Here is a 222,811-nt window from a genome sequence, read left to right as displayed (position 1 = left end):
CAACACCATATTAGATTTGGATCATATCATCACCCAAGAATTTGAACTCAGATTTTGTGACTGCAAAGACCCTATAAGTGTTCTCCAAAGACCCCTGAATCCCAAAGTGAATACAATCAGAGTCTACCACTTACCCCCTTGCTGACAGTGTGAGAAGAGACAGAGAAGGTGAGATGGCTTCTTTATGTTGGATCTTCAGGGATTTTTCTAAGGAAAAGAGCCATCTTCCCCAAATACTTTTCTCTTCCCCTTCCTAAAGATGGAAGAAAAGCTGACTTCCTTAATTTGACCCACTCCCAAACTAGTGAGACCATAGTTTGTTGAAAGATAAACATCTCCAGCCAAGAGACTCCTGATATTTTCCTACCACTAAGGGAAATGTTGTGGGGTGGGATCAGGCATACTGGGGTTTGGATTCATTTTCCCGCCTCCTTTGCTTTGCTCACATTTCTTTTCCATTGGCAAATGCCAGAAAACACACACAAAAGAAGAAACAAAAACAGCAAGATCAACCTCCAACTGGGCCACACCCAAGCCCTCCCCCTACGTCTGCCACACCAGAAAGCTGCAGGGAAGAGGCACAGTACTCCCTTCTCAGATGAGGGGTGGGGATGAGGGGGCAAAGTGAATAAATTAGAATAAGTTAACAAGGGCAGTCAAGAAATGCAACTTTGTGCTGGGACAACACACAAGAGTTGATGTGGGGGGCAGGGGGTTATCTCCAAAGGTTACTACAATAGGGGTAAGACCAGTGGGGGGAGAAGTCAGATTTACCTCCACATTCTAACCAAACAGAGCAGAAGAATTAAGAGTGGAGGAGAAAGAGACACACAAAAGGAAAAGGTAGATATCTACAAATTAGGTAGTTATTCACTTGGTCAAAGGCAAATACTTCTCAGAAACTAAGTAAGTCAAACATATACATCAATTGTGGCTTTACTGTGACTATAACACTCCATATGCCAATTGGAATTTTCATTAGAGGGAAGTAGAAGTCAAGAGAAGTAATTTGCTCTCTCTCTCCCTTTCTCTGCAATTGTGGTATGTGCACTTGACTCTTTGCTTTGTCTTCTCACAAGACTTTCAGGATCAAACAATTCCTGGCCAAGAAACAAAAGTGGAATTGTCTCATTTTCCAATGGATTTTGATGAAAATTGCTAGTAGAATAAGGTACAAGACCAAGAGGAGACTTTGGAGAAGAACATTTTCGGGTCTCTAAGGAATCACACATGAGATGACACTCATTTAGGCTGTTTCAAGGTCACTCACATCTTACTATATCACCGAAAATATCACTACCATCTGGACAGCTTGACATGTTTTATTGGGAATATGCCTCTTCTCTTTATGTTTCTGCACTAATAGGTTGGTTTACTAATAAATATGTGAGACCTTTTCTTTAGAAAAAAAGGCAGAGGTTTAAAAAAAGAGAAGACAACAGCAGGCAGTTTTTTAAAATCCAGGAACCTGAGGTCAATGGACTCTGGAAAAGTAATAAAGAAAAGGAACTATCACAATCAAGATCCCAACAAGTTATTTTGTGGATATTGGCAAATTGATTCTAAAGTTTTATAGCAAGGAAGAAGATGCACAACCAGCAAACACAATATTGAAGGAGAAGAGAGCTGGAGGACTGACACTAGACAATTTTAAGACTTACTATAAAACTCCAGTAATTTAGACAATGTGGTATTGGCAAAAGAATAGACAAATAAATCAGTGGAACAGAAGAGAGAGCCCAGAGATAGACCCACACAAATAAAGTCAACTGATCTTTGACAAAGGGGCAATCCAATGGAGCAAAGATAGTCTTTGCAACAAATGGTGCTACAAAAACTGGACAACCATGGCCAAAAAATTAAGCCAGACAGAGACCTAAAACCTTCATAAAAACTAACTCAAAAACGGGTCGCAGACCTAAGCATAAAACACAAAACTATAAAATTCCTAGAAGATCACATAGGGGAAAACCCAGATGTCCTTGGGTTCGATGTTGATTTCTTAGATACAACACCAAGGGCATGATCCATGAAAGAAACAGATAAGGTGGACTTTGTTAAAGTCAAAACTTTTGCTCTGTTAAAGATGTAGCAACAGAATGAGAAGACAGATCATAGACTGGGGGAAAATATGTGCAAAAAACACATCTGAAAAAGTACTGTTATCCAAAATATACAACGAACTATTGAAACTCAACAGTAAGAAAACGAATTACCTGAAATATTACTATACATGTATTAGAATGGCTAAAATCTGAAACACTGACAACACCAAATGCTGGTGAGGAAATGGAGCAACAGACACTCTCATTCATTATTGGTGGGACTGCAAATTTTCGCAGTGGAAAATAGTTTTATGGTTTCTTACAAACTAAACATACTCTTAGCATATGTTCCACCAGTCATGCTCCTTAGTATTTACCAAAAGCAGTTGAAAACTCATGTCCACACAAAATCCTGCACATAGATGTTTATAACAATGTTACTGATAATAGCCAAATCATGGAAAAAATAATTACAAAACATCAAAATGTTCTGGAAGCAAAGAAAACAGAAGGTGTACGCATTCCCCAAATAGAATATAAACAAAGCTTGTCAGGAACTGTGCTTGAACTCAATCATGTATGTGTCATGGAATCACTGATGAGTAAATGGGTAAATAAACTGTGGTATATCCAGACAATGGAACATTATTCTAAAATAAAGGTATGAAACCATGATAAGTCATGGAGGATTTTTTTTTTTTAAGATTTTATTTATTTACTTGTTGGAGAGCACACAAGCAGGGGGAACAGCAGGCAAAGGGAGAAACAGGCAACCCCCTAAGCAAGGAGCCCAGTGTGGGACTTGATCCCAGGATTCTTGGGATCATGATCTGAGCTGAAGGCAGACACTTAACCAACTGAGCCACCCAGGCATCCTAGTCATAGAAGACTCTTAAATGTATATTACTAAGTGAAAGAAACCAATCTGGAAAGGCTACACATTGTATCCTCGCAACTATATGACATTTTGAAGAAAGCAAAATTATGGAGAAAATAAAAAGACCAGTGATTGGGCGCCTGGGTGGCTCAGTGGGTTAAGCCGCTGCCTTCGGCTCAGATCATGATCTCAGGGTCCTGGATCGAGGCCCGCATCGGGCCCTCTGCTCAGCAGGGAGCCTGCTTCCTCCTCTCTCTCTGCCTGCCTCTCTGCCTGCTTGTGATCTCTCTCTGTCAAATAAATAAATAAAATCTTTAAAAAAAAAATTAAAAAAAAAAAAAAAAGATCAGTGATTGCCAGGGTTGGGGGTTGGAGCTTGGGGAAAAGTAGATGGAGCGCAGATGCTTTTCTAAAGTGGGGGTGGGGGAATATTCTAGGTGATATTATGAGGATGGATATATGTCCAAACCTATAGAAGGTATTACACCAAGAGTGAACCCTAAGGTAAACTGAACATTGGGTGATTGTGATGTGTCAATATAGGTTCACCGGTTGCAAAAAAAAAAAAAAAGATAAAAAAATAAGTGTATCATTCTAGTGGAGGTTGTCAATAATGGGGAAGCTATGCATGGGTGAGGGTAGGGTTATTTGGGACATCGTTGTGACCTCCTCTTAATTTTGCTGTAAATCTAAAACATATCTTAAAAAGTAGTCTAAAAAAAAAAGAAGAATGAGGAGTATGATTTGGAAATCATCAGAACCCACCGTGTCCCCCTAGCTAAAAGGTGAGAAGAGATAGGAAGGTAAATTAATGAACAGAAACGTTGGGAATGTTTCTCTAGTATGGGAAGGAGTAACTACAAAGCACCAAAATATTCTGGAAACAAAGGAAACAAAAAGTGTATACAGAGAAACAAAGCTTTGTCAGGAACTATGGGCACTCAATCATGTATGTGGTATGGATTAACTGATAAGGTAGAACATGAAATTTTCCAGCAAAAGAAACTGCTGGCCTCTTTTCTGCCTCATACAACATAGCAAGGTGCCCTTGAAGCAATCTGTGTCTAGGTAAGAAGCATTTAAAGTGGCCCTTTAATTATGTAATATAAAGTGAGACTATTTCTGCCTAAGGGTGAGAGAATGACACTGGGTCATGCTCCATCCACCAATATATATAAACTAAAATAACAACTATATTACATATTACATATACTTAACATATATTATTTATATATGTGTGTGTGTATATATATATATATATATATATAAACAGCAAAATTTTGTCAGCAACAACCACCTTAGGGAAGCAACATAACCACATGACGATAAACGCGAAAAAGTGATGGCTACCTACAAAAGCCCAAGATTCCACTCAGGCTTTGTGTGGTTCTGTTTGCATCTCCAAGAAGCAATCCTTGAAAGTTACAGACAAATCATAAGAATCGTCACAAGTAATCCCCAATTTAGAAAGAAGTGGACTGAGAGCATATCCTTATTTTTCCCCCCTTCTGTCTAGGGAAGTAGAAATAGGTTCTAGAGAGAGATGGATGAAATGAGAAGTCAGCGCAACCTGGACTGCCTCTCTCTAGTCGATGGTTGGGCTCCAGGGCCCTACACCGAAGGGAGGAATGGCAGTGGCAGTTCTCATGACAATGGTATTACAAGCCTGGCAAGCATTAGAGAGCATGTTCAAAGTAGACTACAGAAATCTACAAAATCCCACCAGAGTGCATGTCCTTACTTGCTGGGCAGTCCTACCTTACCTTAGGTTCACTGGCCACAGTAACTGACTCAGGAATGGACTCCAGCTGGGTTAGTCAGAAGCCCTCACTAGGATTTTTCTGCTGCAGCTAGCAGGGAACACTTGGATTCTTTTTTTTTTTTTAAGATTTTATTTATTTGAGAGAGAGAAAGAGCATGAGTGGAGGGAGGAAGGGTCAGAGGGAGAGGGACAAGCAGACTCCTCACTGAGCAGAAAGCCCTACCTGGGCTCGATCCCAGGACCCTGAGATCATGACCAGAGCCGAAGGCAGACACTTAACTGACTGAGCTACCCAGGTGCCCAGAACACTTGAATTTGTTAAAGGAAGGACCATCGTCCCTGAACAGAGATGATGATCGAGCGTTTAGAGAAGAATGGACAGAGAACAGTAGAGCTAAGTTCTATTTCTGACTGGAATGAAGAGGATATAATGACAACCTCACTTGAACTCTTGGTTCAGTCCAGCATCATGCCTACCTTGCCCAGTTATGTGATCCCCAAATCTTCCCCACCTGCTTTTTTTTTTTTTCTTAAATGGGTTTGGGTTTTAATTCTGTTTCTTCACTTTGAATCCCAAGATTAATACACAATAACTTACAGTCCACCAAGCAAGAGAGTTCCAATTATCCTGAATCTCCAGAAAATATTAACATGTGAATCAGCAGAGAGAACATCAAATAGGAAAAAAGCCAAGAAGAATACCATTCCTGAAAAGTGTTCTCTATATAACTCTACATAATTTGGCACAATTGCTGCAGGTAGGATTTTTTCTTTTTAAATAAAAGTATGGATACCAGGAAGAAAATTAGTTCCACAGAAAAAAATCTGGCAGAGCTCTGAACAAACAGAAGAAAGCAGAGGCGAATTGACTTCATCTGTTGATTTTTCCTTTATAGCAAAGAAACAGAGAATCTTTTTGAGAAGGAAATTTAGTAAGCAGCATTCTAAAAACCGTCATTTCTGTGCCTGAAATTGCTAAAGATTCAGATGGTCAGAGTAGTTTTCTTTCTTTGTGTTCTGAAAGCACACTGCCATGTTCTCAGTATAGAGGCTTTTGATTATAGTTCTTGGATCAAAAGCATCCTGAGAGAGCACACACACTCAAGGTTGTAAACAGCACGTTAATTAAAGCACATCTATTTGAGTCAATAATGGATTTTCAGCAATAAGGCCTTTTGATTCCTGAATTTTAAGAACTTGAGGTAGATAAAAGAAATGCTTTTTTCTACATATGAAAATGTCACTTTTGCTGTGTATAGTTCTGAAAGACAATCTCATCAAGTTTGTGTTTTCAAAAATGAAATTAAAAAATAGTATAGGATGGTATTTCTACATGTTTCTTTCTCCTGTATGTAATGAACTTGGGTGTCTAAAATGCTACATTCGTTTGCTTAGACCATTTTCATCCTGGAGAAAAGAGGGTAGGAGATTTTGAAACTTTCTCATAGAAGAGTAGGAAAGGAGACGGGCTGCTGATTAACAGAATTGGATGATTAAGGAAATGACATTGTACTAATGTAGTGAAAAATTGGGAGAAAATGGCAGGACAAGCCTTTTTAGGTGGTTAAGGCCAAGACTGATTTTAGTGTTTGAATTTGAAGTAATCATAGGACATCCAAGGTATGAAACAGAGAGCTGGGATTGTAGTTCAGGAATGATTACACAGCTGGTAATGCAAAACAGGGAGATATTGAGTAAGTGTCGAGAGTTGACCCTCAGTTAAAATCTTTAAAAAAAAAAGTTAGTCTGTGAAGCAGGGAGGGGTCGCGCTCTCTGTAAGAGGCGTGGCCCCGGCCGGTCAGTCTAAAATCTTTAAAAAAAAAAAGTTGGCCCTCAGGAAGGGAACGGACGTTGTTTCCAGGGAAGAGAAGGAGAAGAAAGCGAGCAGTGGAGAACCAAGAACTAAAGCTTAGTGACTACCTTGCATGGTCACGGGGTCAACTCCCCTAATGCAGTCAGGTAGGTGGGAGCGTCATGTAGGAACAATAGGAGGAACTTTAAGAAGTATGGTGTTTGAAAAAAAAGAAAAAGTGTGCTGCTCAGAGTGTAAAAAGAAATCAGTCCAAGAAGAGCATTGGATTTAGAATTTTAGGAGGTCATGGGTGACCTTCGGGAGCTCACAGGGAGGTTGTAAGAAGCATGGGCTGGCAACAATATCTATAAATTGTCTTTGCCTTTGTATCCATTCATTGTCATTTTCTCGAGCTGGGTCCTGAGAGTGGAAAACCATGAAGAAAATTACAAGACTCTGGACTGCTTGGGTGGCTCGGTCAATTAAGTGTGTGCCTTCAGCTCAGGTCCTGATCTCAGGGTCCTGGGATCGGACTGCTCAGTGGGGAGTTGGCATCTCCCTCTCCCTTGGCCCCCTGCCTTTGTCCCTCCCCACCACTCATGCTCCTTCTCTCACTCTCTCTGTGTCTCAAATAAATAAATTAAATTTAAAAAAAAAAAAGGAAAGGAAAAAGAAAATTACAAGGCCGTGAAGAATTAGCCCACCATGAGTGACTCAATTGCCTAGCTAACCCTTGAATCTGAATAAGGACAGACTTTTTCTTTATTTCTTTCTTCCTTCCTTTCTTACTTTCTTTCCTTCCTCCCTTCCTTCCTTCTTTCTTTTTCTTTCTTTCCCACCTCCCTTCCAGGAGTCTTTTAAAAATCAGGTTGTTAAGAATTAAAACGTGGTTGGGGGTGCCTGGATGGCTTAGTCGTTAGCGTCTGCCTTCAGCTCAGGTCATGATCCCAGGGCCCTGGAATCAAGACCCGCATCGGGCTGCCTGCTCAACGGGACACCTGCTTCCCCCTCTCACACTCCCCCTACTTGTATTCCCTTTCTCTCTCTGTCAAATAAATAAAAATCTTAAAAAAAATTAAAAAGTGGTTGAATTTCCCTGGTACATAGAAGGTTCTGACAAGGAGAGTCTCTGACTGGAGAATACCTGGACTGAAGTAGATAAAAGGGCAGTAGTTTCCTAGGCTTCAGTCAGACAGAGAACAAGTCCTTTCTAGCCCTGGCTCTGGACCACCACCCTGAAGAGTCTAATTAGTTTGCTTCTCTGACCTTGATTACTACCTTGAGAAGAGGCTTTAAAGCCTGTTAGTTTCCTAAGCTTGCCAAGCCCCAAAGTCTCAATGTAGTCAGCAATCATGCCCTGCCCAGACCTCTTGCTGTCTGACCACATAGCTTAGCTAACCCCATTTGTGTCACAGCCTCTCCTTATGCCTCCTTTGGGAAAGCCCATCTAAGAAAGAACCGCTTACACAAAGAGAAAGATTTAAAAGATTTTTGATGGAGTTAAAGACCAATCATATAAGGAATCAAGGGTTGAGCAGTTGGACTTGGAAATGGTAAATGTAGAGATAAAGACCTTTACCTAGAAAGAATAGAGGTGAAATAACAAAGGTTCGACTTGTTAGACTTCAAGTCTTTCTACAAAGTAGGATGCAAATCGTTCTTGAAAAAGGAGTGTGAATTATATAGCATGTGAATTATATCTCAATATATTTTGAAAAGGGGTTATTGTACACAAAGATATGGAAAGACCTTCTGTGCTCATTTGCAGAAAGAACAAATATTCTTAAAATGTCCATACTTCACAAAGCAGTCTATATATTCAGTGCAATCTCTACCAAAATGACAACAGCATTTTTTAAAAAGATTTTATTTATTTATTTGACAGACAGAGATCACAAGTAGGCAGAGAGGCAGGCGGGAGGTGGGGGGAAGCAGGCTCCCTGCAGAGCAGAGAGCCCGATGCGAGGTTCGATCCCAGGACCCCAGGATCATGACCTGAGCCGAAGGTAGAGGCTTTAACCCACTGAGCCACCCAGGTGCCCCTCAAAATGACAACAGCATTTTTAAGGGAACTAGAGCAATCCTACAATGTGTATGAAACCACAAAAGACCCTGAATATCAAAGCAATCTTGAAAAAGAAAAGTAAACCTAGAAGCATCAAAATTCTGGACTTGATGTTATATTGCAAAGCTGTAGTAATGAAAACAGTATTGTAGGGACACAAAAACAGACACATAGATCAATGGCACAGATTAGAAAATTCAGAAATTAAATCACAATTACATGGTTTCCTGCTTTGTTGAAGGAAAGACTATTTGCTTGGAAAAAGACGATCTCTCTTCAACAAAGGATGTTGGGAAAACTGGGCAGCAACATGCAAAAGAATGAACGTGGACCACTTTCTCATACCAAACAGAAAAATAAATGCAAAGTGGATCAAAGACCTAAATGTAAGACCTGAAACCACAAAAATCCTAGAAGAGAGCACAGGCAGTAATTTCTCTAACATCAGCCATAGCATGTTTTTTCTAGATAGGTCCCCTGAGGCAAGGGAAACAAAAGCAAATATAAACTGTTGGGATTATAGCAAAATAAAAAGCTTCTGCACAGTGAAGGAAACAATAACTAAAAGGCATCCTATGGAATGGGAGAAGATATTTGCAAATGAAAATCTAATACAGGGTTAGTATCCACAGTATTCAAAGAACTTGTAAAACTCAATACTCCTAAAACAAATAATCCTGTTAAAAAATAGGCAGAAGACATGAACAGACATTTCTCCAAAGAAGACCTCTAGATGGCCAACAGATACATGAAACGACGCTCCACATCACTCGGCATCAGGGAAATGCAAAACAAAACAACAAAGAGATATCACCTCACACATGTCAGAATGTCTAAAATAAAAAACACCAGAAACAGCAAATTTTGGCAAGGATGTAGGGATAAAGGAACCTTCTTGCACTGTTGGTGGGAATGTAAACTGGTAAGCCACTCGGAAAACAGTATGGAGTTTCCTCAAATAGTTAAAAATAGAGGTACCTTGAGATCCAGCAATTGCACTTCTGGGTATTTACTCGAAGAATACAAAAACAGTAATTCAAAAGGGTACAAGCACCTCTATGTTTATAGCAGCATTATTTACAATATTGAAGTTGTGGAAGCAACCAAGTGTCCATCAGTTGATGAATGAATAAAGTAGAGGTGAGATTATATATATATATATATATATATATATATATATATTTCAGTCTTGAAACATTATGGAGGTTCCTCAAGAAGTTAAAAATAGAGCTACCTTAGGACTCAACTATTGCACTACTAGGTATTTACCCCAAAGATACAAATGTAGTGATCCAAAGGGGCACCTGCACCCCAATGTTTATAGTAGCAATGTCCACAATAGCCAAACTGTAGAGGGAACCCAGAGGTCCATCAACAGATGAATGGATAAAGAAGATGTGGTGTACAAACGCACGCACACACACATACACACACACGGGAATATTACTCAGCCATCAAAAAGTACCATTTATATCAATGGGGATGGAACTGGAGAGTATTATGTTAAGCAAAATAAGTCAATAAGAGAAAGACAATTATATGGTTTCACTCATATGTGGAATGTAAGAAATGGCACAGAGGATTATCGAGAAAGGGAGGGAAAACTGAATGGGAAGAAATCAGGAAGACAAACCACGAGAGACTCTCAACTATAGGAAACAAACTAAGAGTTGCTGAATGGGAGGTAGGTGGAAGGATGGGGTAATTTGGTGACAGGCATTAAGGAAGGCAATGGAATCTTGGGACACTGAAAAAATAAAGTTTAAAAAAAAAGGACGGCATATAATGCATAGCAGTTCTTTTTTTTTTTTTAAGATTTTATTTATTTATTTGACACAGTAAGAGAGCACAAGCAGGGGTAACAGTAGAGGGAAAAGGAGAAGCAGGCTCCCCACTGAGCAGGAAGCCCATGTGGGGCTTGATCCCAGGACCCTGGGATCATGACCTGAGTTGAAGGTAGACACCCAACCATCTGAGCCACCCAGGCACCCCTGAGTGGTGCATCCAGCATGTTATGGATCCCCCTTAATGATGTTTGTATATGGAGTGATTGGAACTGTCTGCATGTTCCTCTTTTCATTTCACATTGAAATATTACACTGCTCCAGTGGTTTACACAGAACCTGTTCAACTTTCTAGTAGTCATTCCAGGGAAGGGACCATATGTTTCCTCATGATGAACAAACATGATGGATACACTAAATATTCCAATGCCTAAGTAATATTAAATAGGATGTTTTAGGCAGTATATAATAGACTATGCAACTGTATAACAGTATATAACAGACTATGCAACCATCAGTGTCTTAAATAATAAAGACATGTAAATTGTATCATACAACAAAGGCAGTTCCAGGATAGAGCAGTGACAAAATGTCAGCTTTCTCCTGTTGAACTCATGCTGGTTTTAGCAGTTCCAAATTTTTCCTCACTAGAAAACATATAGGACAGCAGGAGGGATGGGAAAGGAAAAAAAGGCATTTTCCTCACTTTTACTTTTTCCAGTGAAGAAACTCTTTCTAGGAAGCTACCATGCAAACGTCCTATCATATCTTTTTTAAAAAATACTTTATTTATTTGAGAAAGAGAGAGAGATACCCAAGAAGACTTCACATTGAACATGGAACCTAACATGGGACTTGATTTCCCCACCCAGGGCTCCAACTCCCAACCCAGAGATCATGACCTGAGCTGAAACCAAGAGCTGGACACTTAACTGACTGAGCCACTCAGGTGCCCCCCTATTATATCTTAATGATAAAAAAAGGGGGATCACAATGCAAACCCCTGGATTTAAGGGAGGTTGAGTAGGTGAATAACTGGTTTTTTAGCTTTAGAGATAGAAGTACAAGAAAGGAGAGGGCTGGAAATAGCTTTTGGTTAGACAACAAAGCTCTCTGTTACATTACCCACTGGGGAAAGAATAATAAACTGAAAAAATATTTGCTTGAGGAACTTCCAATACAAGCAGATGTCATTTAAACTTAGGTAAAGCTCAAAAGCTGAAGACTAAAATTTGAGGGAAAATAGCACACTTGAATAGCAAAAAAAATTTCAAAAACCAAAACATAAGCCTCTGAAAATGTTATGAAAGGAAATCTGATTAATATAGCTTTGTGTTTGGGATTCCACTACTTTTGGTAGGTCTATATTTCTCTTGCAGAATAGCTAACTTTTCCTAGAATTCTCCTTTATTACCTCCAGAGTAGATTCCTAAAGGGCCAAGAGTCTTTATGTTTCCACTCCGACAAGTTAACCAGCAGTGTCTCTAACAATCACTTGTAATAATTGTATTTATTTTTCTTTCCATCTTAATTTTGAATTGGGTCACATTTAGCATCTCTATACTTCTCAAAGAGGTTTTAGGTACAATGTACATATCCTAAATGAAAGTGAAAATGAAAAATGTTTGGAGAAATGTAACCTAATTCTCTGAGAATTAGGATCCCTGCATAGATCAAAAACTTAGAAAAACAAAACAACTGTTTTCCATTCAAATCATGACCAAGTCATATGTTGTAAAGCTATACTCCTAATTAATAACTTCTACACTCAAAAAATATCTTTTGTATGTTTTTTAAATTATACAAATGGAGAAAAGGGACCACATTGGTTTTTTTAATGTTATTAATAAATGAAGGTATTGCTTATACATTCTAGTTTTAGCAACTTTGACTATGTTGACCCTTCAATTTTTCTTTTTCTTTAAAAACATTTTTTAATTAACATATAATGTATTATTTGTTTAAGGGGTGCAGGTCTGTGATTCATCAGTCTTACACAATTCACTCTATGGTGTGAGTGCTCACCATAGCACATACCCTCCCCAATGTCCATCACCCAGCCACCCCATCTCTCCCAGCCCCCTCCACTCCAGCAACCCTCAGTAAGTGTTTTGTTTTGTTTTGTTTTGTTAATTTTATTTATTTGTCAGAGAGAGAGAAAGAGAGAGAGTACAAGCAGGGGGAGCATCAGGCAGAGGGAAAAGCAGGTTCCCCAAGGACTCTGATGTGGGATGCAATCCCAGGACACTGGGACAATGACCTGAGCTGAAGGCAGATGCTTAATTAGGTGAGGGACCCAGGCGCCCCTGATTTTATTATTTTAGGACAATTTTAGGTACATAACAAGATTGAAAGACAGAGGGGTAACTCCTCTAGGGGCCAAAGGGAGGTCACAACAAAATATGCCACTTTGGCATATTGATTATTTTGAATTAAAAGTTACTTTAGAAACACCCAGTACAAGAAGAGCACTCTGACCCTCTTCATCTTAATAAAGTAGGAAATAAACCTCCCCATGTAAAGGTAACCTCCCTGTACCAGAGACGGGGAATTTAGTTCCAGAATGTTTGTATAATAAAGAAGCCTTATTACATTTTACTAATTTACTATCCCAACCCAAATTCTGTTTAGAATTCCTTATTAATTGAAGCTCCCTCACATCAGTTTTCTTTGTCCTGTCAATTCTCCATGAGATTTATTATCTCTTTGTCTAGAAAGTAAAAAATTGCCTGCCTTAGTTGTTTCTCTAGCTCTCAATTTCATTATTAGGCCTCTGTGTGCATGCAATTACATTATTTTAACCCCCCTCTTGTTAGTCTGTCTTATGTGAATTTCATTCTTAGAAAAGCTGGAAGAACTTTAAACAGCAGAGAAAAATTTTTTCCTACCCAGTAGCCCACACAAACATACCTTCCCTGATAATCAATATCTTGTACTAGAAAGGTACATTTCCTACTATTGATGTACCTACACTGAGACATCACCCCAAGACCATAATCTACATTAGGGTTCACTCCTGGTGTTGTAACATTTTATGGGTTTGGACAAATGTGTAATGATATTTATCAAGGATTACTATATAGTACAGAGTAGCCTCATTGTCCTAAAGATCTTCTGAGCTCCACCTTCCTACATTTTATATGTTAAATATGGCATCCCTAAATCAAAGGCTTTCAGTCATCATGAGGACTACCTCCTCTCAGGAAGAGCCTTGCCAACCTGTTGAACATTCTTGAGTTCAAAATATTATAATCATTTATTCATTCAGCAAATATTAATTTGTAATACTTTCAGGTGTTTGCTAGGTATCCTATCCTTCGCTAGATGTTGTAAAACACAAAAATGAATGAGACATAATCCTAACTCTGCAGTGGTTGTGGAATGCTGGCTCTCCTAAATCACGTAAATAACTTGTTTTTGGGACAAAGCTGACTTTATTGCTTAATGCAGTCAGGGAGGGCACTACTGTAGCAGAGTTCAAATAGTCTCAGAGAGGGAAGGGCAAAGTTGGGGTATTTATTGACATTTTTAAGTTTGATTCAAAGCAATTATTTTAATTCTAGTCCATGGCAAGAGGGCATGTTGATTAGTATTGGGTATGGATCACTGTATAGATTACATGGATGTTATAGTTTAGAATTGGTGGACACAGGAGGTGAGGATTTTCTGGCAAGTTTTGGAATACAAACTGTTTTCTGCTACCTTCTATTGAAGAATTTATGGTTTATCCCAGGAAATTCCATTATTTTATATTTTCCTTTAGATCTAATTAATTAATGGTTTTTGCCCTTTCCTGGGAAAATCAACAATTATCCTGGACAATTATGCCTGGAATTTGACCGAGGCATAATGCTACTTTGCATAGTTCTACCACCAAGACATCAAAGAGAGTAAATTTCTCTGTGATTCTACCTATATCTAAAACATGGATGATCTTTTGTTATGCTCCGAAAATGAAGATGATCAGTCATAAGACTGATTCTGTCTCTCGGCTTACTGTTTTAGCAGAAGAGTCATAAGTTTCCCAAAGAGAATTTATAATTTTATTAGAGTCAAGTTCTTTAGCTGGGATATGATTTATCTTGAAGAGATAAATCCTTTACTGCTGATAGTTTATAGGCTGTTCAAAAGTTCATCAGGCCAGCACATAAGACACAGTTAAGAAGATTCCTGAGTGGCACTGTCTTTTTCAGGCAGTGGATTCCGAATTCTTTTGAAATAATTATGTTTTTAAAGATTTTATTGATCTGAGAGACAAAGAGATCATAAGTGGGAGGCACGGGCAGAGGGAAAGGGGAAAGCCGAGTCCCTACTGAGCAGAGAGCCCAATGTGGAGATTGATCCCAGGACCCTGATACCATGACCTAAACTGGAGGCAGATGCTTAACCAACTGAGCCACCCAGGCGCTCCTGAAATAACAATGTCTTTAAACTGTGTGTTAAAAGAAGCTGTATGATTTAATTAAGTCCTTGGTAATGAAACCTCTGCTTTGGGAACCCAGACATGGAAAAAACTTTTGCAGGTTAAAATGAGCCCTCAGCAGCCTTCCACTGTGGTTTGTGTAATCACAGTGACCATAGCAGTTTAACTAGTAGACAGAGGCAACCTCTTTTGGGGGACTTCTTAAATCCGATGTTTCTTCATGCCATACAATTTTTGATTTTCACCGAAAACACCACATTTCTTAGTAAATAAGTTTAACTCCTAGAAAATCCTATTATCTTCTCTGTTACACATTTCTGATCACTATTACAGTACTTTAAGTCCTTCTACTTTCCTTTCATTACCTGCAAAAGAGGAAATTCATGACTGTCTAACCTCTGTTTGTGAAATCCACATCACAAATAGATTTATTAGAAGTCTAATGAGAAAATGCAGACTTTACCTTGTTTTTTTGATGAGTTGCATTTTAAAACTAAAACAAAAATATTAGGTAAAATACACTGCATAAAACAAATTCACTTTGACTCTAGAATATAACCCTTTACCAGAAGGAAAAAATTTTCTCAGATGGTAGAGTTCATTGTGCTCATTAGAGCTTACCGGTTAGACAAGGGTGTGAACATTTACAAGGATATTAGATATACTTTTGTGGTAGTTCTTGAAGTGCTCCAGAGACAAAGAAAGTTCCTCACCTCAGGAGGAACCCAATTAAGGATAGCCAGAAAATTAAAAAATTTGGAACATCGTGTTTCCTAAGAAGATAGCTATCATAAAACTAGGAACTCATCATACAAATGTGAAAGGAAATACTCTGACACTCAACTAAGATCCTAGCCTTTGTGATACTTCAAAAAAGCTCAGTCTTTGGAGCGGTGTTGAAAAATCTGTTAGAGAAGGTCAGCATTCAACAGAATTTACAATCCAGCCGGGTAAGAGGAACATATGAGTTAGAAAATACAGTAAGAGATATACGAACTATGAAGAAATAACATGTAGGCTAACTTTTAGGGAGAAGGAGTATGGAGGAAATGATCAGTTCTCAAGGAAGGAGAGTCTTAATGGATCTCGAACAGTTGCTTAGAAGAAGGTACTGTTTTAGAGGTAACTTAGAGGTACTTGGAGGTAAGTCCTTGGGAGATGAAGATGTGAAGGTGACATGGAGTACTTTCTAGACAAAGTTAGCAGCTCAAGCAAGGGTTATGAAATGGATTGACCAGTCCAGGGACTGGAAAACATCTCGGGTGGCTAGAGCAGTTGAGTGACAAGTAAGAGATGATACATATATTGTGGAAAACTTGTATACTGTGATCTCTACCTCAGATAAAGCTCTTTAGAGGAAAGGAAGTAACTTGATAAAAGCATAATTCCTTATTAATAAAGAATTTTACCTGAAAAGCTTCTGTTTTCACAATTATAAATATATCTTGATCCTGATAGTCATACTTATTTTTTAAATGCCCTGAGTCAGCTTTAAAAATTATGTCACATGTGAAATTCTACAGATACCCTTTCTCCCACCATAATCTAGTTGCTACAAATATTGGAAACTTCATTCTGGATAAGTATAAATTTGTGCAAATGGATCTACTTTAAGCAAATGCTATTCAATTGGAAAAGATGCCATTCAATTGGAAAAGTCATGTTCTGATATTCAGGTGCACAAAGCAATTTACAAGCCTGGCCAAGGAATACTCTATTTGTATATGTATCTGTGTCTGTGTATGTATCTGAGTCTGTGTGTCTGTTTATGTGTACCCACAAGTATCATTTCTATTTATGTATTATCCTTTATAACCTAAAACGAACATTCCAGGCTATCGTCTAATGGTTTTCTATTTACTATTGCAAGGTAACATTGTTGTTAGTAAACACTCTGCATGGAGAGAACCCTCTCAACCACAGTTCAATGTCCTTGTTCAGTGGGTTTCTATTTAGAACATAAGCAAGAACCTAATGACAGACAGAGGAGCTTGTCCTTGCTTTCTTTGCCTTTCTTTTGGGTTCAGGTTTATAGCATTAATCTCATAATCATATTTCCTTGTTGATGGCACATTTTCATCATTGATACAATGCTCTCCCCAACCCCTCAGTTTTTAAGATTTAAAGGAAGGGAAATATTTTTACCTTTGTGCTTCCATTTTTCAGGGTTTAAATGGAAATGAAGTCCTCAGAGTCAAAGAAACCAAGGTTTGGATCTTGGGTAAATGATTGAACTTCTCTGAGACTCTATGTTTTCATCTATAAAATGGGAATAACAGCAAATAATTCATCATGTTGTTGTTATGAGAATGGACTGTGCACCTAGAATGCTAATTCATACAGTGTCTGGAACTTGGTAAGTGCTTAATACATTTTTGCTACTGTTCAGTAACTATGGCATTAGAACTTTAAATATGGACAAACTATAATGCAGGCTAAGAATATTACCAATATGCTTTGTCACTTTAAGTAAGTCACTTGGCGAAACTGTTACTTCCATTTTTGCAACTAAGGAATAGAAATGACATTGCAATTGTTTGTAAATAAGATTATGAAATTTTAAAGCATGAAATAAATGTTAATTTATGTTACTTCATTAAAATCTGTAGTTACGGGGTACCTGGTAGGTGAGTTGGTTAAGCGTTTGCCTTTGGCTCAGGTCATGATCCCGGGAGTCCCAGGATTGAGTCCTGTATCAGGCTCCCTGCCCAGCAGGGAGTCTGCTTCTGCCTCTGCCCTTCACCTTATTCTTATGCTTTCTCTCTCAAATAATAAAAATAAAATCTTTTTTAAAAAATCTGTAGTTACGTGTATAATCCTGAAAATAAGTAAAATTCGTATTTTTATTAACAGTGGACCTTCCACTAAGGTGTTATTAAGATGTTTCAAAGATAAATGTAGAGCATTCAACCCAAGGTTAAGGACTCCGTAAGATAGGAGGAGCAGATATTCTATAACTGATGGGCAATGATAGAAGAAATTTATCTTCTCTGAAGAATTCCATGTTTATTCCTATACAGTAAATAGTGAACCCTCAGTGAACCCCATCAGCTGCCCCATTAGGAAGTGGATAGCACTAATGACCAGGTCTTCAGTGGGAGCTGATCCTGTAGGTCTTCAGACCACTTGAGTAACTATAGCCATTCCTCTCCCCTTTCATGCCTAGTTCTGACTTAAAATTTAGCTCCTCCAAAGGGTTAGCAACAAAGAAGGAAATGTTCTGCTGTAAAAGTAATGGAACTTATGGGTCCTCTAAGATTGTCTATTTTGACCCTTACTTCTCAAGGCATAAGACTCATCATCGGTATAGGGGCATTAGGCTCTTTTCGCTGAAGGGCTGTAGAGAGCAGTGACTTCGATCCTTAAAGCCAGACTGCCTGGGATTGAACCCAGACTTTGGTGCTCATGAGCACTGTAAACTTAACCTGTTAGGGCTTAAATAGTACTTCATGAATTAGACCAGTACCTAAACCATACTAGTGGCTTAGTTAATATTAAGTTAGTATTAGCTATTAGTTCTATAGCTTTTTTTTTTTTAATGCCTAACAGGAATATGATTTATCTGAAAGGTAAAACAGGAGGATGAGGTTGGCTTAACTTGAAATAACTTATATGGGCAGACACCACCAAGATACCAACGTGAGTCACTCCACAGTCACATAAATGACACGGTTTTTTCCTTATCGCTAAAATTCTGAAAGGTAGTACAGTACAGAGAATAAGTGCATGGGCTTTAAACTCAGTCATGACACTTATGTGTTTCTTCCTTTGTAAAATGGTTATGCATGGAGTCATTCTGAGGCTTAGAAGAGATAATGCCTGTGAAGTGATTAGCACCATTTCCGACAAACAGTAAACACTTAATATTATGTTATCAATAATAAATATCAGTGGTGGTTGTTATTTTAAGTAAAATAGCAAGGTATATAAGCCCCTTCGAATATTCCTAAGTTGTAACTCTCATTGTCACAAATTGAAATGTGGTCAGAACTGGGGCTTCTTGTTGTAGATTTAGATGTATGGAAAAAATGCTAGAAGGATTCTATGCCTGGGCCATAAGAGTCACTTATAGCATAAGTGCCTCTGTGAATACACTCGCTATTTTCTTCTGTGAACCTCACATCTCAGTCTCTAAGATTCTGTGCTTTGTTTTGCCTTCCTATTTCAGGTCAGGTTAGCTGTGGGAGGTTGTTTATGCCATTGCTAGGTCTTGCTTTAATCTGATCTAGTCTTGATCTGAATTTGTTAGAAGCGGCTAAAAGAAGCCATAGCTAGTTGGCATTAGTTGAAAAAGCATGAAGAGTTTGGGGAAACAGTTTTTAAGGGTAATAGGAAAAGAACAGGACGTTATTAGATTGGATTTAAATGTCTTGTGTGTATATTAGCTTTTGGATTACCTTCTCTATGGGCTAACTCTGGCAAGAATTGAGTTAGCATTTTTCCTCATTCAGTGTACTTGGCTTAAAGCTCATTATTGTCTTATGGATTCAAATTAATTTTAGTTTTAGCCCAAGTAAAATGTAATAAAGATGGTAAACCTTTAGTTCCAATCTTCTCAAATGCATTACAAAGCAAAATGGTAGTTTTGCTTGATGAGTTGCTCTCAAATATTCAAAGGACATCTATGAATCATTTAAACTGATAAATACTTTAAATTGCAATAATAAATGTACAAATTATTTTAGCAGAAAAAAATTGCCCTTAATTCACAAGGGGCAGCAGAGTTGTGTTTACCTGTTCATCGACTTAAACCCTCTCCCTTCCCAGCCTTTGATCTAAACTGTATCTTCATTTGTAGTGGATCAGGGGTGTCACTGTGGCAGCACTGAAAACTCAAGGCACCAGAACGTGGTCAGGTCAGAAAATCTCACAATCTGTCCTTCTGTGTCTGTATGGCATGTATTTGCTGTATGTGATTTGTTTGGTTATTCGTGTACCTATCCAGGAAATAGGTCTGCCCACTGCCTGGGATCATGTCTCCTTGGAAAGAAAGAAGGAGGCAAGGGAGGAAAGAAGGGGAAGGGAGGGAGGAAGGAAAAAAAGAAGAGAAGAGTGTGTCTGTATGGCGCCAGAGTCAGAGACATGGGCCCAGGAAAATACTGTTATCATCATGATCTCCTACCTTCTATATACCCCCCCACTGGCTGCTCTTTCTTGTCGCTATCCCATTTCTTTATGAAGTCAGCCTTAGAGATCTTTTCTTTGTTGTCACAAATGGATTCAGTAATTTGAATCCCCCTCAGGAGTGAAACAGTCAATGGAAACATTTTTTAAATGTAGGTCTTAAAATAGGCTCCTCTGAATAATTCACAGGTCTGTCATAGATGGCCATGTTCATTCTCCTACTTCAAAGTTTGATTTTTCTGTTTCTGTCAGCTCCAGGATCAGTAAAACCTCTGAGATGTAAAAAGAGAAAGAAATTCAACATTGCTTTTCCTCTGTACTCTAACTTGCCCTTTTATCTACAGGAGTTAAAAGTATTAATTTTGGAACCACACCTATTTTTTTTGCCCCAAAGACTATCTTAAATAATTTATGATGATGACACCCAATGAAATACAGTTGTGAAACGGCTTTCAGGAGTACTGTTCTTTGACCCCAAAAGACACTTGATTGAGTGCATTCTTTCTGATTGAAAGATAGCAGAGCTCATTAACCTAAGGGATAGAATGACATTTGCTGTGTCTTTGACTGTTTCAAGAATAAGATCTTCTGAGGCGCCTGGGTGGCTCAGTGGGTTAAAGCCTCTGCCTTCAGCTCCGGTCATGGTCTCAGAGTCCTGGGATTGAGCCCCGCATCAAGCCCCGCATTGGGCTCTCTTCTGGGCAGGGAGCCTGCTTCCTCCTCTCTCTCTGCCTGCCTCTCTGCCTACTTGTGATCTCTGTCTGTCAAATAAATAAATAATATCTTTAAAAAAAAAAAAAAAGGATCTTCCCACCAGATTATGTTGTTGTCAGTCCTTTTACTGTTTTAAGGGAAACACATCAATCTAACGTTTAAAAAATTCTTTTTCCTTCTTTGAATAGATAATACAGTCAATATGGTGTAAAACCCAAAACGTACAAAAGGGTATGTAGTGATATGTCTCTCTCCTGCCCCTGGTCTCCCAGCCACGCAGCTCCTAGAGGTAACCAATGCATTTTCGATACTCTTCAGGACATAGCCTCACACTGATTTTTGACACATCTCTCCCAATCTATCCAGATGTTTGGCTCAGACTTTACTGTCAAATTCAGTTATTTCCTAAAGAAGCTGTTTCTCCCTGCTGGCCATTTGCTAAAAATTGATTCACAAAATGGAAAAACTTAATATAATTAAACTCCCATTTAAACAAACTTGATAGAATGTCAAAATTGCTGGGATTAATTTAAATTATGTTTAAAAGAAAACCAATTACTGTAGAGTCCAGATGGCAACTTAAAAAAAAAAAAATAAAATATATATATATATATATATATATATATATATATATATATATATATCTCAGTGTCTTTTCTTAGGTTTGTCTGTCAGGGAAGAGGATGACTTCTATATTAGGGAATTCTTTTGTTTTTTGTTGTTGTTAATCTTGCCCTGTGTCAAGTTAGGCTTCCAGTCCAATTGCAGAAGGCCCCTTCTTTTACCTCTACCTCTTTTTTGCATGTTTTTGGGGATTACCTTGTCGGTAGCCTACTTCCTCTATCCTGAGCTTTACAATTAGGTTTTACACCTTCTTAGAGCTGACCCTTGGGTTTAGGCTCTTTTGTCTGTTTGCCTCCTTTCCCTGTCCTTCTTTGTTCTTAGGTCATCAAGATCCCCGCAGGTAAACACAGTCACAGGATAAAGAATTAACTCTTTAACAGTCGGGTTGGATAGACCTGTGTTTGGGAACAGCAGGTCTACACTGGGGTTTCCATTCGATGCAATTTGTTGAACTCTATCACCCCCCTCACTATTAATGGGTCGTTTGTTTGCAAATGGGAATTGATTCATTAAATGACAGCGTTAAGTCAAACAGATTTTTAGTGAAATTGGACTGTCCTTGATGATGCAGTTCCTAGATTCCAGTAGAGTGAATTATTTATGAGGCGATCCTGAAGGAAGTCAGCTGATCCCACCCACAAGCAGTACTGTACTTGTGGAGAATGTTATAAAGATATCAGGCAAGGTATTCTCCTGAGGGTACATGCCGTCAGCCCACAATAAGACAACTCTCTAAAGAGGGCTTTTAGGTATTTCTAGCAGTTAATCCTACTTTGCTAGGATTCAACGTGGACTTACCTCATAGACACATTTAGGGCAAGGTCCCAGGGTTTTATTAGTTCTGTTACCATAAATTTAAACTAAGAGAACATGTACTAATGAAGAGGAATAGTGTTTTTATTTTTTTTCATTATCAAGTACTGTAGCTAGGCAACCAGGAATTTGATTAGAATCTGCTGTTTGCTTGACACAACATTCTCATTGCCCTCAAGGTCTCCGCCAACAAGGTTAGAAACTCCTGTGACAATGTCAAGCAGTTCAGACTATTGGATCATCTATGTTAATATTTTTTTCCCCAGTGTGCTTCGGATCAAGTGTTTTTCTATTTATTACTCATTTGTTTTATTTATTTTAAAGATTTTATTTATTTGACAGAGAGCACAAGTAGGTGGAGTGGCAGGCAGAGGCAGAGGGAGAAGCAGACTCCCTGCTGAGCACAGAGCCTGACACTGGGCTCAATCCCAGGACACTGGGATCAAGACCTGAGCCAAAGGCAGATGCTTAACCAACTGCACACCCAGGCGCCCCTATTTATTACTCATTTAAAAAACCATACTGCTTTATGGAGCACCTGGCTGGCCCAGGTAGTGGAGTATGCAACTCTTGATCTTGGGGTTGTGAGTTCGAGCCCATGTTGGGTATAGAGATTACTTGGAAAATGTATGTTTAGGGATGCCTGGATGGGTCAGTCAGTGTAGCATCCAACTCTTAATCTCAGGGTCCTGAGTTCAAGGATTCCCACTTTGGGCATGGATCCTACGAAAGAAAGAAAGAAAGAGAGAGAGAGAGAGAGAGAGAGAAAGAAAGAAAGAAAGAAAGAAATGAAAGAGGACAGGGATGGAGGGAGGGAAAGGAGGGAGGAAGGAATGAAGGAAGGAAGGGAAAAAGGAGAGAAGAAAGGAAGGAAGGAAAGAAATCTGAAAACAAAACCAAACCATACTGCTTTAAATGGGTTACCTGAGATACTGTCTTTTACTAGCACAGGCTTGTACCTCATAGGTTGAAAACAAGCTTATCAGGACCCTATATATTTCGGGTGTAAGTAAAAACTAATTTTAATTAAGTTTGGAATTGTATGCAAAATATTGATGTTCTATTTCTGGTTATGTATTCTCATGAGAAAACTCATCAACTAAATGAAGGGGCAGTGAAAACTGTGGAAGGATATTCTTGGTTTATGACATTCAAAAATTTCATGATTATGTCTTCTGCCACAGTGTTGTCACATTACTTATATGTGGTTATCTTAGAAGCTAGGATACTGAGATAGTATTGACAAAATTAATAGAGCACTAGTGACTTGTCTAATATACCTCCTATGTAGGCACAATGACAGAGAGAAAGGTTTTTAGATTAATAGCCTTTAAGCTCTTAGTAGGTTAAGCTACTGTTCGCCCTTAAGACTAGCATAACTGCAACAGATATTTGTCTACATATATTTTTTTAAGGTGAGAACAATACCTTTGTGTTTCAGTTTAGCAGTATCTTTAGGTAAATGAATGTCTTCAAATTTGGTTTCAAACAACCTCCTATTGGAAACTGGTAGGCACACAGCTGCTATTTTATTTCCTTACTATGATTTCAGATGGTTTATGTTTAAGTAATTCTCCTGAAAATGACTTTAGGACTGGCAGGTAATGACTCAATGGAACAATTCCTCCTCTGACTCATGGAGAATCTAGTATTAGTCATTTGACTCATCTGCTTCTCTCATTTAGGAAAAGTCACTATAAATGCACCATAAGGTGCTTGTGAAATGCTCTAATACACATATAAAAGGTGCTAGAAAATTACAAGGTTAGAGAGCCTTTCTTTAAAATACAGTTTTATAAAACTTCAAACAGGTATTGATTTTCATTATAGACCAACTCTAGCATCACCTATTTATGTGTGGGGAGGGGGGAAACAACCCACCTCCTCTCCAAATGAAATATCTCATTAAAGTTTTATAGCTTCAGTATGCTTCTGATCATTAGGTTAAATAAAATAAATAGAAAGAAACAAACATTCAGTGCTGGATTTAATTTAAAAACATTTCCTAATTAAGTTTAAAAATCCACACAATATCCAGTGCCTAACATAAATTAAATTAATTAAATCAGATGCTTATTCCACTTTGGTTAAGTAGAATTAAACCTGTCTCCAACATAATTTTTTTTAAGATTAACAAATGTCAGTGTCCCAAAAGTATTTCCATTAAATAGAAATGCAGTGTGTAAGTGATATGCTTTTATTAGAATAACTGACAACGCTTTCTTTAAATAATAGACTTGATTTTTTTTTAGAACAGCTTTAGATTTGTAGAAAAATTGAGAAGATAGTTCAAGGAATCCCCCTAGAACCCATGCCTAGTTTCCCTTATTATCAGTATCTTACATTATTATGGTACATGATAATATCAACTAAATATCTGTATAAATACAGATAAAGATGAGAAAGTATATATTTTTATTCTGAACTTATTTGGGTTATTGGCCTTTCCTTCTATACTCATATGCTAAGCCATAGTTGCAGTTCTGTTGGCATTTTCCTCTGAGTCCTGATTTACCCACTTCAGCGATAAGAAGAAATGAAATGTTGTTCCATCCCTTTTTTTTTGGTTTGTTTTTCTCCCCATTTCTTTTAGTGTCACAGCAGCAACTCCTCAGCTTGGTCCTCAGGTATTTGGGCTCATGAGAGCTAGTGCTGCTAGGCAGACCCAAGTCCTTAAAACCTGTAACTCTACCCTTCACATTCCTGAAGGCATGGGCAGATCCAGATTTTATGGGGCAGGACAATTATACATTTTTGGAGGCCTCTTAAAAAGGACAGACAAAATTAGGTTCATTTCTTAGAAGGGGCCCATGCAAATGAAAAGCACTGAAGTTTAACATTAATTAGCTTCATGGTTAAATTGGTCACCGCCAAAGGACTGTATCTCCATGTATAAATATATATATATTTCCTAATGCATACCCTCCATGTGTGTGTATGTGTGTGCACATGTGTGTGCCTGCATGTGTATGTGTGTGTGAATAAAACCCAAAACAACACAGTCATAGGCACCTGTTCTTTCTTTCTTTCTTTCTTTCTTTCTTTCTTTCTTTCTTTTTTCTTTTTAAAGATTTCATTAAATTTTTTTGACAGAGATCACAAGTAAGCAGAGAAGCAGGCAGACAGAGAGAGGAGGAAGCAGGCTTCCCGTTGAGCAGAGAGCCCGACTCGGGGCTCGATCCCAGGACCCTGAAATTATTGCCTGAGCTGAAGGCAGAGGCTTTAACCCACTGAGTCACCCAGGCACCCCGCACCTGTTATTTCTATCTGGGATTTTGGTCTCCTACCTCCAATCTGAAATCTAGTGAGTTAGACTGCACCCTCTCAGTGATCAAACTCGACACTCAGATTTTACAACTCTTCTATAAAATGAGGTCTAGAGCAATGAAAAGTGCCAGAATGCAAAAGAGCAAGACAGAACCTAAACCCGAGCAGGCCAGAATTATTTATTAACCTAGACACCCCCCTGGGTGGGGAATCGGCCTGTTTCACCTAAACCCTTGAGAAGAAAGGACACCCAGAGAGAGGTGACTCCTGTAAGTCTCATTTACTTTGAAAGCACCTTCCCAGTATAATCTAAATCATCCTTCTGCGGGCCCGGAGTCTAGCAGGAGCCCTTCCCATGGGGCAGAGTCCTGCAGCAGAGCAAAGAAGGAAGTCAGCTGGGTGGTAAGAGGACAGAGGGCTGACGAAGCAGGCTTACTCTCCTGCCTTCCCCATCTCCAGGCTTTAGGGTAATTCCTCTGTTTATCCATCAACCCCCATGTGGGATTTAGAAACTTGATACTCATTTAACCCACGTATTCAGATTGTTTGCTCTGATTGATCAAAATGTTTAATTCATCTGCTATTTATGTAGCATGATTTTCCAAAAACCAAAAATTTCACCTTAATTAAGAGAGGGGGTAAAGATGTTGGCTGTAGAGATACGCATGGACTTAGAAATGGATTACAGTTCTGTTTCTCTCTACGCAGTCACAGTTTCTACTTCCCTCTGGGTTTCTGCTTAGCATCTGGGGGATGGCCAACTTCTTCTTGCAGTTTCTACCTTTTAACTTCCGCTTGCACAGAACTTATACTTGTTAACAGTGCTATTCTAGGGGCTGGATATACCGCAGTGAGTAAGATGGCCCTGACCCGTCATGGAACTTACAGTATGTCAGGGAATAAACAGAAAGACTGAGAGAGAGAAGGCACGTGAACTATAGGGGGCAGGTAGGGGGAGAGAGGAAGAGATGTTATACTCTGAAACCAAGCACACGAGATGCAATGAAAACCTACATTAGGTGAGCATAATATAAACTGTGGACCAGGGTGCTGGGTGGCTCAGTCAGTCAAGAGTCTGCCTTCAGCTCAGGTCATGATCACAGGGTCTTGGCATGGAGCTCCTCATAGGGCTCCCTGCTCAGCGGAGAGTCTGCTTCTCCCTCTGCCCTTCCTCCTCCCCGCTGCTCACGCACGCTTTCTCTTTCTCTCTCTCTTGCTCTTGCTCTCGCTCTTGCTCTCTGTCTCAAATAAATAAATAAAATCTTTAAGAAGAAAACCCCAAAACAACCAAGAATAAACTGTGGATCATGATCCATGAATGTTTTTAACAAAAAAAAAAAAAAAGAAAATGTCAGAATAAATCATGTACGGTAAGGAAAAGTATTGCTTGTGAATCTTCGGGTTTCAGTTTGCATTAACAATTGGTAAACAGATAATATCCCAGGTCCTTGTGGAGTGTGCTTTCTAGGAGGAAGATATAAACAACATAAATTTGTAAAATATAGATGATATTAGAAGGTGATAAACTAAAAAATAAAAGGCAAGGAAGAATATATAAAATATCAGCAGTAGGCATTGAAATATGAGAGGCAGCAGCCGAGGAAGACTTCTGTGGGAAGGTGATGTTTGGGTAAAGACCTGGAAGAATTGAGGGAGTGAGCCATACAGCTGTTTGGAAAAGGAACATTCCAGATGGAAGGCATAGCCAGTGCAAAGTCCTTGAGTGGGCCTGATGTATTGTTGGAATTAATAGATGAACAAGGCCAATGTGATGGAAGGGGGAGGGGGAGTGAATGGCAGCAAGGAAGGATAGTCAGTGGGGCCTCTGGATCATGCAAGACCTTAGAGTTCAAAGCAAGGCTTTTGGTTTTGACTTTTTTTTTCCTTAAAGATTTTGTTTATTTATTTGACAGACAGAGTTCCCAATTAGGCAGAGAGGCAGGCAGAGAGAGAGGGGGAAGCAGGCTTCCCACGGAGTAGAGAGCCTGATGTGGGGCTTGATCTCAGGACCCTGGAATCATGACCTGAGCTGAAGGCAGAGGCTTAACCCACTGAGCCACCTAGGCGCCCCTAGTTTTGACTTTTGAACGAGATGGGAAGCCCCTGGATGGTGTTGAGCAACAGAGGAACATCTGACTTATGCTTGAATAGAATCATTCTAGCCATCGCTTTGAGAAGAGCTTTCAGGAAGGCACAGGCAGAAGTAGGAGCAACAGAATGTAAGCTCTCTCCAGCACAAGAGTGTTTCCCTGTTTGGTTGGCTTTCTATCCCTAGTGCTTTATAACAATGACTGGCACATAGAAATAGTGATTTATTCAAGAATGAATATTTGAAGGGCCCCCTGGGGGCTCAGGAGGTTAAGCGTCGGCCTTCAGTTCAGGTCATGATCCCAGGGTCCTAGGATCAAGCTTCCAGTTGGGCTCCCTGCTCAGTGGGGAGTCTGCTTCTCCCTCTGCTGCTCCCCCTTGCGCATGCTCTCTCTCTCTCAAAACAAATAAATAGAATCTTAAAAAAAGAATGAATATTTGCCTATAGGTGCACCAAATCATAGCATGAAACATATTTCTTCTCACTGTGGGTCAAGGTCAGAAGGGTTTAAAGTTCCTCTCTTAGAGGAAACTGACCTGGTCTTGGGTCTCATGAAAGACTCTCTGGGAATTGACATTTAGACTGAGGTCTGAAGAACAAGGAGGAGGAGGTTTGGGATGAAGAGAAAACAAGATTTTTCCAGGAGGTGTAAATTTGGAAATTATCAGCCCCTGCATAATATTTGAAGCTCTCCTCTGTGTTTCTGGGTGGATGTAAGGAGCAATGTTAAAGCTGTTGCAAGCCACTCCCACTTTCTCTTTCTTATTTTTTGTACACATTCTTATGACTTTTACCCTATTGAAAAATAGCAGAGAGTGGTCATTTTTCTGAAAATTGTCAATCTTAAGGGCAGCCTCCTGTGCCATGTCATAATAATCAGAAAAGTTAGTAAACAAAATTCCTGTTTCGTTCCTTTTATTTAAAGCGTCCATCATGGTGATTTGATAAACATAGGCCCCGTACATGGATGCCGCTCATCTCGTGAACAGATCTACCTTTTTAGTTCTTTTTTGTGAGAGCCTCTAAGTTCTACTCCTACAGCAAATTTCAATTATACAGTACAATGTTATCAACTATAGTCACCGTGGTTCACATTAGATCCTCAGAGCTTTTCATCTTACTGCTGCAAGTTTGAACCCGTTTACTAACCTCCCTTATTTCTCCCACCGAACAGCCCCTAGAAGCCACTATTCTGCTCTATTACTGGGAGTCTGAGAATTTGTTTGTATGCTTATTGTGTCCACATATAAGTGATATCATGCAGAATTTGTCTTTCTCCATCTGCATTATTTCACTTGGCATAAGGCCCTGAATGTCTCTCTTTTTGGAAAAAAAAGCTTTAGTTATTAATTTTAGAGAAAGAAAGAGAGAGAGAGCGTCATGGCATGGGGGTGGGGTAGGGGTAGAGGGAGAGAGTCTCATGCCAACTCCGGCGGAGTGCAGGGCCCCATATGGGGCTCGACCTCATGACCCTGAGATCATGACCTGAGCTGAAACTGAAAGTCAAGCACTCAACCCATGGCACCACCCAGGTGCCCCTAATGCACTCAGTTTCTATCCATGTTGTTGCCAATGCAGGATTTCCTTCTTTAACTGGCTGAATAATATTCCGTTCTGTATATATACAGAAAATACCTTCTTTATCCATTTATCCACTGAGGGAAACTTAGATTGTTTCCATGCCTTGACTGCTGTGAATAATGCTACAGTGAGCACAGGAGCATGGCTATCTCTTCCATATCCTGTTTTCATTTCCTTTGGATATATCTATTCCCAGAAGTGGAATTGCTGTGTCATATGGTAGTTCTTCTTCTTCTTCTTCTTTTTTTTTCTTTTTGAGGAACCTCTGTATTGTTTTCCACAGTGGCTGCACCAATATACATTCCCGCCAACAGTGTGTGAAGGTTCTCTTTTGTTCATATTCTGAAACTGCTTATTATCTCTTGTCTTTTTGAGGATAACCATTCTAACAGGTGTGAGGTGATATCTCATTGTGCTTTGGATCTGAAATCTCTGATGTACATATTGGCAATTTGTATGTCTTTTTGGAAAAATGTCTATTCAGTTCTTCAGCCCATTTTTGGACTGGGTTGTTTATTTTTTGCTACTGATGTGTATGAGTTCTTTATATACTTCAGATAGCAACCCTTTATCAGGTACACAATGTGCAAATATTTTCACCCATTCTGTAGGGTGTCTTTTCATTTAGATAATAGCTTCTTTTGCTGTGCAGAGGCTTTTCAGTTTGATGTCATCCCAGTTGTTGGTTTTAATTTTTGTGGCCTTCACTTTTGGTGTCAAATCCAAAAAAATCATTGCCAATACTATGTCAAGGATCTTACCCTCTGTGTTTTCTTCTGAGAGTTTTTATGGTTTCAGGTCTTACTTTCAAGTCTTTAGCTGCTTTTGAGTTGATTTTTGTGTATAGTGTAAGATAGACATCCAACTTTATTCTTTGTGTCTGGCTACCCAGTTGTCCCGACATTATTTATTAAAGAAACTACTGTTTTCCCATTGCATATTGTTGGTTTCTTTGTCCTAAAATAATTCACCATATACGCACGGGTTTATTTCCAGTGCTGTATTCTGTTCTGTTGATCTATGTAACAGTTTTTAAGTCAATACCATTGACTTAATACCATTAAGTCAATACTGTTTTGATTACTGTAACTTTGAAAGATAGTGTTAAATCACGAAGTATAGTGCCTCCAGATTCATGGCTATCCTTGTTTTCTGAAGCTGTACCTTTTTATCTTTGATCCATGCTCTAATTTTGAATAGGTAGAATGTGATTATTCCTGTGTATAGACAGAGGTATAATTGTATTGTCTGCGGGGCGCCTGGGTGGCTCAGTGGGTTAAGCCGCTGCCTTCGGCTCAGGTCATGATCTCAGCGTCCTGGGATCGAGTCCCGCATTGGGCGCTCTGCTCAGCAGGGAGCCTGCTTACTCCTCTCTCTCTCTGCCTGCCTCTCTGCCTACTTGTGATCTCTCTCTGTCAAATAAATAAATAAAAATCTTTAAAAAAAAATTGTATTGTCTGCCTAAGAGACTAGCAATGCTTTTCTCCTGATTCTTCATGCAGAGTATTCAACAACACTGGTTTGATTTGAACTGATGCCAAGTCAGATTCTGCTTTTGTGGTAAGACACACACACACACACACACACACACACACACACATAATCTAGGCAAATTTAACTTCAAAATTATTCATTTAGAACAGGATTTTCTAACTAAACACACCTATGGTATGTGTTATTTTCCAAGGGAAGTTCAACAATCTTCTAGTATTTTTTTAAACTGTATAATAGAACGAAAGTTCTTGGGCATGTTGTTTGGAACAGTATCACAATTTAAACTACAATAAAGTCCAGTTTTAACTTTACTAATTAAAATTTTGTAGTATTTCACTTGTCTAAAAAAATCAAACTAGAATAAATATTTAACCTGTTTTAAAGAAATTTAATAATTGTTTCAAATAACTTTTCTTGTTATAAGGTAAACATTTTCATTGTGGAAGATATAGAAACCACCTAAATGTATAAAGAAGAAAATAAAAATCACCTGTAGTCATATCATTCAGGGATAATTCCGCTATTTACATTGTACAATATTTTCTTCCAGTTTCGATAGATATATTTAGTGTATATTTTATTTTTTAGTATATTATGATATACTGATATTGGGTTGCATCTATTGACCCTTTCTTATGAACTGGCACTGCACTATTTTACATATATTACCTCATTTAATCATCATGAGGACCTTATTTAAAACTCGGTAATATCATTCCCATTTTATAGACAAGAAAACTGAGGCTCTGACTGGTTGAATCACTTATTCAAGATCATACATTTAGAAAGTATCTTAGCAAACTCTAGAATTCCGGCCGATCTGACTACAAAGCCTAAATTAAAGCCTAAATTCTCTACCATTATCTTGACCTGCTTTTGTCATTTGTCATTAGATTATGTGAATTTTGCCATGTCACTAAATGTTCTTCATAACATGATCTTAAGGGCTGTAAAGTTTCCTATTTTGTCAGGCATACCATAATTACTTTGACCCTGTCTCTTTGGAGCTCTAAGTTGGTAACAGATTTGAAAGCAAGGACCATGTGTGAGTCATCACTGTAGCCCCCAGCATCTAGCAGCATGTTCAGGCTTGAGATGTCAGCTGAATGCCTAGGTGGAGAGGGGGAAAGGAACATTGTCTGAGATAAATGACATAAAAGATGGAAGCAGGCAGAAACGACAGTGACATGTTTGTGGAGAAATGAAGAAAGAATCCTACTCAAAAGGAGTAGAAGGAACGCATATTAGAGGAACTGGTTTTCATTAGGCTAGTTGAGTTGTAAAGAACAGAAACTCATTCAACCCAACTTTCTTGAGATGGTAATTATCAATAGGGAACATGGTGATATCACAAAAATTCAAGTCTGTAACTATAACAGACTCCCTCTTAATACACCTCTACCACTTTCTTTGAATCTGTTCCAGGGTGTCTATTGGCTTCTCCTCCAATTACCAATTGGTTCACATACTCTTTATCTTTTTATGCCCATACATTTTTTTACCCCACGGATTAAGTCAACATGTCAGCCCATTTATGGCTCATTAATACTCATCTGTCCTCTTACTTTGTGATCCTTCTGATTTTGCTTCCAGAGCAAACTGTCCAATGCAGGCTTGAAAGGCGTAAACATTAACATACTCAGCATTGTGATTCTGGGAACGATGCTGGAAGGAGATGGTAGGTGTAAAGAGCATTCATTCTTTACTCCAGCCACAAAAGACAACGTACAACTCTCTGTCCCTTTGAATATGCTGTTTCCTCTGCTTGAAATACATAGATTTTTTAGTCACTCTATTTCCCTAGTACCCTCTATACACCTCTAGCATAATATCTATAATTCCTTATTGTAATTATCTATTTACCTTGTCATGACTATGTAACAAGCTTTTCAACAGCAAGGAGAATATATGAATAAATACATTAGTTAAAACTTATTGCCATTTTTAAAATTTTTTAATTTTTTAAAAAGACTTTATTTATTTGTTTGACAGACAGAGATCACAAGTAGGCAGAGAGACAGGCAAAGAGAGAGAGGGAGGCAGGCACTGAGCGGAGAGCCCGATGCGGGGCTCCATCCCAGGACCCTGGGACCATGACCTGAGCCAAAGGCTGAGGCTTTAACTCACTGACCCCCCACAGGTGCCCCTATTTCCATTTATTTTACACTCATATCCATTTAGTCACTCATACCATAATTTATTGAGTGTCTATGCCAATGTACAAGGGAAACACAATATAGAATGTAAAAATGGAAAAGTCCTTCTACTTTACCCATAGGTAGATCCCAAACTATTACAACTATGACACATGCTCTCACAGTGTCTCATATTAATATACTTTTAGACAGAAGAATGCTTTCAGCCTCCAAGAGAAGGAGTAAAGTGGGGGAAAGCAAAAATAATATGACCAGCGGTGGTAGAGGTAGATATGACCAGCCTGGCCACCCAACTTGATTATAATAGTACCACTGGTGTAACACACAGGCAGACCCACAGGGGAGATTCCAGGTCATGACTAACATTTCTGCAACCTTCCTCCCATGTGACACACTCCTTTAAGGACAAGAGAATGGTTTTTCAGCATTCTACACAACTGGCACAATAATGAACACCTGGCATCTTACCTCATTCCTTGCTGCTCTTCCCACAGCAATGAAGCAGTCAGCCTCAAGGTTTTTTTAAAAAGTATTGTAGAATAGTCTTGAGATAGGACTATTTCCTAAATAACTTTACAGGGCAAAAACAAAGAAAAGCGTCCAGTGTTCTCTCAATCATTTTATTACCTTCTTAATTTAGGTTTTATTTTCCAAATGTTTTCACCTGTAGGAAAGAAAGCATGTAAAAATATTACAGGATGTTCAGCACATTATGTGGCATACAGGAGATCAAAACAAAGCAAAACAAAACACCAACTGCATGACCCAGGCTGTACCTCCTAGGAATGTACGATGTATTAATTTTGATGATATCATTAAAGGCTCAGGATTTTTCCATTTTTCACACATCAGTGACATGTTGGTTCTTGCTCTGAGGCTTGTCTACTTATGACCACAAGATGATATGTTATCAGGGTGAAGAGCAGAAGTCATTTTCTTCCATGGGTCTATTATTATCAGCTAGAAGAAACTTCTTTTTTCTTATCATTTTTAAAAATTTTATTTATTTGTTCATGAGAGGCAAAGAGAGGGGGGCAGAGGCACAGAGAGAAGGAGGCTCCACGTGGAGCAGGGAACCCGATGCAGGACGTGATTCCAGGACCCCAGGATCATGACTTGAGCAGAAGGCAGACGTTTAACTGACTGGGCCATCCAGGCACCATAGGAGAAACTTCTGCTGGACACCCCCAGTAGACTTCCCGTCATGTCTCCTTGGCCAGAGCTGTTTTCCATGCCTGTGCCTAAGCCAGTCATTGGCAAGGGGGATAGGATGACAATAGTTGGCACTAATTAAGATCACTGGGTTTGGGATGGGGTCTAGCCTCCATTAAATTGGAAAACTACCCTAGATCTGAGCAAGCAGGGATTTTTCTGGCAAGGAACAAAACTAAAGTATGGTCTGTGGAGAAGCATGGCCTAGGGAATCAATAGAGTGGCCACACATGTCTTCCACAGAGCAAAATCAGACAAACTCAAAAGCACAGTGGTCTGAGCCATCTGATGTAAGGGCAGATAGCCCCACATGTATTATTTCTTCTGAAGGATTTATTATGTGGCTCCCTAGGGTGACAAATCCCAGGACCCTGAGATCATGACCTGAGCCGAAGGCTTTAATGCGCTGAGCCACCCAGGTGCCCCACATGAGTCCTTTAAGGAGGGGGAAAAATGGAAGAAAAGATAATAAAGGTGATTTAAATACATTAAGCCAAACAAAATGTACAACTTCTTAGTGCAATATTGTCTTGTTTGAGAATATTCAGTTCTGCTCTAAAAGAAAACAAATGACCTCAGTGAAAGCCTTTAGATGTATTAAGTATGGGTGACAAGTTAATATGGAGCACAATGTGTGTTGAGTAGAAAGGGATGAAAGAACCAAGATGTACTTAATATTCATGAGGAACTAAAGACCTAATGTTCATGATAGATTAAAAACACAAAAGACACTCGATATTCATGGCATACTCAGTATACATGATATAGGAAAGCACTCAGTATTGTGAGGACTTTATTCAACCACCCATTTTGGACGCTCATTCTGGCCCTGTGTATCCTATACCCAATAACGCAAATAAAACCCAAGATTGTTCAACAGGTTGAACTGAAATGCCAAAGCTGTGACAGAGCGTACTGACCCCTGAATCTCTCCAGAAGGACAATTATGTTTCGTTGGTGTCGGGCACCTTCTGTCTGGGCTCTTGGCTCAAACCTCAACTCTGGTCCTCAAAACCACACCATCCACCCACATGGGGAGGGCTTCCCCTGCTGTGTAGCTTGCACCCTATCCTAAGTGTGTGAACCTATCCCTCTCTTTTCCCTATTTCTCACTATGTATTTTAAAGTCGTTTAATAAGCCACGTGATATGGGACATCTGGGTGGCTCAGTGGGTTAAAGCCTCTGCCTTCAGCTCGGGTCATGATCTCAGGGTCCTGGGATCAAGCCCTGTATCAGGCTCTCTGCTCAGCAGGGAGCCTGCTTCCTCCTCTCTCTGGCTCTCTGCCTACCTGTGATCTCTCTCTGTCAAGTAAATTTAAATAAATAAATAAATAAATAAATAAACCACATGATGTGAACTTTTTCTGTTAGCTTTGAGCCTTTCTATTCCGTGGTATCCTTCAGTAAGTCACTCATTCCCTGAAGCCAGGGTCTCAAGTCTCAATGTATTTGGAGTCAGTGACCTTGAACAAGGTTTATAATGACCCTATTTGCTCATTGCTCATCCTTACATCCTTACATCAATTGTGCTGGAAGATTCCAAAGACATCATTATATCTTTTCCCTTTACCAGGAGGACACATGCCATTCACATCACAAGGCATGTGTAGAGTGGGGTGTAGGTGGGGTGCGTGTAGGTCCTAGCAAGATTAGAAGCTGGAAAAGCAGTGAAGGAAAAAAATATGTTTTTTTGTTTTGTTTTGTTTTGTTTTTTTCTCATGGAGTTCCCTTCAGTTTTCCTGTCTCAGGATGACCTCTGTTTTTTAAACAAAGGATCAAATCTTTTACCTGATGCTACCCCTCCTCCTATTATAACCCTTTTGCTGATCACATATTGAATTTGTGTGATTAGTCCCTCATGTTTATTTTATAAAAATGAAGAAATGCTTATGTTATGGCAGATGTTATCCTGATTTCTTGAAATGGTTAATAGAAAAGTGACTTCTCAGGCAACCTCCTCATTAAATAAAAATGTAAAATATATCCTGCTTAGAGCAGAGAAGAGCTCTAGAAGGAAACTGTCCAAAAAAGAAGAAAAACTTCTTTTCCTCTGGGTTTCCCCTTTGGGGATTTCTCATATTGCTTCTCCACACAACTACCTATCTTATCTCTCTCAGATATAGGTTCTTTCCTTTCTTCTTCTTCTTCTTTTTCTTTTTCTTAAGATTTTATTTATTTACTTGACAGAGAGAGAGAGCCCGAGAGCACAAGTCGGGGGAGAGGCAGAGGGAGAGTGAGAGTGAGAAGCAGACTCCCCGTTGAGCACAGAGCCTGATATGGGGCTTACTCCCCGGACCCTGGGATCATGACCTGAGCCAAAGGCAGATGCTTAAATGACAGAGCCCCCCAGGTGCCCAGGTTCTTTCCTTTAAATTGTCCAGTCAACCCAGATGTAGATAAAACCTCCATCTCTCACTAGATATGCTACCACTATGTTTGTGTGTACACACACACATACACACACACACATGCTTTTTAAAAATTATGAGTTCATATTAATACTGACTGTTCCAGTTAGATACCAGAGTCTTTCTTATCTTCCCTCTTTCCATATTTATGTCTATCTCCCTTCTCCCTCAGGAGAGCCTTGGTTCTCAGTGGGACAACGCAAAACCAAATTCTACCTGTCTGCGTGTTAACCTGGTAGAACCTAGCCTCAGATGCTCACAGCTATAACCTGCTTAATCAAAACTAATTTTATTGCCTTCCGTTTTTCCTTTCCCTGTCTCATTTCCCCATACCTCTATAGGCACTTCTGAAATTCACTTCCCAAGTTAACTAACTACCTGCTCTCAAATTCCTCATCTCAGGATATGCTTCTAGGGAAACTCAAGCTTACACCCCACCCCCCCGACTTCCCTACCTCCTCACCAATCCCAAGTACCAAGAGTGGTCTTGTAAAACTACCAAGATACATGTTCAAAGTACAACATTAAGCTAACAGTATCGTAAGCTGTATTTAGAAACTAAAATGCAGTAGAGATTCAGTAAGAAAAAATTAATTTCTTGTATTTCTCTTTTATAACTCAGGCCTTTCATTTTTTTTTCCACAAAATAGAACATAGAACTTTACTATTAATATGAAGTATATCAATGAATTAAATTATAGGTTGTTTATAGCCAAAGGGAAAAAGGGAAGAAAGCAAGATGGAAGAAGGAAGGAAATAAAAGATAGAAAAACCTAATCTATCTCCTGCGTGAATGTTCCATTTTAAAATGACCTTTGTGAATCATGTACATAAGCAATGTGTCATTTGACCCACAATCCATGCCTTCAAGGATCAAACGTAGGAAAAAATGAACACTGAAGCCCATTTTTATCTCAGGCAAAAAGGGGGTAGTATCACTTCATCAAATGAGCTATATTTGTGAAAAAAATTTATTATAGAAGAAAACTATTTTTTGCCTGTCGTCTCCGGTTCAGTTTTAGGATAGAGAGAAATAAAAATAGCATTTCCACATCAGTACTGGTTTCATAAGAATGGTTCTTCACATGATACAACAAAACATCCCTTAACCTTTCAGAGAATACCCCAAAATGCTGGTCTTTGCTCCAAATCCACTATAGAAATAAAAGGAAAGCATAACAGTCAGAGAAAACTATAAATGTAGTATAAGGAAACCTGTATTTAAAAATGAATTATAGTTAAAAATTAACTGGAAATTTAAAAAAATCATGGTGAGAGTTATTTCATGAAAGCATTCCTCACAGGACTCTACTTGTAGCCCATTTTATTTTACAAACAAAAATGATATTATAAATTAGTAGGAAAGAGCCAAAGCTCTTAAAGTAGAAATGCCTTTTGAGCTTAACAGAAAAGGTTAATGATTTCCTTTGATTTTTCCAATGATTTCCTTTGTCAGTCTCTGAGGCCTTTTTCTCCTGGTTGGAGATATCTTCCTCCTCAAGTCCTTAGCTGAGTCTAGGGGGTTGTGAGTGGATCTGTTACTCGGAACCAGGATGCTAGCATTTGCCCCCTTGACAATCACCTGCCATTTGAACCCCCTGAGAACACAAATAAGTCCTGTGACACAGCCTTGAGTTTTCCATAGTGCCTGGATTCAGCTGTTGTCTTCACACAACCAGGGCTAGCTTTCTTACTACTTCCTGGGTTCTGAAGTCAAAAGACCTGGATTCAAGTTCTGCCTCTGCCACTATTTTTGGCGAATGAGTAAAGAGAAGTTGGATTGTCCAAACAAGCATTCTAGAAATTCTTTCTGGGCCATTTGGATGAACTGGCTGGAGCAGGCAATGCTCTCCACCCACCGGTGGTAGAAGGGGCTACATCCGAAACATCTCCTTGTGGTACTGGTGGCTTCCTTTCTTCCCAGTGGGAAGAACTGTGCCCCAAACCAACTCGTGTTCACAGACAAGAGGCACCTAAGCTTGACCATTTAGTGCCAAGCCCAGACTTTCTGTCCCTTGCTTGTAAGTGCAATCTCAGACTCCCTGTGAAAAGGAGAGCTGCTGGGGAGTGGGATCCCTCTCTTGAAAGCACAGCCCTGTTATGCCTCCAGCTGCACCTTGGCCCTACCTAGCTCCCCTCTCTGCAAGATGCCCAGAGGATGGGTGACCCTGTTGCTCATGGCATGCACCAAGTGACAGTGCTGATGTCTGCAAAAGCCCTTGACTTTTGGTATGGTATTTGACTTCTTTGCCCTTTGGTTTCCTTTTCGGTGAAAAAAGGAAAAAACAACCCATACCTCACAGGACTGTTTTAAAAGTTATTTTAAACACTTATTTGTTCAAGCCACAAGGGAGACACTATTGAATTAACTCTCATGGATGCATTTGCTGCACAGGTTAAAATCAATCACCTTGGAGAGAATTTGGTATCAATGAAAAGGACAAGGACTTTTGTGTCACACATTTGGCTCTACATTCTCACTTTGTTGCTTTATGCCCCTGTGACCTTGAGTAAATCCTCAAGTCTCTGAACTTCAGAGACAGTGTGAATATTAAAGGAGATGATATCTGTAAAAGGATTGAGTCTATACTTGGTACCTAGTACATGCTCAATAAATTGTTAATTTGCCTTCCTGCTTCCCTGCCTCCCCTCCTCCTCATTTCCACTCATGCTTGCATGCTAACCTCTTCTTTTATCTGACTTCTATGTGTCCCACTTATCCTGAATCCTTCTCCCTCCAAATCTCCCCCAAACTCATATGAAATGCTTCCTCAAATCCCACAAATTCCTTCTATGTTGTACAGAATGTGAGTCCTTGGTTATTGTGAGTGTAGGACTGCATGTACTTTCTGGAGATAACTACTCCATGTGGAAAGGTCGGGTGATGAAAATCCATCCGTCTTTGCGGTTATTGCTTTTAACTCCTAAATGAACAGTTGTCATTCATCTTTGTGCACATCTGGACTGTTCTTTGCTTCCCTCTTCTGGTGAGATTCTTTTCAAATTTCTTCAGGATGCAGCTGGAATTTGGAGGGATGTAGGAAACAAGTCAGGAATTCTGGAGTGTTTCCAGGGATTGACCCTTGATGCCCCTCCTTCTTTGGCCCTGCAATGGTGGTGTCTTTTCACACAGTTGGCTTGCGGACATCAATGGAGCCAGAAAGACAGGAGAAACTGAAAATTGAAATTAGATATTGTGCTGAGTCATGGGGTAAACAGAACCAGCTGAGATATTGATGAGAGCTCTGTTGGAACAGTGGAGGGACTCTCTCTCTGCGCTCTAACTCAAATGGCTCCAAGTCCTAGACAGGTGAGCAAATTAATAAAAGGGTAGGATAATACAATAGGGAGTGCTGGAGACTATGGCAAACTGGAGAACATCTTTTTGGGCTAAAGATGTTTAAAAATTGCAAATATCTAGTAGGCCATACCAATTATGTTAGAGGGCCAAATTTGCCTTAAGGGTCATCAGCTGGCAACCTCCCCAAGACTTACAGAACTTGGTCTCTAGGGAACAAGGCAACAGGTAATAGTGGGGAGCCAAGAAAGTGGTCACCATCAGGAAGGCTCAACCAGATGCGAAAGGGGTGGCCTGAGAGTGAGTGTTGTGATGAAGGAAGGAAGCCAGCCATTAATGGAGGCCCAGTTCCAGGGGTGAAAGTGGCAAGAGCCAGGCTCAGTGAAGGGCCTAAGCACTCTGTGGTAGCAGAGGGAATAGGACCAGGGTCTGAGGGTGGTGCTCACTCCTGGGAGTTGGAGCTAGGAGGCAACAGTAGAAGTCATTCCTTGTTACTGAAACCTTGGCATACTGAACCTGTGATCCTTAAATCCTTTTTTTTTTTTTTTTGCTTCTTAAAAAACTGATTTTTAATTGCTTCTTGTAGACAATTTAGAAATTACCCAAAAGCAGAATGAAAAGGAATTCTGAACCGTCCTACCAAAGGGAAGATAGCACTGTTTCCAAAGCTTGAGGTCAGACAGGGAATCGGAGCTTCTGTCCGAGTGAAGAGGACTTGGGGAGATAGGGGCAAAGAACCAGCCTAAGAGCTGTAATTGGGCTGGTTAGGCTTTGTGAATTACCTAGAGCAGGATGAATTTCAGGCTATTTACAAAGAGTTTTGGTTTGAAACTATTGTGGTTTAGAACCAAACTATCAAACCTACCTCTTATCTAGTTACATCTTCTGTATTCATAATATAACTTCATCTTTTTTAGGAGCTGTGAACTCTCAGCATGTTAAGTATTTGTATCCTACTAAAATGTATGTCCTAAGTTCCTTCTTGGAGATATGGACTGTTGTGAATTACATACACCACTCATCTTTCACATCATGGATTATATTGTCTTAGAATAATTCTGGTTTGACTAAACATATGTACGGAAGAGTATAAATCTTCTTGGTGTTCACCTTCTGGCCTGTTTTATGTAAGAGTTGTGTTTTTAGTATAGGAGTGCGCCAGAATAAGTAACAAGCTAACTGAGACTCTGTCTATAGGCCTCAGGCCAAAATTAATTGTTGTCAGCTGATATGGTACCATATTGAATTCTAATTCTGGAGCTTATATTCAGAAGCTATAGTTTGAATGCAAGAATGAACACTTTTTTTTTTTTTTTTTAACCAAAAGAGAGAAAGAGAGATTTTAGAAGAGAAACATGATACTTAGAGGAGAAAATTTTAACTTGAGATTCTCTGGGCTAGTCTGAAACTGCACTCACACCTCTCTTAAAATAAACAAAATAAATCATTCATCATATGCTCCTATAACAGCATTTTCACTGAATAGGGGCTTTGTGTGTAACATGTCTCCAGAATGTAAAATGTGAGATTTCCCATGTGTGACTGCCGGCGTGAGTCCACTCAAGCATGCTAACATCTGATATTCTAACATTATTTGTATGTTTAGCTTTTCTTGAAACTTCCTTTTTTTCTTTTTTTTTTTTTTGTGGCAATGGCCACATCTGCTTCAGCAATTTTGTGATTTTTAAACTTCCTTCTGAAAAAGGGTTTTAAAAACATGCATGCCGCTTATAAAATGTAAACATTATCTCTTTGGCCACTTGAGAAAAATATATAACTAAAATCGCTAAGAAACTGAATTAGAGGCCTTCTCAGGAGAATTTATGCCAGGCATATTTTGGTGATAGGTTTTGGCTCAAGGTATTTTGGTTGGAGAGACTTTGGTTTACAATGGTGAACTTCTCTCCCCGACTGATTGGGTGAATGAATGAATGTTCAGTGGATTAGTTAAGAAACAGCAACTCAGGAGCTAGAAATGCTAGTTTTAGCTCTTTGTGACCTAATTGCATGATATCAAAGCATTCATTTCACTCTATTTATCAGAGTTTGGTTTATTATGAAATTGGTAACATTATTAATAAATATCCACTCAGCAGTTTGGAAAAAATGAGAGTCTTCATAGTACTACAGATAGAGAATCAGCCCCAGAGTGAGAAGATCTGCTTTCACTGCCTTGTCTTGTCCTTTAAAACAGCTACGTTAATGTAGACAAGCCACTACATTTTCCAAGGCTGTCATTTTTTCCCCCTTACCTGTCGGATAAGGGAAAAAAATGCCTATCTTCGTTATATATATATCTTCTTTACCTTGTAAGGATGTAGGGAAGAACAGAATGAAATACTATTGTTAAAAGGATTTTATAAATTGTAAAGTGATATATTAAATGTGATCATTTAAAATAATGAAAATATAAATTAATTCAATATTTGTAATGAAAATATAAATTAAAGTTACAATTTCAGAAATAACACTGGAGCTTTGGTATAGTACCATCTGCTTTAGCATGGAATTCAATGTAGTGCTGCTCTGTTTCAAACTATTCAAAGGAGCGTGTCAATTGGCAAGGCTACCTAATGTTCATCTTTGCAGGAATTTTGAGGTTGGTCGTGTAATTAAATTCAAAGGATATTTATTTTAGAATTCCACTTCTGTTAAATTATATATGTGCTATTCCAATGATTCACATTTGTTTTGAGAAATATCAGATTTTTCCCTGTTCATCTGCCCCTTCCTTTCACCACCAGTCCTACCCCCATGAGCAATAAACTGAAAACATATACAGAAGCATCAGTGTTCCAGACCTTTTGGAAGTCTACTATACAAACAAAGGCTTTGAGAAGATTTCATGGAGCTAGCTATAGTAAAAGTTATAAAAAGTACAGCGATGGCTCATTTTATTTCCTTCTGCTTCTGAAATCAGATAAACCCCTGGTATTTCTGGGATACAGTCGAAACTCTGTTTTTTTTGAAATCAAAAGCACATTTAATTAGGGGCACCTGGGTGGCTCAGTCACTTAAACATCTGACTCTGGAGCTCAGATCTTGATCTCAGGGTCGTGAGTTCAAGCCCTCCTTTGGGCTCTGTGCTGGGCACAGACCCTACTTTAAAAAAAAAAAAAGCACATTTAATAGTATCAGCATCAATTTCAAATCTGTATTTCCATCCTTCCTCTCTGCCTAATATTCCAGATTTTTATATCTCACTGCACACTTGGTATCTCCACATAATTTCAATGTTGAAATGTTGGTGCTTAAAACATGTCACGGACAAAACAGAATTTTTGGTACCCTATTTTGGCATCCCTTTCCCCTAAACTGGTTTATCACCCCAGTCTTCCTTATCTCAATTGATGACACCATCATCACTCAGTTACTCCAACCAAAAAAATCTGTGTTTCCCATAATCCTTTTTTCCCTTAGTCTGTGTAACTAAACCACCAGCCAATATTTTGATATTACTTTTAAAACATATCCTCAATCTGTGCATTTCTTTTCATCTCTCTGTTATCAGTCTGGTCCAAGCCATGTCTCTGTCTCTCTCTCCCACTCCCTCCCTTTCCACATACACAAACACATTTTTTTAAACCAGTGAAGAATAAGTTGCTGAAATGATGCCTCATGCTGAAATACTTCAGTGTATAATTCCCCAATACAAGGATATTCTGTTAGACAACCCCATACAATTTCTACAAGAAAATTAACATTGATTTAATACTTTTATCTAATCTACAGATCTTATTCAGATTTCTCCAATTTTCTAAGTAAAAGATATTCACATTCAGCTGTCTAAATCCACAGAAGAAGGGTAAGTCCTGTGTTCTGCCTGCCATGGAATGCTTGTTCCATAGATGAACTGTTACAGTCTCTGATTTCTCCTAATTATTTAGCTGGTACCTTTAAGAAAATACATGAAAAAGGAAGTGGGGACTTGGTTATATCTAGCACTTCTTGTTGTCAGATCTTTCATTAGTAACTTAAAAGATCTGGTCCTATTTCCCTAGCTATAAAATAAGTAGGTTATAGAAGATTATCTTTGAGGAGGTCTGTGGTTCCAGATTTCCACAATCCTATGGTGATGGTTTCTGCTTCCATATTTTCACCTCAGGCTGAGTTCTAGCACCATTTTAAGGATCCTGGTTCACAACACCAAAGACAGGAGGGTGAGAGGCACAGTGCTTGAGTTTAAGGTCCTTGTGGGTTACTACAGGAGGTCACATACAGGGTTGTTGTTTGGGGGAAGCTGATGAGCAAAACCTATCCTCTCCCTCTGCTCGAGAATTTTGACTCTAGATACTGATTTCAGAACATCAGCTTGGAAACCAAAAGTTTCTTTCTTTATCTCTCTCTCTCTCTCTCTTTTTTTTAAAAGATCTTCCTTTCTTCCATTCTTCCTTCCTTCCTTTTAGAAAGAAAGAGAGAGAAAGAGAAAGAAAGTGAGAGAGAGAAAGACAAAAATTAGATTTGGGTAGAAATCTCATGAGAATTGCCTGAGTTCTCAGGAGATTTGCACTGAGAACTCTGGAAGTTTGAAATACATTCTATGGAGAGTTGAGTAGAAATCTTGTGAGAAATGCCCGAGTTCTAATGAGACTTGGACTGAGCTCTCTGGAGATCTGGAATGAGAGCTCTTGCAATTTGGAATAAGTTCTCCTCTCATGATATTTGGAATGAGTACTCATGATATTTGGGTAAAATTCTCGAGATTTGGACCGAGATCCCATATGTCCTGACACTGCCACTCCTTCCAGTGTCTCACACTGCAGTTCATCACTGCCTCCACTGGAGGGAACCGACGCTGCCTCTTCTTCCAGCATCTAGCACTGCAGCTCTTCACTGTGTCCAGTGGCAGCAAGCTCCAGTGTTCCATCTCAGCACCACTCACTGTGCAGCTCACCACTGCCTCCTGTGGCGGTAAACAGTGCTTCCAACTTCTTTCACCATCTCACACAGCAGCACTTCACTCCCTGCAGTGGCGATAATCTGCACAGTGACAGAATCCATTGTCTTGCTCTGCAGCTCAACACTGCCTCTTGTGGCAGTAAGCAACGCTGTAAAGCATCCCGGCATCCCTCCTGCTGCAGCTGACCACTGCCTCCTGTGGCAAGAATTGACACAGCTTCTCCTTCCAGCGTCTCACTCCCCAGCTCACCACTGCTTCCAGTGCTAGGTAGCTAGACTGCCACTCTTGCAGCGTTTCAAATGGTAGCTCTCTACTGCCTCCAGTGGCAGGATATGTCCCTTCAGGATACGCACTTCTTCGTTTATCACACGTAACAGCTCATCACTGCCTCCAGTGGCGATAGGCAGCAGAGCCATGCCATCCATGGTCTTGCACTGCATATCAGCACTGCCTTTAGTGGCCATATCCCTCACACTGCAGCTGACCACTGCCTCCAGTGGCAGGAGCAGACACAGCCTCTCCTACCAGCGTCTCACCCTTCAGTTCACCATTGCCTCCAGTGGTAGTAAACTGCACTGCCACTCCTTGCAGCATCTTAAACTGCAGCTCAGCACTGCCTCCAGTGATGGGATACTTCTGTATCACTGTCACTGTCACTTCTTCCAGCGTCTCACATGGCAGTTCATCACTGCCTCCAGTGGCGACAAGCTGCAGAGCCATGTCGTCCACGGTCTCACACTGCATCTCCACACTGCCTCTCGTGGTCGTCAGCAGCACTGCAAAGCCTTCAGGTATCCCTCACACTGCCTCCAGTGGCAGGAACCAACATTGTCATTTCTTCCAGTGTCTTGCACTGCAGCTCACCTCTGCCTCAAGTGGTAGGAACCTCCATGGCCACTCTTGCATGCAGGGTCTTGCACTACAACTCTACAACTTGCACTACAACTCTACAACAGTACAACTCAATGATGCCTCCATTGGCAACAAGCTGCACAGCCACGCCACCCATGGTCTCGCACTCTCACCACTGCCTCTAGTGGCAATACCCACAAGACCCGAAGTTTTGAATATCAGCATCTGAGTCATTCATGCAGCTTGTCACAGGATGTTAGTGTTCCAAGAAAGCAGCAGATACATTGGGCACAATGTCACATCCATGTCAGGATGGGAGGTAAAACTTCTCTTTAACCCCAAACCTCCTGGACTTTTCTCTTGTCTCTAGTGGAGCCACAAAGTCACACTGAGGCAGCTGTCAGCAGTCTAGAGTGGGTGCAAGAGTTCCTTAGTTTCCCTGAAGATAGAACATGGCAAGGGATCCCATTTTCTCTGTTCATTTCTGGTTTACGAAGGTATGTAGAACATTTCTTTCCTAGGTAGTCACTTTGGTTAGAAAGGGAAGATGAGATTTACTCTGAGTATTGTTAACATATACTTTGTTCCTTCATCCTAACAGTGTTTATTCCATTGGGCCTAGGCTGTGGTGCAGTGGCCAGCATCTAGAGTTAGGTGGCTTTTTGCTGTCAGATAGAGAGTTGGATGATGTCTTGCCATTTGTCAAAGGCAATGTCTCAGAATTGATGATTCTCTTCATCCAGAGAGTTACAATGAGGGCAGAGGGAAAATTCAAAATGATTCCAAGGAGCCTTTGATGATTTAAAAGTGAAACTTGACTTTTTAGTTTCACTAAATGGATCATCTAGATAGTTGGACGTGCTATATTTTCTCTGTAGTTTCATTGGTGGTGAAGTCAGAAGGAGAGTCTTTGGGAATTCTCCTGGATAGAGACATGCTGGTGGCTTCAAGGGGCTTGGTGTCAGGAACCCTGAGGTGAATTTCTGTAGCTGCTTGCCTGACGCTGGGTGAGTCAGGTTATCCCACAGGTTTTTCGTTTCCTCCTTAAGAAATTGATGGCAGGTAATGTTGTGCTTAAAGCAGAACCCTCCTGCACTGTCGGTGGGCATGCGGGCTGCTATGGCCACTCTGGAACAGAGTATGATGGTTCCTCCAAAAGCTGAGAATTGAACAACCCTAGGATTAAGCAATTGCACTCCTAGGTATTTACCCAAAGGACACAAAAATGCACATTCAGTGGGGGAACAAGCACGGTGGTGTTTATAGGAACAGTATCAACCATAGTAAAACTATGGAGGGGGTTCCAGTGTCCATTAGCTGATGAATGGAGAAACAAGATGTGGGAGATATATATACAATGAAATAGGATCCAGCTTCACAAAGAATGAAACCTTACCCTCTGCAAGGATGTGGCTGGATCTAGAGTGGATTAAGCTAAGCAAAATATGTAAGAAAAGACAAATAGAACCCACTGACTTCACTCCTATGGAATTTCAGAGAGAACACAGATGAACACAGTGAGGAGAGAAAGATAGGCAAATGAGGAAACAGACTCAACCTTAGAGCACAAACTGAGGGTTTCCAGAGGGCATGTGTGTGTGTGGGGGGGAGGGTTAAATAGGTGATGGCTACTGGGGGGTCACTTGTTGTGAGCTCTGGCTGTTTTATGCAGGTGAGGAATCACTAAATCCTACCCCTGAAGCAAAAGAATTACCACCGCATGGAAACTGTGGAATTTGAAGAATGAAGAAAAGAAAAAGACCGTGTTCTGCTTCATGAAGAGGGAGGTAAAAATGGAGTGATTTTCGCTCTCCTATTCTGTAGATGATAGTTTTCAAACACACTGTGGTGTAGGATATGCTAGTTTTTTATTACATAAGTAGTCCTCGGAAAGCTGTAATGAAAGATTCAGATCTCAGAGCATGTTCATGTTCCACTGATATTTTACTTACGGTTTGCCCAGGTACACAGGTAAGTGGAGAGAAATAGGGCAGAAGAGGAAAGGAGGTGTTAAGCATTCAGGAGGTAGCCTTCCCCTTTTCTCATGAAAGCCTTGGGCCAGTGGAATTTTGAAAGGCGGGGGGAGGGAGATCCTAGAGCTTTGCAGCAGACAGGGGAGTTCCAGGGCTGAGGAGAGCCCACAGAGAGCAGAGTGTATTCTGCAGGAGGGTGTGGGCAGGGCTGGCTCCAGGGGTGGCTGTGTGTCTCCCGTGTGACAGTTGTGACAGGTAAGGGCTGTGAACAGTTTCCTGGCTAAGGACAGGTGAGGCCTGGGTGGAGAGCTGGAAGAGCCACTTCTTCTGTGCCACCAGTCTCAGCCCACACACATGAGCTCTTCATCTGTCCCTGTCCCTCCAGTTCAGGAGACAGGGTGCTGAAAGGGGGGGTGGCAGTGGTGCTTGCTATTCACATAGGGGCCAGGTGAGTCTTCGTTAGGAAGGTGATGCTTGAGTCAAGTTCTAAAGAACGTGAGTGATCTCACATCAAGAGCCTTCTAAATGGAAGGGAAAGCATATGCAAAGGCCCTGGGGCAGGAGCATACCAGGCTTCACGTTGCCAGGCTGAGACATTGGTTTGCACTTTGTTCTCTGCATGTGGGTGAAGTTTCAAAAGTTAGATGGTGGAAACGACAGGTCATCAGAACATCTGTTCCTCTTTTATATCTTGCTCTTCCTCCAGTCACTGATGTGAATCAGACCGGCTAGTGGAAGGGGCGATCTGTGTGTTTTTCTTTCCTGTTTTAATTAAACAATGGGAAAAGTCCTCTGAAATTGTCAAAGAATCCTTTGTGAAGGTTCATGTTTTTCTCTTCCGTGAACCACTTTCTGATATTTGAAATTATTTTTGAGGGGTGCCTCAGTGACTCAGTCATTCAGCATCTGCCAGCTGCTCAGGTCCTGATCCCAGGATCCTGGGATGGAGCCCCGCCGCATTGGACTCCCTGCTCAGTGGGAAGCCTGCTTCTCCCTCTCCCACTCCCCTTTCTTGTTCTCTCTCCTGCTGTGTGTGTGTGTGTGTGTCTGTCTGTCAAATAAATAAATAAAATCTTTTAAAAAAAAGAAATTATTTTTTAAAGTAAGGCACATCTTCAGAGCTATAACAGGGGGCAGTGCTCTTTTTGAGGGGGAGAAATGGAGGAGGAGCGTACATTGTTTAGGAGCCTGGAGAGTGGCTCATTGTGCTCCCAATGGAACACAAGCCCCTGTTAGCCTTCTTTGGCAGTTGGGGGATAGAGGGTGGTGCTCACTTGGGGGTCCATCCTGGGCTCTGAAACCTGACCCAGTGAGTCCCTTGTGACTAGAACTGGGGAATTTATGAAGAAAGCAGAATGAACCCTGGAGGGTGCGTGCATCCTTTGCACTTGGACAACTCCATGGAGCAGAGTAGCTCATCACCCATGATGGCGTGTCAGAATCCCAGAGGGTGTGGGCTTTGCTTCCCGGGAAGAGGTTGTGTCTTCATCCTTATCTGAACCAGAGCCATGTTGTCTGGCTATGGAGACCCAGACTTTTACATGACCACATCATTATTATTCTTGTTATTTTAAGAAAGCAATCTAGACATTTACTTCAGGATACAAATATCTAAAGGAAAAACACAAGGTAAAATATATGTATGAGGACTGAACTTGTGGTGCCTCTCATTACCATGGGCAATGTCGGGGCTGCCTGTATGAGAAAGAACACGGAATTCTATTTGGATAGAAGTGTGCTGTGCACACATAGTGCTTTATTCTGTCATTTTCCTTACTTCTCTGAAAGGAAAATAGAGCGGTGACAGGAGCTTGGTTTCTGATTTGAAGGATTGGAAGACAAGAGATTTGAAAGAGCAGTGTTCATGCTGACGTGCTTCTCCGTGCCCAGTGAGTAAGGGTTTGAAGCTTGGACTGGGAAGCGTTGGTGTTCAGAGAGGATGTAGTCCAAGTTTCCCACACACAGAGTTGCTCGGCTGGTCTGCCTAAACGGACCCGTTCCTGCCTTTTGAAGAGCAGCTTGAAAGTGGCTCAAAACCCTAGGGCACTGGAGGAATGATCTGGAAGGGACATCTGGGTGGGTGGGTGTAAACAAACCGAGGGAACTCCAGAGCTAACGATGAACACATTTCTGAGCCTGGAGTTGGCTTCTCTGTGAGCAGCAGTGAGCTGGGCGGAAAGCAGTCTCTGGGTCTTACGAGTCACCATGTCAGCAGGTGTGAGCCTGGCAGGGGAGTCCTCAGATAGCAGGGACACTGTGAGGCCGTGGCAGTGATCTTCACTCTTGATGCACAGGCCAGCTTGCTCCAGGACAGGGCTCTGCTCCCCAGCCAGCCCTCCTGCTGCAGATGTGATAGGAAATTTGCTCCCTGTTTCATTCTCCAGTCCTCATCTCAGCAGGGGGCTGAGATGGTGGGAAGCAGCCCCCAGACAGCATTATGGCTTCTTGCCCAGTGTGCCCTTTGCTTCTTCAGACAAGGCACCCCAGGTGTCCTCTGCCTGGTGCCTGTGAATTCAGCCAGCAGAAGCACTTCTTCCAGAGCCACACTCCTGAGAAATCCTCCACTTTGTTGTGCTGTATGGGAGAGGCCAGTTTTCATTTGGAACTGAAATCTTAGCTCCTGCCATTAGGTTCCAAGGCCACATGGCACAGCAGTCTCCTTGAAGCTCTAGTTGCACATGGGGCCTGACGGGAAAGACTGAGACCAAACCTGGGTGGCCTGCTGCTGTGTGCTGCTGCTTCTGCGGCTGCAGGTTCCTTCCTGAAAACGGTGCAGCAAAGACTGGTTTGCGATGACATACCAGGTGAGAGGGACAGGTGCACCATTCTGTCCCAGCACAGGAGGATACTGGACATCTATCACAGGTGGCTGGTGCTGGGAGGAGAGATGTCTGTTTCCCAGGACCTTGGCCAGAGGGAGATTTGGACTCTGGGATGCTTCTCTGCCCAGCTTTCTCAGAGGAGCACATCAGGCAAGGGGAGGACATGTGTATGTGCTCACCTGGAATCGAGGAAGGTGTCTGGTTTCAAGTTTTGTGTGCAAGTGGATTCCTCTTACGGCTCATTTTCCTGATGGTCTTCAGGGTGATGTAGGGGGACCCATTGTCCTGGGCATGCTGGCTGTGCAAGAGCTCTGGTCACCCATTCACCCAGGGCTCTGGACTAGGAAATCAGAAGGAGTCACTGGTGAAACCTTCTGAGTAGGGCTCCGTTTTCCCCTTGCTGAGATGGACTGTTGACTATGATAACTGCTCTGGAAATAGAAAGCAGGAAACAGGGTGCTGAAGGTGGGGGGAGTGGCAGTAGTGCTTGCTATTCACATAGGGGCCAGGTGAGTCTTCGCTAGGAAGCTGATGCTTGAGTCAAGTTCTAAAGAATGTGAGTGATCTCACATCAAGAGCCTTCTAAATGGAAGGGAAAGCATATGCAAAGGCCCTGGGGCAAGAGCATACCAGGTATGTCCAGGAGCAGCAAGAAAACCCTGTGGCCACAGGAGACAACATAGGACATGACCTTAGAGAGGTAACAGTATCGTGACAGAAAGCCATTGCAGGGCCATGACCCCAGGAGATCCTGTTTCACTGGGCCATTCTGGCTACAGTGTTGAGAACAGATGACATAAGGGAGAGGATGGGCAAGGGTGGTCAATGATGAAGCTTTTCCAGGAACTCAGGCAAGAGATGGGGTCCAGTTGGGACTAGACAGGCAGCCTTGGAAGGAGGAGTTAGTCCTAATCTGGGTATCTATAGAAGATGGAGCTTATAGGATTTGCCAATATTGGGAATGGGAGAAAGGAGGAACTGAGGTAACAGTGAGCTCTTGTGGGTTGTCCCGAGCAAGGTGAAGGAGGAGGTTTCTGGGGGTAGGAGGTTTCTGTGTTCCACCTGCTGAGAAAGGTAACTTTTATAGTGGACCTGATGACGTTTGTGTAGAGGAGAATGCTGAACTTCTACCCTTTCAGCAACTTTCAAGTACAAGTCTCCCCCACTTTTCTCAAAGTTCATGTAAGACACTTGGCTTTCTGGAAAGATTTATGTTATTACCCAGCTCCAGTAGCAGGAAGAAACCTGAAGAGGATTTCCCTCTTATGAAAAAAAGTTAAAAAGTGGGCATCGTGTTTACCATCTGTTTTGTGGGGAAACCACTACAGAGGTGGCGTGCACCCCAGCTGTTCCTTCCTGGGCACTGCTCTCCACGTCCAGCCATCAGCGCTTTGAGTTGTGTCTGTGAGCATCTTTTGTGGTTTATCTCCATTTATTTTGGGCATCTGTTAGGATGTTGTGTCCTGAGGCCTAAGAAGAGCCAAAGAGAAGGAACTTTTGGTGTCTGAGCATGCTCACTCATTTTCTGTAGAAATGAATAGTTATTCCCTTTTCCACTTACACCCTTTCTGCTGTGAAAGGTTTCCTAGCAACAGTATACTTTCAGGTAGTGTCGGGGGGGAGCTGTACCCCATCCTGCAGGGTTAGCTTTTGTCTCCGTGCTGCACAGAACATTCCATGACTTGCGGGTTTTATCACTCAACCATGGTACCTTGGACCACCTTCACCCCTTTACCCCCTTCCCTGAATCTGGCAACCACCAATCTGTTCTCAGAATGTATGTGTTCAGTACTTTTTGGATTCCATGTGGAATGTCATGAGAGCCTCTGGTGTTTGTCTTTCTGTGTCTGAGTTACTTAGCATAGTGCTCCCAAGGTCAATGTTTCCATTTCTGGTTATTGTGAATAATGCTGCCGTGAACATAAGAGTGCATCTCTCTTTTGGAGGGAGTGTTTTTGTGTTCTCCAAAGAAATACTCAGTAGATCAATTACCGGGTCATGTGGTAGTTCTACTAATTTTTTCCCAGAACCTCCTCAGTTGCTGCACCAATTTCTATTCCCACCAACAGTGCACAGGGTCCCCTTGTGTACACACCCTTGACCACACCTGGTGTCTGTCTCTGGGACCATTGCCATTTCCACAGTTATGAGGGGATAGCTGATTGTGGTTTTGACTTATGTTTCCCTGACAACAATTAGTAATGTTGAACAACTTTCTCTGTGTCTGTTGGCCACCTATGCCATCTTTGGAAAGTGTCTATTCACATACTCTCCTCAGTTTTTATTCAAATTTGTTTGGCTTTGAAGGAGTGTTTTGTGTATTTTGAATTTGCAGATATTTTTCCTCATTGGGTAGGTTGCCTTTTAAGGGTTTGATGGTTTCTTTGATCATGCCGAAATTTCAGTTTGATGTCATTCCACTTGTTTATTTTTGCTTTTGTTGCCTTTGCTTTTGGTGTCCAGGAGCAGCAAGAATGCCCTGTGGCCATAGGAGGCAGCTTAGGACAAGACCTCTAGGGGGTTATAGTAGGGTGACAGTAGGGTGAAAAAGACTCTTCCCCAAAACCAGTATCGAGAAACTTAACTACCTGTGTTTTCTTTGTGGAGGTTTATGGATTCAGTTCTTATGTTCAAGTCATTCATCCTTTCATAGTTTGTATGTGCGGTGTAAGGAAGTGATCCAGTCACATTCTTCTGCATGTAGTGTCCAGTTTTCCCAGTACTGTTCACTGAAGAGACAGTCCTTTCCCCATTGTATGTTACAGAAAGGAGAACTGGGAGTTCCCAGAAGCAGGCTGGAGTAGTCAGGGGGTAAGGGGTGTCTTGTGGAGGAAGGGATCAGGAGACTTGTCACGGATTCCAACAGTGCACCATCAGGGTGTGTGTTCTGCCTGACCCACGACCCCCAGGGGCATTAGGGGCATTCTAGCTCCAGAGGATCTACAGAAATGCAAACTGGCTTGAGCAGAGCCTCCATGGTGTGTCCTCTTGGTTCTTGGGTGTGGTTTTTCTCTGCTTCTGGAGGCTGTTGATTCTCCTTTAGTTTTCCTCTGAGCTGAACTATTTTGTGTGGACTCAGTGCTGTTAGCTGACACAAATTCTTCCTGAATAGAAGTGGAATAAAAGTCACCCTTGTTTCCTACATAGACCTGAATATATTCAACAGTCATAGTCTTTGCCCAGGCCCCTGGGCCTTCAACTGCTCGCCAACTCTGAGATTTTTGAAAACATCTATTTTTAACAGGTTGAAAGAATTAGTTTGGTTTTTAAAAATTCAATAAAGTCACACTTTTCATCACCTCCACCATTATCTGTAAATATTGAACGAACAAGGCTTGACAGAATGAAGGAAGAATGGGCTTTGGAGTGGGGTTTGGTGCAATTTTACTCACTATTGCCGCCGTGTGGCCACTCTCCAGATAGCACATGGACATATGTGTTCTAACTGAACAGATTCAAGGGATAGTAAGACAGAAGGAAGTTGGTCCCTGAATTCCTTAGCTCCTAAAAACCATCCTCTAATTTATGAGTGGTATTCTAAATGGAGTATATCTTAACTAGATATTAGGGTTAGGGTTAAGTTGCATACATTAACTGTGGAAGCTTTTTGTATGTCAATCTTACCTTCCTAAAGTGTTTCCAAAAAATAAAACGGGAGAGGATATAGTCACCAAAGCACTGAGCACATGACCTGTCTCTGGAAATAGGTCACTACACATAATGATTGTTTCATCTTAGCTGAGGACCAGGAGCTGGTCGTATAGGTACTTGGCAGGTAGTATCTGTGGCCAGCTGGCCATCTACCCCAACAGCCACACCCAGCTCAGCCCATCATGTGTTCTGCTCAAGAGCAGCAAACAGATGGACCAAGTGCAGGTGGGACTCCCTCCTGTCAGGCATGGCTTACTTTGGACAGGTAGAGAAGTGGGTCAGCTCACGTGCGCATAATGTGTTCCTTTGGTTCCTTGCTATTGGTCACCCTGGTCCTGAACCTTTAGCTCCTGTGAGAACTTGGGTTTGCAGATTTCTGTTGACATTCGAAGTGTAGATCTGTATTGCCTTTGTTCCCTGTCCTTGAGTCAGAGATGAAGGTGGGAAAGGTCATCCAACTCTGAAAGCAGCAAAAAGGAAGATCAGGGTGCTCCATCCCCAGCACCTCAGGCTTGAAAGCAATGGCCAGCTACGTACTTCATGTTGTACACAATCAACTTTAGGGACTCACAGACACATGTGACATGAAATCGCACTGAAAGAAATCTTGTTACCAAACTTTTGCCTTGCAGAAGACAGTTTAGGGACACCACCCCTTGCCCGCACTGTCATTTCCAGTCTAGCCAATGCCCAGTCACACTGACACATGTAGCCACACAAGGACACAGCTGTGACATCCTCCTGGAGCACTCCTGGTCCTCCTGCCCCCCGGTCTGGCCATCCCTGCACACCCCCAGTCGTCCTGAGTGTCCCCTGTCATGGCCCTTGTCACACAAGGCTGTCATTTTTTGTCTCTCGGTCTGTCCTTTCTGCTTGGAGTAGATCTCTCTCACAGATGCCTGGCTGGATGACAGGCAGATGAATCGTTTCGGGATCTTTTGTCCTGGAACAGCAGGCATCCTTCAAAACCCTGACGGGCAGGGGAAATCTCTGTCTCTCTGTGTGCCCCCAGCCTCGGTGGAACATAGTGCTCAAGACAAGGGACTTGGGAGTCCTCCCAGATGAAGTTTGTTCGATGAAGGTGGCTTCCTTCTGAGAACATTACGGAACCACATTGCGTGGCCATTCCTGTGGGACAGAAAGCATGCTACTGTATTATATCCCCCTTGCACCCTGTGGCTAACAAAGAGGAAACACATGCTCACCCTCACAAGTTCACATTTACACCTTCGTTTCTTAGCGTCACCACCAGGTAAACAACAGTGAATTCCTGTTGGGCTGCAGACCGGTAGATGTGCCATTCAAGGTGTCCATAGAGGATGGAGATGGCGTTCTCACTAAAAGGTTGGAAGTCCTTGCCCTGGGAGTGAAGAAATTAGATTTTACACAGAAGGCGCTATGTTCTACTCAAAGAAGTGACATGATCCTAGGATCTTTGAGGCCAGGGACTGGCACAGACTTTCCTGTAAAGCCTTCTGTAAAGATTTTCTGTTAGGTGTGACAGTCCATGTGCTGTCTCCAACAATAACTCCACTCTTGCATTGTGGCTTGAAAGCAGCCACAGATCATCCATAACTAATGTTCTGGCCACACTTGATTGATAGAATACGGGGGAGGGCCTGTGGGTGGTAGTTTCCCACACTCCAGATCTGCAACATGATGGATGATGGGGGAGAGGGCTCTTCTTTTCCAGTGGCAGAGTAGGAATACACTGGGATCTATCCAACCCGACCGCAGCCCCTCCACTTGAAAGGAAAAAAAAAAAAAAAATGATAGATTGGTGAACAATGAAGGCCTCAGGAATTCCTCCCCATTTCTCTGTAGGCCTTGAGCTTCCCACAACATGTTTGTCTGTGGTTGAATTCCATGTATGTATTGTTTGGCTGAGTAAGTCCCCATTGCCTGGCAGGTATATCTTGTGGGTTATATACCACACAGATGGTCATCTTATTCAGGCCAAGACCATGAGCACATTTAGGGTTCTCCTGAGTTAGCGGAGGATCTAGCATGTGTGGGCTTTAGGACGAGTCTGATTGGGACTTCAGCAATGTTACAGAGCACCTGGCTTCCTATGCCCTCTGTGGCACTGGCATGGGCCTTGCCTAGGCCACTTCTGCAGTCATGATGGAAAAGCCCCTGGCCCGGGTGGTCCACCCTATGCTTGGCTCTGCCAGCTTGAGACCTGAGGTTTCTCCCAACTCATTGGCTGGGACCAGGTCACATGCCCATGGATGAGCCAATCCCTGGAGCCAGGGAGTGGAGACATGGAGATTGGCACCAGTTGTTAGGATGTCTGTTGTAATGACTTTTCTAATGGCTGTGGTGGCAAGATCTCCTGGGATGCACCTGTTAATAAAACGAATATTAATTCTGATAGTAAGTGTGTCCAAGGTGCTGGTTTAGCACCTAGCACCTCAGTCCCAGCACCTCGGTATTACTATACTACTCTGCAGAGACGATGGCTGAGAATGGGCAAAGTGGGTGGAAACTGGTCTGGAGTGCACAAGGGAAGGGTGTGTGTGTGTGTGTGTGTGTGTGTGTGTGTGTGTTTAGGGGAATGGGTATAATAGCTCTGGCCAAGCTGTATCTCCAATTTACCTAGGTTCAAGAAGGTGCTGGGAATCCGTGCTGTTTCACTGTCCATCATTTTGCAGATGGAGAATATGCCTTTTGCATGGAGTATGGCAAGACTTTTTCCAAGTATTCTCTAGTTGGCACGGAAGTCAGGGAGACCACACCCTCCGTCTGCTAGGAGAGGTGTGAGAGGCTGAGTGCTCTCAAGAAGATGTCCGGTTTCTCAGGGCTCACTGTGAGCCTGCACACAGGACTGACGAGGACAGTTCACGGTTTTGTTCTGAGGATGGAGTATTGGAAGAATGCAATGCCTGTGTAATCCCAGGCAGGGGACAGACCTGGAGTCCACTGTAGAGTTACTTTGTGGGAGAGGTGGTGATCTGCAGCATTCGCTTCATGAAATGGCTGTCCTTTATTGAGTTCTGGGTGTGGTTTCCGTGACTGTGTCCTAATAGCTGGGATTTCCAAGGAGTGGGATTTTTTGGCTTCACTGTAACAGTTGGTCCACTGGGACTGGGCAAGTCCTGTTCTGCTGCTGAGAAGAGTGTCTCTAGCAATTGGAGTGTGTATTACAAGCCTAGAGGTCAAAGGTGAGGTGGTTACAGTGGTCAGCAGGCTGTTGTTATTGATGATTTTTATAGATGAATTGCATAGGGTGAGGTGTTAGATCTATGGTTATAGATCCTCATTACATGCCCATAAAGGGTGTTTTTTCTGAGTTTCATATTTGATATCTTTTTATTGCTTCTGATAGCTCTCCCTGTACCTGGTATTCCAATGAGCCATGCATTACAACATTGCCTGCATTGTACTCGTGTGTTGATGAGAATTTGAGAAAGGAAAATGTTGTCAATGCTTCCAAAAAATTATACACTGGAACATACAAATAATAAAATTTTATTTTATTTTTAAAGTTTTTTTTTTTTAAATCTATGTGAGAAAGAGAGAATGAGAGAGAGCATGAGAGAGGAGAAGGTCAGAGGGAGAAGCATCCTCCCCTTGGAAGTGGGAATCCGATGTGGGACTCAATCCCAGGACTTTGGGATCATAACCTGAGCCGAAAGCAGTTGCCTAACCAACTGAGCCACCCAGGCACTCTAAAATTTTATTTTTGACACAAGGTAGGAAGTGTCCTGCTGTGATTCTTAGTTTAAACCAGGGGAGGGGCCCTCTTTCAGTACTGGTAATGAGGACCACAGGCCTTCCTAGGGAAATTTATTAGATTCTGTTGGAAACTTGGTCTTTGTTATTGTGGAAGAATCATGAGTCGACCTATTATTTTTCTCCTGTTTCATTTTCCATGAACATTTCCATGATATTTGGTTTCAGACCTCTACCACTGTGAAAACATCCCAACTTTTTTTTTTTAATATGATCAGTTTAATGAAAACATTGGTCTAAAATGCTGATTATGCAATAGTGTTTTTATATGCAGATTTCTTTACCTTGATTGTTCTTTCCTTTCTCTGGCTTCAAAATACAATAAACGTTAGTAAAATGAACACAATGTGCATATATGTGTCCTCCAAACCACCGTCTAAAGCATCTATTTAATTAAATAACTTTTAAAAGCAATAATGATCTGACCTATGCTTCTATTCTCTATTTCCTTTATATCAAAGAAAGTCTAGTCTATCTTTACTTTTTTTTTCCAATTTATTTATTTTCAGAAAAACAGTATTCATTATTTTTTCACCACACCCACTGCTCCATGCAAGCTGTGCCCTCTATAATACCCACCACCTAGTACCCCAAACTCCCACCCCCCCGAAATCATCCCAACTTTAACACCAGCTCACCCTTCTCTGCCAAGGGTATGTTTGGTCCAAGAAAAAAGCCACGTCTGGGTGGCTGGGAGACTCTAGGACCAGAATGCCGTCAGTAGGGATGTTACTGCGATCCTAAACCCCAAACCAGCTCCTGACACCCAGACGAAATACATTTCAGATTTAGAGACTTCAGATAGAAATTTTGTGCCCATCGTGACAACTGAAGAAAATGTGTCATCCCAAACCTAACCTTAACCCCTAACTTTAATGCTGAAAACTAACCTGGCCATAAAGCCCAAATGGGAAACCTGAATCCAAAAACTGAAATTGAACCCGAAGCCTGGACTCTGAGCCTGAGCCATGGATTCAAGCCCTGAACCACGAACCCAAACCCTAAACCAGAACTGTGAGCCATGAACCCTGAACCCAATTCCCAGAATGAACCCAAACCCCAAATTTGATCTTGAACTTTATCCCATAAGCCCTGAGTCTTGGACCCTAAACCATAAACCTAAAGCCTTAAACTCTAACTATTCCCTTGCCCCTCACTCTAATTCCTCACCCTGACCCTAAACCCATACCCTGATCTAGAACTCTGATTGAAACCTGGGCCTGAACCCAAATTTATAAACTCTTCATCACTCTTTGTTTATGCATTCACCATTGATGGATGTTTGCAGTTTCTACCTTTTGATTCTTATTAACACTGTGCATGTTGGGGGCTAGGGTTAGGGTCTTGGATTGTGGTCAGGGCCAGGCTTGAGATCAAGTTGAGATCAGTGTGTGGGTCTGTGTCAGGGCCAGGGTCATTTTCGGTGCCACTGTTTGGGTGAGGGGCTGTTGTCATTCCAAATTGTTTCCAATTCATTGTTCCTTAGCTATTTTTGGAGAAGTTGGGGGATATTGGGCTCCATGCAGCTTGAATTTCCAAAATGAGATGGCTTCAGCGGGACCCTGAGAGGAAGCAGGTGCTTCCATTGAAGGGTGAGTGCCCCTAGTCCTGCACTGCCTCCACCGCCTGCAGAGGGTGCCAGACTCCAGCTCCCTCCCTGAGCCTGGCCTGCACAGCCGCAGCTGGGACAGTAGTCCAGCCTCCTCAGGACCAGTAGAGACTTCTGGAGGATGTGGGCCTGCTCCCACCCTGACAGGACAAGCTGGGGAGGATGTGAGTCCACATTCACACTGACAGGACCCGCTGTGGAGGATGTGGGACCGTGTCCACACTGACAGCAGTTTCACCCCCTCGGGACCGGCCACTGGAGAAGGTGGGGAGAAGCTGCCTGAGCGGGGACTGATGAGGGGGTGCGTGGTCTCAGGACCCCACAGAGGAAGGGCGCGCTGTTTGAACACTGGGGCTTCTGTGTTTTTGTGTGTGGTGATGTGACCTCCTGCAGTGCTGTTTGCGGGGCTGTGGGGTCTCCACTTTCTGGGCTCGGATGCACGCCCTGGATCCTGTGTCTGTGTTTATGCACTCATGGATTTGGTTTCAGGGACTCCTCAGACAGTCTGCAGTTAGGGAGCGGCTGCCCACCTCAGTGCTCCTGCTCCTGCTCCCCCCGCCTCGGCCCTGCAGGGTCCTTCGTGTGTCCACACCTGCTTCAGGGTTGGTCTGGAGTCTGGAAGTTCAGGAACGACAGCGCAGACTCTGTAGATGGCTTTGGGGGAAAGGAGGTATCTTCCCAGTATCGGTTCTTCCCTGAACATATAGTGTCTTCCTGTCTCCGTATGTCTCCCTCCCTGCCTGTCATCAGTGTCTCACGGCTGTCAGAGGACAGGTCTGTCACCCCCTTGGTTCAGGGGACTCCTAGGTATCTTGGTCTTTTGGATGCGGTAGTAAATGAGATTGTTCTCCATAGTCTCTTTCTGATGGTGCCTTTGGAGCACGTAGAAATACAATTGATTTGTTTGTAGTGAATTTGTTCCTTGCAAGTTTCTTGAATTTATTAGTTCTGTTCACCTTAAACTCAAATGGCCAGTTATTTGACCAGCAACATGGGTTTATTTGGGAAGAGCAGAGAATGGCAATCTGGGACGAGCAAGCTACAGTCCCATCACAGGCAAGTGCAAGAAGCAAAGGAGAGGAACAGTATTTCCTCCTGAAGAAGGAGGAAGAAGTTGGGAGGAGTGCTTGGAAGGAAAGTCCCCTGGAGAAAGGCAGGGGTTCAGGGTGATGGACGATTCTCACCAGCTGAGCAGTGGGGATGGTGATTTCTTGTAGGAGATGAACCCTCCAGCTACCCATGTGGGGCCTGGAATGGATGAGTCTCTCCCATGGGGGATTGTAATGTGGGGTCTGTAATGGGCTCTGAGCGCCAGGCGCCCCCTTCTAGCCTCCCCTTCCGGTGTTCCCAGTCCACATTACTGAGGCTTCCCTTCCTGCTTTTTCACAGTTCTAACCAGGTTGTGGTGGAGCCTTGTGGAAAACTGGAATTCCATATCCCACTGCTTCTACTGCACCCGAGATACAGGGGTCCCCAGTTTAAACCTCCCACTAGTCTCTTGCTAACATGTGTCCTCCTACAAGGGTGAATGGCCTCTCCACGGTGGGTGACCTGAATGTGGCAGGGCTTGGCCTCCATCCTGAAGTCTGATGTCCTCTTTGTTTCTGTGATGTGGGGCTAATGTGGATATTTGGAAGAGTCATTTACTCTGAGTTGATTTCAAACCTGCATTAACTTGTCACAGCAGCACAAATATGCTGATAACCAAATATGGAGATAACCACACTCAGACTCCCCAGCTGTCATTTCTTTACCATGTTTGCCACTTCACACAGGCTACTTCGGTGCATTTTACCTCAAAGAGGGACACTGTCCCATGGAACCACCAGGTAACCCCAAGGGAGGAAATCATGTTGGTTCCCACATTTGAACCCAGACCACAGGCCCACTTCAGCTGTCACCACCTGCCCAATGGTCTGAAATGTCTTCTCCGTTTGGATCCAGTTTTCTTCTTCTGTAACTTCTTCCAGGACTTTCCCTTATTTTGGTAACCTTGATGGACTTAAGGAGCACAGACGGTTCCCATCTAAGTGGTATTTCTATATATGGCTTATGTCACTGGGGCTGTTTTCAGTGTCCGCCTACATAGTGACATACATCAGTCCTTCATTCACTTTTTCACAGTGATTAAAAATAAGAACACTGGCCCCTTAAAGCATTTCTGGTACACAATTCTCTGGCCTTAGCTGAATTCCCATGGTCGTACATCATTCTCCAGAATTTTCTCATTCTCCCCAAGGGAGACTGTATGCATGAAACATCAACTCCCCATTGTCCTTTCCCCTTGGCCACTGCAGCCACATACAATATTGTGTGTCTGGATACTTCATATAAGTGGAATCATACAGTATCTTAGGCTGGGGTTAGGTTTGGAGTTTGGGCAGGCACAGGAAGTAGCCTTAGTGCCTGTGGGGGGAAAAATCAGTTTCAGGGGACCTGGGTGACTCAGTCATTAAGCATTTGCCTTCGGCTCAGGTTGTGATTCTGGGGTCCTGGGATCGAACAACACCATGTTGGGCTCCCTGCTCAGTGGGGAGCATGATTATCCCTCTTCAACATCCCCTGCTTGTGTTCCCTCTCTCGCTGTCTCTCTGTCAAATAAATAAGTAAAACCTTAAAAAAATCAGTCTCCAGGGGCTCACCACCCTTGCTGACAATGGGGAAGCTGCTGTCCCCACAGGTAGTCCCCTCAGAGAGATAAGACTTCCAGCTTCTTGGGGTCAGGGAGATGTAGACCTGGACCTAGAAGATTACATTCTTGGATTCATGGCAGGGGCCTAAGCAAGCCCCGTCTTCTTCCAGCAGTCCTCTTTCCCCTCCCTGCCCATGGGCTGGACCTTATTCCTGATCTGGGGGAGTTTGAGGGTGACCCCTCCTAGGAATATCTGTGGTCGATTGATGGACCTTGCAGGAAGAGGCCCAGTAGCCTTCAAGGGAGGACCCTATGGGACTGGAGACAGCTCTATGGGGGCCAGCCACAGCCCTCTCCAAGCAAAGGAAGTCAGCCTTGCTGATTCTAGCCTGTTTGTAGGCCATAGAAAGGAGGGCTGTGCCCAAAGGTGCTCCTCTCCTGGCAGGTGGGGACAGGACCTGAAGGGGGTCAGCCAGGGAGGGCACTTGCAGGGTTTGCCTGAGAGCTCGGCACAGGGGGAGTGTTCCTGGCCCCAGCATGCTGGCTGTGGGGTTGGTTTCCTACCTCTGAAGCCTCAGGCTCCCCTTCATATCGTGGAGTACTGTTGGCCCACATCCCTGGGAGCAGAAGGTAGGGAGGCCCCACAAGCAGATTTGCTCAGAATGGGCTGGGAGAGTAGCTGTTGTTTAAAGCAGCCCAGGGCCTGTCCCCTTGAAGAAGGCGCCCACGTCCATGGTCCCCAGCTCTGGGCTCCTGCTGCTAGCCTCTGACAGTGACCCTCCTCCCAACTTGTCCCTCGTCCCTGTAGACAGGTGGTCTTCCTGGAGCTGTTCCTGTAGAGGGCACAGAACCCATCATGGTGGGACACAGGGTCACCTACTAGGTCTTCACTGAGCAGAGGGCTGCCAGGACCTTGTGCCCCTTGGAAGGGCTAGAGGGTGGTGGTCCTAGAGGTACCCAGCGCCCCACACTGGCAGGATGTGTCTATGCAGCACATGGTGATGGTCAGCTGCTTCTGTGAGCAGCACTTCCTCCGTGTGGTGGACGACCTGGTGTTTGCAGATGTAGACATGAAGTTCTGCGATCATGTGGGCATGGAGATCCTGTCCCCCTTCTTTGGCACCCTGCAACCCAGTTTCTATGGGTGGCCTATGAACACTTCAGCTACCAGTGCTGGCCACAGTTCTAGGCCTAGATCCCTAGGGACCAGGGCAACATTTACTACATGGGAGCCTTTTTTGGGGGGTTGGTGGTAGAGTTTCACTGACTGACCTTGGCCTGTCACCAGGTGATGGGGGTCAACCTGGCCAATGGGGTTGAGGTTGTGTGGCATGATGAGAGCCAGTTGAACAGGTACCTGCTGGACCACAAGCCCACCAAGGTGCTATCCCTGGAGGACCTGTGGGACATGTGGGACCTGTGGCTGCTGGGCTGTCCTCCCTCCCCACCACTGCTTCATGAAGAAGCTGAGATTTGTGGGGGTGCCCAAGAATCACCAGGACATCTGGGACTCATGAGGGGCTATCCGTCTCCATCAGGCAGTACTGTTCTGAGCCAGAGCTCTCAGAGCAGGTTCCTACTTCAGTCCTCTCCAGGGAGATCATGGAGCCTAGCACCGGCCACACAGGCATGTCAGGCCCCCAGCTGCACCCGCACACAGGAGGCCTGCCTGGAGACACAAGGTCCTCTCTGTGATCACTACATTCTGAGAACTTGTAGGTCATTTGCAACTATGAATGGCTCCAGCTTTATGTATATTTATGTATATTTTTCTGTGTCAATGCTGAGCAACTGTCTTTAAAAAAGAAGAGTTGAGGGAAAAGGTTTTCTTCCTGGTTCTAGACAGATAACACCTGGTGGGGCTGGGAGTGAGGGTCCTGCAGCACCTGGGGAGCCAGCATGGCCTCTGGTTGGGTCTTCCCTCTGGGTCCCTGCACCTTGTCATGGCCATGGGGCTTCGGGTGCAGGGGTGCACCGAGCCACTCTCAGATCTCCAGTCCTCTGACGGCCAGAGGCCTTGGCAATGACCACTAGCTCAGCCTCCAGGAGCATGGAGCCCTCTGGGTTATGTACAGTTTCTGCCTTGGTTTTATTTATTTATTTTTAAATTTAATTTAATTTTTAAAATGTAAGTTTATTAGCCAACATATAGTACATCAGTAGATTTTAATGTGTTCAGTGATTCATTAGTTTCCTATAACACCCAGTGCTCATCACAACATGTGCCTTCCTTAATACCTGTCACCCAAATACTCCTTCCCCCCACCCCCTCCCTTCTGTAACCCTCAGTTTGGTTCCTAGAGTTGAGAGTCTCTCATGGTTTGTCTCCCTCTCTAATTTCTTCCCATTCAGTTTTTCCCTCCCTTCCCCTGTGGTCCTCCACTCTATTCCTTATCTTCCATGTATGAGTGAAACCATATGATCATTGTCTTTCTCTGCTTGACTTATTTCACTCAGCATAATCCCCTCCAGTTCCATCCCTGTCAATGAAAATTATGGGTATTCATTCTTTCTGATGGCTGAGAAATATTCCATTGTCTATATGGACCACATCTTCTTTATCCATTCATTTGTTGAAGGACATCTAGGCTCTTTTCACAGTTTGGCAATTGTGGACATTGCTGCTATGATTATTGGGGTGCAGGTGGCCCTTCTTTTCACTACATCTATATCATTAGAGTAAATACCCAGGAGTGCAATTTATTGAGGAACCTCCAGAATGTTTTCCGGTGTTACTGCACCAATTTGCATTCCCACCAATAGTGTAAGAAGGCTCCCTTTTCTCCACAACCTTGCCAGCACTTGTTTCCTGTCCTGTTAATTTTAGCCATTCTAACTGGTGTAAGGTGGTCTCTCATTATAGTTTTGATTTGTAATTCCCTAATGTCGAGGGATGTTGAAAACTTTTTTTGTGTCTGCTGGCCATTTGGATGTCTTGTTTGGAGAAATATTTGTTCATGTCTTTGGCCTATTTCTTGATTGGATTATTTGTTTTGTGGGTGTTGAGTTTGGTAAGTTCTTTCTAGATTTTGGATACAAGCCCTTTATCTGATACATCATTTGTGAATATCTTCTCCCATTCTATCAGTTGTCTTTTGGCTTTGTTGATAGTTTCCTTTGCTGTGCAAAAGCTTTCTATCTTGACGAAATCCCAACAGTTCATTTTTTCTTTTGTTTCCCCTCGCCTTTGGAGATGTGTCTAGCAAGAAGTTGCTCTTGCTGAGGTCAAAGAGGTCTCTGCCTCTGTTCTCCTCAAGGATTTGGATGAATTCCTGTCTCACATTGAGGTCTCCTCAAGGATTTGGATGAATTCCTGTCTCACATTGAGGTCTTTCATCCATTTGGAGCCTATTTTTGTGTATGGTATAAGGAAATGGTCCAGTTTCATTCTTCTGCATGTGGTTAACCCACGTTTCCAGTACCAATTATTGAAGACACTTTTCCCCTCATTGGATCTTCTTTCCTGCTTTGAGGGAGATTAGTTGACCTAGAGTTGAGAGGTCATTTCTGGGCTCTCTATTCTGTTCCATTGATGTATGGGTCTGTTTTTGTGCTAGTACCATACCATCTTGATGATTACAGCTTTGTAATAGAGCTTGAAGTCTGCAATTGGGTTGCCACCAGTTTTGGTTTTCTTCTTCAACATCCTTTTGGCTATTTGGGCTGTTGTTTTTTTTTTTTTCTTCTGCTTCTATACAAATTTGGGTATTATTTATGCCAGTTCTGTGAAAAATGTGGATGGTATTTTGATAGGGATGGCATTGAATCTTTGGTTTGTTCTAGGTAGCATACACATTTTCACAATATTTGTTCTTCCAATCCATGAGCATGGACCGTTTTTCCATTTCTTTGTGTCTTCCTCCATTTCTTTCATGACTGCTGTATAGTTTTCTGAGTACAGATCCTTTGCTTCTTTGGTTAGATGGATTACTAAGTATCTTATGGTTTTGGGCGCAATTATACATGGGGTGGACCCCTTCTCTTTCTTCTGTCACATTGTTGCTGTATACAAATGCGAGTGATTTCTGTGCATTGATTTTATATCCTGCCACTTTAGGGATAATTCCTGGGTGAGTTATAGCAATTTGGGGTGGAGTCTTTGGGGTTTTCCATAGAAAGTATCCTATTGTATGCAAAGGTTGAGAGTTTGACTTCTTGTTTGCTGATTCAGATGCCCTTTATCTCTTTTTGTTGTCTGATTGCTGAGGCTAGGAATTCTAGTACTATGTTGAACAATAGTGATGAGAATGGGCATCCCTGTCGTGTTCCTGACCTGAAGGGAAAAGCTCTCAGTTTTCCACATTGGGAAATGTGGGTTTCCCATAGATAGTCTTTATGATGTGGAGGTATGTACCTTCCTTCTATCCCTTCACGGCAAAGAGTTTTGATCAAGAAGAGATGCATTAATTTGTTGAATGCTTTTTCTGCATCTATTGAGACAATCCTCTGGTTCTTTTTCTTTCTTCTATTAAGGTAGTGGATTCCATTGATTGATTCATGGTTGTGGAACCACCCTTTCAGCCCAGGAATAAATTTATTTGGTTGTGGTGAATCATCCTTTTAATTACTGTTGGATCCTATTGGCTAGTATGTTGGTGAGAATTTTTGCATCCATATTCATCAGGGATAGTGGTCCATAATTCTCCTTTTGGGTGGGGTCTTTGTCTGGTTTTGGGATCAAGGTAATGCTGGCCTCATCAAAAGGGTTTTAAAGTTTTCCTTCCAGTTCTATTTTTTGGAAAAGTTTCAGAAGAAGAGGTATTAAATCTTCTTTAAATATTTGGTAGAATTCCCCTGGGAAGCCATCTGGTGCTAGGCTCTTGTTTCTTGCTGGATTTTTGATGACTGCTTCAATATCCTTGCTGATTATGGGTCTCTTCAGGTTTCCTTTTCTTTCTGGTTCAGTTTTGGTCATTTCTAAGTTTCTGGGAATGCATCCATTTCTTCAAAACTGCCTGATTTGTTGACATAGATTTGCCATTCTATGTTCTTATAATTGTTTGTATTTCTTTGGTGTTGGGTGTCATCTCTCCTTCTTGATTAATGATTTTATTGATTCAGTTCCTTTTTCTTTTCTTTTAGAGAAGTCTGGCCAGGGGTGTAGCAGTCTTATTAATTCTTTCAAAGAACCAACTCCTACTCTCGTTGATCTGTTCTACTATTCTTTTGGTTTCTACTTCATTGATTTCTGCTTTAATCTTTATTATTTCTCTTCTCCTTTTGGGTTTAGCTTTATGCTGCTCTTTCTCTGGATCCTTTAGCTATAGGGTTAGGTTTTATTTGTGAGACCTTTCTTGGTTCTTGAGAAAGGTCTTCCTTCTTTGGACTGAAGGACTATACTATACTTCCTTCTTTGGACTGAAGTATATATACCTATATACTATAGGACTTTGGACTATACTTCTCTCTTTGGACTGCCTTTGTTGCATCCCAAAGATATTGAACAGTTGTGTTTTCATTCTCATGTGTTTCCATGAATTTTTAAAATTCATCTTGGATTGACTGGTTGACCCATTCATTCTTTAGTAGGATGCTCTCTAGCCTCCATGTATTTGAGTTCTTTCCAATTTTTCTCCTGTGATTGAGTTCCATTTTCAAAGCATTGTGGTCAGAAAATATGCAGGGAATGATCCCAATCCTTTGGGATGAGAATAAGCATGGTAGCCTCCCAGTCTCTGGCCCTGGAGCTGAGAGCTTGGGCTCCCACTCCCCATTGTGCCCTCACAGAAAAGTGGTCAATCCTTCATGTCTCCTGGGTCTCTGTCCATACTTCATGCTCACCGGACCTGTAACCAAGCATTTCTATCTCTGGCACATGACCCCATTTGGTGTCCAAACCCAGCAGACTCCTGCAGCATGCTCAGGCAACACTCCTGGGGAAGACAGGGGGTCTCCCCAGTTGTGCTGCTTTTTGGGTGCCTTCTCAAAGAGGAGTGGCCAGACTGTGCCAAGGATCATGGTTGCTGGCAGCCTCCAGCTTAGAGCCCACTCCTGGGCTCACTCTATACAGCCAGCTTCCCTGCTGTGCTACCTGGGAGCTCTCTGCCCTCCAGCGTCCCTGGTCTTCCTGGGACCCTGAGGATCCTGAGACCACACTGTCCCATCAAAGGTTCCATTCCCTGCTTAGCCAGCCAAGTGACATCCCTCACCAGAGACTTCTAAAGTTCCAATTTTGTGCTCTGCTGCCCCTAGCACTTGGTGGTAGCTGGCTGACCGAGGCTCCCTCCTCCCATGGTTTATCTTCCTGCCTGGGTACACTTTTCTGTACCCCCTACCTTGCAGAAAGTGGTCGCTTTTCTGTTTGTAAAGTTGCAGCTATTCTTTTCTTTGATCTCTGCTTGAATTTTCAGGTGTTCAGAATGGTTTGATAGCTATCTAGCTAAATTCCTTGGACCAGACAAAATTAAGGTCTCCTACTCCTCTGCCATCTTGGACTCTCTCTTCTTCTTCTTTCTCCAGATTGCTTTGAGTATTTGGGGTCTTTTGTGATTCCATATAAATTTTATGGCTGTCTTCTATTTCTTTGAATATACCACACATGACCTTGCACTGCATCTCAACACTCCCCCTAGTGGTGGTTAGCAGCAGTGCCATGCCTTCCAGCGTCTCACACTGCAGTTCACCACTGCTTTCAATGTTGGCATACTTCACTCACACTCCTTTCAGCATCCTGTATTGTAGTTTGTCACTGTCTCCAGTGGTGACAAGCTGCAAAACTATGCCATCCATGGTCTCATGCTGTATGTCAACACTGCCTTTGGTGGTAGTAAGTAGCACTGCAAATCCTTCAGGCTTCCTTCACACTGCCACTGACCACTGCCTCCAGTGGTGGGAACAGACACTGACTCTCCTTCCAGTGTCTCACCCTGCAGCTCACCACTGCCTCCAGTGGTATGTAACTGCACTGCCACTCCTTACAGCTTCTTACATTGCAGATCAATACTGTGTCCAGTGGCAGGATACTTCACTGTCACTCCTTCTAACATCTCACCTGGTGGCTCAGCATTCCCCCAGTAAGGACAAGCTGCATATCCACACTGTCCATGGTCTTGTACTGCCTCTCAGCACTGCTTCTAGTGGCCATAAGCAGAACTGCAAGGCCTTCGGGCATCGCTTGCACTGCAACTGAACACTGTCTCCAATGACAGGAACCTGCACTGCTATGCCTTCCAGGGTCTTGCAGTGCAGCTCACCAACGCATGCAATGGTGTGAAAGTGCATTGCAACTTCTTACAGCCTCTCTCACTGGAGCTCACCACTGCTTCCAATGGCAGCAAACTGCAGTGTCACATTTTCTAGCACCTCTCATGTGTGCAGCTCACCACAGCCTCCTGGTGGGAACTGGCACTGCCACTTCTTCCAGCATCTCTTACTGCAGCTCACCACTGCCACCAGTGGTGGTAATTGGCACTCCAGCTTGAGTTATCTGAGATTTGGGCTGAGATCTCATGAGATTCGGAGTGGGTCACGTGATTTCCCTGAGTTCTTAAAATGAGTTCTGACGAGATTTGGGTAGCAATCTTGTGAGAAATGCTTGGCTTCTCAGGAGATTTGGTCTGAGATTGGAAGAGATTTGGACTGAGAGCTCTCAAAATTTGGAGTAAGTTCTCATGAGATTTGGACCAAGACCTCACAAGACTATGGACCAGGCTCACGTGATTTCCTTGAGGGCTCAACGATGTTGTAAACAAGTTATCAGAGGAGGTTTCTGCCCAATTCCCATGAGATTTCTACCCAAATAGATATTGATATAGATACTCAAATTGATATCAATAATAAAATAAATAAAGAGAGAAAGGAGAGGGAGATAGAGTCCCAAGCAGATTCTGCCATAAGTGTGGAACCTGATGCTGGGCTCCATTTCATGACCTTGAGATCGTGACCTGAGCTGAAATGAAGACTTGATTACTTAACCAACTGAGTACCCAGGCACCCCAAAACCAAAAATTACTTGATAATTACTTTTGCAACTCTTCCCCTCAAGAATACTTAAGGATGAAGAACAAAAGAGAGCTGCTAGGAAGCTTTTAAGAAAATGTTTCTATTTCTCTCTATACTACATTTCAAAACATAGGAATGTTTAAAAGGTGAGTGGGAGTGGGGGGCATATGACTTCTAATTATAGCACAAATGAGGAATTGGCAACAAATGACATGTTAGACCCAGGTGATCTCTAGGACTCAATGCTATTAGGAAGGAGGTATTTCTCAAGTAATTTCAAGGTTTAGATTTTTATCCCTTAGATAGTTTAATATAGGGAACGACATCCATAAGCCTAGACCATGGATGTCAACTTTGGAAATCCCTCATTAGAGGGTGTTATTGGTATTTCCATGGATGGATGGGGATTTATCCTTCATCATCTTCTTGTGGGATCTTCCCACCCATCTTCTTTGCACTTTGCTTTTTTCTCATGATCTCCCTACTTTCCACCCTCTTTTGCAAGTGTTTTATTTAGCATTAGAGATAATAATAATTTTCTTGGATACTATCTGAATCTTCTTATATTAATAACATCTTTTGTTAATAATTTTTTCTGTCATTCTTCCCACCATTTGTAGAGGAAAACTCATGTAACACAGTTCTAGGTGAGTAGGGGAGGGAGAGAGGAAGGGAAGAGAAGTTTCTTCCTACTGCTGCTAAAAATGTTTTGGGATGACATCTATACAGCCAAGAGTGATATTAACATATTTAATAATCAGTACTACATAGGAACCAATCATTTGTTCAGAATGGATGCAAATAGCAGGGATGGATCAGGGTCCTAGGGACCGCCTGCTGTGCCAAGTTTACCTCATTGGCTGCTGGACCAAGAGTAGGGAAGGTGGGGCTCCAGGCAGCAGATATTATAAATCAGCATTTTAATAATGGATATGGCTGTTTCTATTCCTATTGACTGATTACCAGGTCCACACACAGTGGTTCCATGATATAACCTCCCCAAATCTTTCTTTCCTTCATGCAAACAATCACTTCAGAGTCAAAGGCAAATGACCCTTCTTTGTGGGTAAGAAAGGACTGATGGATTTCGTTAGGTTTAAAGATTTTATTTATTTATTTATTTATTTGACAGAGAAATAGCAAGAGAAGGAACACAGGCAGGGGAGTGGGAGAGGAAGAAGCAGACTTCCCACCAAACGGGGAGACTTATGCAGGCCTTGATTCCAGGACCCTGGGATCATGACCTGAGCCAAAGGCAGACGCTTAATGACTGAGCCACTCAGGCGCCCCCAAACGTTCTATATTTTTATGTAACCATATAAACATTTATCCTTTATGCTTTTGTTGCATTGCCCTTATACTCATAGAGAACTTCCTTATATAGATGTCAGCTAAATACTAAGCTATATTTAATCTGAGCTATTAAGGATGATTTTTTTTTAAGTTTTTTTATTTATTTGAGAGAGTGAGCAGGAGAGAGTGAGCATGACCGGGGATGGAACAGAAGGAGGAGGAAAAGCAGAATCCCTTCTGAGCAAGGAGTCTGACAAGTGGCTCGATCCCAGGACCTGAGGACCCCAGGATCATGACCTGAGCAGAAGACAGATGCTTTACTAACAGAGCTATCCAGGGTCCATGCTGATATTGTTTTTAAATTCAACTCTTATTTGCTACCTTTAGGTATCTTTTAGTTTCTAATGTCATATGCAGCTCTTACCTGCTTTTTTATCCAAAGCTCTAATCGTCTCAAACATCATAATTTGAATAATATGTGATTTTCCCATTGATTCATATTATATCCTTAATCAGGTTTTAGGCTCTTTTATCTACCGTAAGAATTATAAAATCTCAGGAATTATCTATTTTAGTCCATTAATTGGTCTCAGTTATCATAATTTACTATCAAGGAACAGAATAAAATGCCCCCTGAAAGTATACAACACAATAATATAATTGAATTTTTATCTGAGCCTGAGCTCCTGGAAAACATCAAAGTTTAAGAAATCACCCACCCTTTTGTGCTCCAGAAAAGACTTGCTGCAAAGAAGCACTATTCCCATATATGTTGAATAAGACTACAGATGCCTCCTTTTTTTTTTTTTAAGATTTTATTTATTTATTTGACAGACAGAGATCACAAGTAGGCAGAGAGAGAGGAAGGGAGGGAAGCACACTCCCTGCTGAGCAGAGAACCTGATGCGGGGCTCAATCCCAAGACCCTGGGATCATGACCTGAGCTGAAGGCAGAGGCTTTAACCCACTGAGCCACCCAGGCACCCCTACAGATGCCTTCTTTCTTTACTTACCATAAGACCACATACAGACCTCCAGATTCTATTCATAAATGATTATCTGAACTGTTTAATTCCACTGATCAATGGGAACAAATGCTTGTTCAACAAACCTGTGTTAAGATGCTTTCCTTCATCCAGGCCCTAAGCTTCAATTTATACTCTGTTTGAGCCAGTATACCACCACTCCTTAATTGCACCTCTAGAGACAAGGCTGGCCTTATAAAAATAATAAAAATAATTTTCCAATCCTATTCTTACTTCACTATGCCACACTACCCCTTGTTTATTCCTCCTATAAAAAACAAATTCTTTTTACTTGTGAAAAGCTTGCAGATCTTATGGTAACAGAGTTTTTGTGTAGTAGTTCCTTTCCCTCCTTGAAACAATCTTTACAATACTATCTCTCTTTACTAAACCTCATTTGCTTATTTGAAAAGAATCACTCATTACCTTTTACTACCAAATTTTTCTTTCCTATACTTACATGCTCCTAAGAACAAATCGTTTTGCTAAAACTGCCCCCCCATTTAAGCTTTTTAAAAACTTAAACCAACAAACCAAAAAAAGCAGAAACAGATCCATGAATACAGAGAACAAGCTGATGTTTGCCAGAGGGGAGGGAGGTGGAGGGATGGGCAAAATGGGGTATGGGGAGTGGGAGGTACAGTCTTCCACTTATGCAATGAATAAATCATGAGAATTAAAGTGAGCATAGGGAATAGGGTCAATGGTACTGGAATGGTGGCTACACTTGTGGTGAGCTTAAGGTAATGTACGGACTTGTTAAATCACAGTGTTTCGTACCTGAAACTAGACATTGTGTGTCAATACAGGTCAAAAAAATTACTGAGGTATAATTGATATACAACTACTACATCCATTTAAAAGGTACAGTTTGATGAGAATTGCCATGTGTATAATCTCTGTGAAACTCCCATTCCAAATGATACATGGAACATTTCTATCACCCCCAAAAGTTTCCTTGAGTCTCAAATGAGTCTCTTGCAGAAAGTTTATCAATGGGTCTTGCTTTATGTATCCAATCTGACACCCTGTGTCTTTTGACTGGGGGCATTTAGTCCATTTACCTTTGGAGTTATTATTTAAAAGATATGAATAGGGATGCCTGGGTGGCTTAGTCGTTAAGCATCTGCCTTTGGCTCAGGTCATGATCCCAGGGTACTGGGGTTGAGCCCTGCATCAGGATCCCTGCTCAGCAGGAAGTCTGCTTCTCCCTTTCACTAACCTTGCTTGTATTCTGTCTGTCTCTGTCAAATAAACAAATAAAATCTTAAAAAAAAAAAAAAGAAAAAAGAAAGATACGAATTTAGTGCCATTGTATTACCTGTAAAGTCACTGTTTCTGTATGTTGTCTCCCTTCCTTTCTTGTCTATGTTCCGTTTGGGCTCTCTTTGCTTAAAGGATCCCCTTTCACATTTCTTTCAGGCCTGGTTTGGTGATCACAAGTTCTTTTAGTTTCTGTTTGTCCTGGAAGTTTTTTTCTCTCCTTCTATTTTGAATGTCATCTTTGCTGGTTAAAGTATTCTTGCCTGCATATTTTTCTCATTTAGCACCCTGAATATATCATACCTTTCTGGTCTGCCAGGAATCCGTGGGTAGGTCTGCTGCCAGTCTAATGTTTCTACTACTGTAGGTTATGAACCTCTTATCCCAAGATGCTTTCAGGATTTTCTCTTTGTCTCTGAAATTTGAAAGTTTCACTATTACATGTAAAGGTGTTGACCTATGTTTATTGATTTTGGGGAGGATTCTCTATGCCTCCTGAACTTGAATGCCTACTTCCCCATATTAGGGAAGTTCTTCACTATAATTTGCCCCAATATACCTTTGGCCCCTCTGTTTCTCTTTCCTCTTCCTCTGGGATCCCAATTATTCCAACATTATTTCACTTTATGGTATCACTTATCTCTTGAATTCTCCCCTCATGATCCAGTGATTGTTTATCTCTCTTTTTCTAAGCTTCTTTATTCTTCATCATTGTGTCTTCTATATCACTAATTCCACTTTCTGCCTCATTTAACTAGCAGTTAGAGCCTCCTTTTTAATTACATCTTGTTAATAGGCTTTTTAAATTTCAACTTGATTAGATTTTAGTTCTTTTATTTCTCCAGAAATGGATTCTCTGGTGTCCTCTCTGCTCTTTTCAAGCCCAGCTAGTATCTTTACAATCGTTATTTTGAACTCTAGTTCCAACATCTTACTTCTATCCATACTGATTAGGTCCCTAACAGTTAGTACTGCCTAGCAGTTAGTACTGCTTCTTGTTCTCTTTTTTGAGGTGCATTTTTTCATCTTGTCATTCTTTACAGAGAAGAATAGATGAACAAGAGAAAAAATAGTAAAATGACAGCAAAGACCTTAGAGAAATAGACACTAAACAAATCAGAAGAGGCCCAAAACTACAATAAATAAATAAATTAAATTAAAAAAAATTTTAAAAACCGAGAGAATATAATCAGACAGGTGAACAGAACAGAGCATATACTGGATCCTGTGCATATTTTGTTCTGCTTGTTAGAAAATTACATCCCAAAATTGTAAAGAAAGAAAAACTTATATATGTACAAAGATAGAATTAAATACAGTGAGAGGATAGAATGTAACTGTGAAGATGAATATTAAAAAAGACTTTAACAAATAAAAAGAAGAAGAAAAAAAAGAGAGAATTTATCAGTCAGGTGAAGAGAACAGAGCATTACACTAGATTCTGGGTGTATTTTGCTCCGTTTGTAGAAGAAACTGCATCCCAAAATTGTAAAGAAGGAAAAACTTACATATATACAAAAATAAAATTGAATACAATGAAAGGATAGAATATAATTGTAAAAATGAAAGTTAAAAAAGATTTTTAAAAAAGAGTTGATAACATAAGAAATTGGTTGGAAAAAGAAAGAGAAAAAAATGAAAATGAAAAACTAAAGAATTGTGGGGGAAAAAACATGAATTCTATATATTATTTCCCCCTAACACTGCAGTTGTGCAGTTCTGTGTGACCAGTAAGCTTGGTCTTGGCCAGGTGTTTTTACTGATCTTCAGGGGGAAACGCCTTTTGCACTGATTCTCAGGTGTCTTTGCCCCATGCAGAATCGCACCACTCTTGCCAGGGAGCCAGGCTAATTAAGTGACGTTGGTTTGCTCTGTGTGGTTTTTGTTTCCAGAAGGCTTTCTATGCAGCATTAGAGGATGAAGATGAAAATAGAAGCCTCCCAATCTCCAGCCCCAGGGCAGAAAGCTCAACGCCCCACTCCTTATTGCATTCTCAGGGAAAAGCAATCACTCTGTCTCCCTGGTCCTGTCCACACTCTGTGCGTACCCGCTCTGTGAGCTAGCATTTTTGTTTTTGTTTTTGTTTTCCTCTCTCTCTCTTATAAAAGATCTTATTTATTTATTTGTCAGAGAGAAGGAGAGAGAGAGCACAAGCAATGGGAGCAGTGGTCAGAAGGAGAAGCAGGCTTCCACTAAGCAAGGTCTATTGGTACGGGACTCTATCCCAGGACCCTGGGATCATGACCTGAGCCGAAAGCAGATGCCTAGCCAACTGAGCCACCCAGGCATCCCTGAGCTAGCATTTCTATCTCAGGCATGGCACCCTGTTTTAGACAAAACCAAAAGAAATCTGACAGAATGGGAGAAGATATTTGCAAATGTCTTATCAGATAAAAGGCTAGTATCCAAAATCTGTAAAGAACTTATCAAATTCAACACCCAAAGAACAGATAATCCAATCAAGAAAGAGGCAGAAGACATGAATAGACATTTCTCCAAAGATGACATCCAAATGGCCAATAGACATATGAAAAAATGCTTCACATCCCTTGGCAACATGGAAATATAAATCAAAACCACAATAAGATACCACCTCACAGGTGCGCCTGGGTGGCTCAGTGGGTTGGGCCTCTGCCTTTGGCTCAGGTCATGATCTCGGGGTCCTGGGATCGGCCCCTGCATTGGGCTCTCTGCTCGGCGGGGAACCTGCTTCCCCCTCTCTCTCTCTGCCTACTTGTGATCTCTCTGTCTGTCAAATAGATAAAATGACTAAAATCTTAAAAAAAAAAAAAAAGATATCACCTCACACAAGTGAGAATGGCTAAAGTTAACCACTTAGAGAATGACAGATGTCGGCAAGAATGCAGAGAATGGGAAACCTTCTTACCCTGTTGGGTGAATGCAAACTGATGTGGCCACTCTAGAAAATAGTATGGAGGCTCCTCAAAAAGTTGAAAATAGAGTACCCTGTGACCCAGCAATTGCATGAGCAGGGATTTACCCCAAAGATACAAATGTAGTGATCCCGGGGGGGGGGGGCATGTGCACCCCAATGTTTATAGCAACAATGTCCACAATAGCCAAACTGTGGAAAGAACCTATATATCCATCAACAAATGAGTAGATAAAGAAGTGGTACATATACACAATGGAGTACTACTTATCCATCAAAAAATGAAATCTTGCCATTTTCAATGATGTGGACAGAACTAGAGGTTATTACGCTAAGCAAAATACGTCAATCATAGGAAGACAATTATCATATGACTTCACTGATATGTAGAATTTAAGAAACAAGGCAGAGGATCATAGGGGAAGAAAGGAAAAAATAAAATCAGAGAGGGAGACAAACCATAAGAGACTCTCAATCAAAAGAAATAAAGGAGGGTTGCTGGAGGGGAAGATGGGGTACTTGGGTGATGGACATTAGAGAGTACATGTGATGTAATGAGCACTGGCTATTATATAAGACTGATGAATCACTGACCTCTACCTCTGAAACTAGTAATCATTATATGTTAATTTATTAAATTTAAATTAAAAATATAAAAAATGATAAAAGTTTCCTTGAACCACTTTCTATACAGCCCTTCTTCTGCCCTTGGCCCCATGCCAACACCAATGTGGGTTTGGTTTGATTTTTTTTTTTTTGTCAGTATAGATAGGTTTGAATTTTCTAGAGTTTTATATATAGAGAATCATACTCAGCATCATGCTTTTTAGATTCAAACGCATTGTTATACATATTAGTATTATCATTTTTTTCCTATTGTTTGTATTTTTCCATAACTATGGGTATACCATGTTTTGTTTATCTGTTGGTTTATTGGTGGATATTCATGTTTTCCCCCCTAGTTTCTGGATACTGTGAATAAAGCTACTGTGAACATTTAAATACACATTTTTGTGTGGACATACATATTCATTTCTTTGGGGAAGAGTAAAAAGGCTAAGTCTGAAGGCAGTTATATTTAACTTTACTGAAACTGCCATAAAACTACCATTTTTCATTTTTTAAAAAAGATTTCACTTATTTATTTGACGGTGGTCGGGGGGCAGTGCAGAGCACTAGCAAGGGGGAGAGGCAGGCAGAGGGAGAGAGAGAAGCAGGCTCCCCACTGAGCAGGGAGCCTGATGGGGCTTGATTGTAGGGCCCTGGGATCATGACCTGAGCCACCCGGGTGCTGACAATTTTACGTTTGTTTATTTGAGAGAGAGAAAGTGAGAGTGCACACAGGTGGAGTGATGTGGGGGGAGGGTGGTGGGGCAGGGAGAAAGGGACAGAAGCAAACTCTGTGCTGAGTTGGGAGCCCAACATAGGGATCAATCCCCAGAGCCTCAGATCATGACCACAGCCAAACCAAGAGCCCAGTGCTCAACCAAGTCACCCAGGTGCCCCCTACCACTTTACATGTATACCAGCAATGAATAAACCCCACTCAGGTTTGTACGAACATTATATAGTTTGGGAAGAAATGACATGTTTTTTACATTTGGTTTTATACAGAAACAAATGATACTCATCTTCAGTTATCAGATGTTTTCATATCATCGGTGAATTTTTTACTTTTTTTCATCATATAGGACTTACTTCTGCTTAAGGTTAGTCCTAGGGATTTTATGTTTCTGTTATGATAGGGAACTTTTTGTAGTTTATGTTTTAACTGCTTACAACTGTCTTTTTCTCTTTTAAATACTTTAGTTTTCAGAATGGTTTTTGACTTAGAGAAAAACTGTAAGGCTAGTACGGAAAATTCCTTTACATCCAGCACCCACCTCCCCTATTATTAACACCTTACATTATCATGGTATATTTGTCACAATTCATAAGCTAGAATAAATACGTTATTATTTACTAGAGTTCACCTTTTATTCAGATTTCCTTTTTTTCCCCCTTTGTTTTCCTTTTTTTGTTGTTGTTCCAGCATCCCACCCAGGATATCATACATTTGCCGCCAGGCGTTTTTTTACTCCTCTAAGCGAGAGGTTCTCAGACCTTTTGTTTTTGGTTTTGGTTTTAATTGCCTTGACAGTTTTAAGAAATCCTGATCAGGTGTTTTTGTAGCAAGTTCCTCAACTGGGAATTTATTAGATGTTTTTCTTAGATTAGACTGCAGCTAAAGTTTTGAGAAAGGAAGAAACCAGAGAACAATTGCCATTTTCATAATATCATCTCTCATTATGACTTATCACTGTTCATTGACCTTGACCATCTCACTGAGGGAGCATTTATCAGACTGTTCCACTGAAAAGTTACTCTCCCTCCAGTCCCTTTCTATACTATATTCTTTTTCAGGAAGTCACTATACACAGACTACATTTAAGGAGTGGGGAGTTATGTCTACATAAATTATTACATATCTCCATAAATTATTTGGGATTCTTCTGCATGGGGGATTTGTCCCTTCTCCTCCATTTTATTTATTTACTTGGTTATTTATTTATAGCTACATGAACTCATATGTTGAGTTATTTATTTTGTGGCTCAAATTGTTCTAGTTTTGGCTGCTGGATACTCTTTCAGTTGGCTCCTTTGTCCCTTCTACATACATCCATTTTTGTGTATATTTAAAAATCATTTTTATTTTTATCATTTGCTTACTCTGTGGCACTAGAAAATTCTGTGTAGGTTTGTTTTGAGTTTTTTAAAAATATTTTTTAAAAAATTTATTCATTTGAGAGAGAGAGAGTGAGGGCAGGAGCAAAGAGGAGGGTCATTGGGAGAGGGAGAAGCAGTCTCCACACTGAGCAGGGGACCCCACTTTGGACTCGATCCCAGGACCCTGGCTGGGGTCATGACATGAGCTGAAGGCAGATGCTTAACCGACTAAGCCACCCAGGCACCCCTGTATAGGCTCATTTTGTATATTTCCTGTCCCAGGAATTTTCCCTTTCTCCATGGATCCCTGGTTCTTTTTATTACTGAATAGCATTAGAAAGCAAGAAATGGGTGTAGTTATATTTATTGCTCTGGGGAATCTTGTTGCTCCTAAGCCCTGTCAGTTGACAGCACAAGGAAATATATGTCTTATACTGTGCATATATATACGTTTACACATATTTCTCAGTATCGACCATCTGTATCCATCTTTTTTTTAAAAAAGATTTTATTTATTTATTTGACAGAGAGAGATCATAGGTAGGTAGAGAGGCAGGCAGAGAGAGAGAGAGAGAGAGGGAAGCAGGCTCCTTGCTGAGCAGAGAGCCCGATGTGGCACTCGATCCCAGGACCCTGAGATCATGAGCTGAGCCTGAAGGCAGCGGCTTAACCCACTGAGCCACCCAAATGCCCCCATCTGTATCCATCTTAACCTAAACATGAATTTATACTGATGTCTCCAATTCTGATCCATTACCATATGTATCATTCAAACCTCCAGCTCTTCATACCTGTTCTCACATACTAAAATTCCTTTCCGAAGGTTCCTTTTCTATAAACCTTAGTGGCTTTAATTACATATTTTAGGATTTTTTTTTTTGTCCTCAGAAACCTTTATGTCTTCTGAAAACTAAGTAGTAATTTTGAATTGTTATACCAGCATTCTTTAGATGGTAAATTTATGAATATATTTCATAATTTCTAGAGGCCATGCCTTTTCCTTTTCTTTTTTTTTTTACTTAAATTCAGTTAGTTAACATACGGTGTGTTATTAATTTCAGAGACAGAGTTCAGTGGTTCATCAGTCTTATATGATATCGAGTGCTCATTACATCACGTGCCTTCCCTAAAGTCCATCACCCAGTTACCCCATTCCCCCATATTGAAAAGGATATGCCTTTTTCAATTTTCTAATGTAGCACTATCAAGTATCTTTTAGTTTCTCCAGTAAGAAGCCTAAAGTAGATAAACCCATGCTTAGTATTTTATGTTTTAGTATTTTATCTTATTTGGAAACGATTTAGAGATTTAATTGTAAACAGAAAGAGTTAGGGGGTCCCTGTAAAAAAACAACAAAAAAAAGATAAGACATGGCTTCCTAGACATCAGAAGAGTCATTTTAGGCTCCCTGCCATCTTGTGATCTGGGCCTGACCAGCACTACTGGCCCAAAGCGAATTATCTTGCAGAACACTTCCTGGGATATATAGAAATTAAAAGAATAGACCTCAGCAGTCTGAAATGATTTTAAAGGAATGAAAGAATGTAAGAACAAACAGCTACTATTAGGCCAGAAGACAGCCTAATCATATCAGGAACAGTAAAGCAGTGGTAAAACTGATGGTTCTGGTTCAGAAGTAAAGATCTACTAAAAGCAAGAATTCTTGAGTTATTTTTGCAGGATTTAAACCCCTCTGAGCACTCAGATACTAGGTCAGCTAAAGACAGAGAATTGACGGTGTTGACCTTTGTAGGCCCTTGTGACTTCTATCTGGCTCTGTCACCTTAAGATGACTTTTGCTCCAGGGTGCCTGAGTGGCTCAGTTGGTTAACTGTCTGCCTTCCCTGCGTTCCGCGCTCAGGCCATGTCCTGGGATCGAGGCCCGCATCAGCCTCTCTGCTCAGATACTGAGTCTGCTTCTCCCTCTCCTTCTGTGATCTCTCTCGCTTTCACTCTCTCTCAAATAAATAAATCAAATCTTTAAAATAAAAGAGATGACTTTTGCCCCTTTTTTTGTGTGTTTCTATTGGCATTTATTTTTTTAATTAATTTCTTTTCAGCATAACAGAATTCATTGTTTATGCACCACACCCAGTGCTCCATGCCATATGTACCCTCCATAATACCCACCACCTGACTCCCCCAACCTCCCACCCTCCACCCCTCAGATTGTTTTTCAGAGTCCATAGTCTCTAGTGGTTCATCTCCCCTTCCAATTTCCCTCAACTCCCTTCTCCTCTCCATCTCCCTATGTCCTCCATGTTATTTGTTATGCTCCACAAATAAGTGAAACCATATGATAATTGGCTCTCTCTGCTTGACTGATTTCACTCAGCATAATCTCTTCCAGTCCCATCCATGTTGCTATGAAAGTTGGTATTCATCCTTTCTGATGGAAGCATAATACTCCATAGTGTGTATGGACCACATCTTCCTTATCCATTCATCCGTTGAAGGGCATCTTGGTTCTTTCCACAGTTTGGTGACCGTGGCCATTGCTGCTATGAACATTGGGGGTACAGATGGCCCTTCTTTTCACTACATCTGTATCTTTGGGGTAAATACCCAGGAGTGCAATTGCAGGGTCATAGGGAAGCTCTATTTTTAATTTCTTGAGGAATCTCCACACTGTTCTCCAAAGAGGCTGCACCAACTTGCATTCCCACCAACAGTGTAAGAGGGTTCCCCTTTCTCCACATCCTCTCCAACACATTTTGCCCCAATTTTATGCTGAATTCCCCCATTGCTCAAGCCCCTTCATGAATATATATGTACTGTTACCTTAAAACTAGCCCCAGTTTTGTTTTTTGGGGAGACACTATGTTGGGGAAATATCCCCAGTGTTCTCCTTTACTTGTTTCAGGTAAAACCCTTCCTTTTCCTACTCTTTGTTTTGGTTTTATCTTTTGGTTCAGAGAGGGGAACCCAGTTCTGGGTAACACAGTGACTATCCACAATGTAATTTAACTTAGCCAAATTTTAAGTTATCATAAAGATTCGGGTAACTATTTAAGCAGACACCATATTACTGAAAACTTCATTTATAAATTTCGATCTTGCCCATATCTATTTAATTCACTTGTTCTTAACAATCATTTCTAGATTGTTATAAACATTTTACTAAATATTAGGCAAAATTAGCCATAATCCCAAGTTATTATTTTTTTGGTTAAAAGATCTTTTAGAACTTTAAATGAGCTTATTTAGCTAGAAAACTCAGGTAGAATAAAAGCTTTACATTTAATGCTGAGAACTTTAAAGATGCATCTCTCCTAATTAAACCATCAAACTTAAACAAGCTCTCATATAGAATATTTTCTGAGATCTCTTTAACTTGAATGTATTTGGGTTGGTTTCTATTATATTTCTTATAGTTTTTATGAATACTGATTTCTATAACTACTTGTTAAAACCAACTGACCAATTAAACAGAATTCTTTTACAAGTTCATATTGGCAATACCATCCAGAGGTAAAAAATTTTACACATCTACTGTCACCACTTAGACCTGAAGACCTGACCTTTACTGCCCATCTGCTTGCACTTAATGACCTTTGTCTCACTTTCTTCCTTAAGCTCTTCTTTCCAGCTTGTCCTTTAACTCAGGGTAAAAGGAAAGCAAAACCACCCCTCCAGCAACAGCAACTTACCTCCAGCCAGCCCAGGCCACTCACACCAGTGTGAGCTAAACCCCTGACTCCTCTCTGCACAGGTGGACTGGAATGACCTCTGGATTGACCTGTGAGTACCTTTATCTCATTATAATACTAAAATCCCCTGCTAAGAAGGAGCACAAGCATCATCTGCATAACGTAAGATGTGCGTCTAGGCAGGTTTCCTTAAGGTCTCTGCATAGGAGGACCAAGCTTTCCCATCTAAATATTCATCCTTACCCAAATACAAGGAATCCATCCACCCTTGCTTGGGGAGTCACAGCTTTGGAAGTTGTTCCCCGTGATCTCCTTACCTGCTGCAAAAAAGTTTTCTTTGTGTGGCTCTTCAACCTGGAGCAGTTTCTGACTCCCCAATGAGGAACCCACGTTGCTTTGGTATCTGTTAACTCCCGGTGTCCACAGCTCCATTTCCTTGGTGCTGTTGTTTCTGTTAATGTGCACGTGAGGCAAAGGCTTACCTAAAAGAAAGATAATAAATGATAATGGAATGGGATCCTTAAAATCCAAAGAATTAAGCACTCCAACTTCCAGCACACCTGCTTATTTTATATATATGAACCATGGTCCCAGAAACCGAAAAAAAATCTAGAAGCTTGTTTTGTGTCCTAAAGAATTTGGCTTGGTAACCATCAGGTTGAGTGGCCCCCAAAAAGCCCTGGGCAGAAATGTCAGTTGCATCCTATTTGCAGCTAGATTTGGCTGGAAGACATGTGGATTAATGCCATTTTCACGTAGGGTTCTACCCAAACTGCTATCAGCCTTCCAGAGAATTACAGCCTAGAAATATGATGGCCTTTCCAGGGAATGTTCCAGTTAGATATCATCGTTTACAAAGTGCACCTGTGGGGCGCCTGGGTGACTCAGTAGTTAAGTGTCTGCCTTCAGTTCAAATCATGATCTCGAGGTCTGGGGACTGAGTCCTGCTTCGGGCTCCCTGCACAGTGGGGAGCCTGCTTCTCCCTCTCCCACTCCCCCCTGCTTGTGTTCCCTTTCTTACTGTCTCTTTCTGTCAAATAAAATAAATAAAAATCTTGAAAAAAAATAAGTGCACCTGAAACCAAGTGTTCCCAAATTAAACAGAATGGGATACCTCTTTTAATTGCCAAGCAGAAGCCTCTAAAAGTTTTCAGAATTCCAAAATAGTTTCATTGAAAGATTCATTGCAAAATGCTAATGAAAAATTGAAGACATAAGAGGTACCTAAAATAAGACTGTAAGACTGGCTAACTCCTACTGCTCCCCTCTTCTTTCCTTCAAGTATTCATTCTACTAATCCTCTGTCTGCATTGTTTTTCCACTCTGAAGGGACTACACAACCATAATCTCAAGTCTACCAAGTTAATGGCCTTGCAGATACGCTCATATCTACCTTCACAGGAGGGCCCCCATACGGGCTCCTCCCAGAGTTTATGAAACTGAGGGACATTCTGGTAAATGGCTATGTTATTCCCTGAAACAGCTAAGGGGAAACTCTGGTACATACCAGAGCCTGCAGAGGGGATCCTGGGAAAACTGGAGGAGTGGTTTTGCTTTCCTTTTACCCTGAGTTAAGGGATAAGCTGGAAAGAAGAGCTTAAGGTAGAATGTGGGAGAAAGGTCATTGAGTGCAAGAAGGTGCAGAGGAAAGGTCAGGTCTTGGGGTCCAGCTAGTGACATAACCAAGAAACTAGGAACTGGAGAGAGGATGAACCAGCAGACCAGGCAGCAAAGGGTGAAAATTCTTTTTTTTTTTTAAAAAGATTTTATTTATTTATTTGACAGAAAGAAAGAGATCACAAGTAGGCAGAGAGACAGGCAGAGAGAGAAGAGAAAGCAGGCTCCCCTCTGAGCAGCGAGCCCAATGCTGGGCTTGATCCCAGGACCCCAGGATCATGACCGGAGCCTAAGGCAGAGGCCCCAACCCACTGAGCCACCCAGGTGCCCCAAGAGTGAAAATTCTTACATTAGTTCCTCTGGATCTCTTGTCTATAGTGTCCAGTCTAAAGAGGACAATAAAATTTCAAGTTGTTGGGACTCCTGGGTGGCTCAGTAGGTTAAAGCCTCTGCCTTCAGCTCAGGTCATGATCCCTGGGTCCTGGGGATCAAGCTCCGAGTCAGGCTCTCTGCTCAGCAGGGAGCCTGTTTCCCTTCCTTTGACTCTGCCTACTTGTGATTTTTGTCTGTCAAATAAATAAATAAAATCTTAAAAAAAAAAAATTTTTTTTTAAGTTGTCTCCTTCCCTCCAAACCCAGACCCATTGGTTATTGATCTTTTCTCTCCCACGGATAGCGATTGCCTTATTTTAGATAAAAGGGCTTGGCTTTTTGCCTGCCTAGGACATGCGGGTTATTGGTTATATCTTTTGGCTGTCTTTGGAAGTGACTTTGAATCTCAGGGAGTTAGGATACTTTGCACCCTCTTTGGGAGCCCCTCTTCAACCCAAAGGGGGTTAGCAAGTACTGCCAGAAATATTTAAAATTACAACCTTGTTCCCACAAGGAAGGAAGCACATTGAAGATGATGTACTTGGAGAGGTGCATCAATCCATGTTATTTAAATTACGACCCAATTTTTTGAGAAACCGAGAGTTGCTGTCCTTATCTGACAAACCTTTTGCAATGCAAAAATCAGCTCTAGAGGCAATTCAAAATTAAACTATTCCTTTTTCCAACTGCAAAACATCTGTTATCTCAAAAGGCATTTAAATGATCAGCCCTAGGAAAGCAAAGTCCTTCTTGGAGGAAACTGCCTTCTTTCTCTGTCCCTTGAAGTTATGAATCTTGACATGCCTTTGAAATAGAAACAGCCCCCAAAGGCCTGAGACAGTGGGGAAAAAAAGGGAAAAGAGGCCTTTTTAAAATAAAAACTCCTAAAAGGGCTCTTGTGCCCAAACTCTAGCACAACCTCCTTAAGATTAATTCCAGAGACAAATACAAATCTTAAAAATCATCTCCACACATTGAAATAGAAGTTTTAGACATCTAGACAAGTAAACCTAACTTACTCCATCTGCCAGAGAAAGTAATTTAGGACCAACTTCTATATAGCAGTGAGTTTTGTACCTATTTTATATCGTGGCTTTCAGTTTAAAGCCAAAGCGGTAAGGTCTCTGTTTGCATCTATATGCTCATATGTGCCTATCTATGTGTGGTAATGTACCCAAACCAGTGCGAGTTGCTCCTTGGTGAGTCAGAAACTGCTCCAGACTGAACAGCCACACAAAGAAGGAAAGCAGCAGGGAAGGAGATCACGGGGAATAACTTCCAAACTGTGACTCCCCAAGCAAGGGTGGGTAGATTCCTTGTATTTGGGTAAGGATGAATATTTAGATCGGAAAGCCTGGTCCTCCTATGCAGAGACCTTAAGGAAACCTGCCTCGATACACATTTTATGTTATGCAGATGACGCTTGTGCTCCTCCTTTTCTGGGGATTTTAGTATTATAATGAGATAAAGGTACTCACAGGTCAATCCAGAGGTCATTCCATTTTCCACCTGTGCAGAGAGGAGTCAGGGGTTTAGCTCGCGCTGGTGTGAGTAGTCTGGTGGCCGGAGGTAAATTGCTGTTGCTGGAGGAGTGGTTTTGCTTTCCTTTTACCCTGAGTTAAGGGATAAGCTGGAAAGAAGAGCTTAAGGAAGAATGTGGGAGAAAGGTCATTGAGTGCAAGAAGGTGCAGAGGAAAGGTCAGGTCTTGGGGTCCAGCTAGTGACATAACCAAGAAACTAGGAACTGGAGAGAGGATGAACCAGCAGACCTCAAAGAATGGAGACTGTGGGATGATTTCCAAACCAGTGGAGTACTGTGGCTGCCCATGAGCAGTTCCCAACGTGGAATCTGTGGAGAGAATCGAAGGCCAGGGTTTGGGTTACTTGAACTATGCAGTGGAAGCCAATGAGCACACCACTAGCAATTCCCAGCATAGACAATACCAGCAGACTCCACTGGGGGAGACTGCAGACTGGAATTGGGGAAAGGACGAAGCCAACAAAGTCTGGCACATGGGGGCGGTAGATATGAATGGGGGGGAGTCCTGTGTGGAACTGTGGACTAAACGGGGATGGGGGAGAGGGGTGGGGGGGAGGTGGGGACTGGTGTTCTGTTGGAGCTTTCTGTCCAGTCTAGACTGACCCATTAGCTGGATCGAAAAGCCAATCAGAAGCTCCAATACAGAGTGAAACTCCAATCAAGAGAGACTCCCCAAGGACACTTGGAAATGGAGAGAAAGACTGTGAACTCAAGAGAGGGTCGCAGGTTTCTTTCTTGTTTCCCAAATGCTGTCACAAGTTCGCTTCAGATTCTCCATGCTGACACCTGCTCTGTTAGACAAGTCAATTTGAAGATATAATGGGCTTTTAAAATCAGTTCCTGAGTCATGCAGTACCCCTATCCTGTAAGTAGAGGGGAGCTCCAAGGGGCTGCAGACAAGGAAAGGTTTTTAAAGGCAGAACAAGGGAGCGAGGAAGTCATAAATAGAAAAAAGGATGATTTCAGGTGAGGTCATCTTCATTTGGGGACAGATGGGTCCTTTAATGTGGATTGGGGGATAGGGAGGGTCCATGTGACAGATGACTTCATTGGTTCTGATCAGACAATTCCTGATCCAGAAAATTACCTGACCAGGTAAGACTACATTTGTGGGGAAGGCTCTAACAGTCACCTAATACTATTGGACATGAAGCCCCAGTTTGGTGACTTGGCTAAGTGACACCATTTGAGGCTTGTGGTTTTCTTTTTAACACTATGGTAGAAGGGGCTGGGGAGAGTTGAATCCTAAAAGGAACTCAACCTGCCATTCCTGGCTCAAAGGTCCAGAAGATTCTACCCCAGACATACGGCACTTTAGCATTTTGACTGTTCTGAGTGAAAGACGCTTGAAAGATGGCAAATACAAGAAAAACACTGACCTTCCTTCTTTTGCTTAAAAGGAAATATTCATTCCTATATGAATGTTGTCCTCTCTATTCCAGAAGGTAAACACATGCTAATCACCAAGGACAGGAAATTGAGATCAAGAGAAGTCTATACAAACCATCCTTGTTAAAATAATTCTGATCTTGCTTCAGCCTGCCCACAGAGTTGAGTCACTTTCCCACAATCGCCTGTCTTTGTTCAGCCTAATGTAAAAGCAAGTTGGTTTCACAACTTCTTTGGGTCCTTGTCCCTTAGAAAGGCTCCCTGGTCATGCAAATCTTTTTTTTTAAGTTATTTATTTATTTATTTATTTATTTACTGGGTAGGCAGAGATCACAAGTAGGCAGGCAGAGAGAGAGGAGGAAGCAGGCTCCCTGCTGAGCAGAGAGCCTGATGCGGGGCTCGATCCCCGGACCCTGGTACCACGACCGGAGCCAAAGGACAGAGGCTCAACCCACCAGCCAGCCAGGTGTCCTGAAAATCTTTTTTTAAGTAAATATGAAAGCTTTTCTCCCATTGGTCTGTCTTGTTGATTTCATTCTCTAAACCTATGAGATGTAGTAAAGGTAACCAACCATTTGCTTCTCCTACAAGTCAAAGAATATGGGTGACATCAAAAAGCTGATAGCCAGGAAGAAAATGACAACCACATGGAACTGAATTCTGCCAATAACCTGAATGATGAGCAAGGAAAGGGAGTCTCCTTTAGAGCCTCCAAAGGAAATGCAGCCTTTCCCCATGTAGATTTTAGCCCTATGAGATCTCTATCAGATTTCTAATATACAAACATGTAAGATAATAAATGCGTATTGTTATAAGCCACAAAGTTTATGGTAATCTGTTACAGCATTGATAGAAAGCAAATAATGGCAGGAAATGCAGTTTTATTTCATTGACTGATGGATTGATTTATAGAAAGTGCAGAGGAGTGGGGAGGAGTGAAGGGGCAGAGAGAGGGAGGGAGAGAGAATCCTAAGCAGGCTCCATGTTAGCCCAGGGCCTGTATTAGGGCTCAACCCTAAGATCCTGAGATCACGACCCTGAGCCGAAATCAAGAGTTGGACATTCACCTGGCTGGGTCACCCAGGTGCCCTATCTTTATTTAATTTAAATCCAAGTTTATTCAATGCTGGATCTTCATCCTACTGCACTGGTAGGGTATTCAATCCCAGATATTACTGATGCCGTTTCCCTTATCAGTATCACTTAAGGTCTCAAGGATCTTGTGTAGAAACCTCAGGGAGGGCCCTGGAAATTTTGTCCTCATTTGCTACCGGTGAGATGCCACTGTTCTTGTCTTCTTGGCCCCAAGTTACTCTGGTGGTTGCAGCAGGATATTTACAAGCCTGGAAATGGTTCATTCCCTCAAGGCATGCATGAAGTCATTCCCTTATTCCTCCTATCTGGGTGTTGCCTCATCTCCTGGGAGCCTTGTGGGAGTGGGGGTGGGACTTTGGTTATTGCTTTTACCAAAAGGGCACTTACCATCCCTAATAACCTGCCCATGCCCCCACTCCATGGTCTGATATTGTGATGTCTCTAATCAGTTTTTACCACTCACTGTCCTGAGGCCAACAACCCAGGTTACCTACTAGGGGCTGGGAGATAAACAATATATAAACTAACACATTAATAGATTATCTTGCAATAGTCTTGCTCTCATAAATCAGTAGTATACCTTAAAGGAACTTTTGTTCCCCTTCTTGATGTCTTGGCATTTCTCAGATGTTGGATCACTGATGTCTGTTCTGACTCGAGTCTACCCCAGGATGGTGACCTCACATTAAGTAGCAGCTTCTTGGTAGGTGATACATCTCTTTGGGCTTCTCAAGGTCGGGGTTAACAAACCTGGATATTGGGTGAATGTCTTGCTTTCCAGAGGACAGATGACTCTTTGCCTAACTCTGACTGCATCCCTGCTATGTGGGAGTTTTCTTTGATTCTGGTCAACCTCTGGGAGAACAGATTTATCAGAGAAGCCAGGAGAGAACAAGATACCATTTATGTGTCTATGGCGATACCCTATGCAAGAAATGATGGGGGCTTAAACAAGGGCAGAAGTAGTAAAAGAGATAAATGATTGGATTTTGGATACTTTGAAGTGTACAGCCAGTAATCGGATTAGTGGGGGTTAAAGGGAAAGCCAAATAGAAGTAGGCTGTCAGGACTGAGCTGTCAGGACTGATTTGCCCTCACACATCTCACAGTTGGGAGGAACTTTTAAATGACTTAAGAGAACATTTCATGTCTTGAAACTAGAGAAAAGTGTCGAAAGGTTGTCACACGAGAATTTAGTTTTGGCAGTTAAAGGATTGGTTCTCCATCCTAAATCTGCAGCCAGTATTTCTTTATTTTCTGATTCACCTCTCTTCCTACAGTCTCTGGATTTTCATTATTTCCCAGCTTCAGCTGGCCCATGCCTCAGTTCTTTCTTCCATCCTCCATCCCTCACCAGGTAGGCCTTTCAGCTTTTTTCTATCTCTTTAGAGTACTCCAAAAGAAAGGACAGGTGCTGTTTCCAGCAGAAAAGAATGCAAAATAATTAAAAACAATAGCTCTGTATTCTATTCATCAGCTTGGCTTTAAGATGGCTGAAAAACCTAATATTGAAATAAGTACTTTGTTTTAAGAACTACAATACTGCTTGCTCTATTACTGTTAGTGTTGAACCTGCTTTGTTTTGTGTTTAATCCTTCCTGGCTCTGGGATCGAATAATTACGACTGCACAACTTAGATAACTGATGGAAACTAATTTTTTGTTTAAATGCTCAACAGTGGTAGAAGTCACATACAATATTAATAAAGGAGAAGCATCAGCGCCCAATTTTGGGCAAGTACTATTGCTGCCTTCATTCTAAGGCGGACTTCACTTTGGCTTTTCAAAACGCTGCAGGCTATATTGCTGTCATCCAGGAGCTGCAAATACTGGGGCAAAGTATTCTTCTTTCCTTTCCATTTACTTCCTTCTTCCTTCTTTCCCCTCTCTCTTTCCTAAAGTAGTTATCTTCTTTCTTTCTTCTTTTTGTAAAGTAGTTATCTTTTGATATCTTCCCCCACCCCCCGCCCCGCCCCCATCCACCCGTATCTCAGCCCTCCAACTGCTTTCCTGATCTTAGGGGCCTCAGATAACTTAAAAACCGCATTTAAGAAACATTTGGAACACTGAGAAAATAAAATAAAAAAAAAATTTGGTGTCTAGTGTAAAATAGTATGCTTGATGCCAAGGAGGAATGCCAAGATATAAAAGACACAGGACTGAGCTCCCTGCCTGTCTGGAGAAGAGTTTGCATGAAACGGACCAGCTGGGAATCCAGGGGTCAGTCCGTACAGGCTCTCCTTTGCTGGCCTTTAGCGATCAATCACATCGCTGCTCCAACTGTGGTACGCACGGAACCAGTTTAATTTCTCCAAGTGCCGTCTAAGGTGGAAAATGCATAATTCCATTTCATTGTCACTTTTAAAGGGGAGACATTAAGGAAGGCGCATTCGGGTTTGCTCCTGAGAGGTCCGCTGAGGGGTTTCCTATTTTCTGTCCCTGAGAAGCTTACGTATTCGCATCTGCTCTCCGGGACCCCCCACACTTCCCTTACTGGTTCCCAGGTATAATGGCCCACCGAGCACCGACCAATAGGCTCGTCCCAATTCCGCAGCGGGGCGGGACCTCGAGCCTTGGCTTCGGGGACCCGCCCCCCCGTACGTGGCCTGCGTGCGTGACGCCGCGCGGCGCGAGGCGGTTTCTCCAGCGTGTGGCGCCCCCCTGCGGCAGCGAGGGCTCAATGTGACAGCGGGACCTGAGCCCCGGCCATGGAGCCGCAGAAAGAGGCGCGAACACCCGGGGACCCCGTCGCGCGGTCGTCGGGGCCCTCGAGGTCTCAGACGCCTAAAGACGAGGAGCGGCGGGACGGCGACACAGCGCCGGCGGAGGCTTCCCTGGGCGCGGAGGCGGACGGTGCCTTGGCTGACAGCGCCTTTGCGGACGCGCTGTGGGAGCTGCCGGTGGAGCCCGCCGAGCGGAGGCCCGAGTGCAGCCGCTGCAGGTGACCGCGGATCTGGGGGGCGGGGACTAAGGCCGGGGCCGCCTTCGGACGAGGCTGCAGCGCCCCCTACCGGAAAGGCGGCGGCTCCGGCTCCGCCCAGGGGATAGCTGCCTCTGGAGGGTCGTGGACCTTGGGTTGGCTGGTGACCTTGGGATCACTCACTCTGTGGAAATTGCTGTCACAGCCCTTTAGTAAGGTGCCGTTGATCCAGGTTCATGGGTATTTAGCCTGACTCCCTGAGAGACCCCGAGCGTGTCGCGGGATGAGGAATCTTGAGTCTGAAAGGGGAAGCCAGGTTTAATGACAATAATACTTAAAGTAACAAATACTGTTATGCCCAAGTGACGTAGTCATCGTACAGTTTAAAAAAAAAAAAAGTAAAAGTAATTAGAGAACAGAGATAACCAGTATTATTTCTGTTACAATTGCCTTTTGAATTCTGACTTCGTTTCGATTTATTGAGCACCTACATTGTGCCAGACATCTGTACGGTGCTGGGAAAACAGGCATGGATCAAACACATGGTCTCTGCCCTCACTGGGGCACTTAGAGTTTGGTGAAGAGACAGTCAGTTAAATAGGCAACCCCAGCTAACACTGAATGCTCGCAGTATGCCCAGTTGTTGCAGTGTCTTTCAGGATGACCTCATGGTGCTGGGGTATTTCAGCATGCGGAGGATTGCTTTCCCTGCCTGTTTGCATCTCATACTGTCTAGATAAACGGTTCTTTTTACCTTGTGGGTGTTCAGGAGTTACTGAATATCTCCATCTATCACCCATCTTTCTGTTGCCTTCCACAGTTTTAACCCTTAGATAGTGCCTCTGCTTCCTCATCTGGGCATAGCTGTGCAGTTTGTCATCCCATCCTACGCTCCCAGTAACCTCCCTGCAATGAAACCCAGTGGATCCTTTTCTGTTCACTTTTCACTAGACCTCTTGGCAGCATTCTGCATTTGAATACTGACTTTTTTTTTTTTTTAAGATTTTATTTATTTATTTGACAGAGATCACAAGTAGGCAGAGAGGCAGGCAGAGAGAGAAGGGTAGGCAGGCTCCCTGCTGAGCAGAGAGCCCGATGCAGGGCTGGATCCCAGGACCCTGGGATCATGACCTGAGCCAAAGGCAGAGGTTTAAACAACCCCAGCTCCCCCCCCACACACACCTTTTTTTTTTTTTTTTTTTTTTTTAGAAGGTTTTACTTATTTGACCAAGAGAGTAAGAGAACACAAGCAGGGGAGGGAATACTAAGTTCTTGGAACACTGTGTATCTCTGGCTTCCTGGTGGTTTATCTGACTTGTCTGTCCTAGTCTTTGCCTGTTCTACTCAAAACTCTGAACGTTTGGGCTTCCTCAGTTCTCGATTCTAGATTCTCTACTCTTAGAACCCCACACATTTTCGACAGACGATCTTACCAGTTTTCATGGGCAAATTATCATCTCTACCCCAATACTTCTAGCCCAGCCCTTTGTCCCGAGCCCCAGACCTGTGCATTCATTTAACCAGTGTTTATTGAATGCTTTGCAAATTCTTGGTAATACAGTGGAGTGTGCGCCTGCCTGGGATATTCAGTCTGTTACTGGCTGCAGATTATAAACCAGCAACCAAATATGTAATTACAGAATGGAAAACAAACAACAAACCAGCAGTGAAGCAAAGGAATGGGATGTTGTGACAGAAAATCACAGGATGGTGTCAGGAAATATTTCTGAGGTGGTAGCATTTATACTGAGATTTGAAAGACGAGAAGGATCCAGAAGAAAGGCATTCTGTGAAGGAAAAGGTCGACAGCCTGGTTTCATGTGTTTACCACTTGACTACTTGGAGTATCCTTCCTTGGACGTTTTGATCTTTTCCCAGGATTGGATTGTAAGATCTCAAAGGAAGGGATCTTGAGTGTAAGAATCTTTTTTATATCTCCCAAATTTCCTATTGAAAGTAGACACTCCGTTTAGACTTTTGAGGAGGATCAGTAATTTGTGTCTGTAAGGGACTACATATATGAACAGAAGGGGTGTGTGAGTACATTTTATTTAAACACACTCCCTAGAGGTGTTAGGAGGTAACACTTAACAATGCTGCAAAGAGGTCTCAATAAGGTACTGATAAATCCAAGGCTGAATTATCATGCTAGCTTTGTCATGTAGTTTCTAGTTGATTCAGACCTGCTAATTATAAATGCTGTATACAGTTGGTTTTTTTTTTTTTTTTAAAGAAAATGAGTCTACTACATTTAGCAACGATTTGTAGTTTTCTGATCTGTTCCCCCCTCCACTTAATAGACTTTATTTTTTAGAGAAGTCTTAGATTCATGGAAAAATTGAGTGGAAGGAGAGGAGACCTCCTCTGTATCCTCTGCCCCCACTTGCTTCCCCCCCCTTACCAGCATCCCCTGCCAGAGTAGTACACTGCTAAATTAGATGAACATCATCGTAATTCGGTGTCCACAGTTTTACATTACGGGTTTACTCTTGGTGTTGTATATATTTTGCTTTTGGATTACTTTATAATAATATATATCTCCACTATTATAGTATATCATGGATTATTTTCACTGCCATAAAAATTCTCTTTGCTCTTTTTATCCCTCTTTACACACTAAGCTGCTTTCTAAAAATAAAAATGACTTGGATTTTAGCTTGTTTTCAATTATATTTAGTTAATATTTTAGGATTACGATTCATTCCAGTGTTTCTGCACTTTGCATTTTCTTATTTATTTATTTGAAAGACAGAGATCACAAGTGGGCAGAGAGGCAGGCGGGTGAGGAGGGGGAGCAGGATCCCCACCGAGCAGACAACCCAATGTGGGGCTCGATCCCAGGACCCTAGGATCATCACCTGAGCTGAAGGCAGAAGCTTTAACCCACTGAGCCACCCAGGCACCCCTGAACTTTGCATTTTCTAGTGAAATTTTGTACTTTTAAAGCTGTTCTCACCCTTGGCATAGTATGCATTTTATTTATTCTAATAGGTTATATTACAGTTCTAGAAATATGGAGAGTATTTAGGTGTTATTAGTAATATATAAGCTAGTTGATGCATCTTTATATTCTATTTCATTAAGCTTTTGGAGTTTTACTAGTTCCTTGGGTGAATATCTACATTTAGGCTTGTAATAGTTATATGTTAAAATTTTTTTTAAAGATTTTTATTTATTTATTTGACAGAGATCACAGGTAGGCAGACAGGCAGGAAGAGAGAGAGCAGAGGAAGCAGGCTCCCTGCTGAGAAGAGAGCCCGGTGCGGGGCTCAATCTCAGGACCCTGAGATCATGACCTGAGCCTAAGGCAGAGGCTCAACCCACTGAGCCACCCAGGCGCCCTAATAGTTATTAAAACAAAAATGCATTCATTGAGTTGAGTGATCAGCAAGTTATAATTATTTAGCCATTTACTTAAAACCATATTCATTTCTCTAAACATACTACTATAATTGTCATAGCCTAGTGAGTTCCAAAAACTGGTTTTATTTAGGCAGTACAAACTCAGGTTCACTTCAGAACAGACTCTTACTAGTTGGAAATACAATCTTTCATAAACATGAATAGGATATTTTTTAAAAGATCCCAAACTGATTTGTTATTATAACTGGATACTGTCTCATTAGCAGTGTGTTCTGTTGAGAGAACAGGATGTACAGAGGCACAGGGTAGAGAGAGGAGTGTCTTTGGAGGATGTGGTGGAAAAGAGGGAGAGGAGAGAGCTGTAGAGATTAATATTGGTTGTACTGAGAAGGGCCAGGTAAGTTATATTAGGGAGGTTAAGAGGAATTCAGTTTAATGTACTTGGATCCAACACACCAATCACTGGAATATTTTTTTATTTGGGTGGTTGTCATAAGTGTGACTTCACTAGGTAACTTTTAGCTGTAATAATTTATATTCTCTTTTATTAAAAATTGCAGATGATTGGTGATACAATGTTAAAAGTCTTGACTGGGAAGAATTGGAACCTCATTCTAGTAAAGATGCTAGGATCTTAATTAAACTCTCATATCTTCTAGAGATGCTGCCATGAGCCTGAGGGTAAGAGTTAGAAACCACTGAGAAATCACTGGTCCTTAGAATAATGGAATAATGTCAAAACATGCAGTATTTTTTAATTGGGGGAGGGAAACAGCAGCAGGGGCATGTACACAGACTGACACAGATAAGCTCTGAGATAGAATTTTTCTCTCTTCAATGCTTTCTTCCCCCAAAGTACAAAATTGTAAGGATTATAAACCACACCAGTATATATAGCACACATTTATTAAGCACTGACCATGTGCAGGTTACCAACAGGCCTAGGTATTTTGCAAGATTGTATTTATTTCTCCGAACAACAATTCTAGAGTTATAGTGTTAGATTTATTTTATTTTTTATTTAAAAATATTTTTTAAAGTTTTTTATTTATTTACCTAATCTCTGCACTTCATGTGAGACTTGAACTCATGACCCTGAGATCAAGAGTCACACACTCCTCTGACTGAGCCAGCCAGGTGCTCCTATAATGTTAGGTATTAAACGATGAGGCGATGCAACACCCAAAAAACAAATTATTATATTAAAATGGGCAGAGGACCTAAATAGATATTTTTCACACAAGACATAGAAATGGCCAACACACACATGAAAAGATGATCAAATCACTCATCATCAGGGAAATACAAATAAAAAACCACAATAAGATATCACTTTACAGCCTTCAGAAGGGCTAGAATCAAAAAATCAAGAAATAGCAAGTAGGGTGAGGATATGGAGAAAAGGAACACTTGTGCATGCTGGTAGGCATGTAAATTGATGTAGGTGCTGTGGAAAACAGTATGGAAGTGCCTCAAAAAATTAAAAATAGAAATACCATGTGATCCAGTAATTCCACTACTGAATTTTTACCCAAAGGAAATGAAAACACTAATCTGAAAATATATAAGCACCGCTGTGTCTGTTGCAACATTATTTCCAATAGCCAAGTTATGGAAACAATCCAAGGGTCTATCTATAGATAAATGGACAGAGGATGTGTTTATATATATATAAAATAGAATATTATTTGACCAAAAAAAGTGTGAGATCTTGCCATTTGCAACTACATGCATGGACCTAGAGGATATAATGTGAAGTGAAATAAATCAGACAAATACCACATGATGTCACTCCTATGTGATATTTAAGAAATAGGTGGACAAAGAGACAAACCAAAAAACATACTCTTGGTTACAGAGAACAAACTGGCAGTTGCGGGGGGTGGGGTATGGGTGAAATAGGTGAAGGGGATTAAGAAGTACAAACTTCCAGTTCTAAAATGAATAAGTCGGGCGCCTGGGTGGCTCAGTGGGTTAAAGCCGCTGCCTTAGGCTCAGGTCATGGTCTCAGGGTCCTGGGATCGAGTCCCACTTCGGGCTCTCTGCTCAGCAGGGAGCCTGCTTCTCTCTCTCTCTCTCTCTCTCTGCCTGCCTCTCCATCTACTTGTGATCTCTCTCTGTCAAATAAATAAATAAAATCTTAAAAAAAATAAATAAAAAGAATAAGTCATAGGGTTGAAAAGTACAGCATAGAAAATACAGTCAATAATATTATGACAATGTTCCATGGTGACAGGTGGTGATTACACTTCATGGTAGTGAGCAGAGAGTCATGTATAAGAATTGCTGGATCATGTTGCACACCTGAAACCAGTATAACACTGTATGTTAATTATTCTTCATTAAAACAAGAAAATAAAAGATGAGGAGGTAGAGGTAGCAAGTAAGTAGCCGAGTTTCTCCAGCTCCAGTCCACCTGGCTCCTGAGCTCAGCAGGCACTTGACCTGGCTCTGTGTTTGCTGAAGAAGCCTTATGATTTTTTTTTTAAAGATTTTATTTATTTATTTGACAGAGAGAAATCACAAGTAGATGGAGAGGCAGGCAGAGAGAGAGAGGAAGGGAAGCAGGCTCCCTGCCGAGCAGAGAGCCCGATGCGGGACTCGATCCCAGGACCCTGAGATCATGACCTGAGCTGAAGGCAGCAGGCTAACCCACTGAGCCACCCAGGCGTCCCAAGAAGCCTTATGATTTTGATGGCAGAGTAGATGTAGTCACCAGTGGAAGTGGGGTCATCCCGGCTGCAAAAGGAGCTCCAATTTTCCTACTTTTAATTAATTAATTAATTAATTAATTTTTAAAGTAGGCTCCACATGCAGCGTGGGACTTGAACTTCGCAACCCTGAGATCGGGAGTCCCATGCCGTACTGACCGAGTTAGCCAGGTGTCCTGATTTCCATATTTTTAAAGCTGAACTATGTTTACTTCACGCTTAGTAACAAGATGCCCAAGCTTTAGTATTCTCTAGCTCCTTTTCTTTTAAAAAAAAAAAAAAAAGAGAGAGAGAGAGAGAGATGTAATTTACATATAACATTGTGTAAGTTTAAGCTATACAATGTGTGGATTTAATACATTTAGAAAATGTACTACAATTAACACTGGCAGCTTGGAATGCGTAATTATTCTATCTTTTTTTCTTGTGAGAAGATTTAAGATCTAGTCTCTTAGAAAATTTGAAGTGTTCTAGGTTTCTATCTTTTAACAACATCTAGCTCCTTTGTTCCGTGGCTTAACCTTTCTTTATTCTTTAGGTTTGCATATTCTGGAGAAACAACTGGTGGGGATAAAATCAGGAGAGAGGGAAGGTGGGAAACTACAGGTGTTTAAGAAGAATGCAAGAGCCACACATCGGCAGCCAACAGATGTTTGTTTTGAAGTATTATTTTGTGTTTTTAAATTAGTTCTAACAGGTAAAAGTCCAGATGTTTTATTTTAAAAAAATGCAGATTTCTGGCTTTTGTCAGGATAGGAAGACCTAGCAGGTCAGGGACCACCTTTTGGAGCAGTAGCTGGTTGAGCTGAGCACTGATCATGACGTTGGGTTGGGTGTGATCTGTTCAGGGCACCACAGCTCCTAGCTGTGACCTCCACTGCTTTTTCATTCTAGGTCTCATGTACAGCATTATGGCTGGTCTGCTTAAACAGCAGGGTAAATCAGCCTACAAGTATGGTAGGTACAAGTGAAAAATGGTGATTCCCAAGGCAGTTAGTTTAGAATATATTAAGGGCGCCTGCGTGGCTCTGTTGGTTAACAAACTTCCTTTGGCTCAGGTCATGATCTTGGGGTCCCAGGACCAAGTCCCACATTGGGCTCCCTGCTCAGTGAGGAGTCTATTTCTCCCTCTGACCTCTCCCATCTCATGCTCTCTCTCTAATAAATAAAATCTTTTAAAAAAAAGAATATATTAAAAATGTTGAATTGGTATCAACCCTTAGGTTTAGAAAACAGACTACTTTGGTAAATTTAAAATCAACTAGATTCTTCATGATGATTTTTAGAGTAAAAAGGTAGATAATTTGAAAATTTAATTCTTTGTTTGCATCAAAAGTATCATGTTCCCAAGAGAAAAGTATTAAGTTAATTTGTTCTTTCCTGTTGGTATAGAAAATATGTTTATTCTTTGAAGTCATTCATTTGTAATATATGTGGAAAGCTAACTGATTTACAAATTACTGTGCTGGCTAATCTTATGTTCAAAGTTGAACAAAGATGATATATGTCAAGAGGGATTTTTTTTTCTTAATCTTAATTAAGTCTCCAAAGAGGAGTGACCAATTTTAAAAAAGCACATTAGAGCTTTCTAAATGTTTGATTTATTTTCCCCAAGAAAGAAAAATAAGAATTATATCATTACCCTCTGATGGATAGAAGTTTTCTTCAAAGAACATCAAAGCACATTAATTTTTAAAGTACATTTGCCCCAAATTAATAATTCATTGTTCTGTTCATGCTTATATATAGAGAGAAAATATTCAGAAATAGTCTTGTCTAAAATTTGGTATTATTTAAAAAGGGCCCACAGGTTACAAAGTGCTTTTACGTGTGCATTTTTATTTAGTACATGAGAGACAACTTTGTGATTTAAATAGTCATTCCTTTTTATAGACTCTCAAGGTGAGGGGACTAGTATGAGGCAGACTGCATTAGCTTCCATACTTCTGTTACTATACCACATAATAAAGGATTGTATTGAAGTGAACAGTATGACTACCCTTGTTTTCCTGCTACATATAAAAATACTTCCAGGGAGGTGTTTCTTTGTGGATTTCGAATCCATAGATTCTGTTCTTTTCCCTTTTTCTTGGCTATTGTTAGTTATTTTGGGATGAGGGCTTTTTAATTCCTGTCGTTTTTAAGGTTGAGCTTTTATTTCTTGAATCCTTAACCTGGCTAAGGTCAGCTTCTTACTTCTGTAGGGAAGTCCTCATTTTTCAGTCACAAAGACAAATTTGGAGATGTTACTGATAGGAATTTATTTTGTTTTCCCCTGTTGAGTTTTTTTTTTTTTTCCCAATTTATTTATTTTCAGAAAAACAGTATTCATTATTTTTTCACCACACCCAGTGCTCCATGCAAGCTGTGCCCTCTATAATACCCACCACCTGGTACCCCAACCTCCCACCCCCCCGCCACTTCAAACCCCTCAGACTGTTTTTCAGAGTCCATAGTCTCTCATGGTTCACCTCCCCTTCCAATTTACCCAAATTCCCTACTACTCTCTAACGCCCCTTGTCCTCCATGCTATTGGTTATGCTCCACAAATGAGTGAAACCATATGATAATATTGACTCTCTCTGCTTGACTGATTTCACTCAGCATAATCTCTTCCAGTCCCGTCCATGTTGCTACAAAAGTTGGATATTCGTCCTTTCTGATGGAGGCATAATACTCCATAGTGTATATGGACCACATCTTCCTTATCCATTCATCCATTGAAGGGCATCTTGGTTCTTTCCATAGTTTGGCGACTGTGGCCATTGCTGCTATAAACATTGGGGTACAGATGGCCCTTCTTTTCACGACATCTGTATCTTTGGGGTAAATACCCAGGAGTGCAATTGCAGGGTCGTAGGGAAGCTCTATTTTTAATTTCTTGAGGAATCTCCACACTGTTCTCCAAAGAGGCTGCACCAACTTGCATTCCCACCAACAGTGTAAGAGGGTTCCCCTTTCTCCACATCCTCTCCAACACATGTTGGTTCCTGTTTTGTTAATTTTGGCCATTCTAACTGGTGTAAGGTGATATCTCAATGTGGTTTTAATTTGAATCTCCCTGAGGGCTAATGATGATGAGCATTTTTTCATGTGTCTGATAGCCATTTGTATTTCTTGATTGGAAAAGTGTCTGTTCATATCTTCTGCCCATTTTTTTTGTTTGTTTGCTTGTCTTCTGGTTTTCTCTACTGGAAGCCTTATGAGAAGGCTGTGGGGAAAAAGGCAGCAGTGAAGTGAAGTAACAAGTCTTCTAGAGTTACTCAGGGGAGAAAAAATAAAAAGATAGAAAATGAGTCTCAGGACTTTGCAAAGGTTAAGAGGGATTATCCTGTGGAAGGAATTCTGACCTGTTGTCTATGTAGACACGTTACTTGGCAGGCTGCTCTTTCTTTCTTTCCTTTTTAAAAAATACTTGTACTAATATAGACATAATATTTTAAAATTTTAATGGTTTTTAACTGTATAACTCAGAGTCATGACATATATTCACAATGTTGTATAACCATCACTGCTGTCTATCCACCAGACTCTTTCATCATCTTTGGCATTAACTGTGTACCCACTAAATAACCACTTCCCATCTCCCATCCTCTGCAGCCTCTGGTAACTTCTCTTCTAATCTCTATTTTTATGACTTTGCTTATTTCAGATCCTTCATATAACATATAATATTTATCCTTCTGTTTCTAACATTTTACTTAGAATAATGTTTTCAAGTTCCATCCATATTGTAGCCTATCAAAATTTCTTTCCTTTCTATGGCTGAATTGTATGTGTATATCACTTTTGTTTATCCATTATTCATTTTCTTTGCTTCTCTATTACCCACTCTCTTGTTGATCGACACTTGTGAATAGTACTGCTATGAACATTGCTATACCAGTATCTGTTCTAGTTACTGTTTTTAATTTTTGGGGGTATATATTCCTAAGAGTGGAATTTCTGGGTCATATGGTAGTTCTCTGTTTACCATTCTGAGGAATTTCCAAATTGTTTTCTAACTTCTTTTCAACAGAGGTCATTCGATTTCTAACATCTGGGTGTGCTCCTGATATTCCTTTCCTGGAGACCTTCCATGCTCGTATTTCAGGTAGAGAACGGAGTCCCGGCTCCAGTGTGGTTTCCAAAGCCCGGTGTATCTCTTCCTCCACTATACCCATCCCATACCCTCTTCTCCAGCTACCTGGAACTAGTCCCCTTAAAACAGGTGCTTTTTATGTTCTGCTTTATGCCTTTGTTCTGTTATTCCCTTTGTATTAAATGTTCTTCCCTCATGCCTGCTATCTGAGATGCTACCCTGTTTCAGGGTCCAGCTCAAATACCATCTTGCCTGTCTTTAAAGTTTGAATTGTTTGTTCTTTTGACTTAATTCTGTTTCTCCATGGTTCTACTAGCTTCTTGTGGCTTGGCCTTTTCCTGCTCCTTGTGTCTAACCATATATCCTTAATTACTGTAGACATTTTGGACTGGAGAATTAAAAAAAAAATGTTTTGGTTTTTACCTTTTGCTTCTTGGTCATCTCTTTCAGACTCTTAGGTTTATTTGTTTATCACCAAGTGTCTTAATGCTAGTGCTAGGCCTTCTGGGGCTAGGGAAGCTAGGTCGAATTATGTAGTATAACTTTTCAATGGTCATTAAATGCTTATATGGGATCCACAAAAATGGATTGCTTGAAGAGTATGCATTTTGGAATTAGAACTCTGTTTTCTTAACTCTGTTTTCTTAAGAAAGCTACTTAACCTTCCTAAGCCTTGCTTTCTCCACCTCTAAATTAGAACAATACCACGAATCTCTGACAGGTTTTTGAGACTGAATGAAGGTATTTAGCATAGTGCTTGTTAACTTCAACGTGTGCAATTAACTACAAATTCTTCCTCCTTAGCGGGTGCCAGGGTGGTTCTGTTGGATTTCAGCTCAGGTCATAATGTCAGGGTCCTGAGATTGAGCCCTAGGTTGTGCTCTGTGCTCAGCTTGGAGGAGTCTGCTTGAGATTCCCCACTCCTGGCCCACCCACCCCTTACTTACGTGCGTGTGCTCTTGCGCTCTCTCTCAAATTACAAATCTTTTTTAATTTTTTAATTTTTTTTATTTTTTATTTTTTTTTCAAATTACAAATCTTTAAGAAATAATTCTTCCTCTCTACTTTTCCCATTTGTTCTCTTATTTCTTTTTCTTCCTTTCTCCTCATCTCTCTTCTCCTTCCCCCTTTTCCCTATTTCCCTCTTTTCTCTCTTTCTTTTCCTCCTCCATGAAGTAACCATTATTATTTATGAAATTGGTCTCTTTTGCTGTTAGTTAACTTTTTCCAGGTTAGAGTAGTTTTTTTAGATTCAGAGATTAAGGGGAAGTAAATAATTTTACATGTATTGTGCTGTAGGTCATCATTAATAAATTGCCTCATGATGGAGATTTTGTCATCCTGGGGCTTTCAAAAGTATTCATTTTCCAGCTACAGATAAATGTTACATTGATGACAAACACTTTTTGAACTACATCAAAATCAGTTGCTATTCCATAACATCATTATATTCTCTTAAATATTTAAGTATTAAGTATTTAAGTAAATATTTAAGTTAAACCTGATATTTTCTCTTTTATATCAAAGAAAATTCTCTGGGGCGCCTGGGTGGCTCTGCCTTCGGCTCAGGTCATGATCCCAGGGTCCTGGGATCGAGCTCTGCATTGGGCTCCCTGTTTGGTGGGGAGCCTGCTTCTCTCTCTCCCTCTGCTGCTCCCCACTGTTTTCTCTTTTTTTCTGTTTCTCTCTCTCAAATAAATAAATAAAATCTTTAAAAAAAATTCTCAGGTCTCTTGAGAATTTATACAAAATTTTTATTTGTATAAAATTTTGAGGAATACTTCCTTATTGAATCAGCTACATAAAAATCTGTATTTTAAAATATAGTTTTTAGGAATGGAAAGGAGAGGAAAGAATAAACAAAATGAAAATGTTTCCTAGTAAAATGGGCTTTTAAGTCTATGCTATGCTTTATAAAATTTTCTCTAATGAGGATAGCTGGTCCTTGGGACCACTTTAAGTGTTTGATTCCTTGCTTGTCAGGATGGACATTCATGCAATTCTCTTTTCTTTGTTAGTGGATAAGAAACAGGATTCTGGTACACACAGACTTTGAGGCTTACTTTGATAAATCATGTGGATATTCTTTGTTCATTCAGTTATTATTCATTCAATACCCAATTTCCAATAAATGCATAGCTTGGGCCATAGGAAATGATTGAGAGATTGTTTCCTCTAAAATTTCTAGTGAACTGAGTGTGAGAGCAAATTTATCTAACTAATATTTAAGACAGATTATGAAAGTATAAAACAAAAGTTTGCAGAGGAAAGAGTGACTTAATTTGCTACTAAGAAAGATGTTTTGCTATTTTTTTGGTAACAATTTATATTTCTGTAGGACAGGAGAAAGTGGAAAGTAAATAATAGGACAATTGAATATAGATGATTACTTTATGATTACTTTAGATTCTCAGTCTTAGTTGACCTGTCATTTTGCCATTGCAATTTTAGTAGGGGCTTTATATAGCTGATGTATATAGTCATTTCTCTGAGTATAAGGCTTTGTTGTCCTGACGTCTGGCTCCTCTTAAGCCTTCTTTAATTGTAATGAAATTCACTAAAAAAATTTTTGATTATAGTTCCTATCATTGGAACAAGCTACTTTCTTGGCCATTGATTCCTGAATTAGTTTGATTATATACCACAGTTAGTTAAAAAATTTAGGATGAAATTCTAATAGCCAGACATATTTATCCACGTATATTTGTACTTATTATATAATAATGTATGGGGTGCCACATAAAACACACACACAGAAAAAGATTTTAAAAAGAAAGAGGAAATCATGAATTAAACCACGTAAAAATGTTTCGCTTAGGGGCGCCTGGGTGGCTCAGTGGATTAAGCCGCTGCCTTCAGCTCAGGTCATGATCTCAGGGTCTTGGGATCGAGTCCCGCATCGGGCTCTCTGCTCAGTGGGGAGCCTGCTTCCCTCTCTCTCTCTCTGCCTGCCTCTCTATCTACTTGTGATTTCTCTCTGTCAAATAAATAAATAATAAAATCTTTAAAAAAAAAATGTTTCGCTTACTGTGATGAAGTCATGCTACTATTATCCATTAGGTTGAGGCATAAGGCATGTGTTTGGTGAAGTTCATTGTTAATAAGATGTGAATCCACAGTTCAGCTAATCTTTATACTGTTTTTTTAAGTTACTTAGTTGTAAACTAACAAAACAGTAGAACAGATCAATGAAACCAGGAGCTGCTTCTTTGAAAAGAACCCACAATCAAGTGGGAAGTATTTCCAGGTTGTTCCAGTGTGGCTCAGTATTTGGAAATCAAGCAATGTGATACAGCACATCAATAAAAGAAAGGATAAAAATCATATGATCATGTTATTAAATGAGGACAAAGCATGTGACAACGTACAACATCCATTCATGATAAAACCCCTCAACAAAGTAGGTTGAGAAGGAACATAACTAACAAAGGCCTTATATAAAAAACCCACAGCTAACATACTCAGTGGGGAAAGACTGAGAGCTTTTCCCCTGAGGTGAGGAACAGGTCAAGGATGTGCATTTTTACCACTGTTACTCAGCAAGTACTGGACGTCCTAGCTACAACAGTCAGACAGGAGAAAGAAATTAAAGGCATACGCATTTGTGAGGAAGAAGTAAAACTTTCACTCTTTGCAGATGACATGATATTATATGTAGAAAACCCCAAACACTTCACCAAAAACCTCTAGAACTGATAAATGAATTCAGTAAAGTCTAGGATATAAAATCAATGTGCAGAAATGTTGAATTTCTATTACTAATAATAAAGCGGCAGAAAGAGAAATTAAGAAAACAATCCCACTTACAATAGCACCAAAGATAATAAAATGCCTAAGTAAACTTAGGAATAAACTTAACTAAGGGGGGGGGTGAAAGACCTGTACTCTGAAGACTATAAAACATTGATGAAAGAATTTGAAGATAACAACAAAGAAATGGATTCCTTGCTCAAGAATTTGTGGGTGTCACTGTTAACACTTCATGTTAAGAGGAAGGGCTCTTTTTCTATCAGGATATCATGTATCCTAACATATTACCATATGACATATCAGCCCAAGGAGGAAGCGTTATTCCATATAATAAATATTAGTAATGCTTAATTCAAAGTAAAAATGGTAATGACCCATTGGATCGTTTTATTTAATCCACTTTGGAAATCACTGCTGTAGACATTCCCTCTGGGGCACAGGTTTCTGGAAGGTCTCATCTAAAGAGATTCTTTTACAGAGTTACTTTCTCTCTCTCTCTCTTTAAAAAAAATTTTTTTTTATTAACATATAATGTATTATTAGCCCCAGGGGTACAGGTCTGGGAATTGCCAGGGTTACACACTTCACAGCACTCACCATAGCACATCCCCTCCCCAATGTCCATAACCCCACCACCCTCTCCCTGCCCCCCAACCCTCAGTTTGTTTTGTGAGATTGAGTCTCTTATGGTTTGTCTCCCTCCCGATCCCATCTTGTTTCATTTATTTACTTTCTCTCTTCTAACAGTGATTCTCTTTTCTTTCTAAGCTTAGCCTTCCTCTACTCTTAGAAGTTATAAAACAAGGTAGTGATAAAAGCGACCCTGGTGGACATGAGAGTATATTTTTTTATATACTTGAAGTAGTCAGACATGGTAGATGTTACCTTCTTTTATTCCCTTTAGGACGTGAAAATTTATTTAACATTGTATTTATTATATAAAAATCTAATTATAATATATATATTTTAAAATTCTTATTTATTTTTAAATTTCTTTTCAGTATAATTATATTAATAATGAAGAGCTGTTTCTTCTTTCATTGGTTATATTGAATATAGTTTAAGAAATTTGAAAACTGGCTCATTTTGTAGATTAAGTTTTTTAAAGTGACAGTAGAGGGCACTGTGGTATTTAGTTTTTCAAAGCTTATTTTAAAATTAGAAAGTTGGCACTTTTTTGTGTAATGCAGTGTATCTATTCAACTAATCTATTGAAAAGCTACGAAATTCTTTGTTCTTTGCTTTTTCACTCCATTGGGACTATAAAAATTTTGTTGAGTACTAGGAAATTTGAGGTACACTATTTTTCTGGGTTCTACATTTGCCTTTGTATAGTGGATGAAAGAAATCTTTTAAAAATAGTAATTCTTGTAAACCTACTCACTAATTTTTAAAGTTTGGCTGTGTGAGATTTTCTTGATTAAAATCAGTACTATGAGAAAAATAGCTTTCAGTGAATATAAGAATTTAATTAAACTTCTGGAAGATGTTTTTTGTAAGTCCTAGCATCTCTACTTCTATCATATATAATTTTATTTGCCTACAGCCTGTCAGAGATAGCATGCCCAGAGTGACAGATTACCCTCGTATTACAGCATTCACCGAGGAAGCCAGTAAGTCTTAGTCTGACAGAAAGCCTGCATATTTATTCCTACATCCTTAACAAGAAAAGAAGAAAAAGGTTATTTGATTACATTTTCTCAGGGAAATTATTTGAAAATTCCATTTATATTTTAAGAATGTAATTAACCTTAATTGGGTTGCATAGATTTTATTTATTTATTTTTTTTGGGGCGGTGTATAGATTTCAAAGAAGATAAATCCCAATGATGGAAAACAGTATTTATAATACATTTGCAATGCATTGTAAATTTTTCTCTTTTCTACTCTTACAAAGCATTGCAAAGATAGAAGGGAGAAAAATCTCAACTCCTACTTAGGTCGTTCTATTATAAATTAGCTGAAAACTACTAGGCTTCAATGATTATATTTTTATAACCTTTGCCTCCAAATCAGGAGTTACTCCCCAGAACCTACATGAAAACCTGTGATGTGCTCAAGATCACATAGCAAGATAATGAATGACCTTGTCAGTGACATGTCTTAATTGTTATTCCCTACACCTGTACCCAACTGACCAGTTGATAGTTCTTCAGATATTAATATTTGTTCTTCAGAGCTACATAAATTCTAGAAGTAGCTTGGCTTTCATTTTATTTTTTTTTAAGATTTTACCTAAAGTAATCTCTCTACCCAATGTGGGCCTCAAACTCATAACCCAGAGATAAAGAGTTGCATGCTTTATTGACTGAGTCAGCCAGGTGCCCCTTGATTTTTTCTTTCTCTCTTTTATTTATTTATTTTTTTAAGACTTCATTTATCTTTTTATTTGGGGGAGAGAGCGAGAGAGAGTGAGAGAGAGCACTGGAGTGGTAGGGACGGGCAGAGGGAGAGGGAGAAGCAGACTCCCTGCTCAGCACTGGGGACATCTGGGGCTCATCCCAGATGAGTTCATCCCAGAACCCTGAGATCATGACCTGAGCTAAAGGCAGACACTTAACCAGCTGAGCCAACTAGGATCCCCAGGCACCCCATGATTTTTATTTCAAAATGACTGTTTACTATTATAAATAATCAGTTTTGATGTGTAGTTAATTTGGTTTCTATTTTCCTATCAACTGTAATAGTTCATGGGAAGCAAGGAACTTCTAAATTCTTTCTGGCACAGACAGAACAAATAAGCTCCATGAGGGCAGGAATTTTTGTCTGTTTCATTGTCCCAAGTGCCTAATGTCTGGCACATAGTTAGTGTACAGTAAACATTTGAATAAAAATTTGTTGAATTTATAAATTATTTAATCCATTATCAATTAAAATATTTAAAGCTTCTGGAATTAAGTTTGGTTGTAGGGAGACTTTGTTGTTCTTTGGAAAGGGTTTTAGAAGGAGGAGAACAGGTACTCTGCTACCTACCTAGTAGTTTGGTAAAGATGATTTAACACTTGGACAGCGAGGCACCAGTGTAGTGTTGGAGACCATGGCGGAAGAGGAGATTATGAGCCAAATGGCTGTTAAAGTAACAAATAAGCACACATTTATATTGTAAAGTAACTCACTAAACATAAAGTTGATCAATTGGAATGCGAAGTGTTTTAAAGAACTATACTTTTATTAGTTTGAACTAATTGAAATTAGAATTAGGTTAATAAAGGGGACATGCTTTAAAATAAATAGGTAACGATGTTTTATGAGCCTGTCAAAGTAGAAGCCAAAACAATTAGTTTTAGCTTAAATCATAGTTATGGTGTGTACACATAAAATGCTCTTTTCTTTTTTTTAAGTAACTATTTTCTTCAGTAAATATTGTTGCTGCTTATGTACTACCGCTTACCGGAATGATCACAAATTACAGCAAAGGGAGATGTGAGATTCTGAATTTCATTTATAATATAAACTAGTCATTCAAGTACTAGAGAAGAAATGAAGGAGAGATCAATATTTGATATGTTAAAAAGTGAAGGTATAGGATAAGAAATTGTGTGGGAGGAGGAAGGCATCCCCGAGGTGGAGGCAAGAGGGAATGCAAAGTTTCCTTCATGTATTCAGCAGTCTTTACTGATAGCTTACTGTGCTGGGTACTGCTGTGAAAATTGAAAAGGCCAAGTCTTTGCCCTCCTGCAGCTTCCATTGTAGGAAAGGAAGGCCGCCTTCAGATAACATAATGCCGATAGTACCAGAACACCTCTCTTTTACTGATTAGGTTGAACATTCTTTTTCTACTGCATTTTTACATTTTTAAAAATAACAGCTGTATTAAGATATGATTCACATACCATGACATTCATTCTTTTGAGTCAGAGGTTTTTTGTTACATTAGCTGAGTCGTGCAGACATCACCAGTATCACAAAGGTTTTAGCAGGGTTCTCTTTGAAGGTCTGTTTTCCAGATCTTTCTCTCAAGCTGACATCTTCTTTTGGTATCACATCCTGCTTGTTAGGCTCCACTAATTACCAGCGGATTGTCCTATTCTTTCTTTCTTTCTTTTTTTTTTTTTTTAAAGATTTTATTTATTTATTTGATAGAGATCACAAGTAGGCAGAGAGGCAGGCAGAGAGAGAGAGGGGGAAGCAGGCTCCCTGCTGAGCAGAGAGCCTGACACAGGGCTCCATCCCAGGACCCTGAGATCACGACCTGAGCCAAAGGCAGAGGCTCAACCCACTGAGCCGCCCAGGTGCCCCTGTCCTATTATTTCTATACAGTACCCTAGGCTATACATTTCTCAACAATCTGATCCAATTACATTCAGGCAGGGATGGTTTTTGAGGTCACTCTTTGAGGTTTGCTCTGACGGTGGCTGTTCTCTTAGCTCTTTTCCTTGGTTCTTTCTGCTGATCTAGCTGGTTTATCATATAGCTTGCTGGTCTTCATTATCGGAGGAGTTATTATTGGGGTGCCTGGGCAGCTCAGTCGGTTAGGTGTCTGCCTTCAGTCAGGTCATGATCCCAGGGATCGAGCCCTGGGATAAGCCCCACATTGGGCTCCCTTCTCAGTGGGAAGCATGCTTCTCCCTCTCGCTCTGCCAGCTACTCCTCCTGTTTGTGCTCTCTTTCTCTCTTTCTCCCTCTCTCTGTTGCAAATAAATAAATAAAATCTTTTTTAAAAGGGGGCAGAGTTATCTTTGAGAGCACCCTTAAACTTGAACTTGCTCATGCTCTGTTTCAAATGAATTGGGTTCCTTTGGGAAGAGCTTCAGAGCTCTCTTTTCTTAGAGTCTGCCTCCCTTGGGCAAACTCTCCTAGCTACTGTTCTGGGCACAGAGCTGAGCACTAGCTTCTGGCATGCTGCTTCTGGTGTAGAACTTCTGTCCCATGAACAATCTAGGTTGACCACTCTTGGATCTCCAGTGTCCCAGCCAGCCTCCTGCATGGTGGTTAAACTTCTGTTTTATAGCTGGAGGCGGTGTGGAGGAAGGCCACTGCTGTTCTCTGGGCCACCCTCACCAGGAAGATAGCCTCCTCTGCTTGGAGTTGGAGGGGATGAGAAATGCTGGTGGCCTGCCTTTTTTGTGACATATGGTCTAAGCCTTATTAAGAGCTGAGAGGGAGCTCTGTCCTCTTGGCCACACCCACCTGGAGGGGAGTTTGTCGACTTGAGCCCGGGCAAGGTAGGAAATTGGTTATGGCTCTGATGCCGACAAACTGTACCAATACCAAGTTTTAGTAGATTTTCTTGAATAATATTTCTTCCTTCGAATATGCCCCTAGGACAGTTTCCAGAGACTTTCAGTGATTTTTTTTGTTTGTTTTAAACTTTTAATTTTCATTCTAGTTAACTAACATTGAGTATTATATTAGTTTCAGGTGTCTGATACAGTGATTCAAGAATTCCATACATCACCTGGTCTTGTCATGCTTATCATAAGTGTCGTCCTTCATCCCCATCACCTGTTTCCCCCATTCCCCCTACTCCACTCCCCTCTGGCAACCATTTGTCCTCTGTAGTTAAGTCTGTTTCTTGGTTTGCCTCTCTCTCTCTTTTTCCCGCCTTTATTTTGTTTCTTAAATTCCACATAATAGTGAAATCATGTGGTATTTTTCTTTCTCTGACTGACCTGTTTTCTTTAGCATTATACTCTCTAGCTCCATCCATGTTGTTGCAAATGGCAAGATTTCATTCTTTTTACTGCTGAGTAATATTCCGTTGTATATTCATACCACCTCTTCTTTTTTTTTTTTTTAAAGTTTCTTTTTCTTTTTTTTTTTTAATATTTATTTATTTATTTTGACAGAGAGAGAGATCACAAGTAGACAGAGAGGCAGGCAGAGAGAGAGGGAAGCAGGCTCCCTGCTGAGCAGAGAGCCCGATGTGGGACTTGATCCCAGGACCCTGAGATCATGACCTGAGCCGAAGGCAGCGGCCCAACCCACTGAGCCACCCAGGCGCCCCATACCACCTCTTCTTTATGCACTTACCAGTTCACAGACACTTGGGCTGCTTTCATAATTTGGCTATTGTAAATGATGCTGCTACAAACATGCGGGTGCATGTATCCCTACGAAGTAGGTTTTTTTGTATTCCTTGGATAAATACCTAGTAGTGCGATTGGTGGGTCATAGGGTGCTTCTATTTTTCAGTGATTGTTTTTTAAAATGCTTTTGTCAGCTTTGCTTATTTCGCTGGACTTTGGGTCTGTGAAACACTTTCCCTTCATCCTAGAAGTGGAACTCTCCAAACTACTTAATTCTAAATCTTCTAAAGTTCAGAGATGTGTTCCCAGGAAGGAAACTATGATTGTGGGTAACTGCAATTTATTATTTTTTTCTTTTTTGAGTGACAGTTTGGGTCAGACATGAAAACCAGAGCTACCAAAATCTGAGCAGTTCTTTGCACTATCTCAAGTATCATACTGAGGACTTTCATACTCACTATATAGGTGATGAACTAAAGATGTTATTTTCAGGGTTTATTTTACCTAGTGGTTTTCTGCCTGCAGAAATCTGCAGTGTCTACACGGCTTGTTTACTTGACTGGATTTTGCAGTTCTTTGACTTTTCTGATATGTGGATGTTTCCTTCATGGGATAATTGATATTTTTTTGCATTCTTTCATAGCCTGTCATACAACTTACAGACATTTAAGGTAATATCCATTCTTAATATATATATTTTAAAGTTTATTTACGTAATCTTTACACTCAACATGAGGCTTGAACTCATGACTCTGAGATCAAGAGCTGCATGCTTTACTGACTGAGCCAGCCAGGCGCCCTGGTGATACTCATTTTAATTCTGAAATTTTAAATTGGCTTCATCTGTTATTAAATTACATTTTATAATAAAAGTTTACTGACATCTGATTGTGCATTTCAGTCATATGGGGTTTCAAATACAAAATCCGAATCTTTGTACTTTGTCTTCTTCATCTTTCTACTCAGTGAGTTATCTTTTTTTTCTAATTGCAGCCCTTCATCTCTTTGTCAGTATACATAGTTCCATCAACCACTCTTTGCTCCTCTCTGTATTTACTTGTGTTTACTCTTCTTATGACCCCTGAAAGATGCTCTTCATCTCTCTTAATCTGCTTGCATTCTGAATGGGAATCCATTGTACGGCAGAGTAATCATACTGAATCATTTCAGACGTCAATGGGAAGGGAGCACGTTGGTTTTCCTTGGGGTAACCATCTATTCTAGGTTCAGTGGTGGAAAGGGGAGATGGGATCATCTTGTATGGTATATTTCTATTCTAAGATATCATTTAGATAATTTCTTTAGCAGGAACATAGGTTTGACAGTTTCTTACAGAATGAGGTGGTAGATACAGTTGAACCAATTTACTCCCACTCTGTGGTTTATTAATGTAATAATTTCTTACCTTGGGGAATAACTCTACATAAGCTAAACTGAGAAAGGAATTGATAGCAGTCAGTTTTGTAGTAGTAACAGTATGCTATTGGGAATATCCTTTAATACAACATTTATTTGTGTGCTGTTGTAATGGCATGTAATGTCTGCCTGTAATAGTGATCTGTCATCAAAATTTACCCCCATGATATCTGGCTGCTTGATGAATTTCATATTACAAACATATCAAATATGGGATTCAATGGTAGAAGATTCATGTATATTTCTGTAATATATTTGGAAGGACACACAAGGAACTGGTCATTGGTTGCCCCTAGGGAAGAGAGTCCCCTCGTTTGGAGGACTGAGATGGAAATACATACTTTATTCCATTTGAATTTTGTAATGTCATTAAGTGTTACTGAAACAATAGTAAAGCACTAAGAAGTAAGTAAAACAAAAACAAAATGAACAGTAACAATAGGGAAAATAAATGGATAAGACATTCTGTAGATATAATTTCTGCTAAATATAATCTGGTGGCCCATTAGGGTTTCTTTTTATGATGGTAAGCTCTTTGTGTTGATTAATTGGCAAGTTTGATTAGAACTCTCTTCTAGGTGGTAATTATATTCTTGTATTTTATCATCATTTTATTCCTTCTGATACCAGATGATTTAGAAGAGTTGCTAGGTTTCTCTTTGATATCGGATCTATTCTTGATTTGGAATGCCAGGTAGTAGAAGTGTTGCTTCAAGAATAAAAAGACCATGATAAGTATTCTTCACTTATGATAACTAAGACAGGACTTTTTGAGGTACTTTGATTTATATAGATGGTGCAGAATTTACTTGAATCTTTTTCCAAATTCTCATTTCTAAAGTCTAATTGATTAAATTCATTCTTGGTGTTTTATTTAAAAGAATGCAGCTTTAGCAAATCTCTGTACATAAAGAAGAGGATTATGTTCAAGTTTTAGGTTATTGTTTTATCACTGTATTTTAAACATTTACAGGTTTTCTTTTTCTTTTTCCTGACCTGTAGCCGGCCTCAGAAAGTATGTTTGTGTCCATTTCTACCGTTGCATCCTCTGCACATCTCTACTCATTTATACATAATTCAGCATCCAGCAGAGGTAAGATTTATAAAATACATAATTTCAAATAGAATATTAGTATGTAAGAGGAAACACACTGATGAACATATTCATACGTTTCAGCTCTTTAACATATCTGAAAATAAAGTGATGATAAATGCTTTGTCTTTGGGAAAAAGTTTCTTTTATATATTATAGTGTCATGTCATATGCTTTAGAGACCTAAAAACTGTTACCTCATAAAACTGTATTATTTCATAAAAACGGTAATTGAATAGTATAGAAATTTAGAACACCAGTGATTCTGTGTGAAGAAAAAATGAAATTTTGTGAGTGAAGAACTAAGAAAATCATTGCTTTTTAAATTTTAATCATAGCACGTATTTCTTAATGTTTCTTGTTAAAGTAGAAATGCCAGTATTTTAGTATTATGAAATGAATGTATAAAATAAAATTTTATTCCTGTAATGAGTAGAGCAGATATGTATATTTTAAGTATATATGTTGTAGATGAGGATTTTTTATTTAGTACTTTCCTGTATAGGTGAAAATTGTGCATGTACTGGTGTGTATGTGTGTTTGTAATTCATGATTAACTGCAGTAATAAAAGAAGGGAGGGAAGGATTTCATTGATAACCATAAATGATAATCATCATAAAAATACTTGATGCATGATACAGAATGGGTTTAGATTAACTGAAGTTAAAATTCTTCTAGCATTTGGGAACTCAGGATATAATCTACTGAGTCAGACTTTTGGAGAAGAAATAATTTTTTTCTTAAATTTCTGAAGCCCTTGCTACTTTGAAATCCTTAACAAGGCTTTGAAAGGTATCAGTCTGTCTTCTTCCTTTTCCAAATGATGAAACACTTATTCTTTTACTGCAAATTGTCGAATATTCCATTTGTTGGGCAGCAGTTTTTTTTTTGTTTGTTTGTTTTTTGTTTGTTTGTTTGTTTTAGTGTTACAACATGCTTTTGTCAGGATTTGAACAATTGAACAATTTGGTCACTAGCATTATTTTGCTGTATTTAAATTTGCAATGCTCTGCAGCTCAGAGTTGTAAAAAATGATAGTTTATGGACCATAATAATTTTGGATAAAACTCGACTTTTGATGGTGAATGTTTTCTTCATTTTGCAGTATACGTTTGGCAACATCTTTGTGAATATGTCTCCTCAAGCAAGGGAAACAAAAGAAAAAAATAGTGTAATAGTGGTTATTATTTTGTGGTTCCAGACATAAGATAGTATTTAAAATATAGGCGTTTTTAAAAATTTGTGCCAATTTTAATGTTTTCAGGGGCCTCTACATTGGTAGTAAAGAAATAAAACTGTCATTATTTGAGGTGATATAGAATTACATAAAACCTTAATGCCTCTACCAAAAACTATAAGAACCAATAATTGAATTCAGTAAAGTTGCATGATACAAAAATAAAATACAGAAATCTGTTGTGCTTTTATACCCTAACAATGAAGTAGCAGAGGAGAGATTAAGAAAACACTCTCAGGGGCGCCTGGGTGGCTTAATGGGTTAAAGCTGCTGCCTTCGGCTTGGGTCATGATCCCAGGGTCCTGGGATCGAGCCCCGCATCGGGCTCTCTGCTTGGCATGGAGCCTGCTTCCTCCTTTCTCTCTGCCTGCTTGTGATCTCCGACTTTTAGGTAAATAAATAAAATCTTTAAAAAAAAAAAAAAGAAAAGAAACAATCTCAGTAGCAGTTACACCATAAAGAGTAAAATACCTAGTAACAAATTTAACCAAAGAAGTGAAAGACCTATAGTGTGAAAACTATAAGACATTGATGAAAGAAATTGATGGTACAAATAGAAAGATATACTATGCTCATGGATTGGAAGATTTAATGTTATTAAAATATGTATATTGCTCAAGGCATTCTACCGGTTCAGTACAATACCTTTTAAAATACAACTAGCATTTTTCACAGAACTAGAGCAAGTATTCCCAATATTTGTATGTTACCACCAAAGACCCTGAATAAATAAAGCACTCTTGAGAAAGAAGAGCAAAAATGGAGGTATCACAATCCCACATTTCAAGATATACTTCAAAGCTGTAATAATCAAAACAGTATTATGTTACTGGCACAGAAGTAGACATATAGATCAATAGAACAGGATAGAGAGACCAGAAGGAAACCTATACTTATATTAATTAATGTAATTAATTAATTAATTTACAAACAAAGGAGGCAAGAATATACAATATGGAAAAGAAGGTGTCTTCTATAAATGGTGCTGGGAAAACTGGTCACCTACATTCAGAACAGTGGAATTGGACAACTTGCTCATACTATACACAGAATAAACCCAAAATGGATTAAAGTCCTAAAAGTGACATCTGAAACCACAAAGCTCCTAAAAGAACAGATAGGCAGTAAGGTCTTGGGCATTAGCCTTAGCAACATCTTTATGACTATGTCTCCTCAAGCAAGGGAAACAAAAGCAAAAAATAGTGTAATAGTGTTGTTAGTACACCAAAATTAAAGACTTCTGTACAGTGAAAGAAACCATCAACAAAATGAAAATGCAATCTCTGGAATAGGAGAAGGTATTTGTAAATGACAGATCTTATTGTTGGTTAATAAGGTTAATATGCAAAATATACAAGGAACTTACACAAGTCAACATTAAAAAACAAATAATCCAGTTGAAAATGGTCATAAGACCTGAAAGAAGACATACAGAAGACCAACAGACACATGAAAAGACGCTCAATGTCAGTTATCATCAGGAAAATGCCAATCAAAGCCACAATGAAGTATCTCCTCCTCAAGCCTATCAGAATAACAAGTATCAAGAAGACAAGAAATAGCAAGTGGGGAAAATGGCACCCTTGTGTACTTTCGGTGGGAATGTAAACTGGTATAACCACTATGGAAAATTATGGAGTGTCCTCAAAAAATTAAAAATAGAAATACCATTTGACCATTAATATCAGAGGGTAGTTACCCACAGAAAATGGAAACAGTAATTTGAAAAGATACACATGCACCACTATGTTTATTGCAGCATTATTTACAATAGCCAAGATATGGAAGCAGCCTAAGTGTCCATTGATAGATGAATGGATAAAAAAGAGGTGGTACACACGCACATACACATACACATACACACACACACAGGAGTATTACTCAGCCATAAAAAGAATGAGATCTTGTCATTTGTACAACATGGGTGGACCTGGAGAGTGTATTATGCTAAGTGTAATAAGGCAGAGAGAGAAGGACAAATACCCTATGATTTCACTTATATGTTGAATCTGAAGAACAAAACAAACAGCAAATAAAAAAAAAACTGGAAACATAAATACAGAGAACAAACTGGTGGTTGCCAGAGGAGAAGTGACACGATGTAGCCATAGTGATGTAAGCACTATTTATTGACTTTACTAAAAATATGAGAATATGTGATGTTAGGGCATGATGGAAGAAAGGTAAATCCCTATTTATTGTAAGAGGCTGTGCTTATACAGTGCGTTTAGTTAAGAATAAGGGCTCAGGAGCCAGACTGCTTGAATGTAAAGCCTTAATAGCTCTGTAAACTGTAACCCTGGGCAAGTTAATTAACTTCTCTGTGCTTTAGTTTCATCATTAGGAAAATGGACATGATAAAAGATATACTTCTTTACTGGTTTACTGCGAGCAGTAAATGAATCAGTTTGTCTATCCATCTATCTATAATGTACTTAGAATTATGTATATTAGAATCAACTATGATGATGATAATAAATGGTGGTTTGTAAGTAATACTTAAAATTGATAGTGGGACGCCTGGGTGGCTCAGTTGGCTGGACGACTGCCTTCGGCTCAGGTCATGATTCCGGAGTCTCGGGATCGAGTCCCGCATCGGGCTCCCAGCTCCACGGGGAGTCTGCTTCTCTCTCTGACCTTCTCCTCACTCATGCTCTCTCTCTCTGTCTCTCAAATAAATAAATAAAATCTTAAAAAAAAATTGATAGTAAGACACATGTTTTATACAAATATGGAGATAACTACTAGAAGAAATAGTTGAGAGAGTTAAAGTGATTGCCTTTGGGAAGTGGTAGTGGGGAGTATATCTGGGAACATTATAAATCTTTTGATTTTGACACTGCACTATTTAATTCTATATATATGTATGTATGTATATATATGTATGCTGGTAGAAGTTTGGAGAGTGGTTTAAGTAGTATGTGTCATAGTCTCATAGTGACGGTAAGGAGGGAAGAAAATAATAGGACATATTGGAGACTGTCCCAGACCTCTCCCCTTACCTCTCCTCGTCCTGTTCTCCATAGGAGCTGCTCCACATTGGTTCCATTCTCCTCACGGCTCTAGCTTGCTACATGTTCGTTTTAATTGCAAATCCCAACAAATCTGACTCTCCGCTTCTGTTTTCCAAGTTTTAGGTAGATTAATTTAACTACTCTTGGCATCTCTAGATTTACCTTTTCAAATTATTTTAATCAACAACACTTCAAAAACCTAGGACAAAAGAGATTCATGCAAAAATGTCCCTGAAGGATGTATTTGTGTGTGTGTTGAATACTGTTACTACCATAATTTTTGTTTCTGTTATAAACATAAGTAATGTAGTTATAAACTTATTTTTGGTTACTTCAGTAAATTCCTATAAAACATCACCCTTTTGTGTGTTAATATGCTGTGTGTATTAATGTGCCATAATGGTCACATTATTTGTTGTGAGGATATATATAAACAGTGTTACATAAACTGATAAAGGTAACAGGGGTCTGTATGTAGGTGAACTGCTCTGAGAGGCTCCTGGCACTTATTACATCAGGCTTAAAATTTCCAGTTGGGCCAGTGGAGACGAGCCAGACAGTGACTGATCACTATAGACTAAAATAACCAAGAAGAGGCAGGCTCAGGCAAACCAGCACATCAGCTGGGTATACTAGGATAAAGGATAGAATTCTTGTGACAGGAAAGGTGGTTTTTAGTGTTGAAAGCTAGGATGTTGGAAAAAAACACTGATGATAGTTAATGGAATTTACAGGAATGGATACCAGATTTCTCTGCTCTAAGGTTATTTTACTTTTCCCCTTTCCATAACCTTTATTGTTTGGACATAGCCTGTAAATCCAACCCACATTCAGGTGTGTAGGAGACATTAAGCTCCACCTCCTGGAGTAGGGAGTACTTATGTTTATTACTTGGAATTCTTCTGTAAGGAATTTTATCTCTTCTCTCCTATTTATTTTTTTATTTTGGGTCATAATCCAGGTACTTTGCTATTTACTTTGTTATTCAAATTGTACCATTTTGGTCATTGGGAACTCTTTAAGATTGGCTTCTGTGTCAGTTTGATGGGCCCCATGACTTTTTCTTTTTCAGCACTTCCTTCTTTCCTGGACATAAGGATTTAGGCAGTTATCTTCAAGGTGATGTACTACAAAATGTCATTATTACTGAAATAAAATTTGTCAGAATAAATGATTCAGTTTAGTTAAATGCAGATTTCATTTTTCATAATCTTAACTATTTACATTAATATAATCTTCTTATTTGATTAGTAAATCTCTAAACACACCCAAGTAAAATAAAAATGTGTACTTATGTTTAATACTGATAAATCAGAGAAACTGTGGCTCTTTTTATTAAACTGTGATTTGTAATAAAAGTCTTGTGGAAGTTGTATATCATGTAATGAATCATGTTCATCATGAGTTTTTAAAGTGTGTTTGTCTAAGTGAAAATCTATGTCTTAATTAATTTTGTAATTAAAGGAAAGCAAGGTGTTGCGGACAGTTCCCCTATTAGCAGCATGCCTCCCCCAGGACAAGTGTAAAGTCAAGATTGGTCGTCGCTTCAGTGAAGAAAGGTAAATTACCTTTGAGGGAAATTGAGAATAAGTCATAGCTACAGAGATATTTAAAAACTGGTTTCTCTCATCTTATCCATCAGACCCAGAGCATGGTACATTGGAAGAGGTAAAAAAAAATTAAGTTCTGCCTTCTTCTTCAAAATAATGCAGGATAAATGAAAACATGAACAAAAACACCCTCAGACAACACAGGCCAAAATGTAATAAACGAAGGAATTATCTCAATTCTACAGGAATATATGTTGAGCCTAAAAGGCATGTATTTACTGTTGATTTCATTTTAGAGGATTTGTATTAGATTTAGTTGTGTTTTTTCTTCTTTCTTTTCTTAAATTAACAATTATATATGAAATACATTTATGTAAATGAACACATATTTATCCAATTCTAGCCCATTAAGGCTTTCCTAAGGCATGATGACTAGTACTGTATTTAGTATTCTTGTTATAGGCATGTCACATTTAAAAAAATTTTTTTAAAGATTTTATGTATTTGACAGAGCACAAGCAGGCATTTCCAGGAGAAACAGTCTCCCGGCTGAGCAGGGAGCCCAATATGGGACTTGATCCTAGGACCGTGGGATCATGACCTGAGCTGAAGGCAGACATTTAACCAACTGAGCCACCCAGGCTTCCCAGATCATACCTTTTTTAAAGGATGCCTTCTCCTGTCATGTTTAAAATAACTCTTTGATTGAGGCCCAGTATTTTTAGGGGCAGCAGCCCATTAGTTGATAAGTTCACTGACGGTTCTATAATGTTCGTGGATCTTACTTCACATACAATGTTCTTGGATCTTATTACATAACCCATTATCATAAATTTATATTAAATACTATGTATATATTTAAATTTTTCTGCAAATCTTTTATCTTTGAAGCATATTTTTTTTTTTGCTTTTCTGCCCATTCACAAAGCCTTCACTAATTATTTTGATCCTACCTGCACAGTTAAGTATATTTTTAGATGCAAAATTAATTTCTTTTGAAAATACAGGGATTTGTTTTTCAGTCCACTTATGAAAATGCTAAGTAAGGCTAGTACTAGCTCCCATCCCAGGGAATTGACCAAAATTTTCCCTTCCCTTATTATTTTGGGTTCCTTTTTATTTAGTTTCAAATTATGAAAATAATATCATGTTAGAACTTTATAAAATCATTTTTTCCCTTCTTGGTTACTGTTGTTTAGGAACACTTTTCTCATATAAAATTTTCTTTGCCTTGCCCTCAGAGATGAGATTTGCTCTGGGCTTAGTGTGAATTTTGCCATTTTGTTGGGAATGCACATGAGATTCAGAGCCCTTTGCATGGGGAGCGTGTGTATCATTTACATTGTGACATTTCTTTCACATAAAATCTCTTTGTAATTTGTAGGTGGATGTAGGTATATCCAAACTTGATCCATCTGCCAGCTTGGATCCAGTTTATTTCATTGCAAAAGTGATGAGTATCTAAACTATCTGGGTCATTCCTGACATTTGGCTAACAGCTCCACCAACATGTTTGTGGATGAGAATCTTTTTTTAAAAAAATTATTATCATTATTATTATTATTATTATTATTTTCCTCACCGTAGCAAAACCCTCCCCAATGTTGTGGATGAGAATCTTGATGTGTTTTCAAATAGTTCATCCCATTTTGAATCCATTATATTAAGTAGTTTGCTTTTTTCCTTTAGAGCCTAATATGGTGCTTAGTCAGTAAACTATTTTTTTTTTCTTTCTAGTTTTTTTTTTCCAATTTATTTATTTTCAGAAAAACAGTATTCATTATTTTTTCACCACACCCAGTGCTCCATGCAAGCCGTGCCCTCTATAATACCCACCACCTGGTACCCCAACCTCCCACCCCCCCGCCACTTCAAACCCCTCAGATTGTTTTTCAGAGTCCATAGTCTCTCATGGTTCATCTCCCCTTCCAATTTACCCAAAAGCACATACCCTCCCCAATGTCCATAACCCTACCCCCCTTCTCCCAACCCCCCCTCCCCCCAGCAACCCACAGTTTGTTTCGTGAGATTAAGAGTCACTTATGGTTTGTCTCCCTCCCTATCCCATCTTGTTTCATGGATTCTTCTCCTACCCACTTAAGCCCCCATGTTGCATCACCACTTCCTTAGTCAGTAAACTATTATTCACTAATGGATTTTTAAACTAAAGTAAGTTGATATTGTTAATTAATTATTAATCTGGCAATTGAATGGTATTAATTTAAGTTTTTTTTTAAAGAGTACATGATATAACCATTCAGGAATGGTTAAGAGACCTACTGCTTTTGGTATCTTTTGTAAATGGAGTTTAAAAATACTTTACCTTCAGGGGTACCTGGGTGGCTCAGTGGGTTAAAGCCTTTGCCTTCGGCTCAAGTCATGATCCCAGGGTCCTGGGATCAAGCCCCACATCGGGCTCCCTGCTCAGCAGTGAGTCTGCTTCCCTCTCTCACTCTCTGCCTGCCTCTCTGCCTACTTGTGATCTCTGTCTGTCAAATAAATAAATAAAATCTTAAAAAAATATTTACTTTCAATTTTTTGCCTCTAGTATATAAGAAAACAGTTGGGTTTTGTGTACCAACCCTATATCAGGTGACTTTCTAAATTTATTTGCTACTTATTGGAATTGTTTTGTAGCTTCCCTAGAACTTTCTACCGAAGTAGTACTATCACCTGCAAATGATCTTTATGCCTTTTATTTCTTTTTCTTGCTTTATTGCAATAACTGGGAATCTCAGTACAATGTATATTAGGAGTGGTGAAAACCAATATTTCACTTTGATCCCAATCTCAAGGGACATTGTAAAATAAGATCTTGATGTACATTTTTGTAGATGCCATTAATCAGTTTGAAGATGCCGTTTATTGTCTTTAATAGACTCTCTAACTTGTTTCCTTCCCTTCAAGGTTGTTTTGTTGCTTTCAGACAGAGGCTCTCTGACTCTTTTTTACATCTCCAGTACCAAAATGCTTTGATGTGTATTTTTGAAGGAACTACAGTAAGAATAGTTAAACTTCTTTTTTCCCCTCACAAACTAACAGAGGATTTTCTTTTTAAATTTTTAGAGATCCTGAACTTTCAACTATTTGTCGGAAGTCTGATACATTAATATTATATCCAGGGGCCGAAGCTGCTAATTTGGAAGAATTTCTATTAGAGTCTCCTATTTATCCTTCCACAATCATCATCATCGATGGTACATGGAGCCAGGCTAAGGACATTTTCTATAAGAATTCTTTGTTCCGACTCCCCAAACAGGTAAACTAGTATTTTAACATAGAATAAACACAAATGTATACTTATGTATGTTGTATATATTTTCGGTGAGGAGCTACACATACTTTTTTATGTATGGATTTGGGAATAATTATGTGTGTGAATGCGTGTACATAGATATGTGTATGTGCGTATGTGTGTTTGCTATGTATATGTAGAAAATTTGAACCCAGTTCATCTTTTTTCAATTCCTGCCACCAAACTTCACCTTAATTTAGGCATTTGGTTATAGTAAGAGTATCTCAGACATTTAATTGGTGAAGTCTAAGGATTAATTATTTCTATATCTATTAATGTTTTTGTGAAGTGTTATATTTAAATACTTCTTTATGGTAACTAAATTACCTCTTCTTATTAGGAATGACTTAATTTTTATGAAATACTATTTTGCCATTTATTATTATAATTAGATTATCCTTTTGTTGATGATGATACATTTCCCATAGTGAGCCATTCTTGTATTCATTGAATGTACCCCACTTGATCATTTTATATTCTCCTTTTGATATTTTGCTGAAATTTTTATTTGAGGCCATTGAATTATAATTTATCTATTTTTTATACTTCTATTATCAGGTTTGAGCACTAACTTCATCAAATGAATAGGAGAGATTTTAGTATTTCCTATGGCCTGGAATAGTTCAAATAATATTGGAATTCTTGCTTTTTAAAAATTAGAATGAACTCATTGGTGAAACCATCTGTTCCTGGTCTTTTTAAAAATGATAACTTTTAAACCCTTCTTTTAAGCTCTTATGGAAATTATTCAAGCTTTCTCTTTGTGTTTGATTTTTTAATAACTTTTTAAAAAAACTTTAACCTTTTTGGGGTAATTATTCCTTTCCCTTGAGTTAACAAATTGGTTGCCATATACCTGAATATATTCTTAAATACTTAATTTATTCTGAATTATGTCTTTTGTCCTTTCTAATCACTCACACACACACTCTTTTCCCTATGAGCATACTCAAAAGATGTTTCTCTGTTTTATTTAGCTTTTAAAAGTATTAGCCTTTAGATTGTTTTAATGGCTATTGTACTTCATTTTTTCCTTAATCTGTGATTTTTATCTTGATCAGTTTCTTTCACCACTTTCAGCTCATTTTTCTGTTTTTGTAAGATTTTACTGTGTATTTTCTTCCTTTAGTAAGATTAGTGAGTTCCTTCTTTAATAATAAAAGGAGAGAAGACTGTAATATTTCTTCTTTTTCTGGGTTTGTTAATGGTAAGAAACCCGAATTGGAAATGAGGTCCATCAGACAATGGATGGATTTGATTGGACCTCCTTAGTGGTCCCAGACTACATTTGACTTATGTGTCCCTTCAGGTTTTTGTTTTTTTTTTAATAGTTAACATATAATGTATTATTTGTTTCGGGGTACAGGTCTGTGATTCATCAGTCTTACACAATGCACAGCACTCCCCATAGCACATACTGTCTCCATGTCCCTCACCCAGCCACACCATCCCTTCCACCCACCCCCTTCGTAATATTTCTTCTTAATGTTACTTTCATTGTAGCTTATAGTTTTGGGTTGATGTATACTTATATCTATACCACTGATGTGATTTGTAATTAGTTTTGATTTCTTTCTACTCATGGATTATTGATGACTTCTTTTATTTTTTTAAGATTTTATTTATTTATTTTTGAGAGAGAGTGAGCAAGTAAACACACACAAGCAGCGGGGAGGGGCAGAGGGAGAAGCAGACTCCCCACTGAGCAGGGAGCCCAGATGTGGGACCAATCCCAGGATCCTGGGATCATGACTTGAGCCACCCACTTGCCCTATCAATGACTTCTTAATTCTCAGGTGTTATAAGATTTTTGTCTCTGTTTTATTTTTATTTCTTATTTTGTTATATTGTGATAAAAGAACACTGCCTACAATATTTTGAGTATGTTTATGATTTTTGTATGGGTAAGTTAATGGCAAATTTTTGTATCTGTTTTGTGACTATAAAAAATTCACTATAAAAATTCACATTCTTGGGGCACCTGGGTGGCTCAGTGGGTTAAAGCCTCTGCCTTCGGCTCAGGTCATGATCCCAGGGTCCTGAGATCGAGCCCCGCATCCGGCTCTCTGCTCAGCGGGGAGCCTGCTTCCTCCTCTTTCTGCCTGCCTCTCTGCCTGCTTGTGATCTCTCTCTCTCTGTCAAATAAATAAATGAAATCTAAAAAAAAAAAAAAAAATTCACATTCTCAAATTTTTCATTGCAATTTTATTTTTGTCATACATGAGGTATTTGATTCTGAAAAAGGTATTTGAAAAGCTTCTGTTCATGTCTTTTAAATGAAGTTGGCTCTGCATTTCTAGTAGCTTTTGTGTTATATATTTATCTGTTCTGTTGTGTGTATAACAACACATGCACTTGGTGACGAATAACAGTGGAATCATGATTCTGAGATTCTAATCTCAAACTCTTTGTAGTTTTCATTACCTTTGATTAAAATGCGGATACGGTTTTTAGATGAGACTCATCTACGCAAAACAGATGTAAAAAACAGCTGACGTGCTGATGCTTTGAATGAGCCAGTCGTAATTCCAAGTGGTTTATGAGTCTTAACTTGCTTAAGTCATCCCCAAAGTATTGTTACTATCTTAGGTAACACACGAAGAGGCTGAGACACAGATGTGTTCAGTACCTTGCTTTAGATCACACAACTATTTCAGAGCAGAGCTGCGTCTTTAACCAATCTAGTTTTGAGCCAACGCTGTTGTCTTAACCAGAGCAGCGTACTGAAAGGGAAGCTTCCATCAAGGATATTTACTGAGAATAGCTTCCGTAGGTTTATCTGGCTTTGTGAATACACCATGATCCACAAGAACCAACTCCTAAAAGGCAGGGATACTGTTAGGTTGCTGCACATTTTAGACAAAATTTATGTTGACATTACAATTAGGTATTGTCCAACATACAAAGAAAGTTTATGGAAATCTTATGTCTGTAGGTTTGGTGCAAATATTTGAATTTTTTTTTTCTTGCTTATGCTGTGTCTGCATCTTTCATTTTGTGGTAACATGAGTACATGAGTACCATAGCAATGAATTACAAAGTCATATTACAAAGATTAAAAGATAGTTTAAATAATTTGCCAAATTCATTTTCTTCTTTAAATTGAGTAGCAGTTAAGGACATAGGTAAATGAAATAATTTTTCCCATCCTACTATACCATATATTTTTAAATCACTTTTTCCTTTTCTCATTTTTCTAAGCTAGAAGCAAATATAAGTAGATATTTGTTTAGCCTGGAAATGGGCCTATTACGACCATCAGATAAAATAAAGTGCTTAAAAGAAACATTAGCTAGATTTGACTATATGACAGAAAATATCACCATAAGCTAAAGTGAAAGGCAGATAGCTTTCTGGAAATCTGTGAATCAGATAAAGGCTTTGTAAGCTTAGAGTTCTTAGAAATGAATAAGGTAAAGGTGAAAAATCTCCAAAAAAATGGGCCATTAGAAAATAAATGTATTTATAAAATACCTTGGTAATTATATAACAATGTGATACTAAGTTGTCAACTTTTATGTTGAAAGAGCTTCAAACTTTCAGAAAAATCTCAAGAATCATAACAAAGGTCCCTTGAATGCCCTGAAGTTTTACCATTATTCATTAATTGCCTTATCAGTCTCTCTGTATTTATTTTATGCTTTTCTGAACCTCTTCAGAGTTATGGAATAGGTATCCAAATTTACTTTTTAAATTGAAATGTTGCTAGCTCTAGCAAGAGCTCTAGCAAAAGTGTCTGTTCCTAAATATTTTTTCCTAAATTTTTTTTTTGCCTGAAATAAAAAAAATAGTGATTTAAAGCTCAACACAATTTATAAAGACTCATATATCCTGAGATATTTTCATCTTAATATACATGGGAAATATGGGTCATTTTAGGAATAATAATATGTAGGGGCGCCTGGGTGGCTCAGTGGGTTAAGCCGCTGCCTTCGGCACAGGCCCTGATCTCAGGGTCCTGGGATCGAGTCCCACATCGGGCTCTCTGCTCAGCAGGGAGCCTGCTTCCTCCTCTCTCTCTCTGCCTGCCTCTCTGCCTACTTGTGATCTCTCTCTGTCAAATAAATAAATAAAATCTTTAAAAAAAAAAAAAAGGAATAATAATATGTATGCTTTTTTAGAGTGTCAGACAATACATAGCGCAAATATATGAGTGTGGGTTGGTTAGACAAACCAACCCACTTTCTGGAAGTTGTTGCAAAAACCAGTGAAATCTGTATATTTACTCTTTCTTTAAAAGAAAAAAGTTTTATATGTATACATACACTTACATATTCACAGATAGCTAAGTTGAGGTGAAGAGAGAATTGAGTTTTGAATGTAACAACGCTTACCTTTAGACATCTATAAAATGATGTTGATAATTATAGTGATTTTATAGTAAGTTCTGAACTACCTCTTATAGTTCACTTTTTGTTACTTTTGTAATACAAAAAAGATATGCTTATTTTTAATATATTCTCCCATTCTTAAAAAACTTCCCATTCTTATATAATGATTTTTATTTAATTAGTAACTATTCCCCAGCTTTTCTGGAAAGAATTTTTGTTTTATTATGCAATAAACTTTCCTAGGGGCCCGGCTTTAATAAGTGAGTGTACAGTTAAGATAACTTAACTTCTTGTAACATGAATTGTGCACAGGTAATTAACGAGAGAGCTTCAACTCAAACTTGAACAAAAAAGAAAGTATACAGGTCATGTCACTAGGAAGCTGAGAACCAGTAGGAGTGGCTTTTGTCTTGCCTGGGATCTGGTTCTGAAGCAGCTCTCTCTGTTTTTGAGGATTGCTGCCCTCTGCATTGGGTTTGATTTTTGACTTCCTCTGTGCTACTGGAAGAAATCTGTAGGAAGCAGCAGATTAGCCTCTTACTGGCTTAATTTATCTTTTTTTTTTTTTTAAGATTTTATTTATTTGACACAGAGATCACAAGTAGGCAGAGAGGCAGGCAGAGAGAGAGGAGGAAGCAGGCTCCCTGTTGAGCAGAGAGCCTGACGTGGGGCTCCATCCCTAGTTCATAACCCGAGCCAAAGGCAGAGGCTTTAACCCACTAAGCCACCCGGAGCCCGTGGCTTAATTTATCTCAACAGAAAGATGATTTCTCCTTCCAGGGCAGAATCCTGGATTGTCCCATTGTTGGGCGTGGGGAGGATGGTGATACAACTAATGACAGCAGGACCACATGAATCTGGAAATTTCTCCAAGGCTGTGAGGTGGTGTTCTCAGGACTATTTAAAAGCAGGGATGGTCAGGCCAAAAACCCATAGATAACCAGACCACTATGTATCAGTTGTTTACTTATAAAAGCATGTTTGTTTATATATTTCTTGGCTCATTCAAAATTAGTGTGATAGAGCAGTATTTTAATATAATTCTCTCTTATGGTTTTGTTCACCAAGGGAAAGACAGAAATGTACAATGAAAATCCAGTACTTGTCTAAATCTTCAAATGTATAAATAATGTATAAATTAATTAGATTTTATTTATAAATGTAATTTGTCAGTTTTCTCATCTCATCAGTACACATATACTCACACACCTGCTTTTTGCATAAATTTGTCTTAACTGTTAGTCTTGGTTTAGCTGCTCCACTCATTTTCTATAGTAGTATAAACATTTTGCTGCAAATACATACAAAAAAATGGCAGAAAGAAAAAAAATCAACATTAAAATCCAAGGTATTGCTTTCTTTACAGAAAAAAATATATAGTCTTCTTTCCCTAAATAAGAGAATAACCATATGTAAACTTTGTACTTAACTGATGAATTGTAATACAAACCCATTAAGTTGGCCTCTTCTTAATCTGGATTTCTAATATATCCAGACCATTTGGCTGTGAATCTCTTCCCTCAGAAGAATTTTACACAGGAGACTCTTGATGTTGGCTAGTAATAAATTCAAGATGAATATGGAAATGTTTGTAGAGGCTCCCACCTTTCTTCATAAACTTATTTCCAGTGAGTTATTTGCATATCCTTACTCTATTGCCTTTAAAACTTCCACTAAAGCTGTATTTCTCACTTGATAAGCTGAACACTGTTGGGAGAACCCAGGGACTAAAACGTTTTCATGAAAGCTGTTTCTTGTGTCTACATAGACCTATTACGGACTGGATTATGTTATATATCTAATCTTTTGCCTAATTCAAATTCATCATTATCCTCTAAATTTTTAACTGATATAGAAGATTGTATTACTTTCAGCTGTACAACATAATGCTTTGATATTTGTGTTTATTGTAAAAGGACCTAAGTCTAACATCTGTCAAGTGTTTTCTTCCTTGAGTTGAGAATTTTTTTTTTTTAAAGATTTTATTTGTTTATTTGACAGAGAGGGAGAGACCACGAGTAGGCAGAGAGGCAGGCAGAGAGATGGGGAGGCAGGCTCCCTGCCGAACAGAGAGCCCGATGCGGGGCTCGATCCCAGGACCTGAGCTGAAGGCAGAGGCCCAACCCACTGAGCCACCCAGGCACCCTGAGAACTTTTAAGATCTATTCTTTTAGCAGCTTTGACATGTACAGTATGGTATTATTAACCATATTTGCCATGCTCTGTGTTACATCCCCGTGACTTACCTGCTGGAGGCTTGTATCTTTTGACCCACTTCACCCATTTCGCCTCCCCTCCATCCTCCACCTCTGGCAACCACTGATCTTTTCTCTGTGTCTAGGAGCTCATTTGTTTAGATTTTTTTTTTTTTTTTTTTTTTTTGGATTCAACCTGTGAGTGAGGTTATATGGTGTTTGTCTTTCTCTGACTTACTTCACCTTGTATAATGCCCTCAAGTTTATCCATGTTGTTGCAAATGACAAGATTTCCTTTTTTAAGTGGCTGAATAATGTGCACTGTGTGTGTCTGTTTATGTGTGTATCATTTTCTTTATGCATTTATCCATCTGTGGACCCTTAGATTGTTTCCGTATCTTGGCTACTGTCAATAATACTGTGGTGAACATGGGAGTGCAAATGCCTTTTCAAGTTTAGTGTTTTTGTTTTCTTCAGATTATCTTTTAATTCTCTCCAGAATTTCATGTTCGTTTACTTCTATTACCAGCATTGGGGGTTGGCTTATTTTTTTAATACCCTTTTCCTTTTCAAAAGAAACAGGTTTTTTGTTTGTTTTGTTTCATTTTTTATTTCATTGAATAATTTATAAAAGATTCTGGAAATAAGTCAAGCAGAGAGAGTCAATTATCATATGGTTTCACTTATTTGTGGAGCATAACAAATAGCATGGAGGACAAGGGGCGTTAGAGAGGAGAAGGGAATTTGGGTAAATTGGAAGGGGAGGTGAACCATGAGAGACTATGGACTCTGAAAAACAATCTGAGGGGTTTGAAGTGGCGGGGGGGTGGGAGGTTGGGGTACCAGGTGGTGGGTATCATAGAGGGCACGGCTTGCATGGAGCACTGGGTGTGGTGAAAAAATAATGAGTACTGTTTTTCTGAAAATAAATAAATTGAAAAAAAAAAGATTCTGGAAAACGAGCATACAATACAACCTGTTTGAGGTATAGAGTCTGAATAGCGTAATTTACTTATTGTTTGTTAAGTGACTTCTGTACTGTGTCTTTCAATAAATATGCTTTAAATTAGTGACAAAGTAAGTATTTCATGTCATGGAACTTCCAGATCTTTGGGGCATAGTAAGAAGAGTTGAATGTTAAATGCAGAATGCCAGGGGTTTAAAATGCATCGATGATCTTTTTTGATCTTCACATATCTTTCATGGCTTTTTGTTTTTTGTTTTTTGTTTTTGATAGACTGTATCTGTACCTCTGGATCTCTTCTGGCTCATGTGTTGGAGTGTTGTGTTCTCCTTATGGGTGATGAGGCTTATCTCCAAGTTGTAGATGGCACTGTATTTATATATAGAACTTGAGTTAACTTGCTTCTGTTGGGTATATCATTCCAGGTAATAGAACATAAATTGATAGGAATTATGACTTGCTATATGTGAAAGGATAATTTAAAGAAAGTTACCAGAAATCTCTACATGAGGGGAGGCTGCCTGGCTCCGTCGAGAGAGCATATGACTCTTGAAATCAGGGGTGTGAGTTCACGCTCTATGTTGTGCCTAGAGTTTACTTAAAAAGAAAAATAAAAAAGAAATATGTGCATGAAATTCATCGCTTCCCTATTTCCATCTGTTCCTCATTGAGTTCTTTATTTTTTTTTTTTAAGATTTTTATTTATTTATTTGACAGACAGAGATGACAAGTAGGCAGAGGCAGGCAGAGAGAGAGGGGGAAGCAGGCTCCCCGCTGAGCAGAGAGGCCGATGCGGGGCTCGATCCCAGAACCCTGGGATCATGACCCGAGCCAAAGGCAGGGGCTTTAACCCACTGAGCCACCCAGGTGCCCCCCTCATTGAGTTCTTAACTGTGAACTTACTTGACTTCCTGGGAGAAATTCTCAAATCCTTTGGCAGGTAATAATATAATTTTGAACCAGAAGGATTCTTGTTTTTAAAAAATATTTTTATTTATTTATTTAGCAGAGAGAGAGAGAGAGACAGCAAGAGAGGGAACACAAGCAGGTGGAGTGGGAGAGGGAGAAGCAGGCTCTCCACTGAGCAGGGGGGAATCCTGTGTGAGACTCGATCCCAGAACCCTGGGATATCACCTGAGCTGAAGGCAGACGCTTAATGACTGAGACACCCAGGTGCCCTTGAACCAGAAGGAATCTTTTTAAAAGATTTTATTTATTTATTTGACAGACAGAGATCACAAGTAGGCAGAGAGGCAGGCAGAAAGAGAGGGGGAGGCAGACTCCCTGCTGAGCAGAGAGCCCAATGCGGGCTCGATCCCAGGATCCTGAGATCATGACCTGAGCCGAAGGCAGAGGCTTTAACGCGGCGAGCAACCCAGGTGCCCCCCAGAAGGAATCTTAAAGATTAATAAATTCTTAGCATTTCAGAAGTCAGGAAGCTAAAGGCCAGCAATAAATGACTCTGCTGAAGTCGCAGGCAGTTATGGGGTGATCCAGGGGTATAATCTGCTTCTCCTGCATTCTAATTCAGCATTTCAGGCTATTCCTAGAATTTGCTAATTAAAAAAAAAATTTGTGTTGAATTTACTTTAACAATAACCTAAATTTATGATTTTATGTCACAAATCATTTGTCTAATGTAGTGCCTGAAATGTAAGGCATTATTATTCTCAAGTGGAATAAGTCAGGTAGAGGTATACAACAGCAGACTGTGGAAGGAGGTGCTCTGCCTTCCATGTCAGAGTGTGGTTCGTGGACCAGCAGCATTGGCATCACTGGGAAGTTGCTTAGAAATACAGAATATCAATTGCCACTTTAGAATTACTCAGGATCGATATTTTAACAAAATATCTGGGTAATTCTTCTATACATTAAAGTTCGAGAAGCACTGCTGCACTAGGTATTTTTTTTTTTTTAAGATTATTTATTTATTTATTTCACAGACAGAGATCACAGTAGACAGAGAGGCAGGCAGAGAGAGAGAGAGGGAAGCAGGCTCCCTGCTGAGCAGAGAGCCCGATGCGGGGCTCGATCCCAGGACCCTGAGATCATGACCCGAGCTGAAGGCAGCGGCTTAACCCACTGAGCCACCCAGGCGCCCCTGCACTAGGTATTTTAAAATCGACATGTAATTCACAACCTTTAAAGTTAGGCCTTTGTAGTGTACAGTTCAGTGGATTTTAGTACATATGCAAAGTTGTATAACTGTCACCATTATCATATTCCACAATATTTTCATGTTTTTTGGTTCCTTTCCCCCCCAAAGCTCTGTACCCATTGTTAGTCCCCTTTTTCCTTCCCCCATTCACAAATGCAGGTGACCCACTGCTCTGTTTGTTGTCTCTGTAGATTTTTCTGGGATATTTTCTATAGACAGAATTATACAGTAGGTAGCCTCTGTGTCAGGCTTCTGTGACTGAACCACAGAGTTGACCTGTGTTGTAGCACATTCAGTATCCCACTCTTTTTTATGGCTGAGTAATATTCCAGTATATGCATATACCACATTTTGTTTATCATTAATCCATTGATGGACATTTTGTTTGTTTCCACTTTTTGGCTCTTGTGATGATGATTTTTTTTAAAAAATTATTTATTTATTTGATAGAGCACGAGAGAGCAGAAGTAGGCAGCAGCAGGCAGAGGGAGAGGGAGAAGCAGGCTCCCTGCTAAGCTGATGTGGGGCTCAATCCCAGGATCCTAGGATCATGACCCGAGTCGAAGGCAGAGGCTTAACCAGCCACCCAGGCACTCCAGATGAGGCTGTTATAAATATTTGTCTGTAGGTTTTTGTGTGCCTGCCTTTTTTCAGTTCTTTTGGGTACATACCTGAGAGTAGAATTGTTGGGTCATTTAGTAACTGTTTGAACTTTTTGAGGAACTGCCAAAGTATTTCACAAGGCTGATGCACTATTTTATATTTCCTCTAGTGATGCATGAATGTCTGAATGATTCAATTTCTCCATTTCTGGGCCAACCTTACTTATGTCTTTGTGTGTGTGTGTGCGCGCGCACGCATGCACGCCCTTGCACACGTGTATGTGTGTCTTTCCCTAGTAACTAATGATGTCAAGCATCATCTTTTTATGTGCTAATTGGTCATTTGTGTATCTTTTTTGGAAAAATAGCTTTCAAGTGCTTTGCTGATCTTTAAATTCGCTATTTTGCTTTTTTTCTTTTTAAGATTTTATTTATTTGTTTGAGAGAGAAGGAGAGAGAGAGGTTGCACTAGTGGAGGGTAGGGGCACAGGGAGAAGTAGACTTCCTGATGAGCAAGGAGCACTATGGAAGGCTTGATTCCAGGACCCTGGGATCATGACCTGAGCTGAATGCAGTCACTTAACGGACTGAGCCACCCAGTTGCCCCTTGTTATTTTGTTTTTCTTATGATTGAGTTTAAAACATTTTTTAAATATTCGTAGAATGCCTCATATTAGATATATGACTTGCAAGTATTTCCTCTTTTCCCTGGGGTATTCTTCTACTTTCCTAATTGTGTTCTGTGATGCAAAAAAGTTTTTAATTTTGGTGAAGTCCAACTTACCTGTTTTTTCTTTAGTTTCTTGAGTACTAGTTGTTTAAGTGCTTATAGAAAAAGAAGCAAGTTAAAAAAAGATTGGAGGCCCTAAGTATAAAAGTCAAAGGAGATTTCAGATTTGGGAGAAGGGCTTATGAATCTCTGGACAATAAATACTAGAAATATTTTCAGAAGTTGAGAAGCTGTTACTCTGTTCTTAATTAATTTAATTTCCAAAACGTTCCTGTATTAGTTATTATGTGTCACTTTTCTAAATACAAATATCGACTCATTTAATTGTCGTGATAATTTAATATGATTTTCATTTAGTAGAAACAAAAACTGAGACACAGAGATGTTAAGTAACTTGCCTGAGATCACACAGCTAGCAAGGACCTGGTAAAGAATTCTGACATATGTGTTTAAAATTTCTATCTCAAATACAATGTTGATATTAAGGGGATGAAAGAATTAATCTATAATCTTAAAGAATTAATCTATAATCTTAATTACAGAGAAGGATCTAGAGGCTCCTGTCTGAGAGTGTGTGGAGGAAGAAGTGTTAGGGCCAGTTTGGAAAATGGGAGCAGTTAGGGTAAGCATCCAATATTAGACCAATATGTTTTTCAGTCACTAGTATGATTTATCTCTGGGAATTAATTAAATAGACTTCATTTTTGTGATTTTAAATTAGACTTGCCTATATGATCTTTTATATATATTTATATACCTTTCTTAAGGGAGATTAGAAAGAGTTACACATATTTTCTCATATCTAGGTGGTAATTATCATGTAACAGGTGTTGAATGTCAGTGAGATATTGAAAAATTTTATTATGGCCCACATGTTTTATTATGGCCCGCATGTCCTTTCGGACAGCTCAGTCCACAAAAAGACACAATTTCATGAGTCAAAGAGTCTGCCTTTAAAGGAGGAGAGGGAAACTGATGATTCTTGATAGGTATGGTAATACATACAATACTATTAACTGTTGAAAGAAATTGGCGGTTAAAGCAATAGTTAGGGACGCCTGGGTGTCTTAGTCGGTTAAGCATCTGCCTTCCACTCAGGTCATGTTCCCGGGGTCCCGGGATCGAGTTCCACCTGGGCCTTCTTGCTATGTGGGGGAGCCTGCTTCTCCCTCTGCCTGCTTCACCTCCTGCTTTCTCTCTCTCTCATTCTCTCTGACAAATAAATGAATAAAATCTTAAAAAAATAAAGCGGTAGTTAATAATTCCCTTTGCCTCCCCTTCCGGGTAACCCCCTAACTGCACTTCCCTCCTTGCAACTTTTTAGAGTTAGAAGTATCTTGCGTTTCCTTCCAAAAAAAAAAAAAATTTTTTTTTTTTGGTGCTCATAAACAGTGTAACGGTCTATACTCAACTTCCAAGGTATGTGCACCATTCCACGTGTCCTTTCACTGAGGCACCAGTGCTCTGTGCTCAGAAAGCCCTGAGCGAGCAGAAACATGAAGATATTCACAGAGCTTTGTTTCCCAAGGCTTGGATATAAATTCTGAGCTCTAAGTCTCCTATATAAGCCTCAGAACTAGGAAATTCCCAAATGTGGTAACCATCATCAGCCAGTCTGTGGTATTTTGTTACAGCACCCTGACCTAAGACACACCTCTGTCAGTTAACAGGGAGAAATGCCTTCATGAAAAGGCAAACAGGAATGCGATGCATATTACATTGTTATTCAGAAAAACTTTTTCAACTTTTTACTCAAGTTCTTTTTGCCCATTTCTTCTTTTGTTACCTGTGCTTTTGGTATCACATCCATGAAATTTTTGCCACATCTAATGTTGTGAAGCTGTTCCCCTTGTTTTCTTAGGAGGCTTTTAGCTTTGGGTCTCATTTGTGTTTTGAATCCATTTTGATTTCTTTTTCGTGTATGGTGTAAAATATGGATCCAACTTTAGCTTTTCCAGTACCATTTGTTGGAGATTGGCCATTACCCATCTTCCTGATCATCTTTGTCTCATTTTTTTCTGACATATTTAAATGATTTTTTTCTCATGCATGTTTTATTTTTTTCCTCAATTTCATTTCTGCTTTTTAGAGTACAATACTATTTTTATTCTTTTTTTAAAATAATAGTTTTAGTATTTTTTCTCCTAACTTTTTTCTTTTATCGTCCTATTATTTCAAAAAGTACATGTTAATATCCTTGAAAAGACAGAAAAGTTGTAGTCTAAATTTTTTTTTCTCCAGAATAAGTCTTTTCGTGTGTTCTCTTTGTCAATTGTTTATATGTTTGCTTATTTATTCACTTACTCATTGGTTCACTAACTCATTTGTACAACATGTATCTGTTGAAATGCTTTCTCAACTCTGTAGTCTACTCTGATGTTTTTGGTTTTGTTAGCGGACTAGAGTAGACCTGATCTATGTCTTCATGGAGCTAACAGTTTATTTACAGAGACTGACAATAATCTATTAGGTAACCACAAACATTTAATAATAATTGTGGTGTTCCTGCCCAACCCCCACCCCCAAACCTTTTTGGTGTAGGGTTTACTGTATTGGTCTTGGTCTAGAATTTCTTACATTTTCTTTGCTTGGGATATGGGTATTCTCATAAGGGATTTTCTTTAGATAAACATAGTGCAGTCTTAATTTACCTGGGAGCACTATCTTGAAACTTAGCTTACAGTTTTGGGGATTAAGTAAAAAAAGGAAGCAGGGTTATTACCTTTCTTCATAAAATATTATTACATCGGAGATGGTTTACTTGATAATTTGGACATCTTAACACTTAAGATATAATATGTGGTATAGGATGGAAGTCACTAGAAGAAGCAAATGCCCTTAAAAATGTGTATCTAACTTAGAAAACTTTTTATTTAAAATGAATATATGATGATAATCAATTGAAGAATATACAAAGTATCATTTTATTTTGTATTAATGGAAAAATACCATTGCTGGGGGTTACCTGAAAACAAAAATAATAGGTTATAGGATATCTTAAATATTTATAGGTGTGAACACAGCAGTTACATTTTCCTTATGAATTGTTACATTGGCAGAATTTTCATTGTAAAGTCATTTATCAGGAACGGCAAAAACAGTAATAACAGAAATTGAAATTTTTGTTTCTCAGGCATTTCTTTTTAGAAATATATGTAGTGGGGCGACTGGGTGACTCAGTGGGTTAAGCCTCTGCCTTTGGCTCAGGTCATGATCTCAGGGTCCTGGGATCCAGCCAGGGAGCCTGTTTCCCTGCCCCCCCACCTCCCCCACCTCTCTCTCTGCCTACATGTGGTCTCTCTCTCTCTGTCTTTCTGTGTCAAATAAATAAAAATTTAAAAAAACTTAAAAAAAGAAAGAAATATATATAGCAAGATAACTTTCTGTAACGATTTGTTATGGTATCTTCTTTAAATACTAAAGAGAGTGTGATGTGGTAGTTCATTTGCCATCTGCCCTTGTTTTTCTTTGTTTGCATTTTTCTTTTTGTGCTGTGTTGGAGTATAGCAGGTACATAGTCTCCAGTGGCAGTTTGTTGAATTGTCCTTTATCGTTTGCATTATCCTGCATGCATGATAATTCTTCCGATGTGTCTGACTTGTGAACCCATTGTCAGCCAGTTTCCTTGTTTGGATCATTGTGGTGAATAGATGCATAATCATCGTGTCCTGGCATCATCCTTTTCCTGTTTAAATTCTGGTGTGTAACTCTTATGGAATAAACTGTGCATGTTTAAAGTGTACAGTTTGTTAAGTTTTAACACATGTTTGCACCTGTGCAACCATCATCAGGGTGAAGATAGTAAACATGTGTTCATCACTTAAGAAATTTTCTTGAGGGGCGCCTGGGTGGCTCAGTGGGTTAAGCCGCTGCCTTCGGCTCAGGTCATGATCTCAGGGTCCTGGGATCGAGTCCCGCATCGGGCTCTCTGCTCAGCGGGGAGCCTGCTTCCTCCTCTCTCTCTGCCTACTTGTGATCTCTCTCTGTCAAATAAAAAAATAAAATCTTTAAAAAAAAAAAAAAAGAAATTTTCTTGAGCTTTGTCATTCTTTTTTTTATTTTTTTTTAAAGATTTTATTTATTTATTTGACAGGGAGAGACACAGTGAGAGGGAACACACACAAGTGGGGGGAGTGGGAGAGGGAGAAGCAGGCTTCCTGCTGAGCAGGGAGCCCGATGTGGGGCTCAATCCCAGGACCCTGGGATCATGACCTGAGCTGAAGGCAGACGCATAACGACTGAGCCATCCAGGCGGCCTGAGCTTTTGTCATTCTTTATTCCCCTCTTCTCCCGTCCTGAGACAACCTGTGATCTATCTGCTACTATCAATTAGTTTGCATTTCCTAGAATCTTATATGAATGTAATTACACATTAATACCATTTTTTTTGGTATGACTTCTTTCACTTGGCCTAATCATTTTGCAGTTTATTCTTTTTGGTGTGTATCCAAAGTTCATTCTTTTTTATTACGCCGTGCACTTTGTTTATGTGGGCATCTGTTCATGACCTTTGGGTTGTTTTCGGGTTTGGGCTATTACGAATAACGTAGCTGGTGCATCATTACAAATCTTTGTATGGATGTATGCTTTCTCTTTGAGTGGTTTCACCTAGGAATGGGATGCTTGGATTCATGTAATAGGTGTATGCTAGACTTTAAAAAAATGGGTGGTGGTGGTGGACAGTTTTGGAAAACGATCAAACTGCTTTTGGAAATGGTTTTACCATTTTGCATCCCTTCAGTAGTTTATGAGATCCAGTTTCTTCACGTCCTTGATAACACTTGATATGGGCAGTCTTTGATGTTTTAGCCATTATAGTAATTGTATAGGGATATCTTTTGTGGCTTTGTTTTGCATTTACCTGATCATTAATGATGCCTAATGTCTTTTCACCTGCTTATTTGTGGTCTGTCTTTGGTAAAGTGTACATCAAATCTTTTGCCCATTTTTAAATTGGCTCCTCTGTTTTCTTAATGAGTTTGGAAGCCTTCCCCCCCTCCCTCCCCCCCTACCCCGCACCTTCCACTGCAGGCCCTTGAGTCTGAGAGTTCTTTATGTATTCTGGGTACAAGTCCTTTATTATGTATGTGATTTGCAAATATTTCCTTCTAGTCTGTGGCTTGTCTTTTCATCCGCTTACCAGAGAGTCTCTTTGGAAGTGCAGAATTTCTTAATTTTGATGAAATCCAGTTAATGCATTTTAAAATACATGTGGTTGATTTTTAAGGTAAGGAATCTACCAGAGAAGTCAGCCTATTTTACCTTTATGCATGAAGAATGGAAAGAGATAAAGTTTCCAAAATTTTTATGGCTAACAAAGCTGTGCTCCAGGTATTTAAATCTTCAGAAATAGAAATGAGAGGTCAAATTCTATTACCAGGGCAATCACTTATCAATCAAGACAACCAATTAAAAAAAAAAACCCAGATTTGTTCAATAAAAGCTTTAGTCCCAGGACATGTTAGGACTTTTTGGCTCCAGATGACTTGAGAGACTCCTTCATTACAAATAAGCAGTTGAAGGATGGTTTTATCCCAGAAAATAGAACATAGAACAGGGTGATTATTACATTTGTAACTTAACAGCCTCTATACTAGACTTGTATCCTTGTGAATGCTTTCAGTTGTGTGTTATCAGGACAGGTCCTCGGACTTCGAATGTTTTACCCTCGGCAGAATGAGCCTGAGCATCTCTTTTTATCTTTCTGAGATTCCTTTCACTAGCAATTACTAGCTAGGAGGGCTTGTGTTCTCCAAGATAAACCAGAAATTCCATTAGTTACTTGGTCCTTGGAGGAAAGAGCAAGGCTGAGAAATTTAAATATTTGTAGGATGAAATAAAAAGGGAAATTTTATTTTAACAAATCAAATGGCGGTAAATAATGTTTTATCTACATAAACACATGACACATATGTAGACAATTATAAGCATACACATAAGTATATAATGCAGATATTAACAAAGGTACTTTGTCTTTTGAGATTTAAATAAAATTGTCTTGTGTTCCTTATCAACTATGCTGCAGGAGTTTTCTGCAAGCATATAATGATCACTCTTGCTCTGAATTCCTCCTCATCTTACATGGATTCAGCCTTGTGTCTATCCAGCTATGGAAGGTTGGCCCTTTCCTAGTTCACTCCACATCACATACACAGAGAGTTCATGTTTATATATAATAGACACTAATGAATGCTGGATTAGATGAATTTACAGGGCTTGCAGAGGGGTGGAACAAGGTGAGCGATTTAAAATGGAATGTTCAGTAGTCCTGTTCTTTCTCCACGCACTTCTGGTTTTTTGCAATAATCCATTCTCCCTCTTTGTCTGTCTGTGTCTCTCTTTCTGCATGTCTGTTTCTTCTGTTATCCCTTCTCTTACCTTTCCACTTGTCATTGCCTACAGATTCAGTGGAGATTTAGGTATGTCTGATTATTATTCTCTTTGTAGATCTCATTTTGTGGGAGAATTTCCCTGAACACAGGCAGAAACCTTAATGTTAGCTGGTTAAAAAACAAACAAAAACGCCTTTATTTTTTTCTACATTAATGTGTATCTTAAAAATATGGTACAACAGTTAGAATATATTACTCTGGAACTAGGTTTTTTTTTGTATTTGACATATTTTGGATCTTCTGTTTGTGACATATGTATGATAACTTATGTAACCATTCCTTTTACTGGACATTTTAGGTATGAGTACTAAATTTTAGTGAACATCTTTGAACACAGTAGCTTTTTGAATGTGGCAGAATTTTTATTAGACTCTTAGAAGTGGATTTGGGGTCAGAAAGTATGTACATTTTATACTTTGGAAGATACTGGCAGAGTAATCTCCACTAATAGTCCAGGAAAGTGTCTATGGCCCCATACTCTCAGCAGTCCTGGGTATTATGTCATCATTTTACATTTTGCTAATGTGATGGTATAAAGTGGTATCTGATTATTATTTTAAATGTCTTTTTAATTGAATCGCCTATTTTTGCTGTAATTCCAAATTTAATATAGAACTAATGGTGTGCATTCAAAGATGTTCATTATAATCCTAAATAAGGCAATAGATTTTGATTCTGTATTCTTTGTGACATAATTCTGTCCTAATATGTATGTAAAATTATCTAATATAAATGTTACATTTTAAGGCAAAATGTTTTTTCTCTTTAGCTCTTTTGTTTCACTTGATTGAATTTCTTTTTTTTTTCAATTTATTTATTTTCAGAAAAACAGTATTCATTATTTTTTCACCACACCCAGTGCTCCATGCAAGCCGTGCCCTCTATGATACCCACCACCTGGTACCCCAACCTCCCACCTCCCGCCACTTCAAACCCCTCAGATTGTTTTTCAGAGTCCATAGTCTCTCATGGTTCACCTCCCCTTCCAATTTACCCCAACTCCCTTCTCCTCTCTAACACCCCTTGTCCTCTATGCTATTTGTTATGCTCCACAAATAAGTGAAACCATATGATAATTGACTCTCTCTGCTTGACTTATTTCACTCAGCATAATCTCTTCCAGTCCCGTCCATGTTGCTACAAAAGTTGGGTATTCATCCTTTCTGATGGAGGCTTAATACTCCATAGTGTATATGGACCACATCTTCCTTATCCATTCAACTTGATTGAATTTCAAATATGCATTAATAGACGGGATTATGATGATGATAAATATGGCAGAGATTATTATTACTATTATTATTATTTTTTTTTAATTTTGGTTCATAACTTTATCTTTCTGGGAAACTCAAATTTATTTTTAATGGGATTTTTGTCTTCATAATGACAGTGCATAGTGCATGATATTTACTCAACTTTTTAAAAAACATTTATTTATTTGAGAGAGAGAGCGGGCATGCGTGCGAGTGGGAGAGGGGCTAAGGTAGAGGGAAAAAGAGAATCTCAGGCAGACTCCCTGCTGAGTGTGGAGCCTGAAATAGGGCTTGATCCCACAACGCTGAGACGATAACCTGAGCCAAAATCAAGAGTTGAATGCTCAACCAACTGAGCCACCCAGGCACCCCTGTAACACTCAATTTTTAAACCACATGTAGAGATGTTCACCATCTCCTTTAGATAGTTAGCTAGAGATTTGGTGGTCCTGACACTTTCCTTGAAAATTCTGATAAGCTTCGGAGGACCAGATCATACTTGGTATTCTCAAAGTATTTTTTAGCTGGACTCATGTGCTGCTGAGTTTTTGCTTGGTAGAATTGGAATCCTTCTAACTTCTTAGCAGTGATGAGTATTCCCACTAGATTATGGTTTATAAGTAATGTTTTATGAAGGCTGTTTATTTTTCTTCAGTTACTATGATGTACAGTGTCCATTTCTCTCATAATTTATGATTTTATCTTTCAATATTCTTTGAACTTATGAAAACACATTTATAATCCTTACCAATTATGTAGCAGTTAGTTTTAAAAGTTATTTAAAATTTATCTCGTATGTTTCCCAGGAAAAAAACTTGTAGGCAATATTGTTCCCCCTATGTTTTAAGAATACTGACTGAGGTCTTATCATTTTGGCCAGTGAAGATTAGTAACCACATTTTTGGTGAAAAAAAAATGGAGTTTTATGATGTACTGTTTTTACTATAATAAATTTAAAGATATTTTTGATGAAAGCAAAGATAAATTAGTAATAAAAACTGGTGTCCATTATAATATGATAAAATATACAGATGCACCCAAAGGATATAATCTCATGTCAAATATATAGAAAGATTATATAGTAATGTAAATATCTATTTATATGGCATAAAAGGATATAAACAAATTTTTGATGACTTATAAGCTTAGAGCATCTGGTCCTTTGATATCATTAACAACTTTGCATGCAATCCAAATCTTAAGATCCATATGGCAATCAATTGTGTATACACCAAAGAAGATGTCTCAGAAATTATTATAGACTTATGAGTTCTAGTAGATTTTAAGTCTACTGTGAATAATGTGTTGATTACCATATAAAGTAACAGGCATACTTTTCCCAAATGGATGCTCGTAGAGGTGATTGTGATTGAAAACACTATAGTTCTTGGTTTTACGCTCTCCAGTGATCAGAAACATTTTAAACTATAAACAATATGTTCTCCAAGTATGAAAAAGATCCATTGAGATAATTATGTTGAAGAAGAATAATGATAATGTTTAAATATAACAATGAGTTTGACAGTAAATATTCAGTCTCACCTGAAAATTTTTTGTTTTGTTTTGTTTGTTTGTTTTTGGTTTTTGGTTTATAGAAATCTGGGTACTCTAACCAGTTTATGATTTATTATTTGATCTTTATTTGAGTATAAATGAGTTACAGTTGTCATATGTTCATGTGGTTTATATTTTAGCTATGCATTCCCACAGATGAACCTACTTATATTTCATCCATCCTATTAATATTTTTTGAGTCCCTACTTTGTTTTAGGTAGTATTCAATACAAAGGATGCACTTAAAAAACTCTTTTTGCCTTTGAACATTTGATAATTGATATTTCAAGTAACACATTTGCAGCTTTTCACTGTTCATAACTTCATCAAGTTAAATAATTATATTTTCATGAATTATTTTCTCAAGAGAACCACTGGATACAGTGACATATATTGTTATAAGGTAAGAGAAGGTATATTGTTATGCAATCATATAGACAAATTCTTAGAATATGTTTCATGGTAAATTGCCCCAAACAGAAAGAATAAAAGGGAGATAATTATAAATCATTAATAAGAACTTAAGATTATAGTGAACCATTGCAGTTTAATTTTGAGTTTAGCTTGTGTTAAAAATAAATATTCCTAATGAAGTCATTTTGATCTCTTGATGATCTGAATTTATAATCCACTTTATGGATAATCAAGAACTTGTCTAGCTTATGTTGACAGGTCTCAGACACAGTTTACAGCCTGTTGTCATACTTAATCAGATACAGTATATCACTTTTGTTTAAACTAACATGGTATACTGCCATAAATGCATACCAGCATATAGCATTTTCCCAAGTTACGTAAAAGGTGTGACTTTAGGCGAGATAATGAACTTTACACAGAGAATTGTATCTTATGCATTTTGGTCTCTGTTTCAACTTGATTCTCAGTGAAAATCAAATTGTTGAAAACTGAACTGGATTGTAAAATCAAAAATTTGCTTCTCCCCAAATTTGATTGTGTTATGCTACTATTTATGTGTTTAAACATATCTATGTGTTTAAACATAAACTTTTTATGTGTTTAAACATGATTTAACATTTGACAATGTCAGATTGTTGGACATACTTATGGTGCATTGTGTGTTCTCAGGCATTTGGACTCCTCCCCTCCCTTTTATTCAGCGTTTAGAATTTTAAGAGAGGTCATAGGTTGTTGATAATGTGGTTCTCAAAAAAATGCAGGCATGTGATGTGGTGAACACTGGGTGTTACATGCAACTAATGAATTACTGAACCCTGTATCAAAAACTAATGATATACTGTATGTTGGCTAATTGAATTTAAATTAGAAAAACCAAAAAATACAGGCAAAATATCTTAGAAAATATATAAGCTTGTACTATAAGGTATGATAATCTTTAATATAAATAATTATAGATTTAATTTTATTTGCATATTATATTTTATAATATAGTTAAATCCTGGGGGAAATGTAAGATATATGAGAAAAAATACTTGGGTAGCTATAACAATTTTGAGATCCTTTGAGTATTTTTTCCATCACTGTTTTTTGCTTATAATCTATTAACTCTGTTATCCAGCCCATCTTAAGGCAAAATACTTTATCTTTTTATATGTCAGAATTATGACTATGCTTCCTGGGTGGATAAAATTTTTCTTTTCTGCAAACTGAGGTATCCTTTTTTTCATTTCATTGCTGCAATTTGCCCTCATTATCTTCATAGTAATATCATGCCTGCTAAGCTTGCACAAAGTTTTACAGCATTATTTTATTTACAGTTATTTGTTTAGAGATGTTCTTGTGACAATAAGTAACTTAAATTTGCTTTTAATGTATTTTAAGTGGAAACATTTCTAAGGTCTGTAGGCTAAAAAGTATAAGAATGTTCATAGTAACAGAATTTACAAAAGCCTCAATTCTCATCAGCAACAGAATAAATTATAGCATATTCATTGGAATATTCCACAGTGATAAAAACTAAACAATGAGTAACAGAATGAATGAATTTTATAAACATAATATTGATATAAGAACTGGCAGAACTATGGTTTTAAGAGGTCAGGGTAGAGATCAGTTTCTTTTGTGGTGGTAGGAGGGAAAAATGGAAGGAAAGGGGCATGTGAGGTTTCTGGATTCTGGTTATGCTCTGTTTCTTGATTTGGGTAATGGTGTGTTCACTTTGCAAAGATTCATTTATGATTTGGGCCAACATCTCTGTGTATCAAACTTTATACAATATAATACTTTATACAATATAGTAAACTTGAAAAAGAAGGTTGTAGGGGCGCCTGGGTGGCTCAGTGGTTTAAGCCTCTGCCTTCAGCTCAGGTCATGATCTCAGGATCCTGGGATCGAGCCCCACATCGGGCTCTCTGCTCAGTGGGGACCCTGCTTCTCCCCCTCTCTCTGCCTGCCTTCTGCCTACTTGTGATCTCTGTCTATCAAATAAATAAATAAATAATCTTTAAAAAAAAAAAAAAGAAAAGAAAAAGAAGTTTGTATATACAGTTGATTCTTGATATTTGTGATAGTTAGGTTTTATAAAATTGCTTTGAACACTGAGTTATTGAATACTGAGCCATTGGCCATAGGGAAAATATAGGATTAGTTTTCTGCAAGCCTCTGGTCACAACAGTTTTTCAGTCAGTCAATGTATAACCTTGTTTTATGTGTGTTTTTGTTTACAGACACCTTATTTAATACATACCTTGATTGATGAACTGAACTCACGGCCAACAGCACTATATAACTCATGCCTGAATGAAGCTTATCTAGCACACATATTATCTCTACAGGGCACATCACAGCCTTCTTGTGCTTAGCAACACTAGAGAGCACTTTATTACTATGCTGGGGGCCATTTTAAATGGTGAAGTCACCAAAAGAAAGCACAAAAATACACAAAATGTGGCACTTAATACACTTGAGAAAAGGATACTTGTAAGCGGTATGAAAGCGGAAAAATACGGTGAAGCATCACTGTGTTCTACCTCAGCTGGGGTAATGTGTGCTTTGGGCAACTGCATTTTCCATTTTTCTATGCATGAGCATGTTTGCAAATGACAGTGAACCCTAGAGGACTGATCTTTACTTAAAAATTAATTTTAGCAACCAGATGAATTTACAAATACAGAATCTATAAATAATAAGGATTGACTCCACGTGATTCCTGCTGTTACCTGAGTAAATATTTTTAGGTCAAGTATGTAAGAGAGCTAAGAATAACTTTTTGTCTCCTTGAACGAAATATTTTTAATGGCAATTTCTGTGATTAAGATTAGAACAATTCTGGGGCCTGGGTGGCTCAGTTGGTTAAGTGTCTGCCTTTGGCTCAGGTTATGATCCTGGAGTCCCGGGATTGAGTCCCACATCAAGCTCCCTGCTTGGCAGTGAGCCTGCTTCTCCCTTTGACCCTCCCTCTTCTCATGCACTCTCTCTCATATTCGGTCTCTCTCAAATAAATAAAATCTTTTAGAAAAAAATAAAATTAGAACAATTATTTTTTGCATCAGATTACCAGTTTTCATAATAATCCTAATTTTTTTTTAATTTTATTTATTTATTTGACAGACAGAGATCACAAGTAGGCAGAGAGGCAGGCAAAGAGAGAGGAGGAAGCAGGCTTTCCGCTGAGCAGAGAGCCCGATGTGGGGCTCGATCCCAGGACCCTGGGATCATGACCTGAGCCGAAGGCAGAGGCTTTAACCCTCTGAGCCACCCAGGTGCCCCCATAATAATCCTAATTTTTGATGACAAGCTTTATTAGATTAAAAAAAATTTTTTTTAAAGATTTATTTATTTATTTATTTGACAGACAGGGATCACGAGTAGGCAGAGAGGCTGGCAGAGAGAGAGGGGAGAGAGGAGGAAGCAGGCTCCCTGTTGAGCAGAGAGCCCGAAGCGGGGCTCGATCCCAGGACCCTGAGATCATGACCTGAGCTGAAGGCAAAGGCTTAACCCGCTGAGCCACCCAGGCGCCCCTAGATTTAAAATTTTACCTTCTGATTTTATGCTGCTCAGGAGTTCATTGTAACATTGCAGGTTTGTTTTTGCCCAGTAGCAAAACCATTAAATTACTATTTTCAAGTAATGTAATGTGTATTTTTCAGAATAAATTCTTATTAAGGTTAACCTTTAGGAGACTTTAAATATATTGTATACAAGGCTGAGGTTAAGAATTAATCTTCTAATTGTAATTTTACTCTGAAGTTATTTGCGATGATGCATATTTCAAAAAAGTAATTATTTTTGGTACATTTGGTTTCACACACTGAACCTTTTTAACCTCTTTTAAGTTTTTTATAGGAATAGAAGCTGTGTCATTTTAGGTCGGGTCAGGCCAGTGGCTTGTACAGCTTGGTATACTGTTTTTTGACAATGATGTGCTCTCTCGTTCCAGTTATCTATTGCTGTATGTACACTAAGCAATTCACATAGTAGGCTCAAGACTGCTGTTCTTAGTAACATGCTTGCAAGAGTGGTTAGCCTCTGGGAATGTGAATGGTAAATAGTTTCCTACACAGACATAAAAGTTTCCATAAATGATAGTGGCTCGCTGTGCTTAAACTATGCAATCGATGTGGTATTTGGTGACTGTGTGCTGTTCTCTGGGGGTCTGAAATTTGGTATGTTCCAGGAAGAAGGTGCCTACAACCCTGACTTCCAGTAAAGACCTTGGGCACTGTGTCTGTAATGAGCTTCTCTGGTGGACAGCACTTCACACAGGCGGCCATAGCTCGGTGCTGGAGGACTGAAGTGTGTCCTTTGTGACTTCACTGGGAGAGGAGTCTTTGAAGCTTGTGGTTGCTTTCTTCTGTGCTCCCCACTGTATCTTTTCACCTGGATGATTTTTCTTTATATTATTTTGCTGTAATAAATCTCAGCTGAGTTCTATGAGTCCTAATAAATCACTGAACCTGTGGGTGGTTTGGGGGGACATACAAATCCTACAAAATTTGATATCTTATAAACAACCACCATTGTATTGCATCTCACAGTTTTGTTGTTGAGGAATTCAATCATGGTTTCACTTGGTGTTGGCAGAGGTTACTTGGTGGTTTTCATCTAATGTGTACCCTGGACTGGAGGGTCTGTGAGCTTTCTACACATATCTGGCACTTTGGCAGCGATGGCTGAAAGGCTGTGTTCAGCTAGGATTGATGACTAGAGTGCCTATATGTGAACTCTGCCATTAGCCCCGACCTGCCAATTAAGAAATCACACTACCCTGAGCAGGCAGATCATTCATTCATTTATTTTAGACTTCTGAAGTAAAACAACAACAACAATAACAACAACAACAAAAAACCATCATAGTTTTTTTTTTTTTTAAAGGTTTATTTATTTGAGAGAGAGAAAGAGAGATGGAGAGAACCTCAAATAGACTCCCTTCTGAGCACAGAGCCTGATGTGGAGCTCAGTTCCACAGTCCTGAGATCATGACCTGAGCCAAAGAGTCAGATGCTCAACTGATTGTGCTACCCAGCCTGTGTTTTTTAAAAAAAGATTTATCTATTTACTTATTTAAGAGAGAGAGGGACAGCATGGATGAGTGGGAGAGGCAAAGGGAAAGTGAGGGAGAATCTCAAGCTGATTCCATGCTCAATGTGGAGCCTGACATGGGGCTTGATCCCAAGACCCTGCGATTATGACCTGAGCCCAAACCAAGAGTTGGAAGCTTAACCAGCTGCGCCACCCAGGCACCCAAAGATAGCCTGTGTTTTTATTCTTAGCTAGAATACTTGAAGTAATGTATTTTGTATATCACCACATATTTTATGAAGTTGTTAATTCCTTTTGTGTTTCCCAGACCACCTTTTCCAAGTTAAGGAATTTCTTTGTGTTCTGCTGAATAATTCTGTATTCGTGTTATCTATACCCTATGTGATGTTATTAACATGTAATATATTCTCTTGACTCTTGGATTTATAAGCAGTGTATGTTTTTATTATATCCTCTTTAGAGAAAAACTCTTTTAGTTGATTTTATCCTATTCCTTCCCAGATTCATTTTTTTTAATTTGAAAATGAAAAATCTGACCTGCGTGCAGTATGATAGGCTCAGATGCACCATAATGTTTATTCTCTAGAAGAACTATGGAAGCATGTATTCCCTTTGCAGAAAATATTATTGCTTTTTATGACTAGAAATTATTCTTACTTAATACGGAAAATTGCTCAACTTGTGATGAGGAATGTTTCAGGTTTGTCATTCCAAGAGACCTCATGGAGTCTTTTTTAATGGACAACATTGAAACATTCTTGCACAGTCTCCATAGTTATTATGTATTTAACTCATAGTTTGATATTTTCACATATGAGTTCCTTGAGAACTCCCAAGTGAATGTTATTCAATTCTAATTTATTTATTTACTTAATTATTATTATTATTTTTAAAAAGATTTTATTTATTTATTTGAGAGGGAGAAAGAGAGCGAGCAAGTGAAAGCAGAAGAGCAGGGCAGGGAGAAGCAGACTCCCCAGTGAACGGAAAGCCAGATGTGGGGCTTGATGTCAGGATGCTGGGATCATGACCCGAGCTAAGGCAGGCGCCCAGCCGATGGAGCCACCCAGGCGCCCTCAATTCTAATTTATTTTTAATGATCATGTTTATTTTTAGTATTAACAATAAATGATATCTCTATGGGATATTAATGCAAGTTAGAAAATAATTTAGCTTGTATTGTGTAATATAATTTTAGCAAATTGTAAGATTGTTTGAAAAAGTATTATTAGTGGCCCAACGTCATAGATAAGGAAGCTGAGGCATAGGGTGTTTTACTAAGCTTGAAAATGTAAGAACTGAGATGGGAATGGAGGTCTTATGACTGCAAGTCCCGCTGCTTGTCTTTGCTGTCCTTGAGCGCCCATTCAATTTTAGGAGCACCAGTGCTTCCAATCTTAGTCTTAGTGTTTGGATTTTTTTGGGGGGGGAGGGGATCATCTTGATCAGGATAGGGTAGATACTAGGCACTTTACTTTCATCAGCTTTGGACAGTTGATGTTTTGAGCTTGATATTTGGATACTTAGGGTGAACCCGTATGGTTGCATATAGAGTGCTTTCCCTCACTGAGAATGGCTCAGTGTAGATGACTGAATTTCAACCTTGATTTCTGATTTAGCATTCCATTTTCTCCAGGGGGAAATCCCTACCTTCCTAATTCTTGCTCTTAGAAATTGGATCACAAAAGCTCCACCCAGTGGTTGGAAACTTTTTTTTTTCTTTTCCCAATTTATTTATTTTCAGAAAAACAGTATTCATTATTTTTTCACCACACCCAGTGCTCCATGCAAGCTGTGCCCTCTATAATACCCACCACCTGGTACCCCAACCTCCCACCCCCCCGCCACTTCAAACCCCTCAGATTGTTTTTCAGAGTCCATAGTCTCTCATGGTTCATCTCCCCTTCCAATTTACCCAAAAGCACATACCCTCCCCAATGTCCATAACCCTACCCCCCTTCTCCCAACCCCCCTCCCCCCAGCAACCCACAGTTTGTTTCGTGAGATTAAGAGTCACTTATGGTTTGTCTCCCTCCCTATCCCATCTTGTTTCATGGATTCTTCTCCTACCCACTTAAGCCCCCATGTTGCATCACCACTTCCTCATATCAGGGAGATCATATGATATTTGTCTTTCTCCGCTTGACTTATTTCGCTAAGCATGATACGCTCTAGTTCCATCCATGTTGTCGCAAATGGCAAGATTTCGTTTCTTTTGATGGCTGCATAGTATTCCATTGTGTATATATACCACATCTTCTTGATCCATTCATCTGTTGATGGACATCTAGGTTCTTTCCATAATTTGGCTATTGTGGACATTGCTGCTATAAACATTCGGGTGCACGTGCCCCTTTGGATCACTACGTTTGTATCTTTAGGGTAAATTCCCAGTAGTGCAATTGCTGGGTCATAGGGCAGTTCTATTTTCAACATTTTGAGGAACCTCCATGCTGTTTTCCAGAGTGGTTGCACCAGCTTGCATTCCCACCAACAGTGTAGGAGGGTTCCCCTTTCTCCGCATCCTCGCCAGCATCTGTCATTTCCTGACTTGTTGATTTTAGCCATTCTGACTGGTGTGAGGTGATATCTCATTGTGGTTTTGATTTGTATTTCCCTGATGCCGAGTGATATGGAGCACTTTTTCATGTGTCTGTTGGCCATCTGGATGTCTTCTTCTTTTTTTTTTTTTAAAGATTTTATTTATTTATTTGACAGAGAGAAATCACAAGTAGATGGAGAGGCAGGCAGAGAGAGAGAGGGAAGCAGGCTCCCTGCCAAACAGAGAGCCCGATGCGGGACTCGATCCCAGGACCCTGAGATCATGCTTTGCAGAAACGTCTGTTCATGTCCTCTGCCCATTTCTTGATTGGATTATTTGTTCTTTGGGTGTTGAGTTTGTTAAGTTCTTTATAGATTTTGGACACTAGTCCTTTATCTGATATGTCGTTTGCAAATATCTTCTCCCATTCTGTCAGTTGTCTTTTGGTTTTGTTAACTGTTTCCTTTGCTGTGCAAAAGTTTTGATTTTGATGAAGTCCCAAAAGTTCATTTTTGCCCTTGCTTCCCTTGCCTTTGGCAGTGTTCCTAGGAAGATGTTGCTGCGGCTGAGGTCGAAGAGGTTGCTGCCTGCGTTCTCCTCAAGGATTTTGATGGATTCCTTTCTCACATTGAGGTCCTTAATCCATTTTGAATCTATTTTTGTGTGTGGTGTAAGGAAATGGTCCAATTTCATTTTTCTGCACGTGGCTGTCCAATTTTCCTAACACCATTTATTGAAGAGGCTGTCTTTTTTCCATTGGACATTCTTTCCTGCTTTGTCGAAGATTAGTTGACCATAGAGTTGAGGGTCTATTTCTGGGCTCTCTATTCTGTTCCATTGGTCTATGTGTCTGTTTTTGTGCCAGTACCATGCTGTCTTGATGATGACAGCTTTGTAATAAAGCTTGAAGTCTGGAATTTTGATGCCACCAACTTTGGCTTTGTTTTTCAATATATCTTTGGCTATTCGAGATCTTTTCTGGTTCCATATAAATTTTAAAATTATTTGTTCCATTTCTTTGAAAAAGATGGATGGTACTTTGATAGTAATTGCATTAAATGTGTAGATTGCTTTAGGTAGCATAGACATTTTCACAATATTTATTCTTCCAATCAGGAGCATGGAACATTTTTCCATTTCTTTGTGTCTTCCTCAATTTCTTTCATGAGTACTTTATAGTTTTCTGAGTATAGATTCTGTGCCTCTTTGGTTAGGTTTATTCCTAGGTATTTTATGGTTTGGGGTGCAATTGTAAATGGGATTGACTCCTTAATTTCTCTTTCTTCTGTCTTGTTGTTGGTGTAGAGAAATGCAACTGATTTCTGTGCATTGATCTTATATCCTGACACTTTACTGAATTCCTGTATAAGTTCTAGCAGTTTTGGAGTGGAGTCTTTTGGGTTTTCCACATAGAGTATCATATCATCTGCGAAGAGTGATAATTTGACTTCTTCTTTGCCGATTTGGATGCCTTTAATTTCCTTTTGTTGTCTGATTGCTGAGGCTAGGACTTCTAGTACTATGTTGAATAGCAATGGTGATAATGGACATCCCTGCCGTGTTCCTGACCTTAGTGGAAAAGCTTTCAGTTTTTCTCCATTGAGAATGATATTTGCAGTGGGTTTTTCATAGATGGCTTTGATGATATTGAGGTATGTGTCCTCTATCCCTACACTTTGAAGGGTTTTGATCAGGAAGGGATGCTGTACTTTGTCAAATGCTTTTTCAGCATCTATTGAGAGTATCATATGGTTCTTGTTCTTTCTTTTATTGATGTGTTGTATCACATTGACTGATTTGCGGATGTTGAACCAATCTTGCAACCCTGGGATAAATCCCACTTGGTCGTGGTGAATAATCCTTTTAATGTACTGTTGAATCCTATTGGCTAGTCTTTTGGTGAGAATTTTTGCATCTGTGTTTTTCAAGGATATTGGTCTATAGCTCTCTTTTTTGATGGGATCCTTGTCTGGTTTTGGGATCAAGGTGATGTTGGCCTCATAAAATGAGTTTGGGAGTTTTCCTTCCATTTCTATTTTTTGGAACAGTTTCAGGAAAATAGGAATTAGTTCTTCTTTAAATGTTTGGTAGAATTCCCCCGGGAAGCCATCTGGCCCTGGGCTTTTGTTTGTTTGGAGATTTTTAATGACTGTTTCAATCTCTTTACTGGTTATGGGTCTGTTCAGGTTTTCTATTTCTTCCTGGTTCAATTTTGGTAGTTTATATGTTTCTAGGAATGCATCCATTTCTTCCAGATTGTCAAATTTGTTGGCGTAGAGTTGCTCATAGTATGTTCTTATAATAGTTTGTATTTCTTTGGTGTTAGTTGTGATCTCTCCTCTTTCATTCATGATTTTACTTATTTGGGTCCTTTCTCTTTTCTTTTTGATAAGTCTGGCCAGGGGTTTATCAATTTTATTAATTCTTTCAAAGAACCAGCTCCTAGTTTCATTGATTTGTTCTATTGTTTTTTTGGATTCTATTTCATTGATTTCTGCTCTGATCTTTATGATTTCTCTTCTCCTGCTGGGCTTAGGGTTTCTTTCTTGTTCTTTCTCCAGCTCCTTTAGGTGTAGGGTTAGGTTGTGTACCTGAGACCTTTCTTGTTTCTTGAGAAAAGCTTGTACCGCTATATCTTTTCCTCTCAGGACTGCCTTTGTTGTGTCCCACAGATTTTGAACTGTTGTATTTTCATTATCATTTGTTTCCATGACTTTTTTCAATTCTTCTTTAATTTCCCGGTTGACCCATTCATTCTTTAGAAGGATGCTGTTTAGTCTCCATGTATTTGTGTTTTTTCCAAACTTCCTCTTGTGGTTGAGTTCTAGCTTCAGAGCATTGTGGTCTGAAAATATGCAGGGAATGATCCCAATCTTTTGATACTGGTTGAGTCCTGATTTAGGACCGAGGATGTGATCTATTCTGGAGAATGTTCCATGTGCACTAGAGAAGAATGTGTATTCTGTTGCTTTGGGATGAAATGTTCTGAATATATCTGTGATGTCCATCTCATCCAGTGTATCATTTAAGGCCTTTATTTCCCTGTTGATCTTTTGCTTGGATGATCTGTCCATTTCCGTTAAGGGAATGTTAAAGTCCCCTACTATTATTGTATTATTGTTGATGTGTTTCTTTGATTTTGTTATTAATTGGTTTATATAGTTTGCTGCGCCCATGTTGGGGGCATAGATATTTAAAATTGTTAGATCTTCTTGTTGGACAGACCCTTTGAGTATGATATAGTGTCCTTCCTCATCTCTTATTATAGTCTTTGGCTTAAAATCTAATTGATCTGATATAAGGATGGCCACTCCTGCTTTCTTCTGATGTCCATTAGCATGGTAAATTCTTTTCCACCCCCTCACTTTAAGTCTGGAGGTGTCTTCGGGCTTAAAATGAGTTTCTTGGAGGCAACATATAGATGGGTTTTGTTTTGTTATCCATTCTGATACCCTGTGTCTTTTGATTGGGGCATTTAGCCCATTAACATTCAGGGTAACTATTGAGCGATATGAATTTAGTGCCATTGTATTGCCTGTAAGGTGACTGTTACTGTATATTGTCTCTGTTCCTTTCTGATCTACCACTTGTAGGCTCTCTCTTTGCTTAGAGGACCCCTTTCAGTATTTCCTGTAGAGCTGGTTTGGTGTTTGCAAATTCTTTCAGTTTTTGTTTGTCCTGGAAGCTTTTCATCTCACCTTCTATTTTCAATGATAGCCTAGCTGGATATAGTATTCTTGGCTGCATGTTTTTCTCGTTTAGTGCTCTGAAAATATCATGCCAGCTCTTTCTGGCCTGCCCGGTCTCTGTGGATAAGTCAGCTGCCAATCTAATACTTTTACCATTGTATGTTACAGACTTCTTTTCCCGGGCTGCTTTCAGGATTTTCTCTTTGTCACTAAGGCTTGTAAATTTTACTATTAGGTGACGGGGTGTGGGCCTATTCTTATTGATTTTGAGGGGCGTTCTCTGAACCTCCTGAATTTTGATGCTCGTTCCCTTTGCCATATTGGGGAAATTCTCCCCAATAATTCTCTCCAGTATACCTTCTGCTCCCCTCTCTCTTTCTTCTTCTTCTGGAATCCCAATTATTCTACTGTTGTTTCGTCTTATGGTGTCACTTATCTCTCGAACTCTCCCCTCATGGTCCAGTAGCTGTTTGTCCCTCTCTTGCTCAGCTTCTTTATTCTCTGTCATTTGGTCTTCTATATCGCTAATTCTTTCTTCTGCCTCATTTATCCTAGCAGTGAGAGCCTCCATTTTTGATTGAACTTCATTAATAGCTTTTTTGATTTCAACTTGGTTAGATTTTAGTTCTTTTATTTCTCCAGAAAGGGCTTTTATATCTCTGGAGAGGGTTTCTCTAATATCTTCCATGCCTTTTTTAAGCCCGGCTATAACCTTGAGAATTGCCATTTTGAACTCTAGATCTGACATATTACCAATGTCTGTATTGATTGGGTCCCTAGCCTTCGGTACTGCCTCTTGTTCTTTTTTTTGTTGTGAATTTTTCCGCCTTGTCATTTTGTCCAGCTAAGAGTATATGAAGGAGCAAGTAAAATACTAAAAGGGTGGCAACAATCCCAGGAAAATATGCTTTAACCAAATCAGAAGAGATCCCAAATCGTGAGGGGGTTTTCTCCCCCCTCACGATTGGGTGAGGGATCTCCCCTGATTGGGATCTCCTTTGATTGGGATCTCCCAATCTCTTCTGATTGGGATCTCCCAATCTCTTCTGATTGGGATCTCTTCTGATTTGGGGATAAAAAAAGATGTTCAAAAAGGAAGAAAGAAAAAAAAGAAAAAACGAATTAAAAAAAAGAGATTGAATTAAAAATTCAATCAAGAATTTAAAAAAGAATTAAGAATAAAAAAAGATTGAAGAGATTAGGATCTCTTCTGATTTGGGGATAAAAAGAGGTTCAAAAAGAAAGAAAGAAAAAAAAGAAAAAAAAAGAATTAAAAAGAAAATGAATAAAGAAAAGTATAAAAAAGAAAAATATATATATATATTAGATAATCTAGTTAAAAAACGTTAAAAAAGAAAAGGGTAAAAGTTATAAAAAATTTTAGCAGAAGAAGAGAAAAAAAATGAAAAAAAAAATTAAATTAACTGCAAGACTAAAAAATCACAGGCAGAAAGCCATGAGTTCCATGGTTTGTTTTCTCCTCCTCTGGAATTCTGCTGCTCTCTCCTTGGTATTGAAACTGCACTCCTTGGTAGGTGAACTTGGTCTTGCCTGGATTTCTTGTTGATCTTCTGGGGGAGGGGCCTGGTGTAGTGATTCTCAAGTGTCTTTGCCCCAGGCGGAATTACACCGCCCTTACCAGGGACCGGGCTGAGTGATCTGCTCGGCTTTGCTTTCAGGAGCTTTTGTTCCCTGAGCGCTTTCCGTAGAGTTCCGGAGGACGGGAATACAAATGGCGGCCTCCTGGTCTCCGGCCCGGAGGAGCCGAGAGCCCGGGGCCCCGCTCCCCTGTGCGCCCTCAGCGAACAGCTCCTAGTAACTCGCGTCTGCCTAACCTCCGGCCGCGCTCCGAGCTCACCGAGCCTGTGACCGGTTCAAGGCAACTCCGAGCTGCGAGCTTACTGTCGGCTCTGTCTCTGCAGCCGGCTTTCCCGTTCCAATATCCGCAAGCTCTGCGACACTCAGACACCCCTGATCCTTCTGTGACCCCGCGGGACCTGAGGTCACGCCGACCCCGCGTGGGCTTCGCCCCGGTTTAGCCTCCGGAGCGATGTCCCTCAGCGGAACAGACTTTTAAAAGTCCTGATTTTGTGCTCCGTTGCTCCACCGCTTGCCGGGAGCCGGCCCCTCCCCCCGGGGTCTATCTTCCCGTCGCTTTGGATTCACTTCTCCGCCAGTCCTACCTTTCAGAAAGTGGTTGTTTTTCTGTTTCTAGAATTGCTGTTCTTCTTCTCTTCGATCTGCTGATGGATTTGCAGGTGTTTGCAATCTTTAGATAAGCTCTCTAGCTGATCTCCTGCTAGCTGAGGTAGTCTCAGCCTGCTACTTCTCCGCCATCTTGACTCCTCCCCTCCCCAGTGGTTGGAAACTTAATCCAAAGAAGGATCATGATGGTGCCCCTCTGATTCTTCTGAATTGTCCGAATCAGTAGGTGGAGGGCTTTTGGCTACTTTCCCACCACTTCAGTGCCTCTAAAGACAGGGTCCTTTACACTGTAGGTGACACTCTGCTGGGGCTTGCCCCTAACCCACCTTCTTCCTCTTACTCATTAGCATATATTGAATTGATGCCATAGTAAGGATTTTCAGATTCTTTCCATCCAAGTATGCTTGTTCCTTAGAAGAATGCTCAACTACTAATTAGATGTAGAATTTTCGCACTTATCATGTATTCATAGTATCTTCTGAGATGTTCACATGAAAATGAAATTGAGAATTTGGAATCTCTTTAAAGTAATAATTTTCAGTCTGGAGTTGAAAGCACGGATTTATTAGAGCCTGAGGTGTACCTTTGTGGGTTGTTTTCTAGGTAGAAGCTTATTGAAACCAGGCTATGATTAATGTTATCTAGAATGAGAAAAAAAGGTAAAAGGAAAAGACTGTTTGAGGTTGGGCCTTGAGGAGTATTTAATGGCCAGGGGAGCAGTTTGGAACCACAAAAGAAACAGACAGGGTATAGACAGATAGAAGGAACACCAAGGGATTCTGGTGTCTTGGGAACAAAGGAGGAAGAGTGTCACTAGAGTCAGATGCTTCTGGGAGATGGTTTAAGATGAGAACTGAGAAATAATACATTAGTTTTAGTGACCTGATGCTCATAGTTGGTTTTAGTAAGAGTCTTTACTATTAGAGAGATGGGATGGAAATCAGGTAACATAGCTTAAGAGGCAAGTGGAGGGTGAAGAAATGAATCCTGTTAGTGGAGAAAACTATGTTAAATAGTTTGGGAAGAAGAGAAGTGGGATAGAAACTGGATGGAATTGTGAAGTTACTAGGTGTTCAATTGATTACTTTTTTCAATAGGAGATATTTAATAATTATAAGCCAGTAGGAAGTATTTTGTTGAGGGAGAAGTAAAGTGTGTCATAGAAAGGATGTTTGATATTTGATAGTACATAATGTTTCCAAGAATTTTGTAAGTTTTATGTTTTGTTTTGTTTTTGTATCATAGGCTTTTATTTCTCTAGGGTAAATACCTAGGAGTAGAATTTTGTGTGTTTTGTTTAACTTTATAAGAAATGACTAAACACTTACCCAAGTGGTTAAATCATTTTATTTCCTCTTCAACATTGTTGAGGTTTTGGCTGTTCCACATGCTTGACAATACTTGTCAGTGTTTTCAATTTTATTTATTCTTTTTTTTTTAATATTTTATTTATTTATTTGACAAGAGAGATCACAAGGAGGCAAAGAGGCAGGCAGAGAGAGAGGGAAGCAGGCTCCCTGCTGAGCAGAGAGCCCGACGCGGGCCGGATCCCAGGACCACGAGATCATGACCCAAGCCGAAAGCAGAGGCTTAACCCACTGAGCCACCCAGGCGCCCCAGTGTTTTCAATTTTAGCCAGTGTAATGGCAAAGTAATGGTATCTCTTTGTGGTTTTGATTTACATTTCCCTGAAATTAATGATTTTAAGCATCTTATCATGTTCTTATTTGCCACCTCTATTTCTTATTTAGTGTAGTCTGTCCTTTCTTATTGGGGGGGGATTATTTATTTTATTATAGAGTTGCAGTAGTTTTAAATATATTCTGCAGACAGGGTTTTGTTTTGTTTTTTAATAAGATTTTATTTATTTATTTATTTATTTGACAGAGAGAGAGAGAGAGAAAGAGAGAGACCGTAAGTAGGCAGAGCAGCAGGCAGAGAGAGGGGGAAGCAGGCTCCCCATTGAGCAGAGAGCCCAATGTGGGGCTCAGTTCCAGGACCCGGAGATCATGACCTGAGCCGAAGGCAGAGGCTTAACCCACTGAGCCACTAAGGCACCCCTGTATTTGCATTTCTTAATGCTGATTTTGAAGAGTAGAAACTTTTAATTTTATTCAAATCCAATGTATCAGCCTTTTTTCATAGTTAATGTGTTTTATATACTAAGAAATATTTTTCGGTGTACCAAGAGGCTACAAAGATTTTTCTTCTACTTTTTCTTTTCTAAGTTATATAATTTTAGCTGAGTGATATATTTTGCGCTGATATTTATGATCTGAGTTAATTTTTTTTTTCTAGTTGGTGTGGAGAAAGTCAAATATTATTAAAAAAATGATACCCAGTTCTAGCACCTATTTGTGGGAAAGTTTTGTCATTCTTTTGTTGAATTACTGTAACTCATTTGTTGAAAATGCTTTAACCATGTTTATATCAGTCTGTTTCTGGACTATCTGTTCTATTCTATTTATGTTTGTGTTGTCTTGAACATTAATACAGTACCGCCTTGATTATTGTGGTTTTGTAGTTAGTCTTGAAATCAGAGATTATAAACCCCTCAACTCTATTCCCTTCTTCCTTTCTTTTCCCTTCCTTTTTGTTTTCATTTTCGTTTTCCTTTGCTTTCTTTCTTAAAATTGTTTTGGATTTCCTTTGCATTTCTGTATACATTTTATTTTTTTATTAAATTTTTAAATTAACATATAATGTATTATTTGCCTCACGGGGACAGGTCTGTGAGTTGTCAGGCTTATACACTTCACAGCACTCACCATAGCACATATCCTTTCCAATGTCCATAACCCAACCACCCTCCATTTTTTATTTTCTAACAAAAGCCTGTTGGGCTTGGATTGGGATTGTATAGAATCCCAAGTGGGGATAGGTGGAAAAAGTGAAATGGCCTTTTCCAATCAGATTTAAATTTTAGAGACTTCATTCTTTTGACACAGGGCTGTAGTGGGCTGGAAGAGAGCAGGATTAAAGACAGAACAATATATAGTCCTGGTGGTATATGATGAAGACTAGAAAAAAGGCAATGCTATACACTATATATATATATATATAGTGTGTGTGTGTGTGTGTATGTGTGTGTCTATATATATAGTTATCTGTAACACTATAGATAAGTAAATTCTTTTGAAATCTCTATTGGTTTTCTGTTGCTTCCCTAACAAATCACTATGAATCTAGTAGCTGAAAACAATACAAAGTTAATCTTTTATAGTTCTGAAGATTAGAAGTCTGGAACAGTTCCTAGACAAAAATCAAGGTGTCGGTTTACCATGTTTCTTTCTCGAATTCCCTCCCAAAGTGCTTTCTTTTAGGACACTTTGTCCTTTTGCCTTTATGATTGATGGTCAGTTTTGAGTTAATTTCTGTATACGGGTGATGTAATGACAGATGTAATTTCTGTATAAAGGTGATGTGTAAGGGTTGAGATTCAGTATGAATATCCACCATTTGTGCCACCACCGTTTGTTGGAAAGATTACTTTTTTTTTTTTTTCTGTTGAATTACTTAAGTTATCTTTAGAAAAAAATCAATGACATCTGTATGTGTAGGTCAATTTCTCGATGCTATATTTAGTTCTATTGATCCATGCCTTCCCTTATTCTCATACTACAGCATCCTTAATACTGTGGTTTTATGCAGTGAATCTGGTACTGTAAATCACTTAGCTTTTGTTCTTTTTAAAAATTGATTTGGCTAAAATTGATTTGTATTTTCACGTGGATTTTAGAATCTTCTTGTCAGTTTGTTACAAAATTATGTGCTGTATTTTAGTTTGGATTACACTAAATCGGCAGATTAAAAAAAAATCTGTAGATCAATTTTGAGAGAATTGACATCTTAGCAGAAATGAGTCTTCCAGTTCATGAACATGAATGTGGTGTATCTTGCTATTTTTTTTCTTTCTAAATTTGTTTTAGCAAGTTTGTGGCTTTTGTGTTTAGGTCTTACACATTTGGTTTAGGTCTTACTTGGTTTAGGTCTTACACATATTTTGCTGTATGTATCTATAAATATTTCATGTTTTTGATGCTATTGTGACACTGTATTTTGTGGATTTTTAAAAAAGATTTTGTTTATTTATTTGACAGAGAGAGAGTACAAGTAGGGGAGCAGCAGGCAGAGGGAGAGGGAGAAGCAGGCTCTCTATTGAGCAGGGAGCCCAATGTAGGCCTTGATCTTAGGACGCTTTGGCTCATGACTTGAGCCAAAGGCAGCTGCTTAATGGACTGAGCCACTCATGCACCTCTGTATTTTGTTGAATTAATTTTCAAATTGCTGCAGATGTATAAAAATACAATTGAATTTTGCATATTGACCTTGTTTCTCACAGACTTTTCTAAGTTTAATTATTATTGGCAGTAAGTTTTTAATAAATTTCTTATGTTTTAAAAAATGAACACGATCACATGGAAGACATTTTTTGATGGTGAAACAGTAGAAGACGTTGTTATTTTTATTGTGGAAATTGCTAGAAAATTATGAGGAAAACACTAAAAAGAATTTAACCCCCAAATGAAACATTTTCATTTAAGCCTCAATACAATTGTTCATAGGATAGAAGACTTTCCCCATAATATCAAAGATCAGTTGATCCAAATTTTGATAAATTGCAGATATTTTTATTTAGCTTTAGATTTTCTGTGATAAAGAAAACACAACACAATTAATACTTTGGGTAAAAAATACTTTGGGTGAGCTCAAATGTAGAAAGAAAGGTTATCAATTTGTAATCTAAAAATTGAACTCAGAGCATAGATATTTTTTGAATCTTTAAAATCTGTCAGGAATTTAAATATGAAAAAAGCTTATTTCATGTGCACAGTGCCCAGGTATGGGAAGTAAAAAATTCAGATTTTTTTGGAATTTTCAAGCAAGAAATGTGTATCTTTACTGCTTTATTACATCATATTATACATATTGAAAACACTTGTACCTTGGTTTTTTTAAAGTAGTCTCTCTAAATGATGTCATGGACACAACTGTTAAAAATAATTTTGTATAGGGTACTTGGGGGTGGCTCAGTCGGTGACTCTTGATTTTGGCTCAGGTTCTGATCTCTGGTCATGAGATCGAGCCCTGCTTCAGGCTCTGCACCGAGGGTGAAGCTTGCTTAAGAGTCTCTCACTCTCCCTGCCCTGCTCCCCACTCATGTGTTTTCTCCCTCTCTCTTTCTAAAAAAAGAAAAAGAAAAGAAAAAAAATCTGTATATATGTATAAATGCTATGAATTATCACTGGCTTATGGAACTATTGAAAGAAATCAAGGACACTGAATTTAGTCATTTTGTGTTATTTGCTAACATTTGTTGGTTGTATGGTAGAAGAATTTTATAAAGAATTTACTATATTTTTTTTAAAGATTTTATGTATTTGAAAGAGAGAGATAGAGTATGAGGGAGGAGAAGAGGGAGCAGCAGACTCCCCCTGAGCAGGGAGCAGGGAGCCCCATACAGGGGTCCATCCCAGGATCCCAGGATCATGACCTGAGCCTAAGACAAACACTTAACTGACTGAACCCCACAGCTGGCCTCAAGAGGTTACTATATTCTAAACTCCAAGTCAGAATGTTTGTGAAATGTTCCAAAATCATAAACAAACAAACAACAAAATGCCATTGCAATTTAAGTTTATACATTATTATACTATTTCATAAGAATTAGATAAATTTGAAGCTCGAGGAAAGGAAATAACAAGAAAAAATTGAAGAATGCTTTGTGGACATTAGAAATTTAAAATTACTTTTCAATTTATGCAATATGCCCCTGAATTTGACATTAATAAACTGAGTTAATACAAGATTTAGTGAGTTTACTCACTAGACAGTCATATTTTTTAAATTGATATGCTTTTACTTCTGAGTTAAAGATTTAAAAAAGATGAACCATTTTTGTCATTGTAGATGCAGATATTGAAGGAATGTATTTATGTGGTACATGAATGTGTTATTTGAAAACTTTGAAGTATTTTGGAGGAACTTAGTTATGTGAACTACTTTTTAAACTCTTTGTAAGATCTAAATACCAATTAAAAGTTCATAATTAAAATGTATCCTCCTAATTAAGATGATATAAAATAAACAAAGAATTTCAAATTGGACGTAGTTTTAAGAAAAGAATACAAAACCCTTAATTTTTATAGTGATTACATTTTTTTTAGATTTTTAATTAACATATAATATATTATTTGTTTCAGGGGTACAGGTCTGTGATTCATCAGTCTTATATAATCCCCAGTGGTCATTACAACTACACCCTTCCCAATGTACATCACCCAGTTGATTACATGTTAAAATAGCATTTTATTTTGGATCTTCGTGGTTAAATATATTATTAAAATTAATTTTACCTTTTTCATTTTGCTTTTTAAAATGTGACTATTAGAAAATTTAACATTACATATGTAGGTTGGAGTATATTTTCATTAGACAGCCCTGAGCTAGATCATTTTGTTATCTTGCCTGTAGGAAGTTTTGTGAGTGTTTTCTGGACCCTTGAGGTTAAGAGAGGTTTGAGTTAAGGGCGGTTTTGTCTTAATTCAGTCACTGGTAATTTCTTGATAATCCTGGTTGCCTCAGCTACTCTCTTAGAGTAGCTAATTAATAATATTTTATTATTAATAAATAATGGACTTTCTTTATTAAGTATGAATACTGTGATCCAGTGAATCTTACTGGGTTGCTAGCATATGTGGAAGTATGTACTAACATGAAATGAATTTATGTTTGTACATACTAATTACTGTAACTTCCAGTGAATCATATTAGAGTACTGGTGGTGTTTAAGCCTCCAATTGCTTGCATTCTTTCAGAGGAGTACATTATTCAGAGATGTTTTGCATAGCCACAGTTGAGAGTTGGCTGAGAGGCAGTATATGCACTGTAGACTTTCATGCAACAGCTGTCACAGTTGGCAAAGGTAATGCTGGAGAAGTACTGCATTAAATTGGCCCAGTGGACATAATTAATTCAGAGAAAGAAGAGTTGTTTGCATAGCAGGCATGCTTGGCATAGTTTGGCAGCTGGTATTATTATGTGCCTCAATTATAGGGCATGGTGGGTAAAACCGCCTCTGTTTATGAAGTGGTGTGGATTGTGTAGTGGGAACAGATGGCTAAAAAATACTTGACCTTCTAGTACCTTGCCATCCTAATAATGAAAATAAATTTTTTTGAAAATTTTTATAAATTTGGAAAGCATCCTGAATACAAATGAAGAATTGTGCCAAATTTAGTCAGAAGAAAAAAGGCATATTTTAAAATCTCTTTCATATAGCAGTTACTAATCTCATTATTGATACAAATTGTTACACAAATGTATAAGAATTTCTGATTCTGTAGAATTTCACATTTAGCCCTCTGTGTATTTTTGCTCTATTCATTTACCTCCTTAATAATGAACTAGGCACATTTTAAAAACTACTTCCCACCTGTGCGTTTATTTGACTTCTGAATTAGAGAGAGAGTAAATAGGCCACAAAACTTGTGAAATGAGGCTTTTGTACTTTGGTGACTTGCTTTGATTTATATCCTCAGGATTGCATTCTGTCTACCAATTTTCAAAGATATGTAGAAATTTAAATGAATTAATTAAAAAATCTAAGAACTTTAGAATTTACAAAATGTAAATTACTGAAGAATATATACAAGACTATCTGCTTAAAACTTTATTGTTTGTAGTGCAATGAAATGTGTAGGAGGACAGGCCCTAAGGCATAATACGTGCGACCCAGGTCCTGATGTCACATTGTCTGGCTTTATATCAGGCTCTCTAAGTTCCTTGCTGTCTGACATGGCAAGTTACTTCTCTGCTCTTAGATTCCTCATCTGGAAACTGGAAGTAATGATAACATTTATTTGGTAGATGGTTGTGAGATTTAATTAACATTATAGATGCAAAGCATTTAGCATAGCTCCTAGCTTTTAGTGAGTACCTGCCAAAGAGTATTTTATTGCGTATGTACATAATGAAATTTAATTCCTTTTCTTGAATAACTGGGACCTGACTATTTTAATCATTTTTTCTTAATTAATCAATTGTACTTTACATGGCGTTATTACTAAATAGGAACAAAATGAGATACCTATTCCTGATCTCGAATTTCGGTAGAAAGCTGAATAACATACTTCATTCTTTTCTGAAAAACTGTTTTCTAAGGGATACATGTTAATCTTCAAAAGCAGTGACTTAATCACTTTCTTGCATTACGGTAATTAAGTAATTGTTAAAAAGACTATGTCATCATTTTTTTTAGAATTTAATTTTTAGTAAAAATAATATATTGATATGGCTACAAATTCAAAAGATATGGAAGAGCATACATTGAAAAGTCTTCCTCTCAATTCTTTGCACTATTTACCCAGTTCCCTTTCCCAGAAGTGACAAGTATATCAGGATTCTTACGTATTCTTCCAGATTTATTTTCTTGATGTACAACTAAATACATATATTCCCCCCTTTCTTAGATATGTGGTAAATGCTTGCTGATGTGTTCCTTGCCTTTTTTTATTTGGCAATGTATTTTAGGCAATATTCTGTATCTGTCTTTCTGTTCATTTTTTCTCTTAATTTTCAGCAATAGCTTTGTAGAGATCCTGTGTTGGTTTCTTTTTGTTTGTTTGTTTGTGTTTTTGTTTACCCATCTTTATATGAAGTGAATTTTTCTTGGTCTGTTATTTGCAGGAAGCACCTGTGAGGGAAGGGCCAGAGTCCTGGGAGGAATTTTCTTTGTTATTTTGGGTTAGTCCAAGATTTCACTGAAAGTGCATTTACAGAAGAACCAGTGGTCTTGGACTCATATCAAAGTTCGAAACTTCTGCACTTTGAAAGTCACTGTTAAGAGAAGGAAAAGACATGCCACAGAGTGAGAAAAAGTTTGCAAAGAATGGATTTGAGAAAGAACTTGTATTTGGCATATATAAAGACCTCTAAAACTGAGTAATAAAAAAAGCAAACATCTCAATTACAAAATGGGCACGGGTTTTAAACACTTTTCCAAAAAGATAGCTGAATGGCAAATATGCACATGAAAAGATGCTTAACCTCATCAGTCACTAGAAAAATGCAAATAAAACCAAAATGAGGTACTGTGATACACCTATTAGAATGGCTAAAATTCTACACCATGTTTGGCAAAGCTTAGAGTCACTGAGACTCATGCAGTCCTACTGGCACCAACTACAAAATGATGTACCCACTTTGTAAAAATAGTGTGTCAGTTTCTTAAAAAACTGAAAGCTACATCTAATATATAATCTAGCCGTTCTACTCCTAGGTATTTACCCATGAGAAATGAAAATAAATGTCCACATAAAAATTATATATGAAAGTTCATAGTAGCTTTATTAATAATATCCCCAAACTAGGAGCAACGCAGATGTCTGTCAACAGGTGCATGGATAAACTAAGTGTGGCATATCCATCTCATGGAAAACTCACGCACTGTAAAAAGCAGTAAAACTACCCGTAGTCGATGAATGGATAAGGAAGATGTAGTCCATATACACTATGGAGTATTATGCCTCCATCAGAAAGGATGAATACCCAACTTTTGTAGCAACATGGATGGGACTGGAAGAGATTATGCTGAGTGAAATAAGTCAAGCAGAGTCAACTATCATATGGTGTCACTTATTTGTGGAGCATAACAAATATCATGGAGGACAAGGGGTGTTAGAGAGGAGAAGGGAGTTGGGGTAAATTGGAAGGGGAGGTGAATCATGAGAGACTATGGACTCTGAAAAACAATCTGAGGGGTTTGAAGTGGTGGGGGAGTGGGAGGTTGGGGTACCAGGTGGTGTGGGTATTATAGAGGGCACGTATTGCATGGAGCACTGGGTGTGGTGAGAAAATAATGAATACTGTTTTTCTGAAAATAAATTAATTAATTTAATTTTAAAAAAAACCAAAACAAAAAAAAACTACCCGTAGTCATTGCTACCTGGATGAATCTGAACTTATTCTGAGTGAAAGAAGGCAGATAAATACGAAGACATACTATATGATTCCATTTACATAACATTCTAGGAAATTAAGATTGAATGTATACTGTCATAAAGGAGACCCTTGCAAACCTGGATGGGACAGATGGAGTCAGGAGTCAGGGAGGGACAAGAAGAGATTGCAAAGGCTTGAGAGGGTCATGGTTATTAGTTCATAATCTCGATGGTGGTGATGGTTTCACATTTATATACATATATACATATGTCAAAGGTTTTAAAATTGTATAATTTAAATACATGTAATTTATTCTCTGTCAATTTAACTTCAAAGAACAACAACAACAACAAAAAAAAGTAATAAGTGAAATGGTGAAAAGTCCACATTGCTAGAGTGATCAGCATTACAGTTCCAGAGCTCAAAATTCTTGCCAGGTGTGCCCAGGTGCAGATGATCCTGTCAAGAGAGTCACATTACAGTGTGTCCAAGTTCAGCCATTCCCCTTGGGGCCCAGCCTTTTATATACAAAGGGCTATAGCGGTATACTGTTGTGGGTGTGTGCAGGGACCCGTCTCCTGTGGCCGGGTGTGCTCCATCTGTCTCAGCGTTGAGCAGTATGTACTGTGATGGTATAGATCTGTACACTTGGATGTGAACACAGCCTTACTTGATCGTCCTCAGCCTTCCTGGAGAGTCAGAACCTGGTCCACACACATGGCTGAACTTAGTGCCAGGTACCCAGGACAAGAGTCAAATTACTAGGAACTCTCTGTGAATCATTTAAACAGGTCCCTGGAGCAGCTTTATTAAGGTTCATGCTTGCATCTCATATTCTCACAGAAACTTTTAGATCACACGTTGTCACAAATTTTAAGTTAAAGAGCTACCTAGGAGGTTGAGTAAATGGCAGATCCAGGACTTGAAAGCCCTTGTTTTTCCCACCCTACCATGAAGCCATTCCAACCTGTCAGAAGAAGTTTTTGCTGATAACAGCATCTTCAAATTGGTCTTCCCTAACTTTTTCCTTTTGGAGGGACATTCAGAATAGATCACCACTTTTTAAAAATATATAAACACTATATTTTTTTCTATTGTTAATTTGTATTTTTTGATTAATATTAACTTCTTCCCTAAATTTTCACCCTTACGAAAGATTAGAATCAGGAAATGATTATATTTTCTTATTGATACTATGCTAAAAAATTTGTCTAGTAGTTATTCTACTTCTAAAAATCCTCAACTAGCTTTTTTTTTTTTTACATTTCTTATTACCTTTTAAAAAATTATTGCTGCTTTTTTCCCTGATGCCTTTTATTCCAGGGATTTATTCACCCCATAACTGGAATCCTTTATCTAGCTTTTCTAAGTTGAACTTTTAATTTTTATTTTTAATACAGCAGATTCACATACAGTAATAAGAAATAATTAAGAGAAACCTACATCTTTTTACATCTTGTAACTTTAGTATAAGCTGAAAATAGCTAAAGTAATATTGGATAGATACAGAACTTATAATACACAGTGTCATCTCTTGCCTCTAGCCCTTTGAACTCTGTGTCCACTAATAATAGATTGTGTTCCCCTGACTTCTGTGTGAATTTTCTCACCTCACAGTTTTACACATTTCCTGTGTCTAGAAGCCACATCCCCAATACATTCCTCTAATTAACGTTTATTTGTCCTATAGGTCCTACTTTCAGCTCTTTTTTCTCTAATTGACTCATTTGACATGTGTCTGCAAGATGAGGCTTTTTGTCCAGGTATTTCCATAGCAACCTGCAGTGAGGTCCACAAGTTCTCCTGTCCCTGGGACCTAGTGCATGCTATCATAATTGCCCATTTATTTGTCCGTGTTTTCCTACCCTGCATGATAATCGAAGAGTGTATTGTCTGGTGTTCCACTCTTGTATTCCCAATAACCGTTAACTCCTTAAGGGCATGTCCTTCTGTTGCCTAATGTCCAGAATGGTGTCTGTCGTGTACAGGAGCTGAGTAGATATTAAAGGTTGGATGAAAAATAATGGAGCAAAGCTGCATAGACAAAGATATTTTAGTTGAATAGTTATTTCATTGGATAAACACAGTCTATATAATAAAACAGAAGCTAGACTAGAATGTGGAGTGGTGGCTGTTTGGGTCTGGTGTAGTAGGGAAACCTTAGTTTTTAAAAGGTTATTTTAGGGGCTCCTGGGTGGCTTAGTTGGTTAAGTGTCTGACTCTTGATTTCGGCTCAGATCATGATCTCAAGGTTGTGGGATTGCACCCCACTCCAGGCCGCACACTGGGTGGGGAGCCTTCTTAAGATTTCTCTCTCTTGCTTCTGCTCTCCCTCTGCCCCTTCCCCCATTTGCATTCTCTCTCTCTCTCTCTCAGAAATAAATAAATAAAAGGCTATTTTAACTGCCCAGAGAAATGATATAGAAAGTGTTAGAGGATATTTGAAGAAATAAATTTTTCTGAAACGAAGAACCTACCCGCATGATTTTATAAAACTTTCAATTGCTTAGAGATGAGTGGTGAGATATTTTAAGAACCAAGCTCCTTTCATTTAGCTAAATTAATAGAGTACCCTTTTAGGTAAAGTAACAGAGTGCCTTGCACTACAATAAATTTAAATATGTATTTGATGGTTTTGTATGAGTATGCTAATAATTTAGTTCTACTTTAATTACACCAAGCTCATGTAAGAAGGAACTGTTTTCTAGTGTTATTGGTGTTCCTAGACATTGATTTCCGAAAAAGGGTAGGAGAAAAATAGTATGACACATAATTAATATTTGTAGACCTCCTAAGGACAATAGCATACCTATTTTATATTATTTCTTGAAATAGCCAAAAAGAATGAAGAAACTAATATTTTTCTGTTTCTGTGAGTGAATTTTTGAAATGCATGCAAAAGGAACTTCATGTCATATATGTATATAAATATGCAATTCTATTAGTGCAGTCACAGGTGTACATTTCTCTAAAATTCTAGAACTTCTGGAAAAATTTTATTGACAGTATTCTAGATCTGGCAAAAAAGAAATGGAGCATGTTTATTGGTTTTTGTGTTTCTCTTTGCCTGTTCCTTTCTTATTGGGTAACTGCAAAGATGTATTTACAGAAAAAGAACCCTTACAAATTACAAAAATCTGACACCTAATCTTGAACTATACTATTTGCTCTCTTCTACTCATTAGGTACAAAACTACAAATATTTGTCAGACTCAGCACCAGCATCTTCAAGTGTCATTTTTGTCACAATTCGTCACAATTGAAACTCATTTAAACCCATTAAACAATAGCTTCCCATTCCCCTTCTCCCTCATCACTAGGCAACCCCCATTCTGCCTTCTGTCTCCATGAATTTGACTACTGTAAGTATCTCATATAAGTAGAATCATACGGTATCTGTTTATTTTTCTGTCTCTTTCCTGTGAAAAGCTTTTGAAGAAGTTTTATCCTCTAAGACCAGTAATGTTAGATTTTCCTTCATTTTCTAAAAGAAATGTTGAAGTTCTGGAAAAAATGAGTTTCAACTAATACTGGTAGTCATTAGAAAGAAATAGTATTTTCAAATTGGTAATAATTTGTCATTTTTTAAAAAAACATTTTATTTATTTATTTGACAGAGAGAGATCACAGGTAAGCAGAGAGGCTGGCAGAGAGAGAGAGAGGGAAGCAGGCTCTCTGGTGAGCAGAGAGCCTGATGTGGGACTCGATCCCAGGACCCTGAGATCATGACCCGAGCCGAAGGCAGCGGCTTAACCCACTGAGACACCCAGGCGCCCCAATTTGTCATTTTTTATATAAGAACTCTCAGAAACTCAAATTTCATTCTTTCAAGTAAACAATGAAGATTTAAAAAATAGATCACAGTGTTTTGAGTCATTGGAATCTGTGGTAAAAAGGGAAGCAAATAGAGCTTTTCTTTCATATTCTTGTAAAATTCATGTCATTTAATATTTAACTAGTTGTTCTTTCTATGTACCTTTGAACATATGAGAAACCATCGGTAGTTTGCATGTTTAATGTTTTGCTGCAGACATAAAGTGATTATTCCAAAGAATATGTATACTAGAATGCATTCAAAATCTAATATATAACATTGAAACTAAAACTATGAGATTAATTCTCTTGCACAGTTCCTAAGGAGGTAATATGATCATATCATTTACCTGTAATATGTTTTGCTGATGGCATGTGAACTTTAAGGTGATTGAAATGATTTTCAGTATGCTGTTGTAAGCCATATAAAAGTACTAAAAATCATTCTTGTTTTTAGTTTTTAAGGAAAACCCTCAAACAAAATACCTACTTAAAATAGGGAGCCTAAGGTTTTGGTTCATATGGAAGTTTAACTGTGACTTTTGTTGGTTATTTTAGTGTCCAGCAGTTTTAGACTAGCCTATGTGAGAAAAGACCATGACATGTATGTGAAGAACACTACTTTTTTTAATGTTGCAGAGAACTAACAAACTGGAGCATTTTGTTTTCAAATTATGAGTACTCTGAATGAAGTGTAGTGCTTTTGAATGCATTGTAGTACATGATTATTTGCTAGTAGTGTGAGTTTGTAGATGTCTAAAATCCCAGCAGATATATGCAAATTGAAATAATATGTGAATGGAAAAAAAACTGACATACATTTTAAAAGAGGAAATAAGGAAAAATAATAACAATTTAGTTGTGTCTAGAATGTAATGAAAAAAACCCATTCCATTTGAAAATTAGGCAGCATGCTTTAATGAGATTTTTAAAAATTCCAAAGAGAATCCCAACTGTTACCATTTGATTAAGATAAATGTTTCTGAGCTCATTAATTTTTAACACAGGTTGTTTCTGATGTTGGGGCATCTAAAATTCTGTTTGTTATAAGACATGTCCTAATTTTAAAAAGATTTTAAATATGGGAGGAAATGTGTGTCTAAGACTCAGTGAGATATACAATTATTGTTCACAAGCAAAAGAAGGTAAAAGAACTTGTCCAGAGTTATAAAAAGTGATTAACACGCTGGATGTGAATTAAGCTCTAGTCCGGTTTAGAATTCTTTCTTTTAACCAGTAAAATATAGGGCCCCACTTGTAGACATGTTTGTATCTCAGTGCATAAGATAAACAGAAATGACAACCAGACCCCCTGCTTCATGGCATTGCACTGAATAAATGTAGTGTGGTTTATGTAATTGTTTCCGTATAGCTTTATATTTAGTTTGTGTCCAGCTCTAGTAAACATCCTAATGCTCTAGTAAACATCCTAATGCATTGTGTACACGAGTATTTATCTGTGGTAGGTAACTAAACGTGAAATGGCCAGGTCAAAGATTATTTGTGGTCTAAAATCCGATGGGAGCTCTAAAGTTGCCTTGCATGGCTGTGCTGATAAGTTGGAGGATCTGTTTTTCCACTTCCACTGAAATGGTGATTGAATCCTACCTAAACTGACTGTGGAAAATAATTTCCTAGTGTTTTCATTTGCATTTCCTAATTTACTTTGGAGAGTGAGCATCATTTATCATTATTATTATTGTCATTATTAGTTTTAAAAGAGGGGAGTCCTTGGGATTTAGGTTGTAGACAGTAATGGCTCTGTTGCCTATGGATAAGGCTATGGAGGAGGGTTCTAATATGGGTGGGAGTAGCCTAGACTCATCAGCATTGATGAATTATCCTGAGATTGCCCTAAATCTAGGTCTCACTGATCTTTTTATGGTTACTTCTGAGTTTGGTCCTCGTGGATCTGCAGTAGTTTTCTCCAGCAGTTCCAGGATGGGTTGACTTCATTTCTGTCAGTCAGCCCATTCACTTTTTAGCTAATGTCTGTTTTAGCAATTTCTCATCAACTGATATTTTCTTGGTCTTTAAAAAATTGTGCTAAGATTCTTTAAAATTCCAGAATTTTTTTTTCTTGCACAACTGAAACTCTATACCCATTAAACAATAGCTTCCCATTCCCCTTCTCCCTCATCACTAGGCAACCCCCATTCTGACTTCTGTCTCCGTGAATTTGACTACTCTAAGTATCTCATATAAGTAGAATCATACAGTATCTGTCTTTTTGTGACTGGCTTATTTTACTTAGCATAATGTCTCCAAGTTTCATCCATGGCATAGCATATTCTCTGTTGTAGCATCAATGTTTTTTCTTTTCCTTCCTTTATAAGGCTAAATAGTATCCCATTATTTATCTACCACGTTTTGTTTATCTGTTGATGGACATGGGTTATTTCTATCTTTTGACTATTGTGAATAATGCTGCTGTGAACATGAGTACACAGATAGTTTTTCAGAACCTGCTTTCAGTTCTTTTGGGTGTATATACACAAATGGAATTGGTAGATAGGATAGTGTTAAAACTTGTACATGGAATTATAGTCCTCAAATGCAATCTTTACAAAGTCGTGAATGTAAAAACATTGCTACGTCCCTTTCCATGGTATAGGTTCTGTACCATACAAAGTGAAAATCATTTTGCTTTTCTTACCATCTTCTGAATAGAACTTTATAATTAAAATATATTTTAATATATTTTATATGTTTAATATATCTTAACGTATTTAAAATATATTCAAAGGCTGCACATGGACAGATTCAGTCAAGTATTTTTCCCACTTTTAATCATGCTAGTATCAAATTTTTAATTTAGCCAAAGAACTGGGGCGCCTGGATGGCTCAGTGGGTTAAAGCCTCTGCCTTTGGCTCAGGTCGTGATCCCAGAGTCCTGGGATCGAGCCCCACATCGGGATCTCTGCTCTGTGGGGAGCATGCTTCCTCCTCTCTCTCTGCATGCCTCTCCGCCTACCTGTGATCTCTGTCAAATAAATAAATAAAAACTTAAAAAAAAAAAAAAGAGTTGTAGCCAAAGAACTGAAATATATTTGTGTTTTCCTAAGTTTTCTTTACTATATTTCCTTTACTATATTTCCAAACTGCATACACACACACACACACACACACACACACCACTACACATCTACACATGTTCACGAAAGTATTTTTTATAAGCCAGTGTCTTTGATTTTTAACTAAACTGGAAAAAGCTGTTAATTTTGAATATGCTCAGAGCATGTAATTTATGACCTAAGTGTGGAGAAAAATCTGTATCTGTCTGTCTGTGAAGATTCAAATACTTGTAAATTCTGATCCTTGGCAATAAGCAAGTCTGTATTTTATTAATCCAAAACTATTTACCTACTTTCTTTTTAAGGTTCATGGTAATATTTATTTCCTCTAACTGGTGATGTTTTCCTCCTGACTTGAAAGATTTAAGACCCTCTTTTTATAATGTTGAAAAAGTAGCTGAAGCATCATGTTAGATTTGAGTATTTTTGTTTTAGTATTAATTTTCTTTTTAAGAGAAGGAGTGTGTGCAGGCAAGGGGGGGAGGGGGAATGATAGAAGAAGGGATAGAAGGAGGGGAAGAGAGAAAATCCTAATCAGGCTCCTTGCTGAGTGCAGAGCCTGAAGCTGGGGTCTACCTTGAAACCCTGAGAGGATCACCTGAGCTGAGATCAAGAGTCAGATGCTTAATTGACTGAGCCACCCAGGCACCCCTACTGTTAATATTTTAAACTAACATTTATAGAGCTCTTTGTGTTTTTGCTAAATATATAATTAATTCTTTTGCATAAAGAAATTCTTCATTGACCCTCTGCCTTTTTGCCTATTTTTATAGCACAATGCATTTTGAAGATGTGCTTCATCATTTTATACAGTTGATAGTTATTATAGGCTGTAGAATTATCCCTAAGCTATATTGTAAGTAGGAAAAAAGCCCCCCAAAACAAATTAAAGAACAGTGTATCTAGTGTAATGCCGTATATGTAAGAATCGAGGTGGGTGAGGGAGAGACCATATGAAAGCGAGCATCTGTGCATTTGCTTTACACACAGAGTATCTCAGGAAGCATTGTCAAAATAAATACAAAGTTAACATTAAAGGAAAGCCAGTACAAGGTAAATAATCTTCAGCTTCAGAGAACAGTGCCAGTAGATAGATTTAGTTTTTGACATTGAAGTAGTTCATTTTTCTTCTGAATTTTTAAAGTTTTATAGCATGACAGCATATGTAATGACACTTAAAAAAATTCTGTGGCTTTTTTTAGTCTTACTTCTTTCACTGATTTTTATGTCATCCTTTTTTAAACCTCTTTTTGGAAACAATTTACAGAAAATTTACAAAGAAATTGTGGAGAATTCCTGTAAACCCTTCAGCCAGCTTTCCCTAACTTTAATGTCTTACATAAGCTGGTGCATTTGTCAAAACTAATGAAATAATACTGCTACAGTATTATTAACCACAGTACAGACATTTTTCACATATCACCAGTTTCTCCCCACCATGCCCTGTTTCCATTCCAGGATCCAGCCTAGCTCACCACGTTTCAATCTTTGACACTTTTGTAGCCACTGGCTTTCATGGTCACAGGTAATTCGATTCATTGATAGTTTTTGTTTTCGTGAGATTGACTCTTTTGAAGAGTCCTGGTCAAGCATGCTCGATTTGGGGTTATCTGATGTCTTCTCAGAGTTATACCATCATTATGGATTTTGATACCACAATAAAGGTGGAGTACCTTTCTGTTTTATATCAGGGCATACGTGTCAGTCAGTGTTGGTGTTAACCAAGTTAACCACTTGCTTATTTACGGTGGTGTCTGCCATCTTTCTCACCTGTCAAGTCACTCTTTTTCCATTTATTTATTTATTTTTTAAATTTTATTTATTTATTTGACAGAGAGAGAGACAGTGAGAGAGGCAAACACAAGCAGGGGGAGTGGGAGAGGGAGAAGCAGGTTCTCCGCTGAGCAGGTATCCCAATGTGGGACTCGATCCCAATATGCTGCGATCATGACCTGAACCAAAGGCAGATGCTTAAGAGCTGAGCCACCCAGGTGCCCCTCTTTTTCCATTTCTGTTGCCTGCTCATTGGAAGTGAATCACTAAGTGCAGTTTAGGTTCAAGGGGAGGGAAATAAGCTCTGCCTCCTGGAAAGAATATCTAAATACATCATTTGGTATATCCTGTAGGACGGTATCTACAAGTCTTCCGTTCTCTCTCATTTTGTTGTTATGTTTGTTGTTTTGTTGCTCACAGTGTTTCAGCTTTGGCCATTACAAGCTCTTTCTTGTTAGTTCTTGTGTCTTTTGACATGGCTCATTCCCTCATTTTTTCCTCTCTGTCTTTTCTTAGGCACTTCCTTACTTTCTGTCACTAGAAGGTACTTTCCTTCCCCAGTCTTAAAATTTCTCTAGCTCAGCCCTTTCTCCTAGGATACCTGGCTCTTGCTGTTGATAAACTATATTAAGGAGCCATGCCATGGAATATAGGTACGCTTGCTGCAACTGGGGTGTCAGTTTTCTGGGCCCTCTCAGTTAACAGCCCCAGAAAAGATACCTATGTATACTAACTCATGTCTATGCACTTCTCTCATTATTTCTGTATGTAGCTGTCTGCATGTGTGTTAAAGCAGATGAGCTCATAACACTGTCAACAACTCTAATCCCGCACCATGAGATTAATTCCTGCCCTTTCCCCTTACTCATATATAAATTCTTTCTCTGACCTTGAGAAGCCTGGCTCCCATTATCTACATTTCATTTATTTGTTCAAAAATTACATAGGTAGAATAGTTTCATGATTATTGACCCTTTTCCTCATAAGAAATACATTTACCAACCAGACTACTTTGTTTCTGTGCAGTTTTTTTTTTTTAATTTTTAATTTTTTCTTTTTTATAAACATATAATATATTTTTATCCCCAGGGGTACAGGTCTGTGAATCGCCAGGATTACACACTTCACAGCACTCACCATAGCACATACCCTCCCCAATGTCCATAACCCCACCACCCTTCTCCTAACCCCCCTCCCCCAAGCAACCCTCAGTTTGTTTTGTGAGATTAAGAGTCACTTATGGTTTGTCTCCCTCCCAGTCCCATCTTGTTTCATTTATTCTTCTCCTACCCCCTTAAGCCCCCATGTTGCATCACCACTTCCTCATATCAGGGAGATCATATGATAGTTGTCTTTCTCAGCTTGCCTTATTTCACTAAGCATGATACGCTCTAGTTCCATCCACGTTGTCGCAAATGGCAAGATTTCATTTCTTTTGATGGCTGCATAGTATTCCATTATGTATACATACAACATCTTCTTGATCCATTGATCTGTTGATAGACATCTAGGTTCTTTCCATAGTTTGGCTATTGTGGACATTGCTGCTATAAACATTATCGAGTGCACGTGCCCCTTCGGATCACTACGTTTGTATCTTTAGGGTAAATACCCAGTAGTGCAATTGCTGGGTCATAGGGCAGTTCTATTTTCAACATTTTGAGGAACCTCCATGCTGTTTTCCAGAGTGGTTGTACCAGCTTGCATTCCCACCAACAGTGTAGGAGGGTTCCCCTTTCTCTGCATTCTCGACAGCATCTGTCATTTCCTGACTTGTTGATTTTAGCCATTCTGACTGGTGTGAGGTGATATCTCATTGTGGTTTTGGTTTGTATTTCCCTGATGCCGAATGATATGGAGCACTTTTTCAAGTGTCTGTTGGCCATCTGGATGTCTTCTTTGCAGAAATGTCTGTTCATGTCCTCTGCCCATTTCTTGATTGGATTATTTGTTCTTTGGGTGTTGAGTTTGCTAAGTTCTTTATAGATTTTGGACACTAGCCCTTTATCTGATATGTCATTTGCAAATATCTTCTCCTATTCTGTCTGTTGTCTTTTGGTTTTGTTAACTGTTACCTTTGCTGTGCAAAAGCTTTTGATCTTGATAAAATCCCAGTAGTTCATTTTTGCCCTTGCTTCCCTTGCCTTTGGCAGTGTTCCTAAGAAGACGTTGCTGCGGCTGAGGTTGAAGACGTTGCTGCCTGTGTTCTCCTCAAAGATTTTGATGGATTCCTTTCTCACATTGAGGTCCTTCATCCATTTTGAGTCTATTTTTGTGTGTGGTGTAAGGAAATGGTCCAATTTCATTTTTCTGCATGTGGGTGTCCAATTTTCCCAACACCATTTATTGAAGAGGCTGTCTTTTTTCCATTGGACATTCTTTCCTGCTTTGTCGAAGATTAGTTGACCATAGAGTTGAGGGTCTATTTCTGGGCTTTCTATTCTGTTCCATTGATCTATGTGTCTGTTTTTGTGCCAGTACCATGCTGTCTTGATGATGACAGCTTTGTAATAGAGCTTGAAGTCCGGAATTGTGATGCCACCAACTTTGGCTTTCTTTTTCAATATTTCTTTGGCTATTCGAGGTCTTTTCTGGTTCCATATAAATTTCAGGATTATTTGTTCCATTTCTTTGAAAAAGATGGATGGTACTTGATAGGAATTGCATTAAATGTATAGATTGCTTTAGATAGCATAGACATTTTCACAATATTTATTCTTCTCATCCAGGAGCATGGAACATTTGTCCATTTCTTTGTGTCTTCCTCAATTTCTTTCATGAGTACTTTATAGTTTTCTGAGTATAGATTCTGTGCCTCTTTGGTTAGGTTTATTCCTAGGTATCTTATGGTTTTGGGTGCATTTGTAAATGGGATTGACTCCTTAATTTTTCTTTCTTCTGTCTTGTTGTTGGTGTAGAGAAATGCAACTGATTTCTGTGCATTGATTTTATATCCTGACACTTTACTGAATTCCTGTACAAGTTCTAGCAGTTTTGGAGTGGAGTCTTTTGGGTTTCTACATATAGTATCATATCATCTGCGAAGAGTGATAGTTTGACTTCTTCTTTGCCGATTTGGATGCCTTTAATTCCTTTTGTTGTCTGATTGCTGAGGCTAGGACTTCTAGTACTATGTTGAATAGCAGTGGTGATAATGGACATCCCTGCCGTGTTCCTGACCTTAGTGGAAAAGCTTTCAGTTTTTCTCCATTGAGAATGATATTTGCAGTGGGTTTTCCATAAATGGCTTTGATAATATTGAGGTATGTGCCCTCTATCCCTACGCTTTGAAGAGTTTTGATCAGGAAGGGATGCTGTACTTTGTCAAATGCTTTTTCAGCATCTATTGAGAGTATCATATGGTTCTTGTTCTTTCTTTTATTGATATGTTGTATCACGTTGATTGATTTGCGGATGTTGAACCAACCTTGCAGCCCTGGAATAAATCCCACTTGGTCGTGGTGAATAATCCTTTTAATGGACTGTTGAATCCTATTGGCTAGTATTTTGGTGAGAATTTTCGCATCTGTGTTCATCAAGGATATTGGTCTGTAGCTCTCTTTTTTGATGGGATCCTTGTCTGGTTTTGGGATCAAGGTAATGCTGGCCTCCTAAAATGAGTTTGGAAGTTTTCCTTCCATTTCTATTCTTTGGAACAGTTTCAGGAGAATAGGAATTAGTTCTTCTTTAAATGTTTGGTAGAATTCCCCCCGGAAAGCTGTCTGGCCCTGGTCTTTTGTTTGTTTGGAGATTTTTAATGACTGTTTCAATCTCCTTACTGGTTATGGGTCTGTTCAGGCTTTCTATTTCTTCCTGGTTCAGTTGTGGTAGTTTATATGTTTCTAGGAATGCATCCATTTCTTCCAGATTGTCAAATTTGTTGGCGTAGAGTTGCTCATAGTATGTTCTTATAATTGTTTGTATTTCTTTGGTGTTGGTTGTGATCTCTCCTCTTTCATTCATGATTTTATTTATTTGGGTCCTTTCCTCTTTTCTTTTTGATAAATCTGGGTTTATCAGACAAGTCTGGGTTTATTTGATAAGGGGTTTATCAATTTTATTAATTCATTCAAAGAACCAGCTCCTAGTTTCGTTGATTTGTTCTATTGTTTTTTTGGTTTCTATTTCATTGATTTCTGCTCTGATCTTTTTGATTTCTCTTCTCCTGCTGGGTTTAGGGTTTCTTTCTTGTTCTTTCTCCAGCTCCTTTAGGTGGTTGTGTACCTGAGACCTTTCTTGTTTCTTGAGAAAGGCTTGTACCGCTATATATTTTCCTCTCAGGACTGCCTTTGTTGTGTCCAGTCCCACAGATTTTGAACCATTGTGTTTTCATTATCATTTGTTTCCATGATTTTTTTCAATTCTTCTTTAATTTCCCAGTTGACCCATTCAGTCTTTAGAAGGATGCTGTTTAGTCTCCATGTATTTGGGTTCTTTCCAAACTTCCTCTTGTGGTTGAGTTCTAGCTTCAGAGCATTGTGGTCTGAAAATATGCAGGGAATGATCCCAATCTTTTGATACCGGTTGAGTCCTGATTTAGGACCGAGGATGTGATCTATTCTGGAGAATGTTCCATGTGCACTAGAGAAGATTGTGTATTCTGTTGCTTTGGGATGAAATGTTCTGAATATATCTGTGATGTCCTTCTGGTCCAGTGTGTCATTTAAGGCCTTTATTTCCTTGTTGATCTTTCACTGTCCATTTCAGTGAGGGGAGTGTTAAAGTCCCCTAGTATTATTATTGTTGATGTGTTTCTTTGATTTTGTTATTAATTGGTTTATATAGTTGGCTGCTCCCACGTTGGGGGCATAGACATTTAAAATTGTTAGATCTTCTTGTTGGACAGACCCTTTGAGTATGATATAGTGTCCTTCCTCATCTCTTATTATAGTCTTTGGCTTAAAATCTAATTGATCTGATATAAGGATTGCCACTCCTGCTTTCTTCTGATGTCCATTAGCATGGTAAATTCTTTTCCACCCCCTCACTTTAAGTCTGGAGGTGTCTTCGGGCTTAAAATGAGTTTCTTGGAGGCAACATATAGATGGGTTTTGTTTTGTTATCCATTCTGATACCCTGTGTCTTTTGATTGGGGCATTTAGCCCATTAACATTCAGGGTAACTATTGAGAGATATGAATTTAGTGCCATTGTATTGCCTGTAAGGTGACTGTTACTGTATATTGTCTCTGTTCCTTACTGATCTACCACTTGTAGGCTCTCTCTTTGCTGAGAGGACCCCTTTCAATATTTCCTGTAGAGCTGGTTTGGTGTTTGCAAATTCTTTCAGTTTTTGTTTGTCCTGGAAGCTTTTCATCTCTCCTTCTATTTTCAATGATAGCCTGGCTGGATATAGTATTCTTGGCTGCATGTTTTTCTCGTTTAGTGCTCTGAAAATATCATGCCAGCTCTTTCTGGCCTGCCAGGTCTCTGTGGATAAGTCAGCTGCCAATCTAATATTTTTACCATTGTATGTTACAGACTTCTTTTCCCGGGCTGCTTTCAGGATTTTCTCTTTGTCACTAAGACTTGTAAATTTTACTATTAGGTGACGGGGTGTGGGCCTATTCTTATTGATTTTGAAGGGCGTTTTCTGTACCTCCTGAATTTTGATGCTTGTTCCCTTTGCCATATTGGGGAAATTCTCTCCAATAACTCTCTCCAGTATACCTTCTGCTCCCCTCTCTCTTTCTTCTTCTTCTGGAATCCCAATTATTCTAATGTTGTTTCGTCTTATGGTGTCATTTATCTCTCGAATTCTCCCCTCGTGGTCCAGTAGCTATTTGTCCCTCTTTTGCTCAGCTTCTTTATTCTCTGTCGTTTGGTCTTCTATATCGCTAATTCTTTCTTCTGCCTCAATTATCCTAGCAATAGAGCCTCCATTTTTGATTGCACCTCATTAATAGCTTTTTTGATTTCAACTTGGTTAGATTTTAGTTCTTTTATTTCTCCAGATAGGGCTTTTATATCTCCTGAGAGGGTTTCTCTAATATCTTCCATGTCTTTTTCGAGCCTGGCTAGAACCTTGAGAATTGTCATTCTGAACTCTAGATCTGACACATTAACAATGTCTGTATTGATTAGGTCCCTAGCCTTCGGTACTGCCTCTTGTTCTTTTTTTTGTGGTGAGTTTTTCCTGCCTTGTCATTTTGTCCAGATAAGAGTATATGAAGGAGCAAGTAAAATACTAAAAGGGTGGCAACAACCCCAGGAAAATATGCTTTAACCAAATCAGAAGAGATCCTAAATTGTGAGGGGGGAGAAAGAGGATAAAAAGAGGTTCAGAAAGAAAGAAAGAAATAAAAAAAAGAAAAGAAAGAAAGAAAAGAATTAACAAAAGAAAATGAATTTTAAAAAGTATAAAAAAGAAAAAATATATATATATATTAGATAAACTAGTTAAAAAAGAAAAGGGTAAAAGTTAAAAAAATTTTAGCAGAAGAAGAGAAAAAAAATGAAAAAGAAAAATTAAATTAACTGCAAGACTAAAGAATCATAGGAAGAGAGCCATGAGTTCTGTGCTTTGCTTTCTCCTCTCCTGGAATTCTGCTGCTCTCCTTGGTATTGAAACTGCACTCCTTGTAGGTGAACTTGGTCTTGGATGGATTCCTTGTTGATCTTCTGGAGGAGGGTCCTGTTGTAGTGGTTCTCAAGTGTCTTTGCCCCAGGCAGAATTGCACCGCCCTAACCAGGGGCCGGGCTGAGTAATCCGCTCCAGTTTGCTTTCAGGAGCTTTTTTTCCCTGAGCGCCTTCCATAGAGTTCTGGAGGATGGGAATACAAATGGCGGCCTCCTGGTCTCCGGCCTGGAGGAGCCGAGAGCCCGGGGCCCCACTCCTCAGTGCGCCTTCCGAGAACAGCGCCCAGTAACTCCCATCCGCCTGACCTCCGGCCGTGCTCCGAGCTCACCGAGCCTGCGACGGGTTCAAGGTAACCCTGAGCTGTGAGCTCACTGTCGGCTCTGTCTCTGCAGCTGGCTTCCCCGTTCTAATACATGTAAGCTCTGTGACACTCAGACACCCCTGATCCTTCTTTGACCCTGCGGGACCTGAGGCCACGCTGACCCCGTGTGGGCTTCACCCCGGTTTAGCCTCTGGAGCGATGTCCCTCAGTGGAACAGACTTTTAAAAGTCCTGATTTTGTGCTCCGTTGCTCCGCCGCTTGCCGGGAGCCGGCCCCTCCACACCGCGGTCTATTTTCCCGTCGCTTTGGATTCACTTCTCCACCAGTCCTACCTTTCAGAAAGTGGTTGATTTTCTGTTTCTAGAATTGTTGTTCTTCTTCTCTTCGATCTGCCGGTGGATTTGTAGGTGTTTGCAATCTTTAGATAAGCTATCTAGCTGATGTCCTGGCTGAAGTAGTCTCAGCCTGCTACTTCTCCGCCATCTTGACTCCTCCCCAGTGCAGTTCTTTTTTGTCTTTAACCTAATGGTATCAAGTTAAAAATACCATTTTCCAGAGTTACTTTGGTCAGCTCCATTTTTTCCATCATCCTCAGGGAGATTATTTTACATCGCTGCTAATCATTAATTTTTAAAATTATGATTCTGTATAAAATAATGATGTATGGGGCGCCTGGGTGGCTCAGTGGGTTAAGTTGCTGCCTTCTTCTTGGGTCATGATCTCAGGGTCCTGAGATCGAGTCCCGCATCCGGCTCTCTGCTCAGCAGGGAGCCTGCTTCCCTCTCCCTCTCTCTCTGCCTGCCTCTCTGCCTACTTGTAATCTCTGTCAAATAAATAAATTTTTAAAAAAAAACCTTTTAAAAAATAATGATGTGTGGTTTGTTAATCTGAAATACGGGCAGAAAAGTATATAAGAAACCTTTTGTCACTACTTTTTTTTTTTTAAGATTTTATTTATTTATTTGACAGAAAGAAAGAGATCACAAGTAGGCTGAGAGACAGGCATGGGGTGGGGGAAGCAGGCTCCCCGCTGAGCAGAGCGCCTGATATGGGACTTGATTCCAGGACCCTGAGACCATGACCTGAGCTGAAGATAGAGGCTTAAACCACTGAGCCACCCAGGGACACCCTTTTGTTGCTCTTATTTCAAATACTGTTTTAACATGGATCCATTGTAAGATTTCCAGGAAGTATGGTTACTTGTTTTTTTGTTTTTCTGAGTAATTATTTTAAAAATGGAATTATTTTCTCATTCATAACACATCTTATAATTTAGAAGTCCAGATGTAACCAAAAGTCTGAAAGATATTACCAATTAATAATTATTTTTTCTAAAACAGGAAAACAGTATTACTCTCAGATAGAGTTATTATTTGCTAGACTTTAGAGAACCTTAAGGATGAAGAAATCTGTGCTGTTTATTTGTCCAGTTCACCTTGTTTAGTCCTTACTAGCCTCTCGTGAGTGATGGAGTGTAATAGTTGAGGACTGAGGGCAAGGCAGATGAGTTAGGAGAATAATGAAGAAAGACACTGTTCCATTTGTACGTGTTTTTAATTAATAGGAAGTTGTTTCCCTGGTAATTTGTTTACCATCATTGTTCTATAGTTTTGAACATCTCCCAGTTCCTGTTAAGGATTTATTTAAAAAATGAACGAAATGTCAGGAAGTCACAGGAGTTGTGATTTCACCAATCTCTTATCCAAATTCACCTGAGTTTTTTCCTGTTTTTGTGTTCATGCACAGTAGCCTTGTCAAAAGCAAATAAAAATTTGGACATAAAATGTAAACCCAGGTGTATCATTGAATGCAGTACTGCTGTGGGAAGCAGTTCTCGTCTTTTCTTGAAATTGAGCACTTTTACTTAAGTTCTTTTTCTGTCATGCTAAATTGTAAGCAAATCCCCTTGCTGGGGTTACATTTTAATATTTGCTGAGTGGTTTTCAAGGGTCCGGATTCCTTGGCCTTTTCTTACTTTTTATAGTAAGTCCCATAACAGAGACAAAATATATCTGGAGTCATGGAGTGTTTTATGATTCTGAGCACTTCTGAAGAGCTCTGCTATCGTATAATTTTTTTTCATAACTGTCACTAAGTATCCCAGTATAGAAACCACTTCTCTATTTTTCTTAAGTGTTAGGCATATTTGTGTCAGTTGGTGAGTTCCTATTCCAGGTTCTTTCCTCAGTGGTGAGAAAAAAGTATAGAAAAAATTATAAGGCAAGGCTCCTATCTGTCCTGGGAAGGGGCTGTGACTGGTTGGCTTGTCTGCTTGTTTGCTTGTACATGTATTTATAAAGCAGAAGTTTTATTCAACGTTTTTTAGGTACCAGGTCCTTTGTTAGGCATCATAAACACAAGATGAGGAGAGAGCAAGTTATCTTTTCTTAAGGATCACAGCTGAGTTGGAAGAGACAAGTACATAAATATAATTACAACGCAGTGCTCCAAGAACAATGGTAGTAGGTATTTTGGGAAAAGAAGAAGAATATGTAGCCCAGCAGGGGAAATAATGATGGAATGTTTCTTCTAGGAGTGATGTTACCCACCTAAAGAAAGTATCAGGAGTTACCCAGGGGAAGAGCGGCAGGCAGAAGCACATTGCTAGGAAGAGAGGAAAGTGGGGATAGAGTGTCAGAGAAGAGAAAGAGCATCGTGCATTATAAGGAACCATAGGCAGATCAGGGTCCTTGGAAAATGAGGTACACATAACAAAATGGCAAGAAAAGATGCGAGAGATTAGGATAGGGCCTGGATTGGGGAGGACTTTTTAATGCCATTTGTGGATTAATGCCTGGCACTATATACTGGAAAGATCCTTTCCATTATTTATAGTGTTAAAATACACATAACAGCATTTACTATCTTAACCGTTTTAAGTATATGTTTTTAGGGTGTTAGACCTTTTTTTTTTTTTAAAGATTTTATTTATTTATTTGACAGACAGAGATCACAAGTAGGCAGAAAGGCAGGCAGAAAGAGAGAGGAGGAAGCAGGCTCCCTGCCGAGCAGAGAGCCCGTTGCGGGGCTCGATCTCAGGACTCCGGGATCTCTCGGACTCTGCCTCTGAAGGCAGAGGCTTTAACCCACTGAGCCACCCAGGAGCCCCTCAACCTTTTAATTTTAGGTGGCAACAGATGATTTCATTTTAAAATACTGCAAAGCTCTGTGGTTACCTTAGAACCAAATATCCTCTTTATCATATAAAAGTTTACACAGTGTATCAGTTATATACTACCACAATAAGTCTGTGTAACAAACAACCACAAATATCTTGGTGGCATACAAAGGTAAGTTTGTTGCTCACAGGGAGAGCTGTGTGTATGCTGGGCAGCTCTGCTGGTTGTGGCTGGCCTTCCTCTTAGAGTAAGCATACACCGGCCCATGGATAGATAGGTCCCTGATGTGATTAAGCTTTTCTCCATTTGCTTCTCACCCTCTTGGGGACCATCTCAAGCATATTCTTATGATGATGGCAGATATAGAAGAGGAAGCAAGCAAGTACTCAAGTGCTCAGTCTAGTGCTGCTTATTCCCTATTACGGAGGAAAGGCCCTTCCATGTACTCTACTCAATACTCTGTCAGTTGTGAGATTTTCTTTTCTCGGTGGAGGGAGCAGACACATACCCAGCCCACTGTGTCTGCCAGGAGCCATTACCTCTCATCCTTTTAGGTGACTGTGATAACTTAAGATGCTGTCAATACAATATGGAAAGCAGGAACTATCAGGTAAAAGGTCGATAATGAGCATGCAATGGATAGATGGTATTTGTGATATATGGTAAAAAGTATCCTATGAATTAGAGGAAGAACACCCAATATTATAAAAATAGGGGTGCATAGGGGCACCTGGGTGGCTTGATTGGTTGAGCATCTGACTCTTGGTTTTGGCTCAGGTCATGATCTCAGGGCCATGAGATCTAGCCCTGTGTGGGGCTCCGTGCTGAAAGTGGAGCCTGCTTGGGATTCTCTCTCCTCCTCTGCCCTTCCCTCTGCACACCCACTCTCTGCAGCTCTCTCTCCCTCTCAAAAAAAAGGAGGGGTACACATATGTATGCACACACATAGCAGGTTATACTTAGGTAAAAAACCAAAAAAAAACAAAAAAATACCAAATAGGAACAGTCACTCACCTAGTTAGGGGCAGAATATAGACTATTGTTGAGGTGTCTTAAAAAAATTTTTTTTTTAAATTTTTATTTATTTATTTAACAGAGATCACAAGTAGACAGAGAGGCAGGCAAAGAGAGAGAGGGGAAAGCAGGCTCCCTGCCAAGCAGAGAGCCACAAGTGGGGCTCGACCCCAGGATCCTGAGATCACAACCCGAGTCAAAGGCAGAGGCTTAACCCACTGAGCCACCCAGGTGCCCCGAGGTGTCTTAAAAATTTTTAAACTTCTCTATTTTACTTGCAGCTTTAATCAACTTTCTGACTTTTAAAATTACAAATTGCTCAACATATATGCACAACTTTGAACATTAGCAGCATTAATAATATTAACTCTTTCCACTTATAAAGCATTTCACATTTCACAGAATGCTTTGCCAGACTCATTTTCATTTGATCTTATGACTCTAGCAGGCACAACAGATGAAGGACAGTGAGAAGTTTTATGGCTTAGCCAGAGTCACAAAGACGTACTTAGGGATCCTAGGGTTAGAGCTGCTTATTCCCAACCTTCTATTTCACATGGATATCTTTCCAAAAACATTCACAAACTTATTATTTCAAGATAATATCAGGTTGTGAGCATGCTAAGAGGTATAAGATAGCCTCTCTTCATGGTGCCACAGGCAAGTAGTAAATAGAGATTCCTCTAGTAGTGTGGGGTTCAGAATGAGGTCATTTTTAATAATGATCACCTTTGTTCCACTGGTTCCTTCTCCTGCCTATTAGTGTCTGACCACAGTCACCAGCAAATCATTCACCATTGGTAGTAGCTGAAAATCCCTGATTGGTGTCCTACATGAGCTCCCCAAATAGTTTGATCAGCTACCCATAATTATTCCCTTCTTATAATTCTCAAGTTCTATTTCTGGATCAAGCTTGTGCCATTTTTTCCTTTTAGATATATCTGTATAAATCTCTCTTTCTCTCTATTTTTTTCCCCTTCAGAGATCTCTAAGTCTCCTATATACATATATTTCTGTTGGGACTTTCCAAAACTTTCTTTTAATTAAAAAAGTGCATATATCGGCTTTTCTTCATTTGTAAAATGCATAATAAAGTTCTCAGCCTCATTGGAGTGAAGGTAAAGGATATGGGGAGATTTTTAAACTGATACACTAAGTAGAAGAAAGAAGAAATACAAAATACTCACAATGAAAAATTATTTTATACCCACTAGATTGATACACATTTCAAAATATCTGATAATTTCAAATGTTGGTGATGATATGGAGCAAATGGAACTTTTATTCTCTGCTGAAGGGTGTCTAAAGTAGACCTACTTTGGAGCACATCTGTCATTGTTTAATGCAGAAAGTATAACCCAACACTTTGTTATCAGCTTTACTCCTACATGTGTACCCTGGGGAAGGCTTCTATACTAGGACACATGAATTTTTTTTTTTTATAATAGCAAATAACTTTTTTTTTTTAGCAAATAACTTTAAATAACTCTTATGTTTCAATGAATACATAAATTGTGACAGATCTGCAAACAGGGTTGCTGTCAGACAGAAAGGAGAGTGAGAGAATGACAGCTGTAGGAATCAATATGGATGAATCCCTGAATTAAAATATTCTTTTTTTTTAAAAGATTTTATTTATTTATTTGACAGAGATCACAAGTAGGCAGAAAGGCAGGCAGAGAGAGAGAGGAGGAAGCAGGCTCCCTGCTGAGCAAGAGCCCAATGTGGGGCTTGATCCCAGGGTCTTGGGATCATGACCGGAGCCTAAGGCAGAGGCTTTAACCCACTGAGCCACCCAGGCTCCCCTGAATTAGAATATTCTTAAAAAGACGAGTCATAGAAGAAAGATTACCTTTTCTATAAAGCTTGAAAGTAGGCAAATTTGAGAAATGTCTTATTTAGGATGCCTAAAAATAAGAGAATGATAAAAAAATTTAGAGTGCTGGAGGTCAAGTTGGTTAGGAGAACTTCTGCTCTTTTACTGTGAACATTTTTAAGTGAGATGGTTGTGTGGCTCTTTCTCTGTATCCATCCGTCTGTCTGTCTGTATTTCGGTGACTGTGTGGAGCATACTGAGAGCAGGGTCCTGAGAGTGTCAGTCATTTCGGTTTTACTACATTTCTTAAAGATTAATTAGAAGATTCAGGGATATTAATTTAAGTCTTATACTTCATAACTCAAATATTATTTCCTCTTACAGATATTAAAAATTTATAATTATATATTAAAATTAAGATGTTGGAAGAATAAATACTATATAGTAAATAGTCATTGTCTCTGGGTAGTGAAATTACAGGGTACCTTCACTTTTTTTTAGTATGCATTTCTAAATCTCATATGTCTATTATAATGAACATGCTATTTTTTATATTTAGAAAAGACATTGATGATTACAGAAAGTAAGCCCAAATGCAAAATTTTTCTAATGTGTTGCTAATAAACATTGTGAGCTTGAGTTACATGCTATCCTATTAAACTCTAATGTCAGACTAAATACTAAAGATACTTGTTATTGAAAGTCATTAGACCCAGTATTTTCTTTTCAGACTTTCAGATAAGCATCATCATCTTTCATCAGAATTTTAATGCATCCAAATTTGGGTTACTGTTTTCTATACTGGTATAATGTATAGCTAAATTTAGGACTAATGATGACTTTTTAGTACTCAAAAGACTACTAATATATGCTCTGTTGTTACAGATAGAGTACTTTAGTATCCACTCCTATGTAGTATTATTAAACAATTCCAAAAACCACTCACACTGAGTAAAAGTTTAAGTTGTACAACAAAAGTTTGCATGATGCTTTTTCACTCTTAGAATTTTTAAAAATAACCTATAACCAAATGAAAATGTGTTACTTTGAAAAGTTAGGGTAAAGAATATAAACATTGTAATTTTAAAGGAGTAGAATTTAAATTCTGTGGCTATTTATGGTAGAATAAATATATGTGAGTGTGCGTGTATATATATGTGATTAGACAAATACAACAGTTGTAGAAAAAGATTTTCCGACATCTATTTTCCTTCTTTGACTGTACAATTAAAAAATTACATGACATTTATTCCCTTTAGAATTTTTTTCTCCAAATGAGTGCTCTAAAAATGTCACTTTGAATTAAAGCAAATTGTTTAGAAGAGATAATTTATTTATGTTCTTGATGTAGATTTCAATAACATGCTGAGTTTACTCTGGTTGAATTTTTCCTTTATCCCAAAAGGGGATTAAAATTATTTAGATTTAGATTTTAGATTCCTGAAATTACTTAGATTTTGCATTATAGAAAGTGGTATTAGAATGCATAGAATAAAAGAAAGTGATCCTTTTAATATTCCAAGAAGAAGATTGGATAGGCACTACATATTTTATAACTAAAACAGTTCATACTTGGTTCATAAAATCTAAGCACTTTCTAGAGATTTCTCAGCTTAAATGGAGGTGTATTCCTTTTTTTTTTTTTTTTTAACAGTAAGAACACTTGGCTGGATTTCTAGTTCTTGTAGGATTTATGTGTCATCAGTAGGCTCTCCTTGCCTTAGGTTCTCCTTGCCTTATAAACTTACTAAATTCCCTCAAAAGAGATAAACTATGATTAATAATATTTGCTTCCCAATTCCAGCTTTCCTATGTAAAAGTTAATAAGTTAATAATTGGCTAAAGTAGTCGTTCATCAACTTCATAAGTTTAAATCAGACACAAATCCCTAATCTCTTTATATGGATCTTTATTGTCTATTTCTCATTTCCACATCTGCTTCACTAGTAAACTCACAAACCCTCCTTAATCTATGCATTCACTTCTGGGTTTGAATAGACAGCTATACCTTGTTTTTTTCCCCTAATGATGGTGATCAGTGTTCTTACTTCACCCCTGTTTATTAAATATTAGCCACTGGGATGGGCGCAGTTCTTGACATTAAAATATAGTGGTGAGTGAAATAAGTCAAGCAGAGAGAGTCAATTATCATATGGTTTCACTTATTTGTGGAGCATAACAAATAGCATGGAGGACAAGGGGCGTTAGAGAGGAGAAGGGAATTTGGGTAAATTGGAAGGGGAGGTGAACCATGAGAGACTATGGACTCTGAAAAACAATCTGAGGGGTTTGAAGTGGCGGGGGGGTGGGAGGTTGGGGTAGCAGGTGGTGGTTATTATAGAGGGCACGAATTGCATGGAGCACTGGGTGTGGTGAAAAAATAATGAATACTGTTTTTCTGAAAATAAATAAATTGAAAACAAACAAACTAACAAACAAATATAGTGGTAAGTCAAGTAGACAGTCCATATCCTAATGGAGCTTCCATTGTGGGTAAACAAATAGCAGCTGGGATCAGTAAATAATTGCAAATTAAAGTATTAAATTCTGTGGAACAGTGCTTTAAAATGGGGGTTTGATTGAAACTGGAGATTCCTGAAGACCTCTCTAGCATTTGAGAAGTGAAGGACAAGTAGCAGGTAGGCAAGCAAAGAGAAGGGTAGAGAGGTTTCCGTACTTGGTCTGGGTGGTATATAGTGACAGAGGTAGGAGAGGGTAGTGTTGATGACATGGGTGATTTATAGCCCATGTGAAGGATTTTACTTTTGGCCAGCTAAGGATTTTAATTGGAGTAATAATGTGTTCTTCTTGTTTATTTAAAGAATCACTTATTTGACTGTCACATAGAGAATGACTTACAGGAAGACTAAAGTGGAAGCAAGGTGTCCAGATTGCCATCTGCAGAGATTCGATCTAGAAATGATGGTGACTTGGAAGTGAGTGCTATCATTGGAGAGAAGGTTATTTAAAAATTAGAATCCGTGCTAGCAATGGCACAGACGTTCTGTGTCTGTGTCCCTGGCTTAGAATGTTGACCTTGTCTAGTAGAAAAAGAACTAATTACTATAGATGGAATTGGGTTCTAGATATTGCCAGTAAATTAAATATACACAGACAGCCTTTATATGGATTAAGGAAGTGATGGGAATCTTAATAAGACAATAGTAAGTTAAACTACAAGAGAAGCTTTCATTAAGCAGATGGTGAAAAACAACATAACAATAAACCACAATTTGTTAAAATATTGCATATCATCATAGCGATACATTTTTTGTAACTAATGCTTTCCACAAAGACATGTGGAATTGACATGCCATTGTTTTGATTAACCATCTAATAAAACTTTCTTTTAAATCACTTGATAAGATGAATGATGGGCTTTGGGAAAATTCAGTTTTAATTTGGAATCAGAATTCTTTTCTTACTGAATAGAATACTCTACTTTGATAAGAATACTCTACTTCCTATTCTTTTTTTTTTTTTTTAAGATTTTATGTATTTATTTGACAGAGAGAAATCACAAGTAGATGGAGAGGCAGGCAGAGAGAGAGAGAGGGAAGCAGGCTCCCTGCTGAACAGAGAGCCCGATGCGGGACTCGATCCCAGGACCCTGAGATCATGACCTGAGCCGAAGGCAGCGGCTTAACCCACTGAGCCACCCAGGTGCCCCTCTACTTCCTATTCTTTTCCCCTATTCTCATTCTCCCTAGCAGTTATCATGGTTCCACCACTTTTGGGGGTGGGGATTCTTCAGCTTTATACGTGTCTCTAAACATGAATTCATGTGTCAAACTCAGTATCTAACACTTACGGACATATTTTTCAAACTACAGTGTTGATAGAATTATGCCATTTTGTCTTGATACTATATCATTAATGGCTATCTCATAGTACCCTCTGGTGTCCAGATTGTGTTGGGATGGATTCATTGAAGAAATACGAGTTCACTTTTTGGATTCCACTAGCTCTCTGAAATAGTCTAAGAGACTTTATTAACAGAACAAGTATAGGCATCATGGCACATCTCAGGATGTTGGCGACACTTGCATGGACAGCAGTCTTCATAAAATTAAGTTCCACAGTGCCACACACTAGACACAGATTGCATTCCTCTCTAGCACTTTTTTCAGCTCTCAGACCGGATAGTTATTGCCTATTTGAGTTCCAAAAACTTATTTATCAATCGGCAGGTCTTTATATCCCTAGCACTCTGTTAGGCTGACAGGAAGATAGTGATTCAGGGTCACCATTTACCTGCTTATCAGTCTTTACATAAAAGTGAAATAATAATATGTCTGTGTGTGTATCTATTTGATATTGCCTCTGCAACTTTTTCCACTTTGCCTGTACAGTGATGAATGGAAATATACGTGAGGTTTAATCTGGGCCTTTACAGTACTTACTCAAGTGATGGGAGATAATGGGAATCCAAGAATTTTAGAACTTGAAAGACTCTAAGAGAGAGATTTAAATCAATTATTTTATTTATTAGGGAAGTGAGACCCTGAAAAATAAGTAACCTCCCTGAGGTCACACAGCTAATTACTAACAGCTATTCTCTGTTTTCTAGTTTGATTTTAGTGTTTTGTACAGCAGAGAAGACTTCTAATAGTAAGGGAGGAGCATTTATTGAACTAATGATTATTGTGAGAATTTTTAATAATATGTTTTATTTTCAAATGCTCATAAAACATGTTTGCAGGCAAGAAATACTTAATGCTCATAAAACCACCATTTAAATCAAGAAATAGAATGTTATTGGCACCTGAGAAGGTGTGGTCCCCCATTCTACCACATGTCACTACCTCCTTCACTATCTTCTTTCTTACCTCCAGAAGTAACAGTATCATGACCTTTATTATAATTACTTCTTTGTTTTGTATTTATATATATATATATATATATATGTATTCCTAAATGTTATAGTTTTACCTAATTTTTGAACTGTTAGGAAGCCAAACCATATGATGTATGCTTTCTTGTATATTGTCTTTCTTCACTATTATATATTTAAGACTCATCGGTGTTATTGTTCATACCCGTACTTTGCTCATTTTCGTTGCTATACAAAATCCCATTATGTGGATATATTACTGTGTGTTCTGTTGTTGGTAGACATTGGGGTTGTTTTCAGTTTGGAGCTGTTATGATCAGAGCTGCTGTGAATGTTCTTGTGCACAGGGCATGATGCACATATGTGAGAATCCCACCCAGTATATACCTAGAAATGAACTAGATGGATCATGGCTTAAGCATAATTTCAATTTGACTAGATTGAACCAAACTGTTATAAAGTGATTGTAACTGTTTATGCTCCCACCAGCAATGTATGGCTGTTGATCTGTCTTTGGAACTGCCTCGAGAGAGTGCTGGCAAAGCTGCAGTATCGAGATGTCACAGAGTTAATGCCTCCTCTTCGTCCTGTCTTGGAGGAGAAGACTGGGGGTAACATGGGTGTGTGCCTGTTCATGTTAGGCACAGAGCCTCTGTGGCACAGTATTAGAGGGTATGGCTGGGGAATACCCTGAAGGAGGTTATTAACAATGGAAGCAGGCAGAGCCTGGTGGGTGATTCTGTCAACAGAAAATTGCAATCATGCAGGGGCTGGGAGGGTTAAGATGAATTGGGGCCATTGGAGACCAGGGGCAGGTTTAGACATGTCCCTGGTCTGGGGGTGGGAGGGAGCTGATTTGGGGGTGGGGGTGGGAATGGAGGGCAACACTGAAGGGGTTAAACAGGTTTTTGCTCCTCATGAATTTGTTTGCCTGGGCCCAGGATTGGAGGGCTTCACACCTATACCCTGTGTATACAAGAATCAGATTTATAATACTTCCCTGTTTTTTGTTACGTATGAACGCTATAAACCAAATTATTTTGAAAACTGGTGCATCACCTTGTCCTTAGCAATAAAATGTGTTGACAGTGTTCTAAATGTCAGTAATGTCAGTGTTCTAAATTTTTTGCCCATCTGATGAGTGTGTAGTAGCTTCTCATTTTGTTTTAATTCTTGTGTTTATTTATGTGGTTTAACACACTTTTATTATATTTATTGGCCATTAGATCTTCTCTGTTGAATTGTGTAATAACATCTCTTAGCCATTTTTCTTTCAGCTTTTTGACTTTTTCTTGCTGGTTTCTAGGAGTTCTTATGTATTCTGGATCTGAGCCATTTGGCAGTTGTATATATTGCGAATATATTGTCTTTTTTCTCTTTTTATACTGTGTCTTGGTAAATGGAATTTTATATTTTAATGTCGTTGAATTTCTCCATCCTTCTTTTTCATGGTTAGTGTTTTTTTTGTGTGTGTTACAACATTCATTCTTACCTCTCCCTCATATTCTCTTATGCTCTTCTAAAAGTTTGCAGTTTCATCTTTTACATTTGTATTTAATCTACCTGTAATTGATTTTTCTGTTTGGTGTGAGCTATGGGTCTAATTTCATTTTTTTCTCCCATATGGCTGCCTGGATTATTGCACATTTCTTGTCCCAGCGCCACTCACTGAAGATGACAGAATAAAACTCACTGTGCTGGGGTGCCCCCTCTGTCATCTATCACCTGTGCACCTATGTGAGAATCTCGGTCTAGGCTTTCTAGTTCTTTTCCATTTTTTTATACGTCTCTGTGCCCGCTCCACCCTGTCAATTAATGTTGCTTTACACTCGGTCTTACTGATAGAGCATGTTCTTCTACTGTGTTCTTCCAGCCTATCTTCGTTCTTTCCCCCCTTGCAGTAACGTATACTTTCAGAATCAGCTTTACGAAATCATACTTTACGAAAAACCTCTTCAGATTTCTACTGAGATTCCAGTCACTCGTAAGTCAGATTTTGAGAATTAACATCTCTCAGGTATTTAGTTTTCCATCCTGTGAATGCTGTGTATGTCTCCTTTTAGTTAGTTTTTGCCATGTTGCTCAATAAAATATAGACTGTAATTGAGACAGTGTTCTATAGATATTTAAAATTCTACATATTTGGTCCAGTGGGACACAAAAGCTAAATAATTAGTTATAAATATATCCAGGTTGGGGCGCCTGGGTGGCTCAGTGGGTTAAGCCACTGCCTTCGGCTCAGGTCATGATCTCAGAGTCCTGGGATCGAGCCCCACATCGGGCTCTCTGCTCAGCGGGGAGCCTGCTTCCTCCTCTCTCTGCCTGTCTCTCTGCCTACTTGTGATCTCCCTCTGTCAAATAAATAAATAAAATCTTTAAAAAAAAATAAATATACCCAGGTCTTAGAAGTTCTGATATTCTGCAACCCATCATTTCTTACTATTTAGGTATCTTGTACTCTGTATTGTTCACAGGAACATAGCAACCTGTTGTTAACCAACTCTTTTTTATGTCTGTCTGCACTGTAATAAAGTCAATTAAACATCACACATAAGTCACACCTGGGTGGCTCAGTGGGTTAAAGCTACTGCCTTCAGCTCAGGTCATGATCCCAGGGTCCTGGGATCAAGCTCGCATCGGGCTCTCTGCTCAGCGGGGAGCCTGCTTCCTCCTCTCTCTCTGCCAGCCTGTCTGCCTACTTGTAATCTCTGTCTGTCAAATAAAATGAATAAAATCTTAAAAAAAAAAAAGTCACACACATGAAGAGGTATAGGAAGATGAGAAAATAGCAGAAAGCATTAGGCAGATAAAACAATCTTGCAAGTTCATGCAAGAAATGAACATTTTTTCTTTTATAAACATATATTTTTTATCCCCAGGGGTACAAGTCTGTGAATCGCCAGGTTTACACACTTCACAGCACTCACCAAAGCACATATCCTCCTCAATGTCCATAACCCTACCCCCCTTCTCCCAACCCCCCTCCCCCCAGCAACCCTCAGTTTGTTTTGTGAGATTAAGAGTCACTTATGGTTTGTCTCCCTCCCAGTCCCATCTTGTTTCATTTATTCTTCTCCTACCCACTTAAGCCCCCATGTTGCATCACCACTTCCTCATATCAGGGAGATCATATGGTAGTTGTCTTTCTCTGCTTGACTTATTTCGCTAAGCATGATACGCTCTAGTTCCATCCATGTTGTTGCAAATGGCAAGATTTCATTTCTTTTGATGGCTGCATAGTATTCCATTGTGTCTATATACCACATCTTCTTTATCCATTCATCTGTTGATGGACATCTAGGTTCTTTCCATAGTTGGCTATTGTGGACATTGCTGCTATAAACATTCGGGTGCACGTGCCCCTTTAGATTACTAAGTTTGTATCTTTAGTGTAAATACCCAGTAGTGCAATTGCTGGGTCATAGGACAGTACTATTTTCAACATTTTGAGGAACCTCCATGCTTTTTTCCAGAGTGGTAGCACCAGCTTCCATTCCCACCAACAGTGTAGGAGGGTTCCCCTTTCTCCACATCCTCGCCAGCATCTGTCATTTCCTGACTTGTTGATTTTAGCCATTCTGACTGGTGTGAGGTGATATCTCATTGTGGTTTTGATTTGTATTTCCCTGATGCGGAGTGATATGGAGCACTTTTTCATATGTCTGTTGGCCATCTTGATGTCTTCTTTGCAGAAATGTCTGTTCATGTCCTCTGCCCATTTCTTGATTGGATTATTTGTTCTTTGGGTGTTGAGTTTGCTAAGTTCTTTATACATTTTGGAAAATACTAGTCCTTTATCTGATATGCCGTTTGCAAATATCTTCTCCCATTCTGTCAGTTGTCTTTTGATTTTGTTAACTGTTTCCTTTGCTGTGCAAAAGCTTTTGATCTTGATGAAATCCCAGTAGTTCATTTTTGCCCTTGTTTCCCTTGCCTTTGGCAATGTTCCTAGGAAGATGTTGCTGCGGCTGAGGTCGAAGAGGTTGCTGCCTGTGTTTTCCTCAAGGATTTTGATGGATTCCTTTCTCACATTGAGGTGCTTCATCCATTTTGAGTCTATTTTTGTGTGTGGTGTAAGGAAATGGTCCAATTTCATTTTTCGGCATGTGGGTGTCCAATTTTCCCAGCACCATTTATTGAAGAGGCTGTCTTTTTTCCATTGGACATTCTTTCCTGCTTTGTCGAAGATTAGTTGACCATAGAGTTGAGGGTCTATTTCTGGGCTTTCTATTCTGTTCCATTGATCTATGTGTCTGTTTTTGTGCCAGTACCATGCTGTCTTGATGACGACAGCTTTGTAATAGAGCTTGAAGTCCGGAATTGTGATGCCCCAAACTTTGGCTTTCTTTTTCAATATTTCTTTGGCTATTCGAGGTCTTTTCTGGTTCCATATAAATTTCAGGATTATTTGTTCCATTTCTTTGAAAAAGATGGATGGTACTTTGATAGGAATTGCATTAAATGTGTAGATTGCTTTGGGTAGCATAGACATTTTCACAATGTTTATTCTTCCAATCCAGGAGCATGGAACATTTTTCCATTTCTTTATGTCTTCCTCAATTTCTTTCATGAGTACTTTATAGTTTTCTGAGTATAGATTCTTAACATCTTTGGTTAGGTTTATTCCTAGGTATCTTATGGTTTGGGGTGCAATTGTAAATGGGATTGACTCCTTAATTTTTCTTTCTTCTGTCTTGTTGTTGGTGTAGAGAAATGCAACTGATTTCTGTGCATTGATTTTATATCCTGACACTTTACTGAATTTCTGTACAAGTTCTAGCAGTTTTGGAGTGGGGTCTTTAGGGTTTTCCACATAGAGTATCATATCATCTGCGAAGAGTGATAATTTGACTTTTTCTTTGCAGATTTGGATGCCTTTAATTTCCTTTTGTTGTCTGATTGCTGAGGCTAGGACTTCTAGTACTATGTTGAATAGCAGTGGTGATAACGGACACCCCTGCCGTGTTCCTGACCTTAGTGGAAAAGCTTTCAGTTTTTCTCCATGGAGAATGATATTTGCGGTGGGTTTTTCATAGATGGCTTGATGATATTGAGGTATGCGCCCTCTATCCCTACACTTTGAAGAGTTTTGATCAGGAAGGGATGCTGTACTTTGTCAAATGCTTTTTCAGCATCTATTGAGAGTATCATACGTTTCTTGTTCTTTCTTTTATTGATATGTTGTATCACACTGACTGGTTTGCAGATGTTGAACCAACCTTGCAGCCCTGGAATAAATCCCACTTGGTCGTGGTGAATAATCCTTTTAATGGACTGTTGAATCTTATTGGCTAGTATTTTGGTGAGAATTTTCGCATCTGTGTTCATCAAGGATATTGGTCTATAGCTCTCTTTTTTGATGGGATCCTTGTCTGGTTTTGGGATCAAGGTGATGCTGGCCTCATAAAATGAGTTTGGAAGTTTTCCTTCCATTTCTATTTTTTGGAACAGTTTCAGGAGAATAGGAATTAGTTCTTCTTTAAATGTTTGGTAGAATTCCCCTGGGAAGCTGTCTGGCCCTGGGCTTTTGTTTGGAGATTTTTTTTTTTAAAGATTTTATTTATTTATTTGACAGAAGAGATCACAGGTAGGCAGAGAGGCAAGCAGAGAGTGAGAGGAGGAAGCAGGCTTCCTGCTGAGCAGGGAGCCCAACGTGGGCCTCAATCCTAGGACCCTGGGATTATGACCTGAGCCGAAGGCAGAGGCTTTAACCCACTGAGCCACCCAGGTGCCTCTGTTTGGAGATTTTTAATGACTGTTTCAATCTCCTTACTGGTTATGGGTCTGTTCAGGCTTTCTATTTCTTCCTGGTTCAGTTGTGGTAGTTTTTTTTTTTAAAAGATTTTATTTATTTATTTGACAGAGAGAGATCACATGTAGGCAGAGAGGCAGGCAGAGAGAGAGAGAGAGAGGAGGAAGCAGGCTCCCTGCTGAGCAGAGAGCCCGATGCGGGACTCGATCCCAGGATCCTGAGTTCATGACCTGAGCTGAAGGCAGCGGCTTAATCCACTGAGCCACCCAGGCGCCCCCAGTTGTGGTAGTTTATATGTTTCTAGGAATGCATCCATTTCTTCCGGATTGTCAAATTTGTTGGCGTAGAGTTGCTCGTAGTATGTTCTTATAATAGTTTGTATTTCTTTGGTGTTAGTTGTGATCTCTCCTCTTTCATTCATGATTTTGTTTATTTGGGTCCTTTCTCTTTTTGATAAGTCTGGCCAGGGGTTTATCAATTTTATTAATCCTTTCAAAGAACGAGCTCCTAGTTTCGTTGATTTGCTCTATTGTTTTTTTGGTTTCTATTTCATTGGTTTCTGCTCTGATCTTTATGATTTCTCTTCTCCCGCTGGACTTAGGGTTTCTTTCTTGTTCTTTCTCCAGCTCCTTTAGGTGTAGGGTTAGGTTGTGTACCTGAGACCTTTCTTGTTTCTTGAGAAAGGCTTGTACTGCTATATGTTTTCCTCTCAGGACTGCCTTTGTTGTGTCCCACAGATTTTGAACTGTTGTATTTTCATTATCATTTGTTTCCATGATTTTTTTCAATTCTTCTTTAATTTCCCGGTTGACCCATTCATTCTTTAGAAGGATGCTGTTTAGTCTCCATGTATTTGGGTTCTTTCCAAACTTCCTCTTGTGGTTGAGTTCTAGCTTCAGAGCATTGTGCTCTGAAAATATGCAGGGAATGATCCCAATCTTTTGATACCGGTTGAGTCCTGATTTAGGACCGAGGATGTGATCTATTCTGGAAAATGTTCCATGTGCACTAGAGAAGAATGTGTATTCTGTTGCTTTGGGATGAAATGTTCTAAATATATCTGTGATGTCCATCTGGTCCAGTGTGTCGTTTAAGGCCATTATTTTTTTGCTGATCTTTTTGCTTGGATGATCTGTCCATTTCAGTGAGGGGAGTGTTAAAGTCCCCTACTATAATTGTATTATTGTTGATGTGTTTCTTTGATTTTGTTATTAATTGGTTTATATAGTTGGCTGCTCCCACGTTGGGGGCATAGATATTTAAAACTGTTAGATCTTCTTGTTGGACAGACCCTTTGAGTATGATATAGTGTCCTTCCTCATCTCTTATTATAGTCTTTGGCTTAAAATCTAATTGATCTGATATAAGGATTGTCACTCCTGCTTTCTTCTGATGTCCATTAGCATGGTAAATTCTTTTCCACCCCCTCACGTTAAATCTGGAGGTGTCTTCGGGCTTAAAATGAGTTTCTTGGAGGCAACATATAGATGGGTTTTGTTTTGTTATCCATTCTGATACCCTGTGTCTTTTGATTGGGGCATTTAGCCCATTAACATTCAGGGTAACTATTGAGAGATATGAATTTAGTGCCATTGTATTGCCTGTAAGGTGACTGTTACTGTATATTGTCTCTGTTCCTTACTGATCTACCACTTGTAGGCTCTCTCTTTGCTGAGTGGACCCCTTTCAATATTTCCTGTAGAGCTGGTTTGGTGTTTGCAAATTCTTTCAGTTTTTGTTTGTCCTGGAAGCTTTTCATCTCTCCTTCTATTTTCAATGATAGCCTGGTTGGATATAGTATTCTTGGTTGCATGTTTTTCTCGTTTAGTGCTCTGAAAATGTCATGCCAGCTCTTTCTGGCCTGCCAGGTCTCTGTGGATAAGTCAGCTGCCAATCTAATACTTTTACCATTGTATGTTACAGACTTCTTTTCCCGGGCTGCTTTCAGGATTTTCTCTTTGTCACTAAGACTTGTAAATTTTACTATTAGGTGACGGGGTGTGGGCCTATTCTTACTGATTTCGAGGGGCGTTCTCTGAACCTCCTGAATTTTGATGCTTGTTTCCTTTGCCATATTGGGGAAATTCTCCTGAATAATTCTCTCCAGTATACCTTCTGCTCCCCTCTCTCTTTCTTCTTCTTCTGGAATCCCAATTATTCTAATGTTGTTTCGTCTTATGGTGTCACTTATCTCTCGAATTCTCCCCTCGTGGTCCAGTAGCTGTTTGTCCCTCTTTTGCTCAGCTTCTTTATTCTCTGTCATTTGGTCTTCTATATCGCTAATTCTTTCTTTTGCCTCATTTATCCTAGCAGTGAGAGCCTCCATTTTTGATTGCACCTTATTAATAGCTTTTTTGATTTCAACTTGGTTAGATTTTAGTTCTTTTATTTCTCCAGATAGGGCTTTTATATCTCCCGAGAGGGTTTATCTAATATCTTCCATGCCTTTTTCGAGCCTGGCTAGAACCTTGAGAATTGTCATTCTGAACTCTAGATCTGACGTATTACCAATGTCCATATTGATTAGGTCCCTAGCCTTCGGTACTGCCTCTTGTTCTTTTTTTTGTGGTGAGTTTTTCCTGCCTTGTCATTTTGTCCAGCTAAGAGTATATGAAGGAGCAAGTAAAATACTAAAAGGGTGGCAACAACCCCAGGAAAATATGCTTTCAGAAAGTGGTTGTTTTTCTGTTTCCAGAATTGCTGTTCTTCTTCTCTTCAATCTGCTGATGGATTTACAGGTGTTTGCATTCTTTAGATAAGCTATCTAGCTGATCTCCTGCTAGTTGAAGTAGTCTTAGCCTGCTACTTCTCCGCCATCTTGACTCCTCCATTTTTTCTTTTAAAAGTGATTTTCAAACATCTTTATAAATTATTAGTCTTTTATTTATATAGTATTGTGTGGGAATGTTTTAAAGAAATATCTAAAGATATGGGTACAAGATCTAATTATTTTGCTGATGATGGCACTTTTAATGATGGTCAGATCACATACTTCAAAGTTGAAAGAGTAAAAACCAAGTTTTTTTTTTTTTCAAACAGGATTCTTACTAGGAATATTTTATTTACATGGCAAAATGACTTGTTCTTTTCCAGCATTCAGTGAAACCTCTCTTTTCTTCTTCTTCTTTCTTCTGTCTCTAAGACTGCTTTTTCTCTATCTACTTCCTAGCTTTTCTTCTTCCATCCTGTAGAAGTTGACTTCTGGCTCTGTCCTAACTCACAACTCATCCTACACCCTTGGCCAGGCTGTTCATCTGGCTGTATTGCAGTAAATGGGAGAGCTTCAGGCCTGTTTATTCAAGTATGGAGAAAGCATTGTGACTCACCACCACATCAGTAAAACCACCCTCCTCACCCTCTTGGCCTGTAGGGACAGCTTACTGTAGGGCGATGTTGCTAAACAAACACTTCTTAGAGACTAGCTTCTTAAAGCACAGGCGTCCCCTGAGGTTGTTAAAGTTTTAGGCTCTGAGAGTTGGAAAAACTTGTCGGAGGTCATACAGCTATTACATAGATTTAAATTTAGGTGTGTCTAAATCCCCATCTCATGCTTTTAGTTGTGCCTTCCACCCTGCAATTCATACACACTATTTTAATTCGAAGTTACAGATGAAATAAATGTTTTTAATCAGTAAAATGCGCCATTTCGCTCACTAAATTTTAAAATGTATGTCTTGTGTGACAAACCAACTTATGAACTAATAGTCTAATATGTGCTTTATTTCACACCTCAGCTAATTTATGACTCATTTTTCTTTCTTTCTTTTTTTTTTTTTTTTTTAGATTTTATTTATTTATTTGACAGAGAGAAATCACAAGTAGGCAGAGAGGCAGGAAGAGAGAGACGAGAAGCAGGCTCCCTTCTGAGCAGAGAGCCCGATGCAGGTCTCAATCCCAGGACCCTGAGATCATGACCTGAGCCAAAGGCAGAGACCCAACCCATTGAGCCACCCAGGCGCCCCTGTGACTCATTTTTCTATAGCCATTTATGAAGCTATGATGGCTTTTGAAATGGATAGAACTGCTAATTGTTAAATGAAGTTTATCTTTGGTGAAAAATGTTTGACTAGCAAGGTATTTTAAAATTGATTATTGTTTAGGTAAGACAAGTTCGTCAGTTTCTCATATCCTGAGTAAGTTTCTAATATAAGTTTCTTGATAAAGGATATAAACCGATAGAAACCGGATATGAATGAATGCATATCTGTAAGTGTATTTAAGTTGGACATTTTGAGTTTCAGTGGATTATCACAAAAGTTAGTTTCTATAGCATGTGTTCAGCAGAGACTTGTCTTTAGTAACTGTTGTTGGAAAAAATAGGAATCAGGACAGCAGAAAATAATGCAAAGACTTATAATCTATAGTGACATTCTTTCTTGGCATTGCTGTGTAGAATTTAATAGAATTTTAATTCTATTAATTTACTGAAATCACTCTAAAATTATCTCCAATTATCTTTTTTTTTTAAGTTGTTTTTTTTTTTTTTTTTAAATTTATTTGTCAGAGAGAGCATAAGCCAGAGGAGTGGCAGGCTGAGGGAGAAGCAGGCTCCCTGCTGAGTAAGGAGCCTGATGCAGGGCTCCATCCCAGGACCCTGAGATCGTGACCTGAGCTGAAGGCTGGTGCTTAACCGACGGAGTCACCCAGGTGTCCCCATCACCAATAATCTTAATGAATTTTTTGTTTTCATGCCCCCACTAATTTTTTTTGAAGAAGATGCTTAACATTTCAAATAAAATTTTGTTTTACTTAATTATGAGAGATTATTATATTTCAGTATTGTTTTAAACTTTAGGATAATTCTGTGAATTCAGAAATTTTAAAAGAATAATCAATCATGCCTAAGAATAAGGAGATCTAAAGATTACTTCCAACTCTATGGTTCCATGAATCTTTGTGTTTGTACTTTGCTTCTGGATATATTTACATACACACAGTTTCCAGTGACTTCAGATATGACTAAACTGGGAGTTTTGTGAAAGACAGTGGTAGATTAAATATTTTTATTAACAAGATGAACCAGTCATCAAGATATTTGGCTAAATATTTCACTCAAGAGAATTTTAATTTTTTATCATTATTTAGAGTTGCTTAAAATTGAAGTTTCTAAGTGCTTAATTTTTAGGCTTATAAATTGTGTATTTGCATTTTTTAACCTTAAAGTTTTTACACTTTGAAGAATCAGCACAGAACTTTATTTCTCATTTTGATGTATAACAAAGTGCTATAATTTAAGCCACATCTGTTATACAGTGTTGTTTAGTTTAGTTTTGTTTTGTTTGTAATTTTGGAAATAGGTTTTCCCATAGAATTTCTGTGGTGCAATAATGTTTCTCAGGCCAGCCGAGAAAAAAAAAATAACTTGAACAATCATCTGTTTAGGAAATAGCACTAATATTACCATTTCATCTGTAGCTAATGCCCATTTCAGTTTTATTTTCATCAAATTTTCTGAGTTTCAATATTAGTCCTGGAATTCAATGAGTACTGGGTATTTTATGCAGCTAATGAATTATTGAACACTACATCTGAAACTAATGATGTACTATATGTTGGCTAATTGAATTTAAATTTTAAAAAAAGTAAAGAATTTTGCAGGCTTCAGAGTGTGGCAGGGTTGGAACAAGGTATGGATGCTGATATTTATGAGTAACTTTCATGCTTGTATAGGAGAAGACTCTTCCTTTTATATCATTATTTTCAAACCATGATCAGAAGAACCCTAAATTTCTTGAGGGGTGCCTCAGTCTTGCTTTCCACAGGAATAGCTTTGTTTTTATTTGTTTCATGTGTTGAGGTTTGCCTTAACCTTTAATTATTAGCTTGATGATGGAGTTCCGCTCTTGAATAGGACTTTAAGGGTTCATGTGTCTGCTCCACCATGCCTGATTTTAGAACCTTGAGTTAGTTACTATACCCTCTGTGCTTTCGTTTTGTGCTCAGGACAATGGAGATCATAACAGGACTGAATTCATAGGCTTTCTGTGAGTATGGAAAGTGACAATACGTGCGTATTATCTAGAAGGGCACTTACTGTCCAGTGAGTGCATGAAAGTTTGAACATAAGTGGCTAAGTCTGTGTTAGAACTGGCAACTGTCTGATGCCAAAGTTAGACTCTTACCACTATTAAATCACACCGTTGAATTAAGCCGAGGGTATGAAAGGAATGAAGGGGATTGAAAGATTGAGGCGAGGAGAAAAGATTCAGTGCCTCTCTCTCAGAGGTTCGCTTGCATTGCAGGCTCAGATGATGAATCTTGCTTGTGGAAGGTCATAGAAGAAAGGCTGCTGAAGCAAGGAGGGATTTTTTGTGTGTGTCCTCCAGTGGTGAAGACTTCAGGATGCTACTGAAAGGGAGCTGATTTTGGCCTCTTCTAGACTAGAGTTGTTTCAGGAAACAATTGTAAAGTAGACTGCTTTTCCTAGAAACCTGTAACAAGGAGACTGGTCAAGTGATTAGAAAGTATTGTGATTCTTAATAATTAAAAACACAATAGTTTTATATAATGAAACTAGGCTTAAAAATGCCTGAGTACAGGGGCACCTGGGTGGCTCAGTGGGTTAAAGCCTCTGCCTTCAGCTCAGGTCATGATCCCAGGGTCCTGGGATCGAGTCCCGCATCGGGGGTCTCTGCTCAGCAGGGAGCCTGCTTCCCCCCACCCTGCCCTGCCTGCCTCTCTGCCTGCTTGGAATCTCTTATCTGTCAAATGAATAAATAAAATCTTTAAGAAAAAAAAATGCCTGAGTACAAATAACAAGTAGTCACCATCAAATTATAAAAGTATAACATTTGTGGGGCCTGGAGGTATGAATTAAAATTTTAATTTTGGGGGTGCCTGGATGGCTCAGTCATTGAGTGGCTACCTTTGGCTCTGGTCGTGATCCCTGGGTCCTGGGATGGAGCCCTACATGGGGCTCCCTGCATAGCAGGAAGCCTGTTTCTCCCTCTCCCACTTGCCTTGCTTGTGTTCCCTCTCTCATTGTGTTTCTCTCTGTCAAATAAATAAAATCTAAAAATAAAAAAAAATTTTAATTAAAAAGTAAAATTTTAATTTTGAGGTCTTAATTTATTTGTTTGGCAAAAGAACTAACCAATTTGTGTTATAGAAAATTATTTTTAAAATGCTTATGTTGTATTATGCAGAGATACATAATATCTGTATTTTACAGATACAGATATTATCTGTATAATATCTGTATTATACAGATGGCATGTTCTTTCCTTGGATATTTACTTATTTTGTGGCCTAAAAGCTATTACTAAACCCCCTGTACACGCCACATCACCCAGGTTTTTAATGACTTGTCCCTTGTGACACAAACAGCTAAAGATACGCTAGGAAGGAGACATTTGAAAACACCCTTTTTAAAGGGATCTAACAGTGGTTGTCGTCATTAGACTGTTACCTAGTATTCTTGTATGTTAAATATGCATTTAAGGTTTGATGGAAAAGAAGAAAGAAAGGCCTTGTAACAAAAGGGTTTCTAGGATTTCAAATTTTAGCCAGTTCAGAGAATCAATGGAGAAGATCTAATGCTAACTCTAGAAATAAGATCTGGAAGAGCTGGCTGTTTCTAAAATGGGAGTTGTATTATAGGCTCACAATCCATACCAGTAAGATTCTAAGCCAACCATTGATTTTCCTTTTCCTATAAAAGAAGTTATGTCAAGAGCAGTTAAACAACTTAAATCCAAAGAGATCAGGCTTCTAAAAATATCAAAATTACTGAAGCATTCTTTGGAAATTACATTCCTATATAATAATTATATATCAATATTATAACAATTATATGATTCATTAATTATGTTCTGATATATAATGATGGTTAATACTTTATATTATATATAATCTTAGGATTGATTGCTAAAAGATAGGTTTCAACAACATCAGGTCCATCTATGTGATTTTTATAGCTGAGGAGGAACTGAGCATTGAAATGATTTGAATGAGATTAATTGATTACCTTTTGTCAGGTTTGATATAATAATCCTGGTCTTTCAGTAGAGCCTTATACTTTAGTAGCATATTAATTTTTTCTATTCTTAAATGGTCATTTTTGCCTTGGATTTTCTTGAACTTTTAAGACAAGGCACTTTCTGACAAGTTATTTATTATGATGCCTGTGACTTCTCAGGAAGATGGATCAACAGGATTTCTTTTTGTTCCTGCTCATTTACTCACTGAATCAAGACTGGCGAAGGTGATACAGCACAAAAGCTTAATAGACCCTGTGAGAAGATTCCCTTCACATGCTTTTAATAACATGTATGTTGATAATATGACAGATCTTAGTTATTTATGCTTTTAGTAGATCTGGTTACTGGATAAATCCTGGAGAGATGATTATGAAGGACATTCTGAAGTCTTCTAGCATTGGTAAATTCCAAATTCTGAGATTTTAAACAGCTATAGGAGCCACAGCAGAAAGTAAAATTCCTCACTGAAATAACAAACTTCTTTTTTTATTTTTTAAATATTATTTTATTTTTATTTTATTTTTTTAACAACTTCTTTTTTATTTTTTTTATTTTTTAAAGATTTTATTTATTTATTTGACAGACAGAGATCACAAGCAGGCAGAGAGGCAGGCAGAGAGAGAGGAGGAAGCAGGCTCCCCACTGAGCAGAGAGCCCGATGCGGGACTCGATCCCAGGACCCTGAGATCATGACCTGAGCCGAAGGCAGCGGCTTAACCCACTGAGCCACCCAGGTGCCCCCAACTTCTTTTTTAAAAATCGAATCTGTTCCAAGGGTGCCTGGATGGCACAGTTGGTTAAGCCTCACACTCCTATTTTCAGCTCATGTTGGGATCTCAGTGTTGTGAGATTGGGCCCTCCAGCGGGTTCTGCAATCAGTGTGGAGTCAGCTTAAGATTCTCTCTCCCGGGGCGCCTGGGTGGCTCAGTGGGTTAAGCCGCTGCCTTCGGCTCAGGTCATGATCACAGGGTTCTGGGATCGAGCCCCACATCGGGCTTTCTGCTCAGCTGGGAGCCTGCTTCCTTCTCTCTCTCTCTCTGCCTGCCTCTCTGCCTGCTTGTGATCTCTCTCTATCAAATAAATAAATAAAAATCTTTAAAAAAAAAAAAAAGATTCTCTCTCCCTCTGCTCCTCTCTCCTGTTCTCTCTCTCAAATAAATCTTTAAAAAAACAAAACAAAACAGAAATCAAGTATTTTCCAAGAACAACACTCACTGTGAATTGGGCATGTTTCCCGAAGTTCTAGTTGTAATCAGATATTTATTACCAATTTCTCCAGGGATGGACTTGAGTGCTGAAAGCAGTAGCTGGCTGTACTCTGTTTTCTGGTTGACCTGATGAGATAGCAAAGCTGTTAGTAATTACAGTTAATCAGCATCATGAATTATGCTTACAGTTATGTAATCATAGGCTTTCTTTTTATCATTACACATTTCTGAACCATTTTCTTCCATCTCTTTCCCTCTCTGCATCTCTTTTCCATCTTTTATATTGATAGAAATATAATTTTAATATGATTATTTCTAAAACATTATTAAATATGCTTTAAAGGATTTATCCCAAAATGAAATACATTCTACAGTAAATCTTTTATGATGCCCACTTTGCTTTTCTCCCTTCCTCTCTCCCCCTTCCCCTTTTGCCCTGCCTCCTTCCTCTTTCTGAAGATAGAAGGGATACAAGTTGTAGAGAATTATTTGAATAAAATGCATTCAGAGTAGAAGAACCATATTTCTTTCTCATTATGGGGGCAGGGATGCATAAGAAACAAAGAAAGAGGCGGCTGGGTTTAGTTGGTGAAGTGTCTGCCCTCAGCTCAGGTCGTGATCCCTGGGTTCTGGGGTCGAGTCCTACATTGGGCTCCCTGCTCAGCAGAGAGTCTGCTTCTCCCTCTCTTTGCAGCTCCCCCATGTGTGTTCTCTCTCTCTGACAAATAAATAAGTAAAATCTTTAAAAAAAAAAAAAAAAGAGGACTGAGGGACAAGGTTCCATGAATGAGGGAGTTTTAGTGCTTTAAAGAAATGAGAGACTAATGGAACTTCAGAGATGTTAGAAAATGAGAGAGAACACCTGATTTTATTAAGTTGCTGTGTGTTAACACTTAGACACCACTACTTCATTCCACATGCTTACATATTTTATGAATAAAAACTGAGATACTCATCTACCTACGCATCTTGAAATGTGATTCTGTAGAGTGTGGGCTAGGAATATGGTTTTATGAGTGTAAGATTACTTGAGTTTCATTTAATTAAAATGGGAATCAAAAGGCCAGAATGTTGACATTTGATTTTCTATTGCCTTTCTCATATCTGACTCTGTCAGTTTTCAGGTCTCACTCAGCTAAAATGTGTGTGTGTGTGTGTGTGTGTATGCTTACTTGCCCACACAGAGACATATAGCTGTCAATTTATATTAAGAAATAATGGAAGACTGAATCATAAAATAAAATAAAAAACCCCAACTCTCAGTTCTCCAAAGTGATTAAATTATTTTCACTTTTAGTGCAATGTATGAGTTTCCTTTGCTTCATATTCTCTCCATTTGGTGGTGGTAGTCTTTTTTATTTTAACTGTTCTCTACGGAGTGTGAAAAATTATCTTATTGTGATTTTAATTCGTGTTCAGTCATGTTAAGCGCTTTTACATGTACCTATTTGCCTTTTTTGTATTTTCTTTTGTGAGGTGTCTTTTCATGCTTGTGCCCATTGGGAAAGGGTTATTAGTCTTTGTACTTATGATGTGTAGGGATTTGCATGTATTCTGCATATATTTTCAATGTCATATATATGTATAACTATCCTCTTTTTCTATTTAACAACAAAAATATCCAAAGGATATTATGTATGGAAGATATTGATACATTTAGTATTTCTTACTTTCTTTTTTTTTTTTTACACAGATTTATTTATTTATTTCAGGGAGAGAGAGAGAGTGAGAGAGAGAGAGAGGGAGGGAAAGTGTGAGTGGGGTGGGAGGGAGGAGCAAAAGGAGAGGGAGAGAGAGACTCTGCAGCAGACACTCTGCTGAGCATGGAGCCAGATCTGGGGCTTGATCTCACGATCCTGAGAGCAGGACCTGAGCTGAAATCAAGAGTTGGACGTTTACCTGACTGAGCCATTGACTGTGCCCCAATACATTTAACACTTCTAAGCTGGCAATTTTGGAAGGAAATTAGTATTTAAAACACAGACTTTATAATTTTCAATTTAAAACAAAAATTACATCCTGTTCTTCTGTTTTCATTTCAGGTGCAGTTAAAAACTAGCATTTCTAGTCAGTATGTAATTCGGACACAACCAACTAATAGGTGCCTTTCTACACTGGAATGTGCAGCTGCTGCTCTTTCCATTTTGGAGAAAAATAATTACATACAAGAGGTACGTCTTTGGAAGGTTATATAGTTTATGAAAGGAAGCAGTTTTGGTTAGATTTTATCTAGAAAATTTAGGAATGCATAACTTGTTAAATTTGCAGCTCAGGTGTCAAATTGAATGTTTCTGGTGATAGAAATTTGTGTGCATTTATAACCTTCTTTCCCCCTCTGGTGTTTTTCTGTGTTAGTTTAGCATCCAGATTGCATTATTTAAATATTCATTCTAAGCTGTGCAAACAGCATTTGTAATAAGCTAAATTGCTTTTAAGTAGCACAGCATTAAATACAGGGGTTTTTGGTTAGATTTTTTTCTTTTATTATTTTATATTTCTCTTTTAGCATTTTGTGTTTCTTGTACACAGCTTTTTTCTTCCTAATTAAAAGAGTATTTTAGAGCAGCCCCCCCCCCTTTTTTTTTGCATTGGGGCTTTTATTTGAGAAGTTGTACCAACTTTTTGTTTATCTTCATCACTACTTGTTTGGGGTATAGAAAAGATAATTTTTTTGAGAAAAAGATGCCTGCAGAATATGAAAAGGCTATAACCTACAAGCATCATTTTTTTTAATTTCCATGAAAGCCTGATGATTTTGTATATAATTAATAATCATCAGTAAAGAACGATGTTCATTGAGCTCACAAACATCTCCGTCTTTTGGAACATGTTTTGCACTTCAGGCAAAAGAAAAAAGAACAGCAAAATAAGACTTAAATTGTTAGAGTTTTTTAATCACTGAAGATTTTTGATAAATAAAACTCAAGAAGAAGAGTCAGAGGATAATGAGCATAGCTAGATGGAGTTTTATAACTCCTCTTTCACACACACACACACAGAGTACTCATCCCTGTCTTCTCTCTCTCTCTCTCTCTCATTATGCACTCTGGGTACTATTACAAGAGTGTGCCTTAGCCGTGAAGGAAATTTCAGTAATGGACAAAAGCTCAGGTCAGAGTAACTGGATTGGTTACCAAGAGAAAGAACCAAAGATGTCCAGAGCAAGGAGAGTTAAAGAATGCCAGAAGCAAGCCTTGACTTGCTTATTCCCTCTCCCCTACCCTAAGCCATGGGAAATGTCAGAGTTGGAGGCTTTTCTTTTTATGAAAAAAGTAGGCTTTCCTGAGTAGGCTTTTTTGTGTGTGTGTCTTTGTAAGTAGAATTTTTTTGGGTCTAGGCAATTTCTCTTTCTCTCTTCTCTTTTCTTTGAGGAAGAAAAAAATTTCTTGAGGGACTGTACATCTTTCTCCCAAATGACCAGAGTGTTTTCTGACTTTTCTCCCTCTGCTTTAACCTTATCACCTATTCCCATGTATCTAGCTATCAACAAAGCACTTTATATACCCCTATACTTGTTTTTCTGTTTTGTTTATATGTTCTTGAGCAAAAATAAAATACTCTTTTTAGGCATCTTAAAAGAAAGACGAAACTTAGTGCTGTTATTTAAACTTGCTTTCTGTACAGTCTCTGTGTTTTCCTTTTTGTTGATTTAAAACTCTGCAACCAGCTGACATCAGACCAGGAACCCATTAAAAGCTCCAATCTTGAGGGAAAAATGTAATATTCTTTGGCTATGGATTTGGAACTTTATTTCCTCTCCTTCTTTGTGGTTCTGAAAAAAATTGTCCATGGGCCTACATCTCTTATTTCTGCATTGGAATTGGATCTTTTACTTCAGTTCTGAACAGAAGCTTTATTGTTGTTGGTGGTGATTTAATAATGTCGTTGTAATGTGGTGGGGCTAGGGGTTTTGATAGTTTTTGTACTAATACTGCTAGTGCTGCTACTGCTCCTTCCTTCCCAGCTTCATAAGATACATGATTCTGGTATTAGTTAATGTACCATTCCAGCAGGAAGCTTGTCTTATGCCCTGAGTATAATATCCAACAACAGGCAAAATTCAGGATACAGAATGGAGACAGGATCCCTCCTATCTTCAGCTTTTGTTATTGTTGTCTGTGGGTCAAATGGCATGCGAAATCCCAAAGTAATAGTGAGGTCCTATAGTTCTTTTTCTGTTTGCTTTGATCGTCAGAAGTAGTCATACTTCAGTAGCCAGGAGAGGAAAAATGGTGTTTGACAATCAGATGCGTGAGTTGGGAGGTGCTGATAAGATTCTTGGCTAGAGCATGAGCAGAAAAAATGCATAATGGAACATCCCAAGTTGCTTATTATTACAGCTGGCAAAAAATTAGCTTTCTCAGTGGGGGAATCCCAAGTCTAGCCTGTTCAATCTAGCTACAGTTTTTAAAAAAATACATTAGTTTATTCTTCTGAGAAATGCAGTTACTATCTGTTCTGAACATAGGTGCTTTCTCTCTTTCCTGAGGGGGAAAGCCATGACACATGTTTCCCCAGTAACCTTTTATTAGGGGCCCCCTAATGAAATGTTAAGACAGTGGGGCGGAGTAGTAATTTTTCAGCTGGCTTTATTCTGTGTGGGTAGGTAGGGCTCCTCAAAATGAAGAACTTGGCATAGAAGAGCATTCTTAGTCTGTTGGCTCATCCTCGCTCTTTATTCCTGAGCAGCTTTTCAAACACTCACAGTGGCTCAGGGTGAGCTTTGAAGCAGGCTTGAAGGAAACCTCCATCACTTATCATCATCACTTTTTGCCCATGAGCAATTCACATAATCCCCTTGCGCTTGTTTACTTCCCTGTAATGTACCCAAAATAGTTACCTCTTAGTACTGTTGTGAGAATTGAGTGGAATAATGTATATTAATTACGTAACACAAGGAACTCAAGAAGAATTAATCCCCTTCTTCTTCCTTGTCCCTGATTCTTGCCAATAAATTAACAAAAAATTGGAGCTGAAAATTGGTGGTTTTCATTCAGCTACTGTAATACTTAACCAGGGCTTTTCACACTTTGGAGGTCTTGAGCTTAGGGATCTTTTTTATAGTAAAACGTTGTCTACTTCTGAAGTTTTACCTCATGAGCCTATATAGCTAAATGGGGTAAAGCTTCGTGCACAGCCTAAGTGCCTTAGCCCTGCTCGACAGCAGTAGCTGGTCAGTCATGGCCCCTTTAGAACTGTCACTTTATACCAGCTGACAAAAGGTTTTATAAAACACTGATTCCTGTCCCCCCACCCACCAAGTAAACTTTTAGAAATGAAGTTATTTTGAAAGTGGAGGATTTTGGATTTTCATTGTTCCTCTAAACCAGTCTGTTTCTCCTGTAGCTTCATATTGCCTGGGGGTATAATGTTTGTTTATACAGAAGCCTTGTCACTTACTGCCATGTGGTGTGCTCAACACATTAGATGCATCCCCTTAGCGTAACCTAATAATGACCCTGTAAGGTTGACGTTATTTCCCTCCTTTTACAGATGGAGAAAATGGCAAGGAGAAGTTGTATGACTTACTTGGGGACACATAGCTAGTGATGATTACACCAGTCAGGATAGGCTAGATGCGACTGCAAAATCAGAATGGCATCACACCATAGAGGTTTATGCGTGTGTCACACTGTCTGTGCTGTGGGATCACTGGGGTCTTGTGCTTACTACAGTCCCTTAGGGGCCTAGGCTGGTGGAGGCACCATTTAGATATGTCATTCTCCTCTCATCAAGGAAGGCGTAAAGGGAGCTGATGAATCATACATTTTTTTTTTTAAGATTTTATTTATTTTATTTGACAGAGAGAGAGATCACAAGTAGGCAGAGAGGCAGGCAGAGACAGAGGGGGAAGTAGGCTCCCGGCTAAGCAGAGAGCCCAATGCGGGGCTCGATCCCAGGACACTGAGATCATGACCTGAGCCGAAGGCATCGGCTTAATCCACTGAACCACCCAGGCGCCCTGAATCATACATTCTTTTAAAGCTTCTGTCCAGAGGTGACACCAGTATTTATGCTCCCATTTCATTAACCAAAGCAAGTGATAATTTCAAGGATGGAGGACTGGTGTATTTGTGAACAGCCCTACTGAGTACCACACAGATGGACTGGGGATCTAATCTAGATCTGTCTCCACAACTCCTTCTCTTAGTTACCTCAGGAAACAGGTAGAATCTTTTTTTCAGGAGGTAAACATCGGGGGCCCTTACCAATAGGAATATTAGGGTTCTGTCCATCAAGAATCTGATAAATATCATAAATAGCAACAGAACCTTCAGTTGTCTCAGTCTGTGTAGTCCTTGGTTTGTTTTCTAGGGTTGGTGTTTCAGGATCCAGTCAGTCTGTGCTGACTCTGTAAAGAAATATATAGTCATTTCTACATTCCCTCTCTTATTTGAACAACTTAAAGGAAATCATGGTAGCATATATAAGGGGCTTTCTACACTAATGGTGTGCAGAGTTTCTCCAAGAAGTCTGTCTCTTTCCCATTGGTGTACGTCAGGGATTACATGGGGTTGCCTGTGACAGAGTGGCTCCTACAGTGCTTGGACCATGTATGTACGCTTCTGTTTCTCCTGGGTATAAGGATGGTGAGGTGAGCAGCCCAGGGCTGGGCATCACTTCTGTCTCTCTGTCCATCATCGAATGGATGTACTTGACTTTAATCTTTGTGTTTATTGCCTAGGAGTCACATGATAGTTATCCCACCCCCACAGTCCTGTTCCAGGCAAGAGGAAAGTGCAGGAGCCTCTGCCTGTCGAGTCTGTCCCATTTTAAAGAGTGTCTCTGGAAGCCCCACGCAGAAACCACCCTCCCCACACACACCTATCATTACACGGAGTGTCGGTAGCCAGACAGCATTACCAGCTGGGTACATTGCTACCTGGAATAACATTTTGGATTTTTTTTTTAATAAGAAAAGAATAAATATGGAGAGGGAAATGCTGGTGACTTGTCACAGTGTCTGAGTTCAGTGTCAAAGTAGAGAGCTGATGTTAAGCTCTTTGCTGCCACTCTCTGTGGATGAGGGATGATAAATTTTTACACAGACGTTGTGACATTTTGGTAGATAAATTTATCCGTTTTTTTTTCTTTGTTCCTTTTATTTCTAAAAAAGAGTTTGCTTACTCAAGTTTGCTATTGTTACTTGGGAGATTTAGATCAGGGATCTCAGGCCCAAGGAAAGAATCTGACTCAAAATATGTTTTAAACATGAGACAGAGTGGGATTTTTTCTTTTTTCTTTTTTTTTTTTTTAAATTTTTGAACTTGAAAAACTTGAGGTTGGGCTTATGCTCTAGTTGTGTTTTAACCACCATCATTCTTTGTTATCATATGGGCTCACCCCGACCCCCGTACATGTTTATGTTATATGACTGGCCCTGTCGGTATTTGGATTTAGACAGGTACGTATATAGTTAGAATTATTTTCAAATGTACCAAATACCAGGGTATTTAACTTGCTGTGGTCCCCGGACCAATGTGAGAGAATTAGTAAACCTCTTACCCATTGCTGCTGTCATCCGATTGTTCTCAGGCAGCAGGAAACATGCATCAGTCTGTGATTGAAGCTGAATTAAGGGAATTAAGGGGCACCTGGGTGGCTCAGTCAGTTGATTTTGGCTCAGGTCCTGATCTCAGGGTCATGGGATCAAGCCCCAGATCTGGCTCCCTGCTCAGTGTCTCCCCCTCTCTCTGTTCTTACCCCTCTCATGCTCTCCTCTCTTTTTCTCTCAAATAAATAAATAAAATCTTAAAGAAACAATTAATTTGTATCTAAAGGTCTCTTTTACTGTTACACATTAAATTATTATAATGTAACCGTTTTTTGAGATATTTGAATATGTTAATTATAAAACTGAATTTGGACTTTATCATCTCCATGCTTGTGTCTTTTTTTTTTTCAAGATTTTATTTATCTATTTGACAGAGCGAGATTACAAGTAGGCAGAGGGACAGGGGAGTGGGGGGAAGCAGACTCCCCACTGAGCAGAGAGCCCGATGTGAGACTCAATCCCAGGACCCCGAGATTAGGACCTGTGCTGAAGGCAGGTGCTTAACCCACTGAGCCACCCAAGTGCTCCTATGCTTGCATCTTTTTACCAGAATTCCTTAGCGCTATGTAAGGTATGAATTAAAAGAAATTTATATTTGGAAATCTTCATATATTTAGTAGAGTGTCTATTACTTTTTGTAGTCAAAAGCCAATGATAGTAAAAAGAAACATAATAATTCCTGTTTATGAAGAAAAGACTAGATACAATATTGTGATTTGTTAGACACTATTTTAGTATCTTTTTTTTTATCTTCACAGACTTTGCTTCGTCCTCTTCAAGCTTTATGCTCTTTCCAGCTTCAGCACGGTGCTCAAATTCGCCTCAGCAAGGAACACCTTCTGAAGAATGGATTATATCCTAAGCCAATGCCAAAGAACAAACGCAAACTCAGGAAAATGGAACTGTTAATGAACAGTGTTAAAATTTAGTACTGTTGTTTCATGGTGCTAGTTATGATGTCTTCCACTGATAAGACCAGGTGAAGTTTTCAGAAGATTTAAATCCGTGGGTTTTTGACTATCTGAATAATAAAATTGGCATACTAAACTTGCCCAGAAGAAGGAAGTAAACCAAATAACCATAAAAAAGCAAATAAAAAAAAAATTCACTGACTCCATTAAAAGCAAGGTTTCATAGTGTATTTGTTTTAAAAACTGTGCCTCTAAAACATTTTTTCAGATCCATTGTTTGAAATGTGATTAGTTGTTGAGTGAGGTTAGTAGTTCTTTTTTTATAAAATGGAAAGAAATTATTGCACCTGATCGGGGCAGTAGTCTTTTCATTAATTTATAGATAGGTGTAGATCTCTAATAGAGGGCGCTTACATCAATATGCAATCCTTACATAAACTTTATAGTTTGTAATAAGTAACAAAAATAATGATCATCAGGTAGTTGAGATTGAATTAATTTGTTTCATAGAATACTATAACAGAATAAGGAAACTAAATATATTTTTTAGCTAAATATATTCAAATTTAGCTAAATTTGAATTCAGCTATTTTGATTTAAATATTCTCCTAATTGCCTGAATTTTTTGGTATTAGAGTACAATTGGAGTATAAAATTATATTAGCTTCAGGTGTTGCCATAATAATTTAGTCTTTATATACATTGCAAAATAATCACCACACAATAAGTCCAGTCAACATCCCTACATATTTATGAAATTTTTTTTTTATAATGAGAACTTTTAAGATACACTTCTTTAGCATCTTTCCAATATGCAGTATTTGCAGTTTTGCAGAATTATTAACTATAGTCACCATGTTTTATTTTACATCCCCAGATTTATTTATTTTATAACTGGTAGTTTCTTCCTTTTGCCCACCATTCGCCCTCTGTCTCCAGCAAGTGCTATACTCTATATCTATGAGCTTGGTTTTTTGTGTTTTTTTTTTTAAGGATTCCACATAAAAATGATATCAAATGATACTTATCTTTCTCTTTGTGACTTATTTCACTGAGCATTATGCCTTCCAGGTCTATCCATGTTGTCAGAAATGACAAGATTTCAGTCTTTTTTTAAATGGCTGACTAATAATCCATTTCAGTTATCCTTTGATGGCTGTTTAGATTATTACCATATCTTGGCTGTTGTAAATAATGCTATAGTGAACATAGAGATATATCTTTTCAAGTTAATCCTTTTGTTTTCTTTGGCTAAATATCCAGAAATGGAAATACTAGACCATATGATAGTTCTATTTTTTACTTCCTAAGGAGCCTTCCTACTCTTTCCCATAGTGGCCGCACCTCTTCACATTCCTGCCAACAGTGCACGAGGGTTCCCCCTTCTCCACATTTTCCATGTCAGCCCTTGTTATTTCTTGTCTTTTTAATACTAGGCATTCTGACAGGTGTGAGATGATATCTTATATCTCTTTGTGGTTTTGATTTGTATTTCCCTGATGATGAGTGATAGCGATCATCTTCTCATGCACCTGTTGGCCCTCTCTATGTCTTCTTTAGAAAAATGTCTATTCAGATCCTCTGTACATTTTCCCCCATTTTTAAATCAAATTGTTTGTGGGTTTTGTTTTTTTTCTATGAATTATATGAGTTCTTTATATATTTTTGTTATTAACCCCTTATCTGATATCTGATTTGCAAATATTTTCTCCCATTCCATAGGTTGCCTTTTCATTTTATTGATGGTTTCCTCTATTGTGCAGAAACTTTTTAGTTTGATGTAGTCCCACTGGTTTATTTTTACTTCTGTTCCTTGTGCTTTTTGGTGCCTGATTTAAAAAATCATTGCTAAGATTGATGTCAAAGAACTTACCACCTTTTTTTTTTCTAGTTTTATGGGTTTCATTTCTTGTATGCAAGTCTTTAATCCATTTGGAATTAGTTTTTGTGTGTGGTATAAGATGGTGGTCCAGTTTCATTCTTTTGCATGTGGTTGAAGCTTTTCCCAGCATCATTTGTTGAAGAAACTGCCCTTTCCCCACTTTCCCCTTTCCCCATATTTTTGGCTCCTTTGTCAGAAATCAGAAATCATTTGGTCATGCATGTGTGGGTTTATTTGGGAGCCCTATTCTGTTCCATGGATATATTTGTGTGTTTTTATGCCAATACCATACTGTTTTGATAACTGTAGCTTTGCAATGTACTCTGATTTCATACTCCCTCTTTGTTTTTGTTTCTAAAAGTTGCTTTGGCTCTTTGGGGTCTTTTATGGCTCCTTCCAAATTGCAGGATTGTTTGTTCTCTGTCTATGAAAAAATGCCATTGGACTGTTGATACAGATTTCAATGACTCTGAAAATTGTTTTGGATAGTAGTCCAAATTCTGAAAGAGGTGTATGTAATTTTGGCATAGCATCCATTTTTACTTGTAATCACTCTGGGTAAGGTTAGATTTTTCAACGTTCATCTAAAAGGTTTATTGACTGTGATTAGTTGTATTGAAATTTTCACATGGAAATAACTGAAATAGCATATAATACAACTATACTTTCAGGAACATATTTTTCTAACTAGGGCTATTTAAATCTTTTTTGGTGGCAAGAACTTTTAATTTCAGAGATTAAATTTTCCATACCCTCTTGGGAAAATATTTACTAACATCTTACATAGTATTAGAGGCATGTATGTAATATATGTTTATATCTAACTTAAATCTACCGCAGTTGGGGTCGCATATTGGCAAGAAGAGGGGCTTTGCTTTGTTCTTTATTTATGACTCCTAGAGTGTGCTGTATCAAGTGTTAAGTTGTAAGGAAGAACTAAACTTGTGATATAAAAATAAGCTTGTTATATATAGGTCTATATGTGTGATATATGAATGGTTATTTCTGATTGTTTTTATACTTTCTTTTTTTATTGTTAACCTGGATTAGACTCTTCTAAAAAGCTTTAATGCTAGTCATAATGAGAATGCTGATGAATGTTTGGGGAAACTATGCAGAAAATATTTTGAAATACTGAACAAAAGTTAGATTTCTTTTTATCTTGTATTACTGAATTTTTGGATTTAAACACAAGTTAGCTCATTTATAATCTAAGACACCTACTATCAAATGACTTCCTAGGTATGATAGAAAAGAAATAGTAATAATAATGTGTAATGGTTTCCTAAAAAATGAGTTAAAATCATCTTACAGTAATATTTTCAGTTAAAAATAAAATTTTGCAAATTTTTTAATCCATTATTATTGCCTTTTTAAAAAAGAAATCACTGTATAAGACACCATATAAATCTTTAAATTGTACTTTATATTGATCTTTGTTAAGAATGATTACTACCTTTCTCTATTAACTACAGCATTTTAGGGTAATTTTTGAACTCTTACAAAGGCTTAAAATTTAGTATTTTTCAAAACTTATAAAAAACTTTTAAAGTATATATAGTTTTCCAAACTATTTTTCTGACCTCTTATTTTATTAATTTTTTATCTTTACTGACCTCTTGACAAGGTGATTTCACTTAATCTTTTCTGGTAGTCACTGCTTCTTTAGTCACTTGCTCTCATTAGGCAGTTTTAAGAACTATAATTGATAGTTTTAGTTATTAAAAATACTCAAAATAGGTAGAATTATATGATTTTAACTGAAATTTTTACCTGGCTTTAAAAAGTTTTTTTCTTTTTCTTTATTGTAGTTGTCTTTTTAATTCAGTTGCTTTATATTTGCTTGATTTGCCTGGAGTAGTTTCAGTTTTTGTGGATTTATAGCTAATAGTAGTCTTCACTTGCACCCTCCAACTGCACTTTGATGTTGCGTAGATTGTTTCGTGAATTGTTATTTGAACCATGTAACTTAGAGGATGGGATTTCTTTATACACAACATGTCATGCATTTCATCAGCCCGAAGTGTTGGGTTGAAAATCATCATGTAATGAGTGGTGTTATTTTCAGAGTTTCTGGCCTATGTGAGTATAAAGCATTGAGAACTATAGTGTATGAAGCCAGTTATGGTGCTTGGCAGATTTCTCTAGGTTGGATTAGATGGTTTTTTATGTGGAGCATGAGAGTTATTTTAAGAAAAATTACATTCCCCTGTTTTAAGACTCACACCCAACTTTCCATGACCATTACAATGTTAGGGTTTTCCCCCAAGATTTTAGAAGAAGCAAGCTCCTTGCTACCACCATTGTTAATGAATTATATGGAAGAACACGTCTACACAACTTCTCCAGTTTGTTCATCACATATTCCCATTTACTGCCCTAAATTGGCTCTTTAAAACATGGGATTGTGTAGACAGCCCTTTCCATTGAATGTTGATGAATTTTGGGGAAGTAAATTGTTGATCCTTGGATAAAATTTTCATTGGTATAGAAGTAAATGTTTTTGATGCCCTAAGTAAAAACAAAACAAAATAAAACAAAGCTAGATTTGTCTTGGTGAACTCACAAGTTTTATGTATGTAGATTTACTTTTACTATGTAGATTTATTCCTTAAATATAGGTATGAATGGATATCCTCATAGGAAAATAATACTATGGTTGAGATGTAATGAAACTTTGCATTTAACTACATCCCATAGCATAGAATGAATCACTGCCTCTTAGTTTTCTCAATCTAAATTTTTATCTATTGGATTTGCTTAGCATATTCTCCTTCCTTTTTCTTTTTCTTTCAGCCTTATTGAAGTATCATTGACAAATGAAATGCACAATATGATTTGATGCACATATGCATTGTAAAAAGATTCTCCCCATCAAGTTAGTTAATTGCCTGGTGGCAAGTGATGTGGAGCACTTTTTCATGTGTCTGTTGGCCGTTTGCATGTCTTCTTTGAAGAAATGTCTGTTCACATCTTCTGCCCATTTCTTGATTGGATTATTTGTTCTTTGGGTAATGAGTTTGATAACATACTAACATACTAACCTGTGTGTGTGTGTGAGAGAGAGAGAGATAACATTTAAGTTCTATCCCTTGGCAAATTTCAGTTAAACCGTTCAGTGACCAGCTATGACCATATTCTCCCTTTTGCCTCATACTTCCTTCTTCCTGGGCTGCGCCTCTCCCTTCCTCCTCACTCTCATGATCCTCTCTCCTTTTCTACTATCCTTATCCTGTCTACTAGTCTTTTTTTGTGTGTACAAATTATCTGTGTATCCTTGTATAAGTAGTTTTCTTATAAAAGATCCTGTAGTGGTCTTAATAGATTCTAGTTTTGTATTTAAAATTTGTGCAGGAAATCAGGTAGTGCTCTGTGATTTACTCTGTGCTGATGATTTGCCTCCCTTATTCCCTTACTCTACTAAAAAAAAAAAGCACACTAGAGAAAGATGTTATTATTAATTAGTCTTTAATTTTTTCACTTGAATCAACAAATATGAATTTTTTAAAGAAACTTTTTAATATAGGAATTTTTTAAAAACTGAAGTAGATATCCTTTGATTAAGAAAGTAATTTAGTTTTGTTACTTAAAGATGTGTTAAGAAATTAAAACATTCTTCTTTATTTAGTTATTCTAATTGAGGTATAAATGATGTATAACATTAAATACTTTCAGGTGTACAATGTAATGATTTGGTAGATATTTGTGGACACCATGAAATGATCAGGGCAATAAGCCTAGTTATCATATGAAGTTATACCTTTTAAAAAAGATTTTATTTATTTATTTGACAGAGATCACAAGTAGGCAGAGAGGCAGGCAGAGAGAGCGGGGGGAAGCAGGCTCCCTGCAGAGCAGAGAGCCTGATGCGGGGCTCCATCACAGGACCCTGGGATCATGACCTGAGTCGAAGGCAGAGGCTTTAACCCACTAATCCACCCAGGCTCCCTATACATTTTTTATTCTTGTGATGAGAACTTTAAGATTTACTCTCTTGGTGACATTCAGATAGGCAATGCAGTATTTTTTACTGTAGTCACTATGCTGTAGATTATATTTCTATGACTTATTTATTTAATAACTGAACGTTTCTATCTCTTGAACCCTGTCACCTATTTTGCCTACTTCTCCCTCTCCCCCTCTCTGGCAACCTCCATTCTGTTCTGTGTTTGTTTTGTTTTGTGTGTTTGTATTTTAGATTCCTCATATAAGTGATATCATGCAATATTTGTCTTTGTTTGGCTTATTTCATTTAGTATATTACCTTCAAGGTCCAC

The 222,811-nt window shown here is 39.0% G+C and overlaps 1 protein-coding gene across 1 annotated transcript; it reads left to right on the top strand.

The window, feature by feature from the left end:
* Positions 1–91,167: 91,167 nt before the first annotated feature.
* On the top strand, positions 91,168–217,134 carry DTWD2 (DTW domain containing 2). Its single transcript, XM_044263359.1, has 6 exons — positions 91,168–91,427; positions 113,699–113,789; positions 119,506–119,600; positions 122,658–122,850; positions 210,229–210,357; positions 216,500–217,134. Exons 1-6 carry the CDS (start codon positions 91,195–91,197, stop codon positions 216,668–216,670), a joined length of 912 nt encoding a protein of 303 aa, XP_044119294.1. The 5' UTR covers positions 91,168–91,194; the 3' UTR covers positions 216,671–217,134.
* The last annotated feature ends 5,677 nt before the right edge of the window (positions 217,135–222,811 follow it).

The sequence above is a fragment of the Neovison vison genome, chromosome 1 (genome assembly GCF_020171115.1).
Source record: "Neovison vison isolate M4711 chromosome 1, ASM_NN_V1, whole genome shotgun sequence".
Taxonomy (NCBI): Eukaryota; Metazoa; Chordata; class Mammalia; order Carnivora; family Mustelidae; genus Neogale; species Neogale vison.
The sequence above is the reverse complement of the archived record's forward strand: the minus strand, read 5'-3'. Positions and strand labels throughout refer to the sequence as shown.

Excerpts from the sequence above, each read along its gene's own strand:
- DTWD2 (XM_044263359.1), top strand. The coding sequence starts at position 91,195 with ATGGAGCCGCAGAAAGAGGCGCGAACACCCGGGGACCCCGTCGCGCGG. Across the intron at positions 119,601-122,657 it reads CGTCGCTTCAGTGAAGAAAG|AGATCCTGAACTTTCAACTA; the intron begins GTAAATTACCTT and ends TTAAATTTTTAG. Across the intron at positions 210,358-216,499 it reads AAAATAATTACATACAAGAG|ACTTTGCTTCGTCCTCTTCA; the intron begins GTACGTCTTTGG and ends TTATCTTCACAG.